Source organism: Cololabis saira, chromosome 14 (assembly GCF_033807715.1).
Source record: "Cololabis saira isolate AMF1-May2022 chromosome 14, fColSai1.1, whole genome shotgun sequence".
Taxonomy (NCBI): Eukaryota; Metazoa; Chordata; class Actinopteri; order Beloniformes; family Belonidae; genus Cololabis; species Cololabis saira.
This window is the reverse complement of record NC_084600.1, coordinates 13,963,805-14,251,445: the sequence shown is the minus strand read 5'-3', so window position 1 is coordinate 14,251,445 and position 287,641 is coordinate 13,963,805. Positions and strand designations below refer to the sequence as shown.

At 42.0% G+C, this 287,641-nt stretch overlaps 13 protein-coding genes across 29 annotated transcripts in view; 6 read left to right on the top strand and 7 right to left on the bottom strand.

The window, feature by feature from the left end:
* nrxn2a (neurexin 2a) overlaps window positions 1-99,659 on the top strand; it is a 190,488-nt gene extending 90,829 nt beyond the window's left edge. For 3 of the 8 annotated variants that reach the window (XM_061739796.1, XM_061739795.1, XM_061739794.1), the window contains 11 exons: window positions 1,318-1,437; window positions 2,435-2,816; window positions 6,029-6,219; window positions 6,321-6,494; window positions 11,573-11,692; window positions 67,611-67,792; window positions 83,131-83,302; window positions 87,854-87,943; window positions 89,181-89,509; window positions 93,285-93,369; window positions 97,120-99,659. In XM_061739796.1, coding sequence (XP_061595780.1) covers window positions 1,318-1,437; window positions 2,435-2,816; window positions 6,029-6,219; window positions 6,321-6,494; window positions 11,573-11,692; window positions 67,611-67,792; window positions 83,131-83,302; window positions 87,854-87,943; window positions 89,181-89,509; window positions 93,285-93,369; window positions 97,120-97,919 — 2,645 coding nt within the window. In that variant the 3' untranslated portion in view covers window positions 97,920-99,659. The remainder of the gene's footprint in view (window positions 1-1,317; window positions 1,438-2,434; window positions 2,817-6,028; window positions 6,220-6,320; window positions 6,495-11,572; window positions 11,693-67,610; window positions 67,793-83,130; window positions 83,303-87,853; window positions 87,944-89,180; window positions 89,510-93,284; window positions 93,370-97,119) is intronic. The other 5 variants (XM_061739801.1, XM_061739800.1, XM_061739798.1 and 2 more) reach the window with 3 other exon arrangements.
* An 11,290-nt stretch (window positions 99,660-110,949) lies between these two features.
* Window positions 110,950-143,178, top strand: LOC133459645 (pecanex-like protein 3). Of its 2 annotated transcripts, none has more exons than XM_061739789.1 (36): window positions 110,950-111,442; window positions 112,923-113,406; window positions 113,505-113,710; window positions 113,815-113,920; window positions 114,166-114,205; window positions 114,363-114,455; window positions 115,004-116,737; window positions 120,514-120,640; window positions 121,713-121,882; window positions 122,615-122,672; window positions 122,788-122,929; window positions 123,038-123,195; window positions 124,022-124,175; window positions 124,970-125,002; window positions 125,098-125,269; window positions 125,432-125,542; window positions 125,650-125,741; window positions 125,836-125,945; window positions 126,795-126,900; window positions 126,986-127,078; window positions 127,199-127,349; window positions 127,956-128,100; window positions 128,827-129,001; window positions 129,116-129,224; window positions 129,423-129,552; window positions 129,635-129,693; window positions 129,792-130,007; window positions 130,913-131,166; window positions 132,373-132,603; window positions 132,720-132,823; window positions 134,007-134,154; window positions 134,240-134,470; window positions 135,602-135,876; window positions 135,978-136,147; window positions 138,407-138,807; window positions 140,388-143,178. In XM_061739789.1, exons 2-36 carry the CDS (start codon window positions 113,254-113,256, stop codon window positions 140,538-140,540), a joined length of 6,810 nt encoding a protein of 2,269 aa, XP_061595773.1. In that variant the 5' UTR covers window positions 110,950-111,442; window positions 112,923-113,253; the 3' UTR covers window positions 140,541-143,178. The 2 variants fall into 2 exon arrangements, with proteins under 2 accessions (XP_061595773.1, XP_061595772.1); XM_061739788.1 differs by having other exon boundaries at window positions 128,824-129,001.
* Window positions 141,996-153,317, bottom strand: zgc:165604 (uncharacterized protein LOC792578 homolog). 2 transcript variants are annotated; one of them, XM_061739790.1, is made up of 7 exons: window positions 153,163-153,298; window positions 152,165-152,319; window positions 151,355-151,421; window positions 151,141-151,272; window positions 148,886-149,041; window positions 146,024-146,146; window positions 141,996-144,875 (listed from the first exon to the last, which is right to left on the bottom strand). In XM_061739790.1, the coding sequence occupies exons 1-7, from the start codon at window positions 153,281-153,283 to the stop codon at window positions 144,673-144,675; spliced, it is 957 nt and encodes a 318-aa protein (XP_061595774.1). In that variant the 5' UTR covers window positions 153,284-153,298; the 3' UTR covers window positions 141,996-144,672. The 2 variants fall into 2 exon arrangements, with proteins under 2 accessions (XP_061595774.1, XP_061595775.1); XM_061739791.1 differs by having other exon boundaries at window positions 144,685-144,875; window positions 146,024-146,193; window positions 153,163-153,317.
* A 3,702-nt stretch (window positions 153,318-157,019) lies between these two features.
* Window positions 157,020-172,927, bottom strand: dlat (dihydrolipoamide S-acetyltransferase (E2 component of pyruvate dehydrogenase complex)). The gene is made up of 14 exons (XM_061739787.1): window positions 172,519-172,927; window positions 169,994-170,095; window positions 169,783-169,907; window positions 169,537-169,693; window positions 167,055-167,181; window positions 166,721-166,914; window positions 165,374-165,509; window positions 163,547-163,620; window positions 162,638-162,730; window positions 161,894-162,001; window positions 161,685-161,803; window positions 159,910-160,072; window positions 159,694-159,830; window positions 157,020-158,074 (listed from the first exon to the last, which is right to left on the bottom strand). The coding sequence occupies exons 1-14, from the start codon at window positions 172,765-172,767 to the stop codon at window positions 157,945-157,947; spliced, it is 1,914 nt and encodes a 637-aa protein (XP_061595771.1). The 5' UTR covers window positions 172,768-172,927; the 3' UTR covers window positions 157,020-157,944.
* A 1,950-nt stretch (window positions 172,928-174,877) lies between these two features.
* On the bottom strand, window positions 174,878-193,328 carry LOC133460286 (dixin-like). Of its 3 annotated transcripts, none has more exons than XM_061740886.1 (21): window positions 193,144-193,328; window positions 192,377-192,506; window positions 191,660-191,785; window positions 190,143-190,374; window positions 188,929-189,030; window positions 184,847-184,941; window positions 184,669-184,769; window positions 182,809-182,892; window positions 182,464-182,517; window positions 179,649-179,699; window positions 179,465-179,569; window positions 179,295-179,348; window positions 179,094-179,165; window positions 178,885-178,956; window positions 178,728-178,772; window positions 178,372-178,521; window positions 177,693-177,756; window positions 177,506-177,602; window positions 177,193-177,301; window positions 176,049-176,128; window positions 174,878-175,962 (listed from the first exon to the last, which is right to left on the bottom strand). In XM_061740886.1, the coding sequence occupies exons 1-21, from the start codon at window positions 193,204-193,206 to the stop codon at window positions 175,953-175,955; spliced, it is 1,896 nt and encodes a 631-aa protein (XP_061596870.1). In that variant the 5' UTR covers window positions 193,207-193,328; the 3' UTR covers window positions 174,878-175,952. The 3 variants fall into 3 exon arrangements, with proteins under 3 accessions (XP_061596870.1, XP_061596871.1, XP_061596873.1); XM_061740887.1 differs by having other exon boundaries at window positions 184,847-184,935; XM_061740889.1 differs by lacking the exon at window positions 178,728-178,772.
* A 710-nt stretch (window positions 193,329-194,038) lies between these two features.
* Window positions 194,039-223,618, bottom strand: LOC133460175 (cilia- and flagella-associated protein 54-like). The gene is made up of 57 exons (XM_061740738.1): window positions 223,473-223,618; window positions 222,751-222,856; window positions 221,659-221,808; window positions 221,261-221,429; window positions 220,718-220,776; window positions 220,280-220,423; window positions 219,879-219,992; window positions 219,520-219,600; window positions 219,053-219,245; window positions 218,181-218,285; window positions 217,983-218,095; window positions 217,740-217,851; window positions 217,358-217,443; window positions 217,107-217,244; window positions 216,839-216,986; window positions 216,685-216,737; window positions 215,804-215,944; window positions 215,459-215,690; window positions 215,082-215,212; window positions 214,390-214,578; window positions 214,195-214,287; window positions 213,912-214,100; window positions 213,330-213,448; window positions 212,609-212,756; window positions 212,383-212,538; window positions 212,179-212,301; window positions 211,411-211,533; window positions 211,130-211,217; window positions 210,920-210,958; window positions 209,739-209,828; window positions 209,526-209,652; window positions 209,241-209,307; window positions 208,990-209,072; window positions 208,702-208,881; window positions 208,331-208,500; window positions 208,134-208,243; window positions 207,837-208,046; window positions 206,904-207,103; window positions 205,512-205,647; window positions 204,673-204,802; window positions 204,305-204,466; window positions 204,011-204,226; window positions 203,561-203,648; window positions 203,236-203,406; window positions 203,084-203,150; window positions 202,804-202,989; window positions 201,818-201,904; window positions 201,613-201,732; window positions 201,319-201,366; window positions 200,713-200,880; window positions 200,347-200,501; window positions 200,178-200,259; window positions 199,932-200,091; window positions 199,495-199,652; window positions 198,447-198,593; window positions 198,212-198,352; window positions 194,039-194,281 (listed from the first exon to the last, which is right to left on the bottom strand). The coding sequence occupies exons 1-57, from the start codon at window positions 223,616-223,618 to the stop codon at window positions 194,270-194,272; spliced, it is 7,359 nt and encodes a 2,452-aa protein (XP_061596722.1). The 3' UTR covers window positions 194,039-194,269.
* A 1,538-nt stretch (window positions 223,619-225,156) lies between these two features.
* On the top strand, window positions 225,157-227,103 carry LOC133460285 (alpha-crystallin B chain-like). The gene is made up of 3 exons (XM_061740885.1): window positions 225,157-225,567; window positions 225,846-225,968; window positions 226,062-227,103. Exons 1-3 carry the CDS (start codon window positions 225,388-225,390, stop codon window positions 226,251-226,253), a joined length of 495 nt encoding a protein of 164 aa, XP_061596869.1. The 5' UTR covers window positions 225,157-225,387; the 3' UTR covers window positions 226,254-227,103.
* A 1,966-nt stretch (window positions 227,104-229,069) lies between these two features.
* On the bottom strand, window positions 229,070-231,981 carry mia (MIA SH3 domain containing). The gene is made up of 4 exons (XM_061740884.1): window positions 231,658-231,981; window positions 231,325-231,458; window positions 229,807-229,917; window positions 229,070-229,481 (listed from the first exon to the last, which is right to left on the bottom strand). Exons 1-4 carry the CDS (start codon window positions 231,773-231,775, stop codon window positions 229,458-229,460), a joined length of 387 nt encoding a protein of 128 aa, XP_061596868.1. The 5' UTR covers window positions 231,776-231,981; the 3' UTR covers window positions 229,070-229,457.
* A 321-nt stretch (window positions 231,982-232,302) lies between these two features.
* Window positions 232,303-242,124, top strand: bicdl2 (BICD family like cargo adaptor 2). Of its 3 annotated transcripts, none has more exons than XM_061740882.1 (10): window positions 232,303-232,382; window positions 232,897-233,369; window positions 235,361-235,576; window positions 235,697-235,813; window positions 237,340-237,486; window positions 238,383-238,529; window positions 238,696-238,770; window positions 240,206-240,288; window positions 240,383-240,497; window positions 240,583-242,124. In XM_061740882.1, exons 2-10 carry the CDS (start codon window positions 233,133-233,135, stop codon window positions 240,751-240,753), a joined length of 1,308 nt encoding a protein of 435 aa, XP_061596866.1. In that variant the 5' UTR covers window positions 232,303-232,382; window positions 232,897-233,132; the 3' UTR covers window positions 240,754-242,124. The 3 variants fall into 3 exon arrangements, with proteins under 3 accessions (XP_061596866.1, XP_061596865.1, XP_061596867.1); XM_061740881.1 differs by having other exon boundaries at window positions 232,311-232,382; window positions 232,880-233,369; XM_061740883.1 differs by lacking the exon at window positions 238,383-238,529 and having other exon boundaries at window positions 232,311-232,382; window positions 232,880-233,369.
* Window positions 242,125-242,463: 339 nt separating this feature from the next.
* On the bottom strand, window positions 242,464-247,749 carry si:dkey-71l1.1 (uncharacterized protein LOC569883 homolog). 2 transcript variants are annotated; one of them, XM_061740879.1, is made up of 11 exons: window positions 247,462-247,749; window positions 247,311-247,371; window positions 246,983-247,182; window positions 246,751-246,818; window positions 246,578-246,670; window positions 246,366-246,467; window positions 246,183-246,288; window positions 244,754-244,876; window positions 244,593-244,669; window positions 243,765-243,867; window positions 242,464-243,658 (listed from the first exon to the last, which is right to left on the bottom strand). In XM_061740879.1, exons 3-11 carry the CDS (start codon window positions 247,164-247,166, stop codon window positions 243,519-243,521), a joined length of 996 nt encoding a protein of 331 aa, XP_061596863.1. In that variant the 5' UTR covers window positions 247,167-247,182; window positions 247,311-247,371; window positions 247,462-247,749; the 3' UTR covers window positions 242,464-243,518. The 2 variants fall into 2 exon arrangements, with proteins under 2 accessions (XP_061596863.1, XP_061596864.1); XM_061740880.1 differs by having other exon boundaries at window positions 247,317-247,371.
* Window positions 247,750-249,864: 2,115 nt separating this feature from the next.
* On the top strand, window positions 249,865-255,660 carry fdxacb1 (ferredoxin-fold anticodon binding domain containing 1). Its single transcript, XM_061740878.1, has 5 exons — window positions 249,865-250,126; window positions 251,377-251,533; window positions 252,028-252,231; window positions 252,359-252,517; window positions 253,448-255,660. The coding sequence occupies exons 1-5, from the start codon at window positions 249,952-249,954 to the stop codon at window positions 254,622-254,624; spliced, it is 1,872 nt and encodes a 623-aa protein (XP_061596862.1). The 5' UTR covers window positions 249,865-249,951; the 3' UTR covers window positions 254,625-255,660.
* Window positions 255,661-256,801: 1,141 nt separating this feature from the next.
* On the top strand, window positions 256,802-271,786 carry alg9 (ALG9 alpha-1,2-mannosyltransferase). The gene is made up of 15 exons (XM_061739783.1): window positions 256,802-256,960; window positions 259,455-259,590; window positions 259,686-259,820; window positions 260,011-260,081; window positions 260,211-260,299; window positions 261,182-261,317; window positions 261,424-261,511; window positions 264,604-264,709; window positions 265,307-265,429; window positions 265,521-265,675; window positions 268,047-268,176; window positions 268,253-268,400; window positions 269,845-269,974; window positions 270,060-270,190; window positions 271,187-271,786. Exons 1-15 carry the CDS (start codon window positions 256,818-256,820, stop codon window positions 271,308-271,310), a joined length of 1,845 nt encoding a protein of 614 aa, XP_061595767.1. The 5' UTR covers window positions 256,802-256,817; the 3' UTR covers window positions 271,311-271,786.
* A 46-nt stretch (window positions 271,787-271,832) lies between these two features.
* On the bottom strand, window positions 271,833-285,387 carry layna (layilin a). 3 transcript variants are annotated; one of them, XR_009784064.1, is made up of 8 exons: window positions 284,999-285,387; window positions 284,856-284,876; window positions 284,457-284,751; window positions 282,542-282,825; window positions 282,410-282,472; window positions 280,144-280,240; window positions 273,242-275,982; window positions 271,833-273,118 (listed from the first exon to the last, which is right to left on the bottom strand). XR_009784064.1 is itself a non-coding variant. In XM_061739786.1 (8 exons), the coding sequence occupies exons 1-8, from the start codon at window positions 285,081-285,083 to the stop codon at window positions 275,316-275,318; spliced, it is 1,428 nt and encodes a 475-aa protein (XP_061595770.1). In that variant the 5' UTR covers window positions 285,084-285,387; the 3' UTR covers window positions 271,833-275,315. The 3 variants fall into 3 exon arrangements, 2 of the variants coding, with proteins under 2 accessions (XP_061595770.1, XP_061595769.1); XM_061739786.1 differs by having other exon boundaries at window positions 271,833-275,982; window positions 282,542-282,583; window positions 282,668-282,825; XM_061739785.1 differs by having other exon boundaries at window positions 271,833-275,982.
* Window positions 285,388-287,641: the final 2,254 nt, after the last annotated feature.

Genomic DNA, 287,641 nt, shown 5'->3' with positions numbered 1-287,641 from the left:
TACAAGCCACTGCTGCGGGATGTTTTATGAAGACGTTAAGAAGTAATTTGTGAAACATTATCCATTTTTTATGAGTATTCTTTACTGAATGCCTAATCAGAGGCATGTTTTGGCACTCTTCTTCTTGTGGTGTCTCAGGAGTAGCAGGCAATAGTGTGAATCCTTTCAATTTATATGATTTATCTTAGCATTCACAAAGACCCTGCGTGGTTTCTAAACTTCAGGGATTGTTCTCCCCGTTTTTACTCGTTTACAGGCTGAGTCCTCACTTTTCCCTGCAAGGAACTGGATGTTTTCCTGCTTGGATATTAGTATGTTTGAGGTCAGACGTGCAGATTGCAGGGGAGGTCCCCTCCGCCATGCTCCTCTATTCAGCACACCACCATCGCCTCTTGTATTGCAGAAAATCGTATCCATATATCTACCTTTGTGATAGTGGTTTACAAGGTAAACATCTCTGTTATTCCAGCGGGTGCTTTGTTTTTCAATATCCAAGTAAATCCGCCGAGTGCAGAAGGAGCAGGGTTTGATGTTATCGATCCGAGCTGCTGCACAGCTGATGTTCGACAGCTGGACGGCGGCGACGCGTCGGGGAGACACTTAGTATGCAGCCCTGGACAAAGTCTCCCGGCAGAGTTTTATTTCCCCGAAGATGAAGCTGTGAAGTGATCGGAAACCAGTTGATGTTTTTCATTTATTGCCCTCTGTGCGTCCCCTGTAATTCTCCTGCACCCTGAGCTCAATTAGACAGACAAACCCCTAAAGGCGCAAGTCAGCTTAACCATGGCCAATTAGTTTCCCAAGCGATGTCAGAACTCCTTTGAACTGCCGTGTCGGCCTGTTGCATCGGCGCTGATTCAGTCTGACGGTGCCGCAGTGGCAAGCCTCTGCACTGTGACCTATTTTGGAACCAGTGAAAAATGCAGCAGAGAGTGCAGAAATATAGAAACTTCAAGCAGTATGCTTGAGCAGACCTCCAGATATTACCCAGAGGCCCTTTCTTCCCCCAGTAGACACTTCACAAATGGCTTTTTGAATAGACAGCAAATGTCACGCTGTTTCAGTACATTTTAAATATTCCTTTTAAAACAGACTCCGTCGTAGTTTTGTTGTCTCATTTATCCCCCCCCCCGCCCCGTATGCTGAGGGAATGCAAATTTCTGCCTGCCAGTGACTGTCTCCAGCAGTGTGTGTGTGTGTGAGCGATAAGTAAATGAACGTACGGACCCTGAGAGTGCTCCTCAATTTGGGAGTTTTATGTGGAAATACACAGCGCTCATGTGGCATGATTGTCACTTGATGCTTTTCTCCTCTCAGGCAAGGGACCGGAGACTCTGCTTGTAGGCGAGAAGCTGAATGACAATGAGTGGCACACGGTGCGGGTGATGCGGCGTGGGAAGACCTTGCAGCTCTCCGTGGACAATGCAACAGTGGAAGGTATTGTAACAGAAGATAAATCAATAACACCGATGGTAGAGACTAAGGCTACTCTGCTGAGCGAGATGCAGACATGGAACGATGCTGGCTGCAGGGCCGGCCCAAGCCTCCATGGGGCCCTGAGCAAAATGTGATTTTAGGGCCCTCTATTACTGCCAATAATACTGATTATTGATCATTCACACACCCACTTTAAACTTATTTCATGTTCTTCCCTGTCATTACAAATACACACTTTTTGTTGTAGTTGGATTGTAATCCACAGGGATTAAGACAACAGATTACCAAATTGCAGAAAAAAATTGCAGCAGTGTTGTAGCTCAGTATTACACAAACACAAAAACGTTAGCTTGCATAGTAAGCTATCTAACCAACCAGTTAAAAAGAGAAATCTCTCTTGTTTTTAAATAGCTAACGTTAGCTAATTTGCTACTATAGGCTGCCTGCGCACTAACTTTCAAGGCTATTGAGGGACTTTCCTAACTTGAGGAAACTTTTCACAATTTCCTTGGCACCAAACCTTACACTAAGACATGCAAACATACCTTTATCTTTCAGTTTTTTCTCCTCTTCATCTTTCATCCTCTTTCTTTTCTCTGCTCCTGACGGATAAGTCTGTTTTTGCAACATTGTGGACCTTCAACCTACTCCTCAGATGCGAAATGCTATGCACAATGCACGGTTGAATGAACACATTACCAGTGGAGCTCTGGAGCCGAGAGGCAGTAGTCAATATGCCAGTAGTCGTCTACTCTAGTCTGTTAACATAATATTGTTTATGTAATAGTAATTCATTATTGTGTTTTTGTACAATAACATACCTTTGATCATGTATGAATCATGAATCATCACTCACACATAAAAAAATTATTTTATTTTATTTATTTTTTACTCTTGGGGGCCCCCTAGTGGTCACGGGTCCCTAAGCAGCCGCTTAGTTCACTCATGCCTTGGGCCGGCTCTGCTTGCTGTTAACCTTGACGTCTGCGTCCTGCAGGGCACATGACCGGCGCCCACACCCGCCTGGAGTTCAACAACATCGAGACGGGGATCATGACGGAGCGGCGCTTCATCTCCGTCATGCCGTCCAACTTCATCGGCCACCTGCAGGCGCTGTCACTCAACGGGATGCTGTACCTGGACCAGTGCAAGAACGGAGACATCTCCTACTGCGAGCTGAACGCGCGCTTCGGCATGAGGCACATCGTGGCCAACCCCGTCACCTTCCTGACGCAGGCCAGCTACCTGGCCTTCTCCACGCTGCAGGCCTACGCCTCCATGCACCTCTTCTTCCAGTTCAAGACCACCAGCCCCGACGGCTTGATCCTGTACAACTCCGGGGATGGAAGTGACTTCATCGTGGTGGAGCTCGTCAAAGGGTGAGCAGCTCTGATCAGAACAGGGCTCTCAAGTCGCACGCATTGAGCGTGAGACTCACGCATTTCAATAAATTCAAACGATCTCACGCCACACATGGCATTTTTCACGCTGACTCTCAACTCTCAGCTCAGACCAGCTGTCTGGAGTAGTGATGCACCGATTGTTCGGTAACCGAAATTGTTCGGCCGAAAATGGCAAAAAAACACTTTCGGTGTTCGGTGGAATAAGTGGGGAAAAAAAACGAACAATTAATAACGGCGTTGTAAAATAAGGAAATAGACTGGCCGCTCCGTCCCGTAACGTTGCGCACTACATAAATCGTTGGCCAACCAAAAACTAACCCCATAAGAATTTTACCTAACATTCACCAGGAGGTGGAACCAAAACAACATAATGCTAGGAAATTTAAAAAAAAATCATTTTTTTATGTTCAATAAATATTTTCTACCTTGTAATTTTGTAAAAGATTTTTTTCTTTGAAAAGCATGCCTAAATCAAATGTATTTGATTTATGCAATGGTGAAAAAATTGGCAAAATAAATGAAAAACTGCTGAAGAACCATGTTCGGTATTCGGTGTTTATTATTATTTTCGGTTTCGGTTTCGGCCACAAATTTTCATTTCGGTGCATCACTAGTCTGGAGTTACCAACCAATCAGAAAATAGAATCTCTCTGCCAATTAAAAAAAAAAAAAAGAATCTATCAGCCAATCAGAAAATAGAATTTTTTGTTGCCGGTTAAGATCTAAGATTTAGCTTCGAGCGTCAATGCGTCTTCAATGCGTAGCGCACACACACACACACACACACAGACACACAGACAGACAGAATAACCACCATTCTTCAAGGGGCCGATTTGGGGCCAAATGTGGTGGATGTGTTAATTTATTTTTTCTGTTTGTTTGTTTGGAGCAGAATGAGCCCACTGCTGTTCAATTATTATTAGTATGCATCACTCAGACAAATTATTTAATATAGCATGAATATTGTGAAGACACAATGGCCACTGCAGTGTCTTCCTTTATTATATAATTAATAAAACAGTGTATTTTATATAGTGTAATTTGTTCTTTCTGAAGAACCTGCGGTCAATGGGACACCTGGAGGGAGATAACCCTCCCCAAATTATAAATAATAAAATAAATCTCACTCCAAGCTAACTTCAAAACTTGACAGCCCTGTTAGAACTATTTCTATACTGTGAGCTTCCTGATCTTTTCTTTCCTTTTCTGTGTTAAAAATGACCGAATCGTGACTCATGAATCCATTAGTGACACCTACGTTGCTGCTGTACGATTGCACGCCTGGTGCTTTGACAACATCACAGATACGCTCCAGATGTTTTATTCATGGCAGATCAGTTTGGTTACAAAGAGAAGGAGGTTGTAGGAACTGAGCAAGCAAACAATTAGTCAGCAGGAGGCCTCGTCAGATCCGGAGTAAGCCGAGTAAAAACACGGAGGCAGAAAATGGCTTCTTACGCTCCCGTCACCGCTCTCCTGCTGCTCGTTCTGTAACGTCTGAAGTGCAGATCCTCGTTCATCGCTGTTACTTTGATCTTTAACAAGATTCGGTTCGGACCGTGTGACCTCGACATGTCGAGATGACTGAAGCCGGGCGAAAGCCTCGGGACGTTCACTGATCCTGGGCGGCGGTTGCTCCCGTGACCATGTACGCCGTCAGGGGCCCCGCAAGCGTTCATTTCAATTATTTTATCATCCGGTAGCCAAACCGGTGGTAATAATCACAGTTGAGGAATAGCAGTCATTCCCAACCTCCTCAGATAAGCAGCTGGATTCCACCGCACTTGTGCCGACGTCTTCTGCTGGCAATCTTGGTGTCATATTAGACAGCCAGCTGAGCTTTAACGGCCACGTTGTCTGGGTTTCCTGGTCTTGCTGCTCTTTACAACATCAGGACAATCAGGCCGTACCTGACAGAACATACGACACAGCTCTTGGTTCAGGCTCTGGTCATGTCACGTATTGACTACTGTAATTCTTTGTTGGTCGGCCTTCCTGCTGCTCAGTTAAACCTCTGCAGATTACCCAGAATGCAGCAGCCCGTCTGGTCTTCAACCAACCCAAGAGAGTTCATGTCACTCCGCTGCTAATCTCCCTGCACTGGGTTCCAGTTGCAGCATCAAGTTCAAAGCTCTGATTCTGGCTACCTTCACTCCTTCATCCAGAGCTAGTAGTAGTACTAGTAGTACTAGTAGCATTATTATTAGTAGCAGTAGTAGTAGTAGTAGTAGTACCAGTAGTGGTAGCATTATTATTATTAGTACTAGTAGTAGTACCAGTAGTGGTAGCAGTAGTAGTGGTAGTGGTAGTGATAGTAGTAGTGGTAGTGATAGTAGTAGTAGTAGCATTATTATTAGTAGTATTAGTAGCAGCAGCTGTAGTGGTAGTAGTAGTAGCAGCAGTGGTAGTAGTAGTAGCATTATTATTAGTAGTAGGAGTAGTAGTAGTAATAGGAGTAGTTGCAGTAGTAGTTTTAGTAGCATTATTATTATTAGTAGTAGTAGTAATAGGAGTGGTAGCAGTGGTAGCAGTGGTAGTAGCAGTAGTAGTAGCAGTAGCAGTAGTAGTAGCAGCAGTGGTAGTAGTAGTAGCATTATTATTATTATTAGTAGTAGTAGTAATAGGAGTAGTTGCAGCAGCAGTATTAGTAGTAGTAGTAGCATTATTATTATTATTATTATTAGTAGTAGTAGTAGTAATAGGAGTGGTAGCAGTGGTAGTAGTAGTAGTAGTAGCAGTAGCAGCAGTAGTAGTAGTAGTAGTAGTAGTGGTAGTAGTAGTAGCAGTGGTAGTAGTAGTAGCATTATTATTAGTAGTAGGAGTAGTAGTAGTAATAGGAGTAGTTGCAGTAGTAGTTTTAGTAGCATTATTATTAGTAGTAGTAGTAGTAATAGGAGTGGTAGCAGTGGTAGTAGCAGTAGTAGTAGCAGTAGCAGTAGTAGTAGCAGCAGTGGTAGTAGTAGTAGTAGCAATATTATTATTATTAGTAGTAGTAATAGGAGTAGTTGCAGCAGCAGTATTAGTAGTAGTAGTAGCATTATTATTATTATTATTAGTAGTAGTAGTAATAGGAGTAGTAGCAGCAGTAGTAGCAGCAGCAGCAGTAGTAGTACTAGTAGTAGCAGTAGTAGCAGTACTAATAAAAGTAGCAGTAGTACTAGAATACTGATGATAAACTTGTTCTGCAGCTACATCCACTACGTGTTTGACCTGGGAAACGGACCGTCGCTGATGAAGGGCAACTCTGACAAACCCCTCAACGACAACCAGTGGCACAACGTGGTGATCTCCCGCGACAGCAACAACGTCCACGTCCTGAAGATCGACTCCCGCACCGTCACCCAGCACGCCAACGGAGCCCGGAACCTGGACCTAAAAGGTTTCCGTTAGTCTCGTATATCCAGTTCCCCGTTAACGAGTAACAGTTCTGTGTTTTCTCTCACTAAGAGACGTTCTCCTGCTCCTCTTCTGCGTTTCCAGGGGAGCTGTACATCGGCGGTGTCGGGAAGAGCATGTACAACAGCCTGCCCAGGCTGATAGCGTCCCGGGAAGGATACAAAGGCTGCCTGGCATCTGTGGACCTGAACGGCCGACTCCCCGACCTGCTGGCAGATGCCCTCCACAAGGTGGGCGAGGTGGAGCGCGAGTGTGCAGGTGAGGACACGCGCCACCTGCGACGCATCACCCGACTTCTGTTCGCTAATGTGCCGGGGGTCGGCTGAAACCGGGGGAACCGGCTGAGAGCTAGTTACGCCCAAACTGTTCCGGTGCTGAATAGCTCTGCTGAACGCTCCGCTGTGGCTGGCGAGGATTTATTCTGGGTTTATTATTTCTGATTTTACACGCTCAGATGTATACAGACGTACCAGGGCTCTGCAGCCGAGGCTCTCCGCCGCTTTTGTTGAGCCCTTTTAGGAAAAGTCTCCGTAGACTGAACAGTTAAGCAAAGAGACTCGGTGGTGTTGAGTAATTTCCCAGGTGATAAACGAGAACCACGACGCAGCAGAGCGTCTGGGGCAAAGAGCCTCTTTGCTTTTCTCCTCAAGTATGACAAAGAAAGATTCACTTAAAGTGTTGTGCATTGTCTTTATTTTTGTTGGATGACTACCGGCCGGCTGGATATTGATTTTTGCACGCGTGAGACACGTGTGTTTGTTTCTTTTTATTTAGGATCCACATTAGCATTAGCAACAGCATTAGCTATTCTTCCTGGGGTCCGACATACACACAACACACAAATTAACGCTTAGTACATAACAGACATACATTATACATGACAAAACAAAACAATAATAGACACAACTCCCTTAGTCACAAACAACACAGAGGAGAACTAAATCAAAATCATTCTCAGACATAAATACATAGAAATGAAATCAAATAAAACATCTTCATAAACAATAGAGGGTCTGCATTGACGTCACTTCCCCACTGGACCAGCCCCCTTACTCGCGCTTAGTGGCAAAATATCAGCAAAAATGGCTGCAACTAGTGGAGAAGACGGGATAACAGTCGATTATCGGCTTAAATTAAAGGCAGTTGGACTTGACAGTGACCCGTACAGTTACCCCAAGAACCAGTGGTCCATGGACATTAATATTTGGACACTAAACGAGTTTCCTGATATTTATATGTACTTAATTTCTACGCCGGGGAAATACACAAAGCAAAGCTTGAAGGCTTACCAAAGTCTTGACGCTTGGTCCCACTTCAAGGCAGGATTTGTTGGCGAAATTAAAGTGATGAGCACACCGAACTTTATGATTTGACCGTTTAATGTTAGCTACCCAAAAATCCTACATTACCTGTTACAAAATGGGAACCGCAAATCCACGTTTCGGTGCCTGAATCCAGTTGTTTCTGCGAATTGCAGCAATCCATTTGTCTCTCTTAAGCTTATTTTTCGGCAGTTTGTAAAATGATAACTCCGATTTGTTGCTAAATGAGTACAGTCGATCGCACAACAGCTCTTTCCCATTTTAGATGTTTTCCAGTTGCTCAAACTGAAAGTTTACGCTGCCACTCAGTCTTTCTGCCACTCAGTGGACGTAACCCACTGTGAAGTCGCATCTGTGACCTCATGCTCATTCCCTCTACACCTGTCTGAAATGACCTTATCTTAGAATTCTTGACCACTTTTCACCTTTATTGTGATAGGGTTTACACTACCTGTAATTCCATTTAAACTTCATTCTGTTCCTTCCAAATGTAAAATCATAATTCATTACATTTTAAAAGATATTGTTTCAACTGAATCTTAAACCAATATTTGCTATCTACATGAGAAATGTGAACGGGTATAGAGTTCCAGCCAACCATGGCTCTGTAAAAAAAAGTTCTCTGTATCATACCTGTTCTCACCCCTGGTAGTATGAACCACCTTTCTGATGTCATTCTTGTGTGTAATCGCCATCCACGCTGTTGGGAAGCTCCTCCTCCTCCTAATTGCAGGGGAAGTTTGCCGCCGATGAGCGAGGGTGCCTGGGACTTGGCGAGCGATGCCACACACAGCTGTGGACATAAAACCGCTCCCCGGTAGCTGAGTGGAGCAGTCCTGCAGCAGAGACGTTTAGAGCGATCACTGCAAGCAGGGAGGCTGATGGAGCGCAGCTGTGTCGAGCAGAATGAAACAAGTCATAAACCGTGCACTTGTGTGCACATCAATCTCTCATCCAGCTGAGCAGAAAACCTTGAACACTGTTAAAGGGAAGTATAAGTTCATGAGTTGCTGGGTACATTTGAATCCCTGACTCAGACTATTAACTAACGGGGCGTTTTGCAACCAGATCCTGGAGTCCAGTGATGACACCGCAGATGATGTCACAGTCATTTGCCTTTCTTGCTCCGGGAGGATTGTAAATATCAAGATGACCTATGAACACTCTCACTAGCTATATTTTTATATATATACACAGTTGTGTGAAAAAGTGTTGGCCCCCTTCCTGATTTCTTATTTTTTTGTATGTTCGTCGCACTTAAAGGAGCTTGAGGCTCCTTTTAAGAAATGAGACTCTCTAGCGCCACCCTTCACCACGACGGCCGTTGGGGGTACTGCAGCCAACAGTGAAGCCGGCACGGGAGAACGGGGAGAACCTGCATGCAGCATCATGTGACGTCACATCCACAGCCCAGCGCGGGAAATTCGGGACCGAATTGCAGCACATTTTGCAGCACACAGCCTGTTCAAGGCAAAGGAGAGATACACTAGAGGGCTCATTCTTTTTGGTTTGGAACGCTTCATCTGACATTATTACTAGAAAACTTAAAATGTATACAGATTTTTTTCATAAATCTTGCCACAATCCGGCCTCAAGCTCCTTTAAATGTATCAGATCATCAAACAAATTTAAATATTAGACAAAGATAACACAAGTAAAAACAAAATGCAGTTTTTAGGGGGCAATCACTTTTTTATATATATATATATAATCAGCAAGGATATTAAGACAGTGGGAATTATTCTGGCCGGATGGTATATTAAACCAAGGTTCAATGAAAGATTGTTTTTAATCTAGGTAAGGCTTTACATAATAAAAACATTAGAAGTGAGTTACAGTGTAGTACTTAACATTATTTACATTCAAATTCAGATGGTTTAAATAATTCAGTCATCAAAAGAGTTTTTAACCTGATGTAGAGGAACTGAGAGTTTCAGCGTTTGCTCCAGGTCTGTGGAGCATAGAAACTGAATGCTGCTTCTCCATCTTCCACTCTGGTTCTGGGGACACAGACGAGACCTGAACCAGAAGACCGTGGAGGTCTGGGTGGTTGCTATGGCAACAACAAGTCTCCAAAGTATTTTGCTCCTGAACCGTTCAGGGATGTATAAACTACCAGAAGGGTTTTAAAGTCTATTCTCTGAGATTCAGAGAACCCAGTGTAAGGATCTCACAACCGGAGTGATGTGGTCCACTTTCTCAGTTCTGGTGACCCGGGCAGCAGTGTTCTGGATCAGCTGTCTGATTGGCTCTTTAGGCAGACCTGTGAAGACACTGTGGCAGTAATCAATTCCACTGAAGCTAAACCGATGGATGAGTTTCTCAAGGTCCTGCTGAGACATTAGTCCTTGATCCTGGAGATGTTCTTCAGGTGACAGAAGGCCGACTTGGTGATTGTATTAATGTTACTGAAGGTTCAGCTCTGAGTCCATGACTAGCCCAGATTTCAGGCTTCATCAGTGGTTTGTAGCTGTGATACCTGAAGCTGTGTGCCTCTTAAACGCTCTTCCTTTGGTCCTAAAAACCTGCATTTGTTTGTGTCCAACTGAAGACAGTTGTGGGACATCCTCTCAGTGATTTGTCCTTCGCATCTACTGGTACTCAACGCTTGAGTGGGACCATTGTCACCTGGTGACATTGTAATGTAAAGTCATGCCTCATCTGTTTAGTTATGGTAACTTATCTTGTTGTTAATTGTTATCTAATACTACTACTACTACCGCTACTACTACTACTGCTAATATTACTACTACTACTACTACTACTACTGTCATTTAGCAGTCACTTTTATCCAAAGTGACTTATATCTGAGAACAACACAAGCACATAATCACATATTAAGGTCCAGCTGGATTAGTGCTGGTCAGACTGCTGTGAGTCCAGTTTGACTCAGGTGCTGCCATGCTAGCGCTAGATTATTTTGTTCCCTTCTCACCCAACACAACAATCCCTTTAAAACTGCAAAACTACATCTTAAAATCACCATCATAATATCATCTTGGCCTGAGTGCAGATTTCTCAGTGCTGAGTCATGCAGAGAGCTGAACAAATCCTCCAACTCATCCTGATGACCAGAGAAGTTAAAATAAATGCAGAAGTGCTCCTTAAAGAGCTGAGTCTTGAGCTTGAAAGTAGGTGCAGGTCGGACAGAGTTTGGTAGGTCATTCCACCATCGAGGAACAACGGAGGAGAGTCTGGCTACTGATTTCAGGCCATGTTGTGGTGGAAGCACCAGGCGTCTTTCACTTTTACTGAGCAGCAGGAAGGCCGACCAACAAGGAATGACAGTAGTCAATGTGTGACATGACCAGAGCCTGAACCAATAGCTGTGCCGTATGTTCTGTCAGGTAGGGTCTGAGTGTCCTGATGTTGTAAGAGCGTAAGAGCAAATCAGCAAGATATCTGAACTAGAGGAAGCATGTAGATGTTAAATAGGAGGGGTTCTAGGATTGAACCTTGGGGAACTCCACACGTAATTTTTGTCTTTTCCAATGTAAAGTTACTTATTGACACAAAGTAGTCCCTGTCCTTTAAGTAAGACTCAGACCAGTCATTTACTGTGCCAGAAAGTCCGACCCAATTTCCTAGTCGATCTAGTCAAACGGTGTCAAATCTAGTGCATAAGAGTGTGCAAAGGAAGTCAGTCTGAAAACTACATCAGTGTCTTTGTGGTTAGTAAATATCTTCCTTTGGAAGACAGGTAGTCATAAACATACATCAGAGCTGTGATTGAGTTTACCTTCATCCCAAACACAGAAGCTCAAATATCCAACTTCAGATGGTGAGCTATGTACATAACAAGCATAAAATATGCAGGAATTTCAGCAACTCTACTCTTGTGATGTTACAGAACAAAAAACATAGAGATGAAAGGACTTTATGTTGCAACAATTACTGGCTTACTATTATTTCATCCCTTTTCTTCACCCATTCTCCCCTGAAAGGAAGTGAAAATGCATTAGCAAAAGTAAAAAACCAACAACATTTGGTTAATATGCTGTGTACATCCTGCAGGTCCCAGCACAACCTGTACAGAGGACTCATGCCACCACCAAGGTGTGTGTCTGCAGCAGTGGGAGGGCTTTTCCTGTGACTGCACCATGACCACCTATGGGGGACCTTTCTGCAGCGACCGTAAGTAAAGTTGCGCTTCGCATGACCGGGTGGAATGTTGAGAAAAGTTGTTTTGGGGTCATCATTGAGATCATAAAGAAAAAAACAAGAAAAAAGCCAACAAAATGTGAAATATATACCACATATTTTGGATGTGTAGGTTTTTAAGCACTCTAAAGATGTGACACTTGAGAATACATTTTTAGATTATCACAGTTTTGATTGACACTACATTTGCCTCGAAGGCACTGAAGATTGGTCTTTAAAAAGCACTAAAATGGTTGTCTGGTTCTCCTGATAGACTGATGGACATTCTAGATTTACTGTTTAATAAAAAAAAACCTCTATATCCAAAACATCTTGTCTGATTCCTGGAACCATATTTCAAAGTGCTTTAGGTCTGAGATAATAGAACCAAACATCACCAAGCACTTTTCATCCTTGTAATAGCAAAAGATTAAGTTTATCGGTCCAGTCAGGGCACGTTCAGCTTCATTTGTTGCAGAGTCATTTGGAGTTACTGGAAGAATTGTGCCTCTGTGGTAATCATTATTAAAATGTGCTGTTATGCAGTATTGTTTTAAGACGGAAAAGTACATTACATGCTGAAAACTCTGTAAGGGAGCTATCGGAGTATAATTTGATGATAAAAGTCCTGATTAAAAAGTATTTTTTCTTTAAAAAACTGTAAGGAGAAAAGAAAATCACCTCACTATTGGTGCTTATGAGCACATTTATTCTCACCGATGGCACTTCGGAGAATTCAGCGAGTTTAGACTCTATATAAATTGCTTTCTTGAGTAGATGTGACACACGTTTTAGCTCAATATCAGAAAGATGCTCCCCTCCTCCAGGTTATCTAATTAATGTGCTTGTTTTCTTGTCCTTGAACAAACATTAAAATTGGCATAATGGCATGATGAATTGTTGCAAATGAAACATCCGTTGTTTGTTCTTTGTGGCGTTTATGACATCCCTAAATAGCCAAAGTTTTACTGTGTTTCACTGTGTTGAAGCTTGTTTTTGCTAACGGGTGGAGCTTGACAGCAGCCAAACCATTCACATGTTTCTTTGTCTTTTTCTTTCATGTGCTTTAGTCTTTTACAATGAACATTAGAACAAAATGATATGTAGATTGAATTCCTTTTTTACTAATAACACAAGTTAGTCTTCCTAAGCAACAACATATGGCAGGGACTCCAGCAACCCTGCAACCATTTACAGGATAAAGCACGTGTGATGGATGGATGCATGATGGATGCATGATGGATGCATGATGGATGCATGGATGGATGCATGATAAATGGATGGATGGATGGATGGATGGATGGATGGATGGATGGATGGATGGATGGATGGATGGATGCATGATAGGTGGATGCATGATGGATGGATGGATGGATGCATGGATGGATGGATGCATGATGGATGGATGGATGGATGGATAGATGGATGGATGGATGGATGGATACATGATAGATGGATGCATGGATGGATACATGATAGATGGATGCATGGATGGATGGATGCATGATGGATGGATGGATGGATGGATGGATGGATGGATGGATGGATGGATGGATGGATACATGATAGATGGATGGATGGATGCATGGATGGATGCATGATAGGTGGATGGATGGATGGATGCATGATAGATGGATGCATGCATGGATGGAAATTAAGGATACATTCTTGCTTTTTTTGTTCCTCTCTCCTTGAAAACATGTCTTTAGATATGGAATAGTTTGGGATCATTGTTGTCCCATTTTTTATCCTCTGTTGGGAACAGGTCGGGAACTGCAAGCGGGTCAGTCCAGTAGCCCTCGCCTCTTCCTCAGCTATGCCTTTGTAATATGTGAGCAAAAGACGTTTGGCTCTTTGCATTTATGTTTCCATCCAAACGAATGTAACATACCTTTGCCATGAATTTGCCCAGGAATACTTGCTGTACCACTGCAACTCCACACTATCAAGGAATTTGGCTTTTAAACTGCTGATAAAAGTCTGGTGTGTCCTTTAAGTTCAGACCACACATCACCCATCAATGCCACCTCTGGACAACGTAAGGCTTCGTTACACCATGCAAACTTTTAAAGGGGACCTATTATGAAAAACAGGTTTTTTCTTGCTTTAACATATATAAAGTGGTCTCCCCTCAGCCTGCCAACTCAGAGAAGGAGGAAAGAACCAAATTCTGCAGTGTCTGTACAGCTGCCCGGATGAGCCGTCCAGTGTGATGTGGATCTACGAGCTGTTCAGATTCTGCTCCCTTTCGTTACGTAACCAAAATGCGATTTACATAGGTTGGCCTCCGATGCGTGAAACCACGCCCACAACTAACTCCGCCGGCCGGAGCTTCCGCCATTTTTTCGTAGCAGTGTATCACGTCATTCAGGCAACCAATCAGCACAGAGCCTCATTATCAGAGCCCCGCCCACTCAGAATCCCGCATAGATAATGAGGTTAGAGAATGGGAAGATAAAGACATGGCTCAGAGGCTGAATTTCTATCAAAAGCTGGTTTTTAAGACATTCAAGGCCTGTTTAAAATAGGTATTAGATGCCATAATAGGTCCCCTTTAAATAACATTCACAAATGTAACTCGGTTACATTGCCCGACCAAGATTCAAAGCGATCCGTTGCCCGCGTGGTTATTTGAGCTCCTGACGGTTGACGGTCCTGATGCAGCGCCATCACTGATTGCATTGAAATTCTTTAAGATGTTTGATTCATCTAATGGTGCTAAAAGGAGAAATATGCAAAACCTTTCCAATTTTCTCTTGAAGTACACGATTTTGTAACTTTTTGGTGATTTTCTCTTGCATTTTTTTTTTTAAAAGGTGGAGGTTCTTTGCCAGTTTTAACCCCTCCAGAAATTTGCCTGTCATGGGTGCCGATTTTGCACCAAATTATCATTTCAATCATCTGTTGACATCACCTCTTCGAAATGAAATCATTATTTTTGCTCTTTCATTCTCCGATTGCCCACAGAGCGACTTTTTCTGCAACGAGGGGCACGGTAATGACGCCTAAATGAAAAATCGTTGAAAAGAAGGAAAAACATCTTGGGTTCACACTGTCACAAAGTAATAAAACTTTATTTAATTGATATTTCTCAGCTTTCTTTTGTTTGGGGTTTTACAAAAGCGGCAGCAACAAGCTTATTTCAATACTGACCGAACCTGTCTTCCAGGACGGGGGCAAATTAGCTTAAAATTGCAAAGAAGCAGAGCTGTTGGTAAACAGGAGCTGGTAATTTACCAATGTTTGAAGTTCATTTTATTTCTTGTAGCAACCCAATTCATACATGCATGAACCTTCTTTCTTGGCACTTAAAATATTTAAGTTGCTGTTGTTGGTCCAGTCCACAGAGAGATCTCACAAAAAGAGGCAAAGCTTTTCAGAAACTCTAGCCAGGCACAAAGATTACTGTGTCCACACCTTTGAGGAGCTCACCTGACGCTGTGCATCTTAAGTAAGTGCTGGCGGTAAGATTTTAAAACCAAAACAAGATATGCAGCAACCTTGCAGTGATGTGGGATTTGGTGTCTCCAAGTGAGGGTGATTTGTGGTTCACCACTTTGTACTGAGCCAAATATTCATAGATTTTGTTTTGTATAAAACTCCCCATGCAAAGGCCCTTTAAAGATACTCTTTCTAAGATGCCAACAAATAGACATTTTTTCATTGTTTTTTTTCCACAAAGATCAAATTTCACTGCAGCATCTTCATCTCTCCATGTTCTGGGAGGGCTCTCAATCACGCGGGTGGTAAATGGCATGGCTGGCCAATATCAAAGGTCAAGCCGATACATCAGTCCTTCTTGGAAGATTTAACAAGCCCCGTGCTTCACGGCGAGCCATCATCAAGGTCTCTAAAACAAAGGGAAATGTGCCTGTAATGTGAGAATACTAACAAATATGTGGGCAGGACAGTGTTTTGTAACCATCAGTGTTAGCTGGCGAAGCCTTGGCTCGCCCAAGCCACAATCTGCTTCTCGGTTCATCGCTCCAGTATGAAAGTCTAACAAATCTCCTCCTCCTGACCTTTGTCCAGAAGGTCAGTGCTGCATTTTACTGATGAGATTTCTTCCTTTCTTTCCTTTAACTCCTTAAAGAAAGTAGAAGAAACCTTCAGAGCTCGTCGTGTTTCTCTGCAGGGTTTGCGTCTCACTATATTGATATTCATATACTGAAATCAATTTACCAAGTTTGCTATAAACATCTGTGCTTATTACCTGCAGGTCAGTGTTTCATCACCAGAATCATCTGGAATGATGTTCAGTGCTCAGTTTTCCGCACTTTCTCCGGTAAACATACGGAGTGTGTAATTATTGGTTAACCTCTGTAGTTACGGATAATTGTTTTGGCATATTCATTACCTGCCTGTACGATAGTGTGTGTGTGACACACTCGCAGCCGCGCAAGTGTGTACCCATGAGCTCATTTCCAAGTGATAATCTTAAGCAAATAACCAGTCATTTTCAATTCATAGGAAAAATATTACTTCACATAGAAATTATTCCACTGATATTTCATTCAGCTCATAAAGAAAAAGCTGACAACGGTTGTGACAACTGCAGGACTTCCCATGACACAACGCGGACATTAAAGTGCTGAAAGCTACGATGAGTTGTCTGATGTGAACTGTGTCATAACAGCTCTTGCAAACGTCTCGCTAATCATCTCTCAACGTCCTCCACTGCCGCTCTGTATGGCGACATACAATAAACTGCTCACACGCCGAAGAAACACATGACATCACATCCGATATAGCTTCACCTAAACACAGCGTGGCGTCCGTCAGCTACCTGCAGACTGGAACCCACCTCCCTCGTAATTTGTGAGTAAACGTTTCCTCTATTTTTTTTTTCTTTTTTAGGTTCCCAAAGTACCATATCCAGTTTACTTACTTGTTACATATTTTTCCTTCATTAATAAAGGTAGCGTTGTCAGATGACTGTGTAGGATTGAATGGAGACCTAGTGCAGACTGTTACGTGTAGGTGTAAGACCAGGTGCGCAGTATTTTCAGTTTAATCAATCAAATTTTACAAAATATGTCATATTTTCATTTCATTTTAAGCAAATTACCTCCAAAATGTCCAAAAATATTTGGAATATTGACTAAAAAAACTGGCCATCGTGAGACTGGAAGAGAAAACCACAGATCTTTAAGCGAGGCAACGTGTACCTTAGATGTGGCTAAATTAATAGTTTTATACATTCTTAAAGAGAGAGAATTCACTGGCGAGCTCAAAAACATCAAAAGAACTGAAAAACCTCAGAAGAAAAGAAAAAAATCCTTCACATCGACAGAAGTCAGGAATACTTTGAAGAAGGTCGGCATATCGCTGGCAAAGTCCACAATCAAGAGATGCCTTCATGAATGTGCTCACTACAGACGACTGGTGACACTGGAACATGAAAGCCAGAAACATCTGTCAAGGTCTCCCGTGTTCTGGGATCAGGTTCTTTCTAAAGATGAAACCAAGATAAACTTGTACAAATGGTGGGAAGAGAAAAGTATGGAGAAAGAAAGGACTAGCTCTCGATTGAAAACATACTACATCATTGTAAACATGGTGGAGGGGGTGTCATGGTATGGGCGCGTGCGTCTAGAGAACTATTCTCTGCTCACAAATGCTTCAAAACTGAGGGACAGAAGTTCACATTGCAGATAATGAACCTAAAGATTCTCTTAAATACCTTTTTCAAGGAAAAATAGATGTATGCCCAAGTTAGTGGCCTGGTCACGACCCAGCGGAGCAGCTCTTCAGGCGACGGGGGCAGGCAGATACTATTTCATCCGCCAAGTAAAAATTATGATTACATTTAAAACAGTATCACATTCACTAACTACATTCGGGAGCCTGAAAGTGACGGTACGGTGCTGAAAAGGTTTGTAATTCTTCGGGGGTTAATGCCGTATTTCTGTGAGAGATCTTACACCGAAGCTGAAAGTCTGCACTTTGATCAATGTTGAATGTTTTATTTCAGATCGATTTTGATGGTGTATCAAGGTTGAAATCGTAAAACCTCCACGTATCTTGCATTAGAAAATAAATAAAATAACCTTTTATCATATAGCTTAAAAGATACCTGTGCACGTGTTCATTAAAAAAAGATGAGGAGTATCTATTTTCCTTTCGACCTTCATGTCAGGTGGAGTCATTCACAGTTATGAATATCTCCCGGGCGCTGCACGAATAATCCCGGATCGAGGTTCAGACTTAATCTCACGTCCCGAGAGGGAGGCTCAAGAAAACACATCGCTGCTCGTAACATGGTGACCTACTCAGAACGGACTGAGTCTGGCATATTTAGAGTCAGAGATCTCGCCACACATGGGATTAAGCAGACAAATCTTCAAATAAGCAAACCTCTGCGCCTTCCGTCCACACTACAGCGAGCATGCACATTTTAAAGCAGACCATTTGAAAAGCAAATGCTCTTATTTGCATGTTTGCTGTGTGAGCACTCTTGGTAAAGGCAGCCTCCTCTCCTCCATTGTCTTTAACAAGCTTAAATCCTTCACATGTAAACTCACCGTGAGTGTCTGCAGCTTCTCCATCATCCATGCAACACATCACAGTGTAAAGAGAAAACTTAACAGACTACATTAAATACAAACATCAAAACCACTAAAACTATTTTTGTTGATGGCAGTTGTCACAGCAATATTTAAATAATCTATATTATTATAGGGGATTGCCATGGTCACATTACATGCTGATAAATGTTAGGTCCCATATATTTAAAAGCTCTGCTTACGCAGGATTTATGAAAGGTCTTCCATTAGCTCTCTGAAATTACTTTCAGTGGGTAAAGTCCAAGTTTTGATTGAGCGTATCCTTTTCACTTGCATATACTTGTAAAATGACCCCTTATTATACAACGTGCTCATGTGCTCTGCATATGAACACAGTCTCGAGTGAGTTACCGTTCAGTTGATAAAAGGTCTCGCCTTCCTGAAGGCAAATGTCTCTTGTTCCTTGTTTCTTTTGATGAACACATGTTTTCAGGATTCTGGGAAAATTTCATTCATGAACAAACATTTTACTCAGGAAAATCGGATCATAGGAGAAGCTGTTGTGCTGCACGCAAGTAAAACCTTGCAACATTTTAAATGAACCTTCATGAATTCAGTGAACATAGTTATTTGTACAACGGAATTGGGGAATTAGATATTAAATAATTTTAATTATCCATCAAAAGCATCTCTTTTTCACTCATCATTTCATAAAATCTCTCTCAAATAGTGTTAATTAATTAATCATTTCTGCAACTGAGGGAAGGTAGGTTTATTTGTGCAGCACATTTGATATACAAGACAACTCAAAGTGCTTTACATCAAAAAGATCTTAAAAATGAATTAAAAAGTTAACAAGTTTAAAATAAATTAAAAATGATACACAAGTTAAAAAGAATGAAACAAATGAGATGCAAAAAAAAAAGGTTGTGGTGCATTGTGGGAGATTACTGAAATGCAGCAGTAAATAAAAAGGTTTTCAACCTCGACTTAAAGCAATTGAGACTTTCAGCAGCCCTGATGCATTCTGGGAGTTTGTTCAACAGGTGAGGGGAATACAAGCTGAACCTGCCTCACCTAGATTGGTTCTAACTCTGGGTACAAGAAGTAGGCGTGACCCTGATGAGGGTTCTGGTTGGTTCTGGTTGGTTCATCATGGACCAGGAGATCAGGAGCTGGATTTTAACATCTGTTCTGAGACAGAATGGAATTGAACTAAGAACTGGACTTATAGGTCCACTCTTCTGGTCTCAGTGAGGACTCTGGTCTCCTGGTCTCAGTTAAGACTCTGGTCTCCTGGTCTCAGGACTCGGCAGCAGGTTCTGGACTAACTGCAGCTGGTTGATGGAGGTTCTAGACCCGTGAGACCAGCGTTACAGTAGTCCAGTCTACTGAAGATAAAAGCTGGACCAGGTCTTCTAAGTTCTGCTGAGACATCAGTCCTTTAAACATGGTCTGTAGCTGATAACAGGCCGACTTCACCAATAACGCTGTTAAAGTTCAGGTCTGAGTCCAGAACCAGTCCCAGATTTCTGGCTCGGTTCCTGGTTTTAGCTTCACAGTTTGAAGCTAAGTTCTGACTTTTTATCTTTCTTCTTTGGCTCCGAACACTTTTATTTCTGTTTTGTCTATTTAACTGAAGACAATTCTGGCATATCCACTCTTTAATTTTATCAATGCATTTGATCAATGTTTTAATTGGATTATAGAACCTTGAATATAGATTTGTGTGCCATAGCACAGCTATGGTAACACTTTTTTCTTTCATAATTTGAGTTTTTAGATGTTAAAAAACAGAGGCCCCAGAATTGAACCTTGAGGAACTCCACATTTTATTCTAAACATACCCTCAAATTTCCCAATTTTCCAGTTTCTCTCCATAAAATACCAAGTTTTAGAGAAATATACAATTAATCGAAAAATATATACATTTTTAGCCCATATCAAACTGGTGGTTAGCTACCTGGGCCATATTGTGAGCCTTTTGGTCATACACATACAGTGTTGGAGTAATTTTAAACAATTTAAAAGTGTTAAAATAATATTCAAAAGAGTGGACACATACACAAACTTTCTTGTGTTGAATGTATCACTAAGTGATTTAACGCCGGTGATTTTGCTGTGTACAGAGGTTCCGGCTGGTAAGGTAACAAATGTAAATCAAAATGCACAAAATATTTAAACATGGATCCATAATTCATCCATATAGAAATTTTGTACTTTTTTCTTTTCTTCATTATAACAACGTGACCTTGTCAGGTTTTTTCAGCATAGAGGCCCAAAGTGTTCCACAAAAAAGAATCATCTCTGTAGAAGTGTGAAAGTGAAGCTCCTGAGCCCGAGACTACGGGCGCAGCTCCCCACCGCTACATTAGAAGAGTATAAAAAAGTATTGGAATATTGACTGGCAGAGCTTATAGTCCTAGAAGTGAGCCCAGGATTTCTTAAATCTTTGCTATAATAAAAATCACACACCAAAAAAAATCATCCTCTGGTGAAGCACATCACACGTCATCTTCCAATCACGCAGCATTTCTACAGCTTCCAGCCCTTCGGCCATGAGCGGAACGATTTTGACAATTACATAGATGTGAAAAGAAGTTAAGCACTTGAGGGAACAATGAAACCCTTTGACTTATTATGGTTTCAGTCCTTGTACTTTCTCACATTAAAAGATCTTTTGGGTCTCTGCTATGCACTTCAAGGGTTTTTCTGGGGTTTTTTTTCCCCAAGAAGAGAAGCATTATTTCATCTGAATCACTATGTGGGTACCAAGAACTCTGGTAAATATGATTAACTGCAAAACCCATATGACCCTATTTATCGTGATTTTAGCAGTTCTCAAAAAGTGTCATTAGTAACCAGAGCAGATTAGTTTTTCACTATCTCCAGCAGTATGGGAGAGGAGATTCATGGTGACATTTTCTGTTTAATACTGTTTAATAAGCTGTCAAGGAACTAAAGAAGTAGCACGTCTAAAGAAATACTGATTACACTCTTCCACCGGCTGCGCACATAAGATTATGGGTGGCACAATATGAGATTTCAGCCCATATGACCCAATTATTTTTTATTAAATAGCATTGGTGGGACATACAAATAGAGGAAGGGATTAATGAAATAGCTTACTTCTATGAATCTACTAAATTGAAACCATCACATTTACAGCTATTTGTGGTCGGTGGCCAACGGAGTATTTATAAATATTAACCATTCAAACTCCAAATGTGGGAAAACACCATAGATTATCTGTCAGCTGTTTGAGAATTCAAGTGTCAGAAGACGGCACTGAAAGAAATGTTAAACGACTGACTAGTAATCACGGGGGTGAAAAGGTTTTAAAACTAGATTTCTCTCTGCATCTGATCAGAGCTTCATGGCGAGATGTGAAACTCCACCACAAACACGTCCAACAGGAAGGCAGGAACATCAAGATTCATCTTCTCCTTTTACACCCGTGTCAGTGTTACAGGGTGCAGACATCAGTGCAGAGAAAACACACATTTTGCTACTGAAACATGTGTGGACCTATTACAGCGATGGAAATGGAGCCGTCCATGCAAACGAGGATCATTAATAACGTCCGGGATGCTTCTCGCTGCGAGTTGTCACAGAGTCTTCTCAGTGCAGTGGGGGTTGTTGTTTAGGAAGCAATGTTCTGGACCGATGCAGTAACCTAAACTGAAATCTATTCCTTCAATGGATTCCTGCTCAGCTGAGGAGGCTTGAGACGCTGACGTTTCCTACGTCTTGGTAGTTCTGTGTTTCTCTGGGTTGATACTAGGGATGCCCCGATACCATTTAGTATTTCAATCTGTGTACTCGCCGATACCGAGTACCGATCCGATACTTCTACCACAAAAATAACTAGGTTAAAAATGCAATGAAAAATGCAATGAATTGGAAGTTTTATTTGCAACAGAAATTCAATTTTAAACAAAACTCAGCCGGCCGGGCTTTCCTCCGCGCTTTAGTCTCATGGCAGGTACATCAACTGCGCATGTGCGGTGCTTCACCTGAAGCCGTCCGTGTGAAACAACACAAACAATCAAATAGAATTTAAAAAACAGGCTAAATGAAATTATGTTACACACTCTTGTACAGTAGGTGGCGGTATGCACCTTAAAGTTGGTTGAGATCCGCCAATAAAACAGAGAAGAAGAAGAACATAAACAATCCCATTGTTACATTCCGGTGGTGACAATGGGATTGTTTATGTTGTTTCACACGGACGGAAGCACCGCACATGCGCAGTTAATGTACCTGCGATGAGACTACGTTGTACTGTGAGTTACGTGGAGTGTTTAATAAAGTCCCCTGTGAGTAAGTAGTAGTATATAGCTTTAACACCATACTGTATCACCATACTGGCCTTTTAAAGGAAGGCGTTTCAGTGTGGGAATCAATTATTTTCCACTCTCGACTCCACTCATGTGACACTTCGGCCATATGATTATAATTGGGTGCTGTTTTTTTATTTCTTAATACTTCATTCGGGAGGTTTATTCTCTTATTCTCCTTGACCGTCTGCTGATCTGCTGGAGTAAATCACAGACGCATTAAGCTGCAAAAAGGTGGCCTGGTTCCCAGAGAGGTCAAGTGCGAGTAGCCCCATCACAGTCATTTGACTGCTCTTCCATCCTTCCATCAATTTCATCTTATCTGAGTTCAGCTGCAGACGAAGCAGCCGTAGCAAAGAGTCCCGGGACTCTCTCTCTCCCTGGCCGCCTCCTCAAGCCCTGATGCAGCAAGGCTCTGCCATCCCAGCTGAGTGCTGTAATCTCTGCAGCGTGTCCTGGCTCCTGCCCCGGGGCCTCCTCCCGGTTGGACACGCTGGACACGCCGCCCCAGGGTGGCGTTCAGGAGGGATGCTGAACACAAGACTGAACCAGCCTAGCTGGCTTCTCTCAATGTGGGCGAGCAGCGACTCTCTGTTCCTCCACACCCGGCCAAGTAACTGTCATGAGGCTATTTAGCAGAACACAAAAGTAATGTTGCATAAATAAACATGAAATACTGTTTTTGTTCAGGTGAACGACAGAGGCATGCCCATGTTATCAACAATTCATTTATTATATAAATATAAATGTATTCATAAATATAAATGTATATACTGTTGTGCCACAGAGGGGGGTGTTTGAGGCCGGATTGAGGCAGAATTTATGAAAAAAATTCGTATACATTTTAAGTTTTCTAGTAATAATGTCAGATGAAGCGTTCCAAACCCAAAAGAATGAGCCCTCTAGTGTATCTCTCCGTTGCCTTGAACAGGCTGTGTGCTGCAAAATGTGCTGCAATTCCGGGCCGGAATTTCCCGCGCTGGGCTGCGGATGTGACGTCACATGACGCTGCATGCACGTTCTCCCCGTTCTCCCGTGCCGGCTTCACTGTTGGCTGCAGTACCCCCGACGGCCGTCGTGGTGAAGGGTGGCGCTAGAGAGTCTCATTTCTTAAAAGGAGCCTCAAGCTCCTTTAATAATTATTAAAGTAGATTATTTATCAAATTGAATTATCAAAATGACGTAATCAAAACGGGGCACCACCTGATGTAATCAGGAAAATTATAACTAACAGCAAAAATCAGTCTCAAGGTACATTATTCTACAGAATAATAGTGAAGGAAGAAAAGATCGAACACAAGCCCTGGCAACCAGCATTTGTAACAAATATATGAAAAATAAACACAAACGACATCTCAAATTCAAATCAGATCAGAATTTATTTACACGGGTGTCAAGAAGATGACAAACGACACCTCGGATAAATTCTGATGGCTAACTACACAAACAACGCTAACGCTAACTAGACATGACACAAAACTTCAGATTACGTGTGTGTGTGTGTGTGTGTGTGTGTGTGTGTGTGTGTGTGTGTGTGTGTGTGTGTGTGTGTGTGTGTGTGTGTGTGTGTGTGTGTGTGTGTGTGTGTGTGTGTGTGTGTGTGTGTGTGTGTGTGTGTGTGTCTCAGAACAACGTCACGCTATAGCCACGTCACGTTACGTGAACCAAAAAGAAAATGGCGGACACGTTACTTAGACCACAGGTAAAATAGCAAAACAACGCCACGCGAGGATAACAAAGGAATGGCTAGATGACGTCACGTGGATCTACCATACACGTGGTCGGCTGAAGCCGCTGGGCTTTGTAGTCTTTTTCCTTCATTTCCCAAACCACACGGCCGGTGAATGAAACTCAATGCTGGTCTCAGACTGAGGCTTTAAAGTCGAATTTCACATACTGTAATACGTCCCTTACCTGCAGCTATTCACCTGAAATTATTTGTTTGGAATTGAATAGCAAAGTTTCTGTTGGTTTCAGTGAATAGGGTTTTTGTTTTAGGGCAGCGTTCCTATGAGATCGCTGTAAGCACGACCCGTGAACAGGAACCATTTGGAAGCTCCAGTCGTGTCTTTGCTGAGAGCCTTCACCATGTTTTTAGTCCTCAAGGTCGGCAAAGGGATTCTATGTCGTTTCTAATGAAGAGCACATTTTCTCACTTTCAGTGAATTTAACAAAAGTGAATATCTCCTAACCAGCCGACCCGTACGCCGTGAAAAAAGATAAAAAAGAACAAAAAATATACTGCCCACTGTCAAAGCTAAATAAAGAAAGAAAAGTAATCCACCCCCCCAGCTGAAATAACGTGAAGTAAATTTGTTGAGAGTGTGTATTTTTGCTACTGCACAAGCAAATTTCTCCTCTGTGGGATTAATAAAGTTCTATTCTATTCTATACGTGCTTCTGCAGCGAGATCGTGGACGCAAACATCAGATTTTTCCCTGTAAAGTGACTCATGCGCCTTGAAAATGCCACTCTGGGCAGCCTGTCCGCTTAGAAACATGACTATACCCTTTGTTGACTTCATGAAGGTTTCAGAAAGCGGTGACAGCATGAGTTTCTGTTAAAGCCCCTAAAACACGGCAGTATGGCAGGTACACCTCTCAGTCCACCAGCATTCATGGAAAACATTGCAGGTTTTTCTTCGCTTTTCATTTATTCTCGGCCAGTAGGAAGCCCATCTACCTTCCATCTCAGTCCCCCGGGTAGCAACTAGTGTAAAAGCAAATGTAAAAGATGGTGTAAGCAACTCTGAGGACAAAAAAAAACATATACAGTGAATCAGATCGAGGCAATTAACGGGAATTGTCCTCATGGCAATTAGAGTGGCTGAAGACGGCCAACTGAATAAGGTGAATGGTGCCTTAATTCTGTCACTAGTGTCAACAACTTGCATCATCCTCAATCAGTACATCCTTCTTTGCAAATAACCAGCTCATTATTTAGAGCGAGTCGACACTCCTTCCCTGACCTCCTGCATCTCTTGGTTGAAGTGTCACGGATCACGGTAATTTAATGCAAGCTTATAGCTCATTAGGATGCAAACAGACACAGGCTGTGCTAAGCTATATTTAACAGATCGGAATACACCAGCCGAACTGCCAGTTTCACTCCGATATGCGACAGGTTATTTCATGATTAGTCACGGCCTCTCATGACTCACCGTGCAAACACTGACGCTAGGAGAGGAGGCTCAATCTTCTGCCAATGTCAAACCAACAGAGTCAAATACCCAAACCGCTCGAAGACACACTTCACTCTCTCTGTCCACACGGGACTTCAAACCAGCAGGAGGAGACTGGAGGAGGCTGCGCTGCCGCTGTTTTAGTTTTCACAACACCGGGGCGGCCGTTGCTGTTCACCGAGACAGAGATGCTCTTTCTCGTATGAGTTTATGTGTGTTATATAACTGGCTGGGCGTTTGTACTGTGTGGCTCATTGTCCACGTATCTATGTGTGCCGAAACCATCTAAAGAAATACTGGCTCCGTTTTCTAGGTTACATCCATCACATCCAATACAGGTCAGCAGTTCTTTCATTTTTTTTTTTTTATTCAACACACCCATGACAACAACTGCAGCTTTTAAGTCTGCCATATTTTTAATACATATGTTTTAACCTTTGTAATATTATTCTTATTATTTTGCAAGTAGATGTTTCACTTCTATGAAAATGGCACATGCTGAGTCAAAGCAGTCATTAAAGGCTTATTTTGTGCCAGTCACTGAAGTGTCATCTTTATTAAATGCCGGCTTTGTTGGAAGTAACTGACTCCATTATGTTGTGGAACTCGACTCATTGTCAACATCCTCAACAGCCCCTTCAAGCAGAAAGGATTTATTGTATGATAGAGCTTTGCCAATTACCTGGAAGAGCCTCATTTCCCACCCCCACCCCCACCCCCCGTCCTCAGAATGGATTAATGAATGTTGAACCACAGGGTCTGTGCTGTAATTCTGCACGTGAAAACAGTAAACGATACTATAATAACATGATTATTTAATGACAGGTTTCTGTTAAACTGCTTTCCCTTCTGAGCATGTGCAGCTTTCAGCTTTGGCTGTGAATGTTTGCAATAGCTTTCCATTCATTTAAACTGTACATGTCCCTATAAATCACATCCATGCACACAATAATTATGAAAAATCTCCAAAGATATACAAGTACTAGGTGAGAATAGAGAATAAACATTTCCTGGAGGGAAAGAACAGTCTCGTTTTATTTTGTGTGTCAGAGGTAGACCCAGGGGAGAAGCTTCTATTGCAGTATTTTAAGCAAATAATAAAACTGAACGATTCCTTTAAAAGAGCTATCGGGAAGGCTGTATATCAACCTGAAACAGCCTTGGTGCGATGACCGATTTCTACAGCCACAGGCAGTTTCAGACCCCATAATAACAAGATTAGAGTTAGGAAGAAGACTGCATCTGCTGGTGGAGCAGAGTTATAACCATCAGGGTCCATTTGCATTAGGGAAGAGGGTTCCTTTTTATAACAGCCAATTTGTTGAAGAGGGTCTTTAAAAAACACATATATATTTATGTATACTTATTTAAATTTGATTGTTTTGGCACAAAACAAAGGGTGTATAAGTAATCACAATAAACGTTCAGGTGAAGTAGAAATGTGCACATATGGCATCAGAGGTGCAAGCTGTGGCGCTTTGGTGGTGGAGATGGAAAACTAAATTGCTTTACATATGATGGTTAGTTAGTTAGCACCTCTATTCACTCCTCCATTCCCAGGAAGAAGCACTATTCAGTTTTGTGACACACATTATGCAAGACCTGATTACCAAGTGGTTGGTCCCCCCCCTGTGCTGACTGGCCCTCTGTGCCCGGCTCTCCGTGCAGCAGCTGAGCCTCAAATGAAGGCCGTTCTGTGCTTGATCGCGGGGAAAAGTCAGGGTTTCTCAGCCCCGACTGCAGGGCCTGTGTGAGAGGAGAAAGGTTACATTTAGTTTACATCATAGAGGCTCGACACATACACTAACACGCGTTTGCACTCACAGCGGCCTTCAGACACAGAGCCCCCCTCTATCTGATTTTTCTGTCGCTCCTCCTAACACTCACAGACACAGTGACACTTATGCATCATTCACTCGCTGTTCCTCTCAAAAAGTCACTCTGTTTAGTGCTCGGAAAAATTATAACCCACCATCATGAAAAATTCAGGAGGATGGAGAGCTTGCAAGGCGTCCATGTGATTGTATTTGACCACAATGCACTTGGGCAAACCTGTGTCTACGCTTTGGTTTGAAGATGCACAACACCATATTCTGCATTTGTCCCTCAGCAGCACAAACTCCTCTAAGTGTTCAGATCAGATTGCATATATTGTATATATAACAAGCACTCATCCAGGGGTGGATCATATCACATTTCATGCATTTTAGCATAATCACTGAGCTATAACAGGTTTGGCATTCATCTCTGCTGAGCTTTTGAAGCGACACTCAGATTCCAGCTTCTGTCAGTACAGTACAGCAAACAGTCATATGTCGTGAGTCATTTGCCATATGTTCAGTTGCTCTCTTTGAGAAGAGTGAGCCAACTTCTCTTGTCCTGACCACAGCCAAGATGGACTACGTGGTTACAGACTACTTTTATTAAACAGCCAGCATCTTTAATGGTATTGCTTTAGTGCACACAGCTTTCACAGAGAAGCCTCCATTGATGCCGGAGCCACGAATGCTGCCATGCAGACATCGCTTTTCCAGGGAAAGCCTGAATTATTTTTGCAAGACAATGCCAGCTCCGCGGTCAAAGATTCGGGCTGCTAAAACGAGCAGCGTGCCGCTCAGACCTTCATCCAGCTCATGAATCTCGACTGCTGAGCAGCACAAATACATCCAGCATGGCTGAGATCTCGCTGTAAAACCTAGAACAACAGGGCTTCTTACGCGGCTTTGAGGAATGCGTCTTGCATGTGCATTGCTTAACTGACTTTAATTCCTTGCTCAGAGACGGAGGCTGAAGCCCTGAAGAACTGACATTTAATTCCGTCGACATTCTGACATCATTATGTCCCACTTTGGGTTTTTGCTGTAACTACAACTACTGTATATGAATTTTTTATGCAACAAAATATTCAGCTTCAGTATCGAACACATTTAGTTTAATATTAATTGTTGTAAATAAATAATTTAAATGGATTTCCTTTCTCAAAGTGTCACAAGTTTTTCTTATTATAATAATTAATATATATTAGGTAGTCTGATAAGTGATCCTGAGTCTGGTGGTCCTTGATTTGACCCCCCTGTGTCGTCGACCTGCAGAGCGTTTCTTGGGTATATACCGCATCCCTGGACATAGTTTGGGTTATCTGATGACTCCAGTACTGTATGGTTAATATCCTGCTGTGATGGAAAAGCTGCTCCTGAGTTGTTGGTCAGTATCTGAAGGTCACGTTCCAGCTTTGAAAATACAGAGTCAGACTGTGGCTGCTGAGAGTGGCGTTAAAAATATGATGGAAATCAAAGATCCTGGCTTTGTGAATGTGTAAAATAAACAATTAATAATAATGATGTGAAATAAATAAAGTGTAAAATAAAGCGGTCCTGATGTGGTGCAATTATCAATATAGAGCTATTATCTTCAACGTAATCTGCACCAAAGCAAGTAACACCTAAGTTACTATGGTGATGTACCCTGGTAAGAATGGATCCACCTCTGGGACACTTGAAGATCCAGCGTTAAGCCTGAATTTACATGATCTAGTTTCAAATTCTGCTCCATACTTCGTATCCCACCTCCCACCTCCAAATGGTCATTTCAATGACAGTGGTATTGTTACGCTCCTGTTTCTCATTGCTTCTTGCTTACTGACTTTGGATTAGGGCTGCAACGATTCGTCGACGTTGTCGACAAAAATCGATAATCAAAATTGTCGACAATGAATTCTATTGTCGACAATAGTCGCCAGACGTGTTTTTCCAACGGAGTGAGGCGTCTCACTTCAATACAATCTCTGCCGAGTCGCGCATGCACGACAGTGTCTGAGGGCAGCTGCGGGTAATAAAACTCTGATAAAAAATAAAATAAAAAGTTTGGGAGCATTTTAGCCTCGATACGGTGAATAAAAAGATACTTGCAAGGTTTGCAAAGCCGACGTTGCTTTTCACGGGAGCACGTCGGTAAAGCGTTTGAAGAGAAAGCACGTCGGAGTGCTGAACGAAACGGACTCGCCTTGATAAGATATTAAGCGTATTTTGGCTTTAAAAGAGAGCTTTAACGTTATGCCTGACAAAGTATTAAATTAAGTCAGATATTTGGAGAAACTGCGTTTAGTGTCTGTGGCGCATCTTGGAAGAGAGACGCACGGGACCGACGTCGGTCAGCAGCATTCTCTCCCTCCACAGCAATGTAATTGACAAGCGATTCATTTGTTAAATTAATTCGTTTCATTCTAAACTTTGTTTATTTTATGTTATTTATTAGTATTATTCGAGCCACTCACAGCCTACTCTCGTTATAACCTCAATCACATAATTGATGCGAAAGGCGAAAAAAGGCTTGTGCGCTGATGAAATTGATGGATTTGCGTCTAACTTTCAGTCAGGTGTCTATGAACTGTCAAATATTCATCAAGCTCCACAATGATCATGTTAACATTAAATCAGATAGATTTGTCTGGACCTTTCTCTTGCGGGACGGGAGAAGACACTAAATCAATGCATCTTTATTATTGTGCGCCGTGCGGGCATGAATTCATGAGTTTTGCGGGAGGGGCGGGAGTGGAACACACACGTTGCGGGCGGTAATGGTCAGAAATTCAGCGGGAGCAGGATGAAGAAAACAGTCCCGCTATAGCAGGGCTCTAGTACGAAGCCCCTCTGGTGACATTTGAAAAAAAAAAAAATAATGCGTGGCCACGCATTAATAACTTGTGGCCACGAGATATTAATGCGTGGCCACGCATTGATTATCTCGTGGCCATGCATTATGTATCATGACATGACAATACTCTTGCTCTTTAATATAAATAGACTATAATTACCGTTATTAATGATGAATAACTATCCCACCAAGGAAGTTGCATCCACGAAGTCCAGACAGTAGGTTATAATGCCATCCACGAGTTATTAATGCGTGGCCACGCATTAATAACTCATGGCCACGCATTAATTATCTCGTGGCCACGCATTAATAACTCGTGGCCACGCATTAATAACTCGTGGCCACGCATTAATAACTCGTGGCCACGCATTAATAACTCGTGGCCACGCATTAATAACTCGTGGCCATGCATTAATAACTCGTGGCCACGCATTAATAACTCGTGGCCACGCATTAATAACTCGTGGCCACGCATTAATTATCTCGTGGCCACGAGTTATTAATGCGTGGCCACGCATTATTGTATTTTTTTCAAATGTCACCAGAGGGGCTCCGTACTCTAGTACCCATCTTTCTTGTGTTTATTATCATTTGCCACATAATTAATGCAACCTCATACTAAATTTTAAAAAAAAATACTAATTATCCGATTAGTCGACTAATCGTTTCAATAGTCGGTGACTAGTCGACTATTAAAATAGTCGTTAGTTGCAGCCCTACTTTGGATGGCTTAGTTTGACTTGTATTGGTTTGAGTGACTGTACTGTGTAATTCACTTGCACTTATTTAGTCCTTACTTGCCCTAAAAACATCGGGTATTTATTTTACTTCCCTTTTCCTAGAGCCGGTCATGACATAAATTGGGGGCTCGTCCGGGAAAGTTTTGACCTTGTGGAGACTGAACTTGTGTATCGGCTTATAATGGTTTCTTGACTCATTGAACTAACATTTCTAGCATATGTTGAGTGCTGTGTTTCAAACAGCAGTCAGGCTGGCGCGCCTCATCTGATCCATGCCAGGGAAGTAATATCCACACCCTCACAGGTGCCGTCAATGAAGCGATTACTCCCACGTATCAAACTCCTGCACTGATGCAGCGCAGCCAGCAGGGAGGCAGATGGGTGTCACAGGTATCATCTACACATTTGATGGCGGTGATGTTGTTCTGAGACAAGTAACTGTCATTTACTGTCATTTCTGGAGTAACTGCATCACATATGGCTTAATTTAATTCCAAATGTTTATAGCCCTTGTGCTGGGAGTGTGACAGCCGACCCGGCTGGTTTGGGCTGTGTGATCAGAATTGATGGAGCTACCATGTTGTCATGAACTAATAGCTTTTTCATGCAACCGTCTTCATTCTCTTCTTGTGAGAGGAGTCAGAACATAGTTAGGGAACCTGCTTTGGGGATGGTTTTATCAATCCAGCGTGTTCTTCTAGATATGAGTTATATCAAATGTTTATAACCCTGCTATGACAGTTGCATGTGAGTCAGTTCAACAGTCTTTCCTTGAAAAGGGTGGTGATGTTGCTCTAAAGCGTCTCGTTTGAAGGATATGTTGAATGAAACGACTCCCCTGAGTTAATTCCAGCAGACAATCTCAGCACTGAGTGCTTACATTCCCCCTTCTGCATGGTTCATTGGAGTCACTCCATCTCATTCTTAGACCTATATAGGGAGTAAGAGGTACTTGTCTCTCAGATAGCTTTGGATGTCTCACCTGCCAAGCTCGCTGTCGCTCTGGAGAGAAAAATCCCACCTCCTCACCGGCTTCCACCTCTATGATCTAAGTCCATGGGCGGGGGGGGGTTACGTTAAGTTTATTAGCCCCTATATCTTAGCAGGTAGTCTTCATCCCTTGCTGTGTCTCAATAGTTGTTTTTTTTTCAGCTGTAATTGGCACTGATGGGCCTCTCTGGTTGGTGCCTGTTTCTAAAAGGTGGCTGACTTCTGTTAAAAGCTATTAAGCTGAGAACAAGTTTGAGATTAGTGCTGCTGATTTCCAGTAGGGTCTTTTCGCTGCTTGTCCGCTCCTCAGAACTGGTTTGCTTTTGCTCCATTTACAGATATTTAATCCAATCGGGAAAACGTCAACATTCACAAACAACACGATTAAGAGGGAAAAAGCTGAATCCAACACAAACCAGCTGAAGCGATGGATGTGTGATTGGTGTTCATCCAGCTAATAATAGAGTATCTTTGATGGTATTTTTGCATTCACCATTGCCCAATCGTTATATCAAAGTCCCTTTTTCTTTTTTATCATGTAATTAAGTTAAAGCATCCGCGTTACTTCTTTAAAATAAAAACTGTCATGATAATTTCACACTTCATTATGATAATACATTAAGTACCGCAGAGTTTTTTGTTTTTTTTCCTGTTGTGTCACCTTGGATTATCCCTGTTCACACTGAGTCACATGGCTATGCAAGGAAAAACAACACCCTCACACGCCATCCATACCAAACAAGCGGGCTTGGCACGCTCTGAACTGAAGACTAAAATGCATCAATCTTCATATATTTCAACAGAAGATGGATTTCTGTTCTTGAGGTCACAACTGAGGTCCCTGCAGCCAGGGCGACTTGCTGCTGTCTCGAGCAGCTGGAGCTGCCCCCGTGGACCGCTAACAACTCGGGTACAAATCCCTCACTCTCCTCAGCCCACTTTTGTGGCCAATTAAAACTTATGATCCATATAAAATTGGCATTCAGCAGATTAGTTTAAGGAAATACGGTATAACAAGGTGCAAAGACAGCTGGTGCAGCGACAGCCAGAGCCAAATGAACTAGCTTTGTGGCATCGTTTTAACTGTGATCTATCAAGCCAAGATTCCTCAACGCTGCCCAAGCCTGAAATATGATGTGTTTTCTGTATCAAAGGTTCTTTTACAAACTGGAAACTCACAATAGATTTTTCCAACATACTTTTTCTCATATTGCCTCTGCATTCCAGCTCAGATTTTGTTTAATGAAAAAGAACATGGTATAATATATCATGTGTTGTTTTTCATCTCGGCCAGTATTTACTAGAATGGGCCCGGTTCAGGACCAGAGGACAGTTATTATGTTCTGGTATGTTAAACCTCTGAATTCAAAGAAAGTCTTTTCTATTTCACATGGTTGTAGTTTTCATTTTATGCCACGGTTGTTGCTCTTAGGTATATCTATTAATTTGTAGTCATGCGTGCTGCATCAAGAGGTGTGCACTAGCGTGCTCCTTAAAAACCTACAGGGTGCGTATCACGGTAATATTTAGTTTGAGCTGAATATAATTTTGTCTCGGAAGTCAGGCTTTGCATTTTTACATAATGTATCTTTGCTAATTCACTGGGGATCCTTCTGATCCCGTTTCTCTTACTCGAGCACATGCAAACTCTCCATGTCTTGCTTTTCAGTTCCCTTCATCTATACCTCTCTTTAAAACATCCTCTCTTTTCCCGGCTCATGCTCTGGTCATCGTGCAACAAAGCTCCAGTCTCTGCAGGCTCAGCAAAAGAAAAACCTCTGCAATTTCTTTACCCTTTGCTCTAAGTTCATTTTGTTACCTTGTTCAGTCACTTTTCTATGCTCAATGAATAATAAAGAGATCTGTTAAGCTTCTCTTCTAATGCGACGTAAGCTGCTGTCCCTCATGCATTTTTCCTCAGATGCAGTTGTGTTGCAAATAATGATATATTCATGGAATGTGCATGTATTCATTTCTCCCTTGAACTGATTCTTTGATTCTTGGACAGTTTGACTTCAGTACACAAGGAAATGCTAAATAGTCCCTTGTATTGTAATATAGATATGTGATAAATGCTTGATAAATGTGCATGTGACAGAAGTGAGCAAGGATGGACTTTCCTGTACCTCGTGGGTGGCGGACATGTTCGGTTTGCATCAACGCTGCATTAAAAAAAAAATGTTCATACGTTGTGGCAAAATCGCTGCTAGCCCCTTTTTAATACTCCAGGAGTTTTTCAGCTCAAAAAAGGTTTGGGATTTCCCAAATCTGAATTAAGATTAAAGCAAAATTAATTGAAAACTATTTAAATGATTTGGAATAAACTTCTATCTATATATCCCAAAGAGCAATTATATTGTTTCAGTTTAAATTACGTAGGAGAAATAAATACATGAATGAAAAAACGTGTCTAATAGAAGGAGGTGTAGAAGGTCTATGTGTTGAAATCTCCAGAGGACACTTTGACGTTGTGAGTTTGTTGCCTGGAAACCATGTGACATGCCAACAGTGTGACGTCTGTGGGTGATGACATGATCGTTCTCAGTGAATTGTCCAAATACACCGGTTATTAACAGTAATCCCCCCTCCTTGACTCTTACTGCTCTTCTAAAGCCTTCTGTTGGCTTGTATCGTCTGAAATCCACAGGTTTTAGAGTCTGGCGTATGTTCCTCCGGCCATATCGCAGTGGAAAACAACACTGGAAACCCCATATTATCTCGCACATGTTCTCATTATCAGCACTGCAAGTTAGTCCAGTCTATTTGCCAGTGAACTCTCTCTTCCAAAAACGATTAAGGGGCAAAAAAAGAAAGATGTATTTCTCCTGCCCCGCACCACCACGTTCCCATGAAGCAGGACGGCTCCTCGTCATAACAATTACAAACGCTGCAGTTGAACTGGAATTTTTTATTTCTTAAATGCACTTAATAATATAGTAGCAGTGATATTATGTTTTTACTTTCCTGTTTTGTCAACTCCTGTGGCTTCTGTGCAGCAGCCCAACTCTCTTGGCAGGAGTGAATGTGTGTTTTTTTTCTCTTTGCAGTATAAAGAAAATGCTCTGATGAATTATGCATTAAAAGTCCTTCAGAAAGTCAGAGGTTCAGGTTTGGTAGTTAATTACCACAGTTTCTCTCAGTGTCAACGTCACGCTGCGGCCCTGGTAATTTACCACCCAGCTGTCATCAGATTGCTAACTGTGTCCCAAACAATACGTGGTGTGTCATCGTTAACGGCACCTTTTTAACCTGGGATTTCTATTTAATGTGCAGATTTGTAACTGAATTCAGATTCAACAAAATATTTTGAAAAACCCACTTTCTTGACTGAGAAAACTAACTTCCAAAGTTTCCGCACGTTCTCTGGGCAGCGCTGTTCAGTCTAGTTTAACGAGGTGTCAAACTCCCTCCCACCTGGAACGTCTCATTAACTCGCGGCGTTGCTGTTCAACAAACTTTTCTCTGTTTTTTCACAACAGCATTCGTGTTGACTTAGATTATAACCACATTTGCGATACAGTGAAAAGAGCAACAGATATGTTAAAACAGCGATAAAGGTAGGAACGCTCACAGACAGGTAACAGTACCTGACATTTGACACATGTGCAGATTGCAGATGAAATCATTCTCGCTGAATAGGACTTAAATGTTTCACAGGTTTAGCAGATTCTTCTACATACAGACTGGTGTTTCTAGAAATTTGGGCTATCCCAAACCAATTCAATTTCAATTAATTTAGCTTTAATCTTAATTCAATTCAATGAAATTTGGGAAATCCCAAACCTTTTTTTGAGTTTAAAAACTCTAAATTTACCCACAGATATTGTTCTTTTAACACTTGGGGCCCGATTTACTAAGATCCTAAATAAAGAGTACTAAATTGCGTGTGCACTGAAAAAGTTTGCGCATGCTGTTGTTGTGTGTTTTGCGGGTGATCAACTAAGATTGCGTGCGCAATTGATAACAGACCAAACAGCAGTATTTAAATGAGGTGTTGCGCGTCTTACGGTTTGCGGCGCAAACTTTGCGCCATGGAGAGTGGATGGAAAGCAGGATATAGTCGCAAGCGCAAAATGAAATTTGACGAGTTGGAGTTAGAGATATTAGTGGAAGAGGCAAATTGTTGTGCCGTATTCAGCACCCCTGCCGTGAAAAGCAGCCCCTCGTATATTCAATGATAAGTAGACCAAGAAAAAAAAACAACACACTGACACTTCAATATATTTATATATACACACTCACACAAACACATACTTAGGAGTTTATATTATATATATTTACAAATATTATGGAAGACAACACAGTAAGCAGGCTATTAATTAATGACATCAATAACCATTTACCCGATTTTTGTTATCTGTGACTGTGATTGTGGGAAAGTATGACTATTGTGGAATCCATGAGCGCATTTAAACATGAATCATTAACACAAAACTGGACGCTAAACAGAACATGACACGGAATGAGAATATCATTTTTGTCAGACGAGGGGGTGCTTTTCACGGCAGGGGTGCTGAATACGGCACAACACCGGGGTATGAAGACTGCAGAACAGGCGCACAATAAGAAACACTTTTTTCTCCATGAAAACACGTGATTTATTTATTATCACAAATAAAAAAATTAATGTGCCTCCTGTGGCAACCTTTTGTTGAATAATACTCGATTTAACATTCAAATAAAATATTTCTCCTTTTGCATGTGGAGATTAGCACCTTCCTTTCGAACGTATTAAATACAGACGCAATCACAATCCCCGCAAAAACGTTCAGGCTTGGTAAATCTCATTGCACGTGGTAAATGGACCAATTTGCATTTTCCCCTCCCAGTATTTAGCGATTTCTGGCGGGTACGCCCCATATTGATTATTCATCAGGGCAAAAGTACTAAATGAATTGTGTGTGCTATTTTGCGCATTTGAGAGGCGCAGTCCTCTTTGCACGCTGTTAGTAGATCAGCTGGCACTTTGGTTTGCGGGTGCTGTCAAGTTTGCACATGTTTTTACACACGCAAACCTTTAGTAAATCAGGCCCTTGGAGTATTAAAAGGGGGCTAGCAACCATCTTTCCACAACCTATGAAAAAGAAATGTTAAATGCAGCGTTGATGCAAACCGAACATGTCCGCCACCCACGAGGTACAGGTAAGCCCATCCTTGCTCACTTCTGTCACATGCACATATTAGATTAGATTAGATTAGATTCAACTTTATTGTCATTGCACATGTCAAAAGTACAGGGCAACGAAATGCAGTTAGCATCTAACCAGAAGTGCTTATGCAGTGAAATAAACACAATGTATAGCATATACACACATACACGTACACGTATATATAAATATGAATGTACACAGTGCAGATTAATAACTATTGCTACAAGGTGCAGGTCAGATATGAATGAATGACAATATATATCACGAACAGATGAGATGTGATTATATGATTTACACAGATTTGAATTACATGAAATATATCAAGCATGTATCACATTCATATTACAATACAAGGAACTATGTAGCATCTCCTGGTGTACTGAAGTCAAACTGTCCAAGAATCAAAGAATCAGTTCAAGGGAGAAATGAATACATGAATACATGCACATTCCATGAATATATCATTATTTGCAACACAACTGCATCTGAGGAAAAATGCATGAGGGACAGCAGCTTACGTCGCATTAGAGGAGAAGCTTAACAGATCTCTTTATTATTCATTGAGCATAGAAAAGTGACTGAACAAGGTAACAAAATGAACTTAGAGCAAAGGGTAAAGAAATTGCAGAGGTTTTCTTTTGCTGAGCCTGCAGAGACTGGAGCTTTGTTGTATGATGACCCGCTGGGGGCCCTGGGCAGGAGAGACCATGGGGCCCCCCACAATCATGGTGAATGAAGTCCAAGACCACAGATCAGCAACGACATTTTTTATTAAACAATTAACATATGAAATAAATAATAAATAACATAACTCTTAATGCAAGCTTTACATACACACTAACGTATTATGTGGCTATGAATGTTTTTAGAAGAAAATGGCTGAATTCACTTTACACATAATTTAATGTGCAGTAAATTTGGTGACGGGAGTTTGGGATAAAGTGGCAGGCTGGCTGGCAGCACTACTATTTTTATAATTTAAAGGAGCATGAGGCTCCTTTTAAGAAATGAGACTCTCTAGCGCCACCCTTCACCACGACGGCCGTTGGGGGTACTGCAGCCAACAGTGAAGCTGGCACGGGAGAACGGGGAGAACGTGCATGCAGCGTCATGTGACGTCACATCCGCAGGACAGCGCGGGAAATTCGGGCTTGGAATTGCAGCACATTTTGCAGCACACAGCCTGTTCAAGGCAACGGAGAGATACACTAGAGGGCTCATTCTTCTTGGTTTGGAATGCTTCATCTGACATTATTACTAGAAAACTTAAAACGTTTACGAATTTTTTTCATAAATCCGGCCTCAATCCTGCCTCAAGCTCCTTTAACCTGCATAGCGTACACATTCCCACCTACCAGTGCCTTCTTTTTTCTTTTAATCCTCTTCTTGGTTCTTTTCTTTTCGTGTGTCCAGAGGGACATGTTGGCTTAATTTTTTCAAATTGTGAATCACTATTGCCGCTTGTCGATGCTGGCTAGTAATGGGGCCCCATTAAGGAGATTCCTGACTGTCATTGCAGCGTCTACGGGGGTTTCAAGTTGTGTCGCTGATATGAAGCAATATCAGCCATCTGTCGGGGCCCCCCTACCCTACTATCAACTAGCCAGTGATAACTTGGAAAGGGCCCTAGGCAATTATGCTCAGGCAAAGCATTGACTACTGAAGCCATATTAACACAAGAACAAGTAAAGAAGAGGTTTTCTTTATCTTAAAAGACTCATTCTGCCATCATGTGACAAACAGCCTGAGCTTGGCCTGCCTGGATCAGCTGCCAGGTAAAAGTAAACAGTCAAACTGTTAAAACAGTGTTTATTTTCCTGCACATTACTGACCAGAAAACCTTCAGAGTAATTGTGTAGATCTCTGAATATACTTCTCCGACTACTGTAATATGTGGTGTTATATTGTGTGCTCATCACGTCTTCCTTGTCTTTGGCTGGACAGGTGACAGCGAACTGTGAAAACTCATGACATCCGTGGGTGTTGAGATAGATGACTTGCAGACTTTAATGTCAGGCAGCAGTCTGAGGGAAAGCTTACTATCCCGTCACTCTGAAGCTGAGTAATAGTGCAATCTCGCGCTGCATTTTAGTGAGTTAACCAGCTAAACACGTGGCCTGACTGCTGAAGAGGCCTCTGCACTTCTGAGCCGTCATCTCCAGCATCAGGGTGGGATTTTGTTGTTGTTGCTCAGGACTGGTGGCAGATTCTGAGCTTGAATGATGTGGAGTTCATCAGCACGCTGCTACTTGTGTTCATTGTGTCACTGCGCAGATAAGACACAAAGGTTCACTGCTGCTATATTTACCATTTCTGCATAGATTATTTTACGTAGCTTTATTACTCAAAGTGTACATTTGCTTTTCGTTATCTGTTACTCTTTTCATGGTTCTGAATTATTGCTACGCAGCTCCTACTTCGCCGTGTGTGACCCGTAAAAATTGAGATTTAATAAAAGAAAAAAATAACCTGTAGGCCTACTATAAATCTCCCCATTTTTATCATGATCATTAAAAGAAGCAAAACAACAAAACCCATGAGGTGTGTTGCTCTTACTGCAGGCGTACTCAGAAATGCCACCACCTTGTAAGTTAGATAACTGCAAAGTCGTTTTTATGACAGAAATTACCTGTACTTGACTCCTCACCCTCCTGAGGAATCTTCATATGTTTTTTTACATCACAAGGAGTGAAGAACATTGTGTGATTGTATTGTGTCATAAAAGTTAGATGCATATTTCATTCTATGACAAAAGTGTCCCTAACGAGCCAATTTAGATAATAACAAATTAAACAGTTATGCCCTGTTCACACGGGAAGTTTTAATGCTCAATCTGATATTTTCCTCAGATCTGATATTTTTGTTTGGCTTTTCACATGACCTTTTAAAATGTTGCCCATATCAGATTCCAGTGTGAACTGTTTGCGGTTTAGAACCGACCGGCATGCGCAGAAGAACAATAACAAAAAAAAAAAAAAATTCAAAAACAGTGAGAAATGTCGACCTAGTAGATTGATGTAAAATTCACATCAGATCCGACTTGGCTGTTCACACGGCAGCCAGATTGAAAGACCTGGGTCTGATTCAAGACCACAAGGGGCCCAGATATGATTTTTAAAAATCCAATCTGAGCCAGATTTGAGTGTTCTCTCTGCTCCTGAAGAAGTCTGACCTGGTCACTTGACCCCCAAAAAATCTGATTTGGGCCACTTTGCCTACAGTCTTAACAGGACCTTACATACTTATGTTCAAATACTTTTTTTTTTTATGTTTTATTTCCTCCAGTTGATACCATTACTAGTGCCCATCAGTTCTATACCTTCCATGATGCATTGTGGGATGGCAGACATTGAGGGAGCTACAGGGAGATTAGCAATTTTTACTGCATATTCAGACCACAGATTGTAAAAAATAATTAAATAAATGGACGAAGCATTAAATCACTTCATAGCAGCCATGTTGGGGAAACGCCCACCTTATGTCAACCGAAGGTACCTTTGCTCCCGGCTCCTTCAGCGGGTCCCCGCTGAAATATCTGCACAGCTGCCGGCAGACGTTTACGGCTGGATATACCGTTTAACACGTTGACTCAAATATGACGTTGGCATTGAGCCGAACTGGGGTCGGCACCAACAGCTGGTTGCTCTGCTAAACGCAGTAGCGGAAGTGATGGTGGCTAGTAGCCAGTGGCCGAGGCGGCTCTCAGTCAGTCAGAAATACATATTAATGCTTTATTCATATTCTCCTGGTACAAAGAAAATTCACCCCCGACAGACATGTCATGGATGTGAAATAAAGCGATTGAGACCGTTTGTTTATTTCTGCTCTAAAGTTGGACATTTCACTCAGGGGTTGATGGAGACTGACCTTTGGAGACGGCCTTCAGCGGTCGGTGACGGAGCTGCAACGAGGCTTCGTTCTGCAGGAGCCTCAACTCAGAAGTTTGACGGTTTGCGCTACAAACTAGCGACCACAGCATAGTGCATTGTATAGTGATTAAGAGGTGGTCTTATAGGCCTCTGAATACAGCACTATAGATCGCCAGAGTTGAATTTTGTTATTCTATACAACATGAGTAGTTAAAGTGTCATTTTGGATCAATATCTGCTACACGGCCACAAATTCAAAAGAAAACAAAAGTACTTTAGTTGCTTATCTGATCTGAACACATGGTTAGAAGTGACGATAACAATAATGTATTTTAATAGGGGCGTTTGATTGTTTCCCCCTTTTTTCACTCTACAATGTTGCATAAAGAAAATAATTAAGATACAATTTATTTGACATCTAACCTCTTCAGCTCTTTTGTGGCCACTCTCATGTTAAATAGTGCTAATTATGTTAAATGCTTAGCTGAAGTGCAGAAAGGCCCAACCAATTAACACCGACGTATATCACGGTAGACTGACTTCCTTTATACTACCTATTGTGTGATTTTATTTGGTTGTGAGGATCCTGAGCGTGAAATGTTTGCTGTGTCCCTGGCCGACTGTGCTTCCTCCTGACTATCAAATGAATCACATTTGATGGGTGCTAGAGTTACAGTTGTGAAACGACACAGCGGTTGATGAGCCAAAATGTCAGCGAGTGAAGGAGTGATTGCAGATGCAGCCCGAGGTTTAAATGTTAAAGCGCCAGCGTGAGCAACAAAGAGACAGCATTTCAGTGTTTTTCAGTGTTCCCCAAATGTCAGAATGCAGCGGTAATAACAGTGTTCAGGTACCTTCTGTTTTCCTGGGTAATTGTTCTAAACTACAACAAAGGTATACATATTAAGTCGGGTAGCAAAGCTCTCAAATATTTGTTGATAGCTTTGCAGTTCCTGCATTTATGTTTTCTTGGAGAGAGTATTGGCAAGTCTCTTCCCCCCGGTCTGGTAATATATGTCTCTGACTGAAATCCTCTGCAGCTTTTTAGATTAACCACTTCAAACAAGAAAAAATACAGTCTGTGCAGATTGAACAATTAATATTCGCTTACAAAACACAGAATAAAATATTCCTGTTTAACCACAAGCATAACCAGAAAAAGTTGCAATGGAATAGAAAATGCTCTTGAAAATATGTCTGTTTTGTCATTTTATTTTGTAATACTGCCTGCAGCCATTTCTTGTCAATAAGGTAAAGTAAAAAATGAAAAAGGGCTTCAGACAGGTTATTGTGATGACAATGATGTCTTTTATTACCAGCTGATGTAGTCACATGGCCAAGGGTGAGTTTAATCATCCCAGGTTCAACCGTTTCAGGCAATGAATGCCAAATTATTTGTGGATGCTCAATGTGATTTTATTCTTTTAGGCTTTCAAAATTTTTAAGAATATTAGTGGCATTCAAGCTTTTCAACTAGGAAATAAATTAAAAAGAGGGATAAGCAAGTTAAACCCGGCTCGCTACCCTAGATTTTACTGAGGCTAACATTCATTTTTCATAAATTCCCAACTTGTCTGGGAGGTTAGATACAATCATTAGTAAACATATTCAAAAACTTTAATGCCATGGCTGCAAAGGGCAGTTTTTACTGAGATTTATTGTCTCTCAAAAACGTGTTACTTGTACCAGAAAACTCGATGTAGCAGCGCGATATATGCAACTTCATTAAAGTTCACAGTGTGTTGCCCAAAATGATAACTGCAAGGAGGCTACAACCGAATCATTATAATCAGAAAATCTGTGTGCTGATGTTGTTTTATTGCATTGTTCCTCACTGAGTTGGGTTTAGAGTGGTCCGTGAGTCAGATAAAGCTGCACGTCTTCTCAAGAGGAGAAGCAGAAGCATGCACAGATTTTTAATGCCCTTGCAGAACAGAGGGTATCGGTATTACTTCTATTTACATTTCTGTCACTCTTTCTTTCCATCATGCATGGAAATCAGCGATAAAAAGTCTTTTCACAGTTTAAAAGTGGAGTTCTCTGCCTGGATCAATGCGCCATCTCGCCGCTCTAAGATAAGTGATTGGCTAACTCACCAGAATATAATGAGATTTTCTTTTGACCACGCTCAAACCTCCCCATCGGGGCTTTATTATTTTCCATCAGCTGTTTCTGTGTGATCTTACAGATGAACATAAAAACAGCTTGCTCTAAGAGCCTGGCAAGAAATTAATTCCCTATATCATCAAGCAATCATTTGTCATTTAACAGCTTTTCATAACGCTGACTGAAATGATCTATAAAACCTCTTACATACATTTATAAAGGGACTCATTAACGTATGAAGTATCATTGTGTAGGCGGAAACTAAGCATGAGATTGTCCAATTATATGAAAACAAAACTGGCGTTCTTTCATAAGGCCCTAACACAAAGTGTAAAATAATTAAAAACTGTTTAAAGAACTTGATAACAGCCATGGAAATCCAGGATTCAGGAGATGCACGCTGCACCATGGCAACTGTAACCTTTCATATATGCCTTTCTGCCGCTCGGTTTAATGTTTATATGATGAGCAAAACCAGTAGATCAACACAAACCAGCGGCTGCCTCCATAGCCATCTGCCTGCTGATTGTATTCCAGGCTCATCATTAAGATTAGGAGATCACATCATTAGGCAAGAAAAATCCCTCAGCCAAGCAAAAAATCTATATCAGGTTTGTTTGCTGTGATTTCTGCAGAGGCCACATGCAGGCCGCGGATGGCGGAGGCAGCTCGTGTTATTGTTTTCTTCTTTAATGAAAGGGAGAGATTTAGGAATTGTGGCTGCTCAGATTTGAGAGGCTGTCATTTTCTTCCTGTTGTCGGAGGGATTTCTCGTATTGTATGCATGGCTGCCGCTCCTCCTTCCTGGGAGCCACGCTGAGACGACTAAGCTCAGCTAAACAAGCAAATGGAGTCTATTTTTTGCCAGCTCGGCGTTCACGCGGCAGTGTGGAGCTCAGAGGAGAGCGGGCCGTCTCCCAGGTCGCCGGAGTGGGTTTTAAATCGGGAGCGAGGAGTCAAGCGTCGTCAAGGTGTGACTTCTGAGGGGGGAAACGCACCTACACCCCCCCCACCCCCAAACCCAGCCACACAAATCTGCTTGAGCAGGGATGTAACCCACTTCCCCGAGCCCTGGGACCTCTCTCTTACTCACAACTCACAACTTAAGCTGAAGAATGAGCTGAATAGGTGAGAGATTTGGGTCTGTGTTCTGGTCTGGTTCTGTAACATTATCATCTGTGAATCTGCCACTTATCTCCGTTGGGGGGGGGGGGGTTGGGGCATCCTGCATCACGGTGGCCACTTTCTCCTCCCTTTGCACGGCCTCAGCCAGGTTTATTTTAGGTGTTGTCGCTTTGAGCCTAATGAAATCAAGCGAACATCACATCTGCAGGCCACGCCGTTCAGAGGACGCTCGCATTATGAGTAATTAATCTGAAAGTGCTATGATTAATCCTGCTACTTTACCCCCCCGGGGCAAGACTGAATGTCTGTGAAAAATCATCTCTCATCAATCCTCCTGAGAACAAACATGCACATTTAGGTTTCTTAAGACCTTAAAACATCGTACGCGTCCCCTCGCATCATGTCATCTGCAAGTTTGTGGGAGACCTCCTGGCTCGTGCTTTCTCTGCAGGAACGTCTCCAGTCTGGCTGTTCTTACAATATATTATGCATAACGACATTATGTGCTTACATTGTGTGATTATATGGACAAAAGAATTGTCTCCTGAACCTCTGACGGTCGAGAAATGATTTAAAATAGTCTTTAGGAGAATGCCAATAAAAGATTTATTGGTCTTGAATTGCAGGAACGGCAGACATAAGACAGTCGGTCCCTTTTAAAATCCATGAAAGGTCTGTTGGAATTCATTTAAAAATAAAAGTCATCAAATATGTATTGGACGTATACCCTATGAGGGGTGTCTAGTTTGGTTCTAATAGGACTGGCTGCAAAAGGAGGCCCTAATTTATTAAATCACCAAGGACAGCACAAGGTTACTTTGAGTCGTGCCTCTGCTCTCACACGGCCGTCTTCTGCTGGAGCAACCCTCAAGCCTGTAAATTGATTAATGTCAGCCTTTCATTGTTGACAGCTCTCACCAAGATATTATCACTGCCGAGAAAGATGATCGCACTCTGGACAGCCTGGCAGTCCGAGTCCCCCGCCATCAATCAGCGGCTCCGTCCGCAGATCTCACTGTCGCCGGGAATGAAAGGCGCTTTTATTTACTCACCGAGTGTTTATTAGAGGGGGGGCATTATGGGATACAAAACAGAACAATATCAGACAACGATGAGAAGATGAGGTAGGACGCGTGCGCCATAGCAAACATGCCAAATATTCCTTCCAATAATCATATCTACCTCATTCTGCTGCACCTTTCACTTTTGAAAAATTGTATATATGTTAATAAGAGCTGTCATTTGTCCATTACCTATTTACCTACGTAATTACTGTAGAGTGAGCGATAACAACCGAATCAAATTCCATGTCTTGTCTGACCTGGTCAAATAAACGTGATTCTGATTCTGATTTTGATTCTGATACGTGTGCCACATCAGATAAATCAGCATCTCACAAACCTCTAAAAACTAAATTAGAAAGAAAAAAAACAAAAACACAACAAAGCCCTGGTAAAATAAGTCAACATTTCACAAAACAAAAACATAATGCACAATTCCATCTCTCAAAGAAACAAATTATCTCCCAAAAGGACATTTCACAGAACAACATGTTAGACATCTGAGCACTACGCCTTGTGAGGCGTTCTTCTCTCTTATTCTGTATTTCTTTCATGTTTCTTTTCTGTCTTGATATTCTATTTGTGTTTTTTTTTTTATATGACTTTTTTGAGAAATATTGTAGCGATTTCTCCTTTATTGTTGCATTTCTGTGAGGTGTTATGGTTTTATGGTTGTGTTGTTGTCTGCGCCTCGGGGGCCTCTAACATGTACAGTGGCTCCTGTGTGACGTAAATGGATCCGCGCTGCTCTGCATCATCGATGTCTGATTGATTACATGCATCAACACGCACCGAGGAACCTATAGAGGAGATGCTGGTGACTCAAGCCTGATTTATGGTTCTGCGTTAAGCTGGGCATACACTGTGCGATATTTTAAATCGTATGAGACTGCCCCATCTCACACTGCACGACTAGATCGCGGAGTTCAAAAGTTCACCGCCCACGATTTATGTTCTCACACTGTACGAGCCGATGCTCGGATGCGACCCGTCTGCTCACACTACACGATCATAATCCTCCCGTCAGACCTCTGTGTACTGGAACTCGAGGCCGGTTTTGGGGCAGGAGTGAGCTGTGTCCACCCAAACGTGCGTCCTGCCCACCCGATCAAAGGTTATGGGGATCCTTTATTTTTTTATAATTTTATTTTTTTATATATATATAAAAAAAATCCCCAAATATCTGTACCGTTTCTGATTGGGCGGGCACTGTGCATCATTTTTAGACACAACAAAGAACGCATACAGCAAAAGTATTGCTGGAACCGACGTCCCAGCAAAATGAGAAGAGAAAAAGGAGGTGTTCCGAACAGCAGACAGCGCACACACTAAAGGCTGATTTATGGTTCCGCGTTACACCAACGCAGAGCCTACGGCGTAGGGTACGCGGCGACCCGCACCGTACGTGGAAATGCGGTCTTTTTTTTGCTATTAAAACATGATTTGTAATGTGAATTTGCAACACTTAAACTACAAATAATAGTTTTTTGATGTGACATCAGATATTGCGCATGCTCTCTGTGAAAGGATGAGCCAAATCGGGTCGCAGCTGCTTCAACAGTGCGATTCCTTCACGAGGAGCGACCAGGATTTCAAACACGCTTGATTTTCTTGCGACCTCACGATTTGTGATCGGGAGCTCGTCGTGAGGTGTTAATCTCTCATCGTTACCCCACGTACACTGCACGAGCAACGTTTGGGTCAAAATCGGGCCCGATCAAAAAAAAGTCGCACGACTGGAAAATCGGCTCAAAACAAGCCGATAATCGCACAGTGTATGCCCGGCTTTAAACCAACGCAGAGCCTACGCCGTTGCTGTGACGCCGCCGTGAACCCTTCGGACTTTTCCATCACTCCATTTCGCCGCGGTGCAATACCCCTCCCCCGCTAGTTGATAATTTGTTTAGCTTCCAGCTTTTCCGGTCACAGTGAATCAAAGACATAAGAACAACTATTGTACAAAAAAAACAAAATAACCCAAAAAAAAAAATCACACACAAACGAAGAAAAGAGCGCTGAAAATTCACTACTGCTTCACGAACCGGAACCGGAAATGCGTTGCTACCAAGCAAACCAATCACAGCCTCTCGGTCTGTGTTGGGTCTGCGTCGCCTCGACGCGTAGTTACATTTTTTGGGAGGTGCACGTCAGGCTACAGCGTAGACTATGGAGAGACTCCCGCGTAGCCGCGTACCCTACGGCGTTGGTTTAACGCAGAACCATAAATCAGGCATTATTCTGTATTTCTTTCATGTTTCTTTTCTGTCTCGATATTCTATTCGTGTTTTTTTCTTTATATTACTTTTTTGAGAAATATTGTAGCGATTTCTCCTTTATTGTTGCGTCTCTGCGAGGTGTTATGGTTTTATGGTTGTGCTGTTGTTGTCTGCACCTCGGGGCCTCTAACATGTACAGTGTATGATGTAAATGGATCCGCGCTGCTCTTCCATCATCGATGTCTGATTACATGCATCAACACGCACCGAGGAACCTATAGAGGAGATGCTCGTGACTCACGCAGCTTTATTTATGCTCATAATATCAGCAGATGAATGCCGACATGCTGTTAGGGCCCCCCTTACAATGCCAGGGTGCCGTGCACGTATCTCTGCTCTGTATTCTGTTCAATCAGCCCCCCCCTCCACCTCCTCTGCTTGAGTAATGGCCTGCGTCGACTTCTTGTCACAATGAGAGGTGGCACTGCACGCTTCGCCTCTGTCCTCCTGCCTCCATGCATGTCCCCCCAACCAGCCAGGCAATCCCAGCTGATATCTCTATCGACCGTGATTTAGCTGATACAGCTGCAGTCTCCCTACAACCCCCCCATCTCTCTCTCTCTCTGCAATCTCTCCATTTCTGCTTCCCCTTGCTATGCTCCATCCTCCTTATGTCCCATCCCTCCCCACTCTGTCCCCATCTTTTCTTGTAATATCCTCATCCTGTCAGATGTCAGTTCATGTTGCCCCCCCTGACTGACAGAAACCACAGACCCTGCCTGGGTTTCCTCTGGACCAGGATCAGTTAGTGGCTCTGAATAAGATCTGCATGCTGAAGCAGCTCTGGAGCAGAGAGGTGACTTGTATACAGATGTGGGGTGAAACGCACCAGGCAGGGTGATTAGAGCAAACGGATCTGGAGTGTGTGGAGAGAGGCGAAGGGTGTACGTGAGGAAGCCTGGCTGCGACCGCAGCTTCCCCGGCAGGCGGCCCGTCGGCCGACATGATGTCACTGACGGGTTTTTTGCTCTCTTCCTCTGCTGTTGTCGAGGCTTCGCAGCTCCGTCTTCACCCGTGAAGCACATTCCCAGCGAAGCCCGTGTGTGTCGGGCTCTGTAGTAGCTCTGACAGCTCACCTAAATCAGGCTCCTCCTCTGCAGCATGATTCCTACGTGCCGCTGCCAGGAGCCCGCGCGCTCCGTGCGCCCCGAGCCCCGGCCATGTATGTGTTTGCGCGGCGCGTTTACTCGCCTGGCCGGCTCCCTGTGTGCGTTTTCTCTCGTCCGCCGTCTCTTCCTGTGTCTCTCCCTCCCTCCTTCTATCGCCCCCCATTGCCTCCCTCCCTCCCCCACCACCACCACCACACCTCCCCGCCCTCCGCGCTCATTTGCTCGCAGACTTTCTCAGGCGCGCGCACACACGGAGGCGCACGCGGTGCCTGGCTGGATCAGTGCGCTCTCGCAGGAGCTCGTTTGACCAGGGAAGGTGCTCTAGTGCTTCTGCTGTTTTTAGTGCTGGGGGCCGGGGAGGGGGTTGTTGTTTGCCTTTTTTTTCTCCCCCCACCGAGATTCAAGCTGTTGTGGAATTTGGCTCATCCCGGATTTGTTATGATACAGAGGTGTTTTTTTTTGTGTGTTTTTTTTTTTTTTTTTAAATTAGCATAATTCTTGCTGCAGCAGTCTGACGGCTGAAGTGAAGCCGCCTGATCCGGTCCCGGGCAGCGGCTCTGGCCGCGGAGCAGCAGCAGGCTCGGCCGTGGGGATGCAGCAGTAGCCGCTGCTGCTGCAGGAGACGGAGCAGGTGGAGCAGCAGAGATGATGGAGCCCACGCCTGCGTGAGACGCACATTCTGGCGGATCTTGCGCCGCGCCAGAGGTGGTGGTTTTGCTGGATCCGCGGGCGCCTGTGAGAGAGACTGAACGAGGAGCCGCTGAGAGAGAAATTATTTATTTATTTATTTATTTACAGGATTTTCTCCTTTAGCGCGCCGCTGCAGATACTGCTCCCCTTCTCTCTGTCCCCTTCTCCTTCTCCCCCTCCCCGCCTCCCTCCTCTCTCCCGATTCCCCGGCGGAGGAAAAGCAGAAGCGAAGGCTCCGCCGCTGCCCTTCATCGCAGGACCGCCACTTGCACAATTTTTCCCCCTTTTTTTTGTGGGTCTGCTTGTTGTTTTTTTCTTGTTCTTTTTTTCTTTTGAATGGAAATGATTCATTTTCTCATTGAAGCACATTGCCTTTTGCACTGCGGTGGACGGGCTCTGCTCTCAGTGGGCAGGCTGAGGCTCAGCTGCCCTCCAGCTCTACCTGTGGGCAATGGAGACTCTTATCAGGATTCTTATCACATGAATCTCTGTCCTGACACTTTCCCTGTGTAGATGTAATACAATCGAGCAATATGGCTGCTTGAAATTCCGGTCGGATAAATCCCCAGCCTATATTTGGATGTGTGTCGTTCCTGCATGTTGGATACACCCGGCTCACTTTTGAACGAATATACGCTTCAGGATGCTTCTCAAATAGATTCTGAATTTCTTCTTTTTTTTTTTGTTGCCTTGTTAGATATCTCGGCTTCACAATCAACTGAACAAGAATAGATGAGACAGTCGCTCCTAAGTTCCTCCAACGAAAGCAGTTGGATTTTAGTCACAAATTTAAAAGGATATTTTTCTATCCATCAAGCCTAAAAACCTAACCGAGGGATCAGACAAGCAATGGGCTCCGAGTGTCTGCGAGATGCCCCGGTGTCCTCGAGTTAAGCAGTCCGAGGCCAAAGCTGGGCCGGGTCGTCTGACCCGGGCCTTCGTGGATCTAACACACATGGGTGGACTCTTGGCAGCCGCCTCAGCGCGTGGACGGCAGGGCCGCTGGTTCCGGTCCGGTCTAGGCATGGGCCCGAGTTCCTGCTCCACACTGACGTTCTGGTTGGCCTTGCTCGCCGTGCTCCCCGTCCAGACCCGGACGGCACGTGTGTCTTCCAGTCTCAGTACTACGCACCATGTCCACCACTTCCACAATAAGCACGGCACCGTCCCCATCGCCATCAACCGGATGCCTTTCCTTACCAGAGGGGGACACGGTAAGACCTCCAACATTTCCAACGTGTGTCGTGTCCCTGTGACGGTTCAGATGGTCAGAAATGATCAGCATCACACCTGAGATGAATCCCAGGAAGCATGTCTTGGCTGTCAGACGTGTTTACCGTTTATATTCAGAGGTGCATTAATTTCTGCGGGTTCGCTTGTGATGTACAGGGAGACGGTGGCTCATTCGTTACCCGTGCATGTGCTCCAGCGCTGTACATCATTAGGTCCCTCTCTGTCTCCATTAGTGTCAACGGTGGCTGCCCTTCCCCATGTTGCCGTTCAACATGCTCCAGCGTCACCGCTTCTGCTTTTCATCATACGAAAGCATCAACAGTGAGATGAATCATCGTGCCCGAGTGCCTTGATTTCCTTTTTTTTGTTTTAGCTATGAATTACTTGTTTGTTTTAGCAGCATAAAGTGCTGTTGGACAGGTTTGTGGGACAGTATAGTGTATCTCATCACAGCATTCATATTAAAATGACTACGAATAAGAACTGGTTCAACTGTAAGGTAATAAATAAGATGTCAGGGGGGCATTTTTTACAAGCGTCATATAAAATATGTCTTGATATATCTTCTATTTGTCTATTTAATAACATCAAAATACTTCATTAAGTAAGGACGTAAAGTGTCGGCTAATCCAAAAGAATCCCCATTAAATTGGCCAGGCTGCTCGGAGTTGCTCGAGCAAAGCGCTGACACAAGTCACTGCTCCCTTTTATATCTCACTTCGAAATTTCTGTCCTAAGACACTCTTTTATGTCCTATAAAAAGAGACCCAATGGATTTTTACTGTCTTTCTCACAGCAGCAATTTTGTCAGCTGCACAGGGGTTGAAAATGTGATGAATTACATCTGTGCCATTATAGCCGTATCATTCTGGACCAGGCTTTTACAGGCACAGAACAGCCTCGGATCAAAAAAAAAAGCCTATAAAAAAAAAACACCACTTCAAAGAAGTCACTGATAAATTTTCAATTACCTGTACTGAAGACTTTCTGCTGTGGATTGTTATGAAGTGTGCTTCTGAGCGAGTGGTTTAATTCACTGTGACATAAATGATGCAGACAGCACTTGTGATTTCCAAGTCATGTCCACAAGGCCCGTAATGCTCTAATGCATATTCAGATTTCGGGAGGCGTTTGTTGGTACAGTAATCACCATCGTAAGTCGTGTAACAAGAATCCTGGAAGCAGAAACACTATGAGAAGGAAAAGCAGCTTTGAATGGTTTAATCGTCCTAAACATAAGGGTTGTGTTTGTGCATGTAGATGCCAGTAATTATGAGAAAAATATGAAATTCCCCACAGCACGAATCTTTAAGATGAAGTCTTAAGGTTACAATAGACTCAAGGTTCTTTTAATCAATCATCTTTGATTTTTATATCCCCTTACAATCTCCAACTGGAGCACAACGTTATTTACGTCAAACGGCAAATAAAAGCACAAGAATGTGAAGCAAAAGGTGATAGTGATTCATCTAATATACCCACTGATGGCTCCTCGTGATGTGCACCTCCCAGAATGCACTGTAGCATTGCGTACATGTTATTTAATTAAAGGTGAGGCTTCTGTTGTGCAGATTGTACGATGCAGGAATTGTATAGCCCCCTTATGCAATGCTTTCCTTTTATGATGATGTCAATCAAACCTCTTCCTTTTTACATCTGAATGACCCTCCTGCTGCTTTTCCATAACATTTAGTGAGTAAGTCAGACCTGTTAGCGTATTACGGTCAACCATTTTGGTGGTTAGCAGCCTAAAGAAAGATAAAGATTAAAGAGTAAAAGATGAATAATGGCACCTTCCAAAGTTTCCTACTGCGTGGTTCATCTGTGATGAATAGCTGCAGAACATCTGTTTCTCACCTTCTGAGGCAAATGAATCAAGGAAAAGTGTTTCAAGCATTTGAGCTGCAGCTGCAGCTTCTGCTCTCCTATGGCGCTTTTCCACTAGTACCTACTCGATTCGAGTTGGCTTGACTCACCTCAACTATGCTCAACTCAACTCGGCCTGGTTTCTTTTCCACTAGCACTTACTTGGCCTTACTCGGCTCTAGGGCTGAACGATTAATTGCATTTGCGATAATATCGCGATGTGATAAAACAAGATTTTCTAACCGCAAAGGCTGCGATTTGACCAGTCACGTGATCTGGTCACGTTGCCGGCAGGGAAATAAAGTCAACAGTGCCGCGTGTCCGCGTGTAACCTAAATCTACCATGGCCTCAGTGTTAGGGCTCGGCCAGGCAGGGCTTTATAAATATATGGGCTTTATAAATGTATTAAATATATGAGCGCAGAGTCGGCGTGGTGAGGAGCTGCGCGCGGCGACGAACACGAGCCGGGCACGCCCGGGCGGACAGTGGAGTCGCGCTGTGAAGCCTGATTTATGGTTCCGCGTTAAATCGACGCAGAGCCTACGTCGTAGGGTACACCGTAGGCTACGGCGTAGGCTACGGCATAGGCTACGGCGTAGGTTACGCGGCGACCTGCGCCGTACGGTGCGCGTACCGCGTACCCTACGGCATGGGCTCTGCGTTGGTGTAACGCGGAACCATAAATCAGCCTTAAACCACACCTGCAGCCCGTCAGCTCATCAGGAGAAGTTAAAGAGCGGCTGGGAGTTGTTCATTGCTGGTTCGTTTTGTTAACTCTGAGCGTTGTTGGTTTGTTTGTTAGTTTGCTGGTGTTTTTTTTTCTCTCTGTGATTTTTGAGTTATTTGTGAAGAAGTTCTGAGTTCCCTGTGAGGAAGGTTTTTTTGTTCCTTGTGGGAGTTTTTCTGTGTTTTTCTATTAAACTACACCTCGTTTTGGCTAAAGTTTAACCCGGTTTGGTGTCGTGTGATTGGGTTCAGAGAGAACGATCCATAACACTCGTGTGTACAGACGTGTGTAGACGTGTTAAAGAGGTAAAGCCACACATTTATTTTTTCTTTATTGTTGTAATCTGTGCTTTAAATAAATCTGACATTGTTTATTGCTTGTGTAGTTGAAAAATACATGAGAACAGGACCTTGAAAAAATAATCGCATATTAAATCGCAATCGCAATATTGAGGAAAAAAATCGCAATTAGATTATTTTCAAAAATCGTTCAGCCCTACTCGGCTCTACTCTGCTCTGCTCGGCTCTACTTGGCCTTACTCGGCTCTACTAGGGTCTGCTTGGCTCTGCTTAGCCTGGCCCGGTTTCTTTTCCATTACAATTCAGCACCCGGAGCAGAAGTAGGCAGGGTTGGAACAAAGCTGCTGTGACGTACTTGATTGTGTGACACAAATGAAGAAGAAGAAAAACAACGTTGAACCGGAAGGAGACGGTATATGTGCTGCTGGGTCGGTGGCGTGTGTTTGAGCCCGACTCAGCCTGACTCAGCCCGCTTAGACCCTCGGCAGAGTAGATACATACCCCTTTTCCACCAGACCGGTTCCAGGCTGGTTCTGGGCCACTGCTGAGTTTGGAACCAGGCTTTCTGTTCCCACTGACAAAGAACTGGCTCCCGGCCAGAAAAAACAGTTCTAAGGTAGCACCAACTCTTTGCTGGTCTAGAGGAAAGAACCGCTTACTTAAGCGGAGGGGACGGAGTTATTAAGACCGACGACAACAGCAAGACTGCGAGACGGCAATATTTTCAAATAAGAATTAATCTGGATGCAGCAAAGCATCATGGGTCTGAGGAGGAGACAACCTGTCTTTTAGAGATGTGTCCACGGAGGAGCTACGTGGACCAAGTCCGTATAAGAGCAAATACATTGTTGCTTAAATTTTCGCGCCAACGCAAACGCAGCGACGTAACTGACATTTGCAGTGACGTAATGACGTGGTTTCCCTTAACACCCGAGCTGTGGAAAAACAAAGCGGTTCTCTGCTGGTTTGCAAGTTGAACGAGTTGTGAACCAGAACCAGCACTGGCCCAGAACCAGGTCTGGAACCGGTTTGGTGGAAAAGGGGTAACAGAAAAGTATCTACTCGGTACAGGTAGACCCCTGGTGGAAAAGCACCAAACCGAGTCGAGGTGAGCCAAGTGGAACCCAGTAGGTACTAGTGGAAAAGCGCCATTATACTCCCATCGCTGTCTTCTTGCTTAACACAGTGCAACATGTTTGCTAGTTTTATATGATTGTTTTCTTCCACTGCTTCATATAATCACTGTGTTATTGGCTTCCTTCTTTGAATTTTCATGTTACTTAAAAAAAGGAGACCTGATGTACAGTACAATCTCACCTGAGTTGGCAAATGATGCACGCTCACTGCGTCTGTCTGTGTCTCTCTAAAACCATGTCTGAAAGAATGGTGAGGAACGTTAACGGGAGTGACGGTGACAAATGTGTTCACGATTGAAAGCAGTCGCTTTAACGGATTGGAGAAGCCCTTAATTTTCCATATCTCGTGTCTACAAAGGGCTTAGCTGCATCCGGCTCGCTAATGGGAATCCATTCATACCCGTGAGTGCAGACAGAGAGAAATACAGACGCCGTGGACCCGTAGCAGGTCCCATTGTACCCTCCAGTAGAAGGATGGCTCTCCAGTGTTGGCGTGGACTGAAAGAACTATTCTGCTCGTCGCCAGTCGAGTCAGGGGACAAAGCCACGCGGTCACAGCAAATTGGCAATGTGCATGGTCGTCTGCAGGGAGACTGAAATCCACATCACACACACCTCACTGGAGTCTCATAGGCTCGAAGACCACCATGTATAACAAGCCCTTAAATTAAACCCAAAAGCTCGTTTTACTCCTTCTCAGAGCTTTTCGTGAGTGCAGGTTGTTCAGTTCAATGTCTTCTCTCCTCCAGTCTCTTTAAAGACAAGTCAGCCAGTTTCAGCACCATTTCTTGATGCCTCACAGCCATTTCAGGGTTTATTGGATGGATTGTACCGGCTGCTTTTGAAGACCGGCGCTGAAAAACTCGTCCAGGTGACGGAGCAGCAAGAACAGCAGAAAGTGCCAGATGAAATACAGTGATTGTCGAGTTTGAGCTTCATTACAAAACATCATGTTGCGACAGAGGATTTCTAGGTATAACTGAGACTTGCAATAAAGAAAAACAAATGTTGGAAACAAGATGAACTGATTGAAGAGATTAAAGATTAAATTCTCTGTTTCCTGCATTTCTGGTGTGAAGAACTGATGGTTTCTTGGTTTCATAACATTATGAATTCAGTCGCTTCAAGTTTTCGAATTCTCTTTTCTCATGTTGTGACAGGCTTTTTTCTTTAACTATTTTATGACTCTGGAGACTGAACAGCAAATCAAATAAGAAATATAGAAAAAACCTCGGTCCAATATTCTGCAGATTCGGTTGTATCTGGAACAATCTTTTGTTCAAGCTCTTTTTGTAGCTCAAGCCTTTTTTTTAAAATGACACAGCAAAGTGAAGGCATTGCTTTAGTAGCTGCTTATTCACCTCTAAGACATCAGTCTTCATTTCTCCATCCAAGCGCAAGACGCTCCTCATGGCTCAATTGATGCAAGAGAGAATTTAGTGATGTTCATTTTATTTCTCTACCGTGTAGGAGATCTCCAATGACAATCTTGTTGTGTGTGTGTATAAAAGATCGTAAGATGAAAGGCTGCGAGTTTGCGACGCCGCGTCAAAGCGAGCTCATTCAAACTTGCAGAACCTCTTTAACTCATAATGCTTTACACATTGAAAGTAGAGGCTGTAGTGTGCTACACCAACTGCCAAGATCAGGACAATATTGTAAGATAAGACATACTGATTCAAATTAAATAAAAGGCAATGCTGTGTTAAATTATGCATCATTTCTACCGAGTAAAGCCCTCAACCAGTCGTGTTTCTCGCCACATTTTCTGCTGTTTGCGTTGAACCAAACTCTGAAAGTGAGAGAGAGCGGCCAACAGCATGACCCCGGAGCGAGAGAGCTTGTACGATTTTCAGCTTGAGAGCAAGAAAGCTTGCACCGAAGCTGACCCCTCGTCACAATCCCAACACGCCCGCATGTTTAACACACTCTTGAAGGAAATCTGCTGCAGCTCGTTCTCGAGGGCTTCGTGTTGGTGTTGGAAATGTCCGGCTTTGGCGAGTCAAAGAGCAGCGGGGGGGCCCCAGAGACACGTCTGCGGCGGAGAAAACGGTCTACTGAGCTTGTTCTGGAGGATGCTATCTTTGAGCGTAATGCAACAGTAGAGCGGTTATTCAGAGATCATTGCATTAATGAGCATCTCCACAGTGAGATGGGACACTGTTTATTTTAGCTGCAGAAATGGAAAACAGAAAGAAACGGGCATCAGAGGGTCAGCAGGCGAGGGCTCGTTTCCCCCGGGTCGCATATAACTTTACATCAGAATCACTCAGACCCACACACATATATACGCACACAAACCCAATTACAAACCAGCCACATGATTCCTCGACATATCTTTTGTTTATATCAGTAAACTCGATCATTCGTTGCAGTGAATGTGATGATCTAGAACGGCACCCTTCCACAACCAATATTTTCAGTGTGCATAATTTGTTGAGCATAAGGACGGAACGAATGATGGAGGAAAAGGACAGCATGTAACAGAAGAAATGAAAGAGCAAGGTCGCCTCTGCTCCCCATCTGCAGCAAAAACCCGGCTGCCAGGAAGACGTGACACCACCTGAGCTGCCGCATGCTTCGTGTAATTATATTCTGCAAATCTTTTGCTGAAAGAATGTGACTGTTTATGGCGTTTAAGCATAAGGGACATGTTGAAAAGAGACATCATGTCTTTTATATCGCAACAAGGTCAAAGGAATCATGAAAAGAAACATGAACAATTACATCCTCACCACCGCTTGTTAATCTGAACATTGCTGTGCTTTTCTTCAATGTTTTCCTTTTTTTCCTCCTCTCAATCAGTCCATGAAGCAACACAGCTTCCTGCATGGTTGCAGATGTACATGGGAGCTGATAAGACCCTGCCATTGTCTTATAATCCTGCCTACAGCACACACAACATTCGGAACTGGAATTAACCGTCATAAATTACAGTAAACCTCGCCATATACTTAATGTAAAGCAACTTAAGCCGTACAAATATAAATCCCTGCCAACATACAAGCCTCCTTTGATTCCATAAGTCCTAATCATATCCATTTATTCATTTATTCTAATTAAAGTTATGTCTTTTTTGTGTCAAAATCAGTCAAATCAGAGCTGCCTCGGTGAGGCGACTCCAAGGTTCATGGCCTTCACGCTGTATTCGTTTGAGGACGACAGCAACGCCGTTAACACCTTCGGCAGCAGTGCAGACGTGGACCGTATGATGATCCTGTCAGACGATCCTTTTAGAAGAGACACTTTTCTGATTAATCATTAAAAGCCACCATGTGTTCCACCACTGGATGCTCTTAGTCTAGAGCAGCACCACCATTTTAGCATAATGCAACCCAACACTGCAGGAGAGATGTTTGTCATAGTCGCTGGAAAACCTCGACGTCCGTCCGTCCGTCTGGGAAGCAAAAATCATAAAACACAACAGCCAATGCTGCGTTTTCTGTTTTGTTCTGGCAAGTCTGCATCTCTGCTTTTGATGTGTGCGTGTGTGTGTGTGTGTGCATGTATATATTAGGGCTACCATTAAGTCAGGAATAATACCACGACACTGCTGAATTTCAATACAGCAAGTGCAAGGCACCTCACTTCAGTTAAACTGTTATATAATATGAGAAACTTGTTTTTAAAAACATTTGGAGAATTTTAAAAATGCAGGAAATATATTATTATGCCTTAAAAATCCTGTGGTTGTAAAAGCTGCCCAGTTGTTGGAGAGAAATGTTCTCCCAGATAGATGCGGTGCATGAATCATCTTGTGCTCCTGCGCCACAGGAGCGCTGCGTTTTTCCCACCTCGTCACATTGTGTGAGAAATGTTAAGGCTCTCAAAAGGCTGTATTTTACACTTAACTGAGATATTTTCTTAAAAGTAATCAAGTACATTCATGAAAGTGAAGAAAAAAGCAGCAATGTCACGTGGGGGCCAAGGCGATTGAAATCAGGCCGTTTTTAGAGGAAAACGATGTCAATCTCTCACTTGAAAGCGGCCCGTTGCTTTGTGGCGCCGGCATCCTCCCAGCCTTCGATTACATGCTTGTTTACTGGCTGAGAACCCTTCTGCTCAGACTCGTGCGCGCTGCTTGTCTTAAGAGGGCAAAATATTCTAAGATTCTTTGCTGCACTGATGCTAGATACTTTGTGACTTTGCCAAAAGGAGGAGGCATTAATCAAGTCAAGGAGGTGTGGATTGTCTATTTGAACCGTATACACAGTGCTCAGTGATACGAAACAACCTTAATGTTGCAGCACAGGGGAACACATCTCTACGCTGGGCAGTCGGGACACATGGAGTGGACAACCAGAGGGGGAAAATAGTAATAACGTAGGTGAGACTAAGGGTTCAGGTATGATAGCCGTCGCCAAGGGGTGTTGACCAAACACAGAAGAGGCAGAACTTCCTTTTCACTAGTTTATTAGGCTGAAGGAGTGTGTGTGTGGTCTACAGAACAAAATAACAGATCCATAGAGAACAGTGAGCCTATCTGCAATAAACATCTATACTAAATAATACTCTTAAAATAACACCAACGTATCATAACTCCTGTCCTGCTTTCATAATAACCTTACAAAAAGTATTATTATAACAAAAATCGAATTTAGGCAAATGAATAAAATAAATACCACAATAATGTACAAGTACAACTTCCTTAGTAATATAACTATAACTAAATAAACAGGTTTGTGTAACATTTATCCAAAATAAATTCAACAATCTGCCTTCAAATGATCGCCCAATGTGGCAATATAACACTTTAAACAGGAATACAGGTAAAACATGTACTTACATTTAGAAATACACGCACACAGGTGAACTAGAACTAATACTACTACTAACTAATAATCAAACTGGTAAAATTAACCTAAAACTACTATTTTCTGCTCCGGTCTCCTTCTCTTCTCCTCCCAGGGACTTTCCAACACAGCAGGTTCACTGCATGTGCACTCAGCCCTGATTGGCTGCTGCCTCTCAACGAGCACATAAGAGGGTGATGCTCATGCACATGCATGATCTCATGGCCACTCTCACTTCAGAGTCTCTAAACAAATAAGGAAATAATTATACATTTAAAGCAGCATTTCAAAGCTGCACTTAACTCCCAAAAATGATTTTCCTGCAAGTCCAAATCACCTGAAAGTTGAGTGGGAGAGAAAACCTGAAGATTAGAACCGAACAAAAGGTTGTTTGAGGTGCTCTGGGCTGCATGCATTCAATCTGAGCGCTGGCAGCCTGGATGCATCTCGCTGAATGGAGCAGAAACGGCTCTTCGGCCGTAATAACGCTGAAGTCAGCGGCTGCCGGCTGCATGTGGGGTTGTTGGAGATTCATAAGATTTTCATCCCAACCTTTTTTCTCGGTCAGATGTCATTGATTTTTATTCCTGACGTCTGTGCACACAGTACTAAGTATATGACGCCACTTTCTAATTTCAACACCATATTTTAGCTGGAGGACCATATGTTCTCCCTGACAGGCTTTAGGCTGCACGATTCATTTCCATCATTTCGCTGAGCTGTATTTAATAGACCGTGGAAGAAGGGGCCCTCAGATGCTATAAGTCACACGACAAATTCGAACTTAATATTTCTCCATAACTCTGCAAAACTGCTCACAGCTGACAGATTATGCTCTTAATCGACCAGTGTTGTTTAACGCCATCGATGCCCCTTGCAAACCGTCTTTGCCTAAAGCCCCCACACAATATTGTTTACACTTGGAGACTTATGTCCTTCTGGACTCAGAAGGTCATTGGGAAATATTTACCGACTAAAAAAAAAAAAGGCCCATCTATGAACAATAACTGCAAACAGGATCATTACAAAGAATCTATCAGCATTCATGATGATTCTTTTTGTTTTTAATTCCTAAAACTCATGATTAGAAGTATTATGAGAGGTAAAAACTATTCATGACCGCAAGCACAGGCGGTGTATTTTTAAATCTTCTCACATCTCATGTGTGACATGTGATTCAAATCGTTGCCAGCCTCTTAGTGTATTTAGCAAGTCTGATAAGCATGTTGCTGCTTCTCTTGCACATTCAGCTGAGTGTGAACTCAGAGGAAAAGGACAGGATGTCTGAGAGGATGCTGAGCATCTGGGCGTGAGATTACATTTGTCTGTAGCTGTATGAAGCCCTCATGCCCAATGAGTGCCTCATCTTATCGTATCTTATCTTATCTTTTATCTTACCTTATCTTATCTCATCTTATCTAATCTTATCTTATCGTATCTTATCTTTTATCTTACCTCACCTTAATTAAAGGTACTTTAAGACACGACAAATGCTTATGAAATCTGACGACTTTACTGGAAAAGCCCGTAAACGCTGCCCATACTGCACGACATTCTTCTATATAGTAATTAGCACCAGGATTGCGGCGGTGATGCACGGCACAGTTCCTGTGACACGCCGCACATCTTGTTATTGAGAATCTCCAAGGCTGCCTTGTTATTGGAGCGCAGATGCCTGGCACGGCCATGAGAGGAGAGCCGAGTGCTCCCCCGAGACGGTCTGTTTCCGCAGAGCACAAGCTCCAAGCTGTTTCAAGGTAGCAAACTGTGTTGTTTATAGTGATAATCTTAACAAGCCGGATTTACCGCCGGCTTTGTTTGATGCACGCCTGCTTCGGAGAGGAAGAGTTGGGTCGAGACAGAGAGGCGCGAGTGGAAGGTGTAATGAAATGCTTGAGCGTCATTACTAATGTAGGGAGAGCTGCCGTCTATAGATAGATGCTTCCCGGTTTCACTCCAGGTGCATTAATGCTCCATATTTCATTATGCACACATCAAGGTTGACTGTTACCCTCATTCGCCCTGTTCCTCAATGACATGCTCCAGCTCCAGCTCCAGCTCCAGGAGCGAGGCGCTCACTTGACCACGGGGAATCCTTCGAGGACGGCTTGTACTGATCCGCCTCCGAGGACATGCAGCCTTTGGTTGACGTAATTATTGATGTATTCACAGCCTTTAAACTTATGTTTCAATATTTAATGGGCCATAACCTCTGTTTAATAATCCACAACTATTTAAATGTTAATTACAGAAATGATACACGTAACCTCAATAATCTGGCGTGGCTTCCCTTCCACACGCTGAAGTCTTCGCTTCAGAATTATTTAATTAATAAGATAAAGCTACAAAGATGATTGCAGAATTAATATCAATTAGCAGCGGCTGATGTGCCACGCCGTCTGCGTCGTTTATCTCTTCAGCCGGAGGTTGACTGCACCACTTTAACAGCAGAAGCAGCTCTCGTGTATGTGTCCAAACTCAAAAATAAGTGTTATGAATAGGGGTGGGTATTGGGAAGGACCTCACGATACGATACGCATCACGATACTTGAGCCACGATACGATACACATTGCGATATCCCGATTATGCGATATCCCGATTATTATATTCTACGTAGTTCACATCTTAAAATCCAAGTTGTATATATGTACATCAGATGATAGTGATGGATCTTAAAATCCGAGTTGCACGTTCATCAGATTATAGTGACAATTCATGGGACAAACTGAGTCAAAACAATGTTTTATTATAACTATACAAGCTAAAGTTACAACATATTTGTATATGTTTTTCATATTATTTACATCATATGAAATTAACATTAAATTTAGTATGAGGTTGCTTTAATTATGTGGCAATTGATAATAAACACAAGAAAGATGGGTACTAAAACCAAGGACAGGCACAGTGATCAGTCAGTATAGAAATAAATCCATAAATAAATAAACCTCTGTCCATTATTTTTCATTTTTTAAGGACAGACAATTGTGTTATATAAAAAATAAATTATAAAATGAAATAAAACGTGAAACAAAACCTGAGATCAGTGCAGGGCCCTCCCAGGGTTGGTAGAGAGTGACAATGCCCAGGCCTGTCACTTAAGTAGGAGCACTGGGTGATATAATGGGAAAAAGATCGGGGATAAAAATAAAAAATAAAAAATAAAATATAAATCGATATTCAAATTTTGAATATCGATATTGAATCGGCTGGAAAAGTATCGCGATATATTGCCATATCGATATTTTTGCCCACCCCTAGTTATGAAGCACCCAGAGTGAGAGGCAGGCGTTCATGAGGCAGGTCTGTTATTCTCAAGCTAATACCGACCCAAACATGAGCCACATGATCTGCAACGCAACCGAAGCCATAGCTCCTACCTGTGCTGAGGGCTACCTGGGGGAAATGAGCACCACAGGGTTGCAGGTTCCCTGCCACGTCCATCAATGCCGTAAGTGCAACAACCTGGAAAACATGTTGGATTTCTTCGTTTGTCTGATTGTAAAATGTACAAGCAGCAGCAGGATATTGATGCCTAACATCAGCTGCAGACGTTTCCAATCTCAGTACATTTCAACGTGGGCGGTAAGTGACAAAGTCCTCACTGTGAGCATGAATGACTTCCAAAGTTCGTGTAAGAACGGGATGAAGCTTCAGTAAAGTCCAGTAAATCAGGAGCCAGCACACTGAAAGCTCCTCCGTGAGACTTGATGCTCTCCCTTAATACGCGTCGCCTGCATCTTAATGTACTTTCACTGAATATATTTGGAAAGTGATGCATCGTTAAATACGTGTATATGTCAACATTTGAATATATAAAGGGATTTCTCATGTTTTTGTTGTCATTTTTTTTTTCAATTTTCTGTTAAGCAACGTTTTCCTCGGCCGTCGTGACCGCCGTGGTTTTCTATCAAGTCTGGTTTTCAGGTTTCTGAAATTGCGTACAAAAAGATCATGATAAATGGTCGGGTCTCCGAATGTGTCAATTCATCTGTTTGGGTCTCTGCTCCTGCGTTTGGTCTCGCAAGAGTAATCCAGAATTGCAGTGGCAGCCGGGGAGCCACCAGGGCCGACGCCTTATTCTGCAGATGTAATGAAAGGGAGGCAGAGCCGCGCTGAAAGTTAATGGGTTCCTCTTTCGCCTGTACTCCACCTCCAAACCAGGTTTCGCCTTGGACATTTTTTGCTTTTGCTTTTGCATAGTCTCACTGAATCTCACAAACAGGACAGGAAAGGAAAGCTGTGCCTGGACTCCTTTTGTGAGGGGAACAAAGCCCAAAGTGGCGAGAGGCTGCATGATGCAATCTAATCGAATCAAATCATTTCAACAATCAACGAGCTGCAAGTGTGATTTTTCTTGAGCTTGTGGTCTATTGGTTTCCAGGACTCAATACACCTCATACTGTATATTGTAATTGCAAGACTGGAAAAATCCATTCATCTGATGAAGATTTAAAAAAAAAAAAGAATAAAAACGAGAGAGAGAAATTAGTCAGTTATTTGAAAAATGCTAAAATAATCTGTCAGTGTGAAAAGAAAAGACATTTCTACATTTCTAACTCTCTACAGAAAAGTAATTTCATTGACGAGCAGCGAGACCGAGCACCAGGCCAGATGTAGATAACGGCAGTGAAAGGACGACACCGCTGAAACCCTTTGATGTGGCTAATGTCACTGACTTACATTCCACTGCAAATCCCAGACATTAATTAAGATTAACTCAGTAAGAAATAATTAACTTTGAAGCGATCAGTGTTGCAGAGCTCAACCTTTCAACTACAAGTGAGTACAAGTGTTTTTGAAGCCTCTGATGAAGGGTTTAACGTGGCGATAGCGCCGACCCGACCGGCCCTTCCTGTCGATAGGGAGCCGTTTCTACACTCGGCAGAAGAGCCTCTGCAAACAGCTCGGATTGAAGGAACAATTTGTCTCTCTGTGCTTCGAGGTACTGATGAATACCAGCCATAAAAACCATTTTCAAGGGTCCTCAAATAACATCCATGGTGCACCGTCGGAGGCGATCATGTGTCATGACAACTGCACATCTGTCCCGGCGTGTTTCCCCTGCTGCTGTCAGGGATACCTGAGATACGTGCACTGATTACAGCCTCGATATCCAACACGTCATCTCTGTTTTTTGCACATTTATGTTCAGTTAACAGTCTTAGAGATATATAGCTTCATGGGTGTCTGGAGGACGAGGGGATGGACGTGGACGCTCACCCGCGTGGCGTTCCTATGAAGGTATCTCTGCGACTCGTGCAGGACTTGCAAATGAAAGATTAGCATGAACGTGCCTCATTTATCTGGAGGAGACGGGAAGCGTGAGCGCCGAGGAATAACTTAAGCAGCAAGAGCTGCAGCAGACTTCCCTGCTCTGATGTGCAGCAGCGAGATTCTGGAGGTATTTCAGGCCAAAATCAATGCAGATTGATTTTTTTTTTTTTTTAAGTAAATGAAAATGAATCTCTTCCTTTTCTTTCTTTTTTTTTAAATTAAAAAAAAATAATCTTTTCCTTTTCAACATTTTATACAAATGCTTTTAAACATATAGCATCCCTTGTATCTGGATACTTGACTAAAGAAGTGTTTCTTTAAGCATTTAGAATAAATATGAGTGAAAGTAACGAGGGGAAACCCGGTTAAGACGTTTCAAGCATCCAGAATCGAGAAGATTCAACGTGAAAGCTTAAATACGTAATCAAAATGTTTATTGATGAGCGCCATCTTTATTCAGCATCCTGATTATGTGGCGATTCAGTCAATAAAATGGAGACGAGGCGAGTTATCCAAATTATATTAGTTGAGTTCATAAAAGAGATGGAGGCGGCGTAACCTCAGACTGCAAACATTAAGACGCGCTGAAGCGACATAAAACCGTGCTTGTTTTTAATTCACTCTGGTTCTTCCTTTCTTTTGTGCAGGTTGTTGTTTGTCTTTTTAAACCTTGTTTCCCCCGTCGTGACAGGCTCAGTATTTCTAGTAGTTTTGTCTATAAAATCCACAGGAGCTCCTTTTTAAAGTCGATACATGTTTGCTTTTAGTTTACAGCTTCAAATGTAAAGCTTACCTTCTAAATTATTTGCTGAGATATTTTCTTCTCCGGCGGCGCTTTTCTCTGTTTACTGCACGGTTGAAGGAAAAATCAAAGATGTCATGAGTTGGAGGAGTTGATGAGAGCAAGAGGTGGCTGTGGTGGAAACCTGAAAATAAAGACTGACAAAATAACCAAATGGTATTTATGTCATTTAATGAAAACCTTGCAAGGGATCGGCATACAATCACAACGTCAAGTATAACTGCACACTGATGGCTTGCTCCAAGGTGTACGTGTGTTTTATAGACAAAGATTGTGTAAGTAAATGTATAATAATCTATAGGTGTGGTGTAATGCCAAATGTCATCAAGTCTGTAAACAGTCAAGAAAGAAATTACAACGGACAGGTGATCAGTGGTTCCTTCCTGGATTCAGATAAAGTTAAACAACAAACAAAGAGCATAAGATAAGATGATTGCATTTCCAAGACTCAGACAGTGAGTTCATTCAAAGTACAAGTCTGGAATCAAAGTGCATCATGTGTAAGGGATAATACCCGACGAGGTGTACATTATCATAAATATATGGACGACGCGAGGGCGTGACGGTTTGCCTCCGCGAAGTCCATATATTTATGTTAATGTACACCTCGAAGGGCATTATCCCCTTTATACTACGGTGACTTACCAAAAAACATAAATATTAAATCAGTTATTCATGCTATAATGTGTTTTCAGTTGAAATCATTAGTTTTATAACAAGCCACAGCTGAGTGGCTGAGCGACTATTTAACCTCTCGTCTGCAGCCGTTGTAACCTGGTAAATTACTAAGTTTTTTAACAAGCTATAACTCAGTTTCCTTGGTAACAACTGAGGGTCTGACTAATTCCTGGAACAATCACTACCGTCCCATAAGGCAGTGTCTCCCAACCTGGGGTCCGGGCCCCCCCCGGGGGGGCGCCAGAGATCTCTGGGGGGGGCGCAAAACTTTTTCTGCTTTGAAATTATGCAGTTGTAAAAATTATATTTGCGAATGAGTCATTCATAAGACATTGTTAGGAATAATTTATGAATGTCTTGAATATTTGTGTATTTTATACACTGGTGACAAACAAAGGAAATGATTTCATTCCTTATTATTATATCATTACTCAACATTTAATCTACTCCGACAGGTTGTTAAAGGAAAAATGTTAAAAATTTTGTTCTCATATTAAAAGAGACATTTTTCAGAAATATTTTTATGTCCTTTTATGTCCTTTTGTGCGTATTTTATACATTGGTGACATTGGAGAAAAACAAAGTCATATGTATACAGAGTAAACCAAAGACAAATGTATCAAAAAAACATAATTAATGTTCATTTTTTCAATTAAATACTATTTTGGTGCTAGTACGTACGGGTCGGGGGGCCTGGCTGGTCTTAGACACAAGTAGGGGGGGCTCCAAGGAAAAAAGGTTGGGAACCACTGCCATAAGGTCCTTATGCAATGGACACAGTGTTGTTTCTCCAGTAACTAGGACGGACCTGAGATACGACTTAGCAACGGCAGATATTCTGGTCCGCTCAGCTCTGGTATGGCCTCTTTTCTCTCCTCTTCTGCATCCCGGTCATCAAAATTGTTAAATTCACCAAATAAATTAAAAGAAATTACAAAATCACTCATGTCGCCGTCCTGCGGTAGCCGGCTCTTCTTCTTTAAATCTCTGTTGCCATGGTTACCACCTGGCAGTTGATCCAGCGCAATGATATTAAAATATCAGGCTATTTGACAGAACTTTTTTCTAGGTGTAGGTTATCACTTTTAATGTACACCAGCCAATCGGAATCGAGTATTCACACAGGCCGTGGTATAAAAAGTATTACCATGTGTCCGAATTGTAGTAACATTGTTATTTTTCCATTACAGTGGCACTTCTGATAGTGTTGTCCTTGACGTGACCGACGTCCGCCGGTTTGTAGCTCAGAAACTGACTGTAGCTGTCTCTCCTCATCTCTCTCTGTCTCTCTCTCCGTCACCAGCCGGGACCACGTATATCTTCGGGAAAGGAGGGGCGCTCATCACGTTCACCTGGGCCCCGAACGAGCGGCCGAGCACGCGAGCCGACCGCTTGGCTCTGGGCTTCAGCAGCCAGCAGAAGGACGCCGTTCTGGTGCGCGTGGAGAGCACCAGCGGCCTCGGAGACTATCTGCAGCTGCACATCGTAAGGACTCGCACACACAGCACACGCACACTCTGTTACGCAACATCAGGTCGGAGATGTTCCGTCCTGATTGGGCCTCTTTAAGAAAACACTTTTTCATGCTTTGTCTGAGAAGATTTATGCAGATTTGGAGCTCATTCAGCGGGAATGCACCTCTTTCTGCAGACTCAATTTCATGGTGATATTGATCAGTGTTTTTGTTGTCCCAACCATAAATTCACAAACGGTAGAAGACAGCTTTCAGAGCCCGCTGATGTGATGGACACAATCACTTAACGGAGAGTGAAAACATCAACTTGAATTAAAACAGGAGGACACTTGAAATATTTCCAGCAGCAATTAAGCGGCTGTCACAGCTGAGAGGAGAGTAACAAAGGTGACGGAGGGGAGATGAAGATGTGTGAAGCAGGGAGGACAAAACACCGCCGTTTCTCAGCAGATATGTGACAAAAGTCAAAGAACAATATCTACAAAGGAAGAGAAGAAGAGAGATTGCTTGTAGAGCACAATACTCTTTGTTCCCTCCTCTTTTCTTTAAATCTCATTAAGGTCTCTTTTCCACGTTGTCGCAGCATTAAAACGTCACAGCTGGTCTCCTTCACTTCAGACGATCTGAGTCATAATATTGATTTAATTCAGGAACAAATAACATAGATAAAAATGGGCAGGAGGGATAACTGAGACATGTTGAGTGGCACCAGGTGACCCGAGCAGCTAGTTTGGGTCCTGGAAGCTTGTTTACTGCAGTATGAGGTCACAGGACAGGAGTACAGCGCTGACAGGCAGACGGCAGACGTGTTAGCTGTCTGGGAGCGCTGTGATGATTACAAGTACATTTGTGGTGACAGCTCCAGAATAAACAATGAAACCAAGCAGTTAGGGATGGGAATTGTTAAGAATTTACTGATTCTGGTTCCATTATCGATACCGCCTATCGATTTGGTTCCTTATCGGCTTTCTATCGATTCTCATCCAGTTATATACAGTACAAATGAGTTTGGTTGCATTTTAACACTTTAATTTTTAAGTATGCACCAATATTCTGCACTCAACTTCATCTGAATCAAAGCTGGCTTGAGCTGGAAAACAAGAACCTTTTCAAATTAATATTGTGACATAAAACAATCGCTATAATCAACAGAAAATGTTTCAGTGTTGGAGGTTTTTGATGTGATCAAAGCTCTGAACCTGTTTCAATCAAGCGCCAACCATCTCACTCCCGCATTGATGTTCCTGCAGGACGACGGTTCGCTGCAGTTCCTCAACGGCGGCGGCGGAAAAAGCGAGTCCATCGCCATTGACCTCCATGTTAAAATGTCCCACTTTAGAGCAGAAATAAACGTATTTACAGCCTGGTAGGGGCAGATCTGCAGATATGTCGGCGGGGTTTGGCTGAAGGAGCTGTGAGCAAAGCTGGGAATCCCATCATGTTTCCAGCTGGGAAACATGGACTACGTTTACATGCAGTCAAAATTCAGGTTAAGGTCAATATTCCGGTTACTGAAACATTCGGAATAATCTGTTTCCATGTGTGAGCAAACAGGGTTATTCCTGTTTACATGGTGATTAATCACCATCATGTCATGACACAATTCCAGTCATTTCCGCTTCTTCTTCCCGTATCCAAATTCAAAACAACAACAAGCAGCACGGCGGATAATGAACAGCCCAGTAGAAGTCTGCTTTTTCAGCGTCTTCCAGCGGAGCTTGATCTGGTCTGGCGTTCGTACAAATCCTGCTTCACGCAACTTTTGACTAACCTTTTTGTAAATCTGGCTATCCCAGTACTTTCTACCGTCTACAAATGCCAAAATGTTCATCTCTTTCATTACATTTATGAAGTGATTAGTCTCCTCCTGGTCTTGCGTTTCTCCATGTTTATAAGAACTTCCTGGACTCAAAAGACCAAGATTCCTTGCGAAAAGAACATGCGCAGAAAACAAATCCCTGTTCCTTTTGATGGAGAAATCCCGTTACGTTATACATGACCAAATATTCGGGTTAGAAAAGGAGTAACCAAGGGGTCATATTCGGGTTTTTAAAAACCAGAATATGACCAAATTCCGGTTATTCAAAGGGGTTATTGGTGTTTACATGGCCGTGCAAAACCGGGTTATTGCTAATATTCGCAACTTGCCACAAAATGCCAAAATGTTCATTTCCTTCATTACATTTATGAAGTGATTAGTCTCCTCCTGGTCTTGTGTTTCTCCGTGTTTATAAGAACTTCCTGGACTCAAAAGACCAGGATTCCTTGCGAACAGAGCATGCGCAGAAAACAAATTAATGTTCCGTTTGATCGGGATATCCCGTTTGGCGTTTATATGACCGAATATTCGGGTTTTAAAAGGAGTAACCCAGGGGTCATATTCGGGTTTTTAAAAACCGGAATATGAGCAAGTTCGGGTTATTCAAAGGGGTTATTGGTGTTTACATGGCCGTGCAAATTCGGATTATTGCCAATATTCGGGTTTTAAAAGGGTTATTGAGTGCATGTAAACGTAGTCTATGATTGATGTGCAGTGGGCATGTCCCTGAGGCCTCGCTGAGTCATGTGACTGCGCTCTCTACGAAGGAAAACAGGCGTTAAAACTGGTCTTCAGAAACCAGTGGGTCACATGACCGAATGCTTCGTCCATTCGTATATACAGTCTATGGTTACAGCTGGCCCTTGTATTGTCCTTTTAGTGACATATAACCAAACTTTTGTGCGTTTTTGCCTCAACATTCTGAGTCAAAACACGAAGTGTGTAAATTACATCATCACGCAAACGCGTCAGACGTTGGCACTGGGAACTGCTTCTCGATTCTCATCCCTACAGGAAACTCACCCAACCACAACTCCTTTCTTTGGTCACATGATCAACAAAGTGCAGCACAAAAGATAAACACCTAATGATGGAAAAATGTTGTCACACCTTTCCTGGATGTCAACTGCAGTGCACAAACGCACTACTCCACAACCTTTCTAGAATCACTTTGGCATCACCGACGGACCGTGAGGAGCCGCCGGAGCCGCCTGGGATTCCAGGAGCCACAGGGAGGACATGCAAACTCACCACAGAGATGAGCCGGCACGTCTCAGTTCACTGCTGTCAGCATGTTCACGGCGACGCCGTTGTCCCTCAAGATTTAAAAAAACAGGAAGGAAAGAATCACAAAGAGAAAAATCACCAAAAGGAAAACTTTTGAAGGTTCACGTAGTCTTTAATTTTCAGATCCAAACTTTTTGCCCTCCTCAAGGTTGGTAAAGGTTGCAATAAACATTTTTCATCAGCTTCAATACATTTGTTGCTTCCAGAGAGCTTTCCATTCTTTGTGGATTTACATCAGCCGTTTACAATAAACTAAAGTGGTTCAGAAACACTATTCAAATTCATCCGAGAAAGAGAAAGCTGAAATGTGTTCAAATCGAAATGTTTTCTCTATTCAGCTTTCAGTTTCTGGAAATTTTATTTCTTATTCTGCAGTCTTGCAGGTAAATGCAAAGCTCGGGAAACAGACTGCAAGGTTTTCTGTGTTTATTGATGTCTTAATTTTTTGTTAACGATCGCTGAGGCCCATTAAACACTGTGAGTTGGTTGGCTGAATAGATCAAGGTGATGGATTGAGAAAAGGAAGGAAAATGCGGGTGGTTCTGCGTCAGACGCGGAGGGATTGTCGGAGATTGTAACCGGAGATAACCGGCAGCGGGGCCGCCGCCGACGTGCACCTCCTCTTGTAAAGCAGCTAATAGGAATGAAACGTCAGATAACATTAGACATGTTTGCGAAGCGCCAGAAAGCTCTGAACGGTGTGCAGACGGACGGCAAATAGATGAGAACAAACCATAAGTTATGTGACTGCATGACGTGTCCTCCAGCTCGCTACGTGACCGCGCCGAGAAGGACGCAACGTCAGAAGAACTAGCAGAAGAATTAGAGCTCCCAGATGAATAAAACCTTCTGCACATATTAACAGACATCACAGTAAACAGGGCCGTCGTTTCTCAGCCTGGCAGCCCATAAAGCGTACTTTACGTTGATGCGGCGGCCTTTCCCTTGCAGCCTGAGCCAGGGAAGGCACGTTCTCTTATTCATACGGCACATTTCATACACAGAGGCAACTCAAAGTGCTTTACAAAGGCATTAAGATGAAAAGAGCAGTAAAAGATGCATTAATTAAAATAACAAAAACAGCAGATTAAAATATCAGAGAAGAAGCACAAAGGCTTTTTGAGACTTTGTGATGCTGAAATGTTTTAAGTTGTCTTTCTTTTAGCTCGTTTGTAAGATTTCAGTTCTGGAGATGCTTTTGTGTTTGTTACCTGTTTCCCGTTTCCTCCCTTCTCACCTGTTATTACGTGTAAAAGTGGCCGAAGGCGGAGCCAAGCGGCACACAGCCGGCCAAAGTAGGACTGGCCATGAGTGAGAGAGCGGGAAATAGTCACCCAAACAACTCCTACATGACTTATATGCAGTACTCGAGTTGTAAAAAAGAATCAGGGGGATGGTGGATTTTATTATATGGGGACAGATAATTTGTGCTGATTACAAATAATATAATATATTACAAATAATAGCACTGACCAAAACACCTGCAGAAATACTGCAGGAATGACATAGCAGCAGTTAAATGCAGCCTTCTGTAAGCTTTAAATATCCACTGGGCTTACATCAAATACATCAAAACACAACAATAAAAAACAGTTTTCTGAACTTATCAATATGACTCTGTCCTTCACAGGGTAAGTAAAATGGATCACTGCAAAAACTCAAAATCTTAACAAGAATATTTGTCTTATTTCTAGTTAAAATGTCTAATTTTAGTAAAAAAAATATCATTACACCTAAAACAAGACTCATCACTGGAAAAAACAACAATTTTCACCTGTTTCAAGTAGATTTTCACTTAAAATAAGTAGAAAAATCTGCCAGTGGAACAAGATTTTTTTGCTTGTAATAAGAAGATAAATCTTGTCCCACTGGCAGATTTTCCTACTTATTTCAAGTGAAAATTTACTTGAAACAGGTGAAAATTGTCAAATAAGTTATTTTTCTGGTGTTATGTTTCTGGTGATGACTCTAAATGTTGAAATAGCAGTAAAACCGCATTAATTGATGAAATGACATAAGGGATGGAAAGGAGGGATGGCAGTTTTACAGGGGGGATGATTTTGACCGTTTTTATTTCAGGGGGGATGCCATCCCCCCTCATCCCCCCTCAACTCCAGTACTGCTTATATGTGCTGTGGGGGTGGGGGGTTCAGGTGCCTTTCGGATGGAAACCACATCTTCTGACGTGTAGATGTGTGCTGATAAACAGTACATCTATTACGACATGAGCCGCTACATTAAACCGCAGCCTCATCTTCCATTTTGAACATGGTACACATGCCAACTCCAAAAAGCAATTATTTCACAAGGGAAACAAATCGTAAACACGTTCAGCAGAGAGCACATTAGTGCGGCTGATACCGGCCTCAGAGGACCGAGTTTTTTAATGAGCAACTAAAGATAAAAACAAAAAGAACATTTATTGAGCAAAAATGATATTTACGATTGTCGGAGGAGAAACGCTCCGAACCTGCGCTTCGACCCACGGACCGGCTCAAGGTGGAGCTTTAGATCATGTGGCCGTCAGACAAGCTGCCAACCAAACTCACTCAGTGTTTTGAGCGGGAATCTCTAACACACTAAATATTCTACGTCTAAATGAAAATGGGGACAGATAATTTGTGCTGATTACAAATAATATAATATATTACAAATAATAGCACTGACCAAAACACCTGCAGAAATACTGCAGGAATGACATAGCAGCAGTTAAATGCAGCCTTCTGTAAGCTTTAAATATCCACTGGGCTTACATCAAATACATCAAAACACAACAATAAAAAACAGGACTCTGTCCTTCACAGGATAAGTAAAATGGATCACTGCAAAAACTCAAAATCTTAACAAGAATATTTGTCTTATTTCAAGTTAAAATGTCTCATTTTAGTAAAAAAAATATCATTACACTTAAAACAAGACTCATCACTGGAAAAAACAACAATTTTCACCTGTTTCAAGTAGATTTTCACTTAAAATAAGTAGAAGAATCTGCCAGTTTAGTGCCACTAAATATTCTACGTCTAAATGAAACATGTGACAAGTATGCAAACCTCTGGAGATGTACATAGATGTATAGACAGGTCAGGCATGAATCTCATGAACATCTTTGGTGGGTAAATGTTGCCTAAAAGCCGAGTGAGACGTCTTTATCGCACAAGATCTCGTTTCCTCAGCCGGTATAAATTTTACAGTAGGAGTTTTTTTAGTATGAAACTCATTTCAGACTAAATACATCCCCACGATCATCTGGGAAACGTGTAACAGTTCAAAGGATGATTAGTCCGGGCGTTTTTGTCTCTCTCATTTTCGTCAAGCAATCGCTTAAAATAACAAGGAAATGAAGCCTAATACTCACCCGCGACTGTGTCCGCTCCCGAGTGCCACAGATACCTATCACCGAGCCGAAGAAGGGATGCTCTCCATTCCTGTGGGATTAAAGAAAGATAAGAAGCCACTGAATCAATCCCCAGCAGCACAGAGGAGACGTCTCCAGTTAAAAAGCAGAGTCAACCCAGCCAGAGAGAAAAAGACAGTTGGCTGGCGATAAACCGAAGCAGACAGATGTGCTGCTCCTTCCTAAAAGAATCATGATCCGTCCGTTCTGGGCTCTGCTTAAAAATGGATCAGGTGGCAACAGTGTCTCATCGCAGAGGATTTGACGGCCCAGAGTCCTTAAGGGTTTGACATTTCATCTAATCACAGATTAATCCTGGTAAGCATAATGTATCCTCATAATAATAATATCTACAATGGATTATAGTCAGCTGCAGCCCAGATAGGAATTGACACTGAAAAGCCCAGTGCATGCTGGGAATACTCCGTCAGAGTCGTGTTGGAACTGCATCTTTACATGGGGATGTGCTTCATTCCCCAAACACACCGAGATTCAGCTGCTAGCCTCTCGAAGATAGTTAAGCTAAGCTGGGGTCCAGGAACACTTCTTTGCAGACGTCGCAGTGTCCTTTATGTTTTATTCTCTGTCTCGTGAACACACGTTCTGGTTCTGGGCCAGTGCTGAGTTTGGAACCGGGCTTTCTGTTTCCACTGACAAAGAACTGGCTGGACCAGAAGAACCGGTTCAAAGGTAGCACCAACTCTTTGCTGGGCTGAAAGCAGAACCGCTTACATGAGCGGAGGGAGCGGAGTTATTAAGACCAACGGCAATAGCAAAACTGGGAGACATTTTCAAATAAGAATGAATCTGGATGCAGCAAAGCATCATGGGTCTGAGGAGGAGAAGACCTGTCTTTTATGGCCCTTTTCCACTAGTACCTGCTCAGCCGCTTCTACTCGCCACGCCCCCATCTTGCGCTTTTCCACTACAGGCCAAGACGGGTAGAGCCACGCCAAGCAGATACTTTTTCTGTAACCATTCTGTCGAGGTTCTAACCGGGCTGAGCCGGCACTACGTCATCACCCTCCTCGCCACTGATTGGTCGGGGGGGCGGGGCCGTCAGACGTTTGAATCAGGAAGCGGGAGTCTTGCGTGAGAGCGACTCGCAGCGATTTTATTATACAGCGCAAACGTTTATTTCATGATCCAACTCTGAGGTGCAGATGTTCATAAACCTGGTGGCTGACGAGAGAATTAAAAAAGGGATGTAGACGGGTGATAAGGAACGATCAGATCCACCAGGGGCTCTGTTTTACTCTCAGCCGCTCGCGGCTCCAGCTGATTTCTCATCAGCGCCGACACGAGCAAAAGGGTTGCGCAATCGAGCACGTCACAGCAGCTTCACCCCAACCTGCCCACTTCTCACCTGGCTGTGGAAAAACAAATGGGGACAAAACGGGTGGAGCCGGGACGAGCCGCGCCGAGCCGAATCAGGCTGAGTAGGTGCTAGTGGAAAAGCGCTATTAGAGATGTGGTCCACGGAGGAGCTACGAGGACCAAGTCCTATTAGAACAAATATGTTGTTGTTGCTTCAACTTTCGCGCAAACGCAGCGATGTAACTGACCCTTGCAGTGACATAATGACGTGGCTCCCCTTAGAACCCAAGCTATGGAAAACAAACCGGTTCTCAGCTGGTTCCAAGTTGAATGAGTTGTGAACAAGAACCAGAACTGGCCCAGAACCAGCCCTGGAACCGGTTTGGTGCAAAAGCAGTAACAAAGTTTTGGCCCTGAAGATTTTAATCTGCTCTCCAAAGTGTGATTATAATATACATGTGGAAACATTCCCACCTAAGCACCATAACGCTGAACTGAATTATCCGACAGGTTAATAAAAAGTAACTGCGTGTATTTCACTCCCCCCCCCCAAAAAAAAGGTTTCACTCTGACTTCAGGGATTTTTAATTGTTCAGTTGTTCCCGTGTCAGAAATCTGTTGCAGCGACTGTGTTTGCTTCTTCAAGTGATGTAGGAATCAAGAATAATCCAGCGCCACACAGACCTGCTGCTGACTGATACTGTTCTACAAGCAGGGAGTCTCTTTCTGAAGCTTAAAACTGAGACGTCGAGGCCCTTGAGAAGCCCCTGAACCTTTTTATTTAACGCCGTCTGTGCCGGCTCAAATAACTATTTCACCTTCAAGAGGTTTTTCCTTTTTAATTTTATTTTTATGAATGATTTTACATATGATTAGGGGGTGAAAGTAAAGCATTGTGACAGGTCTTAGATCGCACAATAGCAGCCGGCGTCGAGAGACGACAGAAGAAAAACGCAGCAGTTGGCGTGCTTGAACTTTTCAACGTTTGAGTCTACAATCCAATATTGGCTGTGGGAGTGAAAGGGAACAATCATCCATCCATCCATTATCTATACCCACGTTTTTATACTCTATTCAGGGTCACAGGAGGGAACAATCAATTATATCAAAAAGAGGATGTCAAGACAGAAAAAGTGGAACTCAAGCCTCAAGCTCAAGTAGTTAAACTATAATGGCTCTGGGAGCAGCCGGTTTGGTGCATTTCTGCGCAGCATCGGCAGACTTCCTTTCAATAAAACACAACTCGAGCCGTTTAAAACCAACAGTTAAACAGGGGTCGAAAGGCTAAGCTCTGGCTTTACCGGTCAATCTACGCCCCCACCCTCACCCAGGGTCGTCAACTTTGGGTAACGAACGCTGGGCGTCCCTAAAGGTCGGGAGGAGCTCGGACCAGAGCCGCTGAGGCGACTCGGGCCTCTGTATCGAGAGAGATCTACCTAAGAGAGGTGTTCCAGGCACTCCCACCTGGAGGAGACCCAGGACACGCTGGAGACACTATGTCTCTCAGTCTCTCACCCGGGAGATCTGGAGGAAGTGTGGGGGGTGAGGGAAGTCTGGATGGATGGATGGATGGATGGATGGATGGATGGATGGATGGATGGATGGATGGATGGAAGGATGGATGGATGGATGGATGGATGGATGGATGGATGGATGGATGGATGGATGGATGGATGGATGGATGGATGGATGGATGAGTAGGTGGATGGAAGGATGGATGGAAGGATGGACAAATGGATGGAAGGATGGATGGATGATGGATGGATGGATGGATGGATGGATGGATGGATGGATGGATGGGTGGATGGATGGATGGATGGAAGGATGGATGGATGGATGGAAGGATGGATGGATGATGGATGGATGGATGGATGGATGGATGGATGGATGGATGGATGGATGGATGGATGGATGGATGGATGGATGGATGGATGGAAGGATGGATGGATGGATGGATGGATGGATGGATGGAAGGATGGATGGATGGATGGATGGATGGATGGATGGATGGATGGATGGATGGATGGAAGGATGGATGGATGGATGGATGGATGGATGGATGGATGGATGGATGGATGGATGATGGATGGATGATGGATGGATGGATGGATGGAAGGATGGATGGATGGATGGATGGATGGATGAGTGGGTGGGTAGATGGATGGATGATGGATGGATGGACAAATGGATGGATGGACGGATGGATGGATGGATGGATGGATGGATGGATGGATGGATGGGTGGATGATGGATGGATGGATGGATGGATGGATGGATGGATGGATGGATGGATGGATGGATGGATGGGTGGATGGATGGATGGATGGATGGATGAGTAGGTGGATGGAAGGATGGATGGATGGGTGGGTGGGTGGGTAGATGGATGGATGGACAAATGGATGGATGGACGGATGGATGGGTGGATGGATGGATGGATGGATGGATGGATGGATGGATGGATGGGTGGACGGATGGATGGGTGGATGGATGGATGGATGGATGGATGGATGGGTGGATGATGGATGGATGGATGAGTAGGTGGATGGAAGGATGGAAGGATGAATGTATGGATGCATGGATGGATGGGTGGATGGATGGATGGATGGATGGATGGATGGATGGATGGATGGATGGATGGATGAGTAGGTGGATGGAAGGATGGATGGATGGATGAGTGGGTGGATGGAAGGATGAATGTATGGATGCATGGATGGATGGATGGATGGATGGATGGATGGAGGATGGATGGATGGATGGATGGATGGATGGATGGATGGATGGATGGATGGATGGATGGATGGATGGATGGATGGATGGATGGATGGATGGATGGATGGATGGATGGTTAAAGAGCAACATGTTGAGCCACAGATGTTCCAGGTTACACGATAAAACATGAGTCCATGACGCTGCTGTACATGTGGGAGTTAGTCAGCACACAGCAGGCATTTGTCAGATAACTCTGAAAAAGTGTCTCTTTATTTATTTATTTCTTCTCTCACAACTGACTCTTAGCTCTGTTGTGACACGCAGGCGGGCACAGGGACTGAACACCCTCGTACTAGTGCCACCACAAGGCCCGTCTAGGAAGCAGCTCTGACCTTTGCGGAGGCTCGCCCGGCTGGAGAGGAAGGGAAGGGTTAACGTGAGAGAAGTTAGGCAGCCAGGAGGGAAACAGCAGGAATCTGTCAGCCGTGGTCAAACTCACAGAACCTGAGCTGAGTGCTGAGGAGAACTTGCACTGAACCTTACAGAACAGACGTAACGCATCGTTTCGTTGGGCCTACATGGTCCTCACGGTTTCCATCAAAAACATGAGTTCACATAAAATATCATGTCGACTTCAATGGAAAGCAGCTATTTTCATGTGCTTTTGAAGTCCTACTCTTGATATTTTAAAGAAAACGTTATGTGCTAATACGAGAACAGAGCTCTTCTGTCAAATAGATAATAAATAAATAAATTAATTAATTAAATAGCTTGTTAGCGTAACTGGAAGTGTCGATGATCAGGTGCAGGTTCCCGGAGAGACTTGGAACTATTATCATTGTTATTTCCTGACTCCAGTGGCCGGGAAGTGACCCCACATGCATTCACAGCTCCAATCTCCCCGAAGGCTCCTTCAGTCCCCGGAGGCCTCCGTCCCCTGAGGTGATTTACCGCCGGACAAACCTGACCTGCTGCCATCCGACTGCCGAGCGGCTGTAGAGGGGATTTTTCAGAGGTGGCTGAGCGGGACATAAGCGTCCAGGGTGTTTCTGTGAGCTGGCCTGGAACCAAAACACTGCTCAGTAAGCTGCTTAGTGTCGCCGCGTTGGCTGTATTTCATACGACTGCAATCAGCAGCGAGGAGGCTGACGGATGGAAACGAGACTTCTGAGAAGACGAGATCAGTTAGTGAGCTGAGTCGTTCTCAGTTCAGCACGCTGTGCTGATGCGTGTCCCAGAGTATCGACCGCGTCTGGAAACCGGTTCCGGTGTCAGATACTAGTCACAGGAGGAGCGTCCACTAGTGTTGTTGTTGGCAGCCTGTTTCAATTTCAGTTTTAGTCTAGTCTTTGGGTGAGGTTGTCATTGTTATGTTGTTAAATTATGAGATAAAGCCTGGATATCCTTTTCACTTAATTATGAACTGCAGTAAATTACTTTAGTCTTTTATTTGAGTTCATTAATCCTTTAATCGTCTAAACCTGCCTTGTTGCGTTCAAGGTCACACAAGGATGGAGTTCAAGGTCATGTCCTCGTCACCCTTTACCCTTTATTTATTTATCTATTGACTCTTTCCCACCACACGCATCGACTTAAGATTATAAACATTGTGTTATTACCTACGATCTACAACGATAGGGGACGCAGATCCCCGATGAAGTCTGTCTCGTCCTCAGCAGGTCCAAAACTCTGCAACAAGGTTGCTGACCTGCTCTGATAGAAGGTTCACATCTCCACTGGCTCCCTTTTAACTTTAAAATCTTGGTGCTGACATTCAGAGCTCTGCAGGTCCGGCCCCCTCCAACATCCAGGACCTACTACGCCCTACACTCCATCTTGGAGGCTGAGGTCATGTGACCAGGGGCCTCATTTATAAAGCTTGCTTGCGCACAAAGGTGCTAGTGGAAAAGCGCCATTAGAGATGTGGTCCACGGAGGAGCTACGAGGACCAAGTCCTATTAGAACAAATACGTTGTTGTTGCTTCAAATTTCGCGCAAACGCAGCGATGTAACTGACCTTTGCAGAGACATGATGACGTGGCTCCCCTTAGAACCCAAGCTATGGAAAACAAACCGGTTCTCAGCTGGTTCCAAGTTGAATGAGTTGTGAACAAGAACCAGAACTGGCCCAGAACCAGCCCTGGAACCGGTTTGGTGGAAAAGCAGTAACAAAATTTTGGCCCTGAAGTTTTTAATCTGCTGTCCAAAGTGTGATTATAATATACATGTGGAAACATTCCCACCTAAGCACCATAACGCTGAACTGAATTATCCGATAATAATGTCGTTTTCCTGTCCTCCACCTCATCCACAACATCTCGATATCAGTCTCTGTGAAATTTATGCCCCTTTTGCACTAGTCCCGCTTCACCTCGGTTCTACCCGTCACGGCCCCGTTTTGCGCTTTTGCACTAGGGCTGAGACGGGTAGTGCCGCTCCAAGCCGATACTATTTCTGTAACCATTCTAGCGAGGTTCTATCCGGGCTGAGCCGGGACTATTTCTGACATCACCACAAACGGGTAGAGGCGTGACGAGCCGAGTCGGGCTGAGTAAGTACTAGTGGAAAAGCGCCATTAGTGGCACGGTTGCTCGACACGTCTCATTCATTCTGACGCCCAAACAGGCTGCAGGAAGCTGCTGCGCATGCTCAGCAGGCTCATTCATATGCAAATACTACTTTGCATTGCCCATTTATGGTATGAAGTGGGCGTGTAGAGGGCGGGATATGAGCCGAATTCAGCTGCGCAGCCTTCCAGCTGGACTGTGATTTATAAAGAGAACATTGCGTGCAAGTGTGTGTGCACGCGGTTTTATAAATCTGGATTTTTTTTTTGCGCCCGCCAATTTCGGCTTTTGGGTTTACGTGCACTTTTAGTATGAATCCTACGCACTCTTTTATAAATGAGGCCCCAGAGCTTTAAGACGCGAGGAGATGGCTCCTTCCAGGCCGTCGCCCCGAGGCTCTGGACCGGTCTCCCGCCGTCTCTACGTTCTCTGGACTCCATCGATGCTTTTAAGAGAAAACTTAAAACCCACCTGTTTCTCCGAGCTTTTAAACATCAGTAATGAGACGGTTGTTTTAGGACCATCATATTGAATTTATCTACTTTTATTCTAGGAGCTTTTTATCTGTATCGTCTTGTTTTTATTGTACTTTTACTGCTATTGTATTGTTTTTATTTTTTGTGAAGCACCTTGTGACATTCCCTCGTCTGTGAAAGGCGCTATAGATATAAACTTTACTTACAGTACTTACTTACTTACTAGAGAGCCCTGAAGCCTTGAGCCTTGAGGAGATTAATAATTGTTCCATCAACTCTTGGCATTGCCTTATTCCGTTTCGGGTTCTCCACAGACAGCAAATCATGTCCATAGCTTCATTTCCTGTCCCAAGATAGAAAAATACTGGATAAAGATATTTAAGGTGTTTTCTGACATTTTTATTATTCATATGGAACCTGAGTCTTTATTTTACTGGGAACTTCAGGTTTTCTAACTAGATGGGAAAAGGCACAACAGCAACTTCTTTCCTCTGGTGTGATTACAGCTAAAAAAAATAATACTGACTTTTTGGAAAAAAGAAGGAAGCCCCCACTTTTAAGCTCTGGCTCGATGAAATGACAAATATACGACATCTTGAACAAATAAGATTTGCTCTGAATAAGAGAGAGTCATAGTTTGATAAGATATGGCTGCCCCTTGTCCAGCAAACAACTAATAGTAGACACTTTATAAAGACGTCTGATGTGTGGATATGTATATTTATATATGTATATTATATATATATAGATATAGATAGATATGTGTGTATATATAAGCATAGGTATGTGTACATGGTGTGTGTATGCACATGTGTGTATATATATATATATATATATATATATATATATATATATATATTTTTTTTTTTTTTTTTTGTATTTTTTTGTATTTTAATTATTATTATTATTATTATTATTATTATTATTATTATTATTATTATTATTATTATTATTATTATTATTATTATTATTATCATTATCATTATTATTATTATATTGCATGTGAGGAACAGAAAGGAGGGAGGGAGAGAGAGTGGGTGGTATGACAAGGGTTTTGTTTTTGTTTTGTTTTAGTTTTTCTCTTCCTTTTCTTCATTTTCTATTCCTGTTGTTTATTACGTCTCTTTGCTTTGCTCTTCACAAACTAAATATACGCTGCACTTATGTCCTACACTTGGATATCTTCCTCAATAAAATATGTTTGACAAAAAAAGATACTAGTCACAGGAGGAGCATCTACCCCCCACACGCATCGACTCAACATAATAAACAGTGTGTGTTATTACCTTACAATCTACAACCAGCCGAAGATATTGATAAATCATGAGATTAAAAGTATTTTTCATTGTGTCAGCCTCAACAGTGAAGGTTCTGGGGGTTGACTAGTTGGGGGAGTGTTTAATTAGGTTTCACATTTCAAGGACTCAGGGTTTTTGCTACACAAGCACTTTCAGGTGAGACAAATAAGAAGAAGAGGAGGAAGACGAGTGAAACAGTTGGGCTCCTGTGGCGATGTGAAGTGGGCCAGAGGGGCCCCGGGGGAAATAGCTGGGGACCAACGCAGCACAGGAAACCTTTTAAGCAGGGTTAGCCCCGACTTTCATTTATTTTCATGTAATTGCTCCTCCAGCGTCAGCGTCTTATCTCCCCTCGTCTCGGGCCGTCCCCAAATCAGGGACAAGAGCCGGAGCTTGTCTTCTCCCTGACACTTTGCCATTTGCTTCATATCTCACATTCATTGTTTCCTCTTCTTCTTTTTCTTTTTTTCTTTCACTTGCAGGATCAAGGAAAGATCGGTGTCATCTTCAATGTGGGGACGGACGACATCACCATCGATGAACCCGCTGTCATTGTAAATGATGGCAAGTACCATGTTGTGCGCTTCACCCGCAGCGGTGGCAATGCCACTCTCCAGGTGGACAACCATCCTGTAATTGAGCGTTTCCCGCCAGGTAAGGCCCACGGGGGGGGAAGCTGGTTGACTACCTGACGTGTAGAAAGGCAGCATGGAGCATCTTAATCAGCATCTGAAGACTGTCTGTCCATTGAAAACACGTCTCTTGCACAGTAACCTTTTCTTTTCTTTTTTTTTATTAACTTCACCTGTCGTTTTAACAGTCACGCATTAAGTTACCACATTCATACAGCTGAACATCTTGTACTTTGTAAAAGATTTAACAATCTGAAATGAAAACAGAGCTGCTTTTTAGCGCGTTTTGCAAAGAAAGAATTGGTGCCAGCGGCTGGTTTATTTGCAGAGAGGTGGTTGAAAAGATGCTTGGATGATCTAGACCTTTTCCAAGAGATGTGATGCTCCAATAATAATCACCCCAACCACTTATAAGCCTAATGTGACATTTATTTATCCTTAATGCACCAACCTCTGGGCCCCACGTCTGCAGTCAGCCCTTCCTGATTAGGGATGAATATGTTGCTGACAATTTCTTGTTGACATTCACAGTTTTGGATCTTGCCTGACCTGTCCATTGTCAGACATTACCACTAATAGCATCATTATGCATGCTCTGCACGGTTCTCATTACGGCTTGATTGTATGTTTGGTGTGTAGGAAACCACTGCAGTTATCTCGGTAAATATTGGTCGGACTCGTTGCTTGCAGAGAAATTCCACGACATTGAATATTAAATGTCGACCTGCAGAAACACCCAGGAAATCAAATAACGCGACGATGCCTTGAAGGGAGAAGTTACTAACCTACACCTAACGTACTCAAGCAAATGCATAGTGCGATGATGACTGGCGGGGCTTTAATCTGCTCTGAACCACTCCACCAATTAACCTTATTCAGAGCAGGTGCAGCAGCTGGCGCAGCGGGAGGAAAAGCGAACGTTCCCCCCCTGCATCCAGCTGGTGCTCCGAGCTCACATGCCGGTGCTACAGTTAGAGATAAACCAGGACTGTATAATGCAGGCGGCCATGCGAGCTCCTTTCTGTCAGCTTCCACTCAGCAATCAGGGTTTTCTGAAGCATCCCAAATGGGAAACGACTGAACTGCATAAAATCATGCATGAATAAGAGCTCTCTTAGCTCCAGGTATAGGTGACATTGTTGGTATTTTTGGCTGTAATATACATCCCAGGATATGAAGTGAGGTGTAATATAAATCACAGACGAAGAGGGAACGTCACCTGCAACACTTTAAAGGTTCAATGCATGATCAGCTTCCCTATTTTAAGAAAAGAGAAAGTTCTGTCTCACAAGCCCAAAACAGAAAAGGGTGGCTGAAGAGAGAAGCATCCTTTCATCCGCTTCTACCCAGCTCATTGATTTCAGGGTCACGGAGGTGCTGGAGTTTGTCCTGGCTGCCATCAGGCCGGAGACAGGACACACTCTGGACAGGTCATTAGTCCAACACAGGGCCAGGCAGAGACAAGCAACATGCACAATCAAAGCCAAGGACGATGCACAACCCTCACTCAGCCCGAGGCGCGGGATGCTGAGCTGTGGGAGGAAGCCGCAGTACCCAGAAATGTCCAGGCGTGCACAGGGAGAGCACGCGAATAAGATATTTCATGTTTTCTCACGTCAGCTTCATTTGCTAACATACGTGAAAACATGAATACGTGACAGCAAAGTCTCCGTGACGGTACAGGATTGTGTCAGCATCCCTGGCAAAGGTCATTTCCTTATCTGTGATGGAGAAAATGCAGAAACGTTCATTAAGATTTTAGGACAACATACTATTCCAGCTGATTGAATGCATTCCTTAGCCAGCTGATTGAAAACCACCCCTTTTTTCCACCAAACGGGTTCCAGGCTGGTTCTGGAACCAGGGCTTTCTGTTTCCACTGACAAAGAACTGGCTCCGGGCCAGAAAAAACGGTTCCAAGGTAGCACCAACTCTTTGCTGGGCTACAAGAAAGAACCGCTTACGTAAGCGGAGGGGGAGCAGTTGTTAAGACCAACGGCAATATCAAGACTGGGAGACGGAGACATTTTCAAATAAGACTGAATCTGGATGCAGAAAAGCAGCAGTGATCTGAGGAGGAGACAACCTGTCTTTTAGTGATATGATCCACGGAGGTGCTACGTGGACTAGGGATGGGCGGTATGGACTAAAAAATGTATCACGATCATTTCTGGCATTTATCCCGATAACGATAAAAATGACGATAAAAAAAATACCAATTCAACTCCATCTTTGTAACTATAAATCTATCACCACATTCAGTCTTTGGAGCCCCCAAATCACTGCTCTAAAAGAATACTAAATACTACTAAACTACACCAATTAAATTGAATTAATAAAAAACAATTAAATGAGTTACACCTGTACATGTTTGTTACACAAAAACGTCATCAACAGGAATTTATCTTTCTTTCTTTTTCTTTCTTTCTTTCTTTCTTTCTTTCTTTCTTTCTTTCTTTCTTTCTTTCTTTCTTTCTTTCTTACTATCTGGCTCATATCTATCTTTCTATCTTTCTTTCTTTTTTTCTGGCTCATTTCTTTCTTTTTTTCTTTCTTTCTGGCTCATATCTTTCTTTCTTTCTTTCTTTCTGGCTCATATCTTTCTTTCTTTCTTTCTTTCTTTCTTTCTTTCTTTCTGGCTCATATCTTTCTTTCTTTCTGGCTCATATATATCTTTCTTTCTTTCTTTCTTTCTGGCTCATATCTTTCTTTCTTTCTGGCTCATATATATCTTTCTTTCTTTCTTTCTTTCTTTCTGGCTCATATCTTTCTTTCTTTCTTTCAGGCTCATATCTTTCTTTCTTTCTTTCTTTTTATCATTTTTACCGCGAGATGACAAATTCTTACCGTGGGGAATTTTTTGGACGGTATATCATGAACGGTAAAATATCGCCCATCCCTAACGTGGACCAAGTCTGTATTAGAATAAACACGTTGTTGTTGCTTCAACTTCAACAACTGCAAACGCAGGGACGTAACTGATGTTTGCAGCGACGTAACTGATGTGGCTCCCCTTAGCACCCGAGCTGTGGAAAAACAAACTGGTTCTCAGCTGGTTCACAAGTTGAATGAGTCGTGAACCAGCACTGGCCCAGAACCAGCCCTGGAACCAGTTTGGTGGGAAAGGTGTCTTTAAGGATATGACTGAGGAAGAGGAGGAGCACCCAGTCTGTAGCCGGACAGGGGTGTGAACTGAAGACTAGACAACCCTTAAAATGTCAACTAATGACACTTAAAAGGCCTCAATATACTTGACATCCTTGATACAAGAAAATATTTCAGGGTTGTGAGAAGGAATGTTGACAGTAAATACCATATTGGTGTTGTTTTAATGTGTTTTAGGCCTGAAATGCAGAAATTGATGATATTTAGAGATGAAATAAAGATGCAGAGAGAAAACATCAACTATTTCGGAGTCGTGGGTTTGATGGCTGTTTCTTCACGTCAGTATTTGATTGTTTAAGCGTGCTTGGATGTATTTTCACAGAGACCGCATGAAACAAGGTACCTTACGTGTGAAATGTCAACAAGATTTAAGTGGTCATTTAAAAAAAGCTCATTAACGCAGTTTGGGTGATTATTTATCTGAACTCCTCGCTGCTTCACCGGCTCCAAATGAAACGAGGAACGTTCATCATCCTAACGATAACTTTGCTTCTCTGTTCCGGAGCAATTCATTCTGTTATTTCGTGTTGTTTTTTACACTATTCATTTTTCTGTTTAATGCATGTGTTTAATAGAGAGCTAAAGTCCTCTGTCACTGAGGTTATCTCAGAAGCTCCCGGGCTGGAACGTGGTCTCTGTCCATCCCTGGGAGTTTTAAATGAGCACATGGCAGCACAATGTGTATATACCAAATTAAGATGGTTGAGAGCTAGCTGGGAGTAGTAATTATCAGGGATGATCCAGACTTAAGTAATTATCGCCTGAAAAGTTGAGAAAAAGGTAACTAAATTGGGAGTAATTATTTGTGTAATGTCATAACCAGAACACCAACATCTGCCTAACTACATAAACTGAGTCATTAATCCTTTGGGGCTACTTGTGAAACCTTTTAGATTGACTGTCGGCGCTGTAATTGTTCAAAATTAACATAATAAGAACTAAATGCTGAATGTTCTTTTGTACTAAAGTGGGGTGAGACTTTGGCTCTCTATAATCACTCGGGTCACACTGGTTGTGTCGTGCGCTGCCTACATGCAGGTCCAACGCTGTCTCTGCTCAAGTGCCTGACTTTCCATGTGTTTCTTTTATTCACCTGAATTAACCTCTACTTTATCCAGCACTTAAAATTATTTTGTTGTAATTGATATTTACTGAGGATTATGCTTTTTGCTTAAATAAATAGCGTCTATAACCATAACTAGAGTAGTGCATTATAAATAGCCTAAACGTGACACTAATTAGTATCAGAGCTGTGACTTTTAATAACCAGATAACACGAAGTAAAGCTCAGATGGATGAAAACTGCTAACTTGTTAACGCTGTTAGCCCTTATAACTTTGTTTCTAACCATGTGATCTTTCAGCTTGCAGACTTTAACCTTTAATCTGTCTCTCCAAATTCTTTGAAGGACACTATGATAATGAGCGACTGGCTATTGCTAGGCAAAGAATCCCATACAGACTTGGTCGGGTAGTAGACGAGTGGCTACTCGATAAAGGTAAAAATTAATTGATTAATGAATTAAACCTTGAAGTAACCACTAAATACCCTTCCCCTATGAGAGGTGCAGTGCCAGAGGACAAGGGTGACAGGTCTCAAGCTACCCTCATTTCTGTTTCCATTCGAATTGGAGCTTTTGCGCCGGCTGTGAATTTTGACGGCTCTTAAAGATCTTAAAGTGGAAAGTACGTGTTAAAGGAGAGAAAAAGCAAACTTTCTTTGTTGTCATCCTTACACCCTGTGGAGATGCTGCACCTTAAAACTAACTGAACTAAAAGCACATAACCCTTGTCTTAAGCCCCTTCCGCTGTGTTTAAACAGAAACTGTGTGTAATTATTTAACATAAAAACATTAAAATGCTGTCTAACCTTTGCAATAACACCAGTGAAACCAACCTGGCATGTCGTTCGTAATAACTGCCTATTTTAAACCCTAACCTCTAGATGTGATCAGACATGTGACATTCTCCTCCCTTTTCAACATCACATACGTTTCTGCCGCTGCAACATCCGTTGGCAGACTGTTGAAGTACAACATTTCACTGTTTGAAGCCACTTGATTTTGCTAATAAGTATTCTCCCGAGTCGGGCCCATCACTGCTGTTTCCTCCCCGTGATGCAGCACTGCTTATCAGTGAACCTGCTGACAATAGTGCTGTTGGGTGTCATTACCCCTCTCAGGTGGCGAAGCTACTGCACGAGGGAAAATCCATGCTTACGCCCGTGCTGACGGCCTAATAGCCGGCAAAGTCAGTGGGAGGAATCTCATTTAGCTTCACACCGTCTGCAGTGTTTCAGGACGGGCTTTTGAAATCATTTTCTGTAAAAAAAACAAGCCATGGATGAACATCATCTACTCCAGATGTGAGAGAGAAACACATGTCCCAGAGAAGCATCTATCCTCTCCCCCATGCAGACTGTTTGCTAACTTATTCAGTGACATTAAAAAATGATCCGTAAAACATTTAAACAGGCGGCTAAATAGTCTTTAACCCCCTTGTTGCATGTTCAAAGTCAGAATCATAAACGTGTTGCTCACTAATTTTCCCCTTTTAAATTTAACAGCTAAATCGACTTTTAAACAGAATTATAATCGATGTGCTTTAATCACTAAAGGTCACCTGGTTCAAATGATGTTGATGTGCAAAATCTGGCGCTTGACTTGTGCATGTCTGCTCCACTGTTCTCTCCTCTCTCCTGGCCGTTCCTGCTCTGTGTGTCCGTCTCTACGTCAGGGAGGCAGCTGACCATCTTCAACAGCCAGGCGGCCATCAAGATCGGCGGCCACGACAAGGGCCGGCCCTTCCAGGGCCAGATCTCGGGGCTGTACTACAACGGCCTGCAGGTGCTGAAGCTGGCCGCAGAGAACGACCCCAGCGTGCAGGTGGAGGGCAACCTGCGGCTGGTGGGGGACTCGCTGTCGGTGCTGACCACGGACACCACCGCCGCCACGCCGCTCTCCGTGTCCGACATGTCCACCACCATCATGGAGACCACCACCACCATGGCAACCACCACCACCCGCAGGCAGCGCTCGCCCAGCCTGAGGGAGAGCATCTCAAAGGTCAGGGGGTTTACAGGGACGTCTGACGGGAGCTGAGCGCTAATTTGCCGAACGTCGGCAGCATGAAAAGTATTAGAAAAGTGTTAATTGGCTTCGGAATTAGATGAAAGTTGACGTTTTCCCAGTTGGACGAAGTTTTTTAAAAATGGTTCAGAAACTAAATTGCATTTTTCAAATTAAATGGGTTTGTAGAAACGTGCTGCTTTGTGTCACCCTAAATTGCTTTTTTATTGTTCACCAATTTTTAATTGGCTCATCTTAGAACATATATTGACATTTTGTTTTCTTGGACGTCTGTAAATGGCTCTGAGATGGATGCAAAAAATGTATTTTAATGAACATCGGAAAATGTCCAAATGTTAATCCATGTTTGGTCCCGTTTGAGCTTTTCTTTTTTTTTTTTTTGTGATCAACTTTTTATTTATTTTTCATTTATATATATAAAGGAGAAGCATCCCCACAGTCCAGGAAAAAAAACACAACAAAACACCACCTGCTCAGATGCTGCTCCCCCCGTCCTCCCCACACCCTCCAGCTCCCACGAACCCCCCCCCCCCCCCCCCCCCCCAATAATGGATCCAATGCAGAGAACCATGAAAAAATAAATGAATACTTATTACATATTACATATCTTACAAAAAAAAAGAAAAAAACCAGAACACACAAAACAAAAACAACAGCAGCAACAAAACACAAAACACGTACACCACTCCCAACCCCCTCCCCTTGCCATCCAGGAATCCCATGACATTCCCATTAAAAGAGCTTGAGGCTGGATTGTGGCAGGATTTATGAAAAAAATCCGTATACATTTTAAGTTTTCTAGTAATAAGGTCAGATGAAGTGTTCCAAACCAAAAAGAATGAGCCCTCTAGTGTATCTCTCCTTTGCCTTGAACAGGCTGTGTGCTGCAAAATGTGCTGCAATTCGGTCCCGAATTTCCCGTGCTGGGCTGCGGATGTGACGTCACATGACGCTGCATGCACGTTCTCCCCGTTCTCCCGTGCCGGCTTCACTGTTGGCTGCAGTACCCCCAACAGCCGTCGTGGTGAAGGGTGGCGCTAGAGAGTCTCATTTCTTAGAAGGAGCCTCAAGCTCCTTTAACTAAATAAGCCATTCTAAACATAAAACCAAACAGACAAAGAACATGTAAACCATGGACGAGTTGGACCACAAACATTCATAACCTATCAGAAATTTTCTCTAATAGATTTGACCAGCAATTGATATTTGATGATTTGGCATAATGTAGGCGAGCTGTAGAAAGCTCAAGCTGCGCAATATCCCGGTAAGCAAAAAGCCATTCCCTCCCCGATAGTGCATGTGGTGGTTTCCAGCGACAGGCTATCATTCTTTTAGCGGCTGTAAAACCAGCCAACAATAGACGCTTGTTGTTTATAGTTAGTTTTAGAGATGAGGTGTCATTAAGTAAAAGCAAGGCAAGCTTTTCTTTTTAAAGATCTGTTACGCTGTAACAGACATGTTGCCTGAGAGCTTCCTTTATTGTCATCAGGTGAGTTGGTAACATCTTCAAAAGTAAATCTGACATCAATAAAAAGCAAAAATGAATATGCAACGCTGACGTTTGCTATGTAGCACTAATGTGTCCCATCAGCAGAGGAGAAACCGCTTCGGGAGCAGCTTTGAACTCAAATGAAAACCTTTAGAGGAAGCAGTTTGGTTCGAGGATCCTTTCCACTCAAATAAAAGCACACAATCACGTTTTAAAGAAAATCAGATAATACATTTGAATCCTCGGCTCCTCTCTACTCTCACAAAGGTCGCGGCATTTCAGAGAAATGATCGTCAGTTCCTTTGTGACGACTGGAAACTTTTTTCAGAGCGAAATAACAAAGCGCTTCAGCTTGCTTCATGGTGTTCCTGATTTGTGAGGTTATTATTTGAAGGGCTGAGCATCAAAGGAAGCTGGACTCCGTTTGAACGCGAACTCGCGTCTTTGGGAGGAAAGTTATTCGATTGTTATCGGTGATCACAAAGATGCAATTAAATCTGCAGATCTGCAATAATTACAATATCTGCCAACATTGTGGATTCAAAGGATTCCAGTGTAATAAAAACATTGGAAAATGTAATTTTGAGATGCATTATGCATGTATGTGATGTTGAATGGAAATCTAATTAGAACGAGGCGGGAGCTGTGACTGCAGACCTCCCCAGAAGTCAATACCCCGATCAAACACCACGACCACGTGCTCACAAACAACAAACAATGCTGCTCCGGCGTAATTTCCCCAGTATTCAAGGAACAAAGAGTCACATCAAATATTAACTAATAACCCTGCTTTCTGGGAATCTGAAGAACGCTATCATGTTAAAGCAGCGGGGGTTCTTTGGCTGCCTCCCTTTTAAGAGTTTTCCTTCTCAGATGTGAGTGTACATCGTCCATACTTGTTTATGAGGACAGATTCGTGTTCGTCAGGCCTCGGGGAATCCTAGCAGCTCGGAGCTCACGCTGTTGGCCTCTGATGTCTGTCCACAAGCTCCTGGGGTAGCAAAAACCCCGGATCCTGGTCCTGGTCCTGATGCTGATCCTATCTAAAGAGAAAAACTAGGAAAATGTAAAAAAATACTTGTATCTGGGGATCCTGAACCATATCCTGATCCTGATCCTGATCCATCCCCTGATCCTGACCCTATCTAAAGAGAAAAACTAGGAAAACATAAATATACTTGTATCTAGTGATGCACCGAAATGAAAATTTGTGGCCGAAACCGAAACCAAAAATAATAATAAACACACCGAATACCGAACATGGTTCTTCAGCAGTTTTTCATTTATTTTTCCAATTTTTTCACCATTGCATAAATCAAATACATTTGATTTAGGCATGCTTTTCAAAGAAAAAAATCTTTTCCAAAATTACAAGGTAGAAAATATTTATTGAACATAAAAAAATGAAAATGTTTTAATTTCCCAGCATTATGTTGTTTTGGTTCCACCTCCTGGTGAATGTTAGGTAAAATTCTTATGGGGTTAGTTTTTGATTGGCCAACGATTTATGTTGTGCGCAACGTTACTGGACGGAGCGGCCAGTCTATTTCCTTATATTACAACGCCGTTATTAATTGTTCGATTTTTTCCCCCACTTATTCCACCGAACACCGAAAGTGTTTTTTTGCCATTTTCGGCCGAACAATTTCGGTTACCGAACAATCGGCGCATCACTACTTGTATCAATCTGAAAAGGTAAATGTAAATGTAAAAACCCACCTGTTTTAAGCTCTTAAACAACCCTCATCCCTCCTCCTTCGCATTTCTTATCCAACTTCTTTTGGTTTTTCCAAAAACTAGTTTTGCTTTCAATGTATTTAAATACCTCAAGAGTCCAGGTTTATCTTGAATTTCCAAATCTGCGTCAGAGACTTTTGCAAAATATTGCCTCCATCGCACGAGCAAGTTGTCAAAAGCCAATCATATGAAAGAAATTGGCCACAATTAAATTACATGTAGCCCCGGGAAATCTTTCACTCATGTTTATTGGTTGTTGTTTCACATCTTGGATGGAAACAGCCACAGGGTGAAGGATAAAAAGCGGCTGCATAGGCGTTCGCTCCCAACATGCAGTCTTGGATTCGCTCGCAGCGAAAACACAACACTGGCGCGGTGCTGTGTTCTGCAGAATTTCCTCAAATAGAGCAGTCAGCTAAAAAACACCCTCCTAAAAAAGTAACTGCAGGTCTAATGATGAAAACGTGTTACTTGCTCATGAGCTGGAAAAAAAAACAACACATTTTGTCCCCTTTTTTCTTGCAGCCCCAGAGCTCTGATGATATTTTAGTGGCCTCGGCTGAGTGCCCAAGTGATGATGAGGACCTGGAGGAGTGTGAACCAGGAACAGGTGGGTTGCCTATGGCGAAAACATGGGAGTAGAGTGCTGATCTAAATGGCTGAGATGCTTCTTTGTCCCTGGATCGCAGACGAATTGCGATGGTTTCCGAAAGCCATCAAATGAAATTCACTTTTCTCAGTTTTGTGTTTCTGAAGTAATTTAATGGCATTCAGTGAAACAGCTGCACTCATTTAAACATCTGTTATGAGCTCTTCTTTTGCTAATTCATCTTCTATCCTTCAGTAAATCACTAAATTGGATTGAAGGATTTTTTTTTTTAAAGAATGAGTCTGCCCTTATCATCAGTGCCTCCATGATTAATATGACCTTATCAAAAATGTTTGTTTCTGTCTGTCCCTGCAACATGGGACCCAAAGAGATGATGAGAGGGAATGTAGTGGGCATAGAGGAAGACCTTTGGTGTCATTTCAAGTATCTGCCGAGCCACTCTCCTTGTCCGAGGGTCCAGATCTTATGGCACTTTTCCACTAGCACCTACTCAGCTCTCCTCCACTCAGTTTGGTTCTTTCCCACTAGGGGTCTAACTGTGCCGAGTAGATACTTTTTCTGTAACTACTCTGCCAAGGTTCTAAGCGGCTGAGTCGGGCTGTGATGTCATCACACTACAGGCCACCGATTGGTCGGGGGGTTGGCGTCAGACGTCTGAGTCAGGATGTGACATCAGCGAAAGAGACTCTGACGGCAGATTCTGGTTCATTTTATTCGACCAGCAAGTCTGTTTGGTGATCCAACTCTGAGGTGCAGATGTTCATAAACCTGGTGGCTGAGGAGAGAATTGAAAAGGGATCTAGACGGGCGATAAGGAACGATCAGATCCACCAGGAGCTCTGTCACTTCATAGCTGCTCACGGCTCCCAACGGACTTTTCAGCAGCACCGAGACAAAAAAACTACCGGTAAAAAGTGTCTCAGCTTGAAGCTTCTCTCACTCTCATTTTTTAACTTGATATGGAACACAAGCCACAGATCCAGCAGCACATCTATCATCTCCTCCAGATTCTACATCTTTAGTGTTGTTGTCTTCTTCGTTTAGATCACACAATCAAATACGTCACAGCAGCTTCACTCCAACCTCCTACTTCTGCTCCAGGTGCTGAATTGTTATGGAAAAGAAACCAGGCAGAATTAAGATGAGTAGGTGCTAGTGGAAAAGTGCCATTATTGCCACATATACAAGTGTTTCTTTTACTTTACATTCATTTCTACTTCCGCTTTTAGTCCTTGAAGTTTCTAAAGCTTCTCATGTTCCTCTTCTTGATGTTCCCGTTGCTTGGGATGAAGACCCATATCACCACTGTCTTTATCCAACATCAATTTATCAGTGTGGACGTCTCCCGTGCAGAGCCTTGGGTTTCAACATGGTTGAGCTGTTCCTGCACACTGTTCCAGCTTGGTCGTGCTGCTCCATGCGCACCACGCCTGGCTGCATCCTGCAGCCTGCTGCTGTACCTGGGGCCCTGCCAGGACCCCAGGTACAGCCTTCATAGCTCTCACATCAGGAAATGCTCTTGCAGTGCCACGATTGTTGCACGGGTCGTCCTTCAAACCTGCCTTTTCCACTTGGAGGACTTTTGGATGTAAGCCACGCCCCCAGTCTGTTGGCACCGAGGTAGACTGAGTGCAGATATTCATCCTTACAGGAAGGTTCAACGTAGCGCAGCAGTGCAGACGGAGCATCTTCTTTCAACATGACACACTTGACGGAATCGTATGCATCTTACTACGGCCCCACTGAATTCTTTATGAGGTCTCCCCAGTCTCCCGTTGATGTTGTGGAGGATTCCCGTCCCCGTGTTTGCACCCAGCAGTGCACAGTTCTGTCTTTTTGATCTCTTGCGTGACTGTTCTCTGGACCAGCATGATGCTTTGCTTCTCTCTCGTTGCTTCCAACTGCCTCCTGGGTCCTGCTCATGTTTCTGAGCCATGTTTCTACTGATCCTGGCTGCGCTGAAGCCTGACAACTGCCTCTGCGTTGCTCAGAGGCAGATTGCTGGCTGGCAGTTGAATGGAAATGTCCCCTTCTGGGGATCGTGTAGGATGAAAACTCTCCAACCTGCTTCTCCGTTTGAGCGTTTTAAGTTTCCACGGTTGGGAGTAAGGACATGTGCATTTGTTGTTACATACGTTGGATATGACTGCATTTTATTTGTATAATGTCCACATTCATTAAAGCTTACAGTTGTGTGAGTGCATGTTTTTCTCATGTCTTTAGGGGAATGTGTTTTATACACAGGTAAATGCATCGGGGGTTTAACTTGTGATCATCCGAACTGTAATTAAAAAGCACTGGCGCATTCAGTAAGCCGCAATATTTCTGTGTGATTCCTTCAAACAATAACCTTTGCTCTCTTGTCCTCCATGAGCTCCTTCCTACAGATGTGGAGACAGTAGCAAGGCAATTTAATTCATTGCTCTTTTATCAACTACGTAGCTGTTGGAGGGTCCTTGTATGGTCGTGTGTGCATGCATGATCTTCTCTGTTTTCTCATTACAGTAATCCCTCGCTGTAACGCGGTTCACCTTTCACGTCTCGCTGTTTCACGGATTTGCATTGTGCATTGTGTCCTGCATTCTGATTGGCTAAACAGTCTCCCCGCTTCTGCATGTGTGTCAATAACGTTACGGTTTAATATGTACTGTACATGTACATGTACGTAAAACAGTTTGCCAAATTTAAGTTTGCAAATTTTCTCCAAAATGTTGACAATGTTGCACTCCCGTTCAGATCCAATTAATCGGGTCGCGGTGGGGTAAGGCTGGGCGATATATCGAGATTTTAATATATATCGATATATTTTCAAAGGCGATATGGTACGAGACAATATCGTTTATATCGATTTTAAAAAAAAATATATATTTAAAAAAAAAAAAAAAATTTATGATTTTGATATAGCTTATTTTGTGACAAAATGACTTGAATGTTTTATTTGAGATTTGCACAAATGTTTTGTTATTTGCACAACTGTCAACCTCAGTGGAAAAGTCTGCCTGTTACTGTCTACATTGTATTAATTGCACAGTGTATTTGAATTTAATTGTTATGCAGGAAAGGGATATTTGTTTTATTTTATTCAAGAAGCATTTTTATTCTATATATGCAGGCAGTTTATTTTTATTTCATTTGTTTTATACATTTTGATATTGTGCAGACCTCTGTTAATAAAGGAACCTGTGTGACATTTGGCACGAGGCATTGAATTAAAACTGACAGTTTTTTTAAGGGTTTGCCTCAGAAAAAAATGAAGCTAACAGAGATGCTATGCTATAATGCTTTGGGGGAAACCCCAATTATGGCACAGAAAAAATATCCATATATATATAGAGTATCGCCATTTAGCTAGAAAATATCGAGATATGACTTTAGGTCCATATCGCCCAGCTCTACGATGGGGCGGTGATGATCTCCGCAATTTGAAGCCTCGTATAATAAAAATAAAGGTTACTACTTCACAGATTTCACCTATCACGGGTTCTTTTTGGAACGTAACCCCCGCCGGGAAAAACGAGGGATTACTGTATATCAAAATATTACTATTCTGCATGCCACGTGTGTGAGAAGCAGGATTTATGTGGGCTAGCTGTTAGAAAGCAATGATGTATGAGGTCACTATGAGCCAGCTGATATGAATCTAACTAACACACTGAGCAGATGTGCCTCCACCTTTTAAAAGCACAACTGTTCAGCCAGGTTTTCCCATGTTCTAATTTAGGATGCCCTACCTTTCTGTTTCCTTTCCAGGGGGTGAATTAGTCTTGCCTATAATAACGGTGGACTCCCTTGAGCCCCCATCCATCGCCACCCGTTACCCCGTGCTCCCTCCGCCTACCCTCCTCTCCCCTCTTGAAACCACCAAAGAGTCCCTGATTCTCCCCCCTCACCCCTCCTGCCCCCCGGACCAGGAGGACTGCGGTGACCCCGTGGAGGTCTCGGCCTTCGGCTCAGGGGAGATGACGGAATCGGACGACGAGGACTTTTACAATAATAACTCCCCCGTGGTCACTGACAGGACAGTCCTTCCGCCACCTCCCGCCGTCGGCGAGGGTGGGGTCCAGAAATCCCGCCCCGTACCTCCTTTTGTTCCCACCACCAACCCTGACCAGATCCACATCCCCGCAGGCAAAATGAACACCCGCGACCAGGTGCTCCTGCCCCCCGCTCCCCCGTCCTCCCGAAACACACCGGGACTAACTTACCCTCCCAATTTTCCCCATGTGCCCACAGCCAACCCCACCACCTCCGACGAAAAGAGCCAGCACGGCGACGTGGAGGTGATCAGGGAGTCCAGCAGCACCACCGGGATGGTGGTTGGCATCGTGGCTGCTGCTGCTCTCTGCATTCTTATCCTCCTCTATGCCATGTACAAGTACCGCAACCGGGACGAGGCCTCCTACCCGGCGGACCAGGGCCACAGTTTTGCCAACAACTCCACGGCGGAGGGCAACGGAGCCGTGGTCAAGGACAAAAGCACGCCGACGGCCTCCGTGGCAAAGACCAGCTCCAAGGGCAAAAAGAACAAAGACAAGGAGTACTACGTCTGAAAAACCGGAGACGGAGAACCGGCAGGTGCGGACGGACTGAGACTTAGAGGAGGACGGAGGATTGGTTCTGTCTTGCTGACTTTCAGAAAAAAAAAGGAAAAAAAAAAAATCACAGGCCATTAAAAAATATCTGCACAAAGCAAATATAGATTGCTTTTACATGTTTCAAAAAGTCGCTCAGCTCCCAATGATGGTTAATTCTTCTCGATGGCGCAAGACCTGACTCGTCCTCTGTGTCAAAGATGTACACTCGATCTGCATTCACCGATTCTTTGTTAGTGTATCTTTTTTATGTTTCTACTAGCTAGGAGGAAGAATATCCACTTTGGCTTTGTATATAGCATGGATATGGTACTGTGAAGAAAGCGCTGAGAACATCCGGTTTCTTTGGACTTCTTTGTAATGCCCTATCCCGAGTCTCAATGTCCCCAGTACGATACATGAGGCAGAACAGGCCAGTTATTGAATTTTTATGGTAGATGAGCAGAGAGGCACCCCGGCAATCATCCTGAGCACACTCCAAGAGAAAGCCTTTACTTGGAACAGACATCACCTCTGCAGCCTCCGTGTTATTTTGTGTGGTTTTAAAAGTCCCCCCAATCATTCTGCGTCTGTCCAGAGGAGATAGTGTTACGGTGCTGATGGAGTGTTGCCCTGTAAAAACCAGGCAAGATATTCGGCTTGTGAAAAATTCTGAATCTTTAAAGTGATGGGAAAGAAAAAAAAAAAGTCACTCTCCATCCTGCAATCAGTGCATCCTCTGGTGTGATGGATCAGAGACATTACTAACGTGAGATAGTGCCGTCAGTGTGCCATGCCATTCCAAGTAGGGATAAATGTGACCAGGTCAGCCAGTGAACACCAGTGAAGGCGTCTCTGTAAACATGTATATATAGAGGTTAGCAGACTGACGAGGCAGGGAAGAGAAATAAACATCCGAGATGCGTGGTCCCCCCTCCCCGCCCGCCACTTTTCAGTGTTACAGTTGAAGGAGCTTTGAGGAGCACAGATTCACATTTACCAACGTATTTCGGATGGCTGCTTGGAAGCGCACCTCGCCAGGGGCTCCTTCACTCTCCAGCTTTTATTTTCTCTGAGCTGTCATTGGATAATTCAAAAGCACACATCAAATGTAAACATCTCCGAGACATAGATACTCCTTGTAAAGCAGCAAAATGTGTATTCTTTTTTTTTTTCTCTATCAGTTATCAAAAGACTATTCTATGAAATGAATAATTGAAAATTTGTGAATTGTATTGATATTTCTCTGATATTTCAATGTATCTTGTTACCACTCTTCTTAACGCATTACATTTTTGATTGCCTTCCACTTTAATCTGGACAAAAAGCACACTCTCCTCAGATAGCTGCAAATATCTTCTGTTTTTTGGATTATTTACCGTTCATATTATGCAGAGAAAAACACAGGGATGAAACAAAGCAATGGTTTGTTTTGTTGCATTGTGCATTTTATATGTGCTGAATCTGTTACTCGATGGATCTGATGATATAAAGCCATTTTCTCTGTTGAGTTCTTTATTCATGCTCTGTGATCTCCTGTTATCTTTTTTCTTTTTCTTTTTTTATGAAAGTGCCATTCAATACGAGCCGCTCGGCGCTCAGAAAATATGCCATTCTTCACCCATTGCTATTGTATAGTGTTCATGTGAAATGGATCTTAATATGTGTACAGAACGTGGATAAAGATGAAAATACACTTGATTATATACTTTGTACAAACCTGTGTTGTTTGTTGCTTCTTATCGATTCACACAAAAAAGAGATGGTGTTCAACTGATGTTCTCGGATATAAACATTGCAGATATTTCACATATTTAAGGGTTTGGAACTGACATTTAAAAGAACAAGGACTGCGTGTACCAGGGTATATTTTATGGGCACATGAGCCATTGTTTTCAACGAATGTAATGTACTTGTTGCCTTAGTCCATCTATTCGTCACTCAGATGAGGGATTTGAGAATCTTTTTTGGATTCAAAAAACCCAATAAATCTGCACTTAACTAACTGGATTTATGTGATAAAAAATTGTCCATGAAGAAACAGCATTTCACACAAATTGCAGGTCATGAAACGTGTTAAAAATGTGTCTTACACTAGAGTTTCATCATTATTCTTCTCCCTTGTGCCTCTCCCTCTCTCTCTCTCTCTCTCTCTCTCTCTCTCTCTCTCTCTCTCTCTCTCTCTCTCTCTCTCTCTCTCCCTCCTTCCCTCTCCCTCTCTCTCTCTCCATCCCTCCCTCCCTCTCCCTCCCTCCCTCTCTCTCCCGCTCAGTGTCTCTGTTAAAGAGGCTGCTCCCGGGGGTTTAGTAACGCCTGGATGTCCACTATTCATTTTTAAACAAAGTGAGCTTTTTGCAGCATGTTTCAATTAAAATGGCATGCCTTTATTTTTTTAAGCTTGCTTTATTTATCCCTTTGAAGTTTAAATATCATTAAATGTTAAACCTGTTGAACTCCTCCCTTGGATGCCGGTGAGTCACACCACCGCATAATACAGTCGGGTCTTAAGGAGGTTTTTTCCACTTTCTTTTTCTCCAAGTCATGAACTTCTCAAGGCGCCACTTTACCCCTCGAGTACAACCACTGGTATTTAGGGGGGACATCTTCAAAAAGATGAACTTCAACCATCTTGTACATATCCTGGACTGTTGAAGATGGATGGATGAGTTATATTGTCTTGTACTATAGTTAATACTATAGATAATAGACTATAATACAATAGATAAGTCATTCAATTATCTTCTGCAGAGGTAGGAGGATGGTTTACCTGTTTATCTGACAGCCAGATTACACAATGACTACGTTTACATGCAGTCAATAACCCTTTTCTAACCAGAATATTAGCAATAACCCGGTTGCGCACGGCCATGTAAACACCAATAACCCCTTTGAATATCAATCAATCAATAACTTTATTTGTCCCCAATGGGGCAATTAATCTTGCAGCAATATATAAACATATACACATAGTAAAAAAAGGACAACGACTTTAAATCTAAAAATCTAATCTAGCCCCACAACAGCTACCTTTACCTCATGGAATGAAGGGGGATGGCAGAAGGTACAAAAGAATGTTTATATCTATTAGTTTTGAGAAGTGGAAGTCTGAGCAATGTACCCGATGGGAGAAACTGAAACTCTTGGTGTATCGGATGGGAACAGTCTGATAGGATAGTTTTTGCTTTCCTATACAGCTGTTTATTATACAGGTCCTGAATAACCGGGATTTGCTCATATTCCGGTTTTTAAAAACCTGAATATGACCCCTGGGTTACTCCTTTTCTAACCCGAATATTTGGTCATGTATAGCCTAACGGGATATCCCCATCAAAAGGAACAGGAATTTGTTTTCTGCGCATGTTCTTTTCGCAGGGAATCTTGGTCTTTTGAGTCCAGGAAGACATATGGAAATTGTCACGCCAGTCGGCGTCGGTGAACTCCATCATTACGACCCGTTCCCACCAGTCCTGACTGCACCTTCATCCAAAGTGTCCGGGTTGCTCTGGTGGAAACGGGTAGCATGGATATGGATGGCACAGCTCCAGCTCCATTTGTCATTTCTTCACGTTTTCGCCTTCCATTAATGAAGAAGGCGACGAGGAATAGTGTTAAGTCCTGGTGGTGGGTCAGTACCAGCACCAAAGTGCAAAAGAAGGCGACTTCTACTGGGCTGTTCATTATCCGCCGTGCTGCTGTTATTGTTGTTTTGGATTTGGATACAGGAAGAAGAAGCGGAAATGACGGGAATTGTGTCATGATGTTCTCCGTGCGTCGCTGGTTTGATGGAGATATCCCAAATGATTAATCACCATGTATACAGGGATAACCCTGTTTGCTCACGCATGTAAACAGATTATTCTGAATGTTTCAGTAACCGGAATATTGACTGTAACCCGAATTTTGACTACATGTAAACGTAGTCAATAATGTAAATAAGTGGAGATGTTGAGTGTCTGAGGGGGGGGGGGGGTGGATCCTATCCCAGCCGCCATTAATTGGGAGCCAGGGTGAACCCTGGCCAGGTCACCAGTCCATTACAAGCCCACTCAGAGACTCTCACAGCTTTGGACAGTTGATGATCAGGGTCATTAACGAGCATGTGCAGACTTGGATCAGTTCTGTTGGATCAGAGAAACATCTAACACATCCAGGCCAGTGGTCCTCAAGGACCTGGACTGAAGAACCCTGATTTATTATCACAGACCTTCCTTGCGTGACTGGCAGGCCTGAGCTGCATTAGGTTTGTCCCCGTGGGCTTGCTGTAGCCCCTGCTTTCTGCCACCCCCGCTGTGTGGCTCCAGATTGGGTTATTGTTACCCCCCAGAGCATATCAAGTCAAATACAGGCTGATACAGATCCCTGGTCTAGTGCACTTAAGTAATGTGCAACTGGGCTACAGAAGGTACTTTTATTTTACTATTGGTAGTTTTATTTGAGTCTTTTATTGTGTGTGTGTCTCAACGTAGGTTTTGGGTGAGATGAGCTGGATGAAACCCTAACATTAACCACCTGCCGTATACTGGTTAACAATGCAACAGTTTTAGAGGTAAACGGGTCTGCAGTTCAGACTAAGGGCCTGATTTACTAAAGGTTTGCGTGTGTAAAAACGTGTGCAAACTTGACAGCACCCGCAAACCAATGTGCAAGCTGATCTACTAACAGCGTGCAAAGAGGACTGCGCCTCTCAAATGCGCAAAATAGCACACGCAATTCATTTAGTACTTTTGCCCTGATGAATAATCAATATGGGGCGTACCCGCCAGAAATCGCTAAATACTGGGAGGGGAAGATGCAAATTGCTCCATTTACCACGCGCAATGAGATTTACCAAGCCTGAAAGTAATTGCGCGTATTGTGATTGCGTCTGTATTTAATACGTTCGAAAGGAAGGTGCTAATCTGCTGCTGCTGTTATTGTGGCAAGGAGGCGACATCCAAAATCAAAGAATATGCAGAGAGAGAGTCTTTATTCTGCTGCATGCTATTTTAAAAATGGTTGCACAAGTTTTATTAAAGGCCGCTTTTTCTTTAGTAAATAAACGTAAATTGAAATATGAAAAACCAGACGTTTTTCCATTTTTTGTGTTACCAACTGCATTCTATCGCAGGTTTTCTCCGATATTGCGTTTCTTTTGGTAATGTTTAAATTTATTTGCTGTAGTTCATTAATGTGTTTATTTGCCTCTTCCACTAATATCTCTAACTCCAACTCGTCAAATTTCATTTTGCGCTTGTGACTTGTGACTGTGCATTCCATCCAGACTCTCCATGGCGCAGAGTTTGCGCTCGCAAACCTTAAGACACGCAACACCTCATTTAAATACTGCTGTTTGCACCTGTTATCAATTGCGCACGCAATCTTAGTTGATCACTCGCAAACCACACGCAAACAGCACGCGCAAACTTTTTCAGTGCACACGCAATTTAGTACTCTTTATTTAGGATCTTAGTAAATCGGGCCCTTAGTGTTGTAAGGCAGGGATCCTCAATTCCGGTCCTCGTGGGCCAGTGTCCTGCACATTTTAGATGTTTCTCTGCTTTAACACACCTGATTCTAATTACCGGTAATGGTCGTCATCGACATTTCAAGATCTGCACAAATCTGATAATGACACAATCATTTGTATCACAGTGTGCTGAAGCAGAGAAACATCTAAAACGTGCAGGACACAGGACTGGAAGACTGGAATTGAAGACCAGTGTTGTAAGGAACCTACCGTCAGTGGTACTCGGGTACGGGGATGACAGGAACAGAGTTTTTGTCTTTTCAGATCATTTGTGGAGTACATTTTAACTGGTTTTAGTGCCCCCAGACCATATAAGTGGCTTAGTTCGAGGCCATGACTGTCAGGATTTGAGATGGCCATAAATTCTTCATGAGGTTTATTGCTAAAGACAAGAATTTAGGGCAGCTGTAATTGAAGCCTGCAGGATTACCCTTCCCTGCCAGTCTCTTTGTGCACGGACTGATGGGAGTAGCTCTGAGGGCTATGGGAGGTGTAGTGTCAGTTCAGGTCTCCTAAAGGTGAGGACTGATCTGTGCCGACAGGGTATCAGAGAAGGCTGCTCCAGGACTTGGTAAGCCTCTGCTGAGAATCACTGCGATGTCACAAGGTTACGTCTACAAACGACCATAAGAAAGGAAGCAGATGATGGAATTACACGATGTTTACCTGATAGCTTTGTTTTTTATATATAAGATAATTCCTGTTTGGTCTGACCCAAAAATAAGTACATTTTTGACTAGTTGCTTTAAAGGTGGAATATTGTGTCCTTGTTTCAAAGGTGGCCACAGCTTCCTGAAGTCCTAATCAAATGATTATGACAGGATTTATTACAAATGCAGTAAAACCTCTTAAATCTTTAAATTACATCTTTACAACTCTGTTCATAGCAGCTGATTTGAGGATGAAGTCGGCCACTAACTCAGCTCCATCCCTCTTCTCTGGGTGGGAGACTGACTTGCTTTGGGAGCCAGCTTCTAGCGGCCAGTCAAGGAACTGCAACAAGTCTTAGTTCCGCATGCAACTTGACCCAGAAGATGTTTGGTGCATCAAGTGCAGCATGATGTCAATATGGATGGAGTTAAAAATAAATGGCAGGCTGGATCATAACATTGTGGTCCAGGTGTGTGATCTCACAAAACCAAGTAAACCTGAATGGGTAACATTATGTTGGCATTTTTATCTCGGTAGTCATGTCAAATGCCCAAATAAATGTTCTCTAACATTTAATACGTCCCCTTTAACATTTCCTGAAAATTCACTAGCAACCCCCGAAAGCTCATTAGCCACTGGTTGCATAAGGGTGTTTCCTAACACGGCCCTGAGGTGCAAAAATGTGACAACAGTGGAACAAAAACAAAACGGAGGATGCAGTGTTTCAGCAAACACGCCATGTCTTTTCAGGATGTAACTCGTTTTACATGCCCTTAAACTTTTACTTTTTTTAAACTGTAAAAAACCAGGGCAACAATATTTATACCTTTGCAATATTGCCAAACATTTATTTCCATTTGTAAAATGTTTATAGACAATGGTCGGCCGGGCTGTGGTGCTACAGTATGTGTTTTTTTGTTGTTGTTTGTTTTAAAGTGGACTTCTCAACTTTACTAGTGGTTACCTTCATTTACCAAGTTCCAACACCCCATGACTGTCAAAATTAACATATAACCTACAGTAGTGAAAGTTGTGTGACTACAGCAACAAAATGGGTGTATAACAAATCACTGCTAACATTAACCTTATTTAAAAAGAAAAACAATGACTAATTTCCTCTCACTGTGAGTTATAGGATTAAAGGTTAGTTTTCCTGATTCTTCATTAAAGAAATGAGAGAGCAAATATTCTTGCTGAACTTAACCCAGGTCAGGTCACTACAGTTTTTCACTATTGCTTAAACACATTTCACGATACTGCCCTCACTTTTCACAAAACTCTAAACACAAAACACTTTTCTAAAGCTACGTACACTAAACCTCACAGTTTCTTTTCAAAACCAACCCATCACACCAAAACAGATGCTCATATGCTCAAAAACCAACCCATCACACCAAAACAGTTGCTCATATGCACAAAAACCAACCCATCACACCAAAACAGTTGCTCATATGCACAAAAACCAACCCATCACACCAAAACAGTTGCTCATATGCTCAAAAGCAAAATCTGACACCAAAATACCACTCAAGGCCTGCAAAAATGTAAACACTACTGAGCATCATTAACCACATTACCAAAAAAATTTAAAACACAATGTTCACAGTGTGAGACTGTTCTTTTTACAGTTTCACAACTGCCAGGATGCATTTGAGCAACCCTTATTTATTCTCAAATATGTTTTGGGCAAACTATAGATTTGTGCATTTCATGGGAATAGTTACACAATGCAGAAAATGCAGTAATATCACAACTCAATGCAAAAATTAGTACCGTAAACTCCATAGAGGATCCATTACACACAATAGATACAGTACAGTAACAATTGAGAACACAATGTTCAGGGTGGTATTTCTTTTATTACAGTACGTTTGAAAATTGACACAGTATGTTGTATGTTGACACCGAAATCATGGGGCGGCATCACGTTGGGCTGGGTGGGGCCACAAGACCTCATCAACGTCACAGGCAATATTGTCCATAGCCAAACAACGTGGGAAGAATGCCCTGGCATGCCACACCCAGCCTTGGAACACCTCCACAGCCACATCATCACAGGCCAGGTCCATAGCCCAGAGAAGGTTCTCTCTGGTGTAAGGTTGGCGGTCATAGACCTTCCACCGCCATGATGAGAAGAACTCCTCTATTGGGTTTAGGAACGGAGAGTAGGGTGGCAGACACACACTAATGAATTGCTGATTGATGTTACAGTTTTTCACAATTGTTTAAACACATTTCCTGATAGACTACCTCACTTTCTCAAAACTCTAAACACAAATTACAAAACTCACACACAAAATGCAAAATCCTACACTTCTCTTGCAAAAGCACACTCTACCCTCAAAACAGTGTTAACTCTTCACTAAATGGTATTTCCTTCTCAAATGCCAAACACATCTGACACGAACTCCTCTTCTCCTGTCTTGATCATCTATTTTTGTTTTTGAGCCTTCAGCAAACTGCACTGACTTATATAGGTGTGGTCACATTATTTGCAATAGGTGTTTTCAATTATGAGTAGTTGTGTTTACTGATTGACACCAGGTATGTTCATTGTGTTCAAGTTTTGCTGATTGTGGGTAGCATTTTGCATCACATGAGCTTCACAATGGATATTGGAGCAGAGTTATATGCAAAATGTGTTTTAGCACGGCAAAATGTGTTTAGAGTTTTGAGAAAAAGGGGATGGGTTTTGTGAAAAGTGTCTACAAGTGAATTGTGTTTGTGGTTGTGGCAAAAGGGGGGTAGTTTTACTAAATGTGTTTAGGCAACTGGTCATTTGGTTTAGAGTATTGGGTTTTGTGTTTTGGCAATAGAGAAAAACTGTAATGCGCGACCTAAAGTGTGTGTGTGTGTGTGTGTGTGTGTGTGTGTGTGTGTGTGTGTGTGTGTGTGTGTGTGTGTGTGTGTGTGTGTGTCAGTCATGTTTAATATATTGTGATTTCTCCTTTTGGTTTAATTACTTTTTTGCAAATATCTTTTATATGAACTGAATCAAAAATGTTGCATAGCAGTAGTCCAAATGCAAATGCAAATAAAGATAAGTGATTCAAGATAAAATAATGAAAATGATGTGCATGTTATTTACATTAAATGATGTAAAGGATATTAGATGTCATATTGCACTTCATAAAAAGTGCTGCGGTATATTTTACAGAAATAAGATATCATACTGCCATCATCCAGTCTGTTCTCTGCACTTCCATCACTGTCTGGTTCGGATCGGCCACCAAACTAGACAGGCACAGACTGCAGCAGACAATCAGGTCTGCAGAGAGGATAATTGGGACTAACCTCCCATCTATCCAGGACCTGTACCGGTCCAGGACCAAGAAACGGGCAGGTAACATCTCTGCAGACCCCTCACACCCAGGACACAGTCTGTTTGAACTCCTCCCCTCTGAACGGCGCTACAGAGCTCTGTAGCCAAAACCTCCAGACACAGAGACAGTTTCTTCCCCCAAGCTGTTGCTCTGATGAACTCTCATCACTCATAGAGTCTCAGAGTAATCAATCACTGTGTAATAATAATAATAATAATAATAACCACAATCATATGCTGTAACAATGCACCTTTCAATAACCATGTCTACATCATACTGCTGCACCTTTCACTTTTTTTTTTAAATTGGATATATGTTAATAAGAGCCATTTGTCTATTTACTGTACAGTGAGTGATAATAACCGGAGTCAAATTCCCTGTCAGGCATGTTCACACTTGCCCAATAAAACCTGATTCTGATTCTGATTCTGATATCCTGGTGATATTATGGTGCTATTATATGAACACATTTGCCATTTGCCTGAACACATACGGTCCAATCCTGACCGTATGCGTTACATTAAGGCACATCCTAAGTAACTTCTGTACAGACTCATATCCAGCACTTTACAGTTTTTTTCGATTGCTTACACACTAAAATTAAAAGTAGTACACTATTAGCAAAACCTTACACTCAAGAAGCAAAACATCAGCCCATATTTGCACAACTATAAGCACATTGTCAACCTCACACTTGTTGCAAAACTCTACACACAGTGATTTTCAAAACACTAAACACACTAAACGTACATTAGACACAAAAATCTATCATAAAGTCACTTCTTTGCAATACCAAAGCACTGACTGTCAAATTAGCACACCGTCCAACGAGTTGGTTCAACACAGTCACCAGGTGTGCAAACACTTGTTTGCTTAAATGTAGACACACCAATCAGGTGTATCTACACTATAGAAAGCAGCAGGTGAGCTCATTGGTCTCCAAGCACAAGAGTCAGAGAAAGACTACAGTTTTTCTCGATTGCTTTGACACATTTTGCACATCATGGGTCAACTTTATCTAATGCTCACACCTTCTTTGCACAGCAAGAGTCCTCTCTGGCGAATCGGTTAACTATTTCTCATTGCTTTCACACAATTTTCTTTGACTTTTACTGTAATAAACTTTTCAAAACAGTTAACACACTTCTCACAAAGAGACACAAAACATAACTGATTTACCATGGCAACACATTGCAGACACTTTGTAGCAGCCAATTGGAACTGCTCTCTCAATTCTAAAAATGATCAGCACCTGTGTGAACTCTCTTTGCAAAACAAAGCAAGTAGTCCTCAACCTATCAAAGAGGTCAATAGCTTGAACTTGACACCAAGCATGGATCGAGGAGGACGTGGACGAGAACATGTGGATGAGGACATGGCCTGATCGTCAGGCCCGTGTCGACAATGCGTAATTTTCCTCTATTTTTATTTTTTTCATATTTACAGGGTTTCATTTGATTGTGTTTCATTTACAGTACTTTCTTTGAGAATTGACCTTTGTTGTACTGCATATTGAACCCTGTCATTTTGATTGCTTATAGTATGTGCATATCACAAGTACTGCAATAAATATTTTTCTGTCAGAATCTTGCCATTTTGTACACAGTAGAACAAATGTAAATCAATGGTGTTGACAGGAACTTCAGCAATACAAAAACAGATCTACAATATTTTACTGTATACACATTTTCTGATTTTACTGTAAATACTTTGTGACAGTATATTTCTAAGTGATATAACTAAGTTAGAGTGCTCAATACAAAACCCAAATTGTAGTATGTTGTCAGTTGTAAAATAGTCAATACTATGAGGGTGTTGAACAAAAGTTGATATTGATAGCTGTGGTTTCAATTTTGTTATCCATCGTTACAGTAAATAAATGAGAAAACACACATGTTCAATTGAGAAAGGATTCTAGGTTTTTTGATGGAAAAGTTTGGTTTTGATGGATGTGTGACAAGTTTTGAGAAAGTGGTGTCATTCTGCAAACATCATAAAGTGTTTTGGTTATTTCAGCTTCTGTTAAGGGCTTTGTGTGAGCTGTTTTGAAAAAGTAAACTGTGAATGGAAAAATGGGCCAAAACGATCAAGAAAAACTGTATATTTTTACTTTGATGATAGTAGCCTACTCTAATCATAGGGACGTAGAAGTGCTAAAAGTGTTTTAGGTTTATCACAGCAGAGTGTAACTCGTGCAAACAGAGTATAGTAATGTGAAACGTGTTTGTTTCATATGGTAACAAAGTGTGGTTTTTAAAAAGAAGTGTATAGTTTTTACAAGCGTGTTTAATTTTGCAAAGGATCTGTAGTGTTTTGCTAATTTGGTGTGTTGTTGTGCTAATTGTGTGTAGTGTTTTGAAACCACGGGCCCTGTTTTGAAAATCATGCTTAGGCAATCAAGAAAAACTGTAAAAACCTCATATTGTACATTTCTGTTCATACATTTATATTTGTATTGTATTGTATTGCACCAATCACCACACCAAATTCCTTGTGCGTGTTTAACAAACTTGGCAATAAACCCTTTTCTGATTCTGATTCTTAGTTTCATAGCTGCTAATGGCATTTTAATAAATGAATAAAAAACACTTTTCATTTTGACTTTTTTTTTTATGAATTTGAAAAATTGAAAATATAAATAAATAAAATGGATGAAATAAAATCTTCTTTTTTTTTTACAAGCTTTATTGAATAATTCTCATATTACAAAAAACATAAACAGACAGACATACAAAACAGTCATTAATACATAAAAGTACAACAACACAGGAGCCAGGGGGATTTTTAAACAAACACATTAAATAGAGAGCACAAATTAACAGTTTTGACAGCTTTTTTGTTATTTGAGTCAGAGATGGAACTCAAGTATTGTTTGGTTTCATTCTCAAAAATTTTTTAAAGGGGTTTTGAATGACTGAATTTGGATTTATGAATATGAAACTTTGCAAGAATAATTATTAAATTGATTACAAAAGATTCTTTAGATTTGTTTCTTTCATTACTGATGAAACCAAACAATACATTTCTCCAATACAGAGTGAAGTCAGAGTCAATTTTATCTATAATAAATCGGGATACATCTTTCCAGAATTTGTTAGTGTAGGGACATTGCCAAAACAGGTGTACCAGTGTTTCAGGGGACATTTCACACATCGAACAGTCAACACAAATATCTCTTTGAATTTAAGAAGATAATGATTAGCAGGGTAATACTTATGTAACATTTTAAAAGAGATTTCCCTCACTTTATTTGTAAGAAGGTATTTGTATGGGAGAGTCCAGATGTTCTTCCAATTTAAGTCATCACCAAAACCAGACCAGTAAGCAATAACATAAGGGGTGGTGGTTATATCATTTTGAAACAGGGAACGTATAATACGATTGTTACTCCTTGTGGATGTAACTAGACAAACTGAAATAAAATCAAATCCTGTCCCTGGCGTCAGTTCCGTGTACGGGGTTACGCAAATACGTGCCTACGTGCTGACGTAAATACGTGCGTACGTCATTACGTACGTGTGTACGTGAGTGTGTGAACTAGTTGTTAGCGTTAGCCGCGGCTAGCAACACAGTGAGCGAGCTTGTTGAAACATTTCCACAAAGGTTCTGGTTCTGCTTTTGGTTCCGGTTCCACCAAGAGACACAAGAATCCGTCCCTCCGTGTCCACGTGTGTGGCACTGAACCAGCAGGACGATGTTGGACTGTGAGGCAGCAGAGATCAGCTAGCCAGCTACACAGTCCACTAAGCTGCTGCAGCCCAGCAACCCGGTTCCGTGGCTCCGTGGTTCCGTGGGCTCGCCGGGTCCGCCGGGTCCACTGGGTCCACCGGCATCCCGGGCACGGCAGCTCCGGGGTTCGGAGGGCTGGATGCGGAAGGAGGACGTGCTAACAGCGAGACACTACAGGACCACAGCTCGGTGTGATTAAACCCTGTCAACCCGACCGAACCAGACCCAACCTGGGCTGGGAGTACCGGCCAGCCGGGTCTCGGGGTGGGATGTGTGCGGCCCAGCTTTAGCCGGTAACTAGCCCGGAAACCTCACGGTGTTTCACCTTTGTCATCATAATGCTGTTTTACCCAGGTCTCAGATTACAGGGTTCCGGTGGAACTGGGGGGGAAACCTCTGACTTTAGGAGAATAAATGATCTGGTAGCTGCCGATGTCAGTGTAGAACCTCATCTGACTGGACTGGACACGGAAATGTAGGTTTCAAGATCTTAATCTGACTGAATTGAAAATGAAAATGGGGATTTCAAGATCTTAATCTGACTGAACTGGACATGAACATTTTCGGTTTTAAAATCTTAATCTGACTGGGATTCAAGATCTTAATCTGACTGAATTGAAAATGAAAATTGAGGTTTCAAGATCTTAATCTCACTGAACTGGACATAAAAATGTGGGTTTCAATATCTTAATCTCACTGAACTGGACATAAAAATGTGATCTGACTGAACTGGACATAAAAATGTGGGTTTCAATATCTTAATCTGACTGGCCTGGACGTCAAAATGTGGGTTTCAAGATCTTAATCTCACTGAACTGGACATAAAAATGTGGGTTTCAATATCTTAATCTGACTGGCCTGGGCATCAAAATGTAATCTGATTGAACTGGACATAAAAATGGAGGTTTCCAGATCTTAATCCGACTGAATTGAAAATGAAAATGTAGGTTTCAAGATCTTAATCTGACTGAACTGGACATAAAAATGTGGGTTTCAATATCTTAATCTCACTGAACTGGACATAAAAATGTGATCTGACTGAACTGGACATAAAAATGGAGGTTTCAATATCTTAATCTCACTGAACTGGACATAAAAATGTGATCTGACTGAACTGGACATAAAAATGGAGGTTTCAATATCTTAATCTCACTTAACTGGACATAAAAATGTGATCTGACTGAACTGGACATAAAAATGGAGGTTTCAATATCTTAATCTGACTGGCCTGGACATGAAAATTTGGGGTTTGAAGATCTTAATCTGACTGGCCTGGACATGCGGGTTTCAAGCTTGGCCATGCTTTAGTAAACCTAAACCTGCCACATTCTGTTGGTTTCTTTTGATATGAAGCCTTCTGCTTGAAACTGTGTTATCTAAATTTAGTCATTGTGTGTCAGTGTCGGTTTAATCTCACTCTTATTGCTTCTGTGATTACAATTATTATTTAAAAAATATGAAACCTCTTTAATTGATAGTTGCCAATAATTTTACGATTATGTCAATATAATAAAGGGCAGCTGGAAAGCAGGAGAGACCAATATAAAGTTGTAAACATAATAGTCTGGATGGTTGTGGTTGGGTCAGTAACAGAAGAAAACATTCTTCATGAACGGTTTGAATATATCAGCTCCAATTCTTTGTGATTCACACACTATAATTACAAGATTGGGCTATTGTAAAACATGTTTGTTTCTCCATTGAAAGTTATTGTCAAATTGAGAACCATGTATGCAAGATAACTATTTTTTTATTTTCAAATTTGTGTTACAGATGAATGTTTTTCCAGGCATTCAGTGGGATTCCAATGTGCCAAAAAGTCACACACCTGATTACTCAACAAGGATTAGATCAGAGTGTAGCAGCGTTTCTGCAAGACGGGTGGATGTACTGGTACAAGAATATGCAAGGACTCTCAACTGAAATACATATTTCTCCTCAACAAAGAACTGCTGTCCTTAATGAAACAATCTTGGTCACCATGCCATCCCCGATGGAAGTGCCATTGTAGACACATGATACTGTGGCTCAGACTGCTGCACAGTTCTTTGAGCTGCAGCCTCGAAGAAAGCGTTCAAGCTTTTGGTTGAATCTTTCGGTGGAGATGGGCTCCCAAGCTCTTCAGATATTGCGGCAAGGCGTGTGGGCTTCACTCACCGGAGGCTGGTATGTGGACCCCCATCAGAGCACGTTCTCCAACTGCTTCCACCTCTACCTGTGGATATTCCTCCTGGCCTTTCCTTTCCTTCTGTACATGGTAAGAACATTATTCCAGCAGGATATAATTTCAGGCACTTATCCTTTTTTTTATTGTTAATATCTTTCTATTTATTGTCATTTTAATTGTCTTCTCAGGCTCTTCCTCCTAGCTTGGTGGTGGCAGGTGTGTACTCTGCTGTGGTGGCGATCTTCTTCACCGCTATTAAGATAGTGAACTATCGGCTCCATGCCATGTTCGACCTTGGTGAGATCGTAGAGAAGAGGCAGGCCTCACTCACAGCTGATGCCCAGAGGGCAGGAGAAGGAGATGAAGGCTCAGGAGGTCATGATGGGAATCACATGTAAGGGGGATATTCTTTGAATGTCTTTGGAGAAAAGTTGGCTATTCGCAATTGTATAAATTACAGAATGCTTTTAACTTCTTCTATGTGTGATTTATTTTCAGGGATAGTCATGTTGGTGTCGAGATGACTGTGTTTCGGAAGGTTAACTCGACACCCCCGGTGCGTTGTAGTTCCCAGCACTCTCTGTATGGATTGAACCAAGTTTCGGTGAGGATTGCCACATTTACTGGTTGCGTTCATACTTCCCCAAAATCTGCTCTTGTACAAAGTGAAAAAAAAAGTTTCATACAATTTATATATCTGAAATGTTAGTTTAAAATTGTATTCATGATTCCCACCAATCTGCCAGGTCAATATGATATCCATGACATCCTAATTATGTCATGGTCAAATATATATTGTCTGGAATTAACTATTTTAATGTACATTACATTTTTGACTTAAATTACCAGGAGTTCTTGCCACAGTTGGAGGATGCAGGGGGATCTAAGGGTAAGCATCTTACATTTTTTTGTCATCATTCTGCATTTCAGATGTTAATTTTGCACCCTGGTATTTAAAAGGTGATCTCACATTTACATCCCAAACTGTTATTGAAAAATGTGCATTGCAGTTCACATTTTAAGTGATGTCTTTCTTTTGGTCTCAGAAATCAAAGAACTAATGGAGGAACAAGGAAGCAATAATGCAATTGTGACATCTGATCATAGGATTCTATGTCAGAGTTCCCAGGACACCATAAGTAAGTCTGTTATTCTTCAGTAATCAGTCACGAGGTTCCTTTCACACTCAGTAGTGCCTAATCCTGCCTGTATGAAATCTATATATTTTTTATCTACTTATCTTGCACCCTCCCCGCAACTGTACCTGTCACATATGATTGTGTATTATTATTATTTTTCTATTTTTTTATTTTTTTTTCATTTGCTAGTTCAAATATATATATATATATATATATTTTATTCCTACATTTTTAATTATTAATTACCGGACATGAGTGCCGAAACATGTCAGGTAATTAAAAAACCTAAATTATTTGTATGACCAAAATAAATAGTAATCCATAGACAAAATTTACTTATTATTGTATTGTTATTCATCCGGGATAATCATTTTTGTTCATATTGCCCAGCTCTACGTGAAACTAATATAGTGCCTCAGTGCAAATCTTTTTAGAAACAAATATTTATTTTAATATTTATAATTTTGTCCTGAGAAGTAGAATAAAGAGTGTTTTTCAGGGGTATCAAAGTGCTCCTGGGTCTGATCGTTGTGCTGTTTGCTTTGCAGGGGCTCCCAGTGTCACCCAGTCTGCCATTGCTGCTGCTCTGGGAGGAGATTTCCCAGCTCTCGTGGGAGTATGTGGACTGTCAGCTGGACTTGAAGAACCTGGAGATTGCTTGTCCATCCCTCCTTCCCCCTCGAGTCAAGAAGATGGAGAAGAGAAAGAACAGCGCGAGGAGTTACCAGAACAATTGTCTCAACCCAGTCCGGAAGACAATGTGCTCGGAGCCTACTCTCCACTTGGCCCTTCTGCTGAATCGGAGAGCCTGGGAGACACCCCCCTTAGCCCTCTTATAAAGAGCAGCTTAAGTGAGGAGCTGAGTGAGAATCTGCTGGGTTTAGGCCTGGACCCGGTAGCGTTTGCACCAGGGACTGAACACCCGGGCAGCCGTAGTGGAGTAGCCCTCGCTGCCGGATCCACAGACAGCTGCTTCAGTGCGGGCGGCGCCACCACCGACCGCGAGACCTTGAGCACTGTAAGCAGCTACCGCAGTGAAAAGACTGACTCCACTCAGCTGGAGAGCCCGTCGTTCAGCCAGCCGCGGCCTGGAGGTGGAGAGGCCTCGGCGTCGGCGCCAGCGATAGGTTCTAACATTATCAACATGACGGACGATACCATAGGACACGGTGGCAGTGATACTGACAATCTGTCGGACAGTGTACTGCTACGCTCCCCTTCCAAAGAGTTCTCCATCAGCCAGGGGCTTGACCGGACGCTTGTCGAAGGAGAGGATTTACCCCCTGTACTTTCTGATATTGCACAGCCGCCTCCTCTCCAGAACTCCTCCCCTTCGAGCAGTGGCCGCTCGGATGTCTGTGATCTGGACAGAAATGTCCCGGTTCCTCCTCTGCCCCCACCTCGGCAGGCCAATTCAGTGCCTTCAGGGCTGGCCCTGGGTCTCGTGTGCTCTGAGCCGGCGCTGCCCATATCCTCCACCCCGTTCCTGCTGTCCGACCAGCCGGCCCTCCAGGCCCAGCAGGTCGTGCGCCCTAAAGACTTGAAGCTGCTGCGGGCCAGCGGCAGTAGCGCCGGCCACAGGCCGGGCCGCAGGAAAGCCCCGAGGCGACGGGCCGGACCCGGCAGCAGCAGTTTCGACTGTGGCTCTTACAGGCGTCACCACAATCACAGACAACACAGAGATTATATCCCCGTGCGGAACCGGTTGGGCGCCAAAGCTTACAGCGAGAGTTTGTTCGAGGACTCCAGCGACGAGGACGACGGCAGCGACGTCAGTGCTGGCTCGAGCCTCGGCTCTCAGCGCCGATACAGCTCAGATGACGACGAGGATGATGATGACTCTAGTTCCTCTACCTCCTGCTACTCTCCGGACCTCGCCACCACCGGCATCGCCTCCCCTCTCACCGCTGCTGCTCAACTGCCCTCGTCCAGGGAGGGGGATTTACCTGACGCTGCCGGTCCCTCTCACCCTCGTGCTGCTCAGCGCTCCTCCAGCACGGCCAGCGCTAAGACTCACGCACGAGTGCTCAGTATGGACGGGGCGGGTGGAGGCCAGAGCAGCGCAGCTGCTGCGCCCTCTACCCTGCTTGCAATGCCCTCCACCTCCACCCCTGCACCGCGCACTCTCACCATCTCCAAGTCGGATTTGGAGGCCCGCACTATACACACCGACGGCTTCTCGGGAACTTACCATCGGCTGGATTCTCTGGGAGGGTCTTGGACCGGCAACCAGATGGGCTGGAAGGCGGGGGAGCTGGTGGAAGAGGGGGCGGTTGGAGGAGGTAAGATGGCACACTAACCAGTGACTCATAAAGGGCTGATTCAGACATTTCCTCTTCCTGACATGGAGCACCGTGTTCAACATGTTTTGAATAGGCATCTAATTACTAGTCGCCGGGCTGGAGGTATTTAAAAGCAAGTTGAAGGGCAAAACCAGATTAATCTTCCTTTTTTTTCTGACAGTATTGACATACAGAGATTTATTGATTAAAAGTAAAAGGCTATACCTCATATCAGTTTAGTTAATAAAGACATTAGAGATAAGAGGATTAACCATTGGAGTCACTGGATTTTGTTCAGCTGGGTCTTTAAATAAGTGGGAGACAGATTTTCAAGTTGAGGCAAAAATACATGTCCTGCTACTTGAGTTCTTTTCTTTTCTTTTTTATATGTTTGCAACAAGCTGAACATTTCCTTTTAATTGGTTCAAGTCTGGAGTATTAAAAAAACGGTCAACAATGGCCTTCAAAAGTTGGTTGCACGACTCCTCTAAGGTCGAAACAAAGGCTGTATCCTGCCATGTATTTATTTATAACTGCAAATCTGAAAAAGTTGGAAGGACTTTAAAAATACAGGCAGAACAAAAATAAGCAATTCTTGTATTTATTATAGCTTTTTATTTAATAAATAAAAAGCACAAAGACTGGATATTTCAGGTTGAGTTGTCTCACTTTCATATAATTTATTAATATACATCCGTTCCTGCATTTAAGGCCGGCAGCGTATTTAACAAAAAGAAGAGATGATGAAGCTTTTAATATGCTGTGATGTTGCCGCCACTCCTCACAACACTAAAAAGATGTGGCACTCAGCATATTTGGAGATGAAGTATTTCAGATATAACTATGACACTCTTCCCACAAGCACTTCCAAGTTGTTGCAGAAATATTCTTCACACGTTCATCCTCTGAGGTTAGATCAGGGCTGCACCCAGGCGAGTCCAGCAGTTGTACCCTCCTCCGCAGTGATGTCTTTGTAGTGAGGAGAATCTTGTTTTACACCGTCTCTTTGAAAAATGCAGGGTTGTCCCCGGATAAGATGTTGTTGCTCTTAAATCTCAGTGTACTCCAATGCATCAATGTTTACATCACAGATATGTGAGTGACCTTTGCCCCTGGCACTGATAACATCCCATACCATCACAGAGCCGGGCTTAATGGACTCGTTTCTGATGTCAGAGCAGATGGTCCCATTTATCTTTGGACTTGGACACACACATCAAGAATACTGGATCATCTGGTCACATTGCCACTGTGTAATGGTCCATTTCATATAAATTACAGCCCAGCAGAGTCAAAGTTGCCTAGGTACTGTGTCAATATTAGTGGCGTGTATTGACAAGAACCTCACGATACAATACGAATCACGATACAATACTTATTGTAACATTGTGATATATCAAAGTGTTTTACTTTGTGAACCTAGTCAAAAACACGAGTTGATGTAACACTGAAGGATACTGATCAGAGGACAAACTGGGTCAAAATGTTGTTCTTAGACACTTGCTCCATTTTATTTAACTGCATTGCATAGGTGCTTTGCAGATGAAATCATTTTAAAAAGCTTTTGCAAACTTATTGCATAAGTGCTACACAGCACTCACTGAATAAACAGGTAAAAAATATGAAGAAAATAAAGAACATGGAAACTGAAATTGGTAGGCAAATGTGTCACTAAACGCAGAATATCTAAAATAAGGTGCATTGTTACACACACAAAAATGTGGAATATGTTTTTCCTAATAAATAATAATAATAAATAGGATATAACTATTCAATGTTTTAATAGGTTGAAGTATCGCAATATATTGCCATATCGATATTTTTCATACCCCTAGTTAATATTAATATTGTTTTTTGTGCAATAATAAAGGCAGAATCCAATCCAATCTCTTCCAAGCTTCCTTTTGAGAAACATTTTTGAACATTTCAATCATTGTTCTCACTCATTTGTTAGATGGGTGGAGATGCTCTGTCTGTCTTTGCCTTTCAAGGATGTTGCTGTTGTACTAAAAAAAACCTGTTGACACCATCTGCTGCTTAGAATAACATCTATATTTTTTTACTTGGTTACTAAATTCCCTCTGTACCATATTGACGTTTCAGTTTATGCCTGTATTGAACCGCAGGTTCTGCTCTTTTGAAATGAAGCACACAGCGCTGTACTGGCTGTGATTATCTTGACCTCATCGCTGATCTGGAGGCAGAGCAGATATTGGCTGCAGAGGCTTTGCTGTGTCCACACAAAGGCCATTTTTTTGTCCAGAACCACCACTTTAAACTAACTCGAGTGGAATATTATGTAAGGAGCCTGTTGCTCTGGGCAGTGCTGCCTTTGCTTTCATCGTATGCTAACAAATATCCAAATCAAGCTGCTTTCTTTGAATAGTTCCACTTTCCTCTAATTAAGTATTTAATTGAGAGACACTTTAAAGTCTTTATTTTAAAAGGCAGGTTGAGCAGAAAAGATGAACAAATTTATATGAGAAACATTCAGATCTGTCCTTTTACTAGAGTAAATGTCCTAGATGGAGTACGGTAGATTGAGAGAAGTCAAGTCATTCAGTACTTTGTTTAAAGCCAATAAAAGAAAATCAAATTTAAAAACGGGCAGTTAGCAGAATGTTGAAACTGCAGCGGAAAAAAGGATGGACTGGAATTATGATTTAGTGATGGAAATTTTAAGCAGAAGTACAATTTAAGCTCACTCAGAACTATTTGACAATTTTTAGAATAAATGATGATGAGATGGAAAACACTTATTTTGTCACATTCTGCAATGATTCTTTTCTATAAATTTAATAAAGCTCAGAAGTCATCATTGAGGTCATAATAATGCAATTTTGAACAAATAAGATTCTGAACATAAATGAGTGACAGCGATAACCAGCAGTTCAGTTTTATCTGACATGTGACCGTCCTTTCCACGTCTCCAGAGCGGCCTGAGCCCACAGCCAGATTTACTTTATCTGCTCACCTCATGTGTCTGTGCCTCTGATCGAGGAACGGTGCACAAGGAGCCGCGTTTCCAGCAGCGATAAACAGGCCGCTTCGCTCTCAAACGCATGACACACTTGTGATACGCTGGCTTTACCGGGATGACTTTGCATCGGACCCCATTTTTCATTTTCTTTTTTTGAAGAAGAATAAGTGTTTGAGACCTGTGGCCTTTGACTTTGCATATTCATATCATTTATACTTTATCATCATCATCTAAGCTCATGGTGCCACACAGTTTTACCAGATCTTAGCATCCATTAAGCTTTTGTTTGTTGTTTTTATGTCTGTCACTACAGGACAGAAATTAAAAACAAGATGGTCACAAATGATTTCATTTCCTAAAATAATGAAAATATTTTAGAATCAGAATGAAAATCCCCTGAAATATTAATATAAACAATATAACCCCCCCTCCCAAACAGCATTTAAAACACAAGCTCTTGATGAAAATGAAACTACCGTATCTATGTTGTGGGATCAGAATTATATTTTTTCAGTAGTTCTGAAATATATTAACTACATTCTGTTGAAGTTCAGTAATATAACTTTATACAGCTGCATTGAAATGAATGCAACTTGGATTGTTTGTGCACTCAATGGGAGTCGCCTTTCTTTTCCTTTTTGTTTTTATTTTAGACCTTAGCCAAAAAAAATAAAAAATCCCCTGGCTTGAACGAAACACCAAATAAAAATAAAGCAATCAATGTCTATTATTAGATGTTTATTTGTTGCGGACACGTGAAACCTGTGTGTTGATGTAACCCGTAACTCTGTTCCAGACTTGGCTCCAGAGGACGGGAAACACGAATCGGTCAGCAGTGTTAAGAGGACCCAGGCTATCCGCCGGAGACACAACGCTGGGAGCAACCCGACACCGCCCCCATCCACCATGGGATCCCCTCCCAGGTCAGTTGCAGTCGGGGGCTGGTTCTCTTTCTTTTCTGTCCATTTTTGGGCCATGATGATTATCTGCAGTATCACCTAAGATGCTTGTTCTGAAAAGCTGTCGAAATGTAAATATAATTTAACGGGAAGACATGGAGACTCCAGGGCTCCATGTCTTCTCTTCCAGGGCAATACTGAGGCATCCACAAGTCACTCGAGTAGGTCTGGGGATCGATTCAAATGTCAAGATTTGATTCGATCCTATTCCGATATCGATTTGGGTTTGAGCTGTTGCATGAATTATATGACTAATGAAACATATTAATACTAGTATTATATTGAGATTCAACAGCAAGTATTGGCAGCTAATGATGCTGTGAGGACCAATCAGCTCCCAGAATGCTGATAGAACTGCTTTCAGAAACATTGCGTTTTCATTTTTTCCATTTTCGGTCTATTACGGTTTTTAATTTTTGAGAATTTGGTTTTTAGCATTTTATGGAAATGTAACCCCAAAATAGTATATAAAGTAATGAAATATAGACAATGTATGCAATTATAACTGAAAACGTTAATGTTTTCATACCTTTAAACCAGGGGTGTCCAAAGTCGGTCCTCGAGGGCCGGTGTCCTGCATGTTTTAGATGTGTCCCTTTTTTTTATCAAACCGTGATACAAGGAGCTTGGTCATCAACAGAACTATCCAGACTTTGATGACAAGGTGGTGACGACCGTTTATTGGAATCAGGTGTGCAGGTCCCCTACTTTAAACATGTTTATTGGCAAAAATATGGCAGCAGTTATTCTCATGTCCAACAAAACATTCCTTTTTTAGACATAAACAAGAAATACCAAAAGTTGTAATGTAATGATGAAAAAAAAAATCAATCTTTAGACATATGAATCGATTTTTTTAGGAATTAATATGAGAATCGATTTAGAATCGGAAAATCGATTTTTTTTTTTCAACGCAGGCCTACACTTGAGGGATGTAATGTCTCCAGCGTGTCCTGGGTCTCCTCCAGGGGCTGCTCTACAGAGAGCTGATGTTAATTAATTCATGTTGCGTGTGTGTTTTCTCTCTCACCTACAGCCTTCAAGACCTTCAGAGGGCCAGGACTTCGTCTCACTCACGCACCCGCACACTCCCCTCTGCCTTACAGTTTGCCTCCTCGCTCCTGCTTCCCCGCAGCGGCATCCACGAAGCCTCCACTTTCGATGACACGTCAGAGGGGGCAGTGCACTATTTCTACGATGAGAGCGGTGAGTCTGTGGCTTTAGGAAATGTGAATATTAAAAAAAGCATGCTTAGAAGTCAAAGAAGATTGATGCCATCAATTTCTTAGCCTGATCCCCCCCCGAGGTCTCCCGGCAACCAAAATGATTGCCTTGAGCAGAAGTGGCACTAGTCCTTCATCGCTATTTTATACCAATGTAACTGTGTCCTGTCTGAATCTTCATATTTACTGGGCAAGGGGGACTTTTTGCAATCGTAATAAAGCATATTTATTCTTTAAGTGCATCAGGGTTCCTATTCATAGAATTTTTAAATGATCTTCATTTAGTGTATATATTAATAATAAATAACCTTTATTTATCTCACAAGGGGAAATGTACAACTCAAGGGCTTGAACCTGGGTCCCAGGCCCCCCCTGTAACCACTGGGCTGCCACTCCACAACAGAAGGGGACTAATTTAAGTTGCATAAGTCTTGAGATAGTATAGATGATTGATTATCAGTGATCATCTGTGCATCTACAGCCTCAGAAACGGGTCAATGTGTTGCTAACTTGAGCAGCGTTAAGTATATTGCGTGAATAGATCAATACGTCTGAAATTAAGAGTTTTTTCCTCCAAAACCTTTTTTTTTTATATCATTTAAAAGAAGTCTTCTAGGGAACAAATTACGTTTATTGTGCATTTTTAGCTCCCACCTAAAAAAAAAAAGGGCAAATAATTCAATTTCCTGAACGTGTTTGATTTCATGCGTAACAGGAGTAAAGCGGTCTTACACCTTCGGACCTGCCGGAGGAGGTTACGAAGACCCAGTTCAGTGAGTTAAATGTTTTACTCGCAGAATTCCCATCTTCAAAGTCTACACACGTTAAATCCTTAACAAGAAATGTGCTCTAGAGCTCCAATTAGCCGATCGATTCTTGCTTTTGCAGGGAAAGAGAGAGGCAGTCCCAGTCTTCGAGCTTCACCTCCACAGAGGTGCAGGAGGGCGGCCAGGTCCTGTCCATGCTGCAGCCCCGGCCGGTTGTCCTGCAGGGCATGCAGGTGCGGCGGGTGCCTCTGGAAATGCCTGAGGTTAGCAGTCCTTCATAAATGTTTCAGGTCCCTGTTCAGCGCTGTGATTGTTGTTCAGGTGGTTCCCTAGTTTGAACTAAACATCCGTTTCTCTCTTTTCTCCTGCAGTTTGATATTGACCACGAATCCCTCCAAGAGTCCCATGAAAACACTCTGATGATTGAGGAAAAGGCCAAGCCCAAGCAGTACTATCGCTTTTGGGTGCTACCTGGGAAGTGGCTGCGGGTCCGATACGATCGGCTGGCTCTTTTGGCCTTATTGGACAGGTGAGAGAAAGGACAGATGCAAATCTCTGAAACGTATGTTCTTTAGGACCGTGCAAAGCCCTTCGTACTTGTTTATCTTTATCTTATTTTATAACACATCAGTATGTAATGAAACTTGATCGTAAAAGACACTCAGTGCGTTTACATGGGAAGTTTAATTCCTCTTTAATTCAGAATTAAAATTAAATCTGATTTAAAACAAGTAAAAATGACCATGTAAACACCTAATTCCGAATGAAAATGGCCATTCTGAATTAAACTTAATTCTGAAGTAAGTGGCTGGTTTATTCCGATTTAAAATCAGAATAGAATATTTCTTTGATCATGTAAACACTCATTCCACTTTAAATTAATTCCGGTCTTTCTTTCTGCTCGTTCCCTCACCCGTCTGTCTCCATGACGCTTATATTCTGCGCTGGGCTTGTTTTCAAAACAACGTTTCAAGATGGCAGCACGCAGTAAACGCTGGTCAAGAGCAGAGACCATTTCTTTAATAAATAGCTTGGAGGACCTGGAAATAATTAAAAGAACAGATGGCAGGAAACATAAAAATTGTGAGCTTTTCAAAGTTGTAGCGGCTAAGTTTGTTTTTCTTCCGGTAGACGTAACTTTCGGTCCGCCCCCCTATCCAATCAGAACCTTCCCAACCCCCAGACCTTAAGAGGAATTGGATAAAGCCGATCAAACATGTTTTCCATGTAAACCTCAATTCGGAATCACTATTTCCATGTAAACTCGAAGGAAAATAGTTTAATTCGGAATAATTAATTCCGAATTAAAAAACATCATGTAACCGTGGCCACTGTCTGTTTTCCATTTTTGTCAGGAACCGCCGCGTTGGGGAGAACGTGTTTGCTGTGGTTCTGGCCGGCCTGGTGGCTTTCTTGGGCTTCTTGCTGCTGCTCAAGGACTTCTTCAGGGATATCTGGGTCTTCCAGTTCTGCCTGGTCATTGCTAGTTGCCAGTATTCCCTACTGAAGGTACTTTACCTCAGGATTTAGTCAGAAATGTGTCATATTTGTCAAATACAGTTTGCTGATTTCTTTTTTTTTTTCCACGTTTGTCGCACTTTAATGTTTCAGATCATCAAACAAATTTAAATATTACACAAAGTTAACACAAGTAAACACAAAATGCAGTTTTTAAATTAAGGTTTTTATTATTAAGGGGAAAGAACAATCCAAATCTACATTACCCTGTGTGAAAAAGTGATTGCCCCCTAAACCTAATAACTGGTTGGGCCTCCCTTAGCAGCAACAACTGCAATCAAGCGTTTGCGATAACTGGCAATGAGTCTTTTACAGCACTGTGGAGGAATTTTGGCCCACTCATTTAAAAACTGCATTTTGTGTTTACTTTTTATCTTTGTCTAATATTTAAATTAGTTTGATCTGAAACATTTAAGTGTGACAAACATGCAAAAAAAATAAGAAATCAGGAAGGGGGCAAACACTTTTTCACACAACTGTATGACTGTTCCAGCTGTTTTCAATGAGTTAGAAAGTATGTAAATAAGAATATTTAGATGCCTGACTACTCCTGCAGAGCCAAATGCAAATAAAGCACAAGGTAGCTGAGCAAGATTAAACATGTCAGGAATCAATCTGAGCTGCAAAGAGTTTGCAAGAGCTAAATGCACCTTTTTTTGTTATATGCAACATATAGCTGCATTGTTGTTAGACACAGATTCATAAAGAAAATTTCAGATTTGTTTTTCTTTTAAATTATAAAATATATTGCGTGAAACCTAAATTCCTCACTTTTTTTGTTTCAGAGTGTTCAGCCAGATGCAGCTTCCCCCATGCACGTGAGTTTCTTTTTATATGTTATAATATGTTCAGGACGCAGCCTACAGCTGGTGACCCCCCTCCATGACCCGGCTCCTCATCTCTCTTTTCACAGGGCCATAACTGGATCATCGTCTACAGCCGGCCAGTTTACTTCTGCCTGTGCTGCGTGATGATCTGGATCTTTGACCTGTGTGGGACGTCTGAAAGCCTGCAGCCCTTCTCCGTCTACGGCGTCACCTTCTTCTCCGCACAGTTCCTGCTGTGTGTCAGAGATCTGCTGATTGGTTGGTTTTAATCACTTCCTTCCTGCATCAACTTTCAGAAGGCCAGCGTATGATTAACGCGCCTGTCTCTTTCTGAAATTAAAATTTAAGGTGATAAAAGAGAAGTGTCAAACGGCTGCAGACATGTATTAACCCTCCCTCCCCTTTCCTTTTGTCCGACAGTCTTTGCCTTGTGTTTCCCGGTCATTTTCCTGTTTGGGTTGCTACCTCAAGTTAATACTTTCGTGATGTGTCTGCTGGAGCAGATCGACATGCACGTTTTTGGTGGGACAGGTAAGGACATCGAAGCAGGCAGAGAAATATTTTCTGCTTTGTCAGGAAGTTTTATCGCCCCTGTAGAAACTGTGGCTGTTCTTGAATTGTTTGTCTTTTCCCCTCAGCCACGACCAGCCCCCTCTCGTCTCTGTACAGCCTCATACGCAGCGTGTTGGTGGCTGCGCTGCTCTATGGGTTTTGTCTTGGTGCTATTAACGTAAGTGACGTGGAAGTAGAAGAGCAAGGACATATTTTTTGGTGATGAGATTGAAGTTGACATGCATCTGTTTGATTTTTCTTTCCCGCGTTAGGCACCGTGGGGAGATGCCCATGTGCCAGTGCTGTTCTCCGTGTTCTGTGGCCTCCTCTTGGCCTTATCGTATCACCTGAGCCGCCAAAGCAGCGACCCTACCATCCTGTGGTCTGTATCCTCTCTCTTTCTCTCTCTCTCACCCTCTCATTGTCAGCAATTTTCAGATGTTAACTTTTTTTTAATTATTTATTTATTATCACAATTATATAAAAGAATCAAGTCACACCTATGAAATTAATGATTAATTTGGAAAAAAAGATCTGTGTTAACTCTGTCAGAATCCGATTAGATTTGAGGTGATCAAAGGGAAGTCGAGGTCGGATAAACTAAATTACGAGGTGGATTTTGTCTGAATAAATGGCTTATTCACGTTGCATTATGGGACTGGAGGGTGGTTCTTGCAAAAAGGCCCTTTTTGAGAAAAAAAAAAGTCCAAAAGCCCCTAAATCTTGTTGGTGACGGTGTGAGACTCAGTCCCACACAGGTCTAGTGTTTGATGGGAGCTTCCCCGTGAGGCACCGCCGGGAGCCCCCTGCTGTCGGCTCTCTGGATGACAAACAGCCCCGTATGCAGTGGTTGAGGATCCGGGATCCTCACGTCCGAGACCTGCGTGCTGCAATAACTGAGTCCTAAATGGACCGTAGCTGTTGGAGCAGGAGCATGCAGGGTTTTCTGTCTGTGGCCTGGTGATGGATACCCTGTCCAGGTTCCACACACACCCCCCCCTGCCCGGTTAAAGCTGGCACTCCCTGCCAAGAATTAACAAAGCCTCATGGCTTGTTGGCAGATAATCCGTTTCAGTTTAATCCTTTTTAAGTCTTTTCATTTTTTCCATTTTACTTGAGATGTGTGTAGCTGGTCCTCAGTTCGCCTTCAGACGTCATGTTGATGGAAAACACGCTTTTAATGTCTCTGGTAGCATTCATCACTCGTTGTTTGTGTTTTTTTCCTGTTTAGGTCACTGGTTCGGTCCAAATTATTCCCCGAGTTGGAGAACAGAACCCCAGAAGACCCTCCCGTGGAGATCAAGGATCCCCTCCCCGAGAAGCTGCGTAACTCTGTGGTAAATCGCTGCTCGCTACTCGCACCTCTGCACTGGCTGAAATTGGTTGGTTTCTAAGTTTAAACGTTTGACTGTGACTTCACAGCGGGAGATCCTCCATTCAGACCTCGTCATGTGTCCCCTCATGGCCGTGATCACCTTCGCCATCAGCGCCAGCACCGTCTTCATTGCTCTTCAAGTTAGTTGGAGGATGATCCTCTCTTTTTGTTTTTTTTTTTTTTCTTTCTCAGAGGATTTTTAGTTTACAAATTTGCTCAGATTGTTAATGCAAATGTTCTCTTTGGCTCTTCACCTGCAGCCTGCTCTCAGCTTTGTCTTGTACATCCTGGCCGGAGCCGTGGGCTTCATTACACACTATCTCCTGCCTCAGCTCCGCAAACAGCTGCCGTGGTTCTGCCTGGCTCATCCCGTGCTGCGCTCCAAAGAGTACAGCCAGTTCGAGGTTCGAGGTGGGTGCCGCACGTCCCTTCAGTTTTCACTCACATCGCACGGTGTTTGGAAAGTAGGTGTGAGTAACTGGAGCGGATTCTTAAGTACCTTTTACAAGGACAAGTTGTGAAAAGTAAATAAAATATGTCGACTATTTAAAGCGCTCTTGATAAAACTTTAACGGGTTGTACTTTTTAAGATTTGATGTTTGAAAATAAACACTTGAGAGCTACCTGTTTTTGAACTATACTGATGGACTGGAAATTAAATGTGTTAAATAATCGGTATGACATATTGCATAAGTTGCCTGTTCCTTCACATCATTTTCTATTTAATTATTGTTCTAACTTGCACATCTTCCTGTATAATTAACAGCCACAGTTTCCATAAATCCTGCATCACGGCAGATGCTTTTAATGATCCTTTTAGTTGAGATGAGTTCAGACGTGTTGCAGAGCTTTGTAGGATGTGTCGGGTCTTGGTTCCCGTCAGGGTCTTTGTTCCCGTCAGGACGGGTCTTGGTTCCCAGTGTCGTGGTTCCCGTCAGGACTGCTCTTGGTTCCCGTCGGGGCGGGTCTTGGTTCCTGTCAGGACTTGTGTACCAGCGTTGTCCTTGTCTGCCCCAGATGCCGCCCAGCTGATGTGGTTCGAGAAGCTGTACGCGTGGCTCCAGTGCGTGGAGAAGTATTTCATCTACCCTGCCGTGGTGCTGAACTCCCTAACAACGGAGGCGCGAGCAGTCGGCCAGCATCACAAACAAATGGACATCTAGTAAGTCATTTTTCATTCTGGTTAGTCAATACTTAATTTCCATACATCTGCTGGACATAAATTTTTAATTGAACCTCTCCCAGGAACTGCCATTATTCACTCAAGAAGTCTGTTGATGCACTTTATCATATCTTAGTTAATAACGTCAAAAAAAACATTTGTACCACATATTTCAACCAGTCAAACATTATTATTAGTTTGTTAAAGTTTCAAATATAATTGTGCATGATGCATTACAGTGTATTAAAGATGTAAAAGGGCACAAAAGTATATAATCAATTATTTTCACATTTTTACAAGGGTAACTTTTAAAAAGCTATGTAAAGATTTCTATATTAGTTTAGCTTTTTTTTTTTTTTGCATGAAACAGCACAAAGATTAAACCTGCACAGAGACAGTTTAGACAGGTTAAACCTGCACAGAGACGGGTTAAACCTGCACAGAGACGGGTTAAACCTGCACAGAGACGGGTTAAACCTGCACAGAGACGGGTTAAACCTGCACAGAGACATGTTAAACCTGCACAGAGACAGGTTAAACCTGCACAGAGACGAGTTAGACGGGTACAACCTGCACAGAGACTGGTTAGACGGGTTAAACCTGCACAGAGACGGGTTAGACGGGTACAACCTGCACACCTCCAGCGGGGTCTGAACCCCGTTGCAGCTTTAGTGGTTCACGTCGTCACTGACCTCTTGTCCGTCTCTCTTCTCTGCCCCGAAGCAGCCGAGCTCTCTTCATCTCCGTAGCCGGCATGAAGCTGCTGCGTTCGTCCTTCTGCACGCCGTCGCAGCAGTACGTCACGCTGTGCTTCACCACGCTCTTCTTTCACTTCGACTACCCGCACTTCTCCGAGACCTTCCTCATCGACTACTACTTCATGTCCATTCTCTTCAGCAAGGTTGGGACACTTCTTTTCTTTTTCTCCATGTTCAGGATGATTTGACGTCACGTTAGAAGCTGATGTCTGTTTTAGTGAGAACAGTGTTTAATTTTTGGATTTCTTACTCTCCAGACGTGGGACCTGCTCTACAAGCTGCGCTTCGTGCTGACGTACATCGCCCCCTGGCAGATCACGTGGGGCTCCGCCTTTCATGCGTTTGCTCAACCCTTCGCCGTGCCGCGTATCCTTCACTTGTGTGGATTTGTCATTGTAACGATGCATAATGTTAAAATCTGACTCTTAATGCAGTAATAAGATCTGATGCTGCTTCGGTGCGTCAGTAAATGCTATTTATGATGAGCTGCTGGATAAGGCTGATGTGTATCTGTGTTATAAATGGCCATTTTCCCCTTATGTCTCCTTAACTTGATCATCTCAGACTCTGCTGTGCTTTTTGTCCAGGCCATCTTTTCTGCCATCTTCTCCACCCCTCTGAATCCCGTTCTAGGCAGCGCCGTGTTTGTCACCTCGTACACCCGACCTGTGAAGTTCTGGGAGAGAGACTACAAGTACGTCTCGTTAGAGTGACAGGTCTGAGGCTGTTGTTCAGCTGCTCCCATCTAACTGTAATCTGTGTTTGTCTCGCCGCAGCACCAAGCGGGTCGATCATTCAAACACCAGACTCGCCACTCAGCTGGACCGAAACCCAGGTTTGCCGCACGTCTTCTCTCACATCTAATCATCTCCATTTGAAACCTTTTTTATTTTTGTTTTGCAGTTGTTGTGAGCATCTGTTCCCTTCCCAAAGGTGCTGATGACAACAATCTGAACTCCATTTTCTACGAGCACCTGACGCGCTCCCTGCAGCACAGCTTGTGCGGAGACCTGCTGCTCGGTCGCTGGGGGAACTACAGCACGGGCGATTGCTTCATCCTCGCCTCGGACTACCTCAACGCTCTGGTGCACATCATCGAGATTGGCAACGGCCTGGTCACCTTCCAGCTGAGGGGCCTGGAGTTCAGAGGTCAGCGGTGCACTTGTGACGGGGGGCCGACGATGATTGGAACCTGTAGGACGAGCGCTGTGCTTGAAGATCGCCAGCTGGTTGTAATTTGGGTATCTCTGCAGTCTCCTCAGAATAGGGTTTATTTACAGAGACGGGGAGGGGGGGGCTGCAATCAGGTAGAAAGCAGAATCTGACACGATCAGGATACTTGGAAACACTGCCAGGTTTATTACCTGCATACAAAATGGGATTTGTTCTTACGGCACATTTAAATCTTTAAAAGTCTTTCATTGCCGTTTTTGCATAACTGTCACAGAAGGTTTATTCCTTAGGCTTTAAAAAAAAAAGAACTAATTTTCATTTGAATTATACATCTACTTCGTCTAATGTGTCACAGATGAATAACGAACATGTTGAAATTAGTGCTGTCAAGCGATTAAACAAATTGAGATTAATTAATTAAGATCTGTAATGAATTAATCTTTTTTAATCTCACCTAAAATTTGCAGAGAAAAGCCCTCAACTTGAGGTGTTTTCCCATAAATTCATTACATTATTGTGGCAGATCAAAACATTGATATGTAACAACAAAAAAAGTGGCTTTATGGAGTAATTTATTTATTTATTTCTTTATAAAGTATGTCCAGCTACACTGGGAACTTACCAGCGTATCTAAACACGCCCAAACACAGGGACAATCAATGTCCACTTCAAGGTGGGACTGACCGCCGCACAAAACACAGATTTCATAATAAAGGCAACTCGCAAAAAGAAAAAGTAAAGTTAGAGATCAAAAAATAGATTAAGCGATTAAAAAAAACATAACGCACTAAATATGGCTGCAATTAATCTCTATTAATGGTCTAATTTGACACCCCTAGTTGAAATAGAATCTTATCAGTTTGAGTTTCCCGCCTGTCCAGGTACGTACTGCCAGCAGCGGGAGGTGGAGGCCATCACCGAGGGGGTGGAGGAGGACGAGGGCTGCTGCTGCTGTGAACCCGGTCACCTGCCCCACATGTTGTCGTTCAACGCCGCCTTCGGCCAGCGCTGGCTGGCGTGGGAGGTGGCCGCCACCAAGTACGTGCTGGAGGGCTACAGCATCAGCGACAACAACGCCGCCTCCATGCTGCAGGTGTTCGACCTGCGGAAGATCCTCATCACCTACTACGTCAAGGTACGCCATCAGAAAGAGTTGTTTTCAACCCTTCCTTGCATGATCTGTCGTGCGTTTGCTGGACTTTACCTGCTGGAGACGGTGCAGCCGGAGGCCCGTGTCGTGGTTGGACCTGTGGGGTTCGGTGCGGCCCAGTTACATGAAGGGATTTCATTCTTCAGTTTCTTAGGTGTTTGCTTTAAGTACGAGAAAGTTTAACGTAATTCAGTCAAAGACCTTTGTAATGTGTTGATGGAACATGATTCAAGAAGTCATATTTACCGTATTTCTGGAACCATTAGGCACAATATCAATGAACGGGTCTATTTTCATACATAAGACGGCTTATAAATCGTATGATAAAACTTGTATAAATCCAAACAAACCACTGGGAAATCAAACTTTATTCAACTCGTTCACAATAACTGAATATCGTTCAGCTGTAACTAAAATAGAAAAATACAATTTAAATCATTCGTCTTCCAAGAATCCACCAATACAAAGTGGAGCAGGTGAGCGTCGTACTCCGTCCTGTTCTCTAATTGGTTCATCGTTGCCAGCTGTAGCAGACACCTGAAGTTAGTTTGAGGTTGGAACAACGTTGTATTCCAACATTTGATTATAATTGATTATGGTTTAGATTTAAATTAATGTCAGATTACAGTGAGGTAAAGTGGACTAGATGCTGGAGGATGATGGTTGCTTGCGGCGCTACATAATTAGTTATCTAACGATGTCTGACGGTGCAACCCGTATCCAACCAAGGACCGACTTTAATGTGTTCGACCATCAGTCAAACGGAGCGTCTTTGTCGCTACCAAAGTCAATGAAACATCTTGACAGATTTTTGATGCAGTGTGCCACATAAAACTGGTCCGAGGTCAGTTAACACAACAACCTTCATACATAAGGTGCCTGATTATAAGGTGCACTGCCAGTTTTTTGAGAAAAATTAAGGATTGAAGTGCGGAAAATAGGTAAATAAAATGATTCCTTGGGATTTTATCTGGATTTTTATCTGGATTTTATCTTTTAACTGGGTGAAGCAGTTAACTGTTATGTACAAAACCTTTTGTTTACTGACGATCAACGAGACAACTACAAGGTACTTTACTCCATCTTTACTCGAGGTGTGACGAGTCATGGTGAGAATAAGACATCGGTTTGTAATTTTGAGCCTTGATTCAGATTCGTAAACGCTTGATGTCTGTTTCTTCGCTCAACCAGAGCATCATCTACTACGTGAGCCGATCTGCCAAACTGGAGGAGTGGCTGGGTAACGAGGCCGTTCAGGAGGCGCTGCGGCCGTGTCTCGGGCCCAACTACGTCGACAGCGACCCCACCTTCAACCTGAACATCGACGAGGACTACGACCACCGAGCCTCCGGCATCACTCCTTCCTCCTTCTGCATGATTTACCTGGACTGGATTCAGTACTGCAACAGCCGGCGGCAGGCGGTGAGTCTCACGTTGGTAGGGCTTTAGTTATTGTCTATTCTTTCTTCTCGTTAACTCGGAAACAGGAGAATAAATGAGATGTAGACGATAGTTTAACCTGTTACTCTTGTGTGCAGCCGGTGACTTGTGAAAGGGACTCGCCACTCGTCAACCTCTGCTTTGGGCTGTGTATCCTGGGACGCAGAGCTCTGGGCACGGCCTCCCACAGCATGTCTGCCAGGTAAACCCCCCCCAATGTCTGTAGCTGATGCACCCAGATTTATTCATTTTATTTGACCTTTATTTAACCAAGTAAGCCAGTTGAGAACAGTTTCTCATTTACAATGACGACCTGGGCAAGAGGCAGCACAAAGAGACGAGCACAAACAATCACAGTGAAACAAACAATCAAACAAATATACCTTTGTCTGCATATATATTAATGGTCAATACCAAGCCTGGTAAAACCCAAAGCATATGCATTTTAATCTTCTTAATCTCTTAAAACTTTTTTTTTTTTTTAAACATATACAGAACTGTCTCAGAAAATTAAAATATTGTGATTTTCTGTAATGCAATTTAAAAAAACAAAAATGTCATACATTCTGGATTCATTACAAATCAACTGAAATATTGCAAGCCTTTTATTATTTTAATATTGCTGATCATGGCTTACAGCTTAAGAAAACTCAAATATCCTATCTGAAAAAATTAGAATATTCTGGGAATCTTAATCTTAAACTGTAAATCATAATCAGCAATATTAAAATAATAAAAGGCTTGCAATATTTCAGTTGATTTGTAATGAATCCAGAATGTATGACATTTTTGTTTTTTTAATTGCATTACAGAAAATAAAGAACTTTATCACAATATTCTAATTTTCTGAGACAGTCTTGTATGTAAGAGGGATAGGGGGGTGGGATGGGTGGAGGGGGGATTGAGGGTTGACATCCGCTGCAAATCTGAAATGAGAGAAACACAGGAAAACACACAATGGCACACAGGCCTTTGGAATCTGCAAGAGAAAAAACAAACCAACAGAAACAGGCAGAGACACAAACAGCAACCATTCCAGGTCTCTAAGACTGAATCAACATAAGACTACTAGATAGAAATAGAAACAATCAAACATGATATATAAAAAACACAACATAACAAAAATATGAGTAAAAAGTGGTAGCACTGGTCCGGAAGAGTTATAAAACATGTACAATGATCACAGATGAATGTTGGGAGTGTATTTGTGAAGCAGGACAATGGGATGAATGTGTGAAGTTGAAGTGTTTGCTGCAGACGATTCCAACCACTAGCAGCAGCAAACTGAAATGATTTATGGCCAAAGGAGGTAATTAATTAGTGTAACTGCAGGAACGTAGGTGGGCAGATGGGCTGAAACATTCAGGTGTGGTTGTGTTTGGCAGCTTGGAGCCGTTTCTCTACGGCCTTCACGCCCTCTTCAAGGGAGACTTCCGCATCACGTCTCCCCGGGACGAGTGGGTGTTTGCAGACATGGATCTGCTGAACCGGGTCGTGGCTCCGGGAGTGCGGATGTCCCTCAAACTGCATCAGGTGGGTTTCCTCACGACAGCACGTAGCTGCGGCGTCGCGGTAACTGTGGATGTGAGACTGACCCGATCATCTCCCCTCGCTCCAGGACCACTTCACGTCCCCGGACGAGTACGAGGACCCCATGGTCCTGTACGACGCCATCACTGCCAACGAGGAGAAGATGCTGATATCGCACGAAGGCGACCCCGTGTGGCGCAGCGCCATCCTGGCCAACATGCCCTCGCTGCTGGCGCTGCGCCACATCATGGACGACGGCAGCGACGAGTACAAGATCATCATGCTCAACAAGAGGTTCCTCAGCTTCCGAGTCATCAAGGTGGCGTTAAGGCTTTATAACTCATGATCCTTCTCCTGTCGCCTTTAATGGCACTTTTCCACCAGCACCTTCGCAGCTCTACTCATCTTATCTCAGCTCGATTCAACTTGGCCCTGTTTCTTTTCCATAACAATTCAGATGACTTTATTAATCCCTTCGGGAGGTTCCCTCGGGGAAATTGACATCTCCATCTCACTCACACAACACTGTCTTATAAAAATCTAACACCCCAAAAACCAAACACCCATATAAAGATAAAAAACTAAAAATATAAGTAGTGCCATAAATAGAATTATATGGATAGAAAAGAAATAAAATTCAGCACCTGGAGCAGAAGTAGGAGGTTGGAGCGAAACTGCTGTGACGTATTTGATTGTGTGATCTAAATGAAGAAGACAACAACACTAAAGATGTAGAACCTGGAGGAGATGATAAATGTGCTGCTGGGTCTGTGGCTTGTGTTTGATATCAAGTTAAAAAATGAGAGTTAGAGAAGCTTCAAGCGGCAACACTTTTTACATTTTTTTGCTTGTCTCTGCGCTGCTGGAAAGTCAGCTGGAGCCGTGAGCAGCTATGAAGTGACAGAGCTCCTGGTAGATCTGGTCGTTCCTTTTCGCCCGTCTAGATCCCTTTTTAATTCTATCCTCAGCACCAGGTTTATTAACATCTGCACCTCAGAGTTGGACCAGAACAGACTTTTGCTGCCGTTGCTGGTGGAATAAAATGAAGAAACCATGAGTCGCTCTTTCTCTGATTTCCGCCTCCTGACTCAGACGTCTGAGTCCAACCCCCCGACCAATCAGTGGCCTGTAATGTGATGACGGCAGATTCAGCCGACTCAGCCGCTTAGAACCTCGGCAGAATAGATACAGAAAAAGTATCTACTCGGCACGTTAGACCCCTAGTGGAAAAGAACCAAACCGAGTGGAGCCGAGCTGAGTAGGTACTAGTGGAAAAGTGCAATAAGTCTCTGGATTTCACCGACGTTCACATCAATGACCTTTTGTCTCTGATCGCAATTCAAACTTGTAACCATGGCAGCTTTTTATGAGGCAGATTTACTAGTTCTGTCTCCAGCGGTTCAGTGTCCAGGATGTAGATGTAGCAGCTTCTCCACCTCTGACCCTGCAGGTGAACCGGGAGTGCGTGCGCGGCCTGTGGGCGGGGCAGCAGCAGGAGCTGGTTTTCCTGCGCAACCGAAACCCCGAGCGAGGAAGCATCCAGAACGCCAAGCAGGCCCTGAGGAACATGATCAACTCGTCCTGCGACCAGCCCATCGGCTACCCCATCTACGTGTCCCCCCTCACCACCTCCTACGCCGGGGGGCACGGCCAGCTCCGGTCCGTGTGGGGGGGGCCGGTGAGCCCGCACAACATCTACACCTGGTTCATCAGCAGCTGGGACAGGTACCGCCGTCCTCTCCTCTCCCACGCACGTCCTCTCAGGAACCGACACGTTAAAGGCACCGCTAACGGCACCGTTAACGGTTACTGTGACGTGTCTGCAGGTTGCAAAAGGGCTGCGGCGCCGGCTGCAACAGCGGAGGAAACATCGAGGACTCGGACTGCGGCGGCGGATCCACGTCCATCTCAACCAACCCAGCGGTCCACACCACCCAGAGTACGCCGGCCTCCAGCCTCCCCCCCACACACATCACCACGCTCCAGCCCTCCATGGGTACGTCGGCATCACATACTTAAATAAATCGTTCTTAAAAAACTCTTTACCAAAGAATTAGCGGTTATTGACAGTTCTTGTCTGCGCCCATGTTCCAATTTAAGCCCAATATTCATCTCATAGCAGGATATTATGGGAAGATTATACATTTCCTGAATTGTTACAGTCCTGTGAGTATTTCAGTTTTGTTATTTGTGTCAGTGATGTTCCTACATTTCACAGTGCTATAAAAACAGACGAAAAGGCGAAAATAGTGGAAAAAGTAGTTGAGACAGTTTGACCTTTGACCAATCGACTTTTATATTTTAAGACAGGCCCAAAACTAAGTCTAAATGAAAGCTAGGAGTGTACACTTTAAAATGCTACCAAACATGCCCCATAACATATGAGTAAAGGTCTGAAAATTGCCACCTTGGGTGGTAACAAAAGGTCAAATTTTGGCCTTTGGTCCATGGACTATGTGGACTTCTCTGCGTGTGTGAATTTTGAGATCCCCTGACGTGCCTCAATCCACAAATGTCTTTTTTTTTTAAACACGAAATGATCTGCAACCAATCAGATATCTTCCTTATTTCCGCCAATCATAAGAACGTGGGGGACAATTTACTCCTAACGAATCACATTAAACCTTTCAAACCACTATATTCATGTGAATTCAGTCAGTTCAACATGTCTTCCAGCAAGGACAACGGAGCGATAAGTCAAACGTCTACCGGTAATTTAATATGTTTGGCTGCTTAATCCCCTTGTTTTGCTATTAGAAGTGTTTAGTTATTAATCTCAATCACTTTAATTGTGCAACTCCCGATACAATCCACATATTATTGTAGTTGCGGCTGAAACCCTGTCAGCTGGGATGGTGCAGGGACTCATGGGATGCATTATTCCTCTGGAGGTTTCCTTCACTAACTCTGGTTTTATGTGTGTAGTTTTGCAGTTTTGTTTTTTTTAATATTGTTGTTTGGTCTCCCAGCACGCATCAAGCTCAACGTGGTTGTTGTGGTGAAGCAGTGGGCCGCAGCTTTCTTCATGTCACGTCACTGATGACGTTTGGAGCTCTGCCCTGCTTCATTCAGACCGAGTCAGCTGACTGCTTTGAGTTGACCGGCGGAGCACAACAACCCCGTTGAGCTTGATGCTGCTTCTAAACATCAGTGTTTGTGGCATCATCATCACTCCTGTCTTGGCCCCCGGGGGGCCAGCCGGAGATCCCCCCAAGACCATGCTCACTTTTTGCTTGTTTGTTTGTTTTTCCCTTTTTCTCTCTCTCTGTTTATTCTCTCTTCTTCCTGTGTTAATACTGACTCCCCTTTTAACCATTTTTTAAAATTATTATTTATAATTTTTTCCTTATTTATTCATTGAATTTTTTATTTGTACTTATTTATTTATTTATTTTTTGCTGCCGTCTCTCTCTTAAAATAACCATCAATCTAAAAAACCATCATACTCGTACACACCCACATATAAGAAGAAATCTGGGGAAAAACATTGATTTTGTTGTTTTGTTTTTGTACTGTATGTAATATATATATATATATATATATATATATATATATATATATATATATATATATATATATATATATATATATATATATATATATATATATAAAATAAAAAACACGTATAAAGCACACATTACCACAGTTAATGAAAGGAAACCTCCAGAGGAATAATGCATCCCATGAGTCCCTGCACCATCCCAGCTGACAGCGCTTCAGCCGCAACTACAATAATATGTGGATTGTATCGGGAGTTGCACAATTAAAGCGAGATTAATTGAGATTAATAACTAAACACTTCTAACAGCAAACAAGGGGATTAAGCAGCCAAACATATTCAATTAGATGTTTGACTTATCGCTCCGCTGTCCTTGCTGGAAGACATGTTGAACTGACTGAAATTCACATGAATATAGTGGTTTGAAAGGTTTAATGTGATTGGTTAGGAGTAAATTGTCCCCCACGTGTGGTGTGTTCTGATGATTGGTTGAAAAAAGGAAGATATCTGATTGGTTGCAGATCATTTTGTGTTAAAAAAGAAGACATTTGTGGGTTAAGGCAAGTCAGGGGAGTCTCAACATACACACACAAATGCAGCAAAGTCCACAGACCACCAACCGTTTGTAAACCAGGTTATATTTGTATCTTGTCCTGCACGTTTGTGACTATTGAGACTGTTCTAGCTCCATAGATTACTTCATCTGCAGCCTTTGCTGGGTGAATAATGACTGACTGAAGGTTTCCCGTGTTTCAGGCACAGATAACCCGGTGGGGCCGACCCAGAGCTGGCCGCACCACCCCCAGCCGCTGCCGCTGGCGCTGCTCAGCCAGTCCGAGGGCCGGATGGAGGCGGGCCTGCTCACGTCTCTGCAGCGCACGTCTTCCATCCAGGGGCTCCTGGGCCAGCAGCTGTCCAGCTCACAGCTGTCCTTCAGCGGCTCCGTGGCCCCCCCCGGGGGCCCGGACCGCTTCTGCCCGGCCACCCTGCTGGAGAACTCGGGGCACCGGGCGGGCCAGCGGGCTGGCCTGGGCCAGTGCAGCGCGCTGCACTACGAGAGCCACTTCGGCAAGTGGAGCTTTTCAGGGAGGAAGGGCTTCAACGGGCCGGCGGCCGCGGAGGGGGACGGGGTTCCGGTCCAGACCATCCGCACACAGGTGAGACATGAGCCGGGGTTCATCAAGAAAACACAAACTGCAGTTCCGTTATTCATCTCTCCGTTACGCGGCGGGTCGTCTGCAGAGGTGATCCGTTGCATTTGTCTGGATTTCCCCAGACAGACTTTGTTTTCCTCCCATCTGTCAGCCAGGAACATTTAGAAAAACCCAACAAATTGATCAGCAGATGCACGAGAAGACTGGGGTTCGGTTTGAGAGCGTTGTCAAGTAAACAGTTTGTTTTGGGAATTGAGTGAAAAGCACGAATGTAGTTAGTTAAAACTCTTTCATTACTTGGAGAGAAGATGAGTTTCCACCGTTCCTCTTATGAATCTGCAGCTTTCATAGCGTAGTGTTGACTGTAACCAAGAGTTGGGGGCTTTACTTGGATACGTCTGTAGTAAACGATTGTAATTGACCTTTTCTCGGCCTTCTGATTGGTCCCTGACTGACCAATCAGAAACATCCAGGTCAGAATATCTGGTTGGCCTAAACAGTCTCTCTCTCTCACTGCCTTGTATCAAAATTTAAATCATGGATTATTTTTTTTTAACTTCGTATTAGTAAAATGAACACTTGTAGTGTTGTGAGGGTGCAGCGTATTTTTATCCCCAAACTGGCAGAAATCCTATCCGTACTACCAAAACAAAGTCAGCTCGGCAGCAGCTACAACCCATAACTACAACTGCGAACGTTTTTTTTTTTTTTTATTTGATTTATTTCATTTTTGTACATGTAAAAAAAAAAACAACACTTCATGAGAAGTTTAAGAAAACAAAACAAAGAATTTCATCCTTTAGAACTTGCTATCTTGATTTACATGTGCCAAAAAAGGAGTAGGAAGAAGTGTAAAATTATTTAGTCCTACCCCCATTCACTAATCATTTAACCTGTATTTATAAATATTCACACACTGTACTCACACTGCTAAATAACAGTATTATTATTATTATTATTATTATATACCGGTACTGTAATTATACTCACACACATACTCATACATACATACATACATACATACATAGTTGAATATTTCTATATATTTGTACACATGCCCATATAAATATTTATATAAATATACGTATTTACACTATACTGTATCTGCTCTATATCTATGTATATATCTACTCACACCACACATGATATATGAAGTAAGAGAAGTATATGAATAAAGTGTTTATTTATTTATCCTAAAATGGTTAAGCGGTTGTAAAAGTGACACCCGCTACCCAGGGAGAACCACAGGAATACATTTCATCCCAAAACCAACGATAAATTCGGATTAAGCTACGTGGACGACCTTCCACCGTGCTATCAGCACAATCAACTAATCAAAAGATCTCGTTTTCGACGACTACACAGTACCTGAAGTGTTCCTTTTTATTCATATCTAGTTGCTGTTGATTTTCTTTGGTACATTAATTAGAAATAAAGTGACATAAAACCCTGTTTTTACCATGTGAGATGACAGTTTTGTCATACCTAGCAACGGGGGCGGGGCTTAACAAAGGGTCAAATATGTGTTGCAGTCTGATTTGTCTGGGATGATGATTTTGTTTGTGTTTCCTCGTCTCTCACAGCCGACTCCTCCTGCGTCCCTTCCAGAAGCCAATCCAGCGCAGGATCCTCTGGGAGCCACTCAGTCCATGGACCTCCCCCCGCCGTCGTCAGGGGACCCCCCCACTCCCAGAGAGGAGTCCACAGAGCTGCCTTTACTTGATCACCTGCGCTGAGTCTCCCCCGGTGACGAGTTGTTCAGTGAAAGCACACACCGGACCCGGACCTGGCCCGCTCCAGCCGGTCTCATTCCAGCCTCATTCCATCAACTCTCATCAGAAGGAACCATTAATTGTAAATTGTCTGATGGCGTCCGGCAACACTGGCTGGATCTGGGCTCGGACCCGTCACCTCTCTCTCACAGCCAAACGGACCCGACGTGTGCTCGCACGCTGCGGTGCTGCACAGCGGCCCGTGAAATGGTTCCAGCCAACCCGTTTATTCCAAAGTCAGGTTTCATCACCAGGGTCGGTGATATAAACACTCTAAACTTTGTTCTCTTTTCCTTTCTCCTCCTGACGAAGGCAGTCCGAGTCTCTGTGGACGGCCCTCCTGGCCGTTACCGTGGCGACGGCCCGTAAAAGGCCCCGGTGCAATTATAAGGGATGTTTTGCTGAGGATTGTTTTTTTTCTTTCTACTGGATCAGGGAGGATGGTCTCCGACTGCCTTTCACTTGAAATCTGCAGCCGCAGTGTTTTTCCTTCGCAGCACCAATCAAAACAAAAACACAACAGAAGCAGCGGTGTGTTCCTGTACGAGCAGGCGAGGGAGGTGGAAACCGAGAGAAGCCTTGTTTTGTTTCCCTGACTCGCACCGTTTTCACCGGACCTGGACCTGGACCTGGACCTGGACCTTCACCGCCGCCTCACGTTCCCTCCATCGCACACAAACGCTCCCCGTCTGGCTCAGAGCCGCCCGGCGATCATCCTCGCGGTTCTGGCACGGAGCAGGTTTCAGGGAACAGAAACCCCCCTCACTCGAACCGACTCGTGGTGCTTCAACCGCTCGTTTACAGCGTACTTAGAGCCGCGTTGAGACCCGGCGCCGACTAGGAAGGTGGAACGAGGCCGGATCCACCAACGAGGAGCCAGACGCCGATTCCAACCTGGAAAAAGTTGTGTTGATCACAAACCTCCGAACCCGGGAGCCTTGGAGGAGCGACGCCTTCTGCTCGGTGGTTGGAATGTCTTTCTTTTTTTATTTTTACTTGAAGAATCTCGAGTCGCTCGGTGTTTTAAGATGCACTGAGTTTGTTTTCCTTGGATTGGCGATTGATAACACCCTCCCCGTTCAGATCCAGTTAGCTGGCGCTCGCTCGGCTGCCTCGGGTGGGGAGCTGCGTTTTCCTGCCCCCCCCCCTTTACTATACTACTGCTTCTGCATCCCCTGCTACTACTACTATACCTACTACTGCTGTCTCCACAACCGTTGGCTCCAGCGTTTTAGTTGGAAACAAACAAAGCTGAGTAAATACTGAGAGCAAAGGTGGAATATTTATTTGGTTGATATTGTCTTACAGATATCTGTAACGGGGTTCGTCTGTATGGTGTGCTGATATGTTGAAGTGGAAATCTGCCTTCTGTCAACTGTACCCCCCCCCAACCCCCTCCCCTGTTTTTTTTCATCACATTTGTATTCTCTCCAGCGGCTGTCGTATTTTCTTTAAGCTTGTGATGTAACTGGAAGTGTTCCCGAGACGTCACTTTAAGTTGCTTTTCACCCACTTTAAGTTGCACTCTGACCACTGTGAGGAGCAGATCCTAACGGTTTCCGGGGGTTTTATCCCAACATGAAACAAAGAAAAAAGAAAAAGCATCAACCTCACCACGATCTCTGCCTCAAATGTTTTTTTTCACGTTCTCACGGCTTTGCCCCCCACGTGTCATAACGATAATCATCAGAGGCGATTCACCAAGTGACTCCTCCGAAGACTTTTTTTTTTTTTTTCTTTTTCAAAGGGAGAAAACTGAAAAAGGGGCATAAAATAAAAAGACAAGTGTCACAGTTTTATTGCAGGTTGAATATTTGGTCACATTGGTGTAATAAAAGTTGACCCCCCCTCTTTTTTGAACATTTTCTGCATGCTGTTAAAACCACATCCTTGTGAAATCACACTGCTGCAGTCGACCCCACATTAAAATCCTCACATATAAGCAAAACTAAAGAAACTTGACGCCGGCGGCGTTTCCATCGGTCAACTGTGAAGAAGCTCCAAAAGGTGAAAAGTGTGTCGGCATCCCTCAACTCTCCCAACTCAGGAAAAACAGAGACTTATTGATCAGCTCTTTTTTCTGTTTTTCCTTTTGCTCTATTCTTTTTTTTCCCAAAACAACGGGGAGTTTTAACAGCCTTCCCCTCCTTCTTCTTTCTTTTGCTGAGTCGGGAAAGCACAAGCTTACAGACAGACCCGGGGGTCAACAAAGGGATTTTTCAATCTCTAAAACTATGTACAGCATGTTTGCTATATAAATATATATTTAAGATATAAATATATTTTATTATTGGATTTTTTTTTCTTTCTTTTCCATCAAAGACACTATGCTGTGGTTGAGGGAAGGGGTCCTGGATTTACCCGTGGAAGGGGAAAGTTGAGTGGAGGCATTCTTCACGCCGAACCGTGCAGTTTGGGAAGAATCCATTAATACTTCTTTTGCACAAGTTATATCATACACCATCCTACTTTATTGTCATAATTTTTTTAAGTGTTTTGGGGGAGGGAGGTTTATTTAAGTCTATGTTCTGTACAGTTTTTTATGTATTTTTTTTATTTTTATTTTTTTTCTCCCCCCCATCCTATTTAAATTAAAAGTTTTTGTCTTTGTTTGCTAAGCAATTGCCGTGTCTTTTTTTTCTCCCACTTTTTTAGTCTTAATGGTATTTTTTCATCAGTGTTGAAGCAACCAAACAAAGCAACAAAAGCAGCATGAGGCGTTTCCACCAGCGGGAGTTCCAGGTTTGCACGTTTCCATTGCCAGGAACGGCCCAGTAGCGTGGCCTTCGGGGAGGGGGCCAGGCCCCCGGTCTCACATTCAGCAGGCACGCCGATTTTTTCCAGTGGCCAGCCGCGGTACTGCACCAAAAAATCCCATTGGCCCAAAAAGCATTTTTTCCCATAGACCCCAATAGTAAAAGAGAAGCCTCTAAAACTGTTCACAGGAACCTCCAGCTGTAATCACCGGCAATTACTAATCTTTGTATTCTATATTTTTATTTTTTAATATCCGTCAAAAATGTTTTCTAACGGCCAGAAAAGTCATAGAAAAGTCTCTTTCTGGGCGTGACGTCACGGCCGTGTCCGTGCCATGGATGTTGCCCCGGGGCATGATGGGAGGCCCCAGAGCATCATGGGAGGTGACTCAACTGCGCATGCTCTATGGGCCCCATAACACGGAAGTAAACCTGGAAGTCAGGAACTTTTTTCGGCGTATGCGCCAGGCGAGCAACTTCCATTGAAATGAACGGCGGCCATTTTCCGGTCTGGTATCCAGTTAATACAATACATTTTTACAATTACACCACTATAGAGGTCCGGCGGGTGGGTTCTTTTAATCCCAAACGCTACATAAGTAGCATCCATTGTTTACGTGTTTCTTTTCATTTTTCTGCTGGCTGTTTGTGAACTGCAAAAAAAATGCACAATCCCGCCACCTGGTGGTCGGTGGCGCTATTTTTCAGTCAAAGGTTCCTGTGGTGCTACAGTGTGGTGGAAACACGCCGGCCCTGTAGGTTCCTGTCCCCCAGATTTACCCAGAACTCCTGTTGGTGGAGACATTTCATTTTAATAAATACATAGTGATCAGTTTCACTCATTGTCGAGAAGAAAATTGTTAGCTATTAGCATCCAGGTAGCTCCAGAAAAAGAAAAGAAGACGGCACTTGTTTCAGATGTCATTCTGTCATTAACACTTAAAGTAAGAATGTTTGGACGGAGTTGATAAAGGAACAGTAGCTAACATCACAGTTGGCCATGTTGCCTAACATGTGCCTGAGGTGGGAGTGTTCCAGACGGCTGCCACGCCTACTTTATTCTAGCGGGAAACACGGGCCCCAGAGCGCCCCAGAGCGAGGTCCCAGGAGTTGGCCCAGTTCTGCTCACACAGTCTGGTTCAGCCCGTCTGACAGCAGCACTCGGGATTGTTAGTTTTTTTGTACATACGACAACATAACTTTGACAAAAAATTTACATTTATTTCAAAACAAGTTGCTGTGACGAGTAACGGCTTAGTTTCACTTTTCTAGATGGATCTAACGTGAACTTGACGTGATTCCAGGCTGAGAGTTTGTTTGTGAAACATGATGGTGGTAAATCAGACGAAGGAGCGCTTCATCACATACGCCGTGTACCGGATCTCGTTGTAACACTCCTCGTCCTCTCCTTTCCTGTCGCTCCACCGCCCGTCCGGGCCGGTCCGGTGCAGCCACAGCACCAGCACCACCAGCGCCAGCAGCACCAGGATCATGGTCAACGTCAGCAACACGCTGGGCAGTACGCCGGAGGGGCCGTCCGGGGCTGCAGAGAGACACACATTCCCCCGGGGGTTACTCCATCCTTTCATCTATCCATCCATTCATGCATATATCCACCCACCCACACATCCATCCATTTATCTATCCATCTATCCACCCATCCATCCATCCATTCATCCATAATCTGTCCATCCATCCATCCATCCATCTATCATCCATCTATCATCCATCTATCCATCCATCTATCATCCATCTATCATCCATCCATCCATCCACGCATACATCCATCCATCCATCCATTCATTCATTCATCCATCCATAATCTGTCCATCCACCCACCCACCCACCCACCCATTCATTCATTCATTCATTCATTCATTCATCCATCCATCCATCCATCCATTCATTCATTCATTCATTCATCCATCCATCCATCCACCCACCCATTCATTCATCCATCCATTCATCCATCCACCCACCCATCCATTCATTCATTCATTCATTCATCCGTCCATCCACCCACCCATTCATTCATCCATCCAACCAACCATTCATTCATTAATTCATCCATCCACCCACCCACCCATTCATTCATTCATCCATCCATCCACCCACCCATTCATTCATTCATCCATCCATCCACCCACCCATTCATTCATTCATTCATCCATCCATCCATCCACCCACCCATTCATTCATTCATTCATTCATTAATTCATTCATCCATCCATCCACCCACCCATTCATTCATTCATTCATTCATTCATCCATCCAACCCATCCATTCATTCATTCATTCATCCATCCACCCACCCATTCATTCATTCATTCATCCATCCATCCACCCACCCATTCATTCATTCATCCATCCACCCACACACCCACCCATCCATTCATTCATTCATTCATTCATTCATTCATTCATTCATTCATCCATCTATCCATCCATCCATCCATCCATCCATCCCTCCATCCCCTGTTCTCCATCCATCCAGGTGAGGCCACTCTCCGGACAGATCCTGTCCACCACAGATCCAACACCGGTACAAACGACCATCTGAACTCAGTTGACATTAATCTAATACGCCCCTGCAGAAACCCCGGCCGAGGTTTCCCCACACAGAACCGAGCTGAGCTCCTCGCGAGGCTCTCAGCTGAGAGGAGAAACCGCCAGGAGCGGACAAACACTCACTTCTGTAAACGGCCAGGTTGACGTAGCAGTTCTCGGTTCCCAGGACGTTGGAGGCGGAGCAGCGGTACAGGCCGGCCGTCTGAGAGGACACGTTGACCATCTGGACGGAGCCTGACGCCTCCCCTGAGGGAGGAGGGACACGTCCCTGTCAATCACACACTTTAACTCACCTATAAAAGGAGTCAACGTTAGAGAAAAGGCTGAAACTCATTCATACACAAGTACTACTTACATCACAGGCCGCTGTCCTGCATGTTTTAGATGTTTCACTGCTTTAACACACCTGATTCTAATTAATCATCGTCACCAGCTTGTCATCAAAGTGTGGATAGTTCTGTTGATGACACAGCTCCTTGTATCACGGCGTGCTAAGAAAGGGACACATCTAAAACATGCACGACACCGGCCCTCGAGGACTGGAGTCCTGACTTACATTGTGAAAACTGCTGCATAAATATGACATTTTATTATCCTTTAACGGCACAAAAGTTAACTTTTCCCCTGAAAACACAAATAGGTACCTTTGATTTTGTTATCAATAGTGTGAAGTTTGTGTTGCACATCTGAGGCGACGTTTCAGCTCCGTCTGTCACGTTGACAGGAGCTTTAGCTTCTATCGAGACGTAGCGTGTTCAGCGTGAATAATACATGCGTCCTCCGCTCAAACAAGCGGCACTTGAAACGGCTCTTCTTATTGACTCGACACTTCTCCAGCATTTTTCAGCTTTTTGAAAGCTGAAAAAAAAAAGATTTTGGCTTGCGCTGCTTCTTTTTTATTGTATTTTATTTTAATAACGGAGCCCCATGTTCATGGAGGTCCGTCACTCTGATCCTGAGGCTCTTCTTCATGGCTCTCCAACGTTTGACACCTTTTTAAATACGGTGTGGATTATACGTGTACATATATAATCTTCTCATACAGATATATATCGTACACGTGGTTATGGAAAATTGGAAACAAAGCTGCGAAAATGAAAAGAAACCTAACCGTTTGTTTGCCACAAAAATTGAAATGAAAAAATAAGAAAGATGAAAAAACACAGATGTTTGTTGGTAAAGAGAAATGAGAGTTTCTTCAACGAACATCTCTCTTGAACTCTTCTGATGACGCTTCACGTTGGATTGTTTTTAGGGAAAAACGAGTCGAATCCTGTTTTTTTAAGCCCCCAAACTGCAAAACGCTCGATCGCAGTGTTAATCCCACTCAGTCCGGTTACATGCACATCTAAATCGAGCTACTGGCAACAATCCAGTTGTGCATTCAGCTAGAGTTTCAGATAAATCCAAGTAAACATGAACGAGAAGACAAGCGATTATTGAGTGAGTTGTGTTTGACTTCTAGGACTACTAGGTGGCGCCACTAGGTGGCGCCACATGCACTTTTGCGTTCTTCCGGTACAATTAGTAAACAAGCGCGAAGGAGGACAACAAAATATGGACAATAACGATGCAGCAGCTCTGTAAATGTCATACATACTAAGCTGATCATGTTGCAGGTTTTTCTTCTGTTACCGTGTTGTTGTGATGCAGAATAACAAGGATTAGGAGCATTATCTGGCACTAGAAGTTCGATCTCAAGAGCTTCAGTTCAGTCCGACTACAGCCCGACTAAGGTGCAAACTCTGATATGGGTCGGATTAAGGCAACAATTCGACTTTCTGTTAGTGCATGTAAACTATACTGAATGTTGATGTATGACATAGTCCTGTGAAGCAACATGCAGTTGTCCCAAGAGACCAAGGTTACTTTCACTTCTTAAAAGTAAACAACTATTTCTTCAAATAAAATTAAAACTTTTGTTCTGCTTAAAAATACAAAAGAGAAAAAAAGGAAAATGGTCCCTTAATTAGAAAAAGTCATTGTTAATATACTGAAAATCTTATAGGGTTTGGTCGTCTTGACGTCATCACTTGGCGGAGCCGCCATGTTGGAAGCTACCTTAGCTGCTCTTCCGACCACTGCACACTGTGTACAGACGTGCTCCCTCTTCGTTGTGTCTTACTTGTAATCGTTACTTTCCGTTATTCTGTAAACCTTGGTAACTCGTTGCTGTGTTGTGGCTGCAGCAGCTCCACACATAACAGACGTGGGGAAAAGATCGCTAATGGTTTAACCTGTTCCCACTGTTTGCCGGCTTTATGATCTGAAGCTGCTGCACCCGTACATTAGTGAACTGCACATGAGACTCCAACGATTTATAACAACGGAACTGCTCCGAAGTGTAGGCGCTCACAACACAAACAAGGTAGCCAAAGACGTTGGTTGTGCAGAACTGCGGCAGTAAGTCCTCGCCGTGGCTCCACTCTTTAGTAGGGATTTCATATGGATACAAATGTTAATAATCATTATTTTCTCCATATACCGGTCCCTGGGTTCCTTGTTTAAGGTATCCCGGTAAATTCCAGTTCCTTTCCGGCATTTTAACTTTTTTTTTGCGTTCCGTCTGTTCACTTGGTGCTGCCACACTGCTGTTTGTTTACACTCACGAAGCTGCCAACATGGTCGCTGCGTCCCAGAATGCACCTTGGTGACCAAGCCCTATTCCTGCATTTTAGGTGATTGTTCTATTGGTGCATGTAAACGTACTGACTGTTGAACGGATCAAATTAACGGCATTAAGGGTGAATGACGGTTCCAGACTAAAGCAGCGACGTCCTCGGAGTCGCTTTAAAGGTCGTGACCCGTCAGAGCTGCGGTTCGGCTTTGGGGCGCCAAAACAAACCGACTTCTCTCTGTTCTCATCGTTAGACAGTTCAGAGCTCCGCTCAACACTTGCAGAACTAAGATCTGGAGCATCTGGAGATCTGTGCCTCTGAACGGAGACAGAAACAGGAGAGACAGAAACAGGAGTTGAGCACCGACCCTCCACGTCGACGGGGACGGGTTCGTCCCCCGGATTCACTCTCTCCCAGCGGACGTCCGGGGTGGGGACGCCCTCGGCCACCGAGCAGGACAGCTGGACACTTCCTCCCAGCTCGATGTCTCCGTCCCACTGGCACACGGGCAGCGAAGGCGGCTCTGCAGACACAATCCACGGCCCGAGATCACGCTGCTGTTCAGATTAACACTTTTCAGAGAATTTTTCTTTTTCTCTCCCGGCTCTCTTTACATATAAACTAATTGACTAATTATTATTATTGATTATAAATGCGTGCATTATTATGAGCGAGACTATATTATTATTAGATTATTATTGATTATAATTATATTAATATTACTGTTATTATTGCTATGACAAGTGAAATTGTGATTATTACAATTGTTAGAATATTACTGTTATTACTTCTGTCATTAGTGTTATTATTATATTATTAATAATTGATTATTAATCAATCATATCATTATCATAATTATTCTTACTTATTTTCCTTTTCTTTTCTGCATTTTTTTATAGATCACCATTGTTACTACTTTGTATGTTCAAAGAGGATCGTGATATTGATGACGATAGATATCTATTATTATACTTTACATTACTTATTTCATTGAATGATTGCACCCTTCTTTTACTTTATTTATTAGTTATTATTATATATTATTTTTTTATTTTATTTATTTCCTTTTTTTTGGCTGCTTTCTCTCTCCTAAAATAACCATCATTCTAGAAAACCATCATACTGATACACACCACACACATGCACACCCACATACACGGTCACAAACATTGGTTTTGTTGTTTTGTACTGGTTTTTTTTGTCTGTAAAAAAATAAAAAACACTTTTCAGATCTCTGGACCGCCTGGGAGGATCTGTCCCCCGCAGAGCCGGCTGGACCAGCAGCTCTGGGCGGTTCCTCCCCCTGATTCAGATACTTCAGCTCCTCTCAATCCTGCTTTTCTGTCCCTGCGACGGTAAATGTTGAGACAACGTCGAGCTTCTACGATGAGATAAAGTGCACCGAGCCGATAACCTTGCCTGCACCCGCGTCGGCGTAATTACAGACGACGCCACAAAATCTTAACAACCCTCCCAAATCTGTTTTACACAAAGCAATTAGAAGATCTTGTCTCGCCATCGTGACAAAGTTATAATTATGAGATAAAGCCTGGATATCCTTTTCACTTAATTATGAACCGCAGTAAATGACTTTAGTCTTTTATTTGAGTTCATTAATCCTTTAATCGTCTAAACCTGCCTCGTCGCGTTCAAGGTCACGCGAGGCTGGAGTTCAAGGTCGTGTCCTCTTCACTCTTGTATTCATTTATCTATTGACTCTTTAATATATTTATCTATTGACATTTATTAATAAAACTGCTCTTTTAAGGTTTTACTACATCAGTTTGAACTCTGACGGTGAAGCATCCCTCCCGTCTCTGTTCATCGTCTGCTGGCGGCACTTAAAGTTTATTTATATAGCGCTATATAAGTGCTTTAAGGAATAAAACTACGCAAAACTCACTATAAGAAGTATATAAGAATATAAGAGGTATATAAAAATATAAGAAGTATATAAGAATATGAGAGGTATAAAAGTATATAAGAATATAAGAAGTATATAAGAATATAAGAATATAAGAGGTATATAAGAATATAAAAAGTATATAATATAAGAAGTATATAAGAATATCAGAGGTATATAAGAATATAAGAAGTATATATGAATATAAGAGGTATTTACGAATATAAGAAGTATATACGAATATAAGAGGTATAGACGAATATAAGAGGTATATAAGAATATAAGAGGTATATAAGAAGAAGTATATAAGAGGTATATGGGAAGATAAAGACATGGCACAGCGGCTGAACTTCCAATTTACTTAGTAATAAGCATAAGAGGTATATAAGAAGAAGTATATAAGAATATAAGTCGTATATATAAGAATATAAGAAGTATAGAAGAATATAAGAGGTATATAAGAAGTATATAAGAATATAAGAGGTATATAAGAATATAAGAGGTATATAAGAGGTTTATAAGAAGAAGTATATAAGAAGTATAGAAGAATATAAGAAGTATAGAAGAATATAAGAAGTATAGAAGAATATAAGAAGTATAGAAGAATATAAGAGGTATATAAGAATATAGGAGGTATATAAGAATATAGGAGGTATATAAGAGTATAAGAGGTGATTGCTGCGTGTCGGTGGTATCAGTGCTGCATGCGGCCCACCCACCCAGCACGCTGAGCAGCAGCTCTCCGATGCCGGGGTCCGCCGGCTCCGGCGGGTTGTTCACCATGCAGCGGTAGACGCCGGCGTCCGAGACGCGGGTGTCGTTCAGCATGATGTCCGCCCTGGCAGGAAGACCTGCAGGGGGAGACACGTTACCTTGGAGGGGAAGAGCTTCCAACACTAAGAGCTGCAGTGGTGTATCTGATGGCGGTGGTACCTGTGAACCCCACCCTGCCAGCGAGGGAGGGGTCCTCGATCACCTGGCCGTGGTCATACACGATCACCTGGGGGGGGACGTAGTCAGAGAAACATCCTCATCAACGCAGTTGAAATAAATCGATTTTCCAATTCTAAATCGATTCGATATTAATTCCTAAACATCGATTCGTATGTCTAAAGATCGATTTTTTTTCATCATTACAACTTTGGGTATTTTTATGTTTATACCCAAAAAGGAAAAAAGGACACGAGAAAAACTTGTGCCATGTATTTGCCTTTATATATGTTTAAATGTATGTAAAAATTAAAGTTTTCAGTTATAATTGCATAAATTGTCTGTATTTCATTACTTTATATACTGGGTTTACTTTATAACTTGTTGTTACATTTGCCTAAAATGCTAAAAACCAAATTCTCAAAAATTAAAAACTGAAAAAGCCGAAAAATTGATAAAATAAAAGCGATTTCATACGGCACCATTAGCTGCCCTGGTTCTGTTTGATAATTCTGCCGCATGATGTTTCTGAAAGCAGTTCTATCAGCATTCTGGGAGCTGATTGGTCCTTACAGCATCATTAGCTGCCAATATTTGCTGTTGAATCTTTAATATAATACTAGTATTCATATGTTGCAAGTCAAATAATTCAGGCAAAAGCTCAAACGACAGTTTTAATAACACTAACCCAAATCAATATCGGAATTGAACCGGATCAAATCTTGATAATCAATTCTGAATCGATTCTTGACACTTGCATGGACACCCAGCCCTGCGGCTGAAACGCCCCCAGGTGTGTTCGGGCCGCCGTACCTGGACCGGGCTCTCCGGGCTGGAGGACGGCGCCAGGGTCCAGATGACGTTGAGCCTGGACGGGCCGGTGGCGGTGAGGAAGGAGCAGGGCAGGACGACCACGTCCCCCCGGACCACCTCCAGGCTGGACTCCCCCATGGTCACGCTGACGGCAGCTGATCGGGGGGGGGGGCAACACACACCCATCACACACTTCTAGAGGAGTAATTATCTCCTCTTATCTTACTGAGGTTGTTCTGTTTTGAACTCGTCTGCAGCAGCCGCCTCCTCCTCCTTCATTACCGCGGTAATGAACCCCCCCCCCCCCCCTCCCGTCATCCCGGGGCCTCTGCAGGCGGGGAGGGAGGGAGGGGAGTATAAGTTGTTAATTGCACTTGACAGCTTTGAGGTCGAGCCAACGCCATCAGGCCGAGTGGAACAACGGCCCACTTCTCTGGTGGAAACACGCTGTCCGCGTTCCTCCCTGTTCCCACGTAGTTCTCAAAACCTTAAAGAGTGTTTAAGAGCTGTTTTACTGCAGATTTAACGTTAACGATGCTCCTTAAAAGCTCTCGTTAATGAGAGGGGGGGCTCACAGCCTCCCTGACGGGGGTCAGCTTGCTGTGGTGAACTTTACGAACCATCTCACACCTCCGACCTCGACGACTAAACATCTACTCAGGCTCTGGAGGTTCAGCTAAGTAACGACGGTCTCTCCCACTGAAGAAGGCACTATAATTACCAGACGATCACAAAGTCGGTGTGAAGATTTGCACATAAAATATCGGCTCGGCCCCTGAAATCCCTCAACATCAGCAACATCTTTTCAGATTCAGATTCAGATTCAGATTCAGATTCAGACGATTTTATTATTCCCTTTGGGAGGTTCCCTCAGGGAAACTGACATCTCCATCTCACTCACTCAGCACTGTCATATACAAATAAAACAGCCCAGAAACCAAACACCCATATAAAGATAAGCAGATAACGTGTGTGAAGGCGGCGGACCTGAGACTCACCGTCCTCCCGAGCAGCGAGACACACACACCAGGTCCAGAGCATCCATCTCCCCGAGGCTCCCATGGCTGTTAGCGGAGGCGGGGAGGCGGCCAACAAGCCGGTGGCCAAGAGAGCAGGCATGCATGATTAATCTGCCCAGGGATGCAACCAACCAACCAACCCCCCCCCCCTTATTCTCTCGCTCGAAAACTAACATGTAATTGAGTTGTAAGGTACATGACTGTGGGATGGTGCCGATGATGCAGGATGAGGAGCTGCAGACTGCATGCAGCGTGCAAAACTCACCTATCAGCTCAAATCTTATCACAGTTGCGTTGAAAACTATTTGTTATTGTTTTAAGAGAAGTTTGACAAGTGTCCTTTGATCCCATGGACACCTCCAAAGACTGTTTCCTGTTCCTGATGCTCCATCTGGAGTTCACAGCATCTTTCTGACTCCAGCTCCGTCGTCTGAAGGAGATGATGGACGTGAGATTACCGGCTTCACGTTACTGTCAAAACCTCCCGAGTCCTGTTTAACTTTGCTGCATTTGTGCAGTTTTTGTCCTTCTGGATCTATAAAACCATTCGCTGCTCCGTCCTACTGGTCTGGCCCTCGTTGATGGTTTTCTTCAGCCTCAGGATGACTTTGTTCACCTGCTTACCTGGTTACTTTGAGACTGTGAAGTCACACCGGCAGCTTCCTCATCCTGTATGTTACCCCTTTTCCACAAAACCAGTTCCTGGGCTGGTTCTGGTTCACAACTGGTTTAACTTGCAAACCAGCTGAGAACCGGTTTGCTTTTTCCACAGCTCCGGTGCTAAGGGGAGCCACGTCATTACGTCACTGCAAACATCAGTTATGTCACTGCGTTGGCGTGAAAGTTGCAGCAACAACAAGGTATTTGCTCTAATACAGACTTGGTCCACGTAGCTCCTCCGTGGACACATCTCTAAAAGACAGGTTGTCTCCTCATCAGACCACTGCTGCTTTGCTGCATCCAGATTCATTCTTATTTGAAAATGTCTCCGTCTCCCAGTCTTGCTATTGCCGTTGGTCTGAATAACTCCACCCCCTCTGCTCACGTAAGCGGTTCTTTCCTCTAGACCAGCAAAGAGTTGGTGCTACCTTGGAACTGGAGCCAGTTCTTTGTCTGTGGAAACAGAAAGCCCGGTTCCAAAACTCCAATTCATTTGATGTATTTTATCTTTATTTATCTTTTTTTTTTGTTTTTCTTTGCACACAAGAGCTGCAATGTCAATTTCACTGAACTCGTTCAGCGATAATAAATACATCTGATCTTATCTAAAACATCATTCATCAGAACTGGCGAGTAGAAACATGAACGATGTTTTCAGTTCGGTTCAACTACAGATTATTGGGAATTTTAATTGAATTTATTTGTCCTTGGTTGTTTATTCTGATAACAAGCTGTTATTTCCCATAAATTAACATCCATCTAATTATTAAACGTACATTTTGCTGTCAGTCGATGCGAGTCGTGGCACAAACTCAGCCTTTGTACGGGAGATTCTTCAGATGTCAGAAAGCAGGACTCATTTTTAACGTCAGATTTGATCTGGGAGCCGTAACAGAGTCAGATTTACGACGACTTCTTAGTCTGAAACCCCTCGCCGCGTCCCATCAGAGATCTGAGGCCGTCGCTGGTGTCGGGAAATGTTCGGAGACAAATCTGACACCGGCATGAAGTGCTGATAAGGAGATTCTCCGGTTCTGACCTCGGGGCCAAACAAACCGCCGTCGCCGCTGCCTCCTCGTGGATTTGCATAAAAAGTGTTTATGACTCACATAAATCTATCTGCCTGCTAAACCCCCCCCCCCATAATCCAGATGCATTAAGTTCACAACAAAACGTTGCACGCCGGCTGGCGGCGGCGCCGCGAGGCCGACATTAAAGCCGTCAACACGTCGGGTGTGATGAGCCTCAGACGGGAGCGTGATTAATGAGCCTCGCTGGCGTCCCGTTATTAACGCTCGGCGCCGCTCGTACCTGCTCTGGCGAGCTGCAGTTTTCCAGAGATTAGGGGGATGGGCGGAGCAGGAAATCAAGATTCTCGGGGCGAAGCAGCAAAGCAACACGTGCCCTTTTCAAGTGTTCAAACTTGACCTTTGCGTCAGGTTGCTGTCACGGCGAGCAGCTGCTGCGCTCGCCTCCCGCAGTTCCCCCGGACGCTCGCCGTATTGCTCCGTTACAGCGTTGCCATGGTGATTTGAGAGATAGTTCATTAGTCGTGCCCTTTGTGTCTCGCTGGCTTACAGGACGGCAGCGGCGGCGGCAATCAGCGGCCCTCAACCGTGTCACCAGGTGGTGGCGAGGAGGAAAACACCTCCACCTGGAGTCACAGGAAGTTGTGTCTCCTTCCGTCACTTAACCTCCATCATCTTCTTCTGCTAAAGGTGACCGTGGTGTCATCTGCAGATAAAGTGTGTGTGCTTTTTCTGCAGTTACTTTTTTTTAACATTTTGATCCTCTGATGTCGTACAACCAGTTCAGGTAGCAGCACGGCGTCTAACCCCATCAGGGCGAACACATCTGCTGCGTTAGCAGAGCCATGAAACTTCATGTAACATGACTTTAGGTTAACTTTGGTGTGTCTGGTGATGTTTTTCCCCCATGAGGACCGAAGTGATATTACTACATACAGTGGCTTTAATCAAACCTTTTTTTGGGTCAAAATACGACAAAAAGACTAAACCAAATCTATATTTTCATCCTAACCTAAGTTGTGACTGATGAAGGCGAAAGGATCGCTGAAACATGTGAGGTAATTAAGGCCCCGTTTACACGTAGCAAAAACGGTGGTGTTTTGGCTGTTTGTTTTCATGAAAACGAAGCTCAAAGTCGCCAAAAATGATCATTTCTGAAAACTCGGGCCAGTGGAGATTTGCAAAAACTCCGTCTTCACGTTTGCTTGTAAACAGAGGGAAACTGACATTTAGGCTTCAGAACTTCACATTATGCGACAGAAATGTCACCAGCGTCATGTGTGAGACCCGTGTTTACAATTTGTTTGGCCACTGGCGTTACTTGTGTCATTTGTTGATGTTTTTTTTCCAGGATTCTGATTGGCTAGCATGACTTTATCTTCTCGTTACACTGCCCCCTGTAGGTTTGGCTCATAGCACCTTAACAGTGTATTTATGCAGGTTTGTGTAAATTATGGTATTTTTCAAAACGTAGAGGGGAAAATATCAGTTTTTGTAAATATGTGTAAACGTGGCCTAAGAAAACCTATATTATTTGTCTGACAAAGGGAACTAGCAAATGAAAAGGAAGATACTATAACGTTGTTCATAGTAGGCATTTTAAGGGGGCGTGGCCAGCCCTGAAACTCCACCCTCTTATGAAGGGCTTCTGCTGATATCGTTCTTCAGCCTTTGTGAGGAACTGCAAACACAACATGATGTCAGGCTGGGTGGTGATAAAGATGGGGGGGGCTTGGGTCTGTGATGTCACAGCACCCTGCAGATCTGAACCCCCACAAAGTTACTCATCTTCCTACCGAGGTTGATCCATAAATACGACCGTGTTGGGTTTTTTGAGGCGGTAGTGACTTCAAACACTCAAAAAACAGTTTCAAACACAGATGTTTGTTTTTTAGAGGCACTTAATGTAGTAATACCACATCTGACCACAGATGGTGCCGTCTCAACTAAAGATATGTGTGTGGAACAGTCCAACCCATCCCGTTATACCACTTTACACCACTAGAGGGGAGTGTTGTCTTGCATCAGGGGGAACGTATGACCCTCCTGGTGAGACACTGCCCCCGTGTGGTCAAACGTTGTATTGCTACATTAGGTGGCTTTAATAGTTGATAAAAGATGTTGTGAAAGAATAAACCAGGAGTTGAGTGAAGGCTTAAATCTTTACTGTAACCTTAACAAGGGATGACGTCAGTCGTCGCTGAAACTCTTGAGTTCGTACATGCTGCGATCACATCTCAACGTACAGACTCTTTGAACCGGTTTTAACCGGTCTCTAACTAACCGACATTCAGACGAAGGAGCCAGCGGCACACGGTTGTAATCTCCCAATTTATTCAAATAACATCCAGCACTTTGTGCGTTTCAGCTGTGAGATAGAGAATATATCCGAGACTCGTAAATGGAAACACCCTAAAAGATAGAATTGGCAAACTTGTTCAGTATTTGCTGTGAGAGCGTCTGTAATCGCTGAAGACCAGGTCTCCGCGGAGCTCCGACAGCTCGCCACCATGTACATAAATATACAACACTGTGTTCATCCACAGTAAAGAATATACACACAGGAGATGCACCAAGCGCCTCAAACGTGCGCACGAGTGGCCTTAGAAAGGGGTGTGTGTGTAGATGATCTGGACTGTGTGCATCTTAACTTACATTTAGCTCGTCTTCCCTGGAAACTACAACAACTCAACGGTTTAGTCGAGACTGAAACCCACGATCGGGGGACCTGCTGTTTTACAGTCATGTGACACACGTCCAAGCAACGCACGAGGAAAATGTAACACTTCCCTTTGCAGAACAACATTGAGGCGACGTACCGTCGGCCTCGACTCTAAGATAAATTGAACCTAATTCTGGTCTCGTATGGGATTGGGCCACAATAAATAGAAGGAGGAAGAAAAAGAGCGAGAGACGAGCGGGAGACAGATGGGTGAGCGGAGTGGGGTCTGCCTCTCCTCCTCGGGGAGTGAGCTGGTGGCGGGCCGGCCCCTCGCCGGAGGATCCGGACCAGTGGGATCCAGCGGGGAGGGGCCTCCGCCCGTAGCTGCCGCGCCGTGGCGGTGCAGTCCCATCACAACAGCATGGTCACCGGCTTCTCCAGGAACTTCCTGAACTCTGCGAGCCACTGGGCGCCGACGGCGCCGTCCACCACCCGGTGGTCACAGCTCAGCGTCACCGACATCACGCTGGCCACGTCGAACCTGGAAGACCCCACAAGCCCGGTGTTAGCCAGCAGGGGGCGCTGGGGCGCCGCCCCATCAAATCAAGAGATGACAAATAAAGAACATGTAAGATGCAAATAATTATTAAAAGAAGGGATGCGACTTCACAGCACGTTACGCCGACTGAGTGTCAGAAAGACTGAGTGGCAGAAAGACTGAGTGGCAGCGTAAACTTTCAGTTTGAGCAACTTGAAAACATCTAAAATGGGAAAGAGCTGTTGTGTGATCGACTGTACTCATAGATTTAGCAAAAAATCTGAGTTATCGTTTTACAGACTGCCGAAAAATAAGCTTAAGAGAGACAAATGGATCGCTGCAATTCGCAGAAACAACTGGATTCCAGACACCGAAATGTGGATTTGCGGTTCCCATTTTGTATCAGGTAATGTTGGATTTTTGGGTAGCTAACGTTAAACGGTCAAATCATAAAGTTCGGTTTCCTCATCACTTTAATTTCTACAACAAATCCTGCCTTGAAGTCGGACCAAGCGTCAAGACTTTTGTATGCCTTCAAGCTTTGCTTCGTGTATTTCCCCGGCGTAGAAATTAAGTACATATAAATATCAGAAACTTGATTCATGGCCAAATATTAATGTCCATGGACCACTGGTTCTTGGGGTAACTGTACGGGTCACTGTCAAGTCCAACTGCCTTTAATTTAAGCTGATAATCGGCTGTTATCCCGTGTTCTCCACTAGTTGCAGCCATTTTTGCCACTCACTGCGAGTAAGGGGGCTGGTCCATTGGGGAAGTGACGTCAATGCCGACCCTATATAGAAATTAAATGTTGTTTAAATATTTATTTGCTTCCAAAATGTTTTTTTTATTTTATTTACTTCCAGAAGTGAGGGGCGCCGGTCAAACAGAATCCAGTGTAGCTCTCAAACGTTTGATAATCATGTGACCTGAGGATCTCTTTTTATTGGTTTGAATTAGATTCGTAAAGGGACGCAGTCGTGTTCGTCCCAGAAACTCAGTTATCAGCAACGAATCAGCGATCAGTATCGTGACGTACTCGTATGTTGTTTTAATTAAATGTGATTGGACAATTCATTCCCTGTCTTTTTTAGAAAATCAAACTGAACTACACAAACAAACCAGATTTTTTTGCTTTAAATAGGTTAAATAACACTTGCTTTTGAAATAATATTTGTTGATCAAATATCTGAAAGAAAGGAACTTTATCTTTTCAAATGATATAAATTCCAGACAGAACAATGGAAATGTTCATGTTTTTCTTCTCTCTTATGTGTAAAATAAATTGAACTAAAACCAGGAAGTTGTTGAAATGTTAAACCCCTACTTTATGTTCAGTTTTCTTTTTCCACTGCAGCAGAACTGAACTGCTTCACTAAAACTTATGACCATAATAAGCCATTGTTGGATGTTTACATTTTTCAAAATTAAAAAAAGGACCAAAATATTATTTTCTATCTTTCTTTTTTCCCCCATTGTACCAAGCTTGTACCTAACCGTGACTTCTATCGTTACACCCCAATGTATGCCAAGGTACATTGAGCCCCCCCCCAAATTTTTTTTAGCACCAGCCGTCGCTGATGTCAGCACGTATGAGCGGCGGTAGCCGCCGGGACACTGACCCCTTCTCGTTGTCGGCCGGCAGCAGCCGCTTCTCGGAGCCGCCCACGGCGAGGATGCAGGCCTGAGGCGGGTTGATGATGGCCGAGAAGTTCTTGACGCCAAACATCCCCAGATTAGAGATGGTGAACGTTCCCCCCTGGCAGCAGAACCAGACATTAACCAGCAGCTAATGACACGTATCACACTGTAGAAGGTGGATTCAAACTCTACTGTACCTGGAACTCGTGCGGCTGCAGTTTGCCGTCCCGGGCTCTGGCGGCCAGAGCAGACACGTCCGAGGTGATGGCGGCCAGGCCTTTCGTGTGGGCGTTGAACACGATGGGGGTGATGAGGCCGCTGGCCGTGCTCACCGCTACGCTCACATCCACCACGTGATTCCTGGAGACACTCGGAGGTCAGAGCCTGATGCAGCAGCAACATCATTTCCTTTGACGCAGAGACTTTTCCGCTTTTCCACTAGTACCTACTCGGCCCAACTCGGCTCACCTCCACTCGGTTTGGTTCTTAAGAGTAGATACTTTTCTGTAACTACTGTGTTCCAAGTACTACTGTCAAAGTTCTAAGCAGCTGAGTCGGCTGTATCTGACATCATCCAGGGTGCTTGCTCTTTTTCCAAATTAAAATTCCAGACTTTTCCCAGACTTTTTTAAAACTGATTTTTTTTTCCCAAGACCTTAACTTTACGTACTTGTATACTTGTGTGCCTACTGCCTACTTCATTGGTTGAGATTGTACCAATTGTGTTTATTAGAAATGTTTGTTAGAATTTTTTATAGGCTAGTATTCAATGAACGAATGCATTATTCACAGTAAATTATGTTTTGACTGATGAAAACTATTTTTATAGTTTATAGTTTATATATAAACTATAAGTTGTATAGCCTACCTTTCTATTTCTCATTTCACAATGCCTCTGAGCATACTGTAAAATTCTACCATACATTTTTTCCCCATACTTTATTAAGACTTTCACACAAAATTCAAGACTTTTCTAGGTCTGGAAAACAGTGTTTCAAAATTCCATATTTATTAAGACTTTCAAGACTTGCGCAAGCACCCTGTCATCACACTACAGGCCACCGATTGGTCGGGGGGTTGGGAGTCGGATGTCTGAGTCAGGATGTGACATAATTTCAAGAGCGACTCGAAGCTTGAAGCCTTCACTCCCTCCGTTTGTTTTAGACGTTTCCCTGCTTCAACACACCATGATACAAGTACCTGTGTCATCAACAGAGTTGTGCAGACCTTGGTGACAAGCTAATGAGGACCATTAATCAGAATCAGGTGTGTTGGTGCAGGGAAACATCTAAAATATGCAGGACAGGGCCCACGAGGACCAGGATTGAGAAACATTAAACAAATGTCTGAGCTGTGAGCGCCCTCTTGTGGCCGGAACAGGAAGCTCAGCCACACGTCACTCTGATTGGGCCGTAGTGCCGTTTCTCCATTCTGCTCTCACTTTGGTAGAGCTGGTTTCTTCTGATTACCGAAGATCTCTGGTCGCCATGGTAATCGGAATGAATCGAGGGATGCAGTTGCATACATGAACATGACATGCATGCACGTTACCTTTGAGCCTGTCGAAGGCAACGTGCATAAAGCGTGGCAAAGACATCCAACAGAAAAAGAGAAAAAGGGCTTGCTGGGTAAATCAGGTCCCTGCAACCCCACCCCGCCAAGACTGTGGCGAGCAGGTTTTCACTTAGACGAGACGTCCGTCGAGTCACCATTTATCACTCAAGCTTCGAAACTGAGAGCCGTTTCTGAAACCAGGGATTCGACCCCCCCCCCCCCTACCTCCCTCACTCCCCCCATCGGCATCATTTCTGTCCTTAGTATTGTACATTAGTTTAAGAACAAACCAAAATGAAATAAATGATTCAGCCGAACATTAAAGGGAAGGGGCTGCGTCCTTGGCTGGCTGTAACCATGGCGACGGGAGGCTGAGCTGACACCTAGACGGCGGGAAGAGGAGGCGGCCGGTACTCACTGGCGGATGACCGTGTCCAGCCAGGAGGAGTTGCACTCGGGGACCTTGAGGCAGGCCAGAGCGCTGGCTTTGATGATGAAGTCGTTGACACTCAGCTTGATGTTCTGCGCCTTCACCTCCTGCAGCGGGGGGAGGTGGGGGAGGGGGGGAGGCTCGTTATCGTTAATTAATTAGCTCGGGGATTAAGTTAAGCACCTCTCATCTCTCACCTCGTTGAGCTCTCTCCGCAGCTCCAGCACTTGGTCCATGTTGACGTCTACAGACAGGTAGTAGTGGGGGATGGTCTGCTTGGACTGCATGAGCCGCTGGGCGATGACCTGCGGGGGGAAAGTGGTTCAGAGCTTAGCTGAGAACTCCAGACGTTTGCCTCAGACCCCCGGAGGCGGCGACTGCGTATGACATTTGATTTTGTACATGTAAAAGACTTTTGTAAAAGACAACAATTAAAGAGAAAACAAAGCAAAAAAACAAAGAATTTCATACTTCAACTTTTAACATCTTAATTACATGTGCAAAAAGGAGTAGGAAGAAGTGTAAAACTTATTTAATTCTACTCCCATTCACTAATCATTTATTAGCAAGTATTTATAATAACCAACTATAATAATTATACTCACACACTTATCTATACATACATACACATAGTTGAGTATTTCTATATATTTGTACACCCATGCCCATATATTTATATAAATATACTTATTTACACCATACTATCTCTATATTAACTCCATCTGCTCTATATCTATGTATACATCTACTTACACACGTAATCACACACGCACACACATATATATACACTCATACATACATACACATATATTTATAATTAGCTGCCCATTTCTGAACATAAATATAAACAGATCTACCCATTAACCCTATAGTGTTTATATGCAGGCCACTAAAAGCCGCTAAACCCCTTCCTCTTCCACATCACCGTCGCTGGGACTCACCTTGCGGATGTTGGTGATGGGGATGTCGGTGAAGGTGCCAGCGGGAGCAGCGGCGGCGGGGGCAGCAGCTAGAGTCGGAGCCACCGCTGCCGTCTGTCGCAGGAAGAAAAAACAACAACAATTTGAAACATTTAAGCACATGAAATATTATTACAACATTCGGGTTTCTCATTGGAAATCGTCTTGCCCACCAAAATTATCTGTATGGATGACTGATCTAATGTTGTATCTAAAATTAGAAAACATAAAATACACACTAAAAGGGTCCTATGACCGTTTTTTTTTAACAATATTTGGAATCCATGAATAAAATATTTTGAAAAGCTCAAGACACTGCCTGAGGGTTAAGACCTTTTCTTTCCTCTCTGTATGGTAGGAATATGTGTATATATATATATCACTTGTTCAGTTTCAGTTTCTTTTTTACTGTATTTTTTATACTTATAATTTATCATTATCGTTTATTTAGTCTGAGTTCATGTTGTCTAACTTTGAGCTGCTGTAGCACCTGAATTTCCCCTCTGGGGATCAATAAAGAACTATCTTATCGTATATGCATATACATTTGTTATGGTTCATTTGTTACTCTTTAACAGTAGTATTTTTATTTGTCATTATAACTACTATTTTTGTCTCCCCTTTTTTGGTGTAAGATGTATATGTGTATATAAATGACTCACTAATGTTTTATTGCTGATTGACTATATGGGAAGACGCACAGATGTTCTGAGGGGTGGCGGGTTTGGGGGTAATTGGAACAAAAAAAAAATATCTGTGTCTTAAGCCAAGAATGTAACTCTGTTTTGTGTTGAAATTAAAAAAAAAAAAAGAAAAAAAAAGGAGTCTCTAAATATGATTAAACAGGACTGAACGTGTGTTCCTGCTACGTGAAGGTGGGAGGAGCCTCACCGGTGCCGGCGCAGCCCTCGGGGGAACGAAGCCGTCGATATCTTTCCGGGTGATGCGTCCGTCAGGACCGGAGCCTGAACAAGTCAAGGAGAGAGAAAGTGAAACTTTTAAAAAAGGTATTTCATCCTGAGTGGTTCATTTCCCTCCTAAAATACTTTTGATGGTGAAGTCGCACCTCAACATCCCCCCAGTCCCGACCCTGACTGAACACGTACGCCACCGCACTGTAGCATAGATCTGCATCAGGGTGATGTCATCTGTGGACTAGTGTTGTTTCTGTCAGCCTGTTTCAATTCTAGTTTTAGTCTAGTCTTTGGGTCAAGCTATCATTTTAGTTTTTATTAGTTTTAGTCACGTTCATTCTCCTTTTAGTCGTGTCAAGTTTCAGTCGACTAAAAGTCTGAGCATTTTAGTCTTATTTCAGTCAGAATTGTGCAGGACCTGGCCGCTCGGTGGCGCAGCGGGTTAAGCAGCGGCTCATATACTGAGGCTACAGTCCTCCTGCAGCGGTCGCAGGTTCAAATCCCGGCCTGCGCACCTTTGCTGCGTGTCATCCCTGATCTCTCTCTCTACCCCTTTCATATCTGCAGCTTGAATAAAGGGCCACTAGAGCCCAAAAAAAAAAAAAAAAGAGAATTGTCCAGGACCATTTTAGTCTAGTTTTAGTCAAAGATTGTATTTAGCCAAACCCATTTTACAATTCAAACAAGGTTATCTTATTATTATTATATTATTGTTACCTTATAGACTAAAGAATACATTCATTCCAGATACAGAAGACTCTAATTGAGTTTACAACATATTTATTTTTCCGCATTTCTCCCCATCTTTTTCTTTTTCAACGACACATTGGGTTTCCTTTTCCACGTCTATGTAGGAAAGTGTATCCAAAGATGGATCTTCTTCTTCTCCAGCCCCAGAGCAGATCCACGCGTTTCTCTATGTAACTTTGTTTTTAATGTACGTGAACCTAGAGCTCTGCGTTAACGGCATCAGCCTCTAACTCTGCAGCTGCATCTTCTGGATCTGATTCCTCGCTGCAGCGACTGGGATTGAGGACTAACGTCACCCAGCAGAACTAAACCAGAGGAAACTACTGAAAACATGGACATTAAGGATCTTTGTTGTAACATTTCTTCTGGTTTTGGTCTACGAAAATGAAGACACATTTTAGCAGAGTTTTTATTTTGTAATCTACATTTTTAGTATTTTTAGTATTTTTAGCATGAGGCTCCTTTTAAGAAATGAGACTCATTAGCGCCACCCTTCGCCACGACGGCCGTACTGCAGCCAACAGCGAAGCCGGCACGGGAGAACGGGGAGAACGCACATGCAGCGTCATGTGACGTCACATCCGCAGGACAGCGGGGGAAATTCGGACCCAGAATTGCAGCACATTTTGCAGCACACAGCCTGTTCAAGGCAATGGAGAGATACACTAGAGGGCTCATTCTTTTTGGTTTGGAACGCTTCATCTGACATTATTACTAGAAAACTTAAAACGTATACGGATTTCATAAATCCTGCCTCAATCCTGCCTCATGCTCCTTTAATGAAGAAAAGTCGTGACGAGGGGTGAAGAGAGCTTTCTAAGCAAAGTTTTATCTTGAAAGCGGGACGCTTTAGTTCCTGCAGCCTCCTGCAGTGCTCAAGGAACTTCTGAAATACGTCACTATGTTGTTAAATGACGCTTCAACACGTCGTGCACGAGCACAAGACCTGGCCGATAATGCGTCCAGCTGTCCAAGCACCTCTGTAACTGAGCCAAACACACCAATCGTGCTCGGGTGCATCGTAGACGGCTCGCTCTGGGCCCCGGTTACCTACCGCTGACCTGCGCCAGGTCAATTCCCTTGTCTGCGGCGAGCTTCTTGGCGAGCGGGCTGGCGAACACGCGTCCCTTCCTGGGCGCTGCCGGACCAGCAGCCGCTGGGGTGGGAGCGGCAAACGTTGGAGCTGCAGCCTGCAACATCAGGAGAAGATACTGTTAAAACTGGAAATGAGAAATTGTTTGTTGGTTTATTGTGAGTGGAAGTTCGCACGATGATGTCACTGATGCACGTTAACCACAGTAAACGAACCTTTAATGCCTCTGCAGAGAAATACAGCGAGCAGAAGATGCTTGAAAAGTGAGCTGCTGAGTTGCAGCATCATAATTAATAATGAAGATTATTCATCTGCAGAACTGCACGTAACTGAACGTATATGAAATATTAGCTGATGACGGAAACAAACACGCCAGCGAGCAACCAATAAGCATGGACACTCGAGCCGGGTCTTGTTAAGAATCTCAAGATTCAATATCGATTCAGTATCAAGTAGAAATACACGAATACCGGATAACTGTTTTAAATAATTGCCCCGTGTGTGGTTTTCGTGCAGGACTCTGGTCTGCAGAACATCTGACACCAGTATGTTACAGATGACAGGCCACCGTTACAGACCACCTCTGTGATCGTCTGAGCGCGGCCAGAACCTGGCGCCAGTTTGTACATGAGCGATCTGTCGGGTTGGTTTTGTTTTGAATCCGTGGATTTAGCGACGGGTTTCTGCAGAACGTCTGCATGTCGTCGGCTCAAGTGGTTACGCAGGTTTGTCCTGTTAATACAGTAAGTTAGAGCCGCCTGGCAAAGTTTAATTCAAGTCAATTCAATTTTATTTATATAGCTTCTGTAACAAAGTTGTCTCTAGGTGCTTTCCAGAAACCCAGAACATGACGTTCTGGGTTTCTGGAAAGAGACAGTTTATCTTACTTTAGTAGCTTTCCTGTGTTCTAGGTTTATTAATAATAATAATAATAATAATAATAATAATAATAATAATAATAACAACTTTTGTCTATTTCCTGTGTTCTAGGTTTACATAGGAACATAAAACGAAGCCACACATCTGCTTCTAAGTTTAAAGGCGCTTAACGCTGCTGCTACTCGCTCTGGTCGCCGTATCGAGGGCGTTGCCTACAGCGCCCCCCACTGGCCAGGGGGTTGGATCCATTCAGACGACTGCTGAATCAATATTTTCACCCCTACTGGACACTTGAACACCACATCTCACGGTGCTCCTGAACGAACCAGCCAGAGGACGTGCAGGAACATTAACTCACTTGCATCTTAATGCTAAACTAGAAAAACCTGAAGGACGTTCAGGTTTGATAGGCGTGTTCAAACGTCGTACCGCTGCAGGAGCGGCAGCGGGAGCCGGAGGTGGCGCCGACACCTCTGCCACGCCCGTCTCCACGTAGTCCTTGAAGGCAGCGATGTCACTCTCCCTCTCCACGATGATGCAGAGCGGCGCTCCCAGAGGAACATCGCGAGTCCCCTCCTGCACCAGGATCTTCGCCAGATATCCCTCCTCCTGCACCTCGAAGCCTGGATGGAAAACACACAAGATGAATCGAAATAAATAAACAGAAAGGACAGTTGATCAGGTCTGTAATTATTAGCGGCATCCGATCAATGGCTCCTGCTCAACAGCCCGCGGCAGGCGGCGGGCGGCGGCCTCCGTTTACCAATAGTTGCCTTGTCGGTTTCGATCTCAGCCAGCAGATCTCCTTCGCTCAGCTTCTCCCCCACCTTCTTCTCCCAGCGCTGCACCGTCCCCACCGTCATGGTGGGAGAGAGCGCGGGAAGAGCCACCTGTAACACGACAACGACATCACGGGGTGAGGAACAGTGGACACGTTCAAGTCTAGTCTGGAAACCATTTGATCAATTTATTAAAAAAGGAGACATAGGGGCGCTTCTACGGGAGGACAATGCAGGGCAGGATACCTAAGAAGGAATCTGGAGGATGACAGGAAAAGGGCAATTTTTGATGATTTTGTTTAGGTTATGTATATCTTTAATTTCCTAGAGGTACCACTGGACTGTGTTGTTATTTGGTACTAGTATTAGGTACCAACTTTGGATTGTATAACAAGAAATATGTAAAGAGAGAAGGGGTGTGGGGTGGGATAGGATGGGGGGGGGGGTTAAAACTGTTAAGTCAGAACTAGATGTGAAATGTCCTTTATTGTAATATTCTGTTTGTAAATGAAAAAACAATAAAGATATTGTTAAAAAAAAAAAAAGTCTAGTCAACACAATACAGGATCATCAAAGGCCTGACGGTGCAGCAGCTACGCAAAAAAGACACAATGTGCAAATCTTAAAGAAGAAAAATATAAAGAAGAAAAAAAAACTATTTTAAAAAGAAATACGATTCTGTATGTACAGTATAGGGATGGGCGGTATGGACAAAAAAAAAAAAGTATCACGATAATTTCTGGCATTTATCCCGATAAAAATGACGATAAAAAAAAATACTAATTCAACTCCACCTTTTTAACTATAAATCTATCACCACATTCAGTCTTTGGAGCCCCCAAAACACTGCTCTAAAAGATACTAAATGCTACTAAACTACACCAATTAAATTGAATTGATAAAAACCAATTAAATGAGTTACACCTGTACTGCAAAACTGGAATGACTCAGATCTGCCATGTTTGTTACACAAACACCTCAACGGGAATTTTTCTTTCTTTTTTTCTTTCTGGCTGGCTGGCCAATTCTTCCCGTGGGGAATTTTTTTGACGGTATATCGTGAACGGTAAAATATCACCCATTCCTAGTACAGTATAAGACAGGAATAGGTGGAAGAGATGAATATCTACATATATACACGCAGTATGAGCGGTTTGTTGATTAATTAGTTCTGAGTCGGGGGAGCAGCAGGTGAATGAGGGCAGAGCAGGTAGAGAGTTCAGTTTCCTGGTGGCCGGCTCCGGATCTGAGAAAACCAACCACTCGCTCATACTGTCAAAGATCCTCATTGAGCTCCTCAGAGCCAACAGAGCCTCTGTCAGGGTGGTCCGGGCCAGGGGCCTGAGAGCCCTCAACCTTTCAGACGTTTCTCTGCTCCAACACACCTGATTCCCAACTTAACTGGTTTCACAAAAAGGACATTTACCATTTAGGATGATGGCCTCCTTCTCTTCCGCTAAGATCTCGTACTGGTAGCTCCAGTCAGGCAGCTGCAAATGCCAACTCACGACCTCATGTCACCTCTTCCAGGCTTTTAAATCCGCTTCACTTGTCTAGAAGTAACAGCGGAGTGAACCAGTTTTTGTATTACCGCAGTTAAAATCCTTACATTTTCTCAAAAACCGGCAGTGCGCCCTATAAATCCAGGGCGCCTTATCTATGAATTATTGTTCTTACTGACCTCTAACCAGTTTTATGTGGTACAGTGAGCTCAGAAATAGTGCAGTTTTAGTGACTTTGGTAGCGACGAAGCCGCTCTGCTTGATTGATGTTGGACCGTTCAGAGACATTGAAGTCGGCCCTTGGTTGGATACGGGTTGCAGCATCAGACATCATTATATAACTAATTATGTAGCGCTGATAGCAACCATCATCCAACATCTAGTCAGTGTCACCTTACTGTAATTAAACAGTAGTTAATTTTCAAATCCAGCTATAATACAACGTTGTTTCAACCTCACACTAACTTCAGGTGTCGCTATCACTAGCAACGATGAACCAATCAGAGAACAGGACTCTTACCTCCTCCACTTTTTAAATGTGGAGTCGTGGAAGACGAATGATTTAAAATGTGAGTTTATTTTTCTTTTTTTAGTTACAACTGAACGATATTCTGAGTTATTGTGAACGAGTTGAATATAGATCGACTTACAACACTGTTTTGTTTGGATTTATACGTTTTATCATGCACTTAATAACACGGTCCGTCTTATGTATGAAATAGACCCGTTCATTGATGTTGCACCAAATGATCTGCAAAATACGGTAACTTATGTACCGTAAATCATGCTTTAATCACAAAACCGCACAAATTAAAGCTGAAGAAAACTGCACGGAGGCAGAACATACACTCAACCCGCGAGTGAGAAAAAACAACCTTCCCCGCGACCTTAAACAGGCTTCATGTCACCCAGCTGCTGTGTTATTACCCCATACATGATGCATCTCGTGTGTGCGCCTGCCTACCTTCATGTGAGCCGGGTACGAGCTGCCCGGGGCGGCGGGAGGCGGAGCACCAGCAGATGGGGCGGGAGGCGGGGCGGAGCCAGCAGCAGCAGGAGCACCACCAGCGGCTTTGATCGAGTCCAACGTTACATCCTTAAAGGCTGCGATTTGATCTGGGCTGCAGGAGATATGCACATGCAAGTCTTATTATACACAAATATTTTGATCATGTGTCTCTGAACGTGGATGGAAACGAAGGATACTGACTTGTCAACCGTGATGCAGATGACCGCTCCAACAGCGATGTCTCTGGTCCCCTCAGGAACCAGGATCTTGGCCAGATAGCATTCCTCCAGCATCTCAAACCCCACTGTGGCCTTGTCCGTCTCCACCTGCAGGGAACAGAGAGTTGATTCTTTCTTTTTAAGTTAAAGACGTTTGAGGCCGTCATTTCCTGCGGCGACACGCAGCTCCTGACCTCCGCTATGAGATCCCCCTCGTTGATTTTCTCCCCCTCCTTCTTCTCCCAGCGAGCGATCGTGCCCGTCTGCATGGTGGGCGACAGCGAAGGCAGCTCCACCTGAGAAGAGAAAAACAAATACATCTAAGAGTTCAAGAATAAAGGAGTCACAGATAACCAGAGACAAATCTCTAGAGAGGATCCTCGCTGGTGCTGCAGAATGATGCCCCCAAACATCAGGTGTTGTAACCACGGTTGCTTCATCATCATCACCTCATTCCACTGACCAATAAATGACCCACAAACTGCATTTCACCACATCTTTGGACTTTTTGAGGTCAAGTGACATCTGACAACAGAGATAAGCAGCAGCCACCAGTCATGGTGGACAGGAGCGAGTAGACGGATCCCCAAAGGCCTTAACATTCAACCAGAGACACGAAAAGAGGAATTAATCCCCGTCCTTGTGTCGCTGTGACTGATGGCACTTTTTAATTTTGCTGTTATATAACAACGACTATTATAATGATATAATCTGATCTAATCTAATTTTTGATGGGAAATTTAGGAAGGAGAGCTGGATAGTGGGATTTAAAGGAAAGAGCGGGGCACCAAGTAAAAAACACTAAACACAGAAACATGTTACATCATAAAATAACAAATACAATAGTTAAATTGTAATGATGCATATTATTAATGATAATATATAGGTGTCTCCCACACGCTTTACAACAATAACTGGATTAGCCTTTTATCAGCTACTTCCTCAGCTGGAGATAATTTATTACAAGCCAGTTTTATCTAGTTTAACCCTAGCGTGACCTTGAAACACAGATACCACGTTTGTTACAAAGAAAACACAACAAAGCTGCACAGCTTTAGCGCTTTATGACGAGTGTATTCTCAAATCTTGCAAAAATAAAATAAATGAAAGAAATGGCAGCTTTTAAAATTGTATTTGGATGGTCCAAATAAATAAACTGAGTGCAAATCAGTAAAAAATGTTCATATTTGTTTCAATTAACAAAATGATACAGGAATAAAATCAAAGTAGGCGATTGTGTCTACAAAACGTGTTAAATCTGATAAAAGTTATAAATATGACCAACTGTAAGTGTAAAAGTCATGTGTCTGTAACATAACTAGTATTATCTTTTACCCCCCCCAATCATCATCCATGAAACACGGTCGATACCGAACTAGTTCTGTTCCATTTATTTATTAACAGGAGTTTAAAAGAGATTTATGATTATTATAGATATACTTTATTTATCCCAAGCTGGGAAATTGTAGTGTTGCGGCAGCATTACACACAGTGCTGGTGGACAGCATATTGGATAAGAATTAGTAACTATAAGAACAGACTGTAAACAGACAAAATGTACAAAATAAAATATCTATATAATAAAATAAAACAAAGTAGCAAGCAGTATAATAAAATAGAATAAAGTAACAAGTGGTAATAAAAGTGTTGTACAAAGAGTATATACAGTAAATGGCACATTGTATAGGAAATAAAGTGCACAGTGACTGTAAGTTATGAGCTGAGATTTTTTTATCTTCTTATTTTATTTATTTGTTATTATTATAGATGGTTCGTCTACATAATATTAAAGATCCAGATCAAACTTCTTGGGCTGCCACATCCCCTTATCTCCATCCCTCGGATTACTTGGCGACACATCAACAATAAATCTGACAAATCCAAACAATAAATTAATCCTTGTAGCCCTAACTATCGCCAAGAAAACTGTCCTCATGAACTGGAAATACAAGAAAAAAATAAACATAACACAATAGGAAAACTTACTCATTGACCACATCTCCATGGATTAACACCCAACACTCTCCATCTGGTCGCCACTCAACCTGCCACACACCTGATTGTCATCCGTCTTCACTTTTATTTATTTTGAATTTCCATTTCTGTTTTGCCATGTTCTTTCTGAATTTCCATTTGACCTATTTTTTGTAATTTTTTGGAGAACCAAAACAAATCAATTAACAACCACACACCTTCCAGACACAGGGACAGTTTCTTCCCGTAAGCGGTTGCTCTGATGAACAGTCTCAGAGTAACCAATCACGTGCAATAAAAATAGCAATAGCAACTGCTGACAATATCAATATCAGTTACAATATGCACAATATGCACCTTCGGTAATAATCCTGTCTGCCTCACTCTGCTGCACCTCTCACTTTTGTATTAATGTATAAATACATGTATTAATACATTTTATGTTTATGTTTTATGTTATGTATATGTTTGTGGAAAGCACTTTGTGTTACATTTTTTGTATGAAAGGTGCTTTACAAATAAAGTTTGATTTGATTTGATTTGAAGGCAACGTTTTTGACTCAGTTCATATAACAGATTTTTGCAGAAAAGTAATTAAACCAAAAGGAGAAATCACAACATATTAAACATGACTGACACTCACACACATTACATTCAATAAAATAAAAATAAAGATCCGGTTTGAGGTACACCGGCCTCGGAGGAGGACACCGCTGCCATGGCAACCGGTGATCCGGCACCTTACCTTGTTGTGCGGAGGGAGACTGTAGAACCGCTGGCCGTGACCCACCAGCGGGTGACACCGCAGCAGGGCGGCCCTGTGGCCGAACCCCGTCCCCAGGGGCCCGGTTCGGGTCACGGCCCCGGCGTGGAGCCGCCTCAGGCCGCCGGTCCGGGGAACCGAGCCGGATCCCGGCGCAGCAGGCCCGGCCCGGAGGACACGGGGACTAGATCTCCCCGCGGACGGCCTGAGCCGCAGGATCAGACGCAGCATGGTGCAGCGGTGCAGATGTGGAGCTGTTGACTGATAAGTTCGCCCGAAAACACCGGCATCAGACAGAAACCCGCAGCGACGTCTCTGACCGCAGCAGCAGCCGAACCTGGTCCTCACTTTCTAATGACCTCCTGCCCAAAACACCGCGCTTTACGGCTCTGCCGCTGCTGCCGTCAGCGCGGGGGAGCTGTCGTAAACACCCAGCTGCACCGGCTCGTTTCAAACTGTTGAAGAGAAATTTAAAACAAAAGTGGAAATAATAATAACTCAAACCACAATATTTTCGATGACAATAGAATACATTTCACCCCCTTTTTGTTAAGATGTAAACGATATATCTGTGCAACATGTTATATAGAAGTGCAGTCCCCTCAGTGGCCACACGGTGGCAGCAAATGCAACTGGCCATGCTAATGAACAGTTATGACACAAGTTTAGTTGGCTCTAGAGCTGATACAATAAGTATTTGAAAAATTCAAATAACAGAAAACAAAACTAACCATTTGGATGAATTGCTGAGTAGTCAAGAAAATAATCTACAGACTATAATAGCTATAATAAAATGTTGCCCATAAACATTTTAAGGTGTTTTTTTGTGTGTTTTTTTAATATCTTTTTATTTCACAAAAGAAAGACAATCAGGTACATTCTTAATGATGGTAGGTCTTACAATTTTCTTTTGTGCACGCGTGCCTACTCTCGCCTACCCCTGCCCCACCCAAAAAAGCACAAAAACATACACCAAAAAATAAATAAATAAACTCGAAAGAAAAACAAATAAGTAAGTGAATAAAAATATGGAAAATAACATCAGTAAATAACAATAGGGGCATAAAAACTCAAATACCTACAGATACATAAGATACATAAAGTAAATGACAGCAATAAAACAGCATTCAGCATACAATAAAGTTCTCTAAACCAGAGAATAATGGGAACTAAAATTCTTGAAAAAGATGGCTACGATTATTTTTTTCCAAGGTTAGTTTTTCTAAGGGTAGAAATGCTGTGAGTTGATCTATGAAAGTCTTATAAGATGAAGGGGAATCGTTCTTCCAAAATAAAAGTATACATTTCTTTGCAAAGTAAGTGATCAAAATTAACATCCTGCATTTTTTGTTATCTAGTTGTAAATTATATGTGTCATTTAATAAATATAAACTACTGTTTAAATCACATTTTTTGTCCAGGACTGATAAGGTAAGGGAATGAGTTGAATTCCAATAACTTTGTAAATGGTCGCATTCCCAGAACATATGCATCGTTTAAGGTGTTGACTGAACCCTGACAGAGGAAACATTTCAAATCAAGGACTCTGTTCATGTGGATGTACCACTTAATCAAATGGAAATGAGTAATTAATTACCGGAAAATCCCAGTCAATTAAAAAAAAAATTACATAAAATAAAGACAGACAGCGGAGGGTTCATTAAAATGTAATAAAATATTAATAAAAATGAATATACACATGCTTCATAATAATTTGAACACTGACATCTGATTTAAAACAAATACTTGGGTTTTATTTCAAAATATTTCAAACATTTAACAAAGGCATTTTCTTTTCATTCATTGTCGTAAACATACAACATCCATATTTTGAAATAATAATAAAAATAAAATACAAATCAATAAACAACATAGATGTAAAATCACTATTTCACCAGCCAACTGTGCATCTTACAGTACTTGCAGTCGTGGCATCCAAGTGGAACCTCACTACTAAACACATATTCCTGTTGACTTTTAAGTGAAGGTAAATCATCGATCTGACGCTGGAAGATGGAAACGAAGCAAAAGGAGTCATGAGTGACACAAGAAATATTTACACCCACACATGCACACTATAAATAGTACAGAAGAGTATTAGGGCCACTTAAAAAAAATAAAAAGAATTCTGAGAAAAAAGTCAGAATTCTGACTTTAATCTCAGAATTCTGAGAAAAAAGTCAGAATTCTAGGCCACTAAAAAAAAAATAATAATAATTCTGAGAAAAAAGTCAGAATTCTGAGAAAAAAGGCAGAATTCTGACTTTAATCTCAGAATTCTGAGAAAAAAGTCAGAATTCTGACTTTTTTCTCAGAATTCTTTTTATTTTTTTTAAGTGGCCCTAATACTCTTCCGTAAAATAGAAAGACGACGTTTGTTGTGAAACAAAAGTCTCTTTCAAACTTTTAACATAAAACAGCATTTTTAGTATAAGCAGAAACATTCGCATCAACTCTCTTTCTACAAATATTCTGTATTTTAAAATAATTAAGGACATGGTGGAACATAATGTACAAAAAAATCTCAAGAGCTAGGACAGAAAGAGCACTGATTGTTTACATTTCTACGTGAACGTAAACGCTGAAGAACCCTTTCTGTCCTCCGACGGTGCTTCAGTTAGCAGACTGACGGTAAAATCCACATCTGGAATTAGGTCCTATTTAGTTTCAAATACATCTGTGGGTTTTACATCCTTCTGGTACAGTAAACATTCACCACTTCAACATTCTGTATGCAGCTAATGCAAAAACAACAAAAATGGCTGATGTTTTTGTCGATCAACATCATCAACATCATCCTGTTGGGCTGTGGAGAAACTTTGTGCATCACTTTCACTTATTCTTAATGACATTTTCTTTCCTTCCAACACCTTCATTATAGACATAGACTTATCTATGTGGTCAGTAAGTTGTCTCTTCTGCCTGGATATAATAAATACTGTAGTTTGGTTTACCTTCTCAGTATAAAACCACAGGACTGACGAAACACTGACAACTATGAAAAACATGCCTTTGAGACAGTTTGGTGGGAAGTTTGTTCTCAAGACATCGCTGATGGACCGGGTACGACAAACACTGAAACATGTCAAAAACCTTCAAGTAGAGGTAACAAACTGCTGTTGTGGTTTTTGATGTATTAATTCAAAATGATGACGTACTTGAGTCCAGTTTTGATGCTTCAGCCTGGCAGTGATAAAATAAAATAAAAAAATAACAAGGGTCTCTTTCATAAGGCACAGAGTTCTATAATATCCTGCAGAACAGTTGCAGATCTTCAGCTTGTAGTTGGGTTTGGGACCGACTGGTCCACCCAGCGCTGCTGGGGGGGTCTTTCATAGTCCCGGTCCACAGAAACGGTGCGGTTGTGCTCTTGAGCAGTTGATGTGCCTCTGGGATCACGGCCCCGCGGCCTGAACCTACAACGGCCTGAAACACAACAGGAAATCATCCCTCGTTACTCAGAGCCAGGATAAAAGAGCGGGAGACGGACGCGGGACGAAGCACGGCGTTACCTGTCCTCTCCACGGCTCTCCTCCAGCCAAGCCACGATTTTCCCCTCCCAGCCCGGAACGATGGCTCCATCCAGGAAAACCTGTGTGCAGACATGTAGACAAGCTCAAACTGTTGCTGAATAACTGTTAGAATAATTGAACATAAAGGCAAGCAATTGCCTTTAAGATAAGATAGTCCTTTATTGATCCCCAGAGGGGAAATTCGGTATGTGATTTATGTGATTTACATATAAACTAAGCTTGTTTGGTGTGTATGTACAACTCAAATTTGCAGTTTGTTTTGTAGAGAGGAGAAGTCAGATACGACTGCGGATGAAGCTATCGGTACAAAACAAGAACCGCTCCCCCAGTTGAAGATATACCGTGCTGTTTCAAGGTTAAGGAGGAGCAACATATACATCAAGTTGAAGATAAGGAGTTGTGTAAACGTGAAGAGTTGCAGCTTTTATAAGAATTTTACAATAAGAGTTTGTAAGAACTTTACAATAATTTATAAGTAATTTATAGGTATATTTATATTTATAAGTATAATTATATATATATATATATATATACATATATACATATATTATATTTATAAGTATAATTTACTTTACAATAATTTATAAGAATTTTACAATAAGAGTTTGTAAGAACTTTACAATAATTTATAAGTAATTTATATTTATATTTATAAGTATAATTATATATATATATATATATATATATATATATATATATATATATATATATATATATATATATATATATATATATTTATATTTATAAGTATAATTTACTTTACAATAATTTATAAGAATTTTACAATAATTTTAACTTTTACAATAAGAGCTGCAACTCTTATTGTAACTAGGAACCACCTTAAGGAAATAAAAAGAGAGGGGTCGGCAGAGTGCGCTTCAGAGCAGTAGGAGATTATAACTGAACAAATCTCTGTCCGTTCTCCTTGCAAGTAAAAATTTAACTTCTTGTCTTTCTCTCTTTTATATTATGTTTTGGATGTTCTAGGTTGTTTAAACCTGACAATAACAAATCCATCTCATCTCATAACAGGACAGTCTTTTAAATTGAGTACAGTCTTTTAAACAGGAATATAAAACAGTGTTTTATATTCCTGTTTCCAGTCACTCCAGCCCCCTCCTACCTCCTCTTTCACAGTCCCGAACTCGGGGTCCAGGGCCTTGAAGTGGTACTTGTAGTTCCCCTCTCGATCTACAGCAGCTTTAACATCCTTCAGGGTCACCTCCCCCAGCCTGCAAAATGTCAGCCGTTCATCACATCATCGTGTGACTTTTTACATTTAGTTTATCGTAGATTCTGCACACCAGACTTTATTCACGGGTTAGAAACATCAGTTGGACTGCTGAGTGTTAACAAGCGGCCAGAGTTTCTCATTCAGCATGAAAACAGCAGCATAAATGATCAACACACATCGACACACACACAGATGCTCTAACCTCTTTGGTATATTTATCATGGAAGGCGTTGGGGATTTTCCAGTGAAATAAAGGATTTTAGTAGAGGAGGGGGAGCCATTATGAGATTGACAATTTTCTGTAACGGGCAACAAAAAGACATTTCCAGTTAGTAAGAGCACAGGTATTGAGTGTATGAATGCAGCGGGGGGGGCGGTGAGCCTCTTACTCGTGGCGGGCCAGGAGTCCAGGTCTGTGTGCGGATCTCTGCGTCTCGGAGACTTCCCCCGTCCCTGCACACATTCACACAGACGGCCACAGCGGCGTTTAAATATCCACATTTTTGGAAGGAAAATAAATAAACCTGGTTTTAAACTGATCTATCAACAAATCAGGAGCTTAATTTTTCATAAAAGTCACCTGTTTTTAGGGCTGTGCGATTAATCGATTTTAAATCTAAATCGGATTTATTAATCACAATCGATGTTAAAAAAAGGAAAATCGATTTTCCTTTTTTGCAGCTGGCTGCATTACAGACAGAGCCCGTCTAGTCATCTTTGTTTGGTCAAGAAAATTGTAAATGTTGTCACTTTACTAAACTCAAGGAGGATTTACAGTATCTTTCAATTGCACTTCATTCCCAATAGGGAAATTTGTTTGCTATTTTTCTTTAAAAATAAAGATAAAATATTTGAATTTCAATATCAATTTATTCCATTGTCTTTTGTAGTTTTACCAAAAAAATTGAAATCGAAATCGAAAATCGGGTTTTCAGAGAAAAAAAATCGGGATTTTATTTTTGTCCAAAATCGCCCAGCCCTACCTGTTTTCCCACAAAAGAGCAAAAGAACATTCAGGTTGCTGTTTTTAGAGACGAGGACCCGTCAGTGGAAGTAAAGTCTGTGCACCTTCTGAGTGTGGACGACGTGCAGCCTGTCGATGAGCGACACGATGCCCTGCTCCAGCGTGTCCAGCGTGTGGTGCTGCGGGTCGTGGTCTCTCAGGTTGTTCCTCAGGCTCCTCAGTGCGTCTCGGAGCAGCTGAACCTCTTCTGCTTGCTAGAGAACAATCACACACATGCCAAGAGATTTCATCATGATGACACGTACACATTCATATGTCTTTTTATTTCAGTTTCATGCCATACACTGATACTGTTTCAAGCTTCTTTTTCTTTTATTCTCTATTTTTCTCAGCCATGTTCTGGCAGTTCTTGGGTTTCATGTGGAGGCTGAGAAGCATCAGCACTCGATACGATACTTACGCCTGCAGGAGCTGGATATCCATTGTTTTCCGGCCTGCTGGGAACCTGAGAGACAGGAGCTAACTTGGTTAGAGTGAAATGAATCTGCCGGCTCGAGGCGATCCGCTGCAGAGACTGGAGGTTACGACAGGAAGTCTCGGGACGGAGACGGCGGTACCTGTTGCAGATTTCTACTCAGTCGCTCCTGCAGCATGCTGGTTTTATGCTCCACCTCACTCTGCAGGTCAGTCTGTCAAAGAGACGTTCATTGGCTTGTGAAAACAAGCACGCTGATAACAATTAAAACATATTAAAGTGCTCGGCTTTGGAAAAGTGTTGGCATCAACAACTTTTAGACTGCTTGTTTAAATCGTTATTATTAAATACCTGAAGTTTCTGGCTTTCTTCAAGCTTGAGTTTGACCTGTTGAAGCAATCTGTCCTTCTGTCCGATGTCCTTCTGCACCCAAGCCGTCAAGGAGAAGGAATGGATTTATTAATTTAAACCTCACTTATTATACTGATGCTGATCCAAAGAGGTGATGAGGATTTAATTATAATCACAGGAATAAAATAAACCGGAGGTCACCTTGCTTTCCCCCCACAGCCTGTTGCACTCCTCCAGCTTCCACTGCAGCTCCGCCTGCGACACAAGTGGCATCACACAACTCAAACATCAAGGATCTGTGCATCAGACTCTTTTGAGATGTACTTAAATGAAATGTGTACATATGGAAGAGCCTGAACACATTTTTGTACATTCTGGTTGTTGAGTTCGTCCTTTGTCATGCTGGCACGGAGCAGCTCCTGCTTCATCTGCAGTATGGATCCTTCCTGAGAGCAGAGCCGCTGCTGCTGGGCGTCCTGCAGGCCGACAGAGTCAACGCCTCAACCTCTGACCTCTTAACCATGCAAGTGAAATACAGATGTGATGTTCTCCCACCTTGACTCCCTGCAGGGTCCTCATCTCCTCCTTGCAGCGCAGCAGCTCCCTCTAACGCAAACAGACAAACATAGTCGTTGAAAAAGTCAACAACAGAAGTTTATTCTTAATGACAAAACAAATGTATAATTTTTTCCCCCCTAAAACAGTGTCTCCAACCTGGGGTCCGGGCCCCCCCTGGGGGGGCACCAGAGATCTCTGGGGGGGCGCGAAACTTTGTCTGCTTTGAAATTATGCAGTTGTAAAAATTATATTAGCGAATGAATCATTCATAAGAAATAGTTAGGAATAATTTATGAATGTCTTGAATATTTTTTGTGTTTTTTTATACACTGGTGACAAACACAAGAAATGATTTCATTCCTTATTATTATATCATTACTTAACATTTAATCTACTCCAACAGGTTGTTAAAGGAAAAATGTTAAAAAAAATGTTGGTTTCATATTAAAAGAGACCTTTTTCAGAAATATTTTTATGTCCTTTTATGTCCTTTTGTGCGTATTTTATACATTGGTGACATTGGAGAAAAACAAAGTCATATGTATACAGAGTAAACCAAAGAGAAATGTATCAAAAAAACATAATTAAAGTTCATTTTTTTAATTAAAGACTATTTTGGTGCTAGTACGTACGGGTTGGGGGGCCTAGCTGGTCTTAGTCACAAGTAGGGGGGCTCCAAGGAAAAAAGGTTGGGAACCACTGCCCTAAAAGACAGTCTTTCAGTCTTTTTCAAGAGTTTACACCTCCCCGAAGGTTTTCATTGAATGTCTGTGACTAACTTTGATCTTAATACTAGAAAGAGAGAGAGTAATGTCTCCTTTCCAAGCATGAATGAACAGGTCTTAATAACACAGGTGAAGCAGCGTGAGACTGAACCTCTGAGCTCTGCTGCTTCTCTCACGCAGGGCGGCTTTATCTGAAATCTGTCTTAAATCCTCAAACTGCCTGCAAATATGAATTTAGACAAAAAGTACACCCAATAAACCCTGAAGGATGTTACTAGCGTACGAGAGAACATCGGGTATCCATTCAGCCCAGACTCACACAACACAGAGAGATAAATACTTTACAGGTGATTTTCTTCTAAAATACTTGAATTCACCTGAACTGAGGTACCATGACATCATCTCTGCGTTGAGACTCTGCCAGCAGGTTTTGAACGCTTGCGTGGCCTCAGATCTGCTAGACGTTGTAAATATGTCCCTGATTTAAGTTAAGTAAAGAAAATGTGTTGCCATAACTACGCAGATGACACACAGATCAATATAACCGCCTAAACCAGGAGAATGTAATCCAATTCAAACATTGATCAAATGCATCGATCAGATTAAAGAGTTGATGTGCCAGAATTGTATTCAGTTAAATTAAGACAAAAAGGAATAATGGAGATTGGAGCCAAAGAATAAAGATTAAACATCAGCAGCTTCAAGCAGTGAAGCTAAAACAAGGAACCGAGCCAGAAATCTGGGAGTGGTTCTGGACTCAGACCTGAACTTTAACAGCGTTATTAGCGAAGTCGGCCTGTTATCAGCTAGAGACCATGTTTAAAGGACTGATGTCTCAGCAGGAGTTAGAAGACCTGGTCCAGCTTTTATCTTCAGTAGACTGGACTACTGTAACGCTGGTCTCACGGGTCTAGAACCTCCATCAACCAGCTGCTGTTAGTCCAGAACCTGCTGCCGAGTCCTGAGACCAGGAGACCAGAGTCCTCACTGAGACCAGGAGACCAGAGTCCTCACTGAGACCAGGAGACCAGAGTCCTCACTGAGACCAGGAGACCAGAGTCCTCACTGAGACCAGGAGACCAGAGTCCTCACTGAGACCAGAGTCCTCACTGAGACCAGAGTCCTCACTGAGACCAGAGTCCTCACTGAGACCAGAGTCCTCACTGAGACCAGGAGACCAGAGTCCTCACTGAGACCAGGAGACAGCTTGTATGACCCTCACCTGTGGAACAAACTCCCACAATGCATCAGAGCTGCTGAAACTCTCAATTTAAGTCAAGGTTGGAAACCTTTTTATTTACTGCTGCATTTCAGTAATCTCCCACAATGCACAACCTTTATTTCTTACTTCTCATTTGTTTTATTCTTTTTAACTAATCTTAACTCATACATTTGTCTTTAATTTCTGATTTTAAACTCTTACTTTTTAATGTATTTTTAAGATATTCTGATGTAAAGCACTTTTAATTGTCCTCTACATGAAATGTGCTGCACAAATAAACCTCCCTGGCCTTATAGGCACAACATTGACTTGAATGAGGCACTGAAATGTGTCAGGTTAGTAAATCACAGAAGATATCGAAGCTGAAGCAACATGAGAAATTAGATGCGACTAGAAAACAATAGAATCACTTCTCAGAACGATGAAGCCTCTCGCTACCAAAGAGTCTGCAAACTTCTATCCAGGACGGCGTCAAAGACGAACCCAGATTTTGAAACTGGAAAAGAAAGGATCAATAACAAGGGTCCATCCTTCCTCAAGAGAAAGCTGCAACCTGACTGATGAAGAATATTATTTTTCAATAGTGAAGTTGAAGCCTCTATATTTTATGATGTTATACAAAGCCGGAGGAGGTTCAACAAATCAATGTTTGCTAGTTTTCACCGATCAGATGTTAAATTAAATAGTTCTGCAGCATAACTGGGATTTCTTTTCTCCCCAACCAAATAAAACAGCCAGACAGAGTCCAGATTTCTTACCATTTTTACCATGTATGCAGACAGATATTAATTTATGCCCCTTTATCAAAAGAAAGAAATGAGAGTATAAGAAGTTTGGAAAGTAAAAACACCAATTGTACATCTACCTTCAGCTCCCGGACCTCCTCCATGCTCTGATCCAAGCGACTGCGAGTGACGACCTGGAGAGGAGGGAAAGAAAAGGTGTGTGAGAGAATAGAGGGAAACTGATACCCATGTCCCCTTTACACACACGCACGCACGCGCACACACACACACACGCACACACACACACACACACACACACACACACACACACACACACACACACACACACACACACACACACACACACACACACACACACACACACACACACACACACACACACACACACACACGTAACCTGATTTGTGTTGAGTACAAAGAGAAGAGGAGAATGGAGACTGGTAGGAAGTGTAAATAAAAACTACCAGCTGCTGCTCGGCGTCTCCGTGGTCCAGAGTCAAAGACACATCCTGCTCGTCTTCGGGGAGGGAACCATTCAGCAGCAGAACCTGCAAAAACATAACATGTATATAATAGTTTGTACTCTGCATAACTGAGCTCACTGACATGCAACCAGTCCTAGCATGAGCGCTCCTGCCACTGACACCACTCGTAGTGCAGATGAATCCATCATGTACAATAAGAAAGCACTTAATCATACAGAAAAGATAATCTAATTAAAACTGATTTAAGAAAAGTATTAGTCTCTCTCAAAGCCCCCCCTCCCCCCCTAAAGTCAGCAATAACCCGGCCAAGCCAGCAGCATTAGTGCCAGGAGCTGAATGTGGGACTCCGGAGTAATGAACCTCCGTACTTGATGTACGAGGTTGGTATGCTTTTGTTACAAGCCAATTAATGTCATTTTTCAAACACTTCTTCGCAGTACGGTGCAGAGGAAGCTGAAGCGGCCCATTAGTACAACTAATAATATAATTAATGTAACATCTGTTGTTTCATTTCTGCTGGAATAAAAAGAAAATCCTGCAGATAAAAACCATGCGGTTCGGTTCTTCCTGGAGGTTGTGGAGCTGTTGGTGGTTTCTGAGGATGTCTACTGGGGTGGGAAGCATCGATAAAGGTTTGAGCCCAACTAAACCAGTTATCTAAACCAGCTCCTCTTTGATCATCTTATTAAGGAAAATAGTTTTTTTTTGTCATTATAAGGAAGTTGTTGTGCAGAGTTTGTCCACCTTGTGTTGCTATCAATCAATGGCACAAACTGTTTACCACGAGAAACTAGTCTATACATTATATATATACAGTGGTGGACAGTAACGGAGTAAATTTACTTGAGTACTGTACTTAAGTACATATCCAGAGGATTTGTACTTTACTTGAGTATTAGATTTCTTTGGTACTTATTATTCTTACTTGAATACATTTCCAAGACAAATATTTTTACTTTTACTCGAGTAAATTTCTAGGAAGGCTGAAAAGTACTCGTTACTTTCAGGTCTGCTCTTTTTTCTTCTTCCCTAAAATCCTATTGGACACAAGCTGTTTTTGTCAAAGGAGGAGACCTATCACAGTGCACGCTCTCCACTGGGATGTACGTAAAGCAGAAATACGTCAAGCCTCCTCAAAACGATACCGCCAAAGTAGCCTGCGTTTGTCAAGACAGAGCTGCAACAAGTCAAGACAGAGCTGCAACAATGGCTACGCCTGCGTCAGGAGAAGAAAGACAATCCGCTGAGTCGTCTGAGTCTTTTTGGTGTTTTTGGTGTTTCTGCAGGTTTTATATAACATTGTGGTTCTAAAAGCAGCACAACAGTGCAGCTGGTTTCAAAGAGTTAATTCTCAGAAACAATAGTTAAAAGATCCTTAAATTAATTTAGAAAAAATATAGTAATTTACTGATGTGGAAAATAAGAAATTTACTCTTACTCTTACTTTTACTTAAAGTAAATTTAAAAGCATTTACTTTTGGATACTTAAGTACCTTTAAAAGCAAGTACTTTTCTACTCTTACTCGAGTAATATTTTGACTGAGCTACTTTTACTTGTAACAGAGTAAATTTTGACCAGTAGTATTTGTACTCTTACTCAAGTACTGGGGTCAAGTACTCTGTCCACCTCTGTATATATATATATATATATATATATACACTCCTTTAACTTACTTACTTATCAGAGCACTTATCTAGAATTTGATGTTATAAGGTACAAGATAATCAATCACCATGTACAATTTCATGACCATGACAGTATTAGAAATAACTAAAAATAAGGAGTATGAATGTCGGTGTAGAGGAATGGAGGGTTGGGAGGATTCACTATGAACAAACCTGTAAAGCTGACACCATCTTTCGTGCCTCCTGCACCTCCTTCTCCAAAGTCTCACTGAAGGACTCGTCCCACGCCGGCTCCACGACGGAGAGAGACGACTCTGATGAACACAAAACACTGTTACAGAACCCAAGCGAGGACGTCCTGACGTTTACTAAAGATGTTAACGGGACCTACCGGTGCTGTCGTGCAGCTGGCAGTCAGGTGTCTGTCTGTCTGGGAAGCTGCTCAACTGAGCTTTAGGTGACGACACTGGAGTCTGGGCGCTAAGGCTCATGGAGGAGAAAACTTTGATTACTTAACTTCATCCAGAGAGGAATCGGTAGTTATGAGAAATGAAATCATTAAAAATAAATCCAGTTGGGTTAGGTTTCAACTTGTGGTAATAATGATGTAATAACAGTATTTTATTGTAAACTTTCCAAAGCTGACCCCGTCTATACTTGGTTAGAATCAACTTTGACGTGACGGTGAATCTCTTAAGGTTTTGCAGTGGTACGAATCCTCTGAGCTAAACTGCTCAGAGACCGACTGCCAGAAGCAGAAAACCTTTATCCCATTAATCTGCTGCCTCCATGATTCACTCCAGTGACTCAGCAAGGTCACATTCCACCTTAAGCCACATAAACTGCATAAAAAAGCAGTCTTCAAGATTTTCATTTAAAAAAATATCTGTCATATCACTAACACACATGTTTAGTTATGGTAATGCAACAGCAGCAGAACACACACACACACACACACACACACACACACACACACACACACACACACACACACACACACACACACACACACACACACACACACACACACACACACACACACACACACACACACACACACACACACACACACACACACACACACACACACACACACACACACACACATATATATATACTGTGTATATATATATATATACACACATACATACATACATACATACATTAAGGTAGCAGTATTGCCTTCAAAACTAGTGCGTTAACTATGAATCTTTATATAGTACACACTATATATTATACTGTTTCTATAGTATGTACTCACAGGTAAGTGCTTATACATCTGTATGCTTTTACTGAGGGCCGTTTATTTGTAATGACCATAATAACTATGATGACTAAAAATGATTACTATATCTCTGTGTGTCTGTGCTTAAGTTGGTATGCAATTATGTTTGTGGATGTGAGTGCATGTGTGCATGTTTAACGTATTTCAGATGATGTATGCATCTCTGATCTCTACCAATATTTATCCTGTGTTAGATTTGGCTGCTAGTGTATTATAAAACTGATTTCAGCACACTGACATTTCTGTGTAAATCCCTGCGGGGCAAGGGACCAAACTACTGTCCGTCTTAGACATTTTTCAGCATTATACGCCTCTAAAATCCTCTAAGATTAATATAACATAAAATCGCCCAATCGTGCATGAAAGAACAAACACAACTATTATTTACCGCACTGCTACCCTCAAAAAAACCTCAAAGGTGTCCAAAAAGCACAACAATTTTAAATCCAAACTGAAGAAAACTGTTTCCAACTGTTTCCCTTTAAAAGGGTCTGATAATAAAATTGATTACCCGTAATTATTTTTTCCTTCATTCATGGGTTAACAGATATTTTCCTTAATAGGGTTTGTGCATTTGTTTTAAACAATATTTCACAGAAACCTAGAGTAACCAAATGAACAGGACAAGGGAAACATATTTGCAACTGTTTAAAAATGTAGATGAAGTCATTTAAATAGCAAATTGACAGTATTTATGAATATCCTTTCTAGCTTTGTTGAACACTAAGAGCCACGGTCTCTGCTGCTGTTCACTTATGAGCGAGGGAGGGGTTTCATCACAATCACACACTGATGAACACGTGTGGGGCAACGTTGGCTCAAGGATTTGGCCCGGTGACATCTTAACCTATGGAGTCCAAGGCGACAAACTGCTCTACCTCTCCCCAACGGTGGAAATACAAAGGTCTCAGATCACACATTATTAGCTGTGATTGTTTCTTTTAACCTCTCAACTTCTAAATACCTTTTAATCCATTTAATTTCAGTACACATCTCAACTATATGCCTCTGAAAAGAACAGCATCACATGAAAAAAGGTCATTACAAACGCTAGTTTCAAAGTCTCCCCTCTCACTGCATTAAAGCCGTTGTAATGCTGATGCTAAAACCAGCATATACTCACAAAACCCAGATTCAGCACACGTGTCCTGATCTTACCATTTGATCTGCATCCCTCCCATAGCGGGCGTCCAGGGGGCCTGACGCTTCACCTCTGCACGTCTCCAGAGTCAGAAGCCCGACAAACTCAATCTGCAATTGTTCTTATTCTGACAAAAACCCTGCCCCTCGCTGGTCGGGCGTTACCGCGGCAACCGAGGCAGCAGACAACCAAAGCTGGAGACACTGGCAAGTTTGTTCTCACTTAAGGTGCCACACTGTATGTACTGTATCACACACGTCTCCAAATCCTCCACGACTCCAAATCTTTCTATCACTACACACATAAGTAAACTAAAATAAAAATAATTATAGGGATAGAAAGAGACAACATAACATGTGACTGGAAAATATGAGCACGGATAATTTTATTTTCACCGCCATCCGTCTGTTGTGCTGTATGTCTCTAAGCAAACAAACACAGATACATAGCAGATGATGCTTGCGTCTGATGACGCCTGCCTGACGGACCAGAGTCATATGCTCCGTCAGGCCGGGAGATACGAGCGCACACACTAATCAACCGCAGAATGTAATCTGCCGTCTGCAAAGTGTGGAAAAGTGATTGGTAGAAATGGCAGAAACTGAACTTAACTATGAGCTAAAAATAAAAGGTTCTCTCCAAATTAAGACAGCAGCAACCCCATCAGAATATTGAACATTTATTCTGTACAAAGAGACACAAAAGAGCTCTGTATGAACATGTGCGGGTTTACTTCAGGTCAGTGAGGCTATTAGCTGCAAACCATTTTAAATACATATTTTTAAAGTCAATGATTCTCTTTGTAAAAAGAGCTTCTGCGTAATAAAACCTGTTTACAGAGCCTGAAAAAACTCAATCATATGACCATTCTGTAATGAAATGCCTCAATCCTGATCCCAATATTCCAAATGTTTTTTTTTACTCTGCATTTTAATCTAAATATGCTCAATATACTATCAACTGTTTTAAATCAGTCAATTAACTAAAAGCCAGAAGTGGTTTAAAGTCAAACCTCTGGGTCTGTAAAACCATGAGCTGATGTAGATTCCCAAAGTTATTCTGCTGAACCTTAAAAAAAATCACCGCCTGTTTTCTAGTTTCTGTTTGTTAGCACAGACCAGCAGCCCACGCTTGTTTAAACTTTTATTTCCTCATCTTTGAGCTCAAGCATCAGGGATTTCTGGGGCTGAGGCCAACACCAGCCCCCACATCCAACACGCTAATGTCTGCTGCAGGGAATTTGTGTCTATTGTCTCTGACCTGGGCACTGAAGAACTCCCGTCACCACATAATCCTCTCGCCCCCACCTCTGCTCCCGCTTTCAGCCATTATTCCACTTTTTCACATTTTCAAAAGTGAGCAGTCAGTAGAGATGATTTTACATTTTTTACTTGACTTATATTTAATCCGAAGAATACATCTCTAGATATTTGTAACCTTCATTATGAGAATGTCCTCGACAAGGCGGGCAGCAAGCTCGATCAAAACAGCGGTAAGCATTTACACAAAACAATCTACAGATTGTATTTTCACGCAAATCCCTTCCTAACCAACAAATTTTCCTTTAGAATCTAGAAGGAAAAAAAACAACATTAAAGAGCCACTCTGGAGGGCCGCTCGGTGGCGCAGTGGGTTAAGCAGCGGCTCATATACTGAGGCTACAGTCCTCCTGCAGCGGTCGCAGGTTCGAATTCCGGCCTGCGCACCTTTGCTGCATGTCATCCCCGATCTCTCTCTCTACCCCCTTCCTATCTGCAACTTGAATAAAGCCCAAAAAAATCTTAAAAAAAAAAAAAAAGAGCCACTCTCGAGCCAGTCTTGTTAGTTCCTCCTGAGCTTCTGCAAAAACACTGAGAAGTTCACGGAGGTACGTCTCTGTCATTTAATTGCTTGTTCCACAGCTTCCACATTTGAAACTCAATCAAGATTCTGACAACATCCACATGGTCTTAACCAATTATGCATGCATGCATCCATGCATCCATCCATCCATCCATCCATCCATCCATCCATAACTAGATGCAAAAGCTATGCAAAAGCTAATCACCTGCTCAGCTCAGGGTCGTCCTGCTCGTCTGCTTTTCCTTTTTCATACTGCTTAACCAAGGCTCGGACACGCACGCTCTTTTCTCTATCCAGGCCCAGGCCACTGAAAGACAACACCAGAGAAATGCATTTAAGAGCAAAAACACAATGTTGGTAACAAATATGGCACTGAGCATCATTTCAGTTGAGGATGTAACTGATGCCCGGTGTTTGTCCACTAGAAGGCAGCAAAAATTGCATTTGACAAATCTGCAGTTTTAAACAGGTTTAAGGAAGGCAGATCAGCTGCACGCTCAAAAAGACTTAAATTGAGCAAGTCTTTAAAACAGCACCGTCAGTAATCTGTCATAATATATTATTTTACAAAAATCAGGTGATAAAAAAAGATGATGGTCTTTGGAAACTGACCACACACTTCTGTTTTCAGGCCGTGGCAAGGCAAGCTTATGTGTTTAGCACAGTTCAGCAACAAGGCAACTCAAGCGGCACACAGTGAAAACATTAAAAGTAGGAAAAACAAGATTAAGTTACAGTGCAGTGACATGATAAGGAAAAGTTAGACTTATGCTAGCCGGTTTAAATAATTCAGTCAAAGGCAGCTGCAAACAAATTTGTTTTTAAACCTCGATTTAAAGGTTAAAAAAAGGAAAAAGGAGTGTTTCAGTGTTCTTTTAGTTTTCTGGAAGTTAATTTCGGATCTGTGGAACATAAATGCTGAATGCTGCGTCTCTACATTTGTTTCTGATCTGGGGACACGGAGCAGACCTGGAGCAGACGACCTCAGAGGTCTGGACGGTTGCTATGGCAACAACAAGTCTGATGTGTTTTGGTCCTAAACCATTCAGGGATTTATAAACTTAACAGAAGTATTTTAAAGTCCATTCTCTGAGGTTCAGAGAAGCAGCGTAAGGACCTCAGAACTGGAGTGATGTGGTCCACTTTCTGGACTCGAGCAGCAGCACTGAATATAATACACCATCAACTTGCATCCACTCAACAACTGAGGTATTTGTCAAAATGGTCAGTCAACCTTTCTGTGGGAACAAAACTACCCTTAACAAGTGCAATGATAACACAGTTTCGCAGTTGTGACAGTTTACGACAAATGCATTCAGTATAACATACTGAGACAACTACCAACATGATCATAAATATGTACAATTTGACTCCCTGTGATGACGGTGATAGCTGTTGATATTGATGCCTGCTGCATACCTGTGGAAACGTGTGTTACGAGCAGGCAGCAAGGCATCCAGTCGAGCTGATGCAAGTGCAGCAGCCGCCCCTTGAGCCAGTGCAACAGTGGAGTGAGGGTTGTGGTTTAAGTTGCCTGTGGACAAGCTCCTCCCACGTCCTGCAGCAGCTCTGTGAGTGGCTGAAGGTTTGAAGTGGGCCGCCAGCGCCAGAATTATCCTCATTACGGACTTCAGATTACCATCAACAATATCTGAAACCATAAAAAGCATCATAGACAACAGGTCATAAATTCATGATAAGAAAGTAAATATCACTAACTAAATTGTTTGACAAATGGTCTCCAGTCAAAAACCGATTATTCCATTTTTAGAGGACAAGTGAGGAGAAAAGGAAAGGATTCTCCCCATGCCTTTTATCCTATGATTGCTTCATATCCAGATCAATAAATCACCTGCGGAAAACGCAAACATGCTTATCTGCAAGGGTCATGACATTAAGGATTGGGTAGATGGAATAATCATAAGATTCAGGTTTGTTATTTCCCAAAGTTAAAATATGTGACAAGAAGAGCAGAGAAGATACAGGTGATGTTAATCCACTTTGCTGTGGTGAATTAAGAAAATCAGGCTTAATACATCTACAACTAAAAGTGAACTGGCCTCAACCTGTAAAATATAAAGCATAGTTTTTGTGAATGACCCAACCAGATCCTAGAAGATGTTTAAAGTTAGATTTTTGCCTCCTGTACATGATTTACTTTATCACTTGATCTACTCTGCATAATAAGATTTTATTCATGTCTCATCTATTCAAAAAAGAGCAGATATGCATGTTTTCACCTTAATGTTGGGAATAGTTTTGTTTTTTCTAAGTGTTGCACCATAAAGAAAAGGCTTTGCACAGACCAAGTCATCAGTATCTGTCTGTGCTTCTTTCAGAAAACTACAACTGGTGTCAAACCTAAAGGGAGCTCCACTGAAATACAATGTCACAACAATAAAGACACCCATTTAAAACCTAACAGCTCTGACTAGTCAGAACATGGACTTTCATCCTGTCAGGCTCCTGGAGTCTGACGGTGGTCCTGGGGATAATGCGATCTGGTTTATTCCAGTGTATCCTGCACAATTAAAAGCAGAGGTTTTGAACTCTCCTTTCAGCTCTGAAACTGTTGCTGAGCAGCTTTTGTGAAGTGTGTAACTGGGGTGAGAGGACTGCTGTGTCCACCCACCGAAGAAACAGTAATGCAAAAGACACTAGATGTCAAAGTAGGCAGGACATAAGACCCCCGAGCAGGAACCAATGAAGAAAAAAAAACACTGTGAAGAGAAACTCACTTTAAACTTTTGACTGACTTCCTCAGCCGGGGGTTTCTCCGTTTTGGCTGAGCGGTGTACAGTATTTTAAATTTTTGTATAAACACAGAGTTCCTACAAGCTTACGGTTTTATCTCAGAAACCAGAAGACATACGAACACCTACTCCTGAAGTAAAGAGAATGACGGAGAGAGAACCCCGGCGGTGTTCTTAATTTACCTCTGGCGGAAATGTGCGGCATGCGTATGCGTCTGGAGGAAATGAACCGCAACACTTCCTCCACATTCTTCCTGCTCTCCTCTTTGTTTTGAGGAGGCACATATACTCCTTCCAGCACCTCCCCAGCTGCCAGAAAGAAAGACATTGAAACGAGGGAAACAACATGAGCAACATATAACAGGTGCAAATTGCAGACAATCTTAAACTCTTTCTTCCCCCAAGCTGTTGCTCTGATGAACTCTCATCTCTCATAGAGTCTCAGAGTAATCAACCACTGTGCAATAATAATAATAATAACCACAATCAGACGCTGTAACAATACACCTTTCAATAACCATGTCTACCTCATACTGCTGCACCTTTCACTTTTTTTTATTGTATATATGTTAATAAGAGCCATTTGTCTATTTACTGTTTGCTACTATTTAAATCTGGGTCGGGTGAGCGAAATAACCAGAGTCAAATACCCTCTCTGGCATGTTCAAACTTGGCCAATAAAAATTATTCTGATTCTGATCCGAGAGAAGATTTGAAGGAAAAGGTCTCAGGCAGAGTTAAATGTAATTCTACTGATGTTTTTCTTAATAACTGGCAGATAGATACAAACAGGACTTTTTTTTAAAAACATTTCCCCCTTGCCTTCCCTCCAAAATGACGACAGCATGTTGTGTGTGTGTGTGTGTGTGTGTGTGTGTGTGTGTGTGTGTGTGTGTTTACCAACTATCTCTATGAGTTGGACAAGCACAACCCCGTCCTGCAGATCCCGCCTGAGGTCTGCGATGGGCTTCAGCCCCGGCTTCCTCCTGAGCTGAGAGTTCACCCAGGAAACATATGCTGCCAGCTGCTGCTGCAAGTCGTCAATCAGAGGCACAAATCCAACACACCACAGACAAAAACACATGTACAAAAGCAAGGATTAGTGATGGGGGCTACATGCAGCTCAGACAAACGAGAGCCTTTGTTTATTATTCTGGGAATGGGGGGTTGGGTGGGAGGGTCACCCTATTGTCCCCCTGTCCATTTACAATTTTAATTTAGATAAAGTGAATCACTCATTTAATTTCCTGTTCACAGTAACGAGGTTCATTATTCTGCACGGTTCAGCCCACCTCCGCCGGTGTGTCACGTGACAGCCCACCTCCGCCGGTGCGTCACGTGACAGCCCGTCGTCCGGGAAACCGCACAAAGAACGCTCACATTTTGTACACAACGATGTAAATTGCATTTTTTACATTACCTGCTTTTTTGTGTGAGTGTGTTTTTTTTATTCTTTAATTGCTGCCCTGAAGAAATTGGTTACTTTTAATTGCTTATGACAAATCGCTAAACTTTATTTGAAATTTGATGTTAGCTGAACGCATCGTTTTGACATTTAATTGCACAGTCCACTAATTGATATCAAATTTAAACTCGTTCTGCTAGCTTTTTTATATAGTTTAAATTTTTTACGAAGGTTAACACCATAAAGGACGAGTAAACGTTACCTCATTGTAGCCGCCGTGAAGAACCTCATCCAGCAAACTTCCCCTTGAGAGTGAAGCGATCATGTTTTAACTCGAAACCCCATTTAAAGAGGTTGGATGCTGTGGTTGACACCCCAATATTAACCTGTGCAGCAGGCGAGCCGTCAGCGTCAACAAACTAGGAGGAATGATGCACCGGAGTTTCTGTTACCGTTACTCTGCAGCACGCTGCAGTCAGACGCTCCGAGCTTCCGGTTTCAAAATAAAACACTTGACTAAGACTTCCGGTGTTGTGCAGTTGACGGAATCTGCCGCAGAGCGGTTTTATTTTGATATACTCTGAGTAGGAAAAATGTAATCATGTTTAACTTTGCACAGACAGGATTTTCTTATTTACAAATTGTTTTATAATTGTGACGCATGAGCGCAAATTGTTTAATTTGAATCCACAAATATGTATTTTTAACACATATGAATATGTTAGTGTTAGTGTCAGTTAATTTCTTTCTGATTGAGTCAACCTGACAGAGAGGACATATCTGTTAGCAGTCAAAATACATTTTAAATATTTTAATGTGTTGATAATAATGTCTCTACTTGCACATTATTTAATCAGCATCTTTTTTATGGGTTGATTAATTTTGTTATATTTGTGACTGGTGATTTTTGCATCTCTAATAATCATATTTTTACTTTGGAACTTACAGATATCATTGCTTTTTATATGACTCCATCAGTTATGCAACCACGTGATCATTGCCATTGTAGACAACGGTACTGCAGTTTCAATTTAATACCCCATCCTAATTGAAAGAAAAACAAAATGTTTTTAAGATTCAGTTTATTTTGTGTATTTGTTACAACATTTTATTGAAAGAAAAAATGTGGGTTCTGAGCTAGTGTCACTACTTCACTACTTAATAGCAGTCTCTGCTGCACTATTCAACATATTCAACATTCAACAAGAGTTTATTAAATTACTGGCAGAACGCAGTGGTAAGGGAGAAATATTGGTTAGGACTGGATCTTTAAGGGCCACTCGGGAGGGGAATCGGTTGAGTCTCTGTCTGGATGGATCGGTGCAGATCCTCTCTGGGACCAGATTGCGCTGACTGGGCAGATACTGGCTCCTCCATGTTGTGGAGATTCAAGAAGGAAACTGCAGAAAGAGATGTGGTGAAAGATGCGGTCAGAAATCATCCTCGATTTAACAGAGCACTATATGTTTTCAAGATGACTGCCCTCACTTATGTTATACCAGAGTCTGAAATTTGACTCGCCACCATCTATCTATGCAGCTGACATCCGTCTAACTAGATGCATCTTCCCTGAGGACAGAGTTAGCAGGATGTCTCATGGTATGAAAAGATTAACTGATTCCCCGAAGAGCCAAGAAAAATCAGTGCATCTGTATAACAAGCGCTGTTATTTGGACCAAACAAAACTCACAGAAAACAACAGGATCAATAATATAGAAGAGAGGATAACAGCAACCTGCATTTGCAGAGAGAGTCTAATGACCAAGTAGTTTTATTTATATTGGAGACGGATGGGATTAGCATAGCCAAGCAGACTTTCCCTTCTTGGCCTTAATCTTCTCCGACTGAGAACTGGTGCCTCGGTGTCAGGAGATGTTTTGCAGGATAGTTTGTCCACATCAAGATAAATGAATAAAATATATAATAGCTTCAATGTGCATTTGTTATTTCAGAACTAAGCTTTTGGATCCTGTTAAAACAAACTCAGTTCTTACTTGAAGGGTACACTACAAAGCAATTTAAGTGGCTTAAAGAGGTTTGTCAAGTCCGTAATCAGGATTTCCAGTGACACAGAGGTGACTGTCTTTTAACCTTGCACGATCACTGTGATACCTGTGAACTCATAACGCGCTCCGCAGAGGTTTCAGGTTCATTGGTCTGTATAATCCTTCACTAATCATCCTGGGAAAGAATTAAAAGAAGTACAAAGAAACCTTTGCAATCTATAGCTCAGTTGGATGATGTTTCTTGAAATGAAGCCAATAACATGAGAAAAAATCTTTAGTGCTGCTTTAATCATCAGTGGCAAGAAGAACTAAATGTTATCTCTCACTGTAAATAATAAATGTCTCATTGTGGAACAACTGATAGAAATTCAATAATGCAGTTAACTTAATAGTTAGTCAGTGCATTTACAGAGTGGTTTTATCTGCCAGCTTTAATCATAATAGTGTCCATTCATTATTTTCAGCACTTAATCTATTAGACAGCTAAGGATTTTAATATAAAGCAAAAAAATGAATTATGAATTGGGAGCATGTGATGTAAATTCTCCATTGGAGAACATGTCAAACTTGCTGAGCTGCACATGACCCCGAAGAGACATTACAGCTAAAAAACAAACCAACTGTAGGCTATTTTGTGTCAGAAAATAATAGAGTATACTTTGTGAGAATCTCTGCAGCTACGACAGCGCAGCTTTCATTTTATGTCAAACCAGTTCTTCTGAGCAAGGCCTGGATGGCCTTTGCTGAACTAGTTTTATAGTATACTCAAATGCACTGAGGAGATTAATGACTGGATGTGCCACAACTTTTTCCAGTTAAACTAAAACAAAACAGAGGTAATTGTCTTTGGAGTCAAAGAGAAAGAATAAAAGTCACCTAAGAGCTTCAATCTAACACCTAAAAACCACCAACCAGGATAGAAATCTGGGTGTAGTGATGGACTCAGACCTGAATCTGGAAAAACACATTAAGGCAATAACAAAGCCAGTCTACTACCACCTTAAGAATATATCTGGGTTAAAAGATCTGATGTCTCAGCTGGACCTGGAGATACTAGTCCAACATTCATCTTTAGCTTGATTATTATAACAGCATCTTTACGGTCCACCTTAAAAAGTCAGTCAGACAACTGCAGCTCATCCAGAACTCTGCTGCTCCAGTCCTCACTAGGACCAACAAAGTGGACCACATCATAATAATAATAATGACTTGGTTTTATATAGCGCCCTTCAAGGCACCCAGAGTGCTTTACAGAGATCGTTATTCATCCATACACATTCTCACTGGTGGTGGTAAGCTACGTTTTGTGGCCACAGCTGCCCTGGGGCAGACTGATGGAAGCGTGGCTGCCATATTGCGTCAAAAGGCCCCTCCAACCACCACCAAACGTTCATACACATTCAGAGGGGGCAAGGTGGGTAAGGTGTCTTGCCCAAGGACACTACGACGGCAACTGGGACGGAGCGGGATTCGAACCGCCAACCTTCCGATCATTGGACGACCTGCTCTACCACCTGAGCTACTGCCGCCCCATCAGTCCACATCAGTCCACATCAGTCCACATCTGAGGTCTTCACACCGGCTGCCTGTCCCTCAGAGGACAGACTTTAAAGTTCTGGTGCTGGTCTATAAAGATCTGAATGGTCCAGGACCAGAACACATCAGGGACCTCCTGACCCAGTATGAACCTTCCAGACCCCTCAGGTGGTCTGGATCTGTTTTTTTATCAGTTCTCAGAGTCAGAACCAGACATGGAGAAGCTGCGTTCAGCTTCTATACTCCACATGTCTGGAACAAACTCCCACAATGCCTCAGATCATCTGAAACACTGAGTTTATTAAAGTCCAGGTTGAAGATTCACTGTCACGAGCCGATCTATGTGTTCGTTCTGTTTTCTGGGTGATCTTGTTGTATTGACCTCTCCTGTCATTTCGGAGTCCCTTCCCTCCGTCTCCTTTATTGTCTGCCCTCATTACTTTTACCTGTTCTGTGTGTGATCATATAGGCCCTGTATTTCCCCTGTTCATTTCCAGTTTGTCCTTTTGTCCCTGTGCCTTCACTCGTAGCCTTTATCGCTCTTTAGTAGTTTTGTAGTTTCCTGGTTTTGACCCCTGCCTGTATTCTGGCTGGCCTTGGTTTTTGCCTGATCCCTGTCTGTTTAGTTTGCTTCGCTGATTGTCTTACTGTGTACCGAGCTCGCCGCTGCCTGATCCTTATCTGTTTTGTTTGACGGATTACCTGTGCACCGGACCTGTTTTCTCCAGTAAAGTATGTTACCTTGCCTAATGCTGTGTTGGGGTCGTGCTATTGGGTCTATTGTTGCTACACCCTCAGCGTGATACTCATCTGTTCTCAGCTGCATTTGAGTATAGCTCTAAATCTGCACTGGTACTTTTCTAAACCTAATCATATTTGAATTACTGATTTTATCTGATTTTCATCTATTGTTCTTATTTCTTTCTTTAAATTTTAAATCAAGCTCTTTATTTATGTTTTAATGTCTCTATAAAGCACTTGACCTTGTTGTTGAATTGTGCTATAGAAATAAACTTGCCTTGCCTATACTCTTCTTGGTACATTTCATTCCAACTTATCTGACAACTGTTAATAATTTCAACTTCTCTGAAACAAAAGAAAACTTTAGATTTTTGACTGTTAACATCAAAATATCTAAATTAGCAATTTTATTTATATATATATAATTTTATTAATAATAATTACCGTTTGGCTCGGTTATCAATTACACATTTATAAATACAAACAACACATTTACTATTGCTCTATTCTGAATTTAATGGTTAATTTGAAAATATTATGTAAACAGACTAAATTTACTGTAAAATAAACTGTAAAGTGATGAACATTACTTATGGAAACTAATGGCAGCCTGTCCAGCCTGGACGGGCCAAAAAAATAACAACCATGTCACAAACTGACACTTAAAGTCGATTTAGATTCACCGGTCAACCCAACATGCATGTTTTCTGATGATGGGAAGAGGCCGGAGTAGAAACCCACACAAACCCAGGAACCAGGAATGTCGTTGAGGTGAGGGGACATGCTAACTGCCACCCCACCACGCCACCCACAAGTACTCATTTCAGTCTTATACAACTACACAGTGTATTTGTAGACATGGATTCCAACAGTTTATGCACAAAGTTATACGTCAGAAGTGCTCAGAGCAAGCAGCTGGAAGGCCTTTTTGCACACCCTCTTTGCATTTGATCTTGTTTTGTTAAATATGTTTAATTATTATTCTTACTTTGGGCAATAAATAAAAAGTTGCCATTGTGGCTGAAGGCCTGTTGTCTTGATTGATACCTTTAAGACTTTTTTTCCTGTTATCCTGTTATTGATCTTGTCCAGTATGTCGAGGTAAGGGAGGTAGATGTTTGTAGGTCCAGGGGGAGAGAAACAAATTTTTCCATCAACCAACGTCACATTCTGACCAAAAACAGAGAGCTGAAAGAGATGGAAAAGTTTCAAATTTTAGTGTCATGCATTTGGATTCCTTGAAGAAATTCTATGAGTGATTTATTTTTGTCTGATGGCGTACCTGCTTTTCCAGGAGTTTCTGGGTCAGCTGAAGAACCGCTGTGCTCTGTGCTCCTCTCAGGCCAATGAGCAGCAAAGTGGCCCGAGCCAGAGTCAAGACAGACCCCGGTGGCATGTATGTCCGGTCCGATAGCAGCCCCACTGCTTGCTACAAACAGCAACATGTGAATTACATTTTGTTAATTCACATGCATTTATTACTATATATTTACGGTAATTATTTATCTATGCTGCAACATAATTTCCCTTTTTTCAACTATATTGAATTTGAATGACCAAACAGAAATAGTGTAATTTTATAAATCATATATTGTTTAAGAGTTTTCTATGTCTAAGGTGCTTTTAGCCAACACATAAAAATATTCATGACAAACATAACCCACCCTGCAAGATAAACCGTGAGGACTCTTTGTCCTTTGATACACAATTTTTTGTGGTGGTAAGAAAAAGATGGCTCTAATGAAATAATGGTTTGAGTTGTGGAAGCAGTCATTTAGGATCAGGTCCAGAACCCTGACAACATTTATTATATAACAGAGCTTTAACAAAAATGAACATTACAGAGGGAGACATCTCTGAAAAAGTAAATCCTGCAAACACTGTGAGAAGGACTACTGATGGGGTCCAAAAGTGTAAGACTCACCGAAATGACCCTAACCTTTACAAAGGTAGCCCCCCCCCAAAGGTAGCCAGTCTAGATGCATTAGTAGCCAGCTTGCTAACTTGCTTATAATGCATAACTTTGTGTTTGTTTCAACTGTGGCTCATATATGCCTGCGTGATCTATTGCCAATAATGGAAACATAATCATTAATTACTGGAGTTGGAAAAAAATAACCTAACCTAGCCTCATGTAAAGAAACAAACAGCTCCTCCACAGAAACAATGAGTCTTCTTCACTCAGCATGGATCGTGATAAACCCAAACCCAATATGGACAGACATGGTAGTTTAAGGAATTCATGTGGCTCCGATGCTTAGTTAATGTGTTTCTCTGACTTTCCTTTAGGAAATATTTCTAAGAGGAAGAGAAGCTGCTCGTGGCCGTACCTGCAGTAGTGCCGTGCTCTCCTCCATCCTTCCTCTCTGTGCTTCCAGTTCTGCACCTTCCACCATGAACAGGGCTTGACTATCCCGGTCTCCCCATTGATCACACTCATCAACACCCACCAGTATGACCCGGATTGTTTCCCTATTTATGTTTTTACCTTGAAAAAGTCATTTTCCATGCAGCACACACACAAACACACAAATGAAATGTCTATTGAATATGAATGAAATTAAAACAAGAAAATATCTTTCTTTTAAAGTTTGTGAACAACATATGAAATACAACATGAAGTAATCTTATGCGTGTGTTTCAAATACACATTTGCTGTAATTCAGTTAGAAAGGATGGACAGCAATCGGTCTTGATGTTTATAATCCCTGCAGGTTTAATCTATAATTGATTCTTCAACTTTACGAGAAAAATGATCCAACCAGACCTGGGAGCAGAGCTGCGTTGCCAGGGATGTTTGCAACCAGGCTGCGGACCAGACTCAAGCGGCAGCGCAGCCACAGAGAAGCTCCCATCCTCTCGCTGGCCTCAACAGCCCCGGGGCAATCTCCATGCACGGCGTGTGGCACGCTGCTGTCTTTAGAACCCTTTAGTCAGGATATAATAGGTATGAGCACATGCATGTACTTTCACCAAATTAGTATCTTCATCTATATTTATAAAAATATTTTACCTTTTCAATTTCAGGTCTGGAACCGCTCGCAAAGATATCTGATGTTTGCAGTAGGACCAAAGATGAACGTGCAGTCTTAAAGCTAAAGGGGAATATTGAAATGGTTGTTAGAATACAGTATTATTATCAACAGAACGTAAACGCACAGCTATGCATGAGGGCCTTGTACCTCAGAGCAGCTTCCCCTGACTGTAAGCAGAGGTTGGCTTTGAGAAGTTTGGCTTCTGCTTTCAGTTCCAAGATCTCCACGTCACTGCAGGGAAGAGATGGGAGCTGCTGCACAACGGAGCGCAACAGAGACAATGCTCCTCCCAGTAAAAGAGACTTCAAAAGAGACAAAAGACAACACATATGCACGAATAAGGGCCAACATTTTTCTCTGGCTTTAAAGATTTAAGAGAGATAGTTAAAGCAGTATTTTTGGAAGCAATGGATGTCTCTTCTCAAACTTTGTAGTGGTATCCCTGCTAGTAGACAGAGACGGTAAACTCTTCTCTGTGTGAGAGAAACTTCAGTAAGGGAGAGGAGTGATTACCATAACCCTCTCTGGAGTGAGCTTTTCCTTCTCTGGGGGGCCATGCACAGACTTGGTGAGTGTTAGGATCAGTTGCACACGAGCAAGGTTGAATCTGGCGCACAGTGTTGGACCATACAGCACACGGACCTCTGGAGTAAAGTCACAGTTCACCAGGTCTTCCAGGACCTAACAACAAGCACCACACACATTACATTCAAGTTTAGTATGACCCTATTTATGATATATTTGTTGTTGTGCCAGATATAGAGCTAAAATAACAAGAAATTATACTATTTCAGTATATGTCCTTGTGCACACTTGTGGAACTACATGTGCACATGTTTGTGTTACTACATAAATATAAGTATCTTGGGTATATTTTGAAGAAGAAGGGCCTAATGCATCTATATTTTAAGATGTGTTAGGATGACTAAATGGCATGGTAGGCATGAAATGTTGACACTCCACTATGAAGTTTAAGACTAATATAAAGTATTACAGTATGCTTCTTCCTTTTGAGGATGATTTCAGACCTTCGTCTGCTCTAAAATTGTATTTTCCTTGAATGATCGTACAGATTTTGCTTAAGTGTCTCTATTTCAAAGAAAATTCCAGGTAAAGTACCTCCAGGTTGTCCAGAAGAGACTTGTTGCTGCAGAATGTCTTCATGGGCTGTAACAATGGCCAAAATAGCTTTTAAAATGTTTCCACATGTAAATAAATGATACAATACAAGGTTTGACAATTAAAATGTAAATATATTGAATTTGCAAAACATTTCAAAAGAAATAATTTTTTATTTTAGTTTTTTTCATATCAATCAGGGGAGACATTTTAAAATCACTTGGTGATTTATGGAATTGTGACTTAAAAAGTCTCAATTAGTAATATTCCTACATACTGGTGCAGGATACATACGTTTTGATTTGCTTTGACTTTGAATACTCCATGCGGCAGGAACACATCCGTCGCTTGTGTGAGCTGAAGTGCTTCCTTCAGAGCTTCGGTGAACAGACACAGTTCAGTAAGAGCACGTACCTGCAAGAAGCCAGCAGAAGAAACATGCAACATCAGCAGAAAATATTTACATGTCAGTAGCTACGGGGGCAAGTCAATGTCTCACCTTGAGGATTTTGCCTTCAACCGTGCGTTGGACATCTCTGCACACTGGCCCCACAAAATACAGATATAGGGCGAGCACAGGCAGAAGCTGTTATAGGAAACAAAACTTTAGATATGTATTCATGTGAATGGAGATTTAAAGTGAGGTCATAGAGCAGGGGTATTCAACTATATTCGGCCGGGGCCACATCTGCAAAAGTACTGTATGGAGAGGGCCGCACAATTTGAAAATGTGGGGGTTTTCAAAATGTATTTTGCACTCAAAGACGAAGACTTATGTAAATATAATACATTTGTATTATACATTTGAATATATTTAGTTTACATATAAATTATGTATTAATTGTCTCCAGATTTAGTAATTGTGAATGTTAAATATAATATTCAAATAAAGAAATATTATTTCATTTTGTTCATTTTGAAACCATGCATTGTACAAACTTAATGAAGTTGATATTGACCTACTTTTAATAAAACACGCCATAATGACAAAGCACCATTTCCACCAAGATTTCCTTATTTGAATATTATATTAAGCATTGGGCACAAGCATTTCAGTCCATAGTAGCCAGTTTGATGTTATAAATAAGCAACTAAAATATTAACCATAAGCTCCTTTATTAATGACACATCTGTGCATAATATCAGCAAAACAAAACAATCACATGAAATTATAGGAGGCTTAGAAGTTCATCTGAAATGCAAAGTCCTCACTTATTCAAATGAAAAAAATGTCAGGCCAATCCTAGAAGCCTAATGATGTCAACAAGTCCTCTGTACAACGGAGTTTAATAATAATGTGACAAACATTAACACTGTGCAACACTGGCAAAAAATCTGAAAAAAAAAACAAAAAAAAACATTTCCCCAACAAACAACCCCTTTTTTGAAATATGACCAGGGGCCACATAAAAGCTCCTTGCGGGCTGCATGTGGCCCGCGGGCCACCAATTGAATATCCCTGTCATAGAGAGTGTGCGTGTTTACTGTGATGTAGTAGCCTGTGGTGTAGAGCCATTGGCTAATGAAGTTAAGGCTGGTGACCGTTGTGCCGAGGTGGAGTCTGGTGGGCTCAGAGAAAAGATCGACTCCGGGGAGGAGTTCACCGCTGATGGTGTGGGTGGCGTACCCCAGGTCGGTTTGGGGCTGAGCCATGGAGCAACGTAGCACACACTGAGGAGGTTGGTCACACGCCCACGAGCACGTCAGAGTACAAATAAACACTAACATAGTACAGTAGTGTATGAGGGATACATATTACCATTACCTTGAAGAGGTGAGCAGACAGCAGACAGCACTTGGTTCGCTGGCCGATGTCCGAAGTTAAGATAAACCTGAAGATCAGAAGAGAAGGCTCAGGAGCAGGTTGGTTTTAAAGGCATATATAAAAAAGTTTATTGAAATGTGGGGGGAACCTACAGTGCTATCTTAGCACTGAGAACAGCAGCCTGAAAACATCCCCAAATGCCAGCCTGTTTTACAGTTATCTGCGAAGAGCTTTCCCCAAAGCTCTCGCCATCCCATTTCTCTAGAACACCGGAGCACTGCAAGGTCTGGTCTACCGCCTTACTCCAGCACGAGTGTGCTTCCCTGGAGGATAAACAACACAAGCAGACCTGCAATTATTATAAACAAGCTCATTTACACATTTTTGCTGAATACAAGCAGGTGAATACATGCAGTAAAAGACTTTAGGCTTTCTCAAACACATCTGCATTTGGTGGATATAAAACAGATCTCTAACCGTGTGTTTCCAGTGTAGAAGTGCAGGTTTCCCATTTCATGCAGTGCCAGAACTTGAAGGGACTCATGACCGCCAGCCTTAAGATACCCTGGGGAAGAGTTGAATCAAGAGAGGGAATCTCAGCATCTCACACCCTCATACATAATTCGTTCAATCCATTTCTTGTTATCTAGTTGCCTCTCCCTCCCTCAAGCATATATTTCATTCCAACCACCCAGTCATCAATCCACAGGAGACTGTAGTTCCTTCGAACTGACAGGTAGCTAATGTGTCACACTCATGCATGCTCACACTCGCAACTATAGATGATTTAGAATCACCAATTAACTTAATATTCATGTTTATAGATTGTAAGAGGAAACTGGAGGAAAAACAAGCCTTCCTGATACATGGCACTCTAAAACTAGTTTATATTAAATATGCTGCTCTAAAAGAATATTCCTCTCTTACTGATGCAGTTGGAGTACGCTGCAGTGACGGTCCGCGTGTAGTCTGGGCTGATTGGCAGGCTATAGATGTCATTTGGACTACTAAAGTCCTTCTCGCTCAGGTCACAGGGCTGGACTTGTGGAGTGGGAATAACGAAGGGACTGACGGCCACTTGGCTGGCTGAGCGGCTGAGACTTCTGCTCTGGCTCTGGCTCTGCCTGACCTGCGTGGCAAAGCCTGAAGAAGACGGGCAGGAGATTAGACAGCCGCTGTGGGAACATGTACGGTGTGTTATTCAATCACAAGTGAACTCACAGGGCTGTGTGTTTGCCAGAAGCAGCGCCAGCAGTGACCGGCTATGCTGCAGCAATTTAAGGCAATATGGTCTCTTTTCGAAAGCTTGGCGGTAACAGCTGAGTGTTTCTTCCACATCCAGAGGAACACACACGAGCGACATGGAGCGCTGCATCTCTGCATCTTAAACACACAACATTTACTAAATACTTATACACATACAAATTCAAATTACTCATTATTTATTTTAGCTTTTTGTATATTAAGCACAACTTAAGGTCCTGAGTCTATTCTATCAGCAGCTTCTTGGTTATTCTGTAATATCTTTATGTATTTCTACTGGAAGCTAACTAATATTTAATATAACTGAATGTGTTTATTGTTCAAACCTTTCAGTGAAACAGCATCTCTAGAGAAGGATTTGTTATGTTTTGTTTGTTTGTGCTTGTGCCTTTGCTGTGCACTGTGGCAGGTCCACCCACTGAGCAGCTGGCAGCCTGCATAACTTCTATTAGTCACCTGGAAAGAAGAACAGACAACACCTTAAATCTCAGTACAACACACAATAAAAAAATAGTCATTGTATTGTGACCAGTACAAGGTTTTTATGGTGCTATGTCCTTACTTTTAATACTATTATTTATAGCTTTTAAGGGTTTATGTATCTATTTATTCATTCACAGATTCCATAGCTATTGAGATATTGTCTGGTATTACCACTTTCCTTTTATCTATATATCATTTATTTTTACTGTCTGCATTACTTTTATTGCTTTTATACTTTTAAATGTTTTATATAATCATCTCATCTTTTTTATTTTTCATTTGCCTATGACTTAACTTTTTATATTCAACATTGCTTATATCCTATCTTAGTAGTTGTTCTGTGGAGGAATTTGGAACTGAAATTTTATCAGGGTTATGTATTACATTACTGCACTTAAATAATTGTTTTTTGTTTGTATTTGCTGTTGTTGTTTGTTTCTCTATTTCTCATTGTTCTTGACATGTTTGTATTGTTACTGTGAAGCACTTTGAGCTGCGATTTTCATATGAAAGGTGCTATAGAAATAAAGTTTATTATTATTATTATTATTATTATTATAATTACTATTATTCAGTAAAACCAAAAATTTCCTAAAATAAATATTTATTTGCATGTTTTTTCTACCTAAGTTTAGATTTTGACTCAAAGCATAATCACATATGTGAGTATTATATGTGCTACCTCCAAGCCAGTGGCCATCTGTGTCTTGACGTGGTGTGGTTGTGGGACTCCGGGTCCTCCTGAAGAACTGATCCTTTCAAGCAGCCTCCTCTGAGCGTGGACAAGCAGCGGAGCAATTATCAAAGCGTAACGTTCCCTACAACAGACATGTAGTTGAGAACACAATCACAAAGTCCTGTCATAAACTCAGGAGATAGATCATATTCATTTAAAACTTCAATTATTTCTGTATAGAACACTGGGTTTAGTTTTCATAATCACTTCACTTCACTTTACTTTATTAATTTGTCCCTTGAGGGGCGATTAGGTTTGCAGCAGATATAATCATTCAGCACACATTCATCATACAGCTACGTTCAGACATAAAAATATACATGATACGAGCAGAGAAAAACTACCTCAGATGCACCAAGCTCATAGTCCACAGAACACCAGGAGGGAGAGCAATAAAAAGGGAGACTACGGATCAGCATAAATAGTTTTAAATACATTTCAACAACACAGGTGGCAGCATGGACCAGGTTCTAAACCAAAGAGCCACAATTACCTCCTCTTCTCTGCAGCGTTCAAAGCCTTAATGGAGAGAGGCACAAATGAAAATTTGTATCGATTTTTTGTAGCTGGCGGAACAGTTATGCGAAGGCCAGAGGGAAGAAGCTTATATTCTTGGTAAAGAGGGTGAGTATCGTCCCTGCGAATTAACTTTGCTTTCTTAAACACCTGAGAATTAAACATTTTGTGCAGACTGCTGAACTTTATCCCAGCAACTTTAGAAACAACACGCACAATTCTCCCCTGGGATTTTTTTCCTTGCTGGCAAGATTTCCGTACCAACAAATGATACAAAATTAAATAACAGATTCAATAAAAGCACTATAAAACATTTTCATCAGGGTTTTGTCTACCTGGAATTTAGCGAGCTTCCTCAGAGAAAAGAGGTGTTGTTGACTTTTTTTGCAAAGCGTATCACCATTCACATCAAATTTGAGCATATTATCAATTATAGTGCCGAGATATTTGTAACTGGTCACTAGTTTAACTGGCTGGTTGTGAAGAACACTACAGTGAGGAACTGGGGATTTGCGTCTAAAATCAATGCAAACCTCTTTTGTTTTAGAAACAAACATAACATAGTTAATTTGAAGGAAGGCTTCATCACACCAAGATATAAAATCATCAAGTACCTGGCCAGGGCTAACCTCATCATCACTAAGCAGGCTGATGATAACAGAATCATCTGCATACTTTATGATGAATCTGTTGGTAATGATTCCTAATTGTATACAGTGAAGCCTAAACATTAAAAGGTTCCCTTTGATGATGACCATTTACCTCCCATTTTTAGTTATGACTGTATTTAAATTATTTATGAACAGAATCCATCTTATTCACCGTGTGTATGAGTTGAACAGTAGAGCAAAGTGGGCTAGACTTTCCCATTTGCCGCTGTTATGGAGCTGCTCCAGGGTGTGCAACACCAGTGTGCGAACCCAGCGCGGATCCACCAGCGTGCTGTCATCCAGTGCAGCGGAGAAGTGAAGACTGGACTCTAACTCCTCCTCCGTCAAGTCTTGATCGTACAAATGCCAAAGCTAGCAGGAGCAAAAATGTGAATGAAAGTCAGTCACAGTGAATATCATACACAGAGATAGCCGTCGAAGTCCCGATCCTTTAGTCCATGAACATCACAAAAGCCAATTAAAGGTTTTGTTTTCATATTTCTTACTGTTAATGATGTGTGGAGCTTTTAATGAATATGCATATAGAGTTATCGATGTACAGACTGCTGAAAAATAAGCTTAAGAGAGACAAATGGATCACTGCAATTCGCAGAAACAACTGGATTCCAGGCACCGAAACGTGGATTTGCGGTTCCCATTTTGTATCAGGTAATGTTGAATTTTTGGGTAGTTAACGTTAAACGGTCAAATCATAAAGTTCGGCGTCCTCATCACTTTAATTTCACCAACAAATCCTGCCTTGAAGTAGGACCAAGCGTCAAGACTTTTGTATGCCTTCAAGCTTTGCTTCTTGTATTTCCCCGGCGTAGAAATTAAGTACATATAAATATCAGGAAACTCGATTCGTGGCCAAATATCAATGTCCATGGACCGCTGGTTCTTCAGGTAACTGTACGAGTCACTGTCAAGTCCACCTGACTTTAATTTAAGCCGATAATCGGCTGTTATCCCGTCTTCTCCACAGTTTCCCCTACTAGTTGCAGCCATTTTTGCCACTCAGTGCGAGTAAGGGGGCGTAGTCCAGTGGGAAAGTGACATTAATGCTTACCCTCTATACCTGTAAATAACGACAGGTGACACTGACCTCCAGTTTGGTCAGCATGTCCATGATGAGGTCAGTCGCCAGCAGCAGCAGTTTGGTTAAGATGCTGAGCAGCTGTTCTGCTAGGAGGTGGGCCTGGGTTTCAAGCTGAACGGCTCTGTTTACTATGAGGGTGATTCTTTGGCTTTGGTCCCACAGAGTATGACACACTTGCAGCAGAAGTTTCCAATGGCCGCCCCGGTGAGCCAGCACCTGGACAACATAAAGCATTGACACATAAAATACATTTGCACCAGTGGTTTGTTAGTAAAGGTATTCTTAGGGGTATATTTGCTGTACCATAGCTCTACGAAAATGTAAAGCAGCCGTGCTGGCAAAATCCAGGACCCTAGCAACAGTACTCTCTTCATTCTCACAACTCTCCTCAGGGGCAGAATCATCAGATAGAACTGCAGGAAAATAAATTGATCAAATGGAAAAAAGACATTATTTCTGTTATTTGTGAGTTTATTTTTTTTATGAGCGATTTTTCTTACCCTCCTTTTTGTCCCTGTCTTCATTTGGATCCTTAAGATGAGCAGGTGATGTCCTCTTCTCTGATACAACATTATATTCTGAAGAATGCTGTCTGTGTCTAGTCCTCCTCACCAGGACTCCGGTGGAAGCCAGAGAAAAGTCCAAGGGATTAATATGGCTGTAACTGTAACTGAATCAATAAATATAAAGCTTTAGACATATTTGAGAACACAGAATAATAAAACTGTCTCATTTAACTGCAAATAAAGACCACTGAACACAAATACTACCATATATCCCTTTAGATAATAAAAATGACATAAAACATAAATGAGACAAATAATATTTGAAAAGTGATAATAAATAAAAATGTGTCAATTTGTGTATAAACCTGTAGTGTAGGTCCAAGCCTTGATAAAGCAGTGCTAACTTAGCCTGAGCTACGACGTAGTTCATGTGGGACCTCGGGAGTCTCTCCTTGGAGCAGAGATTCCTCAGCTGCAGCTTCTTCTTGAGCCGCACCGCCACAGACGGCATCATGAACAGCAGGTTCTCCACGATGTCCAGTTTTCTGTGGACCAGCGCAAAACAAAGAAGAAAAAGGTTGATATGTGTTTGTGTCAGCTGTTGTTCTATTTATGCAGCCAGACTTTAACAAAGAGCTCTCTACGTGTGGTACCTGATGGTATTCACGCCCTTGAGCAGAGTCTCGGGCAGTCTCTGCTTCAGCATTCTCCTTATATAGCCTTGTGGGTTCATGGTCTGTTTTAAAAAGCAAAGCGAGATTATTTATGCGTTTCACAACAAGAAAATAATAAGAACATACTTTTTCTTGCTGTAAATTATAATTCTAAATACATTTTCTCCATGTTTCCAGTATACAGAATCCACCTACTCGTTGTACCTCTTCATATGCATGTGTACTTGTACCTTCACAAGGAGTGTGTCAGATTTTCTTTTGCTGTATGGCTCCAAATATTGTATCTCTCTGTCACGTCTGTCAAAGACACGGACATTCATTTACTGAAATTCTTTATGAGTGAAGAACAAACAGCTGTTCTAAGTGAAGTGCAGGATACGTTGATATGTGTGTAATATATTGACAGGAAATTCATTTGGGCATGAAACAATACATTGATCAAGATGATAAAGGAATTTTCAATAGATTTTTTTCTTGCACAAATGTTTGTGAAAAGGTATATTCTAAAAGCAGACCTGGAGAGGAAGGCTAACATGGATCGTCCCCATTTTAACACCAGGTCTGGTTGACCTTCCTCCATAGTTCTCTGCAGTAGAAGTTTGGCGGACTCAAGAAAATATGACTTTTTTCTGTGTGTCCTCACTACCAAGAATACACAAGAAAAGCACACACATGTGAGTAAATAAGACCATTAATTAAAGGAAGTACGCAAAAAACAAGCCACTCACCGGCTTGATACGCGTCCTGTAATGTGGCGCTGGAGATCTGATCGTACAGTTTGATGGCATTCTCATGTATAGTCGATTTCCTGAATACTTCTGCAGATATAAGGACAATTTTATTTTTTACATCTGCTCACGATGTAGAAATGGTTATGAATAAAAAGAGAAATTAAAAGAGCAGTGTTTCTGACAACCAAATTATTCCCGCTTCACTGAAAATGGCTTATTTCAACACTTGGAAACCTAAATATCTTTAACTGAGAATACACTGAATGTAAATCTTGATCAAGCAATAGTATATATATCTATCTAGATATATATGTATATGAGAGAGAGTCCTCACTCAGACCAGAGTCCTCACTAAAACCAGAAGACCAGAGTCCTCACTGAGACCAGGAGACAGCTTGTATGACCCTCACCTGTGGAACAAACTCCCACAATGCATCAGAGCTGCTGAAACTCTCAATTTAAGTCAAGGTTGGAAACCTTTTTATTTACTGCTGCATTTCAGTAATCTCCCACAATGCACAACCTTTATTTCTTGCTTCTCATTTGTTTTATTCTTTTTAACTCATCTTAACTCATACATTTGTCTTTAATTTCTGATTTTAAACTCTTACTTTTTAATGTATTTTTAAGATATTTTGATGTAAAGCACTTTTACTTGTCCTCTACATGAAATGTGCTGCACAAATAAACCTCCCTTGCCTTATAGGCACAACATTGACTTGAATGAGGCACTGAAATGTGTCAGGTTAGTAAATCACAGAAGATATCAAAGCTGAAGCAACATGAGAAATTAGATGCGACTAGAAAACAATAGAATCACTTCTCAGAACGATGAAGCCTCTCGCTACCAAAGAGTCTGCAAACTTCTATCCAGGACGGCGTCAAAGACGAACCCAGATTTTGAAACTGGAAAAGAAAGGATCAATAACAAGGCTCCATCCTGCATCCTTCCTCAAGAGAAAGCTGCAACCTGACTGATGAAGAATATTATTTTTCAATAGTGAAGTTGAAGTCTCTATATTTTATGATGTTATACAAAGCCAGAAGAGGTTCAACAAATCAATGTTTGCTAGTTTTCACCGATCAGATGTTAAATTAAATAGTTCTGCAGCATAACTGGGATTTCTTTTCTCCCCAAGCAAATAAAACAGCTGAATAGACCCCCCCCCCCCTCCCACCTCCTCCATGCTCTGATCCAAGCGACTGCGAGTGACGACCTGGAGAGGAGGGAAAGAAAAGGTGTGTGAGAGAATAGAGGGAAACTGATACCCATGTCCCCTTTACACACACACACACACACACACACACACACACACACACACACACACACACACACACACACACACACACACACACACACACACACACACATGTTGTGTGTGAATTACCACTGTTCACTTTGAGAGCATTTTTTTCCCTGTGCAGTGCTTCTATACGCAGGCTTATTTTCACATGTCCAGCAGCAGGAGCCCCCATCTACATACAGAAAGGAACAACTCAACTCTAATTTGGGCTTTTTGTGAAAATAAATGTGACCGGAAAATAAATCAGTTTCTTTTTTGTTTTTTTTTTACATTTTAAGATATTTTTGAGAATCAAATGAAGTAAATTTAATTGCCTTCTTTAATTTTTAACCTAAAAGTGAGGATAAATCACATGTTATTCTTACAAGCTCATCAAGGTTGGAAGGTTTGCTGATTTGAAGCTGGGCATCATAGAACTTCTGAAGCACCTTTATACCACAGTCTATCATGGCAGCAGCCAGCTGATGGTGGCGTTGTGCACGTAAGGCCTGTCGGGAGGAGTTGACAAGAGATCCATTACAGTATTTTGTTCAAACTGTCTATTAAAGTATCATTTTGAATCGTACAGTAAGTCAGTGTGAATAAGTAGATCTGCTGAATCTATGAACAGCTGTACAAATAAATGTATAGGGGGCTTAGTAGCAGGGGATTTTAAAAGCAAATGAGTACATGGTTACTTCTTACTTATTATATAGGTACCATATTTTCCAGCTAAGGCTTTCCGTAATATCAAAAATTAAAAGGTCTGAAATGGCCTTTTTTTCTCCTATAGAGGATCAATAAAAATCATAGATAACAATGTATTCTTCTTTGAAAGTGACATACTAATGCTAAAGTTATTTTTCAAAAATGTGAAGTTAAAAGGAGAAACCAAATGACAAAATACTTTGTTTCATTTGCCTTCAGATTACCGGTACCACGAAATGACGTATGACTTTATTTAAAATACTGTTCTGTTATAGAACATGAACACCGGCTATTTTAATGGTAAATTGTGAAGATGAATCCATTAAAGTTATCCGAAAAGTTCCCATGACTCCTGTTTTATTTAACGTGCTGCTTCAGAAAATCCTGAAAAACCTAAAATAAAAAAATTCGAAAGTACTCATTATGCGAACTGTTAATGTACACACCTTTGACAGGTAAAAGGTTATGCAGGCTATCATGTGCAAAAGTGACTCGGAGGTGCTTTCGGTCCAGTTCTGTTGGAGAAAAGCTGAATTCTGCTCCAAAACGACCAAGCACTTGGTCAGCACCTGTCAACCAGAGCACAGTCAAACGATTCTGATGTAGCATGTTTACATTCAAAGACTGAGGAGCATTAGGTTTCCACATACCTGCACCACAGGGTCATGTACGACCTGATGGAAGATTATAGGCTCTAACAATTTGTAGCAGGTAATCACGGCCTGCACAGCAAAATCGCCTTTGTTCAAACACATCGCAAAGTCCATAGCCACCAGCATTTGTTCACACTCTGCCAGTCTGGCTTCCTGCACATACAAACAAGCACATATCATCAACATTTCATCATGAATCAGGTATAATGTTGTTGTTTTTTACCTGCTCCCAGATAAACGGTCCTCTGGGACTGAATGAGTCCGAGTAGAGGGATCCCTGCCGAACATTGATTTCTGTCTCAATAAAGATGGAGGTCAAGAACAGCTGGCACAGGTAAGGTGACGAGTGTTGAATGGTTTGTTTATGTAGTCTACAGCAAGATGAACAGAAGAAAAGAGGTTAATTCATTACATTCCTTTCTGACTATAGCTGCGTCCGAAATTGCATACTTCCACCCTAATGAGTATGCAAAAACAGTATGTGAGATTTTTTAATGCGTCCGAGACATTAGTACGTACACAATAGTATGCGCTATTCATACTCATTCCGGAGAAGCAGAAACTTCCAACAATGCAATGCAGCGGTGTTTGGTTCCTAGTGCCGGGCAGATACGCATATGTCATGAGTATAATATTAAGTATAATACTATTATTATATAATATGAATATTATAATATTAATAATTAAATATAAATTCTAAAAAAATAATTAATAATATTAAGAAAGAGCGTAGCGGTGCGCTGCTACTGCTGCTGCTGCTGCGACACGTCACTTCCTCCCAACGGCAGTAAGTGCTGTGTGCGCTCTGAGTAATACGTCCAAATTAATGCATACTATTGATAATTACCTACTCAAAAGTGTGCCAAACTTAAGTATACTTTTTGAGTATATACTGTTTAGTATGGCATTTCGGACGCACCGTATGTTTATTTTTCCATCCTTACCCATTGGTAGCAAGTCTATGTTGTGTGCTGTTGGACCCACAGTTTTGATCCACATAATGGCCCCAGAGTTCCTTACAGGCTCTCTTAGCTACAGCATACTGCTGAGTCTGAAACGCCACCTGGATAAGAAACCATCCAACACATATAAGTAACCTCACCTACACTGCAAAAACTCAAAATCTTACCAGGAATATTTGTCTTATTTCTAGTTAAAATGTCTAATTTTTTGTCAAAAGTCATTACCAGAAAAATAACTTGTTATTTGACAATTTTCACCTGTTTCAAGTAAAAGTAGAAAAATCTGCCAGTGGGACAAGATTTATCTTCTCATTACAAGCAAAAAAATCTTATTCCACTGACAGATTTTTCTACTTATTTTAAGTGAAAATCTACTTGAAACAGGTGAAAATTGTTGTTTTTTCCAGTGATGAGTCTTGTTTGAAGTGTAATGAGATTTTATTTGACTAAAAATGAGACATTTTAACTAAAAATAAGACATATATTCCTATTAAGATTTTGAGTTTTTGCAGTGTATTCTTTGTTGTCTCTACTTCTGCTAATTTGCATTAGTAAGCAGCGTGCCTGTGCCAGGTGAGCCCATGTGGAGAGCAGGGGGGCAGGCATGGATGCCAGCAGTGGTAATGTCGTCTCCCCTATAGCGTCTCCCAGGAGTTTCCCCTCACGGTTGTAGGCTGCTGCAGCAAAAGCGTATTTCTGGTTCGGCTGCAGGCCGTCCACCCTCAGCACACACTCACCAGAAACTGCTGGTACCTACAAACAAAGTCAGGTTTCATATACAAATAGACAGATGAAAAAAACAAGCCTGATTCTGTGTTGAGAAAGAAAAAAAGATGAAAAACTGCACCATATTCCCAGTTCCTGGCAGGCTACAGTCTATGAGGCGGACCTTTTTGTTAATGCCCTCTGCCACCTTCCCGTGAAGCTGATACCAACACACCTAGCACAAAGCAAAATACAAGGCAAAAGAACTGATGTTGTGGAGATGATTTGATAAGTGTTAAAATATTGTGTTAATGACATGAGAAATAATACATTTTACCTGCCCATCCAAGTCATAGGGAGCTGGGGCGAAGGTGAAGGAGTGGTCAGTGCGTGAAAGCAGGATGGGAGGAGGTGGGGGGCTTTCTCTTTTCCCTTTAAGTGTTTGATTCTTCCTTGGAGGCAGAGTGGTGGTCCTGTAGAGTTTCCTCTCCTCCATCTCTGCTTTCTCTATAAGCGTGGAGGCCTCCTAACAAAAGCACGTGAACACAATGCCTGGTCATTAATCACACTTCTTAAGTGCTCACAATGGATCCCCACGATCTGAATACACTGGAGTTGGAAAATAATGTTCAATAATTGTGATAACTGTTTCATTTCTTGTGTTTCCTCCAAGCAAAAATACCCAAGACTGTTGGAATTAGCAAGATGCTTTGAGGACATGCGTCGGTATGACAACGGGATTCAAATATTGTAATGGCCATTTGCTTTTCTGGTGTTTTATTGACCTTTTTTATAGAATAACCAGAAAAAATTGTTTCATGCAGCGCTACTGTTAAAATATTAACAGCAAGGCAATTTTTTTAATGTCTAACTCACATTTCCTAAAAAGAATATTTAGTATTTTTTTTAGTTTTTTTGCAAATATAAACTGGACATTTTCAATAACGAAGTTATTACATGACATGACATTTTTCTTCCCCTTTTTATTATATTTAACCATGTTTGTGATGGTGAATGTTCTTGTGTAACCTCGAGAAGACTGCTGGTCCTGCTGCTATCACCAGAAGCCGTGTTGTGCTCCAGCAGAGCCTTCTGCATCAGAAAAAGAGCTTTGGACACTTTGTTCTTGTTGATCTGCTCCAACAGTTCAGGCTCTGCAACTAGAAAAAGGAATGAAAGCCTCTGCAAGTTAAAAACACTGAGACACATTATTAGCACCCACAATACAATGAGAAAGAAACTTTAATCACAGTTCTTTTTGATAATTTTACATTTGCATCTAGTTTCCAACCAGCAAGAGAAATAAAATAAAATGTCAGTTTCTATCACTTGTAAAGCAGATTATAAGCTTAACTACTTTCAAAAATCACCACTAAATTACATATCAGTGTAGCAACGAGTCCAACCTGCATTCAGCTGCAGTAACTTGAGGGAAGCCCTGTGGTATGTGATGTTCAACTTTAGATGAAGATCTTTAACCAGCTGAAACACACGTGGAGACCCAGTCTGCTGACAGCCTTCAAAATCTGATTCTACCTCAGATTCACTTTCTTCCTTTTTGTTCATATTTTCATCTGTTTCTTTTCCTTCTGCTGAAATAGTTGCAGAAGCGTTGAGTTGATGAGGTGGGGTGGATTTCTGTTAGAGAATGATCATTTCTGGTCATTAAAGTTCAATCTGGGAGCTACATCAGAATATCCTGAAAAACACTGTGTCACGAATGAAGGACAGACTGGATTACACCTTCCTACCTGCATGAAAGCGGTGTCAGTGATTGCTGAGCAGTCATGTGGGAGAAATGTAGATACACCCTTGGCCAGACTTTCAAGAGCCTTCTTCACCAGTTCACACACCTTTTTAAGCAGTGTGACTTTTTCAACTGTGTTTGAACTCTTAACAGGACAGACAGAGAAACCTGAGACAAAATACTTTTCCATATTGTACAAAACAGAGTCAATTATCACACATATTACGCATTACGTCACAGATGCGACTTCACAGCGGGTTACGCCCACTGAGTGGCAGAAAGCATAGACTTTCAGTTTGAGCAACCGGAAAACATCTAAAATGGGAAAGAGCTGCTGTGCGATCGACTGTACTCATAGATTTAGCAAGAAATCTGAGTTATCGTTTTACAGACTGCCAAAAAATACGCTTAAGAGAGACAAATGGATCGCTGCAATGTTGCAATGTTGGATTTTTGGGTAGCTAACGTTAAACGGTCAAATCATAAAGTTTGGTGTCCTCATCACTTTAGTTTCGCCAACAAATCCTGCCTTCAAGTAGGACCAAGCGTCAAGACTTGTATATGCCTTCAAGCTTTGCTTCATGTATTTCCCCAGCGTAGAAATTAAGTACATATAAATATCAGGAAACTCGATTTGTGGACAAATATTAATATCCATGGACCACTGATTCTTCAGGTAACTGTACAGGTCACTGTCAAGTCCACCTGCCTTTAATTTAAACCGATAATCGGTTGTTATCCCGTCTTTTCCATGGTTTCCCCTACTAGTTGCAGCTGTTCTTGCCACTCAGTGAGAGTAAGGGGGCGTGGTCCAGTGGGAAAGTGACGTCAATGCAGACCCTCTATACTATGTCACGATACTAAAAAGGTGATCTTCTCACATACCTCAACCTGAGGATATAGCCTGGAGTTCAAATAGTCACAATCTCCTTTAAAAGCTGTTTGGAATCAGACGTGAGATTAATACATTTATCATAGCTTGTGTGGCAGTTAAAGATCAAGCAGATCAAATAAAATAAGAGTTTAACTGATTCCTCACCTGACTTTTGTGTTTGATGTATATTTTCAACTCCTTTCTCTACCATTATACCTAATGTGCAAATCATTTCTGCCGCTGTTTTATGGTCAACTGCTGCCTGCTCACAGAAAAGGGCCACCTCACACAGCACAAACAGGCACCACACCCACTGCAAATAGTTTCACAAATGGTAGCAAGTCAACCAAAATTAACGCAGCACTGAATATCTAAGTTTGATCCTGAAAAATATGCATTGTTGCACTTCTGAGATTGACTTCCTTCTCCGTACCCTGTCAAAAGTAGCCATCTTCGGCAGGTGGTGTGTGAACGTTGGCTTTTGCACCCGATCCATTTCCAAGGCCTTCTGCACCTGATCCCACAGAAATAACACAGTATCCAGAACCATGGCCCCATCTGGCTGCATATCCTGGACAAACACAGATATGTAGTATTTATAATATATATGAATATTAAAAAAGCTCCCCCTCGGAGCCAGAAACCAAAACTTAAATGTTGATAAAGCTTGTGATGGAAATTTACAGGAAAGGAGCCACAGACTGTCTTCTGCAGGGTGTCTACCAGACCAGTGAGCTCGTCACTCATAGAGACAGACGACTTGCACCTGTCTGCAGAAACAAGAGAAGAATAAAAACATTATATTACAAAGATTTCTCCAATTCCATCAGCTTATAGTCAATGATCACCAAATAAATAAATATATTAAAAAACCTTGAAAATAGCATAAGATAATAATAGGTCGACAGTAGTACATCTAAATATTTCTTATTTTAGGAAATTATGAGAATAACAAATAAAGAGATGAACTGCACTTTGATATCAGCTGTAAATCCTTTACTATATTTATCATCATAAAGCTTTCCCACCTTAATAATTATACGCAGGACAGTTTTACGATTGTTACCATTCTTCATGACGTCTCCAGTATCGCTCCCCTGACAAAACATGACATTGTTGAAGCTGCAAAGTAATGCGAGTTCCCGCTCAGCCTTCCTGAATGGCTGACCTTCAACACCCTGATGCACAGAAGATTAGTGGTCACACTCAAAATACTTCAAACATACAGAACGTGATTTAAATCAAAAGAGGAAACACAACTATACACAAGGAAAAAGTCATAAAAAATAACAGAGTTGCAAAGACTCACAGACAAGATACGCAGCATCTCTTCGGCAACTTCGGCAAACACTCCAGGCTGCTTGTATTGAAGAAGTAATTTGATGAACCTCACCGCAGATAAGATGGGTATTCGGTTTTCACCTGGTAATAAAACATACGAGTCCTTCACATTGATTTACAAACCCCCACGCAGAAACAAAAACCTTATAATGAACAATGAACTTGCCTGTAACTGCTGCATCAATTAGAGATGATGTTGCTGTCAGTGTAGCAGGCGATAGGTATGGCTGGTCATCGGTACTTCGTCTCCCAGTACCGGTACTTGTCTTTCCTTAACACACATTAACGTACATCATCTAAATTCACCTAATAATTGTTATAGAGGGAATGCGCATGACGTCACAGATGCGACTTCACAGCGGGTTACTTCCACTGAGTGGCAGAAAGACTGAGTGGCAGCGTAAACTTTTAGTTTGAGCAACTTGAAAACATCTAAAATGGGAAAGAGCTGTTGTGGGATTGACTGTACTCATAGATTTAGCAAGAAATCGGAGTTATTGTTTTACAGACTGCCGAAAAATAAGCTTAAGAGAGACAAATGGATCGCTGCAATTCGCAGAAACAACTGGATTCCAGGCACCGAAACGTGGATTTGTGGTTCCCATTTTGTATCAGGTAATGTTGGATTTTTGGGTAGCTAACGTTAAACGGTCAAATCATAAAGTTCGGTGTCCTCATCACTTTAATTTCATCAACAAATCCTGCCTTGAAGTAAGACCAAGCGTCAAGACTTTTGTATGCCTTCAAGCCTTGCTTCGTGTATTTCCCCGGCGTAGAAATTAAGTACATATAAATATTAGGATGTCTAATATTAATGTCCATGGACCACTGGTTCTTCAGGTAACTGTACGGGTCACTGTCAAGTCCAACTGCCTTTAATTTAAGCCCATAATCGGCTGTTATCACGTCTTTTCCAGTTTCCCTTACTAGTTGCATTTTTGCCACTCAGTGCGAGTAAGGGGGCTGGTCCAGTGGGAAAGTGACATCATGCATACCCTCTATTGATGCAGTTTTTGTTAGATTTGTCATGGTACTAACCAGATAGTATCCTTAAGCCAGCAGATAGGAGTTGTAGGACCACCTCCTGCCGCCAAGCTTCATCTGGGATCTTCGTCTGCAGGGGTCGGGTGGTGCTGTCCGACAGGGCCTCCAAAATGCCCAGGAACTTTGCTGCGCCGCAGTCAAACAGGTCTGTGAGCACGCGGTCGGTTTCGTTAGGACGCCGAACCACCTGAGGAACATGCAGACAGGTGGTGAAGTTTAAGGCATCGCTACAAAAAATACATAAACTCACAAAATAAACTATCACAGCAACAATTTTAACTTGTGAGTATTTGGCCAGTGATTATGTGGCTACAATTAGAGAAGAATAAGAAGTAAAATAGAAGAAAAACATTACTTTTTAACCCCTTTTTACCGAGGGGTTTATAAAGGCATGTGACGGTATGCTCAAGTATTATATTTAACTGAATATGATAACATTGCAGCAAAGTTGATGTTATTACTTTGGTGATGCCTCTCAGAGTCTTTTTGCTTTGGTCTGGTCTGGTCTCAAACACCGCCTGCTTGGAAATCATGATAGTCAGCTGAAACAAACAAAAGCAAATTTTAATATTATAAAGAACTCAGCCTTGATAAACAAACATTTCCTGATATGAGATAAGAAATGAGACACATGACAGCTCAAGCTTTGTAAATGTAGACTGGGGCATTCAAATTGTGTTTTATCTGGGTCTGTTGGTACAATTTACTATTTGCCAGAAACAAGCTCTCCTTCCTTTGCTCTGATAGTTAACTTGTCAGTGTGGATTATGTATATTCTCTCTAAAGTTTCATCACAGTAATCACATTAGTGTATACTCGCCTTGACTGAAGCTTCTCTGTAAGCTCTCTGTGTCTCTCTGGTGGCAGGAATCTCACTTTTCCCCTCCAGCTGCTCAAGCTCATGGATTTTTTCAAGGGCTCTTTTGGCATAATGCTGGGAGCATTTGAGGACACAAAAAAGAAAAACATGAAGGGGAAGATAACAGTTTCAGAACAGCTTGTTTGCAACTTTTTCTATCTGGAACAACTCCATGAGTGGTCACCCCTGACAAATATCATTAGCATTTTCTTTAAAAAAAACTAAATTATGAGGAATAATGTAATCTGTGTATTAGAAAAACAAAGGACAAATATAAACGAGTGAACTTATATACTTTTTCAAATCAATCTGTGAATGATCTTTTATTACTGTGTGTTTGGCTGAATGCAGACGTCTTTCACCTTTGCTTGCCCCTCAGCATGGTTGTCGTAGTAACACTGACAGACCGCACAGTAGAGAGTGACAATCAGTGGGAGACAATTGGCTGTCATCAGCGAGGGGGACGTCTCTAAACTGATGCTTGCCCACAGGAGATACTTCAGTGCCTGAACAGGAACACATCACAAATAGTGACAGACATTTATCATGCAATGTGCATTATAACATTTACATTTTATTCGTGATATGAGAGTCCCACATGCTCTGTTATGTGAAGCAGAGAACAAATCAATTAAAACTCACTTTAATAATGAATCTTCAATTTTTCCGCCATAAAAACCTGCATTGACCGTAAATTATTCTCCAAAACTCTTTCAATAAAGATTCCATGTTATGAGTTCTCATCTGATTCACAGCCTGTGCCACACATTATTTCTCCCCCACATGCACCTTTCCCTTACCTGTGCACTGCACTCCATGGTCATGAGGTGACGGCAGATGTTGTAAATGTGCGCTAGACCTGGATAAGATGAGGAAGATGTAACAACATACAGCATGGAGAAAAACATTGACATCATAGGGTATAAATATAATGCTGAAACAAAAAAGGCTGTGTATTATACTGTATATTTCAGTGTTCATGTTCTCCCACGATAGTTATATCAGAAGATGTGCAATGTCAAAAAAGAAAAATCACTTCAAATACGTTCTATTTGACAAAACATAGTTTATTTTGGTTTTATGATTTATGGGGAAAAAATAAATATAATTTAATTGTGCATTATATTGTATTGTACTGTACTGTACTGTATTGTATTGTATTCTATTGTACTGTATAGTAGTGTCTTGTACTGTATAGTATTGTACTGTATTTTACTGTACTGTATTATATAGAATTGTACTGTATTGTATAGTATTGTACTGTATTCGATTGTACTGTATTGTATTGTACTGTATTGCATTGTACAGTATTGTATTTTTGTGATCTGAGCTTTATTCTATACCTTCATATATCTGCTGGGAGATGTGTTGATGTTGTTGAAACGCTTGCAACATGATCCAAATGAAGTTCAGCACACGCAGCAGTTGACAGAGTCCCTCCTGGCTGAGGAGGATTCTGGGCTGTTTCTCCAGCTCAGATATACAGATGACACTGCCAAGCATTGCTCGGCCCTGGACACACACACACACACACACACACACACACACACACACACACACACACACACACACACACACACACACACACACACACACACACACACACACACACACACACACACACACACACACACACACTTCCACATGTTATTATGTTTTCTATGCTTTAGATGTAATGAGATTTTGATACAAAATAAAAATGACCAATGATTTCACCACATAGCAAAACAAGCTCAGACACCTTCATGACAACAGTATCTGGGTCTTCGTCGAACCCCCCAGGGAAGAAGCAGGCCATGAAGTGGTCCACATCTGTTATGTCAGTTATTTTCACTGAACTAAACTGCAACAGATGGAGGCTGTAGCCGTACCACAGAGCCAGCTGATACAACTACAAATAAAGAGCAAAGGGAAGACATTTAAAACAAATGTATTTGCAGCAAATAGATGTAAAAACAGTTAAGTCTGATAGCCCTGAGCCCTTGAACAGTAAAAAGAAGAAGTGCAGGCAAGTAAACAAAATGATGGTTATCAAGGCCATTCTATAATCAGCTGAATAGTTTGACTAAAAAAATGATGAAGAAATTAGTAAATTATTATTTTTCAAGGCAAGGCAAGTTTATGTGTAAAGCACAATTCAACACAAGGTAATTCAAAGTGCTTTACATCAACATTAAAAGCAGTAAGACACAATTAAACAGTAAATAACAAATAAAATGAAATAAAAGCACAAGTTGTTAAGAGGTAAGGGCAGTAGAGTACAGCAGGTAAGTAATTAATTCAAGAGTACGCTTCAGTAAACAGTAATGTTTTTAACCCTGATTTAAAGGATCTACAGTTGGAGCAGACCTCAGGTCTACAGGAAGTTTGTTCCACCGGTGAGGAGCAGAATAACTGAACGCTGCCTCACCTTGCTTGGTTCTGGTTCTTGGAACCACAACAAACCAGATCCAGATGAACCTCAGGGGTCTGGGAGCTTCATAGGAACTAACAGATCAAGCATGTAATTTGACCATTCAGGTCTTTGTAGACCAGCAGTAAGATTTTAAACTGTGTGAGTGGCCACTACACCATTGCAATAATCCAAACCACTGAAAATGAATGCATGAATATGTTTTTCCATGTTTTGTTTAGACGGAAACCCCTTAATTCTAGCAACGTTTTTCAGGTGGGAATAGGCAGATTCAGTGATAAACTTTAAATGGCTGTTGAAGTTAGGTCTGAGTCAATAATCACACCAAGATTTCTGGCTTGATTTGTAGCTGCAAAGCAGTTTGAAAACACAACAACTCAGGCTGCAGTAACCAAATAATAAAACAGATTGTTAGATTACCTTCTTTCCACAAAGAAAATCTGCAATTTGAAGGATGTGTTCGTGGTATAACTTTGCAGGCAGTCGATGTTTGTACTTCTTCCATATCTCCACCAGGATTTTGATTCTGAATGAAAGATACTTTTCTATTCAGCATTTATCTGGCACTCATCATACTGTTGATTTCACCTTGTGATACCACGGTTGAATTGGTTTGATATTGGATATTCGACATTCAAAGACATCCATTTAATTTGTGATACATACCACCGATTTTGGTCATATTGCTTGTAATGGTGGTCATCTAGACTATATATCAAGAGAGTAATTATTATAAAATCATATTATGGGCTGATTTAATGTGGTTTTATGAATTCAACACCCATAAAACTTATAAAATCATATTATGGGCTGATTTAATGAGATTTAATGAATTCAACACCCATAAAACTTGTGATACATAACACCAATTGTTTATTATGAGTGTTGAATTCATTAAACCACATTAATCAGCCCATAGTATGATTTTTTATAATAATTACAGTCTTGTGATATCCAATATCCAATATCAAACCAATTCAACCGCGGTCCTTGTGATTGCATAATTGTTTTCTCGTTAGCTATGTAAACTTGAAGCCTAATATTGGCTAAAAACTTTTTTTCTGGGGTAGAAACCCTTTATGGGGGAAAGTGGGGTAAATACCCCAGCCTGGGCTGAGATTTGCTTGACTTTAATGTCTCACCCTCTGGCTGTGGAGAGGTTGTCCGGGTCCCTGCCGGACGTTGCTCGTTTCATCAGTGTTAAGAAAGAGTTAATTTCTCGTTTAAACCCTGTAATAACTGGGTTTTTCTTGTCGAGTGTGCCGTAACATGTAGCCGGCAGGTCCATTTCAGTGTTAATTTTAAATCAGCTAAGGTACATTTTTGTTAAAACAACTATTCAACGGGTGTGACTCGCGTACGTTGCTTCCATGGATGTAACGGTTGCGTCACCATGGCAACGACACTACGGAAACAGGAAACACGTTAAGGAAAAAATAAAATAAAAAAATAAATTAAATTAAATGAAAAAGAAATAAAACACAAATATGATTTGTTTTTAGTCTTTTTTTTCCCCAGAAGTTTTTTTATTTTTATTGAACACAATTTATAAACAAAAACACACATTTATACAAACTGCTTGTGGAGGAAATACAATACGATATAAGAAAATAGAACATATTTTGGGAGGTATCATGAACAAGAGACATACAGACAAACAATAAAGTAAACATAAATAACATTAATAACAAAAACAGTAAGGCATTTTAAGGCAAATATAATGACATTTCAGAAAGAGAGAAAATATACTTTGATATATCAGCTAATATTTTTTTTGTTTGTTTGTTAAGTTATTTGACTTAATTTTTTTATAGAGACAAAAAACATTTGAAATCATTTAAAAAACATTGGAAAGAGGGCTTAATTTTTCTCCACTTACAACAGTGTATATGATATTTAGCCAGTAGAATGACATTAAGCAAGAGAGACACTGATTTTTCAATTGTCTATGTAACAAAAAATTTACGAGATTTCTCATTTTGGGATGTCGTTCATTGGAACATGAATAAGTCAAAGTTGCTAAATAGCCCATTTAAAGAAAGGGGGCGGGTGGTAGGTATGAAAAATGTATATTCATATTCTTTGGCTAAATGTAAAAAAAATGTGCAAAATTAAAACTGTAATCAATTCTGAAAATAAAAACTATCACTTTATTTTTATTTTTATCTTTATATGGGTGTTTGGTTTTGGGGGTGTTTTATTTGTATATGACAGTGCTGAGTGAGTGAGCTGGAGATGTCAATTTCTCTGAGGGAACCTTGCAAAGGGATTAATAAAGTCGTCTGAATCTGAATCTGAATCACTTAGTTCATTTTTTAACATTTTTATTCTTTGCTGTCACTTGTTGACCTTGCTCAGTTCGTTAGTGGGTTTTAAAGCATAATTCATATTAATTTTGTGCAACTCTTTTGCTTTTAAGACAACATTGTTGGTCGAATGAATTAAAAAAACCGGAAGAAGTTGGTTGACAAAATCAATGGACAGGAATTCGTGTTTTAAATCTGTGTCAGATGAAACACAGAGTGTCATCTAATGCTGCTCCATACAAACTCATCAAGTCCTATTCATTCACACATCCAGTCCACACACAAACTTAAAGCTTCTGGCACTCGAAGCCCACCAGGCTAATGCTTTGTCAGCTATTCTTCAAAACAAATCCCCACCAAATCATACACACACACACACACACACAGCAGACAGGGGCATTTCCTGGGGAACAAGCATGGGGGCATCAGCAGTATTCGTAGCCAGTGTCACCTCATGGCCGAGAGGGCATGGAGAGACAGGGTTACAGAGAGAGAGGGAGAGAGAAAGAGAGGCAACTGGTCACAGTCAGACAGACAAAACAATGAGCATGATGGAGGGACAAACAGTTGACATCATTGTTCGAGAAAGATCAGCCTGTTGGCAGAGTCCCCATGCAAGTAGCCGGGCTGGATGGGATGGGATGGGGCAGAAAGACCTATAAATGCAGTTTGCGAGAGCACAGCTGCACCAATCTGAAACCAAGTCAGACCAAGACTCCCATTACATTCTCAGCTATCCAGGAATCTCGCTATGGATATTCCCATCCAGTACCCCTGGTACCGTCGGGCACTCCCAAGCCGCCTCTCTGACCTCTCTTTGACAGAACCTCTCACTGACTGGCCGATGATGTGGCCCTTCTCCTGGTCCTTCCCATGGATACGCCCTTCGTTCATGCGCTGGATGAACTGGCCTGAAAATGGACACAGTGAGGTAAAACCAACCCAATCCTACAGCTCATAACCCTAACCCCAACCTGGGACCTTTAAAAGTACTTATAACAAAGTTAGTTGATAGGATTGATGTACTGAAGTCTGTATAATGTTTGATAAGCTTTTGTTTCTGATGGTTTTATTTATATCACTGAAGAATACTCTCCTCTACTGTTGCTAATAGTGTGTGTCCTAAAATGAGGTATTTATAGTTAGGGACTTATTCCTAACTTAGTCGTATCTAAGTACAACTACCTAACAACTGCACTCTCTGTACAGATGCGAATGGAAAAGGATCGCTATGTAATTTACCTGGATGTGAAGCATTTCTCCCCTGACGAGCTGTCTGTCAATGTCAGCGACGAGTTCGTTACAGTGCACGCCAAACATGAGGAAAGACAGGTCAGAGGAGCTGTAAACATCTGCAGAGATATAGTAAGTCAAACTGATGTGATGCAACTTTGCCACTGATGTGCTGAGAAATTCTGTTTTCAGGATGATCACGGCTTCGTGTCGAGAGAGTTCCTGAGGAAGTACAAGCTCCCGGCTGGGATAACCGGGGCTGAAGTCACCTCCAGCCTGTCATTCGACGGCGTGCTGACAATCACTGCACCTCGCTCACCTCCCGGACAAGAGCGCAGCATTCCTATTTCCGTTGACGACGGAACACAGAAACCCAAAATGTAGAGCAACGTCTGGCGACACCCCCGACACAGCTCTACTACTAATCCCACATGCTACCTATCTCTATATTTAACCTGCTATGTTGGCATTTCAGTACACGTGTAGGTCAGACATCTATGTCTGGAAGTGCAAGTGCCCTCTAGTAAACCAGTTAGCTCTTAACATACGATCACTGACACTTGAGCAAGGCAGTGGTGCCCTATGACCACTGGCTAAAATACTGAGCTTATGCAACAACAGTTGACAGAATTTTACTGCGACTGAATTTTTGTAGACACATTGAGAAGATTTCCAAGATGTAATGGCCTTAAGAATCAATTTTCCTATCACAAGGCCTATCCTTTTTCTCATCATGAATTTGAACTTTGAATTGCTCGTTCAAATTCTCCAACCAAATATAGCTGAAAATTAACGGTCTTAAATTGTCAAACAGAACTGCGGCTAGAGTTCACAGTTCTGAGTGATGGGATGTGAGTTAGGTACCACCTCTGCTCTGGGAGGACAGTGTTTCTGTATGTGTGAGGAGGAGGTTCCATGGGGGCATTTACTGTCACTTTTTATTCGTTGGGGGTCACAGAGGGGGCTGGGTGTGTGCTCTGGAGCAGCGGCTGTAGAGGAGGAGCGAGCCGGAGGAACAGCATTATGGAGGAGCACAGGAGATGATGTTACGAGACAATTTTTATCTGTGGGTTCCTCTTTTACGGGGGAGCGTGACTTCTGAGCTGCTAAGATACTGCATGTGAGTGAGTGCATCTGTACTTGTATGTGCAAGAACTATCATCATTCCTATTAAATTAGCAATGACCCTCTGGCATATTAACACGGATAACAATAAATAGAATAAATGTTAAAACTCAAACTCAGTGTGGTTCTGTGCCCTTTTTTCTATGTACATAACAGCTGCATACAGTCTGAACTTTCTGTTTCACCTAAATACTGGTTTTCACATGTTACATATCAATCTTATAAGTAATATTGGAAAATTAAAGCAGCACAAATTAACTTTTGCCATTTCTGCCTCAATAGGAGGCGGCCCAGTCACTTTTTTTTACACCATTGTTACCCTTGTTTGGTCCGTCCACTCTTGGCTATTCACCCTATTCAATCAGTCAGTGCGGTTACATGTATCTAAATCAAGATATTGGACAACAATCTAGCTAAGGATTAAACTGGAGTCTCCCAGAAATCCAAATATACATGCACGAGAAGACAATTGATTATTGAGTGAGGTGCGTCCAACTTCTCGACGTTAGGTGGCGCCACACGCAGTTCAGCATTGGCTTTCTTCAACAACATGAGAAAAAAAGGACCCTAATGATGCAGCAGCTCTGTAAATGTCATGCATACTAAGCCTGATCATGTTGCAGGGAAGATGCAGCACAGTCTCCCCCTTCTCCTTCTGTTACCGTGTTGTTGTGATGCCGAATAACACGGATTAGGAGAATTATCTGGCACTAACAGCTCGATCCCAAGAGTTTCAGTTCGGTTCCACTACAGCCCAGCTAAGGTGTAAACACAGCTTTTAAAACTTCGATATCGGTCGGATTAAGGCAACAATTCGACTTTCTGTTAGTGCATGTAAACGTACTGATTGTAAACAACAATTTCTTCAAAGAAAATTAAAACTTTTGCAAACTTTGTTTGTATATTATGATGGAAATATAAATACAAATGTGTTGCAATCTTATACAGGACTACAAGACACTTCGGAAAGCATGCCAGATAGGGTAGAAGATTGATACATTTAGAGTGATTTCAAATAAGTTTTCAAAACAAGGGTCATGGTCGGACGGTCGCACCACATGACATTTTGATGCTTAAAACAACAACAAAATTCCAAATAACTAGTATTTTTTTTTATCCATTTAAACCTTTTTTGAATTGAAAAAAAAATCTGTTTTTCAGAAAATATAGGCGTCACTTCATTGACCCAAAAGCACAGCTCTAATGTTTTTGTTTTCGTCCAATTTTTTCCACACGTCTTAAGGCTTACAATAATATGGGATTATTGCATTCTTAATTTTCAATTTTCTCGACATATTATCTGTTGGGGACAGGCCAGAAATGCAGGCAGCAAAATCCAGTGGCTGTACACTCCTTTTACACTTTACTGATTAAAACAAAAAAAAGAAAACATGGATGTCTGAAACATTATCTTGAAATGCAGCATGTTTTACTCTAAAATCTCAGTCTACCTTTCTGCATCAACTCTGCATCAACGCTGCATCCCTGAAGTGGATATCTATGCCAAGGGCGCAGATCCAACCCCCCATCACAGACCTGGGGCTTTTGACTTTTTGCTGTTGACAGTCTTTGTGTCCAAATTCTTCATGTAGAGAAGAGAACAAATGACACTGATGGCACAAAGAATGAAGACGACTAGGACGAATCATCTTCAAATGAATAAATATCCAAGTAAATGTAAGAGTCACTGCCAGTAAGTTTGTCAGCTCCCTGGTTGTGCCAACCTGTGTACTGCAAACTCTTCTCATCTCAGCAACGTTTTGGGGTTTTGGATATCCTGGATAACAGTATTTTTGTGAAAATGAAGGACATTACTCCTATTCATCCATTTTGCGTCTTTTCAACCCGTTTTTGCCGACAGACTGAGCACAAGTGCTGCAGCAAAGACGTTAGAGAACATTTCAGTAGCATCTGCTACAACACACCTTTACACATCCTGGTTTCCTCAGGCTTCCTGAATCTTTCCACAACATCACTCAATCAGGAACATTCTACTTTTTCTTTCTTTCTATCTTTTTGCATTCTTTTTAATACTTCAAAAAAGATCTGAACAGAATCATGGCGTATAACAGGTTAACTTTTTTTAATTATCATTCAGGGCACTACAAAATAAATGAAGCTTGTTTACATTCTATAATCATTTATTGTTGTGCAATCTACCTCAAATACGGAATAATAGATGCAAACATTCATATTGGACCACTCAGCACATCGTTGTCAATAATAAAGCACAATGTCTGGATTTTATGGAGTGATCAAAGTACTTATACAAAACTGAAAAATAGATTTAATGTATTAGGTTTTCTGAATTATTTTGATTCAAGTGTAGATGTAAGAAATACAATAGTTAAATGATTGTGTGTTTGTTATATGCATCATTAGATGTTAAGATCACATGATTGTAAAATGTTTCTCTGTAAGAGTTAAGGAGAAAGTTCTCTCTTCTTTCCAGTGAAGACGTCTTTAGTTGCAGTAGAAATCCCATTTCTGGATAAAAAACAGAAAACAAGAGAGATTTAGGAGAAAGCATTACATAAAACGTATTGTGTAAATCAGGGGTGGGCAATCCTGGCCCTCGAGGGCCGGTGTCCCTGCAGGTTTTAGAAGTTTCCCTGCTTCATTGCACCATGATACAAGTGATTGTGTCATTAACAGAATTGTACAGCCCTGGATGACAAGCTGATGACCATGATTAATTAGAATCAGGTGTGTTAAAGCAGGGAAACATCTAAAACATGCAGGACACCGGCCCTCGAGGACCAGGATTGCCCACCCCTGGTGTAAATGATTGTTAGCAGGTGTGTTCACCTACAGTTGTTTGAACCTCAGTGTTGGCTGGCATCAGAGCGTGCGTCTCCTCCACCACGCTGCTGGGGAAGTGGCCAACACGAGCCTCTTTCTCTCCGTAGTAGGAGTCTTGTACCTGCAAACACAGGATACAGCATGATGATGAACACTTTGATTAATAGTGCTGCATATGGACACGGCTCATCCTTTTCAAAAGACCCTCTTGAGAAAATTTTAACCCTAATAATTACATTATAAACCTAATCAGCCCTGGTGTGCACATGAAGTGGGGGGTGTCTCTTGCAAACAGTAGTTCCTGGTCATTTTTTAATGCTAAAACAAAGGAGACACAATGCTGCTCAATACAGCCAAAGTTTGTGTTTTGTCAAGGAGGACATGCTTAAAAGAGTACTGTGCAGAATTTACTTTTGTGTAATGTAGCGGTGGATATGCAGAACACAATCAAATGGATTCCTCTTGCCACAACATTCCCTTAAAACACATGTTGACCATGAAAAGTCTAAACAGTGAAATTTAGAGCAAGAGTTTGCTTTGCTTTCCTGCAGAAATGTTAAAGTGCAGCATGACTCTGGTCCATTTTTAGATGTAAATGTCCCTGAATGCTGTTAAACTAGCAGCAATCTGTTGGAGTAGTTCTGGTGGTACTGTGTCATACTTATTTTGAAATTGTTACTGAGCTTTTATCTATTTAATTACTAACTTAAGTTCTGCCATAGTTCAGATGGTGTTTAAATGTGGTACCAGCTGATTAATCTTTCCAAAAACCAAATTATGCCCAGAATAAGACACTAAATCCAGATGGGTTGAAAAGGAAATGTTGAGGATACTGGAACACTGGACATATATGAGCAATTATCAATCAACTGACTCCAAGAGCTCATTTTCTGAGACAAAGATGCCGAAAACAGATCCTTTTCAAGGGGAAGGACACAGAAAACTATATTTCTAATGCCAAAATCCTTGCTGTCCAAAAATTACACAACATTATAAAGAGCAAGGCATTCAGCTGGATTTAAACTTGCTGGGAAGCTTTTGTTCCCATTAACGTGTCAAGTAACATGAGCTCAAGTAAGTTTGTTTCTGCTTTACCTCTCTTCTCAACATGTGTCTCTGCTCAGCTGCTTCAGCAGCCATGAGTCACCATGTTTATAGCCAGGTTTCTATATCAATGGGTTGCACATCATTTCAGAAAAATGACAGAATAAAGCACAAATATATGTGCAATTGCAAAATATGTCATTATGTCATAGCCTTGAATTAACTTTCCTTCAGGATCATGAGCGAAGGCAGTTAAACTCCACCCTGCAGAGTAAAGACCTGACTTCTCAGGTTGGTTATGAAAACCCAAGTTGACATTCATGTTTTCATTGCTGCACTCACTGGCCTTTTCACAGGTATTCCTGGTCTTCTAATGTCCAATGTGACGTAACGACTTGTTTTTCATGCACTGTTTAAGGTTTCATATTCTAGATCCATATCAAGGCTATATTTGTCATATCATAAATATGTTGTTTTTACTTACACTACCGGCCCAGAATAGGTTCCCTTTGTCTTTCAGCATAGCATAAACATAGACAAGCTGCCCTTGTCGGATGGGAATGAACCTGCAGTCTCCGGGGTAGTAGTCCTGGAGGGCACGAGCTACTAAGATAGGATCTACAAGAGAGAATGAGAGAAAGAAGAGTTTGGCAGCATGTGCAGAGGTTGAAATTTGAAGTTTTAATTATCAATATACTTGGAGATGAAAACTAAATAGCTCAGCATATGTTTTTAATGTCATTTCAACATTACCTGAAGTTAAATAATACATATAATAAGTAACTTAAGTGAACAGCAAGAAGAAGCAGTTTCTTACGGCTGCATTCGGAGTCGGCACAGAGTTTCTTGTTGGAGAGTTTCGGCATCTGCCTCCCAGCTTCACAGGCTGCCAGCAAAAGTCCCACGGAGAGAACAAACCAAAGTCTGCAAGCCATCCCAGCATGCAAAATATTCTTAGTGATAAGAAAGGTGTTCTTAGTGCTTTTCAGGAAGGTCCTGCTCAGCTGTTTTGATCACTTTTGCCTGTTTGGCCTGTCTGAGAAGGAGGTGCAGTGACAGCAGGCAGCTTTTCTGCTCTCCCCACCCTCTCCCTCATAAAAGAACATAGAGCCCCTTTAAAACCCTCCGAGCAGGTAAACAGGAAGGATGTGGGGAGGGGTGTTTGCTGCAGTAGACAGACCCCTGCTTGTGTTCTCCAGACTCGCCATCCCTCCTGCCAAAACAGCAGGGTGTTGAACTTTGCAGTGAATTCCCGAGTTAATCTGTATTTTCCTTTTTTTGTTCAGCCACTAGATGTCTGAGCGGCATCTGAGCGGCCTGTGAACTTCCTCTCCTGTGTTTTCCTCCCCCAGCCAGTTCTCCTCACCTTTGCAACTCGGCAGGAGGCGGGGCCGCCGGGTGTATTTACATATCGTATGTTTCCACTTCCAAGGCAACCTGTTAAGCTTTTCTTCCGCAAATACTCCCAGACCCAGTGACACATGCACACTTGCCAAACAGGAAGACTATACCTGTTAGGCAGATATGGCTGGGAACACTCAGGTAAGAAACTGTATTTTTCCTTCCTTTAAATACTGGGTCCTCTACTAGAATTAATAAATAAATAAAGGAATAAATGATGGACAAAAGAACTCAGAGGGCAACTTAAGTTGTAATTTAAATGTAGTTTATTTAGACAGACAGTTCATCGTGTGTTTTGTGGGAATAATATGTGGAAGCTGTAACTTCCAAGCTTCATGTTGGAGGAAAACACCTGAAGCTACTTAAAAGGAGGGGAGTGTCAGTTTGTTCATACTGAAACTAATTATTGATGATACTTTTTACTTTTCAAAGTCATTATTTGCATTTTTATGAAACAGGGCAGCATGACACCTGAGGAATTTAGGGAGGGGGGCAGAACAAAGCCAGCGGTGGAGCTGCTGTTCCAGTCAGAGCAGCCGGTGTACCTGCAGACAAAGACTCTTTATGAGCCTTGTTAGATAACGTTACCAGAAAACAACAGTCACACGCATCTTTTCTGTCGTCTGTGTCATTTACAGTCTTGTCTTGCCTACAGATTCATCTGTAAAGAGAAGAGAAGATCTGAGTGATCCAAGCACCCTGGCTTAAGGAATAACCTGGAACGACAACATGGAAACATAAACTCATCAAACCACCGAGCACCAAGTCATAAAAAAGGATTTCCTGTTTTTTTTCCTTATTTAAAAAGAAAAATAATCCAATTCAGTTTTTGCGTGGAATACAAGTCCACGATCCACGGGTGACACCCTAACAAACCCACCCGTCTCAGCGATGTTCACCCGCAAGAGAAACAGCCTTCCCTCACCCAGCATGGAGGACTCCTTCTTTCCTCTGTCCTCCTCCTCAGTTTCTCTCTCTTTCCCGTTCCCACCATCCTCTTCCGGGACTGTTGACAGTGGAGGAGAGCTGGAGACGGACCTGATCGTGGCTGCAGAGCTGGGGAGGGCCTTGCTGGAGAAGAATGAGGAGCTCACAGCAACGCTGGAGCAGAGGGAGAAGGAGATGGAGGTGAGACTGAAGAAATATATGTATATAATATATATACTGTATATACAGTACAGAACAAAAGTTTGGAGACACCTTCTCATTCAAACAAATGGGGAAGTGTGTCCAAACTTTTGGTCTGTACTGTATGTATGTATATACATGTATATATATGTGTGTGTGTGTGTGTTTGTGTGTGTGTGTGTGTGTGTGTGTGTGTGTGTGTGTGTGTGTGTGTGTGTGTGTGTGTGTGTGTGTGTGTGTGTGTGTGTGTGTGTGTGTGTGTGTGTATGTATATGTATGTGTGTGTGTGTATATATTTTTTTATATATATATATATATATATATATATATATATATATATATATATATATATATATATATATACAGTACTCAAGTTGTAAAAAAAAATCAGGGCGATGGTGGATTTTATCATATGGGGACAGATAATTTGTGCTGATTAGAAATAATATAATATATTACAAATAATAGCACTGACCAAAACACCTGCAGCAATACTGCAGGAATGACATAGCAGCAGTTAAATGCAGCCTTCTGTAAGCTTTAAATATCCACTGGGCTTACATCAAATACATCAAAACACAACAATAAAAAACAGTTTTCTGAACTTATCAATATGACTCTGTCCTTCACAGGATAAGTACAATGGATCACTGCAAAAACTCACAATCTTAACAAGAATATTTTGTCTTATTTCTAGTTAAAATGTCTAATTTTAGTAAAAAAAATCTCATTACACTTAAAACAAGACTCATCACTGGAAAAAACAACAATTTTCACCTGTTTCAAGTAGATTTTCACTTGAAATAAGTAGAAAATCTGCCAGTGGAACAAGATTTTTTTGCTTGTAATGAGAAGATAAATCTTGTCCCACTGGCAGATTTTCCTACTTATTTCAAGTGAAAATGTAATTGAAACAGGTGAAAATTGTCAAATAAGTTATTTTTCTAGTTATGACTCTAAATGTTGAAATAGCAGTAAAACCACATTCATTGATGAAATGACATAAGGGATGGAAAGGGGGGATGATTTTGACCGTTTTTATTTCAGGGGGGATTCCATCCCCCCTCCTCCCCCCTCAACTCGAGTACTGTATATATATATATATATATATATATATATATATATATATATATATATATATATATATATATATATATATATATATATATATATATATATGTCTTACATGATACAAGTTGTGAATAAAAGAAAAAATAAACGAGAGAAAAAAAGTATTTTGAATAATTGTCTGGCTTAGTGAAACATGCTCATCTGCAAATGTTACAGTTCCGTTTAATTAAAGCTGATGACAGCATGCAAATACAGAAATGGTGATGCTAAAAGACTCAACAATAATTATAATAAACAGAATAGTAGGTATGTTGGTCAGCAGTGCGAGACTATGATCAATGAAGATTAATAAAGTCCAAAAATCCTGAATGATCTTAACCTAGTAGTTTTGTTAGCTAGGAAGAAAACAAAACTGAAATGAAATGGAAACCAAATCAAGACCGAAGGCAGAAATCTGCTCATATTATGGAACCAGATGGGTTCCTGTGGCATCCCACCATCACCTCTCCAACCGCCTCAGTTGATTTTATAGATTATTTATTTTCTGTTTGTCAGAAAATTATCTTCAGTCACATTAAAATATCAGGCCAATACAAAAAACTGCTTAGGATTCTAGTCTTTATTTCAAAAGTAACATTCAGAAGAAATGTTTTTATTTTTATTTTTTTTTTATTTCTATTTTTGTTTTTATTTTTATCTTTTTATCTTTATATGGGTGTATGGTTTTTGGGGTGTTTGATTTGTATATGACAGTGCTGAGTGAGTGAGTGAGATGGAGATGTCCATTTCCCTGAGGGAACCTCCCAAAGGGATTAATAAAGTCGTCTGAATATGAATCTGAAACATTTAATAAAAAAAAAATATGAATATGACATACACATATAAATATAAGCCTGCTAATGATGATTTTACCATCCCAGGTCCTCCAGCAGGAGAAGTACGTCCTGCAGAGGAAGCTGGAGATGAATGAGCTGGAGACAGGCCAGAGGGAGGCGGAGCTTACGGCAGATTTAGCCGCCTCGAGGGCGGAGCTACAAGAGCATCACAGCAAGGGGCGTGGCCAGAGGAAGGATGAGACTGAGCAAATGGCTCAGTTGGCCAATCACAACCAGCGGCTGGTGGAGCAGCTGGCAGAGGTTAGTCCATTCTTGGAGCAGCCAAGTATTCACCTGTCTGGGAGTTGAGTCACTTTTAAGAGTCAGCAGCAATGTGGACGAACAGGTTTTTCAACTTTTTGTCTCCCACGCGTCCTTTAGGCTGTAACACTGGAGCACTGCTTGAGGACGGAGCTCCGTTCCCTCAGAGAAGAGATGGAGGAGTCATCTTTCAGCCGGAATATCAGCTTCACACAATTAGAAAACATGCAAGCAGAGGTACTTTTACTGTTCAAGTTATTGATAAAGTCAATATGTTTCTCTGTCGGACAGAATTACAAGTTGCAATAGAGCACCACGTGCACGAAAAGCATATAAAATCACGAGAAATAGAGAGTACCTGTTCACACTCATTCAAGTCAAAGCTTTCATGTATCAGGACCTCCTTTCATCTTCACCAGCTCATGAAGTAAATCTAACATCAGATGGATAACGTGTCATATTACACTGTGACTTTCTTATTTTTAGCAGAGGATGAGCCAAAATACAAGCAGCATGTGGAAAACAAAGCTCACCACAAGATTCAGCAGCTTCTACACTTCCAATCTAAAGCAATAACTTGAAGTTGTCATTTTATTATCATCCAAATCAATGCAGAGGAACTTTAGGTACACTCAGCTTTACTCAGTATTACTTCTGCTAATTGAGCTGTTCGGTCATGCTTTTACCTTATTAATCTCATTTAATTAGTTAATTTGTTAATTTCCCAGTGCAGCATTTTTAGCTACAACTATAGCAAATTTCAACCATTTAAGAAAAAGAACATTTAACAGTTACCTATACTTATAGTCAAGACCGCCTAAACCGAGACCAAGACTCTACCAAGACCAGAGTATCAAGACCAAGACTAGTTCAGACCGAGACCAAAAACAAACCTTTCCTGATCCTGCGTGATTGTAGAACATCATCCTGGTTCAGCTAGTTTCCATATGAGCTTGTATTCAACTGCAGCTCAATAACACAGAGAAGTGGATGATGATGTTGATGTTTTCATCCATCAGCTGAGATCAGATATGTGTGGCGACTGCACTACCGCTATTTCTACACTATTGGAGGATTGACTCCAGTGCTTTTAAGGATTGACACGACTACTAACTAGTCCCAAAGTCCTCTAGCAGAATAACCAGCCTCCAACACCCCCCTCCACCTCAGAAAAGGAATGGATAGTAAATGTTACTGATTTAAAATGGACTTTATCCGGAGATGAAACCTGAATTTTAAATATTAAAGATTTAAATTACATTATTTACCATTTTAGTAATCAGATTACACCGTATATCAGCATCACTGAAATGGACCTGATGCTTAATCAATCACAACGATGTGCAAATATTATTCATATATTTATTCAAACAAGGCCGTTATAAACACAAAACTGTAATTAAATACAGACACATGCAGATGCACCAAAACATTAAATCAGATGCAAAATACAAATAGTTTACAAAACTGTACATTAACAAGAGGAAGAACTGCTGATCACCAGATTCTGTCACCTTGGTGTGAAACGGACTCTCAGTTATCCGAGTCCAAGACACCAAGACAAGACCAAGACCACAAAAAAGTGGTCTGTAGACCAAGACCGGTCTCCAGAACTACAAGTCTAGTTGACGGTAGATTCACAGTCTCAAGCCTCCTTGCCTGTAAAACAGACCCAGATCATGTAACAGTGAGAACATGGATGTTGCAATCAGATCATGAGAATCATTTGGATTTCTTTTTTTCTTTCCCTGTCTCCCTCCCAGAGTAAAGTTTTACTAGAGCGGCTCTCACACATGCAGACACAACTGGAAGCGTCCCAGGAGGACGTCCAGAGGCTCCGCGTGGAGAGGGATGGACTGAGGGACAGAGTGTCACAACTTCAGCTGACGCTGAACGAGAAGGAGGCTGAGGTGAGAATCAGGTATTTGAGATAAGTCCTGAGTGATGGAGCTCAGCAGGATCACGATGATGCCCCCGAACTAACAGCCCCGACCAGTACTCGAGTTGTAAAAAAAAAATCAGGGGGGATGGTGGATTTTATCATATGGGGACAGATAATTTGTGCTGATTACAAATAATATAATATATTACAAATAATATCACTGACCAAAACACCTGCAGAAATACTGCAGGAATGACATAGCAGCAGTTAAATGCAGCCTTCTGTAAGCTTTAAATATCCACTGGGCTTACATCAAATACATCAAAACACAACAATAAAAACAGTTTTCTGAACTTATCAATATGACTCTGTCCTTCACAGGATAAGTAAAATGGATCACTGCAAAAACGCAAAATCTTAACAAGAATATTTGTCTTATTTCTAGTTAAAATGTCTCATTTTAGTAAAAAAATCTCATTACACTTAAAACAAGACTCATCACTGGAAAAAACAATTTTCACCTGTTTCAAGTAGATTTTGACTTAAAATAAGTAGAAAAATCTGCCAGTGGAACAAGATTTTTTTGCTTGTAATAAGAAGATAAATCTTGTCCCACTGGCAGATTTTCCTACTTATTTCAAGTGAAAATTTACTTGAAACAGGTGAAAATTGTCAAATAAGTTATTTTTCTGGTGATGACTCTAAATGTTGAAATAGCAGTAAAACCACATTCATTGATGAAATGACATAAGGGATGGAAAGGCAGGATGGCAGTTTTACAGGGGGGATGATTTTGACCGTTTTTATTTCAGGGGGAATGCCATCCCCCCTCATCCCCCCTCAACTCCAGTACTGGCCCCGACTAACTAACGCATGTCGGCCCAAGCTTCAGCTGCACGTGTGCTTGTGTTTGTGTGTACGTAGATAGAGCAGGAGCAGGGCGTGGTGTTTGAGCTGCGCACCTTGAATAGGTCTCTGCAGCAGAAAGCTCTGAACCTCGGCGAGGAGAGCCTCTGGGACGGTGCACACGTGCAACCTCTGTCTCTGCTTAGTGAAATTCAGCAATCTCAGGTACTCACACGCACAAGCACGTCACCGTCTAACTCAGCGACTAACTCTGACCCCGATGTCGACACGGATACCTGCCCGTGTCTTCTGCAACCGATAAAGAATAGTAACAAACGTAATAAACGGGTTGCATGTGTCTGATCTTTGCTATTTCGCTGTTGCTCCCCAGGCTAAAGAGGCTCTGCTGGCTCACTCCACAGTCCTGCAAGCGAGAGATGAAGAAATACGAGCCCTAAAGGAGGAGGTGTGTTTCTCAAGAGCAAACTAGTCCCCAGAGAACAACGGATACTACATCATGTGTTGCCACTCAGAAAAACCTTTCAGACAGCTGGGACGGCTAAATATGTGTGTTCTGTTTTATTTTCCTGTCTTCACCGAAGGCGAAGGACATCCCAGACTGAGCTTGAAAAGAACATTTAACAGTTACCTATACTTGTAGTCAAGACCGCCTAAACCCAGACCAAGACACTACCAAGACCAGAGAGTATCAAGACCAAGACTAGTTCAGACCGAGACCAAAAACAAACCTAGTAATTTCCTGATCCTGCGTGATTGTAGAACATCATCCTGGTTCAGCTAGTTTCCATATGAGCTTGTATTCAACTGCAGCACAATAACACAGAGAAGTGGATGATGATGTTGAACTCACTATAAATGTTTTCATCCATCAGCTGAGATCAGATATGTGTGGCGACTGCACTACCGCTATTTCTACACTATTGGAGGATTGACTCCAGTGCTTTTAAGGATTGACATGACTACTAACTAGTCCCAAAGTCCTCTAGCAGAATAACCAGCTCCAACACCCCCCTCCACCTCAGAAAGGGAATGAATAGAATCAGAATCAGAAAAGGGTTTATTGCCAAGTTTTCACACGAGGAATTTGTTATGGTGATTGGTGCAACACAATACAATTATAAAAACAAATATATAAGAGATCAAATAAAATTTATAAACAAAATGTAGACCAGAAATGTACAAAATGAGGTTTTAAAGTGCTGTGTGAGTCTGTACAAAAGTGACTTAGGAACTTAGGATAGGTAAAAAGTATAGACAGAAATGTACAATGAGGTTATAAAGTGCTGGATATGAGTCTGTGCAAAAGTTACAGGATTGGAATCTTTACGTTAATGTAACGTAGAGTGGGGTGGGGGGGCAGTCCTTGGTAGACGGGGGAGAGGGGGGACCGGGGCCTAGTAAATGTTACTGATTTAAATCGGACTTAATTTGGAGATGAAACCTGGATTTTAAATATTAAAGATTGAAATTACATTATTTAACATCATAATAATCAGATTACACCGTACTGAATATCAGCGTCACTGAAATAGACCTGATGCTGAATCAATCGCAACGATATGTAAATATTCATATATTTATTCAAACAAGGCCGTACACAAAACTATAATTAAATACAGACACATGCAGATTCACCAAAACATTAAATCAGATGCAAAATAAAAATAGTTTACAAAACTGTACATTAACTAGAGGAAGAACTGCTGATCACCAGATTCTGTCACCTTGGTGGAAACGGACTCTCAATTATCAGACACTGAGACCGAGACAAGACCAAGACCACAAAAAGGGTTCTTGAGACCAAGACCGGTCTCGAGGCCTACAAGTCTACAGTTAACAGTATTTAACTATTGTTTTTTTTCGTTCTCCTCACTTTGCAGTTGCAGTCTCAACGAGGAGAACTGGAGTCTCTGCGGGAGGAAGTCGAGCCTTTCCGGAGCAGTCCTGAAAAACCAAGCTACAGGTCTCACCAAACAACAAAACATTAGTTTCATTCTTTCCATTCTGTTTGAATTTGTGGGTTATTATATTTTGCTCATCTTCACTTGATAACGCAGTTCTCTTGAGAGCGAATTAGCTGTGGCTCGGCAGGAAAAGGAATCCCTGACTCAGCAACTGCTCAACACCATCAAGCACAAGGTGACGCTGTGTCAGGAGCTGGACGCCTGGCAGGTGGGTGTGTGTGTGTGTGTGTGTGTGGTGAATAAACACATCCGGTCGATCATTTTAAACACCTGAAGCGCTGGTTGTCCTGCAGGAGGACATGCGTCTGGTGATCAGCCAACAGGTGCAGCAACAGGAGGACGAGAGGCAAAAGGAGAACTCGCAGGAGAACGAAGGCCTTCCCGGATTCCTACGAAGCAAGTCTCTGAGACTGAAGGGGGAGGGAAGGAAGGGATTCTTCTCTTCCTTTTTCAAAGAGAAATAACAGAGAGAGGATGCAGCAACTTAAAGTGACTGTTTCGGCCTTCATGTGGCCTCATGTGCCATGTAACGCACTACGAACCAACGTCAATACCAGCAAATGAAATGTTTACAGATATATTTAAATATATTTTATGTATTTATGTACAGAAAATGAATAATTTTAGACTTTTTATTTTTTTTTAAATCACCAAATGGTGTTTTTACAGCTTAATATGTTAATTATTTTTTACTATTTCAAGGATGATAGAAGAGACCACGAGCAACAGAGATAAAGGAAGAACAAGGATTCAAATATGAATCTGAAAAAGGACTTTAGTTTAGACTTTCTGTCACAAACAGCCATAAATAGCAGTAACTTGTCTTCAGGAGAACATCAACCATCTTTTCCACGCCACCTGACACTCTCTTGATCTGCGTTTAGCAGAAATGTGAAGGGAGATCATGAAGGAGTAGGTGCCAACTCAAAAACTGGTGCTCTTGGTACTTTATATTTACCTCAGAAGTTGGGACTCAGACCTGGGAATGATATCAGACCCAGCTGAGAAAACTGGAAAACCATGGACCCCAACGTGTGACAAGGCGTTGCTACTGCCAGTCGCTAGAGTAGCTGGCATCAGTGCTGCACGCAGTATTTACCTCATACAAGCAGCGTAGCACTAATACAGCAGACACTTGTTTTGTTTTACCACATAAAGCCTTATTCACATTCAGCGCGTCAACAGGCCACACCTTACTGGGACAGTTCAACAGTCATCTTCTAAAAAAAGAAATAAAAACAACATACCTCCCAGAACTTCCAGGTGTTCCAGGTGAGGGAAAGCAGGCACAACCTAAGGGGCTATGGCATTTTTGAGCAGAAATGGCCAAGAACAAAAAAAAATGTCAAGGTGTATCAGTGTAGAAGGGGTGAAACTATGGAACCGCCTGGATGAGGAACTAAAAAAAAGTACCGGTAGCTCAATTTATAAATTTAAAAAAAATTATAAATCTAAAATAATGGATAAATATAGAACACAAATATAAATTATCTTCATATTAAACTGTCTAAATTATGCAACTTTCCTCCTGCAGCTATCCTCAAATCGTGAGTGACCACATTTATTTTCTTCTCTTCTTTGTTTATTTTCTTTGTTTTGTTCGTTCGTTTCGTTTTCTTCTTATTAGTATCTTTTGTTTCTGAAGTCTGCCTTTGTTGAAAAGGATAGGCAAAATAAGCCATGAGGCTTCAGCCTATACCTTTTTGGTCAAAAAAAGGAAATGTGTACATATATATAATATATATATTTATACCTGTGTGTATACTGTACATATACAGTGTGTATATGCAAACATCTTAAAATGTAAATGACCAAAACAAAATAAAATAAACTAAACTAACTTAAATTTTAGACAGTTTCAGGTATTTTTCTTCTTTTTACACTAATGAGAAGTTTTGTTATACAGTGAAGACAGTTGAGAAACACCTGTAATTCCAAGTCTGGAACAAATGCTTCGCTTTCAAAGAAATGTTTTATCCCAATTTTAGCAGACATTTGGGCCTACGGTAATCTTTTTCACACTTCTGGCTCTAGTAAGGGTCCTCCAGGTGTCTCAGATGTCCTGAGCTGTCTTTGGGGATGTTCACAGCAAGTGCTGACCAGGTAAAGCCTGAAGATCTGGTTCATGTCTCGTGGAAATGTGGCTGAGTACAAGCAGCCATGTGCTCAAGAAGTATGACAGAAATAACATCTTTAATAAATTAGGTTCTTGACAAAAAAAAATCAATCTTTCCCTTGCACTTCCCTTCATGCTTATATAACATGGTGTACAAATAAAACATTTTACAACATTTCATGTGTTAACAGAGTAACGGTTGCATTCAGCTCACTGTTTCCACATGCATTCCTCTGTAAAGATACAGTACAGTACAGTCCTCCGTAGTGCTCAGCCTCTCCCCCGTCCTTCAGTATCAGCAGCACCTTTTAGCTCTCAAACAACATGTTTTATGTGTAATCCATACACTTTCATGTGCTGGAAACAAACAAAAAAACACAGATGAGCCAACAAACAACAATCATACAATCTTTTCACACCCTGGACGTTTCATTTGGGGTCATGCTGACGTTTCATGATGATCTCCATCGTTTACCAGTGTAAACGTGTTTTAATTCTGGGCGTTCACTGTGGAACTGTTCTGCGTTCGTACATTCAGACCCCAGGAAGCTCAGACTTTCAAGGAGACACCTGGCAAAAAGCATCAGATTGATGGTGAGTTAGTTTTGGTTAGATTTCTTTCTTTTTTTAATCACTATGTCCCTGGAATCAATGTTAGTTTTTTTTTCTAATTATCTTTTGTAAATAAAAATGATCAACAATAAATTAATCCTACGTAAGGGGCTAAAACATAAAAAACACTTATTTACAAGTTATAAGCTATATACATTAAATGTTTCTTAATCACGATCTACGGTATAAAAAAGACGTTATTTTAACTTTATAGTCCAGTAGGCCTTTCGGATTATTCACTGTCCAGAGAATGATGTGCATTCTGTTTTCAGAGGGTCTCCAGCATATTTTGCACTCGTCTCATTCCTCCGGTGCGACTCTTTCTTGGTCCTATCAGAAAACATCGCCTCTGTGTTGGGAGGTAGGTTGCACGGTGAGATGCACGAGCAGGAAGTGTTCTGGTGCGGCTGACGAACCCTGGAAGGTCAGTTCAGTCAGTTCAATACGACGGATCCCTGAATGGAGTCCTGGCGGTGGACTCCGGTGAGGTTCAGCTGGGGGTTATCCCACATTGATGCCCAGCCCCACCTGCAGCTTATCACCTTTGTGATTTACAAACGCACCCATGATGAGCGTGGCCGGCAGCGGGGTCAGACGCTTCTCCAACACACCTCCGATTATGCACCGGCTGTTTATCATACCTGGAGACACGCAACCAAAAGAAATTGTATTTCACAGATGTTTTTTTTTTTTCTTTAATCATCAACTTTACTCATTCAGAGACTGAAAGCTGCAAAAGAAATCGACCTCTAAACACCACGTTGGCCTCTGGAAGCTCCATCTGGTACCCGAACGAGGTCGTGGTTTCCTGCGTCCTCGTACTGGCCTCGAACTCCACGCCAACTTGAATCTGGCCGACATAATCAGACATGTTCACACTTTTATCACGCGGGTGGACGGTGGATTTACCCAACATGACAGTACAGGATAGGGCTGGGCGATATATCGAGATTTTAATATATATCGATATATTTTCAAACACGATATGGTACGAGACAATATCGTTTATATCGATTTAAAAAAATAATAATAATTTTTTTTTTAATTTTTTTTTTTTTAATTTTGATATAGCTTATTTTGTGACAAATTGACTTGAATGTTTTATTTGAGATTTGCACAAATGTTTTGTTATTTGCACAACGATCAACCTCAGTTGAAAAGTCTGCCTGTTACTGTCTACATTGTATTAATTGTACAGTGTATTTTAATTTAATTGTTATGCAGGAAAGGGGTATTTGTTTTATTTTATTCAAGAAGCATTTTTATTCCATATATGCAGGCAGTTTATTTTTATTTCATTTGTTTTATACATTTTGATATTGTGCAGACCTCTGTTAATAAAGGTACCTGTGTGACATTTGGCACGAGGCTTTGTATTAAAACTGACTGTTTTTTTAAGGGTTTGCCTCAGAAAAAAATGAAGCTAACAGAGATGCTATGCTATAATGCTTTGGGGGAAACCCCAATTATGGCACAGAAAAAATATCGAGATATATATCGAGTATCGCCATTCAGCTAGAAAATATCGAGATATGACTTTTGGTCCATATCGCCCAGCGCTAGTACAGGACATACCTGCTTGTTGGCTCTGTGATAGTAGCTGGCGTGGGCGCCACCTTTACCAGCGTTCAGAGTTGCCACCCAGTTTGGTCCTGACAGCAGAAAAAAAAAAGAAATAATTAAACTTGTGCTGAAACAAGCTTGTTGTAGACAGACTCACAAAAGCAACATCCTACTTGAGTACTGTCCAGCTAAAGTGAGAATTCCTCCTTCTTCTGCCCGTCCTCGATGGTAGACGAGCTCCCCGCCTAACACCAGTCCAGAAGACACGCTCTGGAGGAAGTGCGCCACCAGGATAACTAGAGAAGAAAAATGGACAAATGAACAACAAAACATAATAAACTGCCTTTTTGTCAGTTTGTTTGTTATAAATAATGAATAAGCATACAGACATGGGAATCAAAATACAACATTTAACATGAAATTAACATATCCCTGCAGTCCTGCCCTCTGATCAGCCCCTGCTTATTTCCACCCGTCTGTGTGGATGTCTGGTGGATACCTGCTACCTCCTGACCTGCAATTGTGTCTGTGACTACGTTTACATGCACTCAATAACCCTTTTAAAACCTAAATATTGGCAATAACCCGAATTTGCACGGCCATGTAAACACCAATAACCCCTTTGAATAACCCGAATTTGCTCATATTCCGGTTTTTAAAAACCTCAATATGACCCCTGGGCTAGTCCTTTTAAAACCCGAATATTTGGTCATGTAAACGCCAAACGGGATATCCCCATCAAAAGGAACAGGAATTTGTTTTCTGGGCATGCTCTGTTCACAAGGAATCCTGGTCTTTTGAGTCCAGGAAGTTCTTACAAACACAGAGAAACGCAAGACCACGCCACACTTTTGGAGTGAGGAGGAGACTAATCACTTCATAAATGTAATGAAGGATATGAACATTTTGAGCATTTGTAGATGGTAGAAAGTACCGGGATAGCGAGATTTACAAGAAGGTGAGTGAAAAGTTGCGCGAAGCAGCATTTGTTTTGAATTTGGATACAGGAAGAGGAAGCGGAAATTAAGGGAATTGCGTCATGACGTTCTCCGTGCGTCGCTGGTTTGATCGGGATATCCCGAATGATTAATTACCATGTATACAGGGATAACCCTGTTTGCTCACGCATGTAAACGGAATATTCCCAATGTTTCAGTAACCGGAATATTAGTAATAACCCGAATTTTGACTGCATGTAAACGTAGTCTCTGTCTCTCCTTTCTCTGTTATTCATTCTCTCTGTCTGTTTTCTCTTTTCCTGCTCTGCCCAGCTGCCCCCTGGCAGGAGGATCCCCCTTATGATCCAGGTCATGGTCCAGGTTTCTTCCTCCTAAAGGGGAGTTTTTCTTGCCACTGTTTGGCTTAAGGTTTTTCTCCCACTAGGGGAGTTTTTACCTGCCATTGTTTATGTTATGTTTAAGTAATAATTGCTCGGGGGTCATGTTCTGGGTCCCTGGAAGGATCCTAGAGACAACTTCTGTTGTAATAGATGCTATATAAATGAAACTGAATTGAATTGAATATCTGAAATGTCTGGTAATGTTAACATGCCACTATCTTCAGCAGAGAATGTTGACCACTGGGTGACATTTATCATCTCACCTGACTCTCTGAGGACGTCCGGATTGGCCACCGTCACTGCAGCAGTAAAGTCGTTGCCCCGGTACTCAGTTTCAAACTGCCATGTTACGAACTGAGACTGCTGGGTCTAAAACACAATCAACAGTTCAGACGGTCAGCTTCAGCCAAGATTTTGCACTAGTTTAACGGACGGTGGTGCCTCACCTGGAAGACGGTTCTGGCTCGCACACGCTCAGTGAGATGCAGCAGAGAATGAGCGTTCAGACTACCTGAAGAGTCCATTTCACCAATCAGTGCCGGGGCATCCTGAAACGGGAGAACAACATACACCTCGTCAACACTAAAAAACACTCTGTTTTCTATTCTTACTCATAGAAACCTTTATAAGATGCAACATATCCTCATTTGTGCCTGACCTTGTCCTTACTGTAGTCGTCAGACTGCAGATGCTCGACATGGAAGCGATAGTAAGACGGACTTACAGCACTGAGGTGGAGAGTATGGCTGACCTGGAAGCAGATCGTTCATTGAGTCATCAGAGATTATTGGGAATCGGATGTTATGTTTTTAATATCAGCAGAAGATTCACCTTGAAGAAGCTGCTCAGAGTCTTATTGACAATCAACTTGACACCTTCAATCTGATGAGGAAACACATCTGAGGACAAAGGGAGTGAAAAGAAACATCAGAGATATTAATAATGCATATCGTGGGTGATTGTCATCCAAGATGCAGGCTGTTGTTTTCTATCAAATGTGCTTTATGCTTCCAGCACCCTGCTGGGTGACTGTCCTCACTAAAAGCTCTTCAAGCAGAGGCACCTTTGCAGCTCCTGTGGAGCGAGTGGAAGCTGCCCGGGTTGGGGAGCCGGCCATCTCTCCTCTCCCAGCGCGGCGGACTATCCCAGTGAGCAGGATGTGTATCCCAGCGAGAAGGAGGGGGGTCCGTGGAGAAAGGCCAGTTCTGCTGGCCCGGGCTGGAAGACAAGGCCAGAACACTGCCCATGTGGGTGCAGAGCTTCCTGCAGGACACACACACAAAGAGTTATTATGACCCATTTATCTGCCCAGTTTCTGCCTGTATCTCCACTTTCATAAAGGCATACTCTGCTCAATTCACATTAAGAGAAGTATATATGAAGTAATATACCAGTACTTTTGGGCTCAAGAACCTTTGAAAGCGGAACGTTTCTCTCCCTCCTCCAGGGGACCTTTACATCAGACGGATAGAATAACATAAAAAAATGCCAATAAACAAACAAGCAAACAAAAAGCTTAATTTTATAATTCATTATGCTTACCTATTTTTTTTTTTGAACTGCACGGCAAATTTAGAGTCCAAATTGCAAATGATCCATGATGTGATGCGGTGCAATGTTTTAATGTGCAGGTGCAGCCAGCCCGTTAGCTTGCATGACCTTAGCCTCAGAAAAGCTGAAATCTGTGGGGAAAATGCTTTTCCACGTACCCCCGATGGGATCCTAACAGTTAAAATCCCGAGGGAATAGAGCAGCTCGCATAAGGATCGCTGTCAGGAGTATATTCCTGATACAAACTGAAGCTATGAAGTGATGCTGCAAAGATCAAGAAGCGGCGCGCCCTGCAAATGCGTCCGACTGGAAACGTAACGGGGGATCACCGAATGTCAAAAATGTACAGATTAATGTTGATTGGGAATATAGTAAAACTTCAAGAATATTTCATTTTTATTTATTTATTTATTTTTATTACCAACGTGAAAAAGACAACAAGTGGGGTTTCAAAGTGTGTACATAAAATACATACAGAGTGCATATTATTTACATTTAAGCTGGTATTGGTTGGTGTACGTGTGCGTGTGTGTTAATTGATTTGTTTGGTTCTCAAAAAAGTCAAATGGAAATTCAGATAGAACATCAATGGAAAGAGGGGGGTTTGTTCTCAGGCAAAACAGAAATGAACATTCAAAATAAATAAATAAATAAAAATGTAGATGAATGATAAATCAGCTGTGTAGAAAGTTAAATAGTGGCGACCAGATGGAAATGGTTCTGTTACTGAGTGTTGGGTGTGTTAATCCATGCAGGTGTGGTCAATGAGTAAGTTTTCCTATTGTGTTATGTTTATTTTTTTCTTGTATTTCCAGTTCATGAGGATAGTTTTCTTGGCGATAGTTAGGGCTACAAGGATTAATTTATTGTTTGGATTTGTCAGATTTATTGTTGATGTGTCGCCAAGTAAGCAGAGGGATGGAGATAAGGGGACGTGGCGTCCCAAGATGTTTGACAGTGACTTTGTGACCTCAGACCAAAATTGCTGAACAGGGGTGCAGTACCAAATGGCGTGGATGTAAGTGTCCGGTTGTTTTATGGTGCAGTTATAACATATTTCAGATGATAATCCCATTTTAAACATTGTCTGTTCTGTGTAGGATTCAAAATTATTTCAAATTTCAATTAAAATAAGTTACTTTGCCTTTTATTAGTTTAGTGAGAGTTTGGGAACTCGCAAAACGGTCTTCGACTTTTGTTTCTATCCGGATTATTCTATCCGCAACACCGACGGCTGTATGGTTGCTATGGTTGCTACGGCTGGTTGCTACCATGGATGTATTATATAACAGTTATAGCTACGGGTGATCTGGCAGAATATATATATATATATATATATATATATATATATATATATATATATATATATATATATATATATATATATATATATATATATATATATATATATATATATATGTCTTTGTGACTATTTTTAGAAATATACTGTTTTGAAGTGAGGCGCCACTATTAAGATAATAGGGTGTACTCATAAACTATTGTGGTCAGATTAGCCTCATTCAATACAAAATTGAATCGTTTATTTATTTTTTTCTCATTATCTATTTATTTTATATTTATGTATTATTTATTATTATATATATTTCTTCCTTACTATGGAACTCTGAAACAGTCAAAATTAAATAAATAATGAATTTATTAAATGATTGAATGAATGTACAATGAAATAAATAAAATTGGAAATACATAAATATATATTATTATTTAAAATACAATTAAATAATTAAATGTATCATTAAATAATTAAATGGTGAATATATTTCATTGGATATACATTATTCGAAGTGACAGTTTAAATACATTCATGATGTGCTTCAGCCAATGCAGGAACCATGAAAAAATTAAATATGTAATGAAATAATTAAATATATAGCCAATGAAATATTCAAAATATAATCACTTAATGACACATTTAATTGTATATCAAATAAATTATATATCTATGTATTTCAAATTGTATTTATTTCATTGTACATTTTGACTGTTTCAGTATTCCATAGCATAAGATATGCCTCTTAATTTTATATTTAAAATCTGTTCATAATTTGTATTAATTTTTATATGTAAATATTTGCATTTTATCTCAATAACTTCCAGTTTATGTAATCTCAAAATCAGTGCTGGATCATAGTACTACTCTGGCTGCATGAGATACGCATCCTAGTTTTATATTTAAAATATGTTCATAATTTGTCAGAAATTTTGATATGTGATATAGCTTGTTAGCTCCTAATCAACTTTAAATACAGTATCCATGGTACATGTACCGCACATTTTATTTTGAAAAATGGAAGTCGGGACACGCCCTCTTCTGTGTGCCTATGTTTACTGTAAAGTCCCTAATACGTGTGCATTTGAAATGTTGGAGCAGCTTCAGAAACCAACTTCACTGCGGTTCGGTGCCGACGCGGATTCTGCTTTTAGAGGCCATTTTAAGTTATTTTTCCAGCGGGACTGGCCATGCCTGCTCCGCGGAGCACGCTGCTGGTGGGAGAGGGGAACTTCTCCTTCGGGGCCGCCGTGTGTGGCCGCCGGGAGCCCGGGAGCCGCGTCACGGCCACGTGCCTGCAGCTCCGCGAGGAGGCGCTACGTCACGAGGGAGCACCTGGCAACATCCGGGCCATCCAGGACTCAGGTACGGCTGTGGTGGGAGCAGCATGGTGTGTTTGGTTCTGTTAAAGGGGCTCCCCTGTAGGGTTGCCAACCGTCTCCTTGAAAATCGTCCCATATTTATAAACTAAACTACCCGCCCCGTTGAAAAGGGACGCATTTTGTCCTGTATTGCTGTGTAAGTCAGAAAATAGTCAGAAAATGCCAATGGGAAATGAATAACAGGGCGCTTTATATGAAAACTTACGGTAAACTCGCCCCAGCCCCCTCCTGCTAGGTGACCAATGAGCTGACAGCTTATTCATACTCGAGTATGACGATGCAGAATACGCTCATCCTATTGGTCCAGGTTTTGTTGCCTGCGGAAGACAACAAAGCAGCATGCGACTGGCTGCCTTCATGGTTTCTATGCCTTATTGTATGTAAATGACACATTTTCAATAAAAAAAAAAAAATCTAGTTACCAAATACTACCAGTAAAACAACATCCTCTTAAAAAAAGTTATTTTTGTCCATGTCATTGCAAATAAGATAGCCGGTTTCTGGTTCTTGTTTAAATTAATTGACTAAAATATATACATGTCAAACACAATTAAACAGTAAAACAGTTCACTCAGACCTACAATTAATAAAATTTCTGTTTTTTACAGACTTTCTGTTCGCACTTTTGTTATTGCACTAAAAATGTGCACTATTACAGGATGGATGTCCTGCTTTCTTTTTTATTTTATATAACTTTATACAATTTTAAGTTAAGCAGGATAGGGTTCTGTTCAAGAAAGATAATAATAATAATAATAATAATAATAATAATAATAATAATAATAATAATAACTTGCACTTATATAGCGCCTTTCAAGGAACCCAAGGTCGCTTTACTTAAAAACAGGAAAAGAACAAACAAAACAAAAACCCAACCGGGACAAAACAACAGGGGAGGGAACCACTTAATGGGGAAAGGCCAGGGTGAAAAGGTGAGTTTTGAGTTGTGCTTTGATGCTTATTTTATTCAGTTAATTTTGTTATTTTGTATTAGAGTGAATTGCTGGATAATTTGTTTTCCTTGTGTTCATGGCATTCAAAAATATGCATCTAATTCAATTCAGGTTCGAGTCAAATAGTTAAAAAATAGTTTCACTCACAAAAAAAGGGGTAAAAAAAATTCACCACGCCAGTAAGGGTGAAGGCAATCGGGCGGCCGGCCCTGCCGATGAGGTGTCCCTTATTTATTTTTCAGGGAGTTGGCAACCCTACTCCCGTGTGTGTGTTGTTCAGGGGGGACCGTGCTGTTCCAGGTGGACTGCACAAACCTGCAGGACTGCGCCTCTCTGCGGGGTCAAGTGTTCGACCTTGTGGTGTTTAACTTCCCTCACTGCGGCAGGAAGAGTGGCGTGAAGAAGAACAGAGAGCTGCTCAAACTGTTCTTCCTCAGGTATGACTGTGTTGTTATGTGCTGTGGTCGTAAATGCAAATGATGCTCTCCATTATAATGATATCTTTTATTTTTATTGTCCTCTTATTTTACCTATGTGGTGACAGAATCTGGTGATCAACAGTTCTTCAGTGTAATCTGATTACTATAATGGTAAATAATGTAATTTCAAGTTGATAATTGTATCTTTAATGTTTAAAATTCAGGTTTCATCTCCAAATTAAGTCCAATTTAAATTAGTAACATTTACTATTCATTTCTTTTCTGAGGTGGAGGGGGGTGTTGGAGGCTGGTTATTCTGTTAGAGGACTTTGGGACTAGTTAGTAGTCGTGTCAATCCTTAAAAGCACTGGAGTCAATCCTCCAATAGTGTAGAAATAGTGGTAGTGCAGTCGCCACACATATTTTTAATGTTTTTATGTAAACCACTTTGAATCGTCTCGTACATGAAATGAGCTGCACAGATAAACCTGCCTTGTTTTCTGTGATTCCAGTTGTGTCCAGGTGTTGGCTGAAGACGGGGAGGTTCATGTCTCTCTGTGCAACGGACAGGGGGGAACGCCGGCGGACCAGCCGAGGCGCGAGTGGCACAACAGCTGGCAGGTGGTTGCCATGGCAGCGGAAGCTCATCTCATCCTCAGTGCTGTCAAACCTTTTGAGAAGGAGACTCTGCACAGCTACAAGTGCACCGGATACAGGTGAGGAGTCAAGGGGAGTGCTTCCGTGTTGACGTGGAAGCAGCCCATTGTGATCCTGTGTGAGTGTGTGTTTCAAATGTGTTTTTGCACACTGATGTTTCCTAACGATGGTGCTGCTATCGTGCAGGAGCCAGGATAAAGGCTTTCATGTGGAGAAGGCTTTGCTCCATGTGTTTACTCGCAGCCCCCCCTACACCGCTGCTCAGGTGGTTCAGGTGGAGGAGGTGGTTGGAGGGAAGAACGTGCACTACAGCATCCCGGCCGAGCTCAGCGATTATGTATTCAGGTACAACGACAGAGACTCTCTTGCTGTTTTGTTTAAAAACACAAATCAGCGAAAAGAAAAGAAATAACATTTGAAACACCATGCTTATACACCACCATCATGGAAAATGAACTGTAAATATACGGCTCACACCCTAAACGTGTGTGGGTGACTGTGTGTGTGCATCTGCGGGCATGCGTGCATATATAGTATGAACATTTTGGGTTCTCTTTCTGCAGTTTTGTTAAGAATACTCTTAATCCATCAGCTGAAATTGTGCTTTACAAGCTGATATCTGCTGAAACCATGTGTACTCAGTGAATAGGAAGTTGTCAATTACAGGACTCATAGCCCCACTCAAGCATGGCTTTTACCCTAATTAGTACCATAATTAACAAAAATAAAACCCAGCTTTGAAAAAGAAGTCTTGCCAACATAAATTAAAAGAAAAAAATGTGTATTTAAAGTTACAGATTGAGAAAAATATACGTTTTCCAAAGACTTTTGTCCAATCTGGTTTCTTTTTATCACCAATGTCAACCCCTTTTGTCAATGAAATGTAAAGCCTACATCCATTTTGATATAAGCATTATCTGTTTAACATGCTGTTGTAGAATCTCAATCAACCAGGTCATGGTAGTCCTCAAAGCTGCTCTTTAAACGTTGCAGCTGTTGAGCAACTAACAGTTTCTGTTTTGTTCCAAACACGTGTGCTCTTGAATTTTTTTCAAAAATGGATTTGTTAAATTGAAGCAAAAAAAAATGTCCTTCCCAGGGATTTCATTTACAGTTCAATCTGCAAGGTAGTAACTAGACTATTCATGTGCTTGAACTCCCTTTTTGCTGAAAAACTTGTGGAGATTCAGTAAATATTGGGCATATTTCCTCTTACTGACTTGATTCATATGAAAAAAATAAATCAACCGACGCTATCTCTTGTTCTTTCTTCAGGAAATTCAATAGCGCGGACTCCTTGCACCCCGTTAAGTTGGTGCAGGATTATCTTCTCGAGGGACTCGGGTGGCCCATCTCCATGATGACGGAGTCTGTTCCTTTCATCATCACCGCCAGACAGCTGCAGAGATGCTGCTGCGGCGTTGACGCCTCGCGGTGCTTCCAGATCCACCCGCTTCAGAAAAACCTGCCCCCCGATGCCGAGGAGGTCGGGGGACCTTCAGAAGGGCGAGAGGATGTTGATGCCACGAGACTTTCCTTAGATAAAGGGGACAACGTGAAGAGCAACAGACCTGAGAGCTCACGGCCTGCCTGCTCCTCTGAAGCTGATCCTGAAGTGGAAAGCGCTCATTATTGGCTGCGTCCATCACTTCTTCCTCAAATGGAAGAGCTTGTGGCTAAAAAAGAGATGATTAACAAGAGTAATGATGCCAGTCATCAGGTTGGAGGAAACGAGGAGGAAGAGGCCTGTGATGGTGTTGAGAGCGTGTTATATGGCATCAGTGGAGTGGTGTTCAGGAACGAACCCATCGGTCTCTGGGCTCCACCTGCGTTTCACGAGCTTCTCATTAAAGGTGTTTTTCCTCCAGAAAATGAGACAATTAAATTGCTAGGAGAGAAACTGGAAGCACTCTTTGCTCCCTACGGGGTCTCTGTCGTCACGGAGGAGGGAGGTCTCCACCTGACAGCGCAGCCGATTGGTTTGTTCGGGAAGGTGTTCACAAGCAAAGGAGCTGACAGCCACGTCGGCGTCACCCTGTCTGTGAACCTGGACCTCCTCGCTGCTCTCCTGTTCTCGCTCCCCGACTGGCGGCTGCTGTGGTCACATGACCCGCGTGTCTTAAAGCAGTTTTCACGGCGCCCACCGCCAGGGACGCCTTTCACCCCCTTCTCCCTGTTCCCCGAACCCGTCAGCTTCGACATAAGCTTCTGGACGGGGCCGGCGTGGGAGGAGAAGGCGTTCTTGGCAGCGGTGAGAGAGGCCGGCCGCGGCACCGTGGAGCAGGTTCAACTCATCGATGCCTTCTCGCACCCCGACCTGAGCCAGACCAGCTACTGCTACAGACTCGTGTACCACTCACACACTCACGCTCTGCCACACACGCGAGCGCTCCAGTTTCATAAACACCTGGAGTCTTTACTGTCCTCTCGGCTGCAGGTCACCATCAGGTAGCGCCGAGACGAAGCAAAGCTCAGAGACGTTGTGGTTCTGCGTGATCAACCAAACATGAGACCAGCAGAGGTCTAACAGTGTTAATGGTTGTTCAGACATTGCTTATTTTTTTATGTTCTTGAAATGTGATAGTTATTTTATATATCTGGTATTTAATCATACAATAAACCTGGTTTTTGACATAGTTTTGTTTAACAAGTCATTGTAAAATGGTATCAGTTAGGGCTGGGGATCGATTCAAATGTCATGAATTGATTCGATTCAGAATCGATTATCACGTTTTGATTCGATTCCGATATCGATTTGTGTTAGTGTTATTAAAACTGTTTTTTAATCTGCTGCATGAATTATATGACTGTAGTTATGCAACATATGAATACTGGTATTATATTGAGATTCAACAGCAAGTATTGGCAGCTAATGATGCTGTAAGGACCAATCACCCAGTATTCTGATAGAACTGCTTTCAGAAACATCGTGTGGCAGAATTACCAAACAGATCCAGGGAGGAAACAGAGACGGATGAAATCGGTTTTATTTTTTCCCATTTATGAGAATTTGTTTTTTAGCATTTTGTGCAAATGTAACCCCAAGACAGTATATAAAGCAAAGACATTTAGACAATTAATGCAATTATAACTGAAAACTTTAATGTTTTCATACCTTTAAACATATTTAAAGGCAAAAACATGGCACCAGTTATGCTCGTGTCCAACAAAACATTCCTTTTTTGGGCATAAACAAAAAAATACCAACAGTTGTAATGGTGGGAAAAAAAAATTCGCTCTTTAGACATATGAATCGATTTTTAGGAATTAATATGAGAATCGATTTAGAATTGGAAAATCGATCTTTTCAACACAGGCCTAGTATCAGTTTATATCACATGACAAGAAAATGATACTGATGAGCTCAGAATTTCACAATAAAACATCTGAAATAAGCAACCTTTGTTCTCCAAATAAGTAAGTCTTCCTACATGATGAGAATAAATTGGTGTGAAATAATGGATAAATGAGGCAAAGGTATGGAGAAGGTGGGGAATTGTTTTGGTTGTAAAACCTTTCACGAGATAACTGCTCCACTGGACAGAGTTATGATGTAAACTTTATTTTTCTTATTCTGAATTCTGTTTGTCTGGAAGTATATTCATTGTTTGAAGGAGACCCTGACTCGCGCACCAACCAAAAGCACCAAAATGAATAACAACAATTCACTGGAGCAGATAAAGTGCAACTCCACCAATAATATTCTGTGGCAAATGGATTTTAGTAATACGATTATTAGGTTTGTTAATAAAAGTGAAGCCCATGTGTTTTCTATTCATCTAAAGAAAATTTGGATTCAGGAAGTTAGTCATTTACTAGCAAGTCCTTTTTGCCAGATGCTTAACCTGTTGTTTAAAAAATATATATATTTTAAACTTGGCTTTCCTGTCTTGAAAGCACATTTTGGTGGAGTGCGTATCAGGCACAGTAGCTGGACAGTAATTTATTACATTCACACACACACATGTCCATGCTTATACACACACACACACAATCTTCCTGTACAATGAAACTAGGTCAGCTTTTCCACACACGACAACAACTCTCCCCATCACTGCCCTCAGTTACAGTATTTAAACACAACCCTTTGTCTCAGATGGTCATAATCGTTTACCATGGACATTGGACTTCAGCAAGAAATTCAACGCGGTTGAATTGGTTTGATATTGGATATTGGATATTCGACATTCAAAGACATCCATTTAACTTGTGATACATACCACTGATTTTGGTCATATTGCTTGTGATGCGTTCATGGTCATCCAGACTATATATCACAAGAGAGTCATTATTATAAAATCATATTATGGGCTGATTTAAAAATCATATATATGGGCTGATTTAATTTGGTTTTATGAATTCAACACCCATAAAACTTGTGATACATACCACTGATTTTGGTCATATTGCTTGTGATGTGTTCATGGTCATCTAGACTATATATCACAAGAGAGTAATCACAAGTGGTTTGAAAACAATCGGTGTTATGTATCACAAGTTTTATGGGTGTTGAATTCATTAAACCTCATTAAATATGTTTTATCCACTGCTCTGGCCAGGGGGCGTGTCTGGGGGCGTGGCCTCGGTCTCCGAGCCGAGCCGAAGATGACCGAAGATGACCGAAGCGTCGCTCGGAAGCGCAGCGATGGTAAACATGGCGGCCAAGGCGCTCCGGCAGCGCAGCAGGCGAGGAAGCAGGCAGGATGCAAACAACATCCCCGCAGAAACCCGGCCGCCAAAGGAGGAGAAAGTCGTCGAGGACAGTAAGGTCACAGAGACTCGACAGGAGTGAGTACGAGCCGCAGGAACAGACCCCGGTGCTGGGACTGGCAGTGTGAAGGCAGGGAGCTAGGCAGCTACCAATCAAGTTAGGACAATAATACAGTAGAACAACTCCTGGCAACGGCCAACTCATGACAATGTGTGTTATTAGTCATTTAAATGATCCTAAATATCCATTTGTGCATCCGCAGTAATAACTAGTCCCCTGTCAGGTGCAGCAACAACATGATGCAGTTACCTGCTCACATTCATTCATTCATCCATCCCATCTGCTCAGGTTCATTCATATAATTTACCAGCGCTTTTCCAGGGCAGATATGACTGGGTATGGATATTGCTGGTCCCTTGCACAGCAGTGATTGCTGCTGCTGCTGCAGCGCTTGTCTAAGATATCTGGACTGGTGTGTAAGGTGACGTGTCTTAAATCTGATTAATCTGTGTGAAACAAAGTGACTATCAGATGGTTGTTTCCAGAGATTAAGAAGTAAAGAGCTTTATATACACATAGAAACATCAGTGTTAGCGGCTTTTAGGGGCCTGTATATAAACACTATTGGGTGAAGGGGTAGATTTGTTTATATTTATGTACAGAAATGGGCAGCTAATTATATGTGTGTGTGTGTGTGTGTGTGTGTGTGTGTGTGTGTGTGTGTGTGTGTGTGTGTGTGTGTGTGTGTGTGTGTGTGTGTGTGTGTGTGTGTGTGTGTGTGTGTGTGTGTGTGTGTGTGTGTGTGTGTGTAGATATATACATAGATATAGAGCAGATGCAGTTAATAGAGACAGTATAGTGTAGATAAGTATATTTATATAAATATTTATGTGTACAAATATATATTTATATATATATATATATATATATATATATATATATATATATAAATATTCAACTATGTGTATGTATGTATAGGTATGTGTGTGAGTATAATTACAGTATATAATAATAATAATAATAATAATAATAATACTGTTATTTAGCAGTGAGTACAGTATGTGAGTATTTATAAATACGGGTTAAATGATTAGTGAATGGGGGTAGGATTAAATAAGTTAGCACTTCTTCCTACTCCTTTTTTGCACATGTAAATTAAGATATCAAGTGTTAAAGGATGAAATTCTTTGTTTTGTTTTCTTAAACTTCTCTTGTAGTGTTGTTTTTTACATGTACAAAAATAAAATAAATCAAATCAAGTGTAAGAGATAGTGATTTAGAAAGATGGTCAATGCACCTTTACATGTGGGGTTTGAGTGGATTTTAAAGTGTATTTGTACATTAACGTTATTTGATATGTGCATATAATCATAATGAGTAAGGAAAACATAAATATCCAATAAAAAGACCATGTTAAACAGTATTTTGTTTAGTCTACAGTTCATCCTCCTACGGTGGTAATAACTATTTCAGTATGTCAACCAAAAAATGATGTGATCAAGTAAAATATTGATGCTATAAAATATAGATTACATTAGATTACATATTTTATTAGTCATTGTTATATAACAACGAAATTAAAAGTGCCATCAGTCAAATATACAAGATGAATGCAGCACTGAGATTCTTTATTAATTAATTCTTAATTAATATCTCTCACAGCCTCACGCTGTTGGCAGGTTGTGGTGAGCAGTCTGATAAAAGAGGATCCAGTATAACGTTTGGAGCCAGAAGTTGGCAGTCCGAGGTATTAAGACCACTTAAATAAAACTAATACTGATATAAAATCCAGAAAAAAAAGAAAAGGATATCGTTTATTGCAATTAATTGTATCACAGCTTTAAAATCCAAAGATCACGACAACCTGTGTACCGGTAGTCATAATAATTATCTAAAGAGTATTTTTTTAAATAATGGCTAATAAGCCTCACAGTAGAAGGAAATAAAAGACCAGACATGGTTTTAAATTAGAGTAAAATATAGAAATATAATAGTACATAATAATGAAAAAGTAGTTAGTAGTAATTAAAAAAAAAAAGGGGTCACAACAAAACTGTCTATTGGTTAAAACTGTAAAACGGTGGCATCGGGCTGGAAACAGATAGAACAGGAAGAGTTGATCTGAACAAGTGATCAATAATCAGTTTTAGATTAATAGCCTTTGAAACAATAGGAGATGGAGCTGAGGCGTGGTTCCGTTGTGTTTTCTGGGTCACCCTTTTTCCCTTCTTCATTAATCAGGGCTTCTCCTTTCTCCCGTGTGACTCGCTTTGCTTTTCCCAGCACACTTGATTTGTTTCAGTATATAATTGATTGTTGATTACCCAGTTCTAAAATAATTGCCACAATTGGGACCTTAATTGCTGCTTTATTAAAGGCAGGAACACTCGAGCGTTCAATCAGTTAAATCTGAATTTAAATGTACCCAGAGAAAGGTGCTTTGGCATTTAAATGAGAAAAAGGAGGTATTTTGATGCTGTTTACTACATTTGGAATTGCATGAGCAGTTGTGTGAGAGTGTGCCCTTGACCTGCATATAAATAGGCGGCTTTGATGCGGTTTCTTTTATAGGTCAATAAGCCGCGGAGGGCAGGTATGGGCTCCAGAAGGATCAACGGCGTTTAAATGCCTCCTTTCTGCACGCTTCTGTGCAGCGTTGCTCAGCAACATCTCAGACTGCGACGAGACGTTCAACTACTGGGAGCCTGTGAGTTCTCGCTCCTCTCCAACACCCCAGTGCTCTGTCTTTGCAGATATTAATCCTACCTGTGTGGATATAAACACAGCTGCATGTTTCCACAGATGCACTACCTGTTGTACGGGACGGGGATGCAAACATGGGAATACTCTCCGCTCTACGCCATCAGGTCCTATGCTTATTTATGGTTACACGCCCTTCCCGCTTGTTTACATGCCCATGTCCTCCAAACAAACAAGGTAACTATTCTAAGTTTTAAGCTTAATCAGTCAGGCTTTTTTTTATCATCTGTTAGCAACCTGGAAGTCGTATTTATTTCCATGTCTGACAGAAGTTTAGAGGAATAGAGTCCAACACCTAGTACCGTAATATATCATGATAAGTGTGAGTGTGCAGCAGTTACAGATGCGTGTTATGACTATATTGCAGGTGTTGGTGTTCTACTTTGTACGATGTGTCTTAGCGTTCTGCTGCTGTGTCTGTGAACTCTATTTCTACAAGTGAGTTTGTCCTCTTTTTAATACAAGTTCACGTGGACCCACTTTCAAATTAGGGGCTAATCATTTACTTATCGCCCGCGCCGGGTGTGACGTGGAAGTGAAGCGTTCGGCTGCTTGTGTGTTGCACAGGGCCGTCTGCAAGAAGTTCGGCCTGCATGTGGGTCGTCTGATGTTGGCGTTCCTCGTCCTGAGCACCGGGATGTTCTGCTCATCTGCAGGTCGGTCACACTTTCCATCCATTTTTTCTTTTTTATTTTATTTAGCCTTTATTTAACCAGGTTAGTCCCATTGAGATCGAGGATCTCTTTTACAAGGGAGACCTGGCCAAGATAGCAGCAACATAGTTACAGAATTAAAAGATAAAAAAAAAACAACAAATAAATGAATTACATAAAGACATAATTAATTAAAACATACATCATTGCATACAGACAGTCTGAACTCCACTGTTTTCATCAGAGCTTTAAATTCAGTCACAGGTATAAGGTTTTGTAAATGCAGTTTGGATTGAAGTATTTCAGTATTTATTAGTAGTGTATTGTTTATTATTTATGTATTATAGAACTTTATACTAGTGATGCACCGATTGTTCAGTAACCGAAATTGTTCGGCCGAAAATGGCAAAAAAAAACACTTTCGGTGTTGGGTGGAATAAGTGGGGAAAAAAAACGAACAATTAATAACGGCGTTGTAAAATAAGGAAATAGACTGGCCGCTCCGTCCCGTAACGTTGCGCACTACATAAATCGTTGGCCAACCAAAAACTAACCCCATAAGAATTTTACCTAACATTCACCAGGAGGTGGAACCAAAACAACATTATGCTGGGAAATAATTTTTTTTTCATTTTTTTATGTTCAATAAATATTTTCTACCTTGTAATTTTGTAAAAGATTTTTTTCTTTGAAAAGCACGCCTAAATCAAATGTATTTGATTTATGCAATGGTGAAAAAATTGTCAAAATAAATGAAAAACTGCTGAAGAACCATGTTCGGTATTGTTCGGTATTCGGCCAAGTGTTTATTATTAGTTTCGGTTTCGGCCACAAATTTTCATTTCGGTGCAACACTGTTTTATACTCCTTCCTTTCTCTTCTCAGCATTCCTGCCATCCTCCTTCTGTATGTATACAACCCTGGTCGCCATGACCGGCTGGTTTCAGGACTCGACGCCGTTAGCCGTTATGGGCGTGGCTGCCGGCGCCATCATCGGATGGCCTTTCTCAGTTTTGATTGGGTACGATTCCACTTCAGACACTTGCTGCTGGCTTTTTTCTCCCACAAAGGCTTGTTGAACGTGCAGCAGATTCTTAACAAAGCTTTTTGAAAACGAAACTCTGCAGGGTTCCCATCGCCTTCGACCTGCTGCTGATGAGGAGGGAGTGGAAGAGTTTCATGACCTGGTCAGTTCTCGCGCTGCTTCTGCTGCTGGTGAGGACATTATATTCAATGAACTGAATTAAGAAGCACTTTAATGATCTCAGAGGGAAATGTAGTGTAATACTGGCCAAAAGGAAGAGCACTAATGGGGAAGTAAAATTCAGCGAGACGGGTAGTCGTGCCTTTACCCTGAAGGAGCCTCCTGTCCTGGCTCCAGGAGTCAGTGTAGCGTTGAGCAGGACTGATACTCTGAGCCTCAGACTGAAGATGCTCTACAATCAGCTTTAAGCCCTTGTAGTAGAACAGTCCTGGACAAAGAGCTGAGTATTTCTACAGATGAGAGGACTCTAATGGCGCTTTTACACTAAGACCTACTCAGCCCGACTCCACTCGTCTTGCCCTCGTTTCTTTTCAATACCCAGATCAGAAATAGGAGGTTGGAGTGAAACTGCTGTGACGTATTTGATTGTGTGATCTAAACGAAGAAGACAACAACACTAAAGATGTAGAACCTGGAGGAGATGATAGATGTGCTGCTGGGTCTGTGGCTTGTGTTCGATACCAAGTTAAAAAGTGAGAGTTGGAGAAGCTTCAAGCGGCAACACTTTTTAATGTTTTTAGTTTTTCTCGGCGCTGCTGAAAAGTCAGCTGGAGCCGCGAGCAGCTATGAAGTGAAGGAGCTCCTGGTGGATCTGGTCGTTCCTTATCGCCCGTCTACATCCCTTTTTTAGTTTCTCTCCTCAGCCACCAGGTTTATGAACATCTGCACCTCAGAGTTGGATCATGAAACAGACTTCTGCTGCCGTTGCTGGTCGAATAAAATGAACAAGAAGCCGTCAGAGTCGCTCTTTCTCTGATTTCTGCCTCCTGACTCAGACGTCTGACTCCAACCCCCTGACCAATCGGTGGCCTGTAGTGTGATGACGTCACAGCCCGACTCAGCCGCTTAGAACCTCGGCAGAATAGTTGCAGAAAAAGTATCTTTTTGGCACGGGTAGACCCGCCTCGACCCCTAGTAGAAAAGCGCAAAGGCGAGTCGAGTCGCGCTGAGTAGGTACTAGTGGAAAAGCACCATTAGTTATCCTGGAAGTCTGAGGTGTACAGACAAAGTGAAGGTAAAAGATGAGGATACAGTTCCCTGCGGGGCTCTTGTGGTGTCGACCGTCTCCTCAGACACAAGCGTTTAGTCTCTAACTGTGCGTCTGTGAGGCGGTGAGTAGTCCAGGGCCCTTTGGATTCACCACCGTGTTCATTACGTAACTGGAGGACTCAAAGGACACGATCCTCGCACGTAGACAAGATCCGACATCTTCAATTGAGTTTGTCGTGCAAGGCGCTTTAATGTTGAACAAATGGTTATTTAGTGCAAACGGGCTGATTTTGATTTATTTTTTTCTCTCAAAGAGTTTGAATCCTGGTTTAGACTAAGGTTGAAGAGAAGTGGTTCTCAAGTGGTCCATGGTATAATTGCAGGGGTCTGTGATAATGAAATATATATTTTTTAATAAGATCCTCTGACATTTATAGAAATGGTTATTATTTTACTCAAATGTGACCAAGACCTTTATCTACCTAAACTACAGAGGGTCACATGACCTTCTTTTCCCTCTTTCACAAGTGTGTTTCATTGTATTTTAATAAGAAATCTTGCACCCGTTTGCATTGGTGAAGTTACTGCATCACACAGTTAATACAAACTTAACACTATCTGCATCCTTTTCAAATTATGAGCCCCCGAGCGTTTCAATGGGCATATACGCCAATCAGTTCTTTAAAATGCTTTTATTGTGAAATATTTGCAGGAAGCTGTTAGGGGAACGCTCGTTAACTTGCAAAGTTCAAGTTAGCCCTTGAAATTGCAATAATGTTACAAAAAAAAAAAAAAAAATTTAAAACACACAAAAAAGCTGTGGTAGAGTCTCACATATGTGTCCGTGAAAACCAGCAGCACTTTAACGGTGGCTCCATCTGGTCCTGCTGGGTTCCAGCACGGCTTCTCAGATGGGCAGGAGAGGGAGGTCGGGGGTAGGGATGGGCGGTATGGACTAAAAAATGTATCACGATAATTTCTGGCATTTATCCCGATAACGATAAAAATGATTAAAAAAAATACCAATTCAACTCCATCTTTTTAACTATAAATCTATCTCGCTCTCAGATCCGCCATGTTTGTTACACAAAAACGTCATCAACGGGAATTTATCCTGTTTTCTTTTTCTTTCTTTCTTTCTTTCTTTCTTTCTTTCTTTCTTTCTTTCTTTCTTTCTTTCTTTCTTTCTTTCTTTCTTTCTTTCTTTCTTTCTTTCTTTCTTTCTTTCTTTCTTTCTTTCTTTCTTTCTGGCTCATATCTTTCTTTCTTTCTGGCTCATTTCTTTCTTTCTTTCTGGCTCATTTCTTTCTTTCTTTCTTTCTTTCTTTCTTTCTTTCTTTCTTTCTTTCTTTCTGGCTCATTTCTTTCTTTCTTTCTGGCTCATTTCTTTCTTTCTTTCTGGCTCATCTCTTTCTTTCTTTCTTTCTTTCTTTCTTTCAGGCTCATTTCTTCCTTCCTTCCTTCCTTCCTTCCTTCCTTCCTTCCTTCCTTCCTTCCTTCCTTCCTTCCTTCCTTCCTTCCTTCCTTCCTTCCTTCCTTCACGTACGTTGTGCGTGGATTTAACACAGAACCATAAATCATCTTTACACAAAAACATCATCAACAGGAATTTATCGTTTTTACCGCAAGATGACAAATTCTTACCGTGGGGAATTTTTTTGACGGTATATCGTGGACGGTAAAATATCGCCCATTCCTAGTAGGGGGGTCGTGTTCCCTGATGTTAGGGGTGTGTATCGAGGCCCGTGACTCAGGCTACAGAAATGTGAAGGTTTGTGACCCTGAACGGTGTGAGGTTTGTGTGAGAGGCGGGTGGGAGGATGCTGAGCAGCTCTAAGACTGGACCTCTGGGTTCTTTAGCTCCGTACCGGCTTCAGTCAATCGGGTCTCCCCCGCTGAAGAAATGGACTCTGCACAAACTTATATTATATTATATTATAGATGTACAGCTGTATCTGTTTGTTCTTTATAATTATATCAATGCTTTTAAAGCTGGAAGTTTCCAAGAACTGGCTCCATTCACGTCCGTCTTTATTTTGTTTGTCCTCCTCAGGTTCCCCTGGTGGCCGTGGACTCTTTCTTTTATGGCAAACTAGTCATAGCGCCACTCAATATCCTACTGTACAACGTCTTTACGCCACATGGACCCGATCTGTATGGTAATTTGAAAAAGAACATAACATCAATATGTCTCTTTTTGTTGTTTTTTTTTTTATTTTTAGAAGAGTTTGAATAAAAGCCTGTGGTGCCATACACAGTTTATCTGCTAGTGGAGCTAAAACAATACTAAACACTTCTAAAGTTGTTAAATAAGGTGGACGGATGTAAGATTGGACGCACCTGAACCTATTTCAGCGACAGGTTGCCGCTACTTTAAGGTGGAACAAATACATTTTTATTGAAAAGACCTTTTCAGGATTCCTCAGGGAGCATCGATATTAGTTTTATGATGTCAAATCCTGTCATAAAGTATCAGTGCATATTTTAATAATTAGGTTTTATACCTTTTATATCTAATGTTCACGTCCCACTGACATAGTTAACAAATGTGATGATGAAAAGAAAGAAGATTAAAATGCATATATATGCTTTAAGCTTTACCAAACTTGCTTTTAACCATTAAAATATATGCAGACAAGGGAGAAAAAACAAAAACAAATGTGATGTAGTAAATTAGTGGAGCCACTCAATGAACTGAGGGTTCCGAGGTCCGGTGTCTGTAAATTGTTTCCGTGATTTGCTCGTCCTGTTTCCAGGAACTGAACCGTGGCATTTCTACTTCCTGAACGGGGTCCTGAACTTCAACCTGGTGTTTGTTCTGGCTCTGTTTTCCCTGCCGCTCACCGCCCTGATGGAGACGCTGCTGCACCGCTTCAACGGTGAGGACCCGTCTCTGGGAGAGCATGAACTCGGGTGCTGGGTTTCTCCTTATGATGCTACAAGGGTCCGGTGTTGTTGTGTCTCCTGCAGTGCAGAACCTGGGCCGTCCGTACTGGCTGACGCTGTCTCCCATGTATCTGTGGATGCTGGTTTTCTTCACCAGACCTCACAAGGAAGAGCGCTTCCTCTTCCCCATCTACCCCCTCATCTGCCTCAGCGGGGCGGTGGCGCTGTCCTCCTTACAGGTGCGGGTTGCCACACACAATTACATGTATCTGTTACTGCCAATCGTTTGAGCCCAGTCCATGACCTCATTCAATGCATTGCAGATATCAAGTATTGGATGGCAACAACATTTTTACAGCTGAATGAGGATAAAACAGAGATTCTTTTAGTTGGTCCAAGTGCTCTGAGGCAACATGTTCTCCCTTTGTTAACTCTTAACTTCCAGAAACGCATAGCTAATGTCTCCAGGACTGCCTTCTATCATCTTAGAAATATATCTAAAGTAAGATGCTTTCTGTCACAATCAGACTTTGAAAAGCTGGTTCATGCTTTTATCTCCAGTAGATTAGATTATTGCAATGCAGTTTTTGCAGGACTAACAAAGCAAGTGTTACATAAACTCAAAATGCTGCAGCCACAATTCTAACCAAAACCAAGAGGTATGAACACATCACTCCTGTTTTATCCTCTCTTCATTGGCTCCCTGTTAAACAAAGAGTAGATTTTAAAGTACTTCTTATTGTCTTTAAAGGAGACCTATTATGGCATTTAATGTATATTTTAAACAGGCCTTGAATGTCTTAAAAACAACCTAAAGCTTGTTTTTTCTACATAAATCAGAAATCCAGCCTGTGGGCCATGTCTCTAGTTTTACCGCTTCTAGAGCCTTTTTCTGTGCTTCATTTTAAGGGCGGGGAGGCTATGATAATGAGGCTCTGCGCTGATTGGCTGCTTGAATGACGTGTAGGAGGGGAGGAGAATAAGCCTCGCTCCGGCCGGAGCAGCCGGCTGCGGCGTACACAAAACGTGTCCCATGCGAGAAGCTTCGCCAAAATCAATTCCATGGCTTTATTTTTTTTGTATTAGACTGTCCTAACTGGCCGCGAGTTTAACAGTTTCAGTGTGGACAGAGAGCGTCCGATGTCACGCAGCTCGACCTGATAGTCGGACGCTCTCATTCAGTTACACGCTGTAAACGTAACCCTAACCGGATCTTAAAGCCTGATTTACGGTTCTGCGTTAAATCGACGCGTACCCTACGCCGTAGGCTCTGCGTTGGTGAAACGCGGAACCATAAATCAGCCTTTAGTCACCTCGTCTTCACAGAGGAAGATTTCTCATCATTTCTTATGTTACAAGACAGATGAATCATGTTAACTGTAAATAAATCACAACACTGAATTTTCACAAATGGCAACTTTATTGTTAAAAAAATAAAATATGAGTTGTATATAAATAACATTTATGCACTATTGCTGGCTCAAGGACCGTGCGTTTTCTGAAGGTGTCGTTGAACAGCTTCAGGTGCTTGGAAGATCTGAAACCAGACCGAAAAAATGTATTACTAATAACGAGTGAGTGGCTCCGTTAGGGAACACTGGAGCCGGGCCGGTCCGTGAGCAGCCCCCGCAGCTCCGTATGCGGCGCCGGGGCTCCGGAGCTAAGCTAAATACTTAGCCCATGCAAAGATCATACAAATATAAAGAACATTAAAAAAAACGTAACTTACCGCTGAATCGTGTGCAGTTGCCGGGTCCGTGCTGTGGGAACTGATCCTTTTATGAGGGTAAATGTCGATGCAAAATCTCATTTCTACTCTCCCTCGCTGTTCAAACAGCCACCGCTTCTAAACAATGGCGGAGCTCCAGCCGGCGGAGAGAGCTGGTTGTGGGCGTGGTTTCAGCAGCGGAGGCTGAACCTATGGAAATCTGCTCCCGTCGTGACTCACGACGGGAGCAGATTCTAATCGGCTCAAAAAAAATCTCGTGACACTGGGGGATTCTGTAGGGCGGGGGTCACAGACCTTGCAGAAATTCATGGGATTTCGTCTCCCCTCTGCTGGCAGGGCGAGGGGAGACCACTTTATATATGTTAAAACAAGAAAAAACGTGAAAAAACGAGACCTTAGATCATCAAATAAGAGTCTTCTCATCATAACTAGAATTCACACTAGATCTGCTCATGGTGCTTTCAGTCACTACGATCCAACTCTCTGGAATTCCTTACCGCAGGAACTAAGGTCTGCTCCAACAGTGCCCTCTTTTTCAAAAGCAGACTTAAAACGTACCTTTTTGCACAGGCGTTTGACTAAACTCTAAATGATTGGCTGAGTGATAGCACTTTTGTTTTAATGAAATTATTGTTTTTTTTAATTTTTTTTCTTGACATCCTTTTGTCTGTTTCTCTTATTGTAACCCTGCAATTTTGTTTGTTTGATTGATTATGTATTTGAGCACATTGAGTCCAGGCTTGTTGTGTGAAATGTGCTATATAAATAAATTTGCCTTGCCTTGCCTTTTGCCATATTCCCTATAGGCTTTTTTTGGGGGGGGGGTTGGGACTTTAGTCCAGTATGAGCAGATGGGATTAATTTGTTTTCATCCTCCGTAGAAATGCTACCACTTCCTGTTCCAGCGGTACCGGCTGGAGCACTACACCGTCTCCTCCAACTGGTTGGCTCTGAGTGCCGTGGTCGTCTTCACGGTGGCGTCGCTCTCTCGCTCGGTGGCCCTCTTCAGAGGTGTGTGCACGCAGGCGTCTGTGCACGTAACAGGGTCAGTTCCACGTGGAAACCTCTCTTTACACCGTGTTTACAGGCTACCACGCCCCCCTGGACCTCTACCCCGAGTTTCACCGCATCGCCAAGGATCCCACGCTGCACTCGGTCCCTGAAGGCAGACCGGTCAGCGTGTGTGTCGGTAAAGAGTGGTACCGCTTCCCCAGCAGCTTCCTTCTACCCCACAAGTCAGTATAAACCAGTTCTGCATGCATTTTATGATTTCACCACATTTATAAATGTCCACTATGGATGAAAAGTCTAAAAACTACCAAAATAAAGCTTTGAGGAGGGAAAAGCGTCTTGTTAAGTGTTGAAAGAGTGAAATGGAAAAAGATTCAAATGGAAACACGGTGCATATAAAGCTGTTATCAGAATACTCTCAACAGTAGTGGTTCTCCACCTTTTTGCAAGTTTTTGATAAACTTTGAGTCCCAAATCAGTTGCTGTAAATCCCAACATGATATATTCTTCTTTGTAAAGTCACTTTTTGCCGTCTGTTTTCTTCTTCTTTTCCGGTGGCTCAGAGTCTGCTATGTTCGGAACAAGCAGTATTTTTTTTGTTTTTTTATCTGAGCCATCGATGTCTACTTCTTTTTTTTTTTTTTGTGTGTTAATGTGCTTATCTTCTTCTTCTTTTTTTTTTTTTTTAAACATTATTGCAATTTCAAGCCTAACTTGAACTTTGCAAGTTAATGAGCATTCCCCCAACAGCTTCCTGCATATATTTCACAATAAAAGCATTTTAAAGAAATGAATGGCGTAAGCCCACTGAAACTCGGGCGCTCATAATTAGAAAAGGATGCAGATCGTGTTACGTTGCGTACGTCTGCAATGTGATGCAGTAGCTTCAACAATGCAAACGGGTGAAAGAATTCTTATTAAAATACAATGAAATACACTTGTAAAGAGAAAAAGAAGGTCATCTAGTGTAGTTTAGGTAGATAACGGTCTCTGTCACATTTGAGTGAATAATAATCTATTTCTGTAAATGTCAGAGGATCCTTTTCAAAAATATGTATTTTATTATCACGGACCCCTTGCAATTACAACCAAGACCACTAGGGGTCCGCGGACCACCGGTTCACTGCTCTGGAGCACCGTTGTAATAATAGTCATAAACAATGTTGTCAATGTTTCTTCTATAGGTTGTTTTCCTATGAGCTGTTTTAATTTGACTCTCTCTTATTCTGGTTGCATAAGTACCACTTATGTCAATAAATCACCCGGCAGCAGCGTATGGAAATGCACGTGGAGTTTAACGAGTATATTTCCTGAAGATTGTATTAGATAGATAGGTAGAACTTTATTCATCCCTGAAGGGAAATTCAACTGTCCAGCAGCTCATCGAAACATAAAAACCAACAACACTTCCATTCAGACAATAAAAGCACATTAATTAATATTAAAATAAACGTGAAATATAAGGTTTTTAAAAAATATCATGTAAAGTGCAAACTAAAACATAGTCCAGTTGTGGCAGAGGTGAGTGTGTGTGAGACTGAGTTCAGGAGGCGTTAAACAGTCTTATTGCTGTGGGGATGAAGGATCTCCTGAATAGAATTATTTAGTAATTTAGTAGTATTATTTAGTAATAAAACATACTAAATCTTCTTCCCTGTGAATCTGCAGCTGGCAGCTTCACTTCATCCAGTCTGAGTTCAGAGGGCAGCTTCCCCAGCCGTACGCCTCGGGTCCCGGGGCCACGCAGGTCGTCCCTGCTAACACCAACGACCAGAACCTGGAGGAGCCATCTCGATACGTGGGTCCCTCAGCGTCATCTCTAACACGTACTGTACGCGGTGCAGGTCGCTGCTTCTGACCCGTCTCACCTCCTCTCTGTGCAGATGGATGTAAAGCAGTGCCACTACCTGGTGGACTTTGACACGGATGAAGTCGCTCCTCTCGAACCACGTTACTCGGCTAACAAAGAGGAGTGGAACATCATCGCTTATAAACCTTTCCTTCAGGCATCAAGGTATCTTTACAGATGCATTATGGGATGCAGGTAGGAGAAGGTGCAGTCGTGCAAACGTTGGTGCCCTCTCTTTTAATCCTGTGGGTTTTTTTCTAAACACACTCTCAGACAAACACCAACATTTACATTTTTTACACTAAAATAGATCAACTAATTAAAATCAAATCCAAAAGAAAAAAAAAACAACCAAAGTTGGCAATACTAAGTACCCCCTTACTGCTTTCATATGAGCTGCAGACGTGCTACTGATCATCAGCCCTCGATTGATTGGAAATCAGAGGATGTGCAGACTTTTATAAAAATGTCAGTTTGCAGCTTTGAAGCATTCATGTGTGCGCTAATACAAAGCCTAGAGGGAAACCTGGGAAACCAGAGTCATAGAGAAGCTGGTGTTAGGGTGAGGTTGGGAAAGTGTTGCAAAACCAGGGGTTTTTAGGGTTCGACAGTGAGAACAATTATTCAAGACAGCTTTCAAACTTCCCTTGCAACGTTCGGAGGAAAAGTCCTCGATGGCACGATTAGATGAAGGGTTTCCAGAATAAAGCTTCTTCTATCTATAATGAACACTGAGGCATCTGAACAAACTGCAAAACCTCTGGAATATTGTCCTGGAGACCGACGGGACCGAAGAGTCTGTTGGCCCTGTGGCCTTGAGTGCCATGTTGGACAAAAACGGGCAGAGAATTTCAGCAGAAACTCCTCTCCCCTACTTTCAAGCACGGTGGGGGGAGAGTGATGGTCCGGGGTTGTTTTGCAGCCACAAGATTCTTGCATTTATTGATCTCCTTTCCATACTACATCTTGTAGAGGTAATCTGTCTGGCAGATTTGTCCAAATCGGGTCATGCACCAGGATGATAATCCGAGTACGTCATCATACCTGGAAAATTAATGCATCAGTGAAAGGGTGCGGGGCTACTAACCTTTGCACGCGGCTGTGTTCTTGTGTACTTGATGTAAAGCATCGTAGTAATGAGTAAATCCATCTCTGCCTCAGGTCGTCTCCTCTCTTCAGAGCGCTCTACGTCCCGTTTATATCGGACCACCACACCACCTACAGGCGCTACGTCATCCTGAAGCCTCGGCGGCAAAAGCAGCCTCGCAAGCGGACCCACGGCTGACGTTCGGACCTCAGAGCGCCTCCCAATACCAACCCCCTCTTTCAGGAGAAGTCGATCGCTTCCTCTCGGGACAGCTGATGAAACTAATGAAGAGATCTGACCCCTTCTCAAAGGCCTCGCGCGGTTCTGGGGTCGTGTGACGAGAAGATGCTGTGTTCAGGTGTGATTGGCCGACATCAGCTGGACATCCCCCTACTTTTGTTTCTGTGTGGTAACGAATGTCTCTCAGGGCCCCCCCCCCCCCCCCCCCCCCCCCCACGACCGGCCGTGACGCACACATCCACGTGTTTCTCTTCATATTGTACTTGAAAATGTGGCCTCGGTGGACGACTTCATCTGAACAGTCTTGTCGCTGCGCTCGTCTCCACATGGACAAAGTACGACTGGTGAGGGGTGAAAACCAGGGTGTGTCATTCATCTACGTTGGAAAGTTAATAATAAAAACTTGATTTACTGTGAGTGCAGGACTTTTTCTTTGAGGGTAAAAATCACTCCCACGCTGGCGGATCAATTCTAATCGCATTTTATTTGAAGATTCATTTTTCTTTTAAACGTAACAAACATACAAACCACTCTCACTTATAGGAGAGATGTCAAGGCATTATACATTCCCGATAAATAATAATGCTGTATTTGATCATTCTCTGCGATTTCATGCCGCTATCGGTAGTCGGGCTGCAGGCGCTGGAGATGAACAAGCTTTTTTCCCGTTTGGACTTTCAGTCGTACACGGAACCAGATGTATAAATCAAGTTGTAAATACAGTAAGAAACTATATCGAGCTCCGACAAAGCGCAGTTGCAGCACCCAAAAAAAATAACAAGGTTGGTTTTTTTGCAGCTTATTCTGCCCTGTCATCGGGATTAAAACACTGTTTTTCAGGCACACAGCAGACATTTGGGTCCGAGACGAGACCTTTTATCTGGCCGAGCGGCATGACGAGGCCGTGCAAGCGGGCTGTTACACTTTTATCTCCAAGGTTGCACATGATCCAGCAGTCAGAGAGCATCCGCTGCTCGTGTGGTTGTGTTTGACATGTGGACGTCATCTGACGGGACGAACGGGAAGCTTCGGGGGCAGAATTGAACCAGGAGGGCTTTGTGTGACCCATCTTTACACTTCTATTAGGCTTTATTTCTTCTTGCATACAATTGGTACCTTTTGTTACCAGGATGAGTTCAGTCGGTGGAGAAATATATACGAAAGAAATGTTGCTGTTGAGTGATTTAAATGCTATACCAACTAAATATTCACTGTCGTACGAGGTAGATGACACAATCCTGATCAGACCACCTCCGATCTCATCTAAGAGAATAAAACTGCTGTTGTGAAAGATGTAAGGACTGACCGCCTCAGACAGACGTCAACTAAGTATAAAGACTTTCTTTTCCTTGTGTCTTGGATCATCTGAACAAGGGCTTAGTATACTGAGGAACCCCCCTGCCCCACCTTTAGTAAGCACATCATAATGATGCACTTTACAAACTGTAAGGTGACAAATGATCGATAAATGAAAAACTTAAAGCAGCACAAAGCTCAGCTGGCTCCCCTGCAAGTGTGGAGGTTAAGTTATGATGTTGCTCTCATTTTCCCGGCAGTCATTGCTTTCTGAATCGCCTCTTAATCGCCTCTTAATTGACTTTTCATCGGCTCTTAATATCCTGTTAATTGCCTCTTAATCGGCTCTTAATCTTGACTCTTAATCGCTTCTTAATCACCTCTTAATCGCCTCTCAATTGACTTTAAATCGACTCTTGATCGACTCTAAATCGGCTGTTAATCGACTCTTAATCGGCTCTTAATCTTGACTCTTAATCGCTTCTTTAAATCAGCTGTTAATCACCTCTTAATCGCCTCTCAATCGACTTTTAATCGACTCTTGATCGACTTTTGATCGCTTCTTAATCGACACTAAATCGGCTGTTAATCACCTCTTAATCGGCTCTTAATCTTGACTCTTAATCACTTCTTAATCTACTCTAAATCAGCTGTTAATCACCTCTTAATCACCTCTCAATCGACTTCTAATCGCCTCTTAATTGACTCTTAATCGCCTCTGCTATGATGTCCACTGCAGCTCTTTGAACTCGAACTTGACGTCAGGATTTTTGATCGGCTTTCATTCAGTCTTTAAATCTGGCTGCTGAAGATGTTCAAGGTTATGAAGAGATGAAGGTCGTGGAGCCTCCGACATCGTTTATTTCTAATCAGCTGAATGTAGTTCAGATAAAGAAAAAACCTGAACTATCAGAAAATTGTCAATCATAACTGAGTAAAGTTATGGCACTTTTCCACTAGTACCTACTCAGCCCGACTCAACTCGCCTCGGTTTGGTTCTTTTCCACTAGGGGTCTAACGTGCCGAGTAGATACTTTTCTGTAACTATTCTGCTGAGGTTCTAAGCGGCTGAGTCGGGCTGTGATGTCATCACACTACAGGCCACCGATTGGTCGGGGGGTTGACCTGTCAGCCTGGTAGGACTGCATGACTTCGACCCTCTCCTGTGCTTCTCAAAGGTGTTTCGCCTCGCCGCATTGAAGCCTTCTCTCCCTCCGTTCATTTTATATTGAATACAAGCCACAGAGCAAGCAGCAGATGTATCAACTCTCCCGCCTCTGGAACTCACTGCCACAGGACATACAACTGTCAGACTCTATCATCACCTTCAAATCCCGCCTTAAAACTCACCTTTTCAGACATGCATACTCTTTACTGTTGTTTTATGTATTGTACTTTGCTTTGTTTTTGTCTTTATCGTCCTTTTGTACGGCGACCTTGAGTGTACTGAAAGGCACCTATAAATAAAATGTATTATTATTATCAGTGGTGGACAGTAACGGAGTAAATGTACTTGAGTACTGTACTTAAGTACATATCCAGAGGATTTGTACTTTACTTGAGTATTAGATTTCTTTGGTACTTATTACTCTTACTTGAATACATTTCCAAGACAAATATTTTTACTTTTACTCGAGTAAATTTCTAGGAAGGCTGAAAAGTACTCGTTACTTTCAGGTCTGCTCTTTTTTCTTCTTCCCTAAAATCCTATTGCACACAAGCTGTTTTTGTCAAAGGAGGAGACCTATCACAGTGCACGCTCTCCACTGGGATGTACTGTACGTAAAGCGGAAATACGTCAAGCCTCCTCAAAACGATACCGCCAAAGTAGCCTGCGTTTGTCAAGACAGAGCTGCAACAAGTCAAGACAGAGCCGCAACAATGGCTACGCCTGCGTCAGGAGAAGAAACACAATCCGCTGAGTCGTCTGAGTTTGATAATGAGCCGGACTCATGATTCATGATTGTTAATAAACTCTGCATCATCTGCTGTCCTCTTATGATCCCATTCATTTGATTTGTTTTTGGTGTTTCTGCAGGTTTTATATAACATTGTGGTTCTAAAAGCAGCACATCAGTGCAGCTGGTTTCAAAGAGTTAATTCTCAGAAACAATAGTTAAAAGATCCTTAAATTAATTTAGAAAAAATATAGTAATTTACTGATGTGGAAAATAAGAAATTTACTCTTTCTCTTACTCTTACTTAAAGTAAATTTAAAAGCATTTACTTTTGGATACTTAAGTACCTTTAAAAGCAAGTACTTTTCTACTCTTACTCGAGTAATATTTTGACTGAGTTACTTTTACTTTTAACGGAGTAAATTTTGACCAGTAGTATTTGTACTCTTACTCAAGTACTGGGGTCGAGTACTCTGTCCACCTCTGATTATTATTATTATTACTTCTTTGTTTGTGTCGCACAATCGAGTACATCACAGCAGTTTAACTCCAACCCGCCTACTTCTGAGTGTGGAAAAGAAACGAGGGCCAGGGCTGAGTAGGTACTGGTGGAAAAGCACCATAAGTTCAAGCTGGCGCTGATTATCTGACGATCCTTTGGGTTCAGGTTTCGGTTATCTAAGATCATTTACATGTATGATCGTAGATGTTCATCTCGTAAACAGTCGGAACAGTTTTTTATTCATCCTCCCCGCACCGTGTCCGAGCCTCAATAGTTCTCCCTGTGGATCCAGTCCTGCTCGTTGAAGTAGCGCCCGCCCTCCAGGTTGGCGTGGAAGGACCTCCGGTCGGCGTACCCCCCCAGGCTGGTGTGGAAGGCGTCCTGCTTCCCGCTGCTGACGTAGGTGTGGTAGAGGTCCACCTTCCCGGCGCGGCCGCCGGGCCTCGCCGCGGCATCCTGCAGCTCCCTGGCCGCCCTCAGGCTGTCGTCGAACAGCCCGCCGTCTCCGTACGCGCCGCCGCTGCCGCCGTAGTGCTCGCTCCTGGTGGTGCGCCGGCCCAGGCTCCGGTCGTACGGCTCCCTGTTGCCGGGGCGACCCAGGCTCCGGTCGTACGGCTCCCTGTTGCCGGGGCGACCCAGGCCCAGCTCGTTCAGCTCGAAGTTGAGGAAGCAGCTCTCGTTGCTGGCGAGGGTCACGAAGCCGCTCTCCGTGTCGCGGCCGCCGAGGTTGTCGTAGTCGCCCGTGGGCGTGTCGGGCGACGAGCACAGGAAGGACGTGTTCTTGGTGGTGGGGCGTCCGGAGACCAGGTCGTCATCCTTCTGGGAGCGGATCACGTTGTAGACGTCCGCCGAGGCGGGGCTGGCGCCGGCCCCGGCGCCGGCACCGAGGCCCAGGTCCGTCTGGCACACCTCCGACTTCTGATGGGTCCTGGTCCTGTTCCCCACACACACACACACACACACACACACACACACACACACACACACACACACACACACACACACACACACACACACACACACACACACACACACACATATGGTTCGGTATATTATACACTAGTGGAAATGACGGTAAATGGTACCAGGCCCATTTAAGAAGAAAGAACTCCTGGTTTAATGGGGCCTATAATGAAATGTATTTCTGCACGTGAGATCAAATCCTTGGATTTGGACAAATGAGAAAATCAGACGTGACCAGATCCTTTCAATTCGTTCTGGGAGGCCTGAGTCTGCAAATGTTTCAACTTACCGGTAAATCAAATCTGGGGTTTTTCTTTAGAAATAAGTAAGTAAGTAAAGTTTATTTACTGGAACACACTACAAAACACTCAACAAATTGCAGTTGACTCTTGCACCTGTTGATCAGGCCGACTTCATCAGGCCCAGTGTCTTAGGGCCTGATTTACTAAAGGTTTGCGTGTGTAAAAATGTGTGCAAACTTGACATCACCCGCAAACCAAAGTGCCAGCTGATCTACTAACAGCGTGCAAAGAGGACTGCGCCTCTCAAATGAGCAAAATAGCACACGCTGTTCATTTAGTACTTTTGCCCTGATGAATAATCAATATGGGGCGTACCCGCCAGAAATCGTTAAATACTGGGAGGGGAAAATGCAAATATCTCCATTTACCACCCGCAATGAGATTTACCAAGCCTGAAAGTTTTTGCGGGGATTGTGATTGCGTCTGTATTTAATACGTTCGAAAGGAAGGTGCTAATCTCCACATGCAAAAAGAGAAATATTTTATTTGAATGTTAAATCGAGTATTATTCAGCAAAAGGTTGTCACAGGAGGCACGTTCATTTTTTTATTTGTGATAATAAATAAATCACGTCTTTTCATGGAGAAAAAAGTGTTTCTTATTGTGCGCCTATACTTGTTCTGCGGTCATACCCCGGTGTTGTGCCGTATTCAGCACCCCTGCCGTGAAAAGCACCCCCTCGTCTGACAAAAATGATATTCTCATTCCGTGTCATGTTCTGTTTAGCGTCCAGTTTTGTGTTAATGATTCATGTTTAAATGCGCTCATGGATTCCACAATAGTCATACTTTCCCACAATCACAGTCACAGATAACAAAAATCGGGTAAATGGTTATTGATGTCATTAATTAATAGCCTGCTTACTGTGTTGTCATAATATTTGTAAATATATATAATATAAACTCCTAAGTATGTGTTTGTGTGAGTGTGTATATATAAATATATTGAAGTGTCAGTGTGTTGTTTTTTTTCTTGGTCTACTTATCATTGAATATACGAGGGGGTGCTTTTCACGGCAGGGGTGCTGAATACGGCACAACAATTTGCCTCTTCCACTAATATCTCTAACTCCAACTCGTCCAATTTCATTTTGCGCTTGCAACTATATCCTGCTTTCCATCCAGACTCTCCATGGCGCAAAGTTTGCGCCGCAAACCGTAAGACGTGCAACACCTCATTTAAATACTGCGGTTTGCACCTGTTATCAATTGCGCACGCAATCTTAGTTGATCACCCGCAAAACACACAACAACAGCGCGCGCAAACTTTTTCAGTGCACACGCAATTTAGTACTCTTTATTTAGGATCTTAGTAAATCGGGCCCTTAATGTTTTTCAATGTTATTGTATTTATATTTATTGTACATATTTATTGTAATGTTATTATGCAATTTTATATAACCTTTTTTTATTTCTAGCACTCCACTTCCCCTATTCCCTCAAAGTGCTTATGCTCTTTGTTCAGGCTGCACTTGTAAATAAGAATTTCTTCTTAAATTGCTTGCCTGGTTAAATAAAGGTTAAATAAATAAAAACATATTTCTAGAGCACCTTTCACAGACGAGGGAATGTCACAAGGTGCTTCACAAAAAACAACATTAATAATAACACGAATAAAACACTATAATAAAAGTAGAAATGAGATTAAAAACAAGACGATACAAATAAAAAACTCCTAGAATAAAAGTAAATAAAATCAACATGAAGGTCATAAAACAACCGTCTCACTGCTGATGTTTAAAAGCTCTGAGAAACAGGTTTTTAGTTTGCTTTTAAAAGCATCGATGGAGTCCAGAGAACATAGAGACCTGCTGAAGACGAAACAGTTCCTTCTTGTTTAAGCAAGAAAACAAACTGTTGCAGTCGTCCAAACGAGACGACACAAAAGCAGGAATAGTTAGCTCAAGATCATCTTTAGAAACAACTTTTCTTAGTTTGGAGATATTCCTCAACTGGTAAAAACAGTTCCTTGTCAGCTGTTTTGTTCTGATGACATTTCTTTTTCAAAGACCAAGATTTCTTAGGCTTGACTTAAATGAGACAAATAGATCCTGTTTCTCTTGAAAAAGTATCGTTGCAGCCACTTTCCTGCCACTCCTGGATTATGATGTTTATATGAAAGCCTCTGCTCACTAATAACATCTCCTGGACGCTGCATATCACGACCTGGTTGTAAACCCCGCACACATCACTGCACATCATACTCTCTCACTGACTGTTCCTCACTTTCCATTCGCAGAACCCCCCAGTGGTATCTACCTGTCTATAAATCCATAATTCGACTACTTTGATCCTATTTGTCCACATACTTGACACAGAAACATCTGATCGTAGCCTCCGGCCCCTGGATAACATCTCATTTGCCCCTCAGTCCTGTAACCAACTGCAGCTGAAGCTGTCCAGTTTTATGTCGCTACAGGACTTCAAATTACTTGTAGGAAGGCTGGTAAGACAGTCAGTGGGGGTTTGAACATGTACTGTATTTAACTAATTCTCTTTTCCTTCATTTTATTATTATTAACAATCTTATGTTCCTGTTTTGTTTTTGTCTCTTGTGTGTTCAGTTAGTCTGTGTTTTGCTGCTGCTGCTGCTGCTGCTGCTGCTGCTGCTGCTGCCTGAAACAGGTCTCTCTGGTGAATGACACCCTGGTCTCAATGAGATTTTACCTGCATGAATAAAGGTTAATAAATAGATAAAATAATTCAATGAGCAGCTCAGGTGCTGTGACATCACAGACCCAGATCAGAGTAGCATCACATACTTGTTCATGCTTCACCCCAACTAAGGTCCCGTCGTGATGAATGTGCTGAACCACCAGAAGTCCTGACAGAACGAGAGACATTCTCCAACCAAAGTCACCTGACTCTTGTCTTGTCTATTAAACACAGACTCTTCTTTTTTAGCATAAACAAACTGCATGTTTGTTTGCTTTAGAGGTCTCAAGGAACTGGAAGGGCTGGACTTTTCAAAATCTCCCCAACTCTTGGTTTCTCCAAAATCTTGAATTTCCCTTGGGATTAAGAAAGTATATGTCTGTCTGTCTGTTGATATCTATCCATCAATTGCTAAGAATTCTATCTATCTGTCAACCTTTCTGAAAGTTAGCAAATATTCCCTCAAATGAAAGTGAAACTGAGATGTATAAAATAAAACACTTCTGTAGGACTAAAAAGTTTAGTATAATTTAATTGTGGAGACTCATCCAGTCCCGTATTTCTCCTAATAAAGGAAACTTTCCATCCATCTCTTACCCAACCTTTAATACGCATAAACAAACTACATGTTTGTTTGCTCTATCTATCTATCTATCTATCAGCTGCTCGAGGAACGACTGCAGGCTCCAGCTGTCTTACAAAAACCTTTTCTACCAAACGAGATGATGATTCAAAGTTGTTGCTGCTACCAATAAAGAATAAGCCGCTGATAAAAAAACAGCTGAGTTAGGCCTTTTCTTAGGAATACAAATAAAGCAAAATGAACATAAATAAACCATTGAAAGCAGCCTGCAACCTGAAGTTCTGATCACAATGTATTCTTTTATTTGTTTATTTATTTAAACTGCATTTACTGGTAACATGATTAAATGACGGATGCATCTGAAGCGTCCTCCTCCTGGAGGACCGAGCTTAGAGGAAGCCCCATTAACAGATTACATTTGTCTGTAACTAACAGCCATACAAACAGGGAGTGTGTGTGTGTGTGTGTGTGTGTGTGTGTGTGTGTGTGTGTGTGTGTGTGTGTGTGTGTGTGTGTGTGTGTGTGTGTGTGTGTGTGTGTGTGTGTGTGTGTGTGTGTGTGTGTGTGTGTGTGTGTGTGTGTGTGTGTCTCACCGTCTGCAGAGCGTCTTGAAGCAGCAGAGCCCCGTGACGGTCAGCAGCAGCAGGATCAGCGGGATGGTGGGAATGATGACGTACACCAGGTTCACGGCTGCGGACCAGAGACGCAGGTTAAGCCTGAATTATGGTTCCGCGTTAAATCGACGCAGAGCCTACGCCGTAGGGCAGTGGTTCCCAACCTTTTTTCAATGGAGCCCCCCCCTACTTGTGTCTAAGACCAGCCGGGCCCCCGACCCGTACGTACTAGCACCAAAAGAGTTAGTTATTCGTTACAAACCTTTAATTGAAAAAATGAACATTAATTATGTTTTTTTGATACATTTCTCTTTGGTTTACCCTGTACTTTGTTTTTCTCACCTTCCTTTTGTGTCACCAATGTATAAAATACACACAAAAAATAATCGCAAGGACATAATAATATTTCTGAAAAATGTCTCTTTTAATATGAGAGCAACATTTTTTAACATTTTTCCTTTAACAACCTGTCGGAGTAGTAGTATGATATGATTAAATATTGAATAATGATATAATAATACGTTTTTAAGTTTTTATCCTGATAAATAACTTAGTATTTTAAAATGACCAAAATATATTTCTAAGTGGGTTTATACAGACTTGGATTACTGTATTCCATTAGGTATGTTTTTATGATTTTTTATTTATTTAACATGTGTAAATATAATTTTTACAACTGCATATCCTCAAAGCAGACAAAGTTTTGCGCCCCCCCCCCCAGAGATCTCTGGGGCCCGGATCCCAGGTTGGGAGACACTGCCGTAGGGTACGGCGTAGAGTACGCGGCGACGCGCACTGTACGACGTAGGCTCTGCGTTGGTATAACGCGGAACCATAAATCAGCCTTTAGAGGAGCGGGTTCGGGCTGCAGACAACGTGCCGCTGTTCTGTCCATTTCTGCTGCTTTGTCGAAAAATGCTACAGCTGCATAAACCGATAGCTTCTGCCCAGGGGCGCCTCTTTTTCATAGGGGTGGCCAGATGGGGCCACTTAAATTCTTTGGGGTGGACACCAAAACTAAAATCCATCATTACAGGATTTTATTAGTATACAGGCTCAGAAATACTTAAAGGGACCTATTATGGCATCTAATACCTATTTTAAACAGGTCTTGAATGTCTTAAAAACAAGCTTTTGATTGTTTTTGCTAAATAAATAAGAAATTCAGCCTGTGAGCCATGTCTTTATCTTCCCAGTCTCTAACCTCATTATCTATGAGGGATTCTGAGTGGGCGGGGCTATGATAATGAGGCACTGTGCTGATTGGCTGCCTGAATGACGCAATGACGCGAATGACGTGATACACCGCTACAAAAAAATGCCGAACGGCTCGTAGATCCACATCACACTGGACGGCTCATCCGGGCGGCTGTACAGACACTGCAGAATTTGGTTTCTTTCCTCCTTCTCTGAGTTGGCAGGCTGAGGGGAGACCACTTTATATATGTTAAAGCAAGAAAAAACGAGTTTTTCATAATAGGTCCCCTTTAAAGAAACGCCTACTGATATGCAAATGGCTCAAATGATTTGGGATGAAACTCGTAACTGACGATAGAATCTATGTGACCGGCAAGTGTTTTTTTTTTTTTATTGAGGCAAGTGGGGTGGCCAGCAAATTTGTAGGGGGGGCCGTGGCCACCCCAGGCCACCCCCTGGTGGCGCCACTGCGCTTGCCAGGCCGTCATTGTAAATAAGAATGTGTTCTCAATGACCTGCCTGATTAAATAAAGGCCAATGACGAAATGAATATCAAATAAAGCGCTAGAATTGTTTTTTTTTTTCTCTTTATCGTATAATGTTCACAAAGTGTAATGCAATTCATGTCATGGGTAGTGTATCTTGAAGGATCAAATACTCAACATCCCATGTTATCAATTTTAAATCAATATTTTTATGGGTAGCATAATTTGATAGCCCAGTAACATCCTATCAAATAATGCTCCCGTCACTTAAAGACTACTAATCAACTCACTGCCACTGCAGGATGAATGTCAGCATACTTACACTTCAATTTATCAATTTTAAATCAATATTTCAGGGGTAGCATAATTTGATAGTCCAGTAACATCCTATCAAATAATGCTCCCTTTGAGGATGTCACCGTTAACAGCAGCGTGGACTGAAAGGATGCAAGAAATTATGGGCGTGGCAATCAAACTTTGAAAATCGACTGTGTGCAGAACCCCAAAGTAGCAGCTCTCGACGGGTAGCATGGATGGACAGAACCCTGGTTTGAGAGCCAGACCTGTACTCCTGGCCCGGTTCTGGTCGTTCGGATCCCAGGGAGGAGCCGGTGAAGGGACGACCTCTGCAAAGAGAGGCATGATGCTCAGACTCTGTAAGAGCAGCTGCTGTAACTGTGTGAGCAGAACCTCACCTGTCTGGGTGGAGTTGGGGGGGGTGGGGTCCGCTGGTTGCTCTGGTGGGGGGGGGGGGGGATAAATCACAGTCGACAATAACGTCCAAAGACTTTTGAAAGCATGAGAACAGTGAGGCCTCATACCGGCGGTGTACTTGCAGATGAAGTTGTTCTTGGTTTCACACTTGTCGTCGTTCCACTGGAACATGTAGAGGCCCCCCAGGCCTGGGGGGGCGGACGGCTGGTGGTACATGACCACGCACACCTCGTACCCGCATGACGGCTCGTCCCAGTGCCAGTTCCTGGAGCACACACACACACACACACACATGAGAGATGAGCAGAAACAGGTTTCACCGTCTGAAAAATACAGTAACGTAGAATAATGAAATAGAAGAAGAAAGTAGTTGAAGTTTTAGGCAACTCAAAGTTTGTCCTGTTTAAACATTTTAATTAAAATATATGAAAACATTCTTATCGTTGCAGGAATGAGAGTCCAGGTACTTTGAGGGACCACAAAAACGGATTTGTACCTTTCTGAAAGTTAGCAAATATTCCCTCAATATGAAAAGTGAAACTGAAACTGAAAAGTTAAACTGAGATTTATAAAATAAAACACTTCTGTAGGACTAAAAAGTTTATAATCTAATTGTGGAGACTCATCCAGTCCCGTATTTCTCCTAATATTTCTCCTTTGATACGCATAAACAAACTGCATGTTTGCTTTAGAGGTCTTCTTGGTTTCTCCAAAATCTTGAATTTCCTTTGGAATTAATCTATCTATCTTTTCTTTCTATCTATCAGCTGCTCGAGGAACAACTGCAGGTTCCAGCTGTCTTACAAAACCTTTTCTACTAAACCTAGATGATGATTCAAAGTTGTTGCTGCTACCAATAAAAAATAAGCCGCTGATAAAAATCAAGTGGTAAAAAACAGCTGAGTTAGGTCTTTTAATAGGAATACAAATAAAGCAAAATAGACAAAAATAAACCATTGAAAGCAGCCTGCAATCTGAAAGTACTTTTAGATTTTAGTTTTAGGCCAATTAAAGCTGGTCCTGTTTAAACATTTTATAAAAAAATTTTAAAGTATGAAAACAAATCTTATCGTTGCAGGAGAAGATCAGAAGGAGAGTCCAGGTAATTTGAGGGAACACAAAAACGGGACGAACCTCTCTGAAAGTTATCAAATATTCCCTTGAATTAAACTGAAACTGATATTTGAACATGAAATAAATCCCTTATGGTGCTTTAATCATCACATCCTGTTACAGACCTCAGAAAAGATTAAACTGTAGTTGTAGCAGCAGACGGACAACTTTTACCATTGCATGTGAACTTTAGCTTTATTACCAATAAAACACTTCTGTAGGACTAAAAAGTGTATAATCTAATTGTGGATACTCATCCAGTCCCGTATTTCCCCTAATAAAGGAAACTTTTCTAAAAGATCCCGACCCTGAAGTTTACTCCAAACTGACCTAAATCTGAACTAAGTTTCTTAGTTTCAGAGGTTCTTTGGAAACAATGTGAATCTCTCAGCTGCCTTTGAAATGCTGAATATCTACGGATAATTTGCAGCTCTGTGTTTCATAGCAGTCGGAATAATGACAATAAAAAGTATCTTTATGTATAAAAAAGACTTATGAACAGATTTTGATGAGTAAAATGTTCAAAATGTTTTCCAGATTAATGCTGGCCACAGAGAGAATCAGCTGTAGACCTCATTTGGGAGGAAACAAATGTGTAATCAATAATTTGATTACTGTAAAAAAAAAAAAAGAAAAAAAGAAAAGATTTTAAACTCAGACCCAAACTAATAAAAAAAATCCCAATTAAGTGAGCTTTTGGAGAAGTTTTACGATGTTGGACGGCTTTCCAGAAAATCAGCAGAGAGGGTTTGATTGTCAGGAAGTGACCCCCCCCCCTCAGACCTGAATGCAGACTTGCTGCCGTCCAGCCAGTAGTACTGGGAGGCGCAGTCCGAGCTGCTGTCGTCTCCATGGTTACGCCGGAGCCCTATCCAGAAGTCCCCGTCGGCGGGATGGAGCTCCTTGACGAGCTCCTCGATGACCTCCTGCTCGGACTGGGACTCCACGCTGAGCAGCTGGCCTCCGTCCCGCCTGCACGCCAGCTCGGCCTCCGCAAAGTTCAGCTTCCGCCGCAGCTCCGAGAAATAGGCCAGCTTGTAGCACGGCCTCCCTTTCCCTGCTCTGCACACCCGCTGGCCTGCACACAGGCAGAGGTCTCAGCTCAGTGTCGTGTTCAAACCCAAAGCATCTGATAAATAAGACGTGTTGATGAATGGGCTTCTCTAAAAGTTTGCTGCATACCTCTGGCTTCAAATATGTCAGCTCCAAGGGCCAAAAGTCAAGCGTAGAGTCAGGATTGTGAGGCACCGATGAAATAACAGAATCACAGTTTAATTAAAAGCCATCTCTGAGCTGCGTTGTGCATTTGTGCGTGTGTTACTCACCTGTGATGAGGCTCCGGGCTGCAGATGCATCGAAGCTTAGGAGCAGAAACTGACACAGGACTGTCAACAGGTTCATCTTCGTCATCGGCGTCGACAATTCACCGCAAAGCCCTGCTCTTTAGGTCTCCTCCATCTCTCTTCATCCGTTAGATCATCAGAAAACCACATGAACACCAGAGGTAAGCTGTAGCGTCGCACGGAAAGAAAAAGTTGGGAAATTGAAAAGAGAAGAAAAAAAGGAGTGCAGGAGGGACGAGCACTCTTGTTCTGTCTGCTGAAAAAGAAGGTATGTGATCCAGAAAGAGGAGTGGAGGGAGGAGGAGAGCAGGCTGCATGTTCGGGAGGGGGCTGTAATCTGTTAAGAGCAGTCTTAATGATTGGGAGAAGAGGCTGCATTGATCGCAAGACATCTAATCATGCAAGTGCTTCTCATCGTAAACGCTGACAAGAGGCAGATCTCACTCGTTCCTTTATTGCCTAAGCTTTTGGTTTTATCATTACAAAAGTGTTACATGGAAATGATCTCCTCTAACTCGATCAGGGATATTCTTAAACATTGTCTTCTAGGACGGCCCTGCTGCGTTTTTGAACTGTCTTATTAAAAGAAAAAACAAGTGATGAGCTGTACACTTGATCTTAACTATAGTGTCCAAACCTGGTTTCAAATAGGAAATATGACTTTTCTTTAAAGCTTCAAAGTAAAGGAAGATCTTTGACATTATTCTGATCATTGAGCTTTGATTCGACTTCATTATTTATTGTGTCCATTACTGTTCTTATATCTATAAACTTAACGCTAAAGCCAATCACCCAGCTTGCTGTTAATATATGCCTGCTTCCCAGCTAATTCCCATTTAGTTTAAATATTTGTGCTCTTATTTCTTTCACACATAAACCGGTATGTGGTGCAACTGCCAAAACAAATCATTTTTGAATATTGTCAATGATATTTTTAGATTTTGTTCTCTCCTGGAAAACTATGAAGATAAATGTTGGTAAAACACCCTGCAATCGCACATTTCCATGATCTAGCCTTTTTTAAATAATTAAATACAACATCTTGATTCAAAATATTTATTCTATTTATCACAACATTTCAAATGATCTTAACTTTATTTTGAAAGTCTATATAGAGACATTCAAAAGAAAAAAAAATGCATCTCAGATTATTGACAAAAGAAAAAATATTGTAAAGATGATGCAGAAACAACGTTTTTGTTGGGTGGATGCACAATACTGTCAATCATCAGGCTGGCTGAGACTGTGGGGGTCTGGTTCTCCTGGTTCTCCTGGTTCTTAGTGTCCTCCTGGTTCTCCTGGTTCTCCCGGTCCTCCTGGTTCTCCTGGTTCTCCTGGTTCTCCTGCTTTCCCTCTTTGAGTGAAACATGGCAAGCATGAGGAGAATATTCATGTGTTATTTAACTAAATGTCATGCATCTGTTGACAGAGACGCTCACAAGTCCCTGAGGGGGCCGTTGCAGTCAATTCGTCAATTGTTCAGATGATTGATGACAGACCCAGGTCACGTCCCGACACTCATAGCTGTAGAGAGCTGTCTACGATCTCCGGCTCATCGTCAGATCCACCTTCAACCTGCTACGCTGGTGTATCTACAGAATTCAAAGCCTGACGCCTCCTAGTTTTATTCTGGGCTCTGAACTGATAGGTCGTCTGCCTAAAGCCGGCGTTGATGATACCTGGGTTTCCAAGGCGTTGGATACAATCGGATGAGGCTGATAAGTCACTGTAGTCAAACTTAATCACTGTGCCCATGACATGTGCAGGGTTAAGTCTAATTAGAGGGACAGGAATAACGTTACATTTTATTATTGCACGCTGTTTTTGAGTTTCAAAGCCAAAGGTGACAAATGAGATGCTCCCCAGGTACAATTCATAAACCAGGATGACTAATCTCAGGATGCCTGGAGTTGCTTGTAATGTTGTTTTGGGTTGGTTTTTTCAGTATTTTTGTATTTTTACTGTCAAATTTTAACCTCTCACTGTTTTTCTTCAGGTATGTTGCCACCTCGTTTTCATGCATGTTTTGGGAGAAATCTCAATTAGGTTCTAGAAGTGGTCGGCTGTACCAAAATGAATCACACACACACACCTCGCCTTTGCTATAAGATATTCATACATTTATTAGCAAAAAGCAAGCATTTACATAGAAGACATCCACAAAACCAGCAGTTTGCTAGGATAATTTGCCAAGTTACCCCCCGCGAACAGCAGTACACACAAAACCAGCAGTTTGCTAGGATAATTTGCCAAGTTACCCCCCGCGAACAGCAGTACACACAAAACCAGCAGTTTGCTAGGATAATTTGCCAAGTTACCCCCCGCGAACAGCAGTACACACAAAACCAGCAGTTTGCTAGGATAATTTGTTGGGTTACCCCCCGCAGACAGCAGTTACACACACAATTACTCGTTTGCTAGGATAAAGTGTCAAGTTACCCCCCGCAAGTGGCTGAGCAATATTCATCACAGACAACTACAAAGGTTTTTAAGGCCTATCTTACCTTGACAAGGGGACTGGAGAGCCAGCAGTCCGGTTTGAGTAAGCCAAGGAAAAAAACCTGCGCCGGGCGTTCTGCACTAACCCACGGCAGACTCTAAAATCTACTTCCGGCCACCGGGTCT

Bases quoted from the DNA above. Each gene is read 5' to 3' on its own strand.
- mia (XM_061740884.1), bottom strand. From the start codon at position 231,775: ATGGCTTGCAGACTTTGGTTTGTTCTCTCCGTGGGACTTTTGCTGGCA. The intron at 231,459-231,657 runs GTAAGAAACTGC...TCTCTCTTGTAG, and splicing joins TGCCGACTCCGAATGCAGCC to ATCCTATCTTAGTAGCTCGT. The intron at 229,482-229,806 runs GTAGGTGAACAC...TTTTTTATCCAG, and splicing joins ACACTGAGGTTCAAACAACT to AAATGGGATTTCTACTGCAA.
- si:dkey-71l1.1 (XM_061740879.1), bottom strand. From the start codon at position 247,166: ATGGGCAGTGTTCTGGCCTTGTCTTCCAGCCCGGGCCAGCAGAACTGG. The intron at 244,670-244,753 runs GTAGGATGTTGC...TTCTGCTGTCAG, and splicing joins TTTAGCTGGACAGTACTCAA to GACCAAACTGGGTGGCAACT. The intron at 243,659-243,764 runs GTCGATTTCTTT...GCGTGTCTCCAG, and splicing joins GGCCAACGTGGTGTTTAGAG to GTATGATAAACAGCCGGTGC.
- layna (XM_061739785.1), bottom strand. From the start codon at position 285,083: ATGACGAAGATGAACCTGTTGACAGTCCTGTGTCAGTTTCTGCTCCTA. The intron at 284,877-284,998 runs GTGAGTAACACA...TGGCCCTTGGAG, and splicing joins AGCCCGGAGCCTCATCACAG to CTGACATATTTGAAGCCAGA. The intron at 282,473-282,541 runs GTGAGGTTCTGC...CTCTCTTTGCAG, and splicing joins CCCCAACTCCACCCAGACAG to AGGTCGTCCCTTCACCGGCT.
- alg9 (XM_061739783.1), top strand. From the start codon at position 256,818: ATGGTAAACATGGCGGCCAAGGCGCTCCGGCAGCGCAGCAGGCGAGGA. The intron at 260,300-261,181 runs GTCGGTCACACT...TTCTCTTCTCAG, and splicing joins GATGTTCTGCTCATCTGCAG to CATTCCTGCCATCCTCCTTC. The intron at 265,676-268,046 runs GTGCGGGTTGCC...CATCCTCCGTAG, and splicing joins TGGCGCTGTCCTCCTTACAG to AAATGCTACCACTTCCTGTT.
- zgc:165604 (XM_061739790.1), bottom strand. From the start codon at position 153,283: ATGCCTGCTCTCTTGGCCACCGGCTTGTTGGCCGCCTCCCCGCCTCCG. The intron at 149,042-151,140 runs GTGGGTGGGCCG...TTGTGTCTGCAG, and splicing joins GCTGCTGCTCAGCGTGCTGG to AGCCGCCTTCGCTGCCCGTG. The intron at 146,147-148,885 runs GTCGGTGCTCAA...CTCCTCCCTCAG, and splicing joins CGTCCCCGTCGACGTGGAGG to GGGAGGCGTCAGGCTCCGTC.
- LOC133460175 (XM_061740738.1), bottom strand. From the start codon at position 223,618: ATGGACCTGCCGGCTACATGTTACGGCACACTCGACAAGAAAAACCCA. The intron at 212,302-212,382 runs GTATGTGGAAAC...TCTGGTTGACAG, and splicing joins TACATGACCCTGTGGTGCAG to GTGCTGACCAAGTGCTTGGT. The intron at 201,905-202,803 runs GTAAACACGCAC...TTCCTATAACAG, and splicing joins CCACAGGCTACTACATCACA to CTTCTGCCTGTGCTCGCCCT.
- dlat (XM_061739787.1), bottom strand. From the start codon at position 172,767: ATGCTGCGTCTGATCCTGCGGCTCAGGCCGTCCGCGGGGAGATCTAGT. The intron at 167,182-169,536 runs GTAGGCAGGCGC...GTCGTGTTACAG, and splicing joins CGTACCCGGCTCACATGAAG to GTGGCTCTTCCCGCGCTCTC. The intron at 163,621-165,373 runs GTAGGTAACCGG...TGACTTGTTCAG, and splicing joins TGACCTGGCGCAGGTCAGCG to GCTCCGGTCCTGACGGACGC.
- LOC133459645 (XM_061739788.1), top strand. From the start codon at position 113,254: ATGGGCTCCCAAGCTCTTCAGATATTGCGGCAAGGCGTGTGGGCTTCA. The intron at 123,196-124,021 runs GTGAGAGAAAGG...CATTTTTGTCAG, and splicing joins CTTTTGGCCTTATTGGACAG to GAACCGCCGCGTTGGGGAGA. The intron at 132,824-134,006 runs GTAAACCCCCCC...TGTGTTTGGCAG, and splicing joins TCCCACAGCATGTCTGCCAG to CTTGGAGCCGTTTCTCTACG.
- LOC133460286 (XM_061740886.1), bottom strand. From the start codon at position 193,206: ATGATCGCTTCACTCTCAAGGGGAAGTTTGCTGGATGAGGTTCTTCAC. The intron at 179,570-179,648 runs GTGGGAGAACAT...GTCGGCCTGCAG, and splicing joins GGACCCTGCAGGGAGTCAAG to GACGCCCAGCAGCAGCGGCT. The intron at 177,603-177,692 runs GTAAGAGGCTCA...TGCCCGTTACAG, and splicing joins GGACTCCTGGCCCGCCACGA to AAAATTGTCAATCTCATAAT.
- bicdl2 (XM_061740882.1), top strand. From the start codon at position 233,133: ATGTTCACCCGCAAGAGAAACAGCCTTCCCTCACCCAGCATGGAGGAC. The intron at 235,577-235,696 runs GTTAGTCCATTC...CGCGTCCTTTAG, and splicing joins TGGTGGAGCAGCTGGCAGAG to GCTGTAACACTGGAGCACTG. The intron at 240,289-240,382 runs GTCTCACCAAAC...TTGATAACGCAG, and splicing joins CCTGAAAAACCAAGCTACAG to TTCTCTTGAGAGCGAATTAG.
- fdxacb1 (XM_061740878.1), top strand. From the start codon at position 249,952: ATGCCTGCTCCGCGGAGCACGCTGCTGGTGGGAGAGGGGAACTTCTCC. The intron at 250,127-251,376 runs GTACGGCTGTGG...TGTGTTGTTCAG, and splicing joins CCGGGCCATCCAGGACTCAG to GGGGGACCGTGCTGTTCCAG. The intron at 252,232-252,358 runs GTGAGGAGTCAA...GCTATCGTGCAG, and splicing joins TACAAGTGCACCGGATACAG to GAGCCAGGATAAAGGCTTTC.
- LOC133460285 (XM_061740885.1), top strand. From the start codon at position 225,388: ATGGATATTCCCATCCAGTACCCCTGGTACCGTCGGGCACTCCCAAGC. The intron at 225,568-225,845 runs GTAAAACCAACC...CTCTCTGTACAG, and splicing joins CTGAAAATGGACACAGTGAG to ATGCGAATGGAAAAGGATCG. The intron at 225,969-226,061 runs GTCAGAGGAGCT...TTCTGTTTTCAG, and splicing joins CCAAACATGAGGAAAGACAG to GATGATCACGGCTTCGTGTC.